Source organism: Salvelinus fontinalis, chromosome 29, assembly GCF_029448725.1.
Source record: "Salvelinus fontinalis isolate EN_2023a chromosome 29, ASM2944872v1, whole genome shotgun sequence".
NCBI lineage: Eukaryota > Metazoa > Chordata > Actinopteri > Salmoniformes > Salmonidae > Salvelinus > Salvelinus fontinalis.
The window spans coordinates 41617173-41838099 of record NC_074693.1 but is presented as its reverse complement, the minus strand read 5'-3'; the positions used below and the strand labels follow the sequence as shown (position 1 = coordinate 41838099).

Here is a 220927-nt window from a genome sequence, read left to right as displayed (position 1 = left end):
CCATCTAATGACGGACATTTTAGATTGAGTAACATAATCTAAAAAAGATTACTCCAACCGTCAAGATACACTTAGAAAGCACTTCATTTTAACTTCTCTCATTCCCCTCCCATCCGGTCCCAGCTTCATTCCATGTTGTACTGACTGTTGACATCTAGTGGAAGGCGTTTGAAGTGCAAACAGATCCATATATTACAGGGAATTGAATAGGCGATGACTTTAACAATGACCACTCTCAGAATTTTCACTTCCTGTTTGGATTTTTTCTCAGGTTTTTGCCTGCCATATGAGTTCTGTTATACTCACAGACATCATTCAAACAGTTTTAGAAGCTTGAGAGTGTTTTCTATCCAAAATTAATAATAATTTGCATATATTAGCATCTGGGACAGAGTAGGAGGCAGTTCACTATGGGCACGCAATTCATCCAAAAGTGAAAATGCTGCCCCCTATATCAAAGAAGTTAACGGCGCACCAGCATTTGAATCTGGGACCGCTTGATCTGCAGTCTATTGCACTTCCAACTTCGTTTGGAACTGTCTGACTGAGAGAAAAAAGATCTAATAAGGTACATTTTAGATTGAGTAACAACTCCTGAAAAATAGCACTCCATCTCTAAAGACTGACTTAGAAAGTACATGTCTACAAGGGGGTACTAGGATTTGAACCTGGGACCTCTTGATCTGCAGTCAAATGCTCTACCACTGAGCTATACCCCCTATGTCTGATGATCCAAAATTGGAAAAAATGGTCTAACAAGGGCCATTTTAGATGGAGAGTTATTTTACCTAATCAAGAACGCTCCCTCTTAGAAAACACACCAGTAATGCATTTGATTTCAAGTGGATCGAACATTTTTAACCTGACACCTCTGGATCTCAAGAGTAAAACACTACCCACTCTGTTTGGAAGTGTTTGACTGAGAGAAAAACCATCTAATGACGGACATTTTAGATTGAGTAACATAATCTAAAAAAGATTACTCCAACCGTCAAGATACACTTAGAAAGCACTTCATTTTAACTTCTCTCATTCCCCTCCCATCCGGTCCCAGCTTCATTCCATGTTGTACTGACTGTTGACATCTAGTGGAAGGCGTTTGTAGTGCAAACAGATCCATATATTACAGCGAATTGAATAGGCGATGACTTTAACAATGACCACTCTCAGAATTTTCACTTCCTGTTTGGATTTTTTCTCAGGTTTTTGCCTGCCATATGAGTTCTGTTATACTCACAGACATCATTCAAACAGTTTTAGAAGCTTGAGAGTGTTTTCTATCCAAAATTAATAATAATTTGCATATATTAGCATCTGGGACAGAGTAGGAGGCAGTTCACTATGGGCACTCAATTCATCCAAAAGTGAAAATGCTGCCCCCTATATCAAAGAAGTTAACGGCGCACCAGAATTTGAATCTGGGACCTCTTGATCTGCAGTCTATTGCACTTCCAACTTCGTTTGGAACTGTCTGACTGAGAGAAAAATATCTAATAAGGTACATTTTAGATTGAGTAACAACTCGTGAAAAATAGCACTCCATCTCTAAAGACTGACTTAGAAAGTACATGTCTACAAGGGGGCACTAGGATTTGAACCTGGGACGTCTTGATCTGCAGTCAAATGCTCTACCACTGAGCTATACCCCCTAAGTCTGATCTTCTAAAATTGGAAAAAATGGTCTAACAAGGGCCATTTTAGATGGAGAGTTATTTTGCCTAATCAAGAACGCTCCCTCTTAGAAAACACACCAGTAATGCATTTGATTTCAAGTGGATCGAACATTTTTAACCTGACACCTCTGGATCTCAAGAGTAAAACACTACCCACTCTGTTTGGAACTGTTTGACTGAGAGAAAAACCATCTAATGACGGACATTTTAGATTGAGTAACATAATCTAAAAAAGATTACTTCAACCGTCAAGATACACTTAGAAAGCACTTCATTTTAACTTCCCTCATTCCCCTCCCATCCGGTCCCAGCTTCATTCCATGTTGTACTGACTGTTGACATCTAGTGGAAGGCGTTTGAAGTGCAAACAGATCCATATATTACAGAGAATTGAATAGGCGATGACTTTAACAATGACCACTCTCAGAATTTTCACTTCCTGTTTGGATTTTTCCTCCGGTTTTTGCCTGCCATATGAGATCTGTTATACTCACAGATATCATTCAAACAGTTTTAGAAGCTTGGGAGTGTTTTCTATGCAAATTAATAATAATTTGCATATATTAGCATCTGGGACAGAGTAGGAGGCAGTTCACTATGGGCACGCAATTCATCCAAAAGTGAAAATGCTGCCCCCTATATCAAAGAAGTTAACGGCGCACCAGAATTTGAATCTGGGACCTCTTGATCTGCAGTCTATTGCACTTCCAACTTCGTTTGGAACTGTCTGACTGAGAGAAAAAAGATCTAATAAGGTACATTTTAGATTGAGTAACAACTCCTGAAAAATAGCACTCCATCTCTAAAGACTGACTTAGAAAGTACATGTCTACAAGGGGGCACATGGATTTGAACCTGGGACCTCTTGATCTGCAGTCAAATGCTCTACCACTGAGCTATACCCCCTATGTCTGATCCTCCAAAATTGGAAAAAATGGTCTAACAAGGGCCATTTTAGATGGAGAGTTATTTTGCCTAATCAAGAACGCTCCCTCTTAGAAAACACACCAGTAATGCATTTGATTTCAAGTGGATCGAACATTTTTAACCTGACACCTCTGGATCTCAAGAGTAAAACACTACCCACTCTGTTTGGAACTGTTTGACTGAGAGAAAAACCATCTAATGACGGACATTTTAGATTGAGTAACATAATCTAAAAAAGATTACTCCAACCGTCAAGATACACTTAGAAAGCACTTCATTTTAACTTCTCTCATTCCCCTCCCATCCGGTCCCAGCTTCATTCCATGTTGTACTGACTGTTGACATCTAGTGGAAGGCGTTTGAAGTGCAAACAGATCCATATATTACAGGGAATTGAATAGGCGATGACTTTAACAATGACCACTCTCAGAATTTTCACTTCCTGTTTGGATTTTTTCTCAGGTTTTTGCCTGCCATATGAGTTCTGTTATACTCACAGACATCATTCAAACAGTTTTAGAAACTTGAGAGTGTTTTCTATCCAAAACTAATAATAATCTGCATATATTAGCATCTGGGACAGAGTAGGAGGCAGTTCACTATGGGCGCGCAATTCATCAAAAAGTGAAAATGCTGCCCCCTATATCAAAGAAGTTAACGGGGCACCAGAATTTGAATCTGGGACCTCTTGATCTGCAGTCTATTGCACTTCCAACTTCGTTTGGAACTGTCTGACTGAGAGAAAAAAGATCTAATAAGGTACATTTTAGATTGAGTAACAACTCGTGAAAAATAGCACTCCATCTCAAAAGACTGACTTAGAAAGTACATGTCTACAAGGGGGCACAAGGATTTGAACCTGGGACCTCTTGATCTGCAGTCAAATGCTCTACCACTGAGCTATACCCCCTATGTCTGATCCTCCAAAATTGGAAAAAATGGTCTAACAAGGGCCATTTTAGATGGAGAGTTATTTTGCCTAATCAAGAACGCTCCCTCTTAGAAAACACACCAGTAATGCATTTGATTTCAAGTGGATCGAACATTTTTAACCTGACACCTCTGGATCTCAAGAGTAAAACACTACCCACTCTGTTTGGAACTGTTTGACTGAGAGAAAAACCATCTAATGACGGACATTTTAGATTGAGTAACATAATCTAAAAAAGATTACTCCAACCGTCAAGATACACTTAGAAAGCACTTCATTTTAACTTCTCTCATTCCCCTCCCATCCGGTCCCAGCTTCATTCCATGTTGTACTGACTGTTGACATCTAGTGGAAGGCGTTTGAAGTGCAAACAGATCCATATATTACAGAGAATTGAATAGGCGATGACTTTAACCTGTCTAGGATCAGCGTGGCGCTAGCGGCACACCCCCCCCCCCCCACTGAAGAACCAGTGCCGCGAAATTCAAAAAAAATTTTTTTTTTTAATATTTAACTTTCACACATTAAAGTCCAATACAGCTAATGAAAGACACAGATCTTGTGAATCCAGTCAACATTTCCGATTTTTAAAATGTTTTACAGGGAAGACACAATATGTAAAGATGTACATCTATTACCTAAAAACACATTAGCATAATCCACCATCTTTTATTTGTCCACCAACACCAGTAGCCATCACCAATTCGGCTAAACTAAGATATTTATAGCCCCTAACCAACAAAAAAACTCATTAGATGACAGTCTGATAACATATTTATGGTATGGGATAGGTTTTGTTAGAAAAAAGTGCATATTTCAGGTATATGGCATAGTTTACAATTGCACCCACCATCACAAATGGACTAGAATAATTACAATGAGCAACGTGTTTACCTAACTACTAATCATCAAACATTTCGTAAAAATACACAGCATACACGAATCGAAAGACACAGATCCTGTGAATACAGACAATATTTCAGATTTTCTAAGTGTCTTACAGCGAAAACACAATAAATCGTTATATTAGCTTAGCACATAGCAATTAGCAGCCCAGCATTGATTCTAGCCAAAGTGAGCGATAAAAGTCAACATCGCCAAAAGATATTAAATTTTTCACTAACCTTCTCAGAATTCTTCCGATGACACTCCTGTAACATCACATTACAACATGCATATACAGTTTGATCGAAAATGTTTATATTTAGCCACCAAAATCATGGTTAGACAATGTGAAATGTAGCTCAGCTGGTCAGAAAATGTCCTTGCGCCACTTAGACAGTGATCTACTCTTATACATAAATACTCATAAACGTGACTAAAAAATATAGGGTGGACAGGGATTGATAGACAATTTAATTCTTAATACAATTGCGTTATTACATTTTTTAATTTATCCTTACTTTTCAATACAGTTTGCGCCAAGCGAAGCTACGTCAAAAAACATGGCGTCCTAAGCCACTAAAATGTTTCGACAGAAACACGATTTATCATAATAAAAATGTCCTACCTTGAGCTGTTCTTCCATCAGTATCTTGGGCAAAGGATCCTTTCTTGGGAGAAATCGTCTTTTGGTGGAAAGCTGTCCTCTTGCCATGTGGAAATGTCAACTGCGTTCGGGATGAACTGAAAAGCGTGCCCAACTTTTCACATCGTTGCAAAAATAAATGTCCCAAAATCGCACTAAACGGATATAAATTGCTATAAAACGCTTTAAATTAACTACTTTATGATGTTTGTAACTCCTATAACGAGTGAAAAGATGACCGGAGAAATATAACAGGCTAAACTAACGCTTGGAACAGGAGAGGGTCGGTGTCTTCCACGCGCGTTACGCAGCAAGAAAAGACTTGCTAGCTAAAGGTTTTTTTCATTTGTAGGGCCTGTGAACGCGCAATCGACCCCGTTGGAATCGTCATCACGTAAAGGCATCCAGGGGAAGACGTAAGAAGTGTCCGTATAGTCATAGCAACGACAGTGCCCTTTTAACTGACTTCAGAAAAGTGGCCAACATTTCTCAAATCTGACTCCATGTCAGGGAAATTGCTGTAGAATGGGCTCTGTTCCACTTAGAGACAAAATTTCAACTCCTATAGAAACTATAGACTGTTTTCTATCCAATAATAATAATAATATGCATATTGTACGATCAAGGATTTTGTGGGAAGCCGTTTAAAAAATTAGCCAAATTAGCATAAATAGTCTAAACAGCGCCCCCATCCCCAACAGGTTAACAATGACCACTCTCAGAATTTTCACTTCCTGTTTGTATTTTTTCTCAGGTTTTTGCCTGCCATATGAGTTCTGTTATACTCACAGGCATCATTCAAACAGTTTTAGAAGCTTGAGAGTGTTATCTATCCAAAAGTAATAATAATTTGCATATATTAGCATCTGGGACAGAGTAGGAGGCAGTTCACTATGGGCACGCAATTCATCCAAAGTGAAAATGCTGCCCCCTATATCAAAGAAGTTAACGGCGCACCAGAATTTGAATCTGGGACCTCTTGATCTGCAGTCTATTGCACTTCCAACTTCGTTTGGAACTGTCTGACTGAGAGAAAAAAGATCTAATAAGGTACATTTTAGATTGAGTAACAACTCGTGAAAAATAGCACTCCATCTCTAAAGACTGACTTAGAAAGTACATGTCTACAAGGGGGCACTAGGATTTGAACCTGGGACCTCTTGATCTGCAGTCAAATGCTCTACCACTGAGCTATACCCCCTATGTCTGATCATCCAAAATTGGAAAAAATGGTCTAACAAGGGCCATTTTAGATGGAGAGTTATTTTGCCTAATCAAGAATGCTCCCCCTTAGAAAACACACCAGTAATGCATTTGATTTCAAGTGGATCGAACATTTTTAACCTGACACCTCTGGATCTCAAGAGTAAAACACTACCCACTCTGTTTGGAACTGTTTGACTGAGAGAAAAAGCATCTAATCATGGACATTTTAGATTGAGTAACATAATCTAAAAAAGATTACTCCAACCGTCAAGATACACTTAGAAAGCACTTCATTTTAACTTCTCTCATTCCCCTCCCATCCGGTCCCAGCTTCATTCCATGTTGTACTGACTGTTGACATCTAGTGGAAGGCGTTTGAAGTGCAAACAGATCCATATATTACAGAGAATTGAATAGGCGATGACTTTAACAATGACCACTCTCAGAATTTTCACTTCCTGTTTGGATTTTTTCTCAGGTTTTTGCCTGCCATATGAGTTCTGTTATACTCACAGGCATCATTCAAACAGTGTTAGAAGCTTGAGAGTGTTATCTATCCAAAATTAATAATAATTTGCATATATTAGCATCTGGGACAGAGTAGGAGGCAGTTCACTATGGGCACGCAATTCATCCAAAAGTGAAAATGCTGCCCCCTATATCAAAGAAGTTAACGGTGCACCAGAATTTGAATCTGGGACCTGTTGATCTGCAGTCTATTGCACTTCCAACTTCGTTTGGAACTGTCTGACTGAGAGAAAAAAGATCTAATAAGGTACATTTTAGATTGAGTAACAACTCGTGAAAAATAACACACCATCTCTAAAGACTGACTTAGAAAATACATGTCTACAAGTGGGCACTAGGATTTGAACCTGGGACCTCTTGATCTGCAGTCAAATGCTCTACCACTGAGCTATACCCCCTAAGTCTGATGTTCCAAAATTAGAAAAAATGGTCTAACAAGGGCCATTTTAGATGGAGAGTTATTTTGCCTAATCAAGAACGCTCCCTCTTAGAAAACACACCAGTAATGCATTTGATTTCAAGTGGATCGAACATTTTTAACCTGACACCTCTGGATCTCAAGAGTAAAACACTACCCACTCTGTTTGGAACTGTTTGACTGAGAGAAACAACATCTAATGACGGACATTTTAGATTGAGTAACATAATCTAAAAAAGATTACTCCAACCGTCAAGATACACTTAGAAAGCACTTCATTTTAACTTCTCTCATTCCCCTCCCATCCGGTCCCAGCTTCATTCCATGCTGTACTGACTGTTGACATCTAGTGGAAGGCATTTGAAGTGCAAACAGATCCATATATTACAGAGAATTGAATAGGCGATGACTTTAACAATGACCACTCTCAGAATTTTCACTTCCTGTTTGGATTTTTTCTCAGGTTTTTGCCTGCCATATGAGTTCTGTTATACTCACAGGCATCATTCAAACAGTGTTAGAAGCTTGAGAGTGTTATCTATCCAAAATTAATAATAATTTGCATATATTAGCATCTGGGACAGAGTAGGAGGCAGTTCACTATGGGCACGCAATTCATCCAAAAGTGAAAATGCTGCCCCCTATATCAAAGAAGTTAACGGTGCACCAGAATTTGAATCTGGGACCTGTTGATCTGCAGTCTATTGCACTTCCAACTTCGTTTGGAACTGTCTGACTGAGAGAAAAAATATCTAATAAGGTACATTTTAGATTGAGTAACAACTCGTGAAAAATAGCACTCCATCTCTAAAGACTGACTTAGAAAATACATGTCTACAAGGGGGCACTAGGATTTGAACCTGGGACCTCTTGATCTGCAGTCAAATGCTCTACCACTGAGCTATACCCCCTATGTCTGATCATCCAAAATTGGTTAAAATGGTCTAACAAGGGCCATTTTAGATGGAGAGTTATTTTGCCTAATCAAGAACGCTCCCTCTTAGAAAACACACCAGTAATGCATTTGATTTCAAGTGGATCGAACATTTTTAACCTGACACCTCTGGATCTCAAGAGTAAAACACTACCCACTCTGTTTGGAACTGTTTGACTGAGAGAAACAACATCTAATGACGGACATTTTAGATTGAGCAACATAATCTAAAAAAGATTACTCCAACCGTCAAGATACACTTAGAAAGCACTTCATTTTAACTTCTCTCATTCCCCTCCCATCCGGTCCCAGCTTCATTCCATGTTGTACTGACTGTTGACATCTAGTGGAAGGCGTTTGAAGTGCAAACAGATCCATATATTACAGAGAATTGAATAGGCGATGACTTTAACAATGACCACTCTCAGAATTTTCACTTCCTGTTTGGATTTTTTCTCAGGTTTTTGCCTGCCATATGAGTTCTGTTATACTCACAGACATCATTCAAACAGTTTTAGAAGCTTGAGAGTGTTTTCTATCCAAAATTAATAATAATTTGCATATATTAGCATCTGGGACAGAGTAGGAGGCAGTTCACTATGGGCATGCAATTCATCCAAAAGTGAAAATGCTGCCCCCTATATCAAAGAAGTTAACGGCGCACCAGAATTTGAATCTGGGACCTCTTGATCTGCAGTCTATTGCACTTCCAACTTCGTTTGGAACTGTCTGACTGAGAGAAAAAAGATCTAATAAGGTACATTTTAGATTGAGTAACAACTCGGGAAAAATAGCACTCCATCTCTAAAGACTGACTTAGAAAATACATGTCTACAAGGGGGCACTAGGATTTGAACCTGGGACCTCTTGATCTGCAGTCAAATGCTCTACCACTGAGCGATACCCCCTAAGGCTGATGTTCCAAATTTAGAAAAAATGGTCTAACAAGGGCCATTTTAGATGGAGAGTTATTTTGCCTAATCAAGAACGCTCCCTCTTAGAAAACACACCAGTAATGCATTTGATTTCAAGTGGATCGAACATTTTTAACCTGACACCTCTGGATCTCAAGAGTAAAACACTACCCACTCTGTTTGGAACGGTTTGACTGAGAGAAAAACCATCTAATGACGGACATTTTAGATTGAGTAACATAATCTAAAAAAGATTACTCCAACCGTCAAGATACACTTAGAAAGCACTTCATTTTAACTTCTCTCATTCCCCTCCCATCCGGTCCCAGCTTCATTCCATGTTGTACTGACTGTTGACATCTAGTGGAAGGCGTTTGAAGTGCAAACAGATCCATATATTACAGAGAATTGAATAGGCGATGACTTTAACAATGACCACTCTCAGAATTTTCACTTCCTGTTTGTATTTTTTCTCAGGTTTTTGCCTGCCATATGAGTTCTGTTATACTCACAGGCATCATTCAAACAGTTTTAGAAGCTTGAGAGTGTTATCTATCCAAAATTAATAATAATTTGCATATATTAGCATCTGGGACAGAGTAGGAGGCAGTTCACTATGGGCACGCAATTCATCCAAAAGTGAAAATGCTGCCCCCTATATCAAAGAAGTTAACGGCGCACCAGAATTTGAATCTGGGACCTCTTGATCTGCAGTCTATTGCACTTCCAACTTCGTTTGGAACTGTCTGACTGAGAGAAAAAAGATCTAATAAGGTACATTTTAGATTGAGTAACAACTTGTGAAAAATAGCACTCCATCTCTAAAGACTGACTTAGAAAATACATGTCTACAAGGGGGCACTAGGATTTGAACCTGGGACCTCTTGATCTGCAGTCAAATGCTCTACCACTGAGCGATACCCCCTAAGGCTGATGTTCCAAAATTAGAAAAAATGGTCTAACAAGGGCCATTTTAGATGGAGAGTTATTTTGCCTAATCAAGAACGCTCCCTCTTAGAAAACACACCAGTAATGCATTTGATTTCAAGTGGATCGAACATTTTTAACCTGACACCTCTGGATCTCAAGAGTAAAACACTACCCACTCTGTTTGGAACGGTTTGACTGAGAGAAAAACCATCTAATGACGGACATTTTAGATTGAGTAAAATAATCTAAAAAAGATTACTCCAACCGTCAAGATACACTTAGAAAGCACTTCATTTTAACTTCTCTCATTCCCCTCCCATCCGGTCCCAGCTTCATTCCATGTTGTACTGACTGTTGACATCTAGTGGAAGGCGTTTGAAGTGCAAACAGATCCATATATTACAGAGAATTGAATAGGCGATGACTTTAACAATGACCACTCTCAGAATTTTCACTTCCTGTTTGTATTTTTTCTCAGGTTTTTGCCTGCCATATGAGTTCTGTTATACTCACAGGCATCATTCAAACAGTTTTAGAAGCTTGAGAGTGTTATCTATCCAAAATTAATAATAATTTGCATATATTAGCATCTGGGACAGAGTAGGAGGCAGTTCACTATGGGCACGCAATTCATCCAAAAGTGAAAATGCTGCCCCCTATATCAAAGAAGTTAACGGCGCACCAGAATTTGAATCTGGGACCTCTTGATCTGCAGTCTATTGCACTTCCAACTTCGTTTGGAACTGTCTGACTGAGAGAAAAAAGATCTAATAAGGTACATTTTAGATTGAGTAACAACTTGTGAAAAATAGCACTCCATCTCTAAAGACTGACTTAGAAAATACATGTCTACAAGGGGGCACTAGGATTTGAACCTGGGACCTCTTGATCTGCTGTCAAATGCTCTACCACTGAGCTATACCCCCTAAGTCTGATAATCCAAAATTAGAAAAAATGGTCTAACAAGGGCCATTTTAGATGGAGAGTTATTTTGCCTAATCAAGAACGCTCCCTCTTAAAAAACACACCAGTAATGCATTTGATTTCAAGTGGATCGAACATTTTTAACCTGACACCTCTGGATCTCAAGAGTAAAACACTACCCACTCTGTTTGGAACTGTTTGACTGATAGAAACAACATCTAATGACGGACATTTTAGATTGAGCAACATAATCTAAAAAAGATTACTCCAACCGTCAAGATACACTTAGAAAGCACTTCATTTTAACTTCTCTCATTCCCCTCCCATCCGGTCCCAGCTTCATTCCATGTTGTACTGACTGTTGACATCTAGTGGAAGGCGTTTGAAGTGCAAACAGATCCATATATTACAGAGAATTGAATAGGCGATGACTTTAACAATGACCACTCTCAGAATTTTCACTTCCTGTTTGGATTTTTTCTCAGGTTTTTGCCTGCCATATGAGTTCTGTTATACTCACAGGCATCATTCAAACAGTGTTAGAAGCTTGAGAGTGTTATCTATCCAAAATTAATAATAATTTGCATATATTAGCATCTGGGACAGAGTAGGAGGCAGTTCACTATGGGCACGCAATTCATCCAAAAGTGAAAATGCTGCCCCCTATATCAAAGAAGTTAACGGTGCACCAGAATTTGAATCTGGGACCTGTTGATCTGCAGTCTATTGCACTTCCAACTTCGTTTGGAACTGTCTGACTGAGAGAAAAAATATCTAATAAGGTACATTTTAGATTGAGTAACAACTCGTGAAAAATAGCACTCCATCTCTAAAGACTGACTTAGAAAATACATGTCTACAAGGGGGCACTAGGATTTGAACCTGGGACCTCTTGATCTGCAGTCAAATGCTCTACCACTGAGCTATACCCCCTATGTCTGATCATCCAAAATTGGTTAAAATGGTCTAACAAGGGCCATTTTAGATGGAGAGTTATTTTGCCTAATCAAGAACGCTCCCTCTTAGAAAACACACCAGTAATGCATTTGATTTCAAGTGGATCGAACATTTTTAACCTGACACCTCTGGATCTCAAGAGTAAAACACTACCCACTCTGTTTGGAACTGTTTGACTGAGAGAAACAACATCTAATGACGGACATTTTAGATTGAGCAACATAATCTAAAAAAGATTACTCCAACCGTCAAGATACACTTAGAAAGCACTTCATTTTAACTTCTCTCATTCCCCTCCCATCCGGTCCCAGCTTCATTCCATGTTGTACTGACTGTTGACATCTAGTGGAAGGCGTTTGAAGTGCAAACAGATCCATATATTACAGAGAATTGAATAGGCGATGACTTTAACAATGACCACTCTCAGAATTTTCACTTCCTGTTTGGATTTTTTCTCAGGTTTTTGCCTGCCATATGAGTTCTGTTATACTCACAGACATCATTCAAACAGTTTTAGAAGCTTGAGAGTGTTTTCTATCCAAAATTAATAATAATTTGCATATATTAGCATCTGGGACAGAGTAGGAGGCAGTTCACTATGGGCATGCAATTCATCCAAAAGTGAAAATGCTGCCCCCTATATCAAAGAAGTTAACGGCGCACCAGAATTTGAATCTGGGACCTCTTGATCTGCAGTCTATTGCACTTCCAACTTCGTTTGGAACTGTCTGACTGAGAGAAAAAAGATCTAATAAGGTACATTTTAGATTGAGTAACAACTCGGGAAAAATAGCACTCCATCTCTAAAGACTGACTTAGAAAATACATGTCTACAAGGGGGCACTAGGATTTGAACCTGGGACCTCTTGATCTGCAGTCAAATGCTCTACCACTGAGCGATACCCCCTAAGGCTGATGTTCCAAATTTAGAAAAAATGGTCTAACAAGGGCCATTTTAGATGGAGAGTTATTTTGCCTAATCAAGAACGCTCCCTCTTAGAAAACACACCAGTAATGCATTTGATTTCAAGTGGATCGAACATTTTTAACCTGACACCTCTGGATCTCAAGAGTAAAACACTACCCACTCTGTTTGGAACGGTTTGACTGAGAGAAAAACCATCTAATGACGGACATTTTAGATTGAGTAACATAATCTAAAAAAGATTACTCCAACCGTCAAGATACACTTAGAAAGCACTTCATTTTAACTTCTCTCATTCCCCTCCCATCCGGTCCCAGCTTCATTCCATGTTGTACTGACTGTTGACATCTAGTGGAAGGCGTTTGAAGTGCAAACAGATCCATATATTACAGAGAATTGAATAGGCGATGACTTTAACAATGACCACTCTCAGAATTTTCACTTCCTGTTTGTATTTTTTCTCAGGTTTTTGCCTGCCATATGAGTTCTGTTATACTCACAGGCATCATTCAAACAGTTTTAGAAGCTTGAGAGTGTTATCTATCCAAAATTAATAATAATTTGCATATATTAGCATCTGGGACAGAGTAGGAGGCAGTTCACTATGGGCACGCAATTCATCCAAAAGTGAAAATGCTGCCCCCTATATCAAAGAAGTTAACGGCGCACCAGAATTTGAATCTGGGACCTCTTGATCTGCAGTCTATTGCACTTCCAACTTCGTTTGGAACTGTCTGACTGAGAGAAAAAAGATCTAATAAGGTACATTTTAGATTGAGTAACAACTTGTGAAAAATAGCACTCCATCTCTAAAGACTGACTTAGAAAATACATGTCTACAAGGGGGCACTAGGATTTGAACCTGGGACCTCTTGATCTGCAGTCAAATGCTCTACCACTGAGCGATACCCCCTAAGGCTGATGTTCCAAAATTAGAAAAAATGGTCTAACAAGGGCCATTTTAGATGGAGAGTTATTTTGCCTAATCAAGAACGCTCCCTCTTAGAAAACACACCAGTAATGCATTTGATTTCAAGTGGATCGAACATTTTTAACCTGACACCTCTGGATCTCAAGAGTAAAACACTACCCACTCTGTTTGGAACGGTTTGACTGAGAGAAAAACCATCTAATGACGGACATTTTAGATTGAGTAAAATAATCTAAAAAAGATTACTCCAACCGTCAAGATACACTTAGAAAGCACTTCATTTTAACTTCTCTCATTCCCCTCCCATCCGGTCCCAGCTTCATTCCATGTTGTACTGACTGTTGACATCTAGTGGAAGGCGTTTGAAGTGCAAACAGATCCATATATTACAGAGAATTGAATAGGCGATGACTTTAACAATGACCACTCTCAGAATTTTCACTTCCTGTTTGTATTTTTTCTCAGGTTTTTGCCTGCCATATGAGTTCTGTTATACTCACAGGCATCATTCAAACAGTTTTAGAAGCTTGAGAGTGTTATCTATCCAAAATTAATAATAATTTGCATATATTAGCATCTGGGACAGAGTAGGAGGCAGTTCACTATGGGCACGCAATTCATCCAAAAGTGAAAATGCTGCCCCCTATATCAAAGAAGTTAACGGCGCACCAGAATTTGAATCTGGGACCTCTTGATCTGCAGTCTATTGCACTTCCAACTTCGTTTGGAACTGTCTGACTGAGAGAAAAAAGATCTAATAAGGTACATTTTAGATTGAGTAACAACTTGTGAAAAATAGCACTCCATCTCTAAAGACTGACTTAGAAAATACATGTCTACAAGGGGGCACTAGGATTTGAACCTGGGACCTCTTGATCTGCTGTCAAATGCTCTACCACTGAGCTATACCCCCTAAGTCTGATAAACCAAAATTAGAAAAAATGGTCTAACAAGGGCCATTTTAGATGGAGAGTTATTTTGCCTAATCAAGAACGCTCCCTCTTAAAAAACACACCAGTAATGCATTTGATTTCAAGTGGATCGAACATTTTTAACCTGACACCTCTGGATCTCAAGAGTAAAACACTACCCACTCTGTTTGGAACTGTTTGACTGAGAGAAACAACATCTAATGACGGACATTTTAGATTGAGCAACATAATCTAAAAAAGATTACTCCAACCGTCAAGATACACTTAGAAAGCACTTCATTTTAACTTCTCTCATTCCCCTCCCATCCGGTCCCAGCTTCATTCCATGTTGTACTGACTGTTGACATCTAGTGGAAGGCGTTTGAAGTGCAAACAGATCCATATATTACAGAGAATTGAATAGGCGATGACTTTAACAATGACCACTCTCAGAATTTTCACTTCCTGTTTGGATTTTTTCTCAGGTTTTTGCCTGCCATATGAGTTCTGTTATACTCACAGGCATCATTCAAACAGTGTTAGAAGCTTGAGAGTGTTATCTATCCAAAATTAATAATAATTTGCATATATTAGCATCTGGGACAGAGTAGGAGGCAGTTCACTATGGGCACGCAATTCATCCAAAAGTGAAAATGCTGCCCCCTATATCAAAGAAGTTAACGGCGCACCAGAATTTGAATCTGGGACCTGTTGATCTGCAGTCTATTGCACTTCCAACTTCGTTTGGAACTGTCTGACTGAGAGAAAAAAGATCTAATAAGGTACATTTTAGATTGAGTAACAACTCGTGAAAAATAGCACTCCATCTCTAAAGACTGACTTAGAAAATACATGTCTACAAGGGGGCACTAGGATTTGAACCTGGGACCTCTTGATCTGCAGTCAAATGCTCTACCACTGAGCTATACCCCCTAAGTCTGATGATCCAAAATTAGAAAAAATGGTCTAACAAGGGCCATTTTAGATGGAGAGTTATTTTGCCTAATCAAGAACGCTCCCTCTTAGAAAACACACCAGTAATGCATTTGATTTCAAGTGGATCGAACATTTTTAACCTGACACCTCTGGATCTCAAGAGTAAAACACTACCCACTCTGTTTGGAACTGTTTGACTGAGAGAAACAACATCTAATGACGGACATTTTAGATTGAGCAACATAATCTAAAAAAGATTACTCCAACCGTCAAGATACACTTAGAAAGCACTTCATTTTAACTTCTCTCATTCCCCTCCCATCCGGTCCCAGCTTCATTCCATGTTGTACTGACTGTTGACATCTAGTGGAAGGCGTTTGAAGTGCAAACAGATCCATATATTACAGAGAATTGAATAGGCGATGACTTTAACAATGACCACTCTCAGAATTTTCACTTCCTGTTTGGATTTTTTCTCAGGTTTTTGCCTGCCATATGAGTTCTGTTATACTCACAGACATCATTCAAACAGTTTTAGAAGCTTGAGAGTGTTTTCTATCCAAAATTAATAATAATTTGCATATATTAGCATCTGGGACAGAGTAGGAGGCAGTTCACTATGGGCACGCAATTCATCCAAAAGTGAAAATGCTGCCCCCTATATCAAAGAAGTTAACGGCGCACCAGAATTTGAATCTGGGACCTCTTGATCTGCAGTCTATTGCACTTCCAACTTCGTTTGGAACTGTCTGACTGAGAGAAAAAAGATCTAATAAGGTACATTTTAGATTGAGTAACAACTCGTGAAAAATAGCACTCCATCTCTAAAGACTGACTTAGAAAATACATGTCTACAAGGGGGCACTAGGATTTGAACCTGGGACCTCTTGATCTGCAGTCAAATGCTCTACCACTGAGCTATACCCCCTAAGTCTGATGATCCAAAATTAGAAAAAATGGTCTAACAAGGGCCATTTTAGATGGAGAGTTATTTTGCCTAATCAAGAACGCTCCCTCTTAGAAAACACACCAGTAATGCATTTGATTTCAAGTGGATCGAACATTTTTAACCTGACACCTCTGGATCTCAAGAGTAAAACACTACCCACTCTGTTTGGAACTGTTTGACTGAGAGAAACAACATCTAATGACGGACATTTTAGATTGAGCAACATAATCTAAAAAAGATTACTCCAACCGTCAAGATACACTTAGAAAGCACTTCATTTTAACTTCTCTCATTCCCCTCCCATCCGGTCCCAGCTTCATTCCATGTTGTACTGACTGTTGACATCTAGTGGAAGGCGTTTGAAGTGCAAACAGATCCATATATTACAGAGAATTGAATAGGCGATGACTTTAACAATGACCACTCTCAGAATTTTCACTTCCTGTTTGGATTTTTTCTCAGGTTTTTGCCTGCCATATGAGTTCTGTTATACTCACAGGCATCATTCAAACAGTGTTAGAAGCTTGAGAGTGTTATCTATCCAAAATTAATAATAATTTGCATATATTAGCATCTGGGACAGAGTAGGAGGCAGTTCACTATGGGCACGCAATTCATCCAAAAGTGAAAATGCTGCCCCCTATATCAAAGAAGTTAACGGCGCACCAGAATTTGAATCTGGGACCTGTTGATCTGCAGTCTATTGCACTTCCAACTTCGTTTGGAACTGTCTGACTGAGAGAAAAAAGATCTAATAAGGTACATTTTAGATTGAGTAACAACTCGTGAAAAATAGCACTCCATCTCTAAAGACTGACTTAGAAAATACATGTCTACAAGGGGGCACTAGGATTTGAACCTGGGACCTCTTGATCTGCAGTCAAATGCTCTACCACTGAGCTATACCCCCTAAGTCTGATGATCCAAAATTAGAAAAAATGGTCTAACAAGGGCCATTTTAGATGGAGAGTTATTTTGCCTAATCAAGAACGCTCCCTCTTAGAAAACACACCAGTAATGCATTTGATTTCAAGTGGATCGAACATTTTTAACCTGACACCTCTGGATCTCAAGAGTAAAACACTACCCACTCTGTTTGGAACTGTTTGACTGAGAGAAACAACATCTAATGACGGACATTTTAGATTGAGCAACATAATCTAAAAAAGATTACTCCAACCGTCAAGATACACTTAGAAAGCACTTCATTTTAACTTCTCTCATTCCCCTCCCATCCGGTCCCAGCTTCATTCCATGTTGTACTGACTGTTGACATCTAGTGGAAGGCGTTTGAAGTGCAAACAGATCCATATATTACAGAGAATTGAATAGGCGATGACTTTAACAATGACCACTCTCAGAATTTTCACTTCCTGTTTGTATTTTTTCTCAGGTTTTTGCCTGCCATATGAGTTCTGTTATACTCACAGACATCATTCAAACAGTTTTAGAAGCTTGAGAGTGTTTTCTATCCAAAATTAATAATAATTTGCATATATTAGCATCTGGGACAGAGTAGGAGGCAGTTCACTATGGGCATGCAATTCATCCAAAAGTGAAAATGCTGCCCCCTATATCAAAGAAGTTAACGGCGCACCAGAATTTGAATCTGGGACCTCTTGATCTGCAGTCTATTGCACTTCCAACTTCGTTTGGAACTGTCTGACTGAGAGAAAAAATATCTAATAAGGTACATTTTAGATTGAGTAACAACTCGTGAAAAATAGCACTCCATCTCTAAAGACTGACTTAGAAAGTACATTTCTACAAGGGGGCACTAGGATTTGAACCTGGGACCTCCTGAACTGCAGTCAAATGCTCTACCACTGAGCTATACCCCCTATGTCTGATCATCCAAAATTGGAAAAAATGGTCTAACAAGGGCCATTTTAGATGGAGAGTTATTTTGCCTAATCAAGAATGCTCCCCCTTAGAAAACACACCAGTAATGCATTTGATTTCAAGTGGATCGAACATTTTTAACCTGACACCTCTGGATCTCAAGAGTAAAACACTACCCACTCTGTTTGGAACTGTTTGACTGAGAGAAACAACATCTAATGACGGACATTTTAGATTGAGCAACATAATCTAAAAAAGATTACTCCAACCGTCAAGATACACTTAGAAAGCACTTCATTTTAACTTCTCTCATTCCCCTCCCATCCGGTCCCAGCTTCATTCCATGTTGTACTGACTGTTGACATCTAGTGGAAGGCGTTTGAAGTGCAAACAGATCCATATATTACAGGGAATTGAATAGGCGATGACTTTAACAATGACCACTCTCAGAATTTTCACTTCCTGTTTGGATTTTTTCTCAGGTTTTTGCCTGCCATATGAGTTCTGTTATACTCACAGACATCATTCAAACAGTTTTAGAAGCTTGAGAGTGTTTTCTATCCAAAATTAATAATAATTTGCATATATTAGCATCTGGGACAGAGTAGGACGCAGTTCACTATGGGCATGCAATTCATCCAAAAGTGAAAATGCTGCCCCCTATATCAAAGAAGTTAACGGCGCACCAGAATTTGAATCTGGGACCTCTTGATCTGCAGTCTATTGCACTTCCAACTTCGTTTGGAACTGTCTGACTGAGAGAAAAAATATCTAATAAGGTACATTTTAGATTGAGTAACAACTCGTGAAAAATAGCACTCCATCTCTAAAGACTGACTTAGAAAGTACATTTCTACAATGGGGCACTAGGATTTGAACCTGGGACCTCCTGAACTGCAGTCAAATGCTCTACCACTGAGCTATACCCCCTATGTTTGATCATCCAAAATTGGAAAAAATGGTCTAACAAGGGCCATTTTAGATGGAGAGTTATTTTGCCTAATCAAGAATGCTCCCCCTCAGAAAACACACCAGTAATGCATTTGATTTCAAGTGGATCGAACATTTTTAACCTGACACCTCTGGATCTCAAGAGTAAAACACTACCCACTCTGTTTGGAACTGTTTGACTGAGAGAAACAACATCTAATGACGGACATTTTAGATTGAGCAACATAATCTAAAAAAGATTACTCCAACCGTCAAGATACACTTAGAAAGCACTTCATTTTAACTTCTCTCATTCCCCTCCCATCCGGTCCCAGCTTCATTCCATGTTGTACTGACTGTTGACATCTAGTGGAAGGCGTTTGAAGTGCAAACAGATCCATATATTACAGGGAATTGAATAGGCGATGACTTTAACAATGACCACTCTCAGAATTTTCACTTCCTGTTTGGATTTTTTCTCAGGTTTTTGCCTGCCATATGAGTTCTGTTATACTCACAGGCATCATTCAAACAGTGTTAGAAGCTTGAGAGTGTTATCTATCCAAAATTAATAATAATTTGCATATATTAGCATCTGGGACAGAGTAGGAGGCAGTTCACTATGGGCACGCAATTCATCCAAAAGTGAAAATGCTGCCCCCTATATCAAAGAAGTTAACGGCGCACCAGAATTTGAATCTGGGACCTGTTGATCTGCAGTCTATTGCACTTCCAACTTCGTTTGGAACTGTCTGACTGAGAGAAAAAAGATCTAATAAGGTACATTTTAGATTGAGTAACAACTCGTGAAAAATAGCACTCCATCTCTAAAGACTGACTTAGAAAGTACATGTCTACAAGGGGGCACTAGGATTTGAACCTGGGACCTCTTGATCTGCAGTCAAATGCTCTACCACTGAGCTATACCCCCTAAGTCTGATGATCCAAAATTGGAAAAAATGGTCTAACAAGGGCCATTTTAGATGGAGAGTTATTTTGCCTAATCAAGAACGCTCCCTCTTAGAAAACACACCAGTAATGCATTTGATTTCAAGTGGATCGAACATTTTTAACCTGACACCTCTGGATCTCAAGAGTAAAACACTACCCACTCTGTTTGGAACTGTTTGACTGAGAGAAACAACATCTAATGACGGACATTTTAGATTGAGCAACATAATCTAAAAAAGATTACTCCAACCGTCAAGATACACTTAGAAAGCACTTCATTTTAACTTCTCTCATTCCCCTCCCATCCGGTCCCAGCTTCATTCCATGTTGTACTGACTGTTGACATCTAGTGGAAGGCGTTTGAAGTGCAAACAGATCCATATATTACAGAGAATTGAATAGGCGATGACTTTAACAATGACCACTCTCAGAATTTTCACTTCCTGTTTGGATTTTTTCTCAGGTTTTTGCCTGCCATATGAGTTCTGTTATACTCACAGGCATCATTCAAACAGTGTTAGAAGCTTGAGAGTGTTATCTATCCAAAATTAATAATAATTTGCATATATTAGCATCTGGGACAGAGTAGGAGGCAGTTCACTATGGGCACGCAATTCATCCAAAAGTGAAAATGCTGCCCCCTATATCAAAGAAGTTAACGGCGCACCAGAATTTGAATCTGGGACCTGTTGATCTGCAGTCTATTGCACTTCCAACTTCGTTTGGAACTGTCTGACTGAGAGAAAAAAGATCTAATAAGGTACATTTTAGATTGAGTAACAACTCGTGAAAAATAGCACTCCATCTCTAAAGACTGACTTAGAAAATACATGTCTACAAGGGGGCACTAGGATTTGAACCTGGGACCTCTTGATCTGCAGTCAAATGCTCTACCACTGAGCTATACCCCCTAAGTCTGATGATCCAAAATTAGAAAAAATGGTCTAACAAGGGCCATTTTAGATGGAGAGTTATTTTGCCTAATCAAGAACGCTCCCTCTTAGAAAACACACCAGTAATGCATTTGATTTCAAGTGGATCGAACATTTTTAACCTGACACCTCTGGATCTCAAGAGTAAAACACTACCCACTCTGTTTGGAACTGTTTGACTGAGAGAAACAACATCTAATGACGGACATTTTAGATTGAGCAACATAATCTAAAAAAGATTACTCCAACCGTCAAGATACACTTAGAAAGCACTTCATTTTAACTTCTCTCATTCCCCTCCCATCCGGTCCCAGCTTCATTCCATGTTGTACTGACTGTTGACATCTAGTGGAAGGCGTTTGAAGTGCAAACAGATCCATATATTACAGAGAATTGAATAGGCGATGACTTTAACAATGACCACTCTCAGAATTTTCACTTCCTGTTTGTATTTTTTCTCAGGTTTTTGCCTGCCATATGAGTTCTGTTATACTCACAGACATCATTCAAACAGTTTTAGAAGCTTGAGAGTGTTTTCTATCCAAAATTAATAATAATTTGCATATATTAGCATCTGGGACAGAGTAGGAGGCAGTTCACTATGGGCATGCAATTCATCCAAAAGTGAAAATGCTGCCCCCTATATCAAAGAAGTTAACGGCGCACCAGAATTTGAATCTGGGACCTCTTGATCTGCAGTCTATTGCACTTCCAACTTCGTTTGGAACTGTCTGACTGAGAGAAAAAATATCTAATAAGGTACATTTTAGATTGAGTAACAACTCGTGAAAAATAGCACTCCATCTCTAAAGACTGACTTAGAAAGTACATTTCTACAATGGGGCACTAGGATTTGAACCTGGGACCTCCTGAACTGCAGTCAAATGCTCTACCACTGAGCTATACCCCCTATGTCTGATCATCCAAAATTGGAAAAAATGGTCTAACAAGGGCCATTTTAGATGGAGAGTTATTTTGCCTAATCAAGAATGCTCCCCCTTAGAAAACACACCAGTAATGCATTTGATTTCAAGTGGATCGAACATTTTTAACCTGACACCTCTGGATCTCAAGAGTAAAACACTACCCACTCTGTTTGGAACTGTTTGACTGAGAGAAACAACATCTAATGACGGACATTTTAGATTGAGCAACATAATCTAAAAAAGATTACTCCAACCGTCAAGATACACTTAGAAAGCACTTCATTTTAACTTCTCTCATTCCCCTCCCATCCGGTCCCAGCTTCATTCCATGTTGTACTGACTGTTGACATCTAGTGGAAGGCGTTTGAAGTGCAAACAGATCCATATATTACAGGGAATTGAATAGGCGATGACTTTAACAATGACCACTCTCAGAATTTTCACTTCCTGTTTGGATTTTTTCTCAGGTTTTTGCCTGCCATATGAGTTCTGTTATACTCACAGACATCATTCAAACAGTTTTAGAAGCTTGAGAGTGTTTTCTATCCAAAATTAATAATAATTTGCATATATTAGCATCTGGGACAGAGTAGGACGCAGTTCACTATGGGCATGCAATTCATCCAAAAGTGAAAATGCTGCCCCCTATATCAAAGAAGTTAACGGCGCACCAGAATTTGAATCTGGGACCTCTTGATCTGCAGTCTATTGCACTTCCAACTTCGTTTGGAACTGTCTGACTGAGAGAAAAAATATCTAATAAGGTACATTTTAGATTGAGTAACAACTCGTGAAAAATAGCACTCCATCTCTAAAGACTGACTTAGAAAGTACATTTCTACAATGGGGCACTAGGATTTGAACCTGGGACCTCCTGAACTGCAGTCAAATGCTCTACCACTGAGCTATATCCCCTATGTTTGATCATCCAAAATTGGAAAAAATGGTCTAACAAGGGCCATTTTAGATGGAGAGTTATTTTGCCTAATCAAGAATGCTCCCCCTCAGAAAACACACCAGTAATGCATTTGATTTCAAGTGGATCGAACATTTTTAACCTGACACCTCTGGATCTCAAGAGTAAAACACTACCCACTCTGTTTGGAACTGTTTGACTGAGAGAAACAACATCTAATGACGGACATTTTAGATTGAGCAACATAATCTAAAAAAGATTACTCCAACCGTCAAGATACACTTAGAAAGCACTTCATTTTAACTTCTCTCATTCCCCTCCCATCCGGTCCCAGCTTCATTCCATGTTGTACTGACTGTTGACATCTAGTGGAAGGCGTTTGAAGTGCAAACAGATCCATATATTACAGGGAATTGAATAGGCGATGACTTTAACAATGACCACTCTCAGAATTTTCACTTCCTGTTTGGATTTTTTCTCAGGTTTTTGCCTGCCATATGAGTTCTGTTATACTCACAGGCATCATTCAAACAGTGTTAGAAGCTTGAGAGTGTTATCTATCCAAAATTAATAATAATTTGCATATATTAGCATCTGGGACAGAGTAGGAGGCAGTTCACTATGGGCACGCAATTCATCCAAAAGTGAAAATGCTGCCCCCTATATCAAAGAAGTTAACGGCGCACCAGAATTTGAATCTGGGACCTGTTGATCTGCAGTCTATTGCACTTCCAACTTCGTTTGGAACTGTCTGACTGAGAAAAAAAAGATCTAATAAGGTACATTTTAGATTGAGTAACAACTCGTGAAAAATAGCACTCCATCTCTAAAGACTGACTTAGAAAGTACATGTCTACAAGGGGGCACTAGGATTTGAACCTGGGACCTCTTGATCTGCAGTCAAATGCTCTACCACTGAGCTATACCCCCTAAGTCTGATGATCCAAAATTGGAAAAAATGGTCTAACAAGGGCCATTTTAGATGGAGAGTTATTTTGCCTAATCAAGAACGCTCCCTCTTAGAAAACACACCAGTAATGCATTTGATTTCAAGTGGATCGAACATTTTTAACCTGACACCTCTGGATCTCAAGAGTAAAACACTACCCACTCTGTTTGGAACTGTTTGACTGAGAGAAACAACATCTAATGACGGACATTTTAGATTGAGCAACATAATCTAAAAAAGATTACTCCAACCGTCAAGATACACTTAGAAAGCACTTCATTTTAACTTCTCTCATTCCCCTCCCATCCGGTCCCAGCTTCATTCCATGTTGTACTGACTGTTGACATCTAGTGGAAGGCGTTTGAAGTGCAAACAGATCCATATATTACAGGGAATTGAATAGGCGATGACTTTAACAATGACCACTCTCAGAATTTTCACTTCCTGTTTGGATTTTTTCTCAGGTTTTTGCCTGCCATATGAGTTCTGTTATACTCACAGGCATCATTCAAACAGTGTTAGAAGCTTGAGAGTGTTATCTATCCAAAATTAATAATAATTTGCATATATTAGCATCTGGGACAGAGTAGGAGGCAGTTCACTATGGGCACGCAATTCATCCAAAAGTGAAAATGCTGCCCCCTATATCAAAGAAGTTAACGGCGCACCAGAATTTGAATCTGGGACCTGTTGATCTGCAGTCTATTGCACTTCCAACTTCGTTTGGAACTGTCTGACTGAGAGAAAAAAGATCTAATAAGGTACATTTTAGATTGAGTAACAACTCGTGAAAAATAGCACTCCATCTCTAAAGACTGACTTAGAAAGTACATGTCTACAAGGGGGCACTAGGATTTGAACCTGGGACCTCTTGATCTGCAGTCAAATGCTCTACCACTGAGCTATACCCCCTAAGTCTGATGATCCAAAATTGGAAAAAATGGTCTAACAAGGGCCATTTTAGATGGAGAGTTATTTTGCCTAATCAAGAACGCTCCCTCTTAGAAAACACACCAGTAATGCATTTGATTTAAAGTGGATCGAACATTTTTAACCTGACACCTCTGGATCTCAAGAGTAAAACACTACCCACTCTGTTTGGAACTGTTTGACTGAGAGAAACAACATCTAATGACGGACATTTTAGATTGAGCAACATAATCTAAAAAAGATTACTCCAACCGTCAAGATACACTTAGAAAGCACTTCATTTTAACTTCTCTCATTCCCCTCCCATCCGGTCCCAGCTTCATTCCATGTTGTACTGACTGTTGACATCTAGTGGAAGGCGTTTGAAGTGCAAACAGATCCATATATTACAGATAATTGAATAGGCGATGACTTTAACAATGACCACTCTCAGAATTTTCACTTCCTGTTTGTATTTTTTCTCAGGTTTTTGCCTGCCATATGAGTTCTGTTATACTCACAGACATCATTCAAACAGTTTTAGAAGCTTGAGAGTGTTTTCTATCCAAAATTAATAATGATTTGCATATATTAGCATCTGGGACAGAGTAGGAGGCAGTTCACTATGGGCATGCAATTCATCCAAAAGTGAAAATGCTGCCCCCTATATCAAAGAAGTTAACGGCGCACCAGAATTTGAATCTGGGACCTCTTGATCTGCAGTCTATTGCACTTCCAACTTCGTTTGGAACTGTCTGACTGAGAGAAAAAAGATCTAATAAGGTACATTTTAGATTGAGTAACAACTCGTGAAAAATAGCACTCCATCTCTAAAGACTGACTTAGAAAGTACATGTCTACAAGGGGGCACTAGGATTTGAACCTGGGACCTCCTGGTCTGCAGTCAAATGCTCTACCACTGAGCTATACCCCCTATGTCTGATCATCCAAAATTGGAAAAAATGGTCTAACAAGGGCCATTTTAGATGGAGAGTTATTTTGCCTAATCAAGAATGCTCCCCCTTAGAAAACACACCAGTAATGCATTTGATTTCAAGTGGATCGAACATTTTTAACCTGACACCTCTGGATCTCAAGAGTAAAACACTACCCACTCTGTTTGGAACTGTTTGACTGAGAGAAACAACATCTAATGACGGACATTTTAGATTGAGCAACATAATCTAAAAAAGATTACTCCAACCGTCAAGATACACTTAGAAAGCACTTCATTTTAACTTCTCTCATTCCCCTCCCATCCGGTCCCAGCTTCATTCCATGTTGTACTGACTGTTGACATCTAGTGGAAGGCGTTTGAAGTGCAAACAGATCCATATATTACAGAGAATTGAATAGGCGATGACTTTAACAATGACCACTCTCAGAATTTTCACTTCCTGTTTGTATTTTTTCTCAGGTTTTTGCCTGCCATATGAGTTCTGTTATACTCACAGGCATCATTCAAACAGTTTTAGAAGCTTCAGAGTGTTATCTATCCAAAATTAATAATAATTTGCATATATTAGCATCTGGGACAGAGTAGGAGGCAGTTCACTATGGGCACGCAATTCATCCAAAGTGAAAATGCTGCCCCCTATATCAAAGAAGTTAACGGCGCACCAGAATTTGAATCTGGGACCTCTTGATCTGCAGTCTATTGCACTTCCAACTTCGTTTGGAACTGTCTCACTGAGAGAAAAAAGATCTAATAAGGTACATTTTAGATTGAGTAAAAACTCGTGAAAAATAGCACTCCATCTCTAAAGACTGACTTAGAAAGTACACGTCTACAAGGGGGCACTAGGATTTGAACCTGGGACCTCTTGATCTGCAGTCAAATGCTCTACCACTGAGCTATACCCCCTATGTCTGATCATCCAAAATTGTAAAAAATGGTCTAACAAGGGCCATTTTAGATGGAGAGTTATTTTGCCTAATCAAGAATGCTCCCCCTTAGAAAACACACCAGTAATGCATTTGATTTCAAGTGGATCGAACATTTTTAACCTGACACCTCTGGATCTCAAGAGTAAAACACTACCCACTCTGTTTGGAACTGTTTGACTGAGAGAAAAACCATCTAATCATGGACATTTTAGATTGAGTAACATAATCTAAAAAAGATTACTCCAACCGTCAAGATACACTTAGAAAGCACTTCATTTTAACTTCTCTCATTCCCCTCCCATCCGGTCCCAGCTTCATTCCATGTTGTACTGACTGTTGACATCTAGTGGAAGGCGTTTGAAGTGCAAACAGATCCATATATTACAGAGAATTGAATAGGCGATGACTTTAACAATGACCACTCTCAGAATTTTCACTTCCTGTTTGTATTTTTTCTCAGGTTTTTGCCTGCCATATGAGTTCTGTTATACTCACAGGCATCATTCAAACAGTGTTAGAAGCTTGAGAGTGTTATCTATCCAAAATTAATAATAATTTGCATATATTAGCATCTGGGACAGAGTAGGAGGCAGTTCACTATGGGCACGCAATTCATCCAAAAGTGAAAATGCTGCCCCCTATATCAAAGAAGTTAACGGTGCACCAGAATTTGAATCTGGGACCTGTTGATCTGCAGTCTATTGCACTTCCAACTTCGTTTGGAACTGTCTGACTGAGAGAAAAAAGATCTAATAAGGTACATTTTAGATTGAGTAACAACTCGTGAAAAATAGCACTCCATCTCTAAAGACTGACTTAGAAAATACATGTCTACAAGGGGGCACTAGGATTTGAACCTGGTACCTCTTGATCTGCAGTCAAATGCTCTACCACTGAGCTATACCCCCTAAGTCTGATGATCCAAAATTAGAAAAAATGGTCTAACAAGGGCCATTTTAGATGGAGAGTTATTTTGCCTAATCAAGAACGCTCCCTCTTAGAAAACACACCAGTAATGCATTTGATTTCAAGTGGATCGAACATTTTTAACCTGACACCTCTGGATCTCAAGAGTAAAACACTACCCACTCTGTTTGGAACTGTTTGACTGAGAGAAACAACATCTAATGACGGACATTTTAGAATGAGCAGCATAATCTAAAAAAGATTACTCCAACCGTCAAGATACACTTAGAAAGCACTTCATTTTAACTTCTCTCATTCCCCTCCCATCCGGTCCCAGCTTCATTCCATGTTGTACTGACTGTTGACATCTAGTGGAAGGCGTTTGAAGTGCAAACAGATCCATATATTACAGAGAATTGAATAGGCGATGACTTTAACAATGACCACTCTCAGAATTTTCACTTCCTGTTTGTATTTTTTCTCAGGTTTTTGCCTGCCATATGAGTTCTGTTATACTCACAGACATCATTCAAACAGTTTTAGAAGCTTGAGAGTGTTTTCTATCCAAAATTAATAATAATTTGCATATATTAGCATCTGGGACAGAGTAGGAGGCAGTTCACTATGGGCATGCAATTCATCCAAAAGTGAAAATGCTGCCCCCTATATCAAAGAAATTAACGGCGCACCAGAATTTGAATCTGGGACCTCTTGATCTGCAGTCTATTGCACTTCCAACTTCGTTTGGAACTGTCTGACTGAGAGAAAAAAGATCTAATAAGGTACATTTTAGATTGAGTAACAACTCGTGAAAAATAGCACTCCATCTCTAAAGACTGACTTAGAAAGTACATGTCTACAAGGGGGCACTAGGATTTGAACCTGGGACCTCCTGATCTGCAGTCAAATGCTCTACCACTGAGCTATACCCCCTAAGTCTGATCATCCAAAATTGGAAAAAATGGTCTAACAAGGGCCATTTTAGATGGAGAGTTATTTTGCCTAATCAAGAATGCTCCCCCTTAGAAAACACACCAGTAATGCATTTGATTTCAAGTGGATCGAACATTTTTAACCTGACACCTCTGGATCTCAAGAGTAAAACACTACCCACTCTGTTTGGAACTGTTTGACTGAGAGAAACAACATCTAATGACGGACATTTTAGATTGAGCAACATAATCTAAAAAAGATTACTCCAACCGTCAAGATACACTTAGAAAGCACTTCATTTTAACTTCTCTCATTCCCCTCCCATCCGGTCCCAGCTTCATTCCATGTTGTACTGACTGTTGACATCTAGTGGAAGGCGTTTGAAGTGCAAACAGATCCATATATTACAGGGAATTGAATAGGCGATGACTTTAACAATGACCACTCTCAGAATTTTCACTTCCTGTTTGGATTTTTTCTCAGGTTTTTGCCTGCCATATGAGTTCTGTTATACTCACAGGCATCATTCAAACAGTGTTAGAAGCTTGAGAGTGTTATCTATCCAAAATTAATAATAATTTGCATATATTAGCATCTGGGACAGAGTAGGAGGCAGTTCACTATGGGCACGCAATTCATCCAAAAGTGAAAATGCTGCCCCCTATATCAAAGAAGTTAACGGTGCACCAGAATTTGAATCTGGGACCTGTTGATCTGCAGTCTATTGCACTTCCAACTTCGTTTGGAACTGTCTGACTGAGAGAAAAAAGATCTAATAAGGTACATTTTAGATTGAGTAACAACTCGTGAAAAATAGCACTCCATCTCTAAAGACTGACTTAGAAAATACATGTCTACAAGGGGGCACTAGGATTTGAACCTGGTACCTCTTGATCTGCAGTCAAATGCTCTACCACTGAGCTATACCCCCTAAGTCTGATGATCCAAAATTAGAAAAAATGGTCTAACAAGGGCCATTTTAGATGGAGAGTTATTTTGCCTAATCAAGAACGCTCCCTCTTAGAAAACACACCAGTAATGCATTTGATTTCAAGTGGATCGAACATTTTTAACCTGACACCTCTGGATCTCAAGAGTAAAACACTACCCACTCTGTTTGGAACTGTTTGACTGAGAGAAACAACATCTAATGACGGACATTTTAGAATGAGCAGCATAATCTAAAAAAGATTATTCCAACCGTCAAGATACACTTAGAAAGCACTTCATTTTAACTTCTCTCATTCCCCTCCCATCCGGTCCCAGCTTCATTCCATGTTGTACTGACTGTTGACATCTAGTGGAAGGCGTTTGAAGTGCAAACAGATCCATATATTACAGAGAATTGAATAGGCGATGACTTTAACAATGACCACTCTCAGAATTTTCACTTCCTGTTTGTATTTTTTCTCAGGTTTTTGCCTGCCATATGAGTTCTGTTATACTCACAGACATCATTCAAACAGTTTTAGAAGCTTGAGAGTGTTTTCTATCCAAAATTAATAATAATTTGCATATATTAGCATCTGGGACAGAGTAGGAGGCAGTTCACTATGGGCATGCAATTCATCCAAAAGTGAAAATGCTGCCCCCTATATCAAAGAAATTAACGGCGCACCAGAATTTGAATCTGGGACCTCTTGATCTGCAGTCTATTGCACTTCCAACTTCGTTTGGAACTGTCTGACTGAGAGAAAAAAGATCTAATAAGGTACATTTTAGATTGAGTAACAACTCGTGAAAAATAGCACTCCATCTCTAAAGACTGACTTAGAAAGTACATGTCTACAAGGGGGCACTAGGATTTGAACCTGGGACCTCCTGATCTGCAGTCAAATGCTCTACCACTGAGCTATACCCCCTAAGTCTGATCATCCAAAATTGGAAAAAATGGTCTAACAAGGGCCATTTTAGATGGAGAGTTATTTTGCCTAATCAAGAATGCTCCCCCTTAGAAAACACACCAGTAATGCATTTGATTTCAAGTGGATCGAACATTTTTAACCTGACACCTCTGGATCTCAAGAGTAAAACACTACCCACTCTGTTTGGAACTGTTTGACTGAGAGAAACAACATCTAATGACGGACATTTTAGATTGAGCAACATAATCTAAAAAAGATTACTCCAACCGTCAAGATACACTTAGAAAGCACTTCATTTTAACTTCTCTCATTCCCCTCCCATCCGGTCCCAGCTTCATTCCATGTTGTACTGACTGTTGACATCTAGTGGAAGGCGTTTGAAGTGCAAACAGATCCATATATTACAGGGAATTGAATAGGCGATGACTTTAACAATGACCACTCTCAGAATTTTCACTTCCTGTTTGGATTTTTTCTCAGGTTTTTGCCTGCCATATGAGTTCTGTTATACTCACAGGCATCATTCAAACAGTGTTAGAAGCTTGAGAGTGTTATCTATCCAAAATTAATAATAATTTGCATATATTAGCATCTGGGACAGAGTAGGAGGCTGTTCACTATGGGCACGCAATTCATCCAAAAGTGAAAATGCTGCCCCCTATATCAAAGAAGTTAACGGGGCACCAGAATTTGAATCTGGGACCTCTTGATCTGCAGTCTATTGCACTTCCAACTTCGTTTGGAACTGTCTGACTGAGAGAAAAAAGATCTAATAAGGTACATTTTAGATTGAGTAACAACTCGTGAAAAATAGCACTCCATCTCTAAAGACTGACTTAGAAAGTACATGTCTACAAGGGGGCACTAGGATTTGAACCTGGGACCTCCTGATCTGCAGTCAAATGCTCTACCACTGAGCTATACCCCCTATGTCTGATCATCCAAAATTGGAAAAAATGGTCTAACAAGGGCCATTTTAGATGGAGAGTTATTTTGCCTAATCAAGAATGCTCCCCCTTAGAAAACACACCAGTAATGCATTTGATTTCAAGTGGATCGAACATTTTTAACCTGACACCTCTGGATATCAAGAGTAAAACACTACCCACTCTGTTTGGAACTGTTTGACTGAGAGAAACAACATCTAATGACGGACATTTTAGATTGAGCAACATAATCTAAAAAAGATTACTCCAACCGTCAAGATACACTTAGAAAGCACTTCATTTTAACTTCTCTCATTCCCCTCCCATCCGGTCCCAGCTTCATTCCATGTTGTACTGACTGTTGACATCTAGTGGAAGGCGTTTGAAGTGCAAACAGATCCATATATTACAGAGAATTGAATAGGCGATGACTTTAACAATGACCACTCTCAGAATTTTCACTTCCTGTTTGTATTTTTTCTCAGGTTTTTGCCTGCCATATGAGTTCTGTTATACTCACAGACATCATTCAAATAGTTTTAGAAGCTTGAGAGTGTTTTCAATCCAAAATTAATAATAATTTGCATATATTAGCATCTGGGACAGAGTAGGAGGCAGTTCACTATGGGCGCACAATTCATCCAAAAGTGAAAATGCTGCCCCCTATATCAAAGAAGTTAACGGGGCACCAGAATTTGAATCTGGGACCTGTTGATCTGCAGTCTATTGCACTTCCAACTTCGTTTGGAACTGTCTGACTGAGAGAAAAAAGATCTAATAAGGTACATTTTAGATTGAGTAACAACTCGTGAAAAATAGCACTCCATCTCTAAAGACTGACTTAGAAAGTACATGTCTACAAGGGGGCACTAGGATTTGAACCTGGGACCTCTTGATCTGCAGTCAAATGCTCTACCACTGAGCTATACCCCCTATGTCTGATCATCCAAAATTGGAAAAAATGGTCTAACAAGGGCCATTTTAGATGGAGAGTTATTTTGCCTAATCAAGAATGCTCCCCCTTAGAAAACACACCAGTAATGCATTTGATTTCAAGTGGATCGAACATTTTTAACCTGACACCTCTGGATCTCAAGAGTAAAACACTACCCACTCTATTTGGAACTGTTTGACTGAGAGAAACAACATCTAATGACGGACATTTTAGATTGAGCAACATAATCTAAAAAAGATTACTCCAACCGTCAAGATACACTTAGAAAGCACTTCATTTTAACTTCTCTCATTCCCCTCCCATCCGGTCCCAGCTTCATTCCATGTTGTACTGACTGTTGACATCTAGTGGAAGGTGTTTGAAGTGCAAACAGATCCATATATTACAGAGAATTGAATAGGCGATGACTTTAACAATGACCACTCTCAGAATTTTCACTTCCTGTTTGTATTTTTTCTCAGGTTTTTGCCTGCCATATGAGTTCTGTTATACTCACAGACATCATTCAAACAGTTTTAGAAGCTTGAGAGTGTTTTCTATCCAAAATTAATAATAATTTGCATATATTAGCATCTGGGACAGAGTAGGAGGCAGTTCACTATGGGCATGCAATTCATCCAAAAGTGGAAATGCTGCCCCCTATATCAAAGAAGTTAACGGCGCACCAGAATTTGAATCTGGGACCTCTTGATCTGCAGTCTATTGCACTTCCAACTTCGTTTGGAACTGTCTGACTGAGAGAAAAAAGATCTAATAAGGTACATTTTAGATTGAGTAACAACTTGTGAAAAATAGCATTCCATCTCTAAAGACTGACTTAGAAAGTACATGTCTACAATGGGGCACTAGGATTTGAACCTGGGACCTCTTGATCTGCAGTCAAATGCTCTACCACTGAGCTATACCCCCTAGGTCTGATCATCCAAAATTGGAAAAAATGGTTAAACAAGGGCCATTTTAGATGGAGAGTTATTTTGCCTAATCAAGAACGCTCCCTCTTAGAAAACACACCAGTAATGCATTTGATTTCAAGTGGATCGAACATTTTTAACCTGACACCTCTGGATCTCAAGAGTAAAACACTCCCCACTCTGTTTGGAACTGTTTGACTGAGAGAAACAACATCTAATGACGGACATTTTAGATTGAGCAACATAATCTAAAAAAGATTACTCCAACCGTCAAGATACACTTAGAAAGCACTTCATTTTAACTTCTCTCATTCCCCTCCCATCCGGTCCCAGCTTCATTCCATGTTGTACTGACTGTTGACATCTAGTGGAAGGCGTTTGAAGTGCAAACAGATCCATATATTACAGAGAATTGAATAGGCGATGACTTTAACAATGACCACTCTCAGAATTTTCACTTCCTGTTTGTATTTTTTCTCAGGTTTTTGCCTGCCATATGAGTTCTGTTATACTCACAGGCATCATTCAAACAGTTTTAGAAGCTTGAGAGTGTTTTCTATCCAAAATTAATAATAATTTGCATATATTAGCATCTGGGACAGAGTAGGAGGCAGTTCACTATGGGCATGCAATTCATCCAAAAGTGAAAATGCTGCCCCCTATATCAAAGAAGTTAACGACGCACCAGAATTTGAATCTGGGACCTCTTGATCTGCAGTCTATTGCACTTCCAACTTCGTTTGGAACTGTCTGACTGAGAGAAAAAAGATCTAATAAGGTACATTTTAGATTGAGTAACAACTCGTGAAAAATAGCACTCCATCTCTAAAGACTGACTTAGAAAGTACATGTCTACAAGGGGGCACTAGGATTTGAACCTGGGACCTCCTGATCTGCAGTCAAATGCTCTACCACTGAGCTATACCCCCTATGTCTGATGATCCAAAATTGGAAAAAATGGTCTAACAAGGGCCATTTTAGATGGAGAGTTATTTTGCCTAATCAAGAATGCTCCCTCTTAGAAAACACACCAGTAATGCATTTGATTTCAAGTGGATCGAACATTTTTAACCTGACACCTCTGGATCTCAAGAGTAAAACACTACCCACTCTGTTTGGAACTGTTTGACTGAGAGAAACAACATCTAATGACGGACATTTTAGATTGAGCAACATAATCTAAAAAAGATTACTCCAACCGTCAAGATACACTTATAAAGCACTTCATTTTAACTTCTCTCATTCCCCTCCCATCCGGTCCCAGCTTCATTCCATGTTGTACTGACTGTTGACATCTAGTGGAAGGCGTTTGAAGTGCAAACAGATCCATATATTACAGAGAATTGAATAGGCGATGACTTTAACAATGACCACTCTCAGAATTTTCACTTCCTGTTTGTATTTTTTCTCAGGTTTTTGCCTGCCATATGAGTTCTGTTATACTCACAGACATCATTCAAACAGTTTTAGAAGCTTGAGAGTGTTTTCTATCCAAAATTAATAATAATTTGCATATATTAGCATCTGGGACAGAGTAGGAGGCAGTTCACTATGGGCATGCAATTCATCCAAAAGTGAAAATGCTGCCCCCTATATCAAAGAAGTTAACGGCGCACCAGAATTTGAATCTGGGACCTCTTGATCTGCAGTCTATTGCACTTCCAACTTCGTTTGGAACTGTCTGACTGAGAGAAAAAAGATCTAATAAGGTACATTTTAGATTGAGTAACAACTCGTGAAAAATAGCATTCCATCTCTAAAGACTGACTTAGAAAGTACATGTCTACAAGGGGGCACTAGGATTTGAACCTGGGACCTCTTGATCTGCAGTCAAATGCTCTACCACTGAGCTATACCCCCTATGTCTTATCACCCAAAATTGGAAAAAATGGTCTAACAAGTGCCTTTTTAGATGGAGAGTTATTTTGCCTAATCAAGAACGCTCCCTCTTAGAAAACACACCAGTAATGCATTTGATTTCAAGTGGATCGAACATTTTTAACCTGACACCTCTGGATCTCAAGAGTAAAACACTACCCACTCTGTTTGGAACTGTTTGACTGAGAGAAACAACATCTAATGACGGACATTTTAGATTGAGCAACATAATCTAAAAAAGATTACTCCAACCGTCAAGATACACTTAGAAAGCACTTCATTTTAACTTCTCTCATTCCCCTCCCATCCGGTCCCAGCTTCATTCCATGTTGTACTGACTGTTGACATCTAGTGGAAGGCGTTTGAAGTGCAAACAGATCCATATATTACAGAGAATTGAATAGGCGATTACTTTAACAATGACCACTCTCAGAATTTTCACTTCCTGTTTGTATTTTTTCTCAGGTTTTTGCCTGCCATATGAGTTTTGTTATACTCACAGACATCATTCAAACAGTTTTAGAAGCTTGAGAGTGTTTTCTATCCAAAATTAATAATAATTTGCATATATTAGCATCTGGGACAGAGTAGGAGGCAGTTCACTATGGGCATGCAATTCATCCAAAAGTGAAAATGCTGCCCCCTATATCAAAGAAGTTAACGGCGCACCAGAATTTGAATCTGGGACCTCTTGATCTGCAGTCTATTGCACTTCCAACTTCGTTTGGAACTGTCTGACTGAGAGAAAAAAGATCTAATAAGGTACATTTTAGATTGAGTAACAACTCGTGAAAAATAGCATTCCATCTCTAAAGACTGACTTAGAAAGTACATGTCTACAAGGGGGCACTAGGATTTGAACCTGGGACGTCTTGATCTGCAGTCAAACGCTCTACCACTGAGCTATACCCCCTATGTCTTATCACCCAAAATTGGAAAAAATGGTCTAACAAGTGCCTTTTTAGATGGAGAGTTATTTTGCCTAATCAAGAACGCTCCCTCTTAGAAAACACACCAGTAATGCATTTGATTTCAAGTGGATCGAACATTTTTAACCTGACACCTCTGGGTCTCAAGAGTAAAACACTACCCACTCTGTTTGGAACTGTTTGACTGAGAGAAACAACATCTAATGACGGACATTTTAGATTGAGCAACATAATCTAAAAAAGATTACTCCAACCGTCAAGATACACTTAGAAAGCACTTCATTTTAACTTCTCTCATTCCCCTCCCATCCGGTCCCAGCTTCATTCCATGTTGTACTGACTGTTGACATCTAGTGGAAGGCGTTTGAAGTGCAAACAGATCCATATATTACAGAGAATTGAATAGGTGATGACTTTAACAATGACCACTCTCAGAATTTTCACTTCCTGTTTGTATTTTTTCTCAGGTTTTTGCCTGCCATATGAGTTCTGTTATACTCACAGACATCATTCAAACAGTTTTAGAAGCTTGAGAGTGTTTTCTATCCAAAATTAATAATAATTTGCATATATTAGCATCTGGGACAGAGTAGGAGGCAGTTCACTATGGGCACGCAATTCATCCAAAAGTGAAAATGCTGCCCCCTATATCAAAGAAGTTAACGGCGCACCAGAATTTGAATCTGGGACCTCTTGATCTGCAGTCTATTGCACTTCCAACTTCGTTTGGAACTGTCTGACTGAGAGAAAAAAGATCTAATAAGGTACATTTTAGATTGAGTAACAACTCGTGAAAAATAGCACTCCATCTCTAAAGACTGACTTAGAAAGTACATGTCTACAAGGGGGCACTAGGATTTGCACCTGGGACCTCTTGATCTGCAGTCAAATGCTCTACCACTGAGCTATACCCCCTAAGTCTGATGATTCAAAATTGGAAAAAATGGTCTAACAAGGGCCATTTTAGATGGAGAGTTATTTTGCCTAATCAAGATCGCTCCCTCTTAGAAAACACACCAGTAATGCATTTGATTTCAAGTGGATCGAACATTTTTAACCTGAAACCTCTGGATCTCAAGAGTAAAACACTACCCACTCTGTTTGGAACTGTTTGACTGAGAGAAACAACATCTAATGACGGACATTTTAGATTGAGCAACATAATCTAAAAAAGATTACTCCAACCGTCAAGATACACTTATAAAGCACTTCATTTTAACTTCTCTCATTCCCCTCCCATCCGGTCCCAGCTTCATTCCATGTTGTACTGACTGTTGACATCTAGTGGAAGGCGTTTGAAGTGCAAACAGATCCATATATTACAGAGAATTGAATAGGCGATGACTTTAACAATGACCACTCTCAGAATTTTCACATCCTGTTTGTATTTTTTCTCAGGTTTTTGCCTGCCATATGAGTTCTGTTATACTCACAGACATCATTCAAACAGTTTTAGAAGCTTGAGAGTGTTTTCTATCCAAAATTAATAATAATTTGCATATATTAGCATCTGGGACAGAGTAGGAGAAAGTTCACTATGGGCATGCAATTCATCCAAAAGTGAAAATGCTGCCCCCTATATCAAAGAAGTTAACGGCGCACCAGAATTTGAATCTGGGACCTCTTGATCTGCAGTCTATTGCACTTCCAACTTCGTTTGGAACTGTCTGACTGAGAGAAAAAACATCTAATAAGGTACATTTTAGATTGAGTAACAACTCGTGAAAAATAGCAATCCATCTCTAAAGACTGACTTAGAAAGTACAAGTCTACAAGGGGGCACTAGGATTTGAACCTGGGACCTCTTGATCTGCAGTCAAATGCTCTACCACTGAACTATACCCCCTATGTCTGATCATTCAAAATTGGAAAAAATGGTCTAACAAGGGCCATTTTAGACGGAGAGTTATTTTGCCTAATCAAGAACGCTCCCTCTTAGAAAACACACCAGTAATGCATTTGATTTCAAGTGGATCGAACATTTTTAACCTGACACCTCTGGATCTCAAGAGTAAAACACTACCCACTCTGTTTGGAACTGTTTGACTGAGAGAAACAACATCTAATGACGGACATTTTAGATTGAGTAACATAATCTAAAAAAGATTACTCCAACCGTCAAGATACACTTAGAAAGCACTTCATTTTAACTTCTCTCATTCCCCTCCCATCCGGTCCCAGCTTCATTCCATGTTGTACTGACTGTTGACATCTAGTGGAAGGCGTTTGAAGTGCAAACAGATCCATATATTACAGAGAATTGAATAGGCGATGACTTTAACAATGACCACTCTCAGAATTTTCACTTCCTGTTTGTATTTCTTCTCAGGTTTTTGCCTGCCATATGAGTTCTGTTATACTCACAGACATCATTCAAACAGTTTTAGAAGCTGGAGAGTGTTTTCTATCCAAAATTAATAATAATTTGCATATATTAGCATCTGGGACAGAGTAGGAGGCAGTTCACTATGGGCACGCAATTCATCCAAAAGTGAAAATGCTGCCCCCTATATCAAAGAAGTTAACGGCGCACCAGAATTTGAATCTGGGACCTCTTGATCTGCAGTCTATTGCACTTCCAACTTCGTTTGGAACTGTCTGACTGAGAGAAAAATGATCTAATAAGGTACATTTTAGATTGAGTAACAACTCGTGAAAAATAGCACTCCATCTCTAAAGATGGACTTAGAAAGTACATGTCTACAAGGGGGCACTAGGATTTGAACCTGGGAACTCTTGATCTGCAGTCAAATGCTCTACCACTGAACTATACCCCCTATGTCTGATCATCCAAAATTGGAAAAAATGGTCTAACAAGGGCCATTTTAGATGGAGAGTTATTTTGCCTAATCAAGAACGCTCCCTCTTAGAAAACACACCAGTAATGCATTTGATTTCAAGTGGATCGAACATTTTTAACCTGACACCTCTGGATCTCAAGAGTAAAACACTACCCACTCTGTTTGGAACTGTTTGACTGAGAGAAACAACATCTAATGACGGACATTTTAGATTGAGTAACATAATCTAAAAAAGATTACTCCAACCGTCAAGATACACTTAGAAAGCACTTCATTTTAACTTCTCTCATTCCCCTCCCATCCGGTCCCAGCTTCATTCCATATTGTACTGACTGTTGACATCTAGTGGAAGGCGTTTGAAGTGCAAACAGATCCATATATTACAGAGAATTGAATAGGCGATGACTTTAACAATGACCACTCTCAGAATTTTCACTTCCTGTTTGTATTTTTTCTCAGGTTTTTGCCTGCCATATGAGTTCTGTTATACTCACAGACATCATTCAAACAGTTTTAGAAGCTTGAGAGTGTTTTCTATCCAAAATTAATAATAATTTGCATATATTAGCATCTGGGACAGAGTAGGAGGCAGTTCACTATGGGCATGCAATTCATCCAAAAGTGAAAATGCTGCCCCCTATATCAAAGAAGTTAACGGCGCACCAGAATTTGAATCTGGGACCTCTTGATCTGCAGTCTATTGCACTTCCAACTTCGTTTGGAACTGTCTGACTGAGAGAAAAAAGATCTAATAAGGTACATTTTAGATTGAGTAACAACTCGTGAAAAATAGCATTCCATCTCTAAAGACTGACTTAGAAAGTACATGTCTACAAGGGGGCACTAGGATTTGAACCTGGGACCTCTTGATCTGCAGTCAAATGCTCTACCACTGAGCTATACCCCCTATGTCTTATCACCCAAAATTGGAAAAAATGGTCTAACAAGTGCCTTTTTAGATGGAGAGTTATTTTGCCTAATCAAGAACGCTCCCTCTTAGAAAACACACCAGTAATGCATTTGATTTCAAGTGGATCGAACATTTTTAACCTGACACCTCTGGATCTCAAGAGTAAAACACTACCCACTCTGTTTGGAACTGTTTGACTGAGAGAAACAACATCTAATGACGGACATTTTAGATTGAGCAACATAATCTAAAAAAGATTACTCCAACCGTCAAGATACACTTAGAAAGCACTTCATTTTAACTTCTCTCATTCCCCTCCCATCCGGTCCCAGCTTCATTCCATGTTGTACTGACTGTTGACATCTAGTGGAAGGCGTTTGAAGTGCAAACAGATCCATATATTACAGAGAATTGAATAGGCGATTACTTTAACAATGACCACTCTCAGAATTTTCACTTCCTGTTTGTATTTTTTCTCAGGTTTTTGCCTGCCATATGAGTTTTGTTATACTCACAGACATCATTCAAACAGTTTTAGAAGCTTGAGAGTGTTTTCTATCCAAAATTAATAATAATTTGCATATATTAGCATCTGGGACAGAGTAGGAGGCAGTTCACTATGGGCATGCAATTCATCCAAAAGTGAAAATGCTGCCCCCTATATCAAAGAAGTTAACGGCGCACCAGAATTTGAATCTGGGACCTCTTGATCTGCAGTCTATTGCACTTCCAACTTCGTTTGGAACTGTCTGACTGAGAGAAAAAAGATCTAATAAGGTACATTTTAGATTGAGTAACAACTCGTGAAAAATAGCATTCCATCTCTAAAGACTGACTTAGAAAGTACATGTCTACAAGGGGGCACTAGGATTTGAACCTGGGACGTCTTGATCTGCAGTCAAACGCTCTACCACTGAGCTATACCCCCTATGTCTTATCACCCAAAATTGGAAAAAATGGTCTAACAAGTGCCTTTTTAGATGGAGAGTTATTTTGCCTAATCAAGAACGCTCCCTCTTAGAAAACACACCAGTAATGCATTTGATTTCAAGTGGATCGAACATTTTTAACCTGACACCTCTGGGTCTCAAGAGTAAAACACTACCCACTCTGTTTGGAACTGTTTGACTGAGAGAAACAACATCTAATGACGGACATTTTAGATTGAGCAACATAATCTAAAAAAGATTACTCCAACCGTCAAGATACACTTAGAAAGCACTTCATTTTAACTTCTCTCATTCCCCTCCCATCCGGTCCCAGCTTCATTCCATGTTGTACTGACTGTTGACATCTAGTGGAAGGCGTTTGAAGTGCAAACAGATCCATATATTACAGAGAATTGAATAGGTGATGACTTTAACAATGACCACTCTCAGAATTTTCACTTCCTGTTTGTATTTTTTCTCAGGTTTTTGCCTGCCATATGAGTTCTGTTATACTCACAGACATCATTCAAACAGTTTTAGAAGCTTGAGAGTGTTTTCTATCCAAAATTAATAATAATTTGCATATATTAGCATCTGGGACAGAGTAGGAGGCAGTTCACTATGGGCACGCAATTCATCCAAAAGTGAAAATGCTGCCCCCTATATCAAAGAAGTTAACGGCGCACCAGAATTTGAATCTGGGACCTCTTGATCTGCAGTCTATTGCACTTCCAACTTCGTTTGGAACTGTCTGACTGAGAGAAAAAAGATCTAATAAGGTACATTTTAGATTGAGTAACAACTCGTGAAAAATAGCACTCCATCTCTAAAGACTGACTTAGAAAGTACATGTCTACAAGGGGGCACTAGGATTTGCACCTGGGACCTCTTGATCTGCAGTCAAATGCTCTACCACTGAGCTATACCCCCTAAGTCTGATGATTCAAAATTGGAAAAAATGGTCTAACAAGGGCCATTTTAGATGGAGAGTTATTTTGCCTAATCAAGATCGCTCCCTCTTAGAAAACACACCAGTAATGCATTTGATTTCAAGTGGATCGAACATTTTTAACCTGAAACCTCTGGATCTCAAGAGTAAAACACTACCCACTCTGTTTGGAACTGTTTGACTGAGAGAAACAACATCTAATGACGGACATTTTAGATTGAGCAACATAATCTAAAAAAGATTACTCCAACCGTCAAGATACACTTATAAAGCACTTCATTTTAACTTCTCTCATTCCCCTCCCATCCGGTCCCAGCTTCATTCCATGTTGTACTGACTGTTGACATCTAGTGGAAGGCGTTTGAAGTGCAAACAGATCCATATATTACAGAGAATTGAATAGGCGATGACTTTAACAATGACCACTCTCAGAATTTTCACATCCTGTTTGTATTTTTTCTCAGGTTTTTGCCTGCCATATGAGTTCTGTTATACTCACAGACATCATTCAAACAGTTTTAGAAGCTTGAGAGTGTTTTCTATCCAAAATTAATAATAATTTGCATATATTAGCATCTGGGACAGAGTAGGAGAAAGTTCACTATGGGCATGCAATTCATCCAAAAGTGAAAATGCTGCCCCCTATATCAAAGAAGTTAACGGCGCACCAGAATTTGAATCTGGGACCTCTTGATCTGCAGTCTATTGCACTTCCAACTTCGTTTGGAACTGTCTGACTGAGAGAAAAAACATCTAATAAGGTACATTTTAGATTGAGTAACAACTCGTGAAAAATAGCAATCCATCTCTAAAGACTGACTTAGAAAGTACAAGTCTACAAGGGGGCACTAGGATTTGAACCTGGGACCTCTTGATCTGCAGTCAAATGCTCTACCACTGAACTATACCCCCTATGTCTGATCATTCAAAATTGGAAAAAATGGTCTAACAAGGGCCATTTTAGACGGAGAGTTATTTTGCCTAATCAAGAACGCTCCCTCTTAGAAAACACACCAGTAATGCATTTGATTTCAAGTGGATCGAACATTTTTAACCTGACACCTCTGGATCTCAAGAGTAAAACACTACCCACTCTGTTTGGAACTGTTTGACTGAGAGAAACAACATCTAATGACGGACATTTTAGATTGAGTAACATAATCTAAAAAAGATTACTCCAACCGTCAAGATACACTTAGAAAGCACTTCATTTTAACTTCTCTCATTCCCCTCCCATCCGGTCCCAGCTTCATTCCATGTTGTACTGACTGTTGACATCTAGTGGAAGGCGTTTGAAGTGCAAACAGATCCATATATTACAGAGAATTGAATAGGCGATGACTTTAACAATGACCACTCTCAGAATTTTCACTTCCTGTTTGTATTTCTTCTCAGGTTTTTGCCTGCCATATGAGTTCTGTTATACTCACAGACATCATTCAAACAGTTTTAGAAGCTGGAGAGTGTTTTCTATCCAAAATTAATAATAATTTGCATATATTAGCATCTGGGACAGAGTAGGAGGCAGTTCACTATGGGCACGCAATTCATCCAAAAGTGAAAATGCTGCCCCCTATATCAAAGAAGTTAACGGCGCACCAGAATTTGAATCTGGGACCTCTTGATCTGCAGTCTATTGCACTTCCAACTTCGTTTGGAACTGTCTGACTGAGAGAAAAATGATCTAATAAGGTACATTTTAGATTGAGTAACAACTCGTGAAAAATAGCACTCCATCTCTAAAGATGGACTTAGAAAGTACATGTCTACAAGGGGGCACTAGGATTTGAACCTGGGAACTCTTGATCTGCAGTCAAATGCTCTACCACTGAACTATACCCCCTATGTCTGATCATCCAAAATTGGAAAAAATGGTCTAACAAGGGCCATTTTAGATGGAGAGTTATTTTGCCTAATCAAGAACGCTCCCTCTTAGAAAACACACCAGTAATGCATTTGATTTCAAGTGGATCGAACATTTTTAACCTGACACCTCTGGATCTCAAGAGTAAAACACTACCCACTCTGTTTGGAACTGTTTGACTGAGAGAAACAACATCTAATGACGGACATTTTAGATTGAGTAACATAATCTAAAAAAGATTACTCCAACCGTCAAGATACACTTAGAAAGCACTTCATTTTAACTTCTCTCATTCCCCTCCCATCCGGTCCCAGCTTCATTCCATATTGTACTGACTGTTGACATCTAGTGGAAGGCGTTTGAAGTGCAAACAGATCCATATATTACAGAGAATTGAATAGGCGATGACTTTAACAATGACCACTCTCAGAATTTTCACTTCCTGTTTGTATTTTTTCTCAGGTTTTTGCCTGCCATATGAGTTCTGTTATACTCACAGACATCATTCAAACAGTTTTAGAAGCTTGAGAGTGTTTTCTATCCGAAATTAATAATAATTTGCATATATTAGCATCTGGGACAGAGTAGGAGGCAGTTCACTATGGGCATGCAATTCATCCAAAAGTGAAAATGCTGCCCCCTATATCAAAGAAGTTAACGGCGCACCAGAATTTGAATCTGGGACCTCTTGATCTGCAGTCTATTGCACTTCCAACTTCGTTTGGAACTGTCTGACTGAGAGAAAAAGTATCTAATAAGGTACATTTTAGATTGAGTAACAACTCGTGAAAAATAGCACTCCATCTCTAAAGACTGACTTAGAAAGTACATGTCTACAAGGGGGCACTAGGATTTGAACCTGGGACCTCTTGATCTGCAGTCAAATGCTCTACCACTGAACTATACCCCCTATGTCTGATCATCCAAAATTGGAAAAAATGGTCTAACAAGGGCCATTTTAGATGGAGAGTTATTTTGCCTAATCAAGAACGCTCCCTCTTAGAAAACACACCAGTAATGCATTTGATTTCAAGTGGATCGAACATTTTTAACCTGACACCTCTGGATCTCAAGAGTAAAACACTACCCACTCTGTTTGGAACTGTTTGACTGAGAGAAAAACCATCTAATGACGGACATTTTAGAATGAGTAACATAATCTAAAAAAGATTACTCCAACCGTCAAGATACACTTAGAAAGCACTTCATTTTAACTTCTCTCATTCCCCTCCCATCCGGTCCCAGCTTCATTCCATGTTTTACTGACTGTTGACATCTAGTGGAAGGCGTTTGAAGTGCAAACAGATCCATATATTACAGAGAATTGAATAGGCGATGACTTTAACAATGACCACTCTCAGAATTTTCACTTCCTGTTTGGATTTTTTCTCAGGTTTTTGCCTGCCATATGAGTTCTGTTATACTCACAGACATCATTCAAACAGTTTTAGAAGCTTGAGAGTGTTTTCTATCCAAAATTAATAATAATTTGCATATATTAGCATCTGGGACAGAGTAGGAGGCAGTTCACTATGGGCACGCAATTCATCCAAAAGTGAAAATGCTGCCCCCTATATCAAAGAAGTTAACGGCGCACCAGAATTTGAATCTGGGACCTCTTGATCTGCAGTCTATTGCACTTCCAACTTCGTTTGGAACTGTCTGACTGAGAGAAAAAAGATCTAATAAGGTACATTTTAGATTGAGTAACAACTCGTGAAAAATAGCACTCCATCTCTAAAGACTGACTTAGAAAGTACAAGTCTACAAGGGGGCACTAGGATTTGAACCTGGGACCTCTTGATCTGCAGTCAAATGCTCTACCACTGAACTATACCCCCTATGTCTGATCATCCAAAATTGGAAAAAATGGTCTAACAAGGGCCATTTTAGACGGAGAGTTATTTTGCCTAATCAAGAACGCTCCCTCTTAGAAAACACACCAGTAATGCATTTGATTTCAAGTGGATCGAACATTTTTAACCTGACACCTCTGGATCTCAAGAGTAAAACACTACCCACTCTGTTTGGAACTGTTTGACTGAGAGAAACAACATCTAATGACGGACATTTTAGATTGAGTAACATAATCTAAAAAAGATTACTCCAACCGTCAAGATACACTTAAAAAGCACTTCATTTTAACTTCTCTCATTCCCCTCCCATCCGGTCCCAGCTTCATTCCATGTTGTACTGACTGTTGACATCTAGTGGAAGGCGTTTGAAGTGCAAACAGATCCATATATTACAGAGAATTGAATAGGCGATGACTTTAACAATGACCACTCTCAGAATTTTCACTTCCTGTTTGTATTTCTTCTCAGGTTTTTGCCTGCCATATGAGTTCTGTTATACTCACAGACATCATTCAAACAGTTTTAGAAGCTGGAGAGTGTTTTCTATCCAAAATTAATAATAATTTGCATATATTAGCATCTGGGACAGAGTAGGAGGCAGTTCACTATGGGCACGCAATTCATCCAAAAGTGAAAATGCTGCCCCCTATATCAAAGAAGTTAACGGCGCACCAGAATTTGAATCTGGGACCTCTTGATCTGCAGTCTATTGCACTTCCAACTTCGTTTGGAACTGTCTGACTGAGAGAAAAATGATCTAATAAGGTACATTTTAGATTGAGTAACAACTCGTGAAAAATAGCACTCCATCTCTAAAGATGGACTTAGAAAGTACATGTCTACAAGGGGGCACTAGGATTTGAACCTGGGAACTCTTGATCTGCAGTCAAATGCTCTACCACTGAACTATACCCCCTATGTCTGATCATCCAAAATTGGAAAAAATGGTCTAACAAGGGCCATTTTAGATGGAGAGTTATTTTGCCTAATCAAGAACGCTCCCTCTTAGAAAACACACCAGTAATGCATTTGATTTCAAGTGGATCGAACATTTTTAACCTGACACCTCTGGATCTCAAGAGTAAAACACTACCCACTCTGTTTGGAACTGTTTGACTGAGAGAAACAACATCTAATGACGGACATTTTAGATTGAGTAACATAATCTAAAAAAGATTACTCCAACCGTCAAGATACACTTAGAAAGCACTTCATTTTAACTTCTCTCATTCCCCTCCCATCCGGTCCCAGCTTCATTCCATATTGTACTGACTGTTGACATCTAGTGGAAGGCGTTTGAAGTGCAAACAGATCCATATATTACAGAGAATTGAATAGGCGATGACTTTAACAATGACCACTCTCAGAATTTTCACTTCCTGTTTGTATTTTTTCTCAGGTTTTTGCCTGCCATATGAGTTCTGTTATACTCACAGACATCATTCAAACAGTTTTAGAAGCTTGAGAGTGTTTTCTATCCGAAATTAATAATAATTTGCATATATTAGCATCTGGGACAGAGTAGGAGGCAGTTCACTATGGGCATGCAATTCATCCAAAAGTGAAAATGCTGCCCCCTATATCAAAGAAGTTAACGGCGCACCAGAATTTGAATCTGGGACCTCTTGATCTGCAGTCTATTGCACTTCCAACTTCGTTTGGAACTGTCTGACTGAGAGAAAAAGTATCTAATAAGGTACATTTTAGATTGAGTAACAACTCGTGAAAAATAGCACTCCATCTCTAAAGACTGACTTAGAAAGTACATGTCTACAAGGGGGCACTAGGATTTGAACCTGGGACCTCTTGATCTGCAGTCAAATGCTCTACCACTGAACTATACCCCCTATGTCTGATCATCCAAAATTGGAAAAAATGGTCTAACAAGGGCCATTTTAGATGGAGAGTTATTTTGCCTAATCAAGAACGCTCCCTCTTAGAAAACACACCAGTAATGCATTTGATTTCAAGTGGATCGAACATTTTTAACCTGACACCTCTGGATCTCAAGAGTAAAACACTACCCACTCTGTTTGGAACTGTTTGACTGAGAGAAAAACCATCTAATGACGGACATTTTAGAATGAGTAACATAATCTAAAAAAGATTACTCCAACCGTCAAGATACACTTAGAAAGCACTTCATTTTAACTTCTCTCATTCCCCTCCCATCCGGTCCCAGCTTCATTCCATGTTTTACTGACTGTTGACATCTAGTGGAAGGCGTTTGAAGTGCAAACAGATCCATATATTACAGAGAATTGAATAGGCGATGACTTTAACAATGACCACTCTCAGAATTTTCACTTCCTGTTTGGATTTTTTCTCAGGTTTTTGCCTGCCATATGAGTTCTGTTATACTCACAGACATCATTCAAACAGTTTTAGAAGCTTGAGAGTGTTTTCTATCCAAAATTAATAATAATTTGCATATATTAGCATCTGGGACAGAGTAGGAGGCAGTTCACTATGGGCATGCAATTCATCCAAAAGTGAAAATGCTGCCCCCTATATCAAAGAAGTTAACGGCGCACCAGAATTTGAATCTGGGACCTCTTGATCTGCAGTCTATTGCACTTCCAACTTCGTTTGGAACTGTCTGACTGAGAGAAAAAAGATCTAATAAGGTACATTTTAGATTGAGTAACAACTCGTGAAAAATAGCACTCCATCTCTAAAGACTGACTTAGAAAGTACAAGTCTACAAGGGGGCACTAGGATTTGAACCTGGGACCTCTTGTTCTGCAGTCAAATGCTCTACCACTGAACTATACCCCCTATGTCTGATCATCCAAAATTGGAAAAAATGGTCTAACAAGGGCCATTTTAGACGGAGAGTTATTTTGCCTAATCAAGAACGCTCCCTCTTAGAAAACACACCAGTAATGCATTTGATTTCAAGTGGATCGAACATTTTTAACCTGACACCTCTGGATCTCAAGAGTAAAACACTACCCACTCTGTTTGGAACTGTTTGACTGAGAGAAACAACATCTAATGACGGACATTTTAGATTGAGTAACATAATCTAAAAAAGATTACTCCAACCGTCAAGATACACTTAGAAAGCACTTCATTTTAACTTCTCTCATTCCCCTCCCATCCGGTCCCAGCTTCATTCCATGTTGTACTGACTGTTGACATCTAGTGGAAGGCGTTTGAAGTGCAAACAGATCCATATATTACAGAGAATTGAATAGGCGATGACTTTAACAATGACCACTCTCAGAATTTTCACTTCCTGTTTGTATTTCTTCTCAGGTTTTTGCCTGCCATATGAGTTCTGTTATACTCACAGACATCATTCAAACAGTTTTAGAAGCTGGAGAGTGTTTTCTATCCAAAATTAATAATAATTTGCATATATTAGCATCTGGGACAGAGTAGGAGGCAGTTCACTATGGGCACGCAATTCATCCAAAAGTGAAAATGCTGCCCCCTATATCAAAGAAGTTAACGGCGCACCAGAATTTGAATCTGGGACCTCTTGATCTGCAGTCTATTGCACTTCCAACTTCGTTTGGAACTGTCTGACTGAGAGAAAAATGATCTAATAAGGTACATTTTAGATTGAGTAACAACTCGTGAAAAATAGCACTCCATCTCTAAAGATGGACTTAGAAAGTACATGTCTACAAGGGGGCACTAGGATTTGAACCTGGGAACTCTTGATCTGCAGTCAAATGCTCTACCACTGAACTATACCCCCTATGTCTGATCATCCAAAATTGGAAAAAATGGTCTAACAAGGGCCATTTTAGATGGAGAGTTATTTTGCCTAATCAAGAACGCTCCCTCTTAGAAAACACACCAGTAATGCATTTGATTTCAAGTGGATCGAACATTTTTAACCTGACACCTCTGGATCTCAAGAGTAAAACACTACCCACTCTGTTTGGAACTGTTTGACTGAGAGAAACAACATCTAATGACGGACATTTTAGATTGAGTAACATAATCTAAAAAAGATTACTCCAACCGTCAAGATACACTTAGAAAGCACTTAATTTTAACTTCTCTCATTCCCCTCCCATCCGGTCCCAGCTTCATTCCATGTTGTACTGACTGTTGACATCTAGTGGAAGGCGTTTGAAGTGCAAACAGATCCATATATTACAGAGAATTGAATAGGCGATGACTTTAACAATGACCACTCTCAGAATTTTCACTTCCTGTTTGTATTTTTTCTCAGGTTTTTGCCTGCCATATGAGTTCTGTTATACTCACAGACATCATTCAAACAGTTTTAGAAGCTTGAGAGTGTTTTCTACCCAAAATTAATAATAATTTGCATATATTAGCATCTGGGACAGAGTAGGAGGCAGTTCACTATGGGCATGCAATTCATCCAAAAGTGAAAATGCTGCCCCCTATATCAAAGAAGTTAACGGCGCACCAGAATTTGAATCTGGGACCTCTTGATCTGCAGTTTATTGCACTACCAACTTCGTTTGGAACTGTCTGACTGAGAGAAAAAAGATCTAATAAGGTACATTTTAGAATGAGTAACAACTCGTGAAAAATAGCACTCCATCTCTAAAGACTGACTTAGAAAGTACATGTCTACAAGAGGGCAATAGGATTTGAACCTGGGACCTCTTGATCTGCAGTCTAATGCTCTACCACTGAGCTATACCCCCTATGTCTGATCATCCAAAATTGGAAAAAATGGTCTAACAAGGGCCATTTTAGACGGAGAGTTATTTTGCCTAATCAAGAACGCTCCCTCTTAGAAAACACACCAGTAATGCATTTGATTTCAAGTGGATCGAACATTTTTAACCTGACACCTCTGGATCTCAAGAGTAAAACACTACCCGCTCTGTTTGGAACTGTTTGACTGAGAGAAACAACATCTAATGACGGACATTTTAGATTGAGTAACATAATCTAAAAAAGATTACTCCATCCGTCAAGATACACTTAGAAAGCACTTCATTTTAACTTCTCTCATTCCCCTCCCATCCGGTCCCAGCTTCATTCCATGTTGTACTGACTGTTGACATCTAGTGGAAGGCGTTTGAAGTGCAAACAGATCCATATATTACAGAGAATTGAATAGGCGATGACTTTAACAATGACCACTCTCAGAATTTTCACTTCCTGTTTGTATTTCTTCTCAGGTTTTTGCCTGCCATATGAGTTCTGTTATACTCACAGACATCATTCAAACAGTTTTAGAAGCTGGAGAGTGTTTTCTATCCAAAATTAATAATAATTTGCATATATTAGCATCTGGGACAGAGTAGGAGGCAGTTCACTATGGGCACGCAATTCATCCAAAAGTGAAAATGCTGCCCCCTATATCAAAGAAGTTAACGGCGCACCAGAATTTGAATCTGGGACCTCTTGATCTGCAGTCTATTGCACTTCCAACTTCGTTTGGAACTGTCTGACTGAGAGAAAAAAGATCTAATAAGGTACATTTTAGATTGAGTAACAACTCGTGAAAAATATCACTCCATCTCTAAAGATGGACTTAGAAAGTACATGTCTACAAGGGGGCACTAGGATTTGAACCTGGGAACTCTTGATCTGCAGTCAAATGCTCTACCACTGAACTATACCCCCTATGTCTGATCATCCAAAATTGGAAAAAATGGTCTAACAAGGGCCATTTTAGATGGAGAGTTATTTTGCCTAATCAAGAACGCTCCCTCTTAGAAAACACACCAGTAATGCATTTGATTTCAAGTGGATCGAACATTTTTAACCTGACACCTCTGGATCTCAAGAGTAAAACACTACCCACTCTGTTTGGAACTGTTTGACTGAGAGAAACAACATCTAATGACGGACATTTTAGATTGAGTAACATAATCTAAAAAAGATTACTCCAACCGTCAAGATACACTTAGAAAGCACTTCATTTTAACTTCTCTCATTCCCCTCCCATCCGGTCCCAGCTTCATTCCATGTTGTACTGACTGTTGACATCTAGTGGAAGGCGTTTGAAGTGCAAACAGATCCATATATTACAGAGAATTGAATAGGCGATGACTTTAACAATGACCACTCTCAGAATTTTCACTTCCTGTTTGGATTTTTTCTCAGGTTTTTGCCTGCCATATGAGTTCTGTTATACTCACAGGCATCATTCAAACAGTTTTAGAAGCTTGAGAGTGTTTTCTATCCAAAATTAATAATAATTTGCATATATTAGCATCTGGGACAGAGTAGGAGGCAGTTCACTATGGGCATGCAATTCATCCAAAAGTGAAAATGCTGCCCCCTATATCAAAGAAGTTAACGGCGCACCAGAATCTGAATCTGGGACCTCTTGATCTGCAGTCTATTGCACTTCCAACTTCGTTTGGAACTGTCTGACTGAGAGAAAAAAGATCTAATAAGGTACATTTTAGAATGAGTAACAACTCGTGAAAAATAGCACTCCATCTCTAAAGACTGACTTAGAAACTACATGTCTACAAGAGGGCACTGGGATTTGAACCTGGGACCTCTTGATCTGCAGTCAAATGCTCTACCACTTAGCTATACCCCCTATGTCTGATCATCCAAAATTGGAAAAAATGGTCTAACAAGGGCCATTTTAGACGGAGAGTTATTTTGCCTAATCAAGAACGCTCCCTCTTAGAAAACACACCAGTAATGCATTTGATTTCAAGTGGATCGAACATTTTTAACCTGACACCTCTGGATCTCAAGAGTAAAACACTACCCACTCTGTTTGGAACTGTTTGACTGAGAGAAACAACATCTAATGACGGACATTTTAGATTGAGTAACATAATCTAAAAAAGATTACTCCAACCGTCAAGATACACTTAGAAAGCACTTCATTTTAACTTCTCTCATTCCCCTCCCATCCGGTCCCAGCTTCATTCCATGTTGTACTGACTGTTGACATCTAGTGGAAGGCGTTTGAAGTGCAAACAGATCCATATATTACAGAGAATTGAATAGGCGATGACTTTAACAATGACCACTCTCAGAATTTTCACTTCCTGTTTGGATTTTTTCTCAGGTTTTTGCCTGCCATATGAGTTCTGTTATAATCACAGACATCATTCAAACAGTTTTAGAAGCTTGAGAGTGTTTTCTACCCAAAATTAATAATAATTTGCATATATTAGCATCTGGGACAGAGTATGAGGCAGTTCACTATGGGCATGCAATTCATCCAAAAGTGAAAATGCTGCCCCCTATATCAAAGAAGTTAACGGCGCACCAGAATTTGAATCTGGGACCTCTTGATCTGCAGTCTATTGCACTTCCAACTTCGTTTGGAACTGTCTGACTGAGAGAAAAAAGATCTAATAAGGTACATTTTAGATTGAGTAACAACTCGTGAAAAATAGCACTCCATCTCTAAAGACTCACTTAGAAAGTACATGTCTACAAGAGGGCACTAGGATTTGAACCTGGGACCTCTTGAACTGCAGTCAAATGCTCTACCACTGAGCCATACCCCTGAGCTATACCCCCTATGTCTGTTCATCCAAAATTGGAAAAAATGGTCTAACAAGGGCCATTTTAGATGGAGAGTTATTTTGCCTAATCAAGAATGCTCCCTCTTAGAAAACACACCAGTAATGCATTTGATTTCAAGTGGATCGAACATTTTTAACCTGACACCTCTGGATCTCAAGAGTAAAACACTACCCACTCTGTTTGGAACTGTTTGACTGAGAGAAAAACCATCTAATGACGGACATTTTAGATTGAGTAACATAATCTAAAAAAGATTACTCCAACCGTCAAGATACACTTAGAAAGCACTTCATTTTAACTTCTCTCATTCCCCTCCCATCCGGTCCCAGCTTCATTCCATGTTGTACTGACTGTTGACATCTAGTGGAAGGCGTTTGAAGTGCAAACAGATCCATATATTACAGAGAATTGAATAGGCGATGACTTTAACAATGACCACTCTCAGAATTTTCACTTCCTGTTTGGATTTTTTCTCAGGTTTTTGCCTGCCATATGAGTTCTGTTATACTCACAGACATCATTCAAACAGTTTTAGAAGCTTGAGAGTGTTTTCTACCCAAAATTAATAATAATTTGCATATATTAGCATCTGGGACAGAGTAGGAGGCAGTTCACTATGGGCATGCAATTCATCCAAAAGTGAAAATGCTGCCCCCTATATCAAAGAAGTTAACGGCGCACCAGAATTTGAATCTGGGACCTCTTGATCTGCATTCTATTGCACTTCCAACTTCGTTTGGAACTGTCTGACTGAGAGAAAAAAGATCTAATAAGGTACATTTTAGAATGAGTAACAACTCGTGAAAAATAGCACTCCATCTCTAAAGACTGACTTAGAAAGTACATGTCTACAAGAGGGCACTAGGATTTGAACCTGGGACCTCTTGATCTGCAGTCAAATGCTCTACCACTGAGCTATACCCCCTATGTCTGATCATCCAAAATTGGAAAAAATGGTCTAACAAGGGCCATTTTAGATGGAGAGTTATTTTGCCTAATCAAGAACGCTCCCTCTTAGAAAACACACCAGTAATGCATTTGATTTCAAGTGGATCAAACATTTTTAACCTGACACCTCTGGATCTCAAGAGTAAAACACTACCCACTCTGTTTGGAACTGTTTGACTGAGAGAAAAACCATCTAATGACGGACATTTTAGATTGAGTAACATAATCTAAAAAAGATTACTCCAACCGTCAAGATACATTTAGAAAGCACTTCATTTTAACTTCTCTCATTCCCCTCCCATCCGGTCCCAGCTTCATTCCATGTTGTACTGACTGTTGACATCTAGTGGAAGGCGTTTGAAGTGCAAACAGATCCATATATTACAGAGAATTGAATAGGCGATGACTTTAACAATGACCACTCTCAGAATTTTCACTTCCTGTTTGTATTTTTTCTCAGGTTTTTGCCTGCCAAGTGAGTTCTGTTATACTCACAGGCATCATTCAAACAGTTTTAGAAGCTTGAGAGTGTTTTCTATCCAAAATGAATAATAATTTGCATATATTAGCATCTGGGACAGAGTAGGAGGCAGTTCACAATGGGCACGCAATTCATCCAAAAGTGAAAATGCTGCCCCCTATATCAAAGAAGTTAACGGGGCACCAGAATTTGAATCTGGGACCTCTTGATCTGCAGTCTATTGCACTTCCAACTTCGTTTGGAACTGTCTGACTGAGAGAAAAAAGATCTAATAAGGTACATTTTAGAATGAGTAACAACTCGTGAAAAATAGCACTCCATCTCTAAAGACTGACTTAGAAAGTACATGTCTACAAGGGGGCACTAAGATTTGAACCTGGGACCTCTTGATCTGCAGTCAAATGCTCTACCACTGAGCTATACCCCCTATGTCTGATCATCCAAAATTGGAAAAAATGGTCTAACAAGGGCCATTTTAGACGGAGAGTTATTTTGCCTAATCAAGAACGCTCCCTCTTAGAAAACACACCAGTAATGCATTTGATTTCAAGTGGATCGAACATTTTTAACCTGACACCTCTGGATCTCAAGAGTAAAACACTACCCTCTGTTTGGAACTGTTTGACTGAGAGAAACAACATCTAATAACGGACATTTTAGATTGAGTAACATAATCTAAAAAAGATTACTCCAACCGTCAAGATACACTTAGAAAGCACTTCATTTTAACTTCTCTCATTCCCCTCCCATCCGGTCCCAGCTTCATTCCATGTTGTACTGACTGTTGACATCTAGTGGAAGGCGTTTGAAGTGCAAACAGATCCATATATTACAGAGAATTGAATAGGCGATGACTTTAACAATGACCACTCTCAGAATTTTCACTTCCTGTTTGTATTTTTTCTCAGGTTTTTGCCTGCCTTATGAGTTCTGTTATACTCACAGACATCATTCAAACAGTTTTAGAAGCTTGAGAGTGTTTTCTACCCAAAATTAATAATAATTTGCATATATTAGCATCTGGGACAGAGTAGGAGGCAGTTCACTATGGGCATGCAATTCATCCAAAAGTGAAAATGCTGCCCCCTATATCAAAGAAGTTAACAGCGCACCAGAATTTGAATCTGGGACCTCTTGATCTGCAGTCTATTGCACTTCCAACTTCGTTTGGAACTGTCTGACTGAGAGAAAAAATATCTAATAAGGTACATTTTAGAATGAGTAACAACTCGTGAAAAATAGCACTCCATCTCTAAAGACTGACTTAGAAAGTACATGTCTACAAGAGGGCACTAGGATTTGAACCTGGGACCTCTTGATCTGCAGTCAAATGCTCTACCACTGAGCAATTCCCCCTATGTCTGATCATCCAAAATTGGAAAAAATGTTCTAACAAGGGCCATTTTAGATGGAGAGTTATTTTGCCTAATCAAGAACGCTCCCTCTTAGAAAACACACCAGTAATGCATTTGATTTCAAGTGGATCGAACATTTTTAACCTGACACCTCTGGATCTCAAGAGTAAAACACTACCCACTCTGTTTGGAACTGTTTGACTGAGAGAAAAACCATCTAATGACGGACATTTTAGATTGAGTAACATAATCTAAAAAAGATTACTCCAACCGTCAAGATACACTTAGAAAGCACTTCATTTTAACTTCTCTCATTCCCCTCCCATCCGGTCCCAGCTTCATTCCATGTTGTACTGACTGTTGACATCTAGTGGAAGGCGTTTGAAGTGCAAACAGATCCATATATTACAGCGAATTGAATAGGCGATGACTTTAACAATGACCACTCTCAGAATTTTTACTTCCTGTTTGGATTTTTTCTCAGGTTTTTGCCTGCCATATGAGTTCTGTTATACTCACAGGCATCATTCAAACAGTTTTAGAAGCTTGAGAGTGTTTTCTATCCAAAATGAATAATAATTTGCATATATTAGCATCTGGGACAGAGTAGGAGGCAGTTCACAATGGGCACGCAATTCATCCAAAAGTGAAAATGCTGCCCCCTATATCAAAGAAGTTACAGGGGCACCAGAATTTGAATCTGGGACCTCTTGATCTGCAGTCTATTGCACTTCCAACTTCGTTTGGAACTGTCTGACTGAGAGAAAAAAGATCTAATAAGGTACATTTTAGAATGAGTAACAACTCGTGAAAAATAGCACTCCATCTCAAAAGACTGACTTGGAAAGTACATGTCTACAAGGGGGCACTAAGATTTGAACCTGGGACCTCTTGATCTGCAGTCAAATGCTCTACCACTAAACTATACCCCCTATGTCTGATCATCCAAAATTGGAAAAAATGGTCTAACAAGGGCCATTTTAGACGGAGAGTTATTTTGCCTAATCAAGAACGCTCCCTCTTAGAAAACACACCAGTAATGCATTTGATTTCAAGTGGATCGAACATTTTTAACCTGACACCTCTGGATCTCAAGAGTAAAACACTACCCACTCTGTTTGGAACTGTTTGACTGAGAGAAACAACATCTAATAATGGACATTTTAGATTGAGTAACATAATCTAAAAAAGATTACTCCAACCGTCAAGATACACTTAGAAAGCACTTCATTTTAACTTCTCTCATTCCCCTCCCATCCGGTCCCAGCTTCATTCCATGTTGTACTGACTGTTGACATCTAGTGGAAGGCGTTTGAAGTGCAAACAGATCCATATATTACAGAGAATTGAATAGGCGATGACTTTAACAATGACCACTCTCAGAATTTTCACTTCCTGTTTGGATTTTTTCTCAGGTTTTTGCCTGCCATATGAGTTCTGTTATACTCACAGACATCATTCAAACAGTTTTAGAAGCTTGAGAGTGTTTTCTACCCAAAATTAATAATAATTTGCATATATTAGCATCTGGGACAGAGTAGGAGGCAGTTCACTATGGGCATGCAATTCATCCAAAAGTGAAAATGCTGCCCCCTATATCAAAGAAGTTAACGGCGCACCAGAATTTGAATCTGGGACCTCTTGATCTGCAGTCTATTGCACTTCCAACTTCGTTTGGAACTGTCTGACTGAGAGAAAAAAGATCTAATAAGGTACATTTTAGAATGAGTAACAACTCGTGAAAAATAGCACTCCATCTCAAAAGACTGACTTGGAAAGTACATGTCTACAAGGGGGCACTAAGATTTGAACCTGGGACCTCTTGATCTGCAGTCAAATGCTCTACCACTAAACTATACCCCCTATGTCTGATCATCCAAAATTGGAAAAAATGGTCTAACAAGGGCCATTTTAGACGGAGAGTTATTTTGCCTAATCAAGAACGCTCCCTCTTAGAAAACACACCAGTAATGCATTTGATTTCAAGTGGATCGAACATTTTTAACCTGACACCTCTGGATCTCAAGAGTAAAACACTACCCACTCTGTTTGGAACTGTTTGACTGAGAGAAACAACATCTAATAATGGACATTTTAGATTGAGTAACATAATCTAAAAAAGATTACTCCAACCGTCAAGATACACTTAGAAAGCACTTCATTTTAACTTCTCTCATTCCCCTCCCATCCGGTCCCAGCTTCATTCCATGTTGTACTGACTGTTGACATCTAGTGGAAGGCGTTTGAAGTGCAAACAGATCCATATATTACAGAGAATTGAATAGGCGATGACTTTAACAATGACCACTCTCAGAATTTTCACTTCCTGTTTGTATTTTTTCTCAGGTTTTTGCCTGCCATATGAGTTCTGTTATACTCACAGACATCATTCAAACAGTTTTAGAAGCTTGAGAGTGTTTTCTACCCAAAATTAATAATAATTTGCATATATTAGCATCTGGGACAGAGTAGGAGGCAGTTCACTATGGGCATGCAATTCATCCAAAAGTGAAAATGCTGCCCCCTATATCAAAGAAGTTAACGGCGCACCAGAATTTGAATCTGGGACCTCTTGATCTGCAGTCTATTGCACTTCCAACTTCGTTTGGAACTGTCTGACTGAGAGAAAAAAGATCTAATAAGGTACATTTTAGATTGAGTAACAACTCGTGAAAAATAGCACTCCATCTCTAAAGACTGACTTAGAAAGTACATGTATACAAGGGGGCACTAGGATTTGAACCTGGGACCTCTTGATCTGCAGTCAAATGCTCTACCACTGAGCTATACCCCATATGTCTGTTCATCCAAAATTGGAAAAAATGGTCTAACAAGGGCCATTTTAGATTGAGAGTTATTTTGCCTAATCAAGAATGCTCCCTCTTAGAAAACACACCAGTAATGCATTTGATTTCAAGTGGATCGAACATTTTTAACCTGACACCTCTGGATCTCAAGAGTAAAACACTACCCACTCTGTTTGGAACTGTTTAACTGAGAGAAAAACCATCTAATGACGGACATTTTAGATTGAGTAACATAATCTAAAAAAGATTACTCCAACCGTCAAGATACACTTAGAAAGCACTTCATTTTAACCTGTTGAGGATGGGGGCGCTGTTGAGACTATTTATGCTAATCGTTTAATTTTTGAAACGGCTTCCCACAAAATCCTTGATCGTACAATATGCATATTATTATTATTATTGGATAGAAAACAGTCTATAGTTTCTATAGGAGTTGAAATGTTGTCTCTAAGTGGAACAGAGCCCATTCTACAGCAATTTCCCTGACATGGAGTCAGATTTCAGAAATTTTGGCCACTGTTCTGGAGTCAGTTAAAAGGGCACTGTTTTTGCTATGACTATACGGACACTGCTTACGTCTTCCCCTGGATGCCTTTACGTGATGACGATTTCAATTTGGTCGATTGCGCGTTCACAGGCCCTATAAATAAAAAAACCCTGTAGGTAGGAACTCGTTTCTTGCTGCGTAATGCGCGTGGAGGACATCGACCTGCTATTTTTCCAAGCGTTAGTTTAGCCTGTTATATTTTTCCGGTCATGTTTTTACTCGTTATAGGAGTTAAAAACATCATAAGGTAGTTAATTTAAAGCGTTTTATAGCAATTTATATCCGTTTAGTGCGATTTTGGGACATTTATTTCTTTAACGCTGTGAATAGCTGGGCACGCTTTCAGTTCATCCCGAACGCAGTTGGCATTTCCACATGGCAAGAGGACAGCTTTCCACCAAAAGACGATTACTCCCAAGAAAGGATCCTTTGCCCAAGATACTGATGGAAGAACAGCTCAAAGTAGGACATTTTTATTATGATAAATCGTGTTTCTGTCGAAAAATTTTAGTGGCTTAGGACGTCATGTTTTTTGACGTAGCTTCGCTTGGCGCAAACTGTATTGAAAAGTAAGGATAAATTAAAAAATGTAATTCCGCAATTGTATTAAGAATTAAATTGTCTATCAATCCCTGTCCACCCTATATTTTTTAGTCACGTTTATGAGTATTTATGTATAAGAGTAGATCACTGTCTAAGTGGTGCAAGGACATTTTCTGACCAGCTGAGCTACATTTCACATTGTCTAACCATGATTTTGGTGGCTAAATATAAACATTTTCGATCAAACTCTATATGGATTGTGTAATATGATGTTACAGGAGTGTCATCTGAAGAATTCTGAGAAGGTTAGTGAAAAAATTAATATATTTTTGGCGATGTTGACGTTATCGCCCACTTTGGCTAGAATCAATGCTGGGCTGCTATGTGCTATGCTAATATAACGATTTATTGTGTTTTCGCTGTAAGACACTTAGAAAATCTGAAATATTGTCTGTATTCACAGGATCTGTGTCTTTCGATTAGTGTATGCTGTGTATTTTTACGAAATGTTTGATGATTAGTAAGTAGGTAAACACGTTGCTCATAGTAATTATTCTAGTCCATTTGTGACGGTGGGTGCAATTGTAACCTATGCCATCTACCTGAAATATGCACTTTTTTCTAACAAAACCTATCCCATACCATAAATATGTTATCAGACTGTCATCTGATGAGTTTTTTTCTTGGTTAGGGGCTATAAATATCTTAGTTTAGCCGAATTGGTGATAGCTACTGGTGTTGGTGGACAATTAAAAGATGGTGGATTATGCTAATGTGTTTTTAGGTAATAGATGTACATCTTTACATATTGTGTCTTCCCTGTAAAACATTTTAAAAATCGGACATGTTGACTGGATTCACAAGATCTGTGTCTTTCATTAGCTGTATTGGACTTTAATGTGTGAAAGTTAAATATTTAAAAAAAATATTTTTTTTGAATTTCGCGGCACTGGTTTTTCAGTGGGGGTGGGGGGGGAGTGCCGCTAGCGGCACACTCATCCTAGACAGGTTAACTTCTCTCATTCCCCTCCCATCCGGTCCCAGCTTCATTCCATGTTGTACTGACTGTTGACATCTAGTGGAAGGCGTTTGAAGTGCAAACAGATCCATATATTACAGGGAATTGAATAGGCGATGACTTTAACAATGACCACTCTCAGAATTTTCACTTCCTGTTTGGATATTTTCTCAGGTTTTTGCCTGCCATATGAGTTCTGTTATACTCACAGACATCATTCAAACAGTTTTAGAAGCTTGAGAGTGTTTTATATCCAAAATTAATAATAATATGCATATATTAGCTTCTGGGACAGAGTAGGAGGCAGTTCACTATGGGCACTCAATTCATCCAAAAGTGAAAATGCTGCCCCCTATATCAAAGAAGTTAACGGCGCACCAGAATTTGAATCTGGGACCTCTTGATCTGCAGTCTATTGCACTTCCAACTTCGTTTGGAACTGTCTGACTGAGAGAAAAAAGATCTAATAAGGTACATTTTAGATTGAGTAACAACTCGTGAAAAATAGCACTCCATCTCTAAAGACTGACTTAGAAAGTACATGTCTACAAGGGGGCACTAGGATTTGAACCTGGGACCTCTTGATCTGCAGTCAAATGCTCTACCACTGAGCTATACCCCCTATGTCTGATCATCCAAAATTGGAAAAAATGGTCTAACAAGGGCCATTTTAGATGGAGAGTTATTTTGCCTAATCAAGAACGCTCCCTCTTAGAAAACACACCAGTAATGCATTTGATTTCAAGTGGATCGAACATGTTTAACCTGACACCTCTGGATCACAAGAGTAAAACACTACCCACTCTGTTTGGAACTGTTTGACTGAGAGAAACAACATCTAATGACGGACATTTTAGATTGAGTAACATAATCTAAAAAAGATTACTCAACCGTCAAGATACACTTAGAAAGCACTTCATTTTAACTTCTCTCATTCCCCTCCCATCCGGTCCCAGCTTCATTCCATGTTGTACTGACTGTTGACATCTAGTGGAAGGCGTTTGAAGTGCAAACAGATCCATATATTACAGAGAATTGAATAGGCGATGACTTTAACAATGACCACTCTCAGAATTTTCACTTCCTGTTTGGATTTTTTCTCAGGTTTTTGCCTGCCATATGAGTTCTGTTATACTCACAGACATCATTCAAACAGTTTTAGAAGCTTGAGAGTGTTTTCTATCCAAAATTAATAATAATTTGCATATATTAGCATCTGGGACAGAGTAGGAGGCAGTTCACTATGGGCATGCAATTCATCCAAAAGTGAAAATGCTGCCCCCTATATCAAAGAAGTTAACCTCTACAGAGTACCTAACCCGGATCCGGGAGCACCCCCCACACCCCCCACACTGATTAGCATCGCTAGCATAGCGTCACAATTAAATAGTAGCATCTAAATATCATTAAATCACAAGTCCAAGACACCCAATGAAAGACACAGATCTTGTGAATAAAACCACCATTTCAGATTTTTTAAATGTTTTACAGGGAAGACACAATATGTAAATCTATTAGCTAAACACGTTAGCAAAATGACACCATTTTCTTACTCCAACAGTTTCTTACTCCATCAGGTGCTATCACCAATTCGGCTAAACTAAGATATTGATAGCCACTAACTAACAAACAAATTCATAAGATGACAGTCTGATAACATATTTATGGTATAGCATAGTTTTTTTTTTTTAAATGTGCATTATTCAGGTATAAATCACAGTTCTACATTGCAGCTGCAATCTGATATAGTGCTGATGCAGCTAGAACAATTACAGAGACCAACGTTATATAACTAATTACTTGTCTTAAAACATTTCAGAAAAAATACACAGCATACAGACATTGAAAGCCCAACATCTGGTGAATCCAAACAATATTTCAGATTTTTTAAATGTTTTAATAGCGAAAACAAAATGTATCGCTAAATTAGCATAACCAGGCCAGCCAGAACCGGCTGGACGCGCCCGACCAGTTCACATGCACGACAGATATATGAAATAACATCGTAAATTGGGTCTTACTATTGCTGGTCTTTCATCAGAATGTTGATCAAGGTGTCCTTAGTCCTGATGAGTCGTTCAATCCATTCACAATGGCAACCTCCCCTCTTCATTTAGCCTGGGTACTGGTCGACTGGCACGGTCCATGTCCAAAGTTAAAAAACTCAAAGAACGGAACACGGCAAAACTCCCGAAAAAATTATAATAATCTGATTAAACTATATTGAAAAAACATACATTACGGTGATATGGTCACATGTATCAAACAAACTTCGACACGGAGATAGTTTTCATCCGTAACGTCAGCATAACAAAAGACAATGGCACCTCTGAAAACGCGCATCTCAGAAACCGGAAGTTGTCGGTCACGCTAAAGAAATAGGTCTTATTTCACGTCAGTACAAGATAAACAAAAAATTTCTCCTCTGACGTCTTCCAGACACCCAGAGGAAGAAGAAGGAAGTGTGTTTCGGGTCATAGGTCGCGTGACCATATATAGGCAGAGCTTTGAAGCGAGCATACACATCTTGCAATCTTCTTCTGGCTCAGGGAAAGTGCTGTGAAATGACCTGTGTTTGACTCAGAGACAAAATTGGAACGGTTTTAGAAACCATAGCTTGTTTTCTATCCAATGGCATATGGTTATATGCATATAGTAACAGCAATAATTGAATAAGAGGCAGTTTAATCTGTAGAGGCAATTATGCTAATGCGAAACAGCACCCCCTGTATTCTTAAGAAGTTTTAACGGCGCACCAGAATTTGAATCTGGGACCTCTTGATCTGCAGTCTATTGCACTTCCAACTTCGTTTGGAACTGTCTGACTGAGAGAAAAAAGATCTAATAAGGTACATTTTAGATTGAGTAACATAATCTAAAAAAGATTACTCCAACCGTCAAGATACACTTAGAAAGCACTTCATTTTAACCTGTTGAGGATGGGGGCGCTGTTGAGACTATTTATGCTAATCGTTTAATTTTTGAAACGGCTTCCCACAAAATCCTTGATCGTACAATATGCATATTATTATTATTATTGGATAGAAAACAGTCTATAGTTTCTATAGGAGTTGAAATGTTGTCTCTAAGTGGAACAGAGCCCATTCTACAGCAATTTCCCTGACATGGAGTCAGATTTCAGAAATTTTGGCCACTGTTCTGGAGTCAGTTAAAAGGGCACTGTTTTTGCTATGACTATACGGACACTGCTTACGTCTTCCCCTGGATGCCTTTACGTGATGACGATTTCAATGGGGTCGATTGCGCGTTCACAGGCCCTATAAATAAAAAAACCCTGTAGGTAGGAACTCGTTTCTTGCTGCGTAATGCGCGTGGAGGACATCGACCTGCTATTTTTCCAAGCGTTAGTTTAGCCTGTTATATTTTTCCGGTCATGTTTTTACTCGTTATAGGAGTTAAAAACATCATAAGGTAGTTAATTTAAAGCGTTTTATAGCAATTTATATCCGTTTAGTGCGATTTTGGGATATTTATTTCTTTAACGCTGTGAATAGCTGGGCACGCTTTCAGTTCATCCCGAACGCAGTTGGCATTTCCACATGGCAAGAGGACAGCTTTCCACCAAAAGACGATTACTCCCAAGAAAGGATCCTTTGCCCAAGATACTGATGGAAGAACAGCTCAAAGTAGGACATTTTTATTATGATAAATCGTGTTTCTGTCGAAAAATTTTAGTGGCTTAGGACGTCATGTTTTTTGACGTAGCTTCGCTTGGCGCAAATTGTATTGAAAAGTAAGGCTAAATTAAAAAATGTAATTCCGCAATTGTATTAAGAATTAAATTGTCTATCAATCCCTGTCCACCCTATATTTTTTAGTCACGTTTATGAGTATTTATGTATAAGAGTAGATCACTGTCTAAGTGGTGCAAGGACATTTTCTGACCAGCTGAGCTACATTTCACATTGTCTAACCATGATTTTGGTGGCTAAATATAAACATTTTCGATCAAACTCTATATGGATTGTGTAATATGATGTTACAGGAGTGTCATCTGAAGAATTCTGAGAAGGTTAGTGAAAAAATTAATATATTTTTGGCGATGTTGACGTTATCGCCCACTTTGGCTAGAATCAATGCTGGGCTGCTATGTGCTATGTGCTATGCTAATATAACGATTTATTGTGTTTTCGCTGTAAGACACTTAGAAAATCTGAAATATTGTCTGTATTCACAGGATCTGTGTCTTTCGATTAGTGTATGCTGTGTATTTTTACGAAATGTTTGATGATTAGTAAGTAGGTAAACACGTTGCTCATAGTAATTATTCTAGTCCATTTGTGACGGTGGGTGCAATTGTAACCTATGCCATCTACCTGAAATATGCACTTTTTTCTAACAAAACCTATCCCATACCATAAATATGTTATCAGACTGTCATCTGATGAGTTTTTTTCTTGGTTAGGGGCTATAAATATCTTAGTTTAGCCGAATTGGTGATAGCTACTGGTGTTGGTGGACAATTAAAAGATGGTGGATTATGCTAATGTGTTTTTAGGTAATAGATGTACATCTTTACATATTGTGTCTTCCCTGTAAAACATTTTAAAAATCGGACATGTTGACTGGATTCACAAGATCTGTGTCTTTCATTAGCTGTATTGGACTTTAATGTGTGAAAGTTAAATATTTAAAAAATATATTTTTTTTGAATTTCGCGGCACTGGTTTTTCAGTGGGGGTGGGGGGGGAGTGCCGCTAGCGGCACACTCATCCTAGACAGGTTAACTTCTCTCATTCCCCTCCCATCCGGTCCCAGCTTCATTCCATGTTGTACTGACTGTTGACATCTAGTGGAAGGCGTTTGAAGTGCAAACAGATCCATATATTACAGGGAATTGAATAGGCGATGACTTTAACAATGACCACTCTCAGAATTTTCACTTCCTGTTTGGATATTTTCTCAGGTTTTTGCCTGCCATATGAGTTCTGTTATACTCACAGACATCATTCAAACAGTTTTAGAAGCTTGAGAGTGTTTTATATCCAAAATTAATAATAATATGCATATATTAGCTTCTGGGACAGAGTAGGAGGCAGTTCACTATGGGCACTCAATTCATCCAAAAGTGAAAATGCTGCCCCCTATATCAAAGAAGTTAACGGCGCACCAGAATTTGAATCTGGGACCTCTTGATCTGCAGTCTATTGCACTTCCAACTTCGTTTGGAACTGTCTGACTGAGAGAAAAAAGATCTAATAAGGTACATTTTAGATTGAGTAACAACTCGTGAAAAATAGCACTCCATCTCTAAAGACTGACTTAGAAAGTACATGTATACAAGGGGGCACTAGGATTTGAACCTGGGACCTCTTGATCTGCAGTCAAATGCTCTACCACTGAGCTATACCCCCTATGTCTGATCATCCAAAATTGGAAAAAATGGTCTAACAAGGGCCATTTTAGATGGAGAGTTATTTTGCCTAATCAAGAACGCTCCCTCTTAGAAAACACACCAGTAATGCATTTGATTTCAAGTGGATCGAACATGTTTAACCTGACACCTCTGGATCACAAGAGTAAAACACTACCCACTCTGTTTGGAACTGTTTGACTGAGAGAAACAACATCTAATGACGGACATTTTAGATTGAGTAACATAATCTAAAAAAGATTACTCAACCGTCAAGATACACTTAGAAAGCACTTCATTTTAACTTCTCTCATTCCCCTCCCATCCGGTCCCAGCTTCATTCCATGTTGTACTGACTGTTGACATCTAGTGGAAGGCGTTTGAAGTGCAAACAGATCCATATATTACAGAGAATTGAATAGGCGATGACTTTAACAATGACCACTCTCAGAATTTTCACTTCCTGTTTGGATTTTTTCTCAGGTTTTTGCCTGCCATATGAGTTCTGTTATACTCACAGACATCATTCAAACAGTTTTAGAAGCTTGAGAGTGTTTTCTATCCAAAATTAATAATAATTTGCATATATTAGCATCTGGGACAGAGTAGGAGGCAGTTCACTATGGGCATGCAATTCATCCAAAAGTGAAAATGCTGCCCCCTATATCAAAGAAGTTAACCTCTACAGAGTACCTAACCCGGATCCGGGAGCACCCCCCACACCCCCCACACTGATTAGCATCGCTAGCATAGCGTCACAATTAAATAGTAGCATCTAAATATCATTAAATCACAAGTCCAAGACACCCAATGAAAGACACAGATCTTGTGAATAAAACCACCATTTCAGATTTTTTAAATGTTTTACAGGGAAGACACAATATGTAAATCTATTAGCTAAACACGTTAGCAAAATGACACCATTTTCTTACTCCAACAGTTTCTTACTCCATCAGGTGCTATCACCAATTCGGCTAAACTAAGATATTGATAGCCACTAACTAACAAACAAATTCATAAGATGACAGTCTGATAACATATTTATGGTATAGCATAGTTTTTTTTTTTTAAATGTGCATTATTCAGGTATAAATCACAGTTCTACATTGCAGCTGCAATCTGATATAGTGCTGATGCAGCTAGAACAATTACAGAGACCAACGTTATATAACTAATTACTTGTCTTAAAACATTTCAGAAAAAATACACAGCGTACAGACATTGAAAGCCCAACATCTGGTGAATCCAAACAATATTTCAGATTTTTTAAATGTTTTAATAGCGAAAACAAAATGTATCGCTAAATTAGCATAACCAGGCCAGCCAGAACCGGCTGGACGCGCCCGACCAGTTCACATGCACGACAGATATATGAAATAACATCGTAAATTGGGTCTTACTATTGCTGGTCTTTCATCAGAATGTTGATCAAGGTGTCCTTAGTCCTGATGAGTCGTTCAATCCATTCACAATGGCAACCTCCCCTCTTCATTTAGCCTGGGTACTGGTCGACTGGCACGGTCCATGTCCAAAGTTAAAAAACTCAAAGAACGGAACACGGCAAAACTCCCGAAAAAATTATAATAATCTGATTAAACTATATTGAAAAAACATACATTACGGTGATATGGTCACATGTATCAAACAAACTTCGACACGGAGATAGTTTTCATCCGTAACGTCAGCATAACAAAAGACAATGGCACCTCTGAAAACGCGCATCTCAGAAACCGGAAGTTGTCGGTCACGCTAAAGAAATAGGTCTTATTTCACGTCAGTACAAGATAAACAAAAAATTTCTCCTCTGACGTCTTCCAGACACCCAGAGGAAGAAGAAGGAAGTGTGTTTCGGGTCATAGGTCGCGTGACCATATATAGGCAGAGCTTTGAAGCGAGCATACACATCTTGCAATCTTCTTCTGGCTCAGGGAAAGTGCTGTGAAATGACCTGTGTTTGACTCAGAGACAAAATTGGAACGGTTTTAGAAACCATAGCTTGTTTTCTATCCAATGGCATATGGTTATATGCATATAGTAACAGCAATAATTGAATAAGAGGCAGTTTAATCTGTAGAGGCAATTATGCTAATGCGAAACAGCACCCCCTGTATTCTTAAGAAGTTTTAACGGCGCACCAGAATTTGAATCTGGGACCTCTTGATCTGCAGTCTATTGCACTTCCAACTTCGTTTGGAACTGTCTGACTGAGAGAAAAAAGATCTAATAAGGTACATTTTAGATTGAGTAACATAATCTAAAAAAGATTACTCCAACCGTCAAGATACACTTAGAAAGCACTTCATTTTAACCTGTTGAGGATGGGGGCGCTGTTGAGACTATTTATGCTAATCGTTTAATTTTTGAAACGGCTTCCCACAAAATCCTTGATCGTACAATATGCATATTATTATTATTATTGGATAGAAAACAGTCTATAGTTTCTATAGGAGTTGAAATGTTGTCTCTAAGTGGAACAGAGCCCATTCTACAGCAATTTCCCTGACATGGAGTCAGATTTCAGAAATTTTGGCCACTGTTCTGGAGTCAGTTAAAAGGGCACTGTTTTTGCTATGACTATACGGACACTGCTTACGTCTTCCCCTGGATGCCTTTACGTGATGACGATTTCAATGGGGTCGATTGCGCGTTCACAGGCCCTATAAATAAAAAAACCCTGTAGGTAGGAACTCGTTTCTTGCTGCGTAATGCGCGTGGAGGACATCGACCTGCTATTTTTCCAAGCGTTAGTTTAGCCTGTTATATTTTTCCGGTCATGTTTTTACTCGTTATAGGAGTTAAAAACATCATAAGGTAGTTAATTTAAAGCGTTTTATAGCAATTTATATCCGTTTAGTGCGATTTTGGGATATTTATTTCTTTAACGCTGTGAATAGCTGGGCACGCTTTCAGTTCATCCCGAACGCAGTTGGCATTTCCACATGGCAAGAGGACAGCTTTCCACCAAAAGACGATTACTCCCAAGAAAGGATCCTTTGCCCAAGATACTGATGGAAGAACAGCTCAAAGTAGGACATTTTTATTATGATAAATCGTGTTTCTGTCGAAAAATTTTAGTGGCTTAGGACGTCATGTTTTTTGACGTAGCTTCGCTTGGCGCAAATTGTATTGAAAAGTAAGGATAAATTAAAAAATGTAATTCCGCAATTGTATTAAGAATTAAATTGTCTATCAATCCCTGTCCACCCTATATTTTTTAGTCACGTTTATGAGTATTTATGTATAAGAGTAGATCACTGTCTAAGTGGTGCAAGGACATTTTCTGACCAGCTGAGCTACATTTCACATTGTCTAACCATGATTTTGGTGGCTAAATATAAACATTTTCGATCAAACTCTATATGGATTGTGTAATATGATGTTACAGGAGTGTCATCTGAAGAATTCTGAGAAGGTTAGTGAAAAAATTAATATATTTTTGGCGATGTTGACGTTATCGCCCACTTTGGCTAGAATCAATGCTGGGCTGCTATGTGCTATGTGCTATGCTAATATAACGATTTATTGTGTTTTCGCTGTAAGACACTTAGAAAATCTGAAATATTGTCTGTATTCACAGGATCTGTGTCTTTCGATTAGTGTATGCTGTGTATTTTTACGAAATGTTTGATGATTAGTAAGTAGGTAAACACGTTGCTCATAGTAATTATTCTAGTCCATTTGTGACGGTGGGTGCAATTGTAACCTATGCCATCTACCTGAAATATGCACTTTTTTCTAACAAAACCTATCCCATACCATAAATATGTTATCAGACTGTCATCTGATGAGTTTTTTTCTTGGTTAGGGGCTATAAATATCTTAGTTTAGCCGAATTGGTGATAGCTACTGGTGTTGGTGGACAATTAAAAGATGGTGGATTATGCTAATGTGTTTTTAGGTAATAGATGTACATCTTTACATATTGTGTCTTCCCTGTAAAACATTTTAAAAATCGGACATGTTGACTGGATTCACAAGATCTGTGTCTTTCATTAGCTGTATTGGACTTTAATGTGTGAAAGTTAAATATTTTAAAAAAATATTTTTTTTGAATTTCGCGGCACTGGTTTTTCAGTGGGGGTGGGGGGGGAGTGCCGCTAGCGGCACACTCATCCTAGACAGGTTAACTTCTCTCATTCCCCTCCCATCCGGTCCCAGCTTCATTCCATGTTGTACTGACTGTTGACATCTAGTGGAAGGCGTTTGAAGTGCAAACAGATCCATATATTACAGGGAATTGAATAGGCGATGACTTTAACAATGACCACTCTCAGAATTTTCACTTCCTGTTTGGATATTTTCTCAGGTTTTTGCCTGCCATATGAGTTCTGTTATACTCACAGACATCATTCAAACAGTTTTAGAAGCTTGAGAGTGTTTTATATCCAAAATTAATAATAATATGCATATATTAGCTTCTGGGACAGAGTAGGAGGCAGTTCACTATGGGCACTCAATTCATCCAAAAGTGAAAATGCTGCCCCCTATATCAAAGAAGTTAACGGCGCACCAGAATTTGAATCTGGGACCTCTTGATCTGCAGTCTATTGCACTTCCAACTTCGTTTGGAACTGTCTGACTGAGAGAAAAAAGATCTAATAAGGTACATTTTAGATTGAGTAACAACTCGTGAAAAATAGCACTCCATCTCTAAAGACTGACTTAGAAAGTACATGTATACAAGGGGGCACTAGGATTTGAACCTGAGACCTCTTGATCTGCAGTCAAATGCTCTACCACTGAGCTATACCCCCTATGTCTGATCATCCAAAATTGGAAAAAATGGTCTAACAAGGGCCATTTTAGATGGAGAGTTATTTTGCCTAATCAAGAACGCTCCCTCTTAGAAAACACACCAGTAATGCATTTGATTTCAAGTGGATCGAACATGTTTAACCTGACACCTCTGGATCACAAGAGTAAAACACTACCCACTCTGTTTGGAACTGTTTGACTGAGAGAAACAACATCTAATGACGGACATTTTAGATTGAGTAACATAATCTAAAAAAGATTACTCAACCGTCAAGATACACTTAGAAAGCACTTCATTTTAACTTCTCTCATTCCCCTCCCATCCGGTCCCAGCTTCATTCCATGTTGTACTGACTGTTGACATCTAGTGGAAGGCGTTTGAAGTGCAAACAGATCCATATATTACAGAGAATTGAATAGGCGATGACTTTAACAATGACCACTCTCAGAATTTTCACTTCCTGTTTGGATTTTTTCTCAGGTTTTTGCCTGCCATATGAGTTCTGTTATACTCACAGACATCATTCAAACAGTTTTAGAAGCTTGAGAGTGTTTTCTATCCAAAATTAATAATAATTTGCATATATTAGCATCTGGGACAGAGTAGGAGGCAGTTCACTATGGGCATGCAATTCATCCAAAAGTGAAAATGCTGCCCCCTATATCAAAGAAGTTAACCTCTACAGAGTACCTAACCCGGATCCGGGAGCACCCCCCACACCCCCCACACTGATTAGCATCGCTAGCATAGCGTCACAATTAAATAGTAGCATCTAAATATCATTAAATCACAAGTCCAAGACACCCAATGAAAGACACAGATCTTGTGAATAAAACCACCATTTCAGATTTTTTAAATGTTTTACAGGGAAGACACAATATGTAAATCTATTAGCTAAACACGTTAGCAAAATGACACCATTTTCTTACTCCAACAGTTTCTTACTCCATCAGGTGCTATCACCAATTCGGCTAAACTAAGATATTGATAGCCACTAACTAACAAACAAATTCATAAGATGACAGTCTGATAACATATTTATGGTATAGCATAGTTTTTTTTTTTTAAATGTGCATTATTCAGGTATAAATCACAGTTCTACATTGCAGCTGCAATCTGATATAGTGCTGATGCAGCTAGAACAATTACAGAGACCAACGTTATATAACTAATTACTTGTCTTAAAACATTTCAGAAAAAATACACAGCGTACAGACATTGAAAGCCCAACATCTGGTGAATCCAAACAATATTTCAGATTTTTTAAATGTTTTAATAGCGAAAACAAAATGTATCGCTAAATTAGCATAACCAGGCCAGCCAGAACCGGCTGGACGCGCCCGACCAGTTCACATGCACGACAGATATATGAAATAACATCGTAAATTGGGTCTTACTATTGCTGGTCTTTCATCAGAATGTTGATCAAGGTGTCCTTAGTCCTGATGAGTCGTTCAATCCATTCACAATGGCAACCTCCCCTCTTCATTTAGCCTGGGTACTGGTCGACTGGCACGGTCCATGTCCAAAGTTAAAAAACTCAAAGAACGGAACACGGCAAAACTCCCGAAAAAATTATAATAATCTGATTAAACTATATTGAAAAAACATACATTACGGTGATATGGTCACATGTATCAAACAAACTTCGACACGGAGATAGTTTTCATCCGTAACGTCAGCATAACAAAAGACAATGGCACCTCTGAAAACGCGCATCTCAGAAACCGGAAGTTGTCGGTCACGCTAAAGAAATAGGTCTTATTTCACGTCAGTACAAGATAAACAAAAAATTTCTCCTCTGACGTCTTCCAGACACCCAGAGGAAGAAGAAGGAAGTGTGTTTCGGGTCATAGGTCGCGTGACCATATATAGGCAGAGCTTTGAAGCGAGCATACACATCTTGCAATCTTCTTCTGGCTCAGGGAAAGTGCTGTGAAATGACCTGTGTTTGACTCAGAGACAAAATTGGAACGGTTTTAGAAACCATAGCTTGTTTTCTATCCAATGGCATATGGTTATATGCATATAGTAACAGCAATAATTGAATAAGAGGCAGTTTAATCTGTAGAGGCAATTATGCTAATGCGAAACAGCACCCCCTGTATTCTTAAGAAGTTTTAACGGCGCACCAGAATTTGAATCTGGGACCTCTTGATCTGCAGTCTATTGCACTTCCAACTTCGTTTGGAACTGTCTGACTGAGAGAAAAAAGATCTAATAAGGTAAATTTTAGATTGAGTAACATAATCTAAAAAAGATTACTCCAACCGTCAAGATACACTTAGAAAGCACTTCATTTTAACCTGTTGAGGATGGGGGCGCTGTTGAGACTATTTATGCTAATCGTTTAATTTTTGAAACGGCTTCCCACAAAATCCTTGATCGTACAATATGCATATTATTATTATTATTGGATAGAAAACAGTCTATAGTTTCTATAGGAGTTGAAATGTTGTCTCTAAGTGGAACAGAGCCCATTCTACAGCAATTTCCCTGACATGGAGTCAGATTTCAGAAATTTTGGCCACTGTTCTGGAGTCAGTTAAAAGGGCACTGTTTTTGCTATGACTATACGGACACTGCTTACGTCTTCCCCTGGATGCCTTTACGTGATGACGATTTCAATGGGGTCGATTGCGCGTTCACAGGCCCTATAAATAAAAAAACCCTGTAGGTAGGAACTCGTTTCTTGCTGCGTAATGCGCGTGGAGGACATCGACCTGCTATTTTTCCAAGCGTTAGTTTAGCCTGTTATATTTTTCCGGTCATGTTTTTACTCGTTATAGGAGTTAAAAACATCATAAGGTAGTTAATTTAAAGCGTTTTATAGCAATTTATATCCGTTTAGTGCGATTTTGGGATATTTATTTCTTTAACGCTGTGAATAGCTGGGCACGCTTTCAGTTCATCCCGAACGCAGTTGGCATTTCCACATGGCAAGAGGACAGCTTTCCACCAAAAGACGATTACTCCCAAGAAAGGATCCTTTGCCCAAGATACTGATGGAAGAACAGCTCAAAGTAGGACATTTTTATTATGATAAATCGTGTTTCTGTCGAAAAATTTTAGTGGCTTAGGACGTCATGTTTTTTGACGTAGCTTCGCTTGGCGCAAATTGTATTGAAAAGTAAGGATAAATTAAAAAATGTAATTCCGCAATTGTATTAAGAATTAAATTGTCTATCAATCCCTGTCCACCCTATATTTTTTAGTCACGTTTATGAGTATTTATGTATAAGAGTAGATCACTGTCTAAGTGGTGCAAGGACATTTTCTGACCAGCTGAGCTACATTTCACATTGTCTAACCATGATTTTGGTGGCTAAATATAAACATTTTCGATCAAACTCTATATGGATTGTGTAATATGATGTTACAGGAGTGTCATCTGAAGAATTCTGAGAAGGTTAGTGAAAAAATTAATATATTTTTGGCGATGTTGACGTTATCGCCCACTTTGGCTAGAATCAATGCTGGGCTGCTATGTGCTATGTGCTATGCTAATATAACGATTTATTGTGTTTTCGCTGTAAGACACTTAGAAAATCTGAAATATTGTCTGTATTCACAGGATCTGTGTCTTTCGATTAGTGTATGCTGTGTATTTTTACGAAATGTTTGATGATTAGTAAGTAGGTAAACACGTTGCTCATAGTAATTATTCTAGTCCATTTGTGACGGTGGGTGCAATTGTAACCTATGCCATCTACCTGAAATATGCACTTTTTTCTAACAAAACCTATCCCATACCATAAATATGTTATCAGACTGTCATCTGATGAGTTTTTTTCTTGGTTAGGGGCTATAAATATCTTAGTTTAGCCGAATTGGTGATAGCTACTGGTGTTGGTGGACAATTAAAAGATGGTGGATTATGCTAATGTGTTTTTAGGTAATAGATGTACATCTTTACATATTGTGTCTTCCCTGTAAAACATTTTAAAAATCGGACATGTTGACTGGATTCACAAGATCTGTGTCTTTCATTAGCTGTATTGGACTTTAATGTGTGAAAGTTAAATATTTTAAAAAAATATTTTTTTTGAATTTCGCGGCACTGGTTTTTCAGTGGGGGTGGGGGGGGAGTGCCGCTAGCGGCACACTCATCCTAGACAGGTTAACTTCTCTCATTCCCCTCCCATCCGGTCCCAGCTTCATTCCATGTTGTACTGACTGTTGACATCTAGTGGAAGGCGTTTGAAGTGCAAACAGATCCATATATTACAGGGAATTGAATAGGCGATGACTTTAACAATGACCACTCTCAGAATTTTCACTTCCTGTTTGGATATTTTCTCAGGTTTTTGCCTGCCATATGAGTTCTGTTATACTCACAGACATCATTCAAACAGTTTTAGAAGCTTGAGAGTGTTTTATATCCAAAATTAATAATAATATGCATATATTAGCTTCTGGGACAGAGTAGGAGGCAGTTCACTATGGGCACTCAATTCATCCAAAAGTGAAAATGCTGCCCCCTATATCAAAGAAGTTAACGGCGCACCAGAATTTGAATCTGGGACCTCTTGATCTGCAGTCTATTGCACTTCCAACTTCGTTTGGAACTGTCTGACTGAGAGAAAAAAGATCTAATAAGGTACATTTTAGATTGAGTAACAACTCGTGAAAAATAGCACTCCATCTCTAAAGACTGACTTAGAAAGTACATGTCTACAAGGGGGCACTAGGATTTGAACCTGGGACCTCTTGATCTGCAGTCAAATGCTCTACCACTGAGCTATACCCCCTATGTCTGATCATCCAAAATTGGAAAAAATGGTCTAACAAGGGCCATTTTAGATGGAGAGTTATTTTGCCTAATCAAGAACGCTCCCTCTTAGAAAACACACCAGTAATGCATTTGATTTCAAGTGGATCGAACATGTTTAACCTGACACCTCTGGATCACAAGAGTAAAACACTACCCACTCTGTTTGGAACTGTTTGACTGAGAGAAACAACATCTAATGACGGACATTTTAGATTGAGTAACATAATCTAAAAAAGATTACTCAACCGTCAAGATACACTTAGAAAGCACTTCATTTTAACTTCTCTCATTCCCCTCCCATCCGGTCCCAGCTTCATTCCATGTTGTACTGACTGTTGACATCTAGTGGAAGGCGTTTGAAGTGCAAACAGATCCATATATTACAGAGAATTGAATAGGCGATGACTTTAACAATGACCACTCTCAGAATTTTCACTTCCTGTTTGGATTTTTTCTCAGGTTTTTGCCTGCCATATGAGTTCTGTTATACTCACAGACATCATTCAAACAGTTTTAGAAGCTTGAGAGTGTTTTCTATCCAAAATTAATAATAATTTGCATATATTAGCATCTGGGACAGAGTAGGAGGCAGTTCACTATGGGCATGCAATTCATCCAAAAGTGAAAATGCTGCCCCCTATATCAAAGAAGTTAACGGCGCACCAGAATTTGAATCTGGGACCTCTTGATCTGCAGTCTATTGCACTTCCAACTTCGTTTGGAACTGTCTGACTGAGAGAAAAAAGATCTAATAAGGTACATTTTAGATTGAGTAACAACTCGTGAAAAATAGCACTCCATCTCTAAAGACTGACTTAGAAAGTACATGTCTACAAGTGGGCACTAGGTTTTGAACCTGGGACCTCTTGATCTGCAGTCAAATGCTCTACCACTGAGCTATACCCCCTATGTCTGTTCCTCCAAAATTGGAAAAAATGGTCTAACAAGGGCCATTTTAGATGGAGAGTTATTTTGCCTAATCAAGAACGCTCCCTCTTAGAAAACACACCAGTAATGCATTTGATTTCAAGTGGATCGAACATTTTTAACCTGACACCTCTGGATCTCAAGAGTAAAACACTACCCACTCTGTTTGGAACTGTTTGACTGAGAGAAACAACATCTAATGACGGACATTTTAGATTGAGTAACATAATCTAAAAAAGATTACTAAACCGTCAAGATACACTTAGAAAGCACTTCATTTTAACTTCTCTCATTCCCCTCCCATCCGGTCCCAGCTTCATTCCATGTTGTACTGACTGTTGACATCTAGTGGAAGGCGTTTGAAGTGCAAACAGATCCATATATTACAGAGAATTGAATAGGCGATGACTTTAACAATGACCACTCTCAGAATTTTCACTTCCTGTTTGGATTTTTTCTCAGGTTTTTGCCTGCCATATGAGTTCTGTTATACTCACAGACATCATTCAAACAGTTTTAGAAGCTTGAGAGTGTTTTCTATCCAAAATTAATAATAATTTGCATATATTAGCATCTGGGACAGAGTAGGAGGCAGTTCACTATGGGCATGCAATTCATCCAAAAGTGAAAATGCTGCCCCCTATATCAAAGAAGTTAACGGCGCACCAGAATTTGAATCTGGGACCTCTTGATCTGCAGTCTATTGCACTTCCAACTTCGTTTGGAACTGTCTGACTGAGAGAAAAAAGATCTAATAAGGTACATTTTAGATTGAGTAACAACTCGTGAAAAATAGCACTCCATCTCTAAAGACTGACTTAGAAAGTACATGTCTACAAGTGGGCACTAGGTTTTGAACCTGGGACCTCTTGATCTGCAGTCAAATGCTCTACCACTGAGCTATACCCCCTATGTCTGTTCCTCCAAAATTGGAAAAAATGGTCTAACAAGGGCCATTTTAGATGGAGAGTTATTTTGCCTAATCAAGAACGCTCCCTCTTAGAAAACACACCAGTAATGCATTTGATTTCAAGTGGATCGAACATTTTTAACCTGACACCTCTGGATCTCAAGAGTAAAACACTACCCACTCTGTTTGGAACTGTTTGACTGAGAGAAACAACATCTAATGACGGACATTTTAGATTGAGTAACATAATCTAAAAAAGATTACTCCAACCGTCAAGATACACTTAGAAAGCACTTCATTTTAACTTCTCTCATTCCCCTCCCATCCGGTCCCAGCTTCATTCCATGTTGTACTGACTGTTGACATCTAGTGGAAGGCGTTTGAAGTGCAAACAGATCCATATATTACAGAGAATTGAATAGGCGATGACTTTAACAATGACCACTCTCAGAATTTTCACTTCCTGTTTGGATTTTTTCTCAGGTTTTTGCCTGCCATATGAGTTCTGTTATACTCACAGACATCATTCAAACAGTTTTAGAAGCTTGAGAGTGTTTTCTATCCAAAATTAATAATAATTTGCATATATTAGCATCTGGGACAGAGTAGGAGGCAGTTCACTATGGGCATGCAATTCATCCAAAAGTGAAAATGCTGCCCCCTATATCAAAGAAGTTAACGGCGCACCAGAATTTGAATCTGGGACCTCTTGATCTGCAGTCTATTGCACTTCCAACTTCGTTTGGAACTGTCTGACTGAGAGAAAAAAGATCTAATAAGGTACATTTTAGATTGAGTAACAAGTCGTGAAAAATAGCACTCCATCTCTAAAGACTGACTTAGAAAGTACATGTCTACAAGTGGGCACTAGGATTTGAACCTGGGACCTCTTGATCTGCAGTCAAATGCTCTACCACTGAGCTATACCCCCTATGTCTGTTCATCCAAAATTGGAAAAAATGGTCTAACAAGGGCCATTTTAGATGGAGAGTTATTTTGCCTAATCAAGAATGCTCCCTCTTAGAAAACACACCAGTAATGCATTTGATTTCAAGTGGATCGAAAATTTTTAACCTGACACCTCTGGATCTCAAGAGTAAAACACTACCCACTCTGTTTGGAACTGTTTGACTGAGAGAAAAACCATCTAATGACGGACATTTTAGATTGAGTAACATAATCTAAAAAAGATTACTCCAACCGTCAAGATACACTTAGAAAGCACTTCATTTTAACTTCTCTCATTCCCCTCGCATCCGGTCCCAGCTTAATTCCATGTTGTACTGACTGTTGACATCTAGTGGAAGGCGTTTGAAGTGCAAACAGATCCATATATTACAGAGAATTGAATAGGCGATGACTTTAACAATGACCACTCTCAGAATTTTCACTTCCTGTTTGGATTTTTTCTCAGGTTTTTGCCTGCCATATGAGTTCTGTTATACTCACAGGCGTCATTCAAACAGTTTTAGAAGCTTGAGAGTGTTTTCTATCCAAACTTAATAATAATTTGCATATATTAGCATCTGGGACAGAGTAGGAGGCAGTTCACTATGGGCACGCAATTCATCCAAAAGTGAAAATGCTGCCCCCTATATCAAAGAAGTTAACGGGGCACCAGAATTTGAATCTGGGACCTCTTGATCTGCAGTCTATTGCACTTCCAACTTCGTTTGGAACTGTCTGACTGAGAGAAAAAAGATCTAATAAGGTACATTTTAGAATGAGTAACAACTCGTGAAAAATAGCACTCCATCTCTAAAGACTGACTTAGAAAGTACATGTCTACAAGGGGGCACTAAGATTTGAACCTTGGACCTCTTGATCTGCAGTCAAATGCTCTACCACTGAGCTATACCCCCTATGTCTGATCATCCAAAATTGGAAAAAATGGTCTAACAAGGGCCATTTTAGACGGAGAGTTATTTTGCCTAATCAAGAACGCTCCCTCTTAGAAAACACACCAGTAATGCATTTGATTTCAAGTGGATCGAACATTTTTAACCTGACACCTCTGGATCTCAAGAGTAAAACACTACCCACTCTGTTTGGAACTGTTTGACTGAGAGAAACAACATCTAATGACGGACATTTTAGATTGAGTAACATAATCTAAAAAAGATTACTCCAACCGTCAAGATACACTTAGAAAGCACTTCATTTTAACTTCTCTCATTCCCCTCCCATCCGGTCCCAGCTTCATTCCATGTTGTACTGACTGTTGACATCTAGTGGAAGGCGTTTGAAGTGCAAACAGATCCATATATTACAGAGAATTGAATAGGCGATGACTTTAACAATGACCACTCTCAGAATTTTCACTTCGTGTTTGTATTTTTTCTCAGGTTTTTGCCTGCCATATGAGTTCTGTTATACTCACAGACATCATTCAAACAGTTTTAGAAGCTTGAGAGTGTTTTCTATACAAAATTAATAATAATTTGCATAAATTAGCATCTGGGACAGAGTAGGAGGCAGTTCACTATGGGCATGCAATTCATCCAAAAGTGAAAATGCTGCCCCCTATATCAAAGAAGTTAACGGCGCACCAGAATTTGAATCTGGGACCTCTTGATCTGCAGTCTATTGCACTTCCAACTTCGTTTGGAACTGTCTGACTGAGAGAAAAAAGATCTAATAAGGTACATTTTAGATTGAGTAACAACTCGTGAAAAATAGCACTCCATCTCTAAAGACTGACTTAGAAAGTACATGTCTACAAGGGGGCACTAGGATTTGAACCTGGGACCTCTTGATCTGCAGTCAAATGCTCTACCACTGAGCTATACCCCATATGTCTGTTCATCCAAAATTGGAAAAAATGGTCTAACAAGGGCCATTTTAGATGGAGAGTTATTTTACCTAATCAAGAACGCTCCCTCTTAGAAAACACACCAGTAATGCATTTGATTTCAAGTGGATCGAACATTTTTAACCTGACACCTCTGGATCTCAAGAGTAAAACACTACCCACTCTGTTTGGAACTGTTTGACTGAGAGAAAAACCATCTAATGACGGACATTTTAGATTGAGTAACATAATCTAAAAAAGATTACTCCAACCGTCAAGATACACTTAGAAAGCACTTCATTTTAACTTCTCTCATTCCCCTCCCATCCGGTCCCAGCTTCATTCCATGTTGTACTGACTGTTGACATCTAGTGGAAGGCGTTTGAAGTGCAAACAGATCCATATATTACAGAGAATTGAATAGGCGATGACTTTAACAATGACCACTCTCAGAATTTTCACTTCCTGTTTGGATTTTTTCTCAGGTTTTTGCCTGCCATATGAGTTCTGTTATACTCACAGGCATCATTCAAACAGTTTTAGAAGCTTGAGAGTGTTTTCTATCCAAAATTAATAATAATTTGCATATATTAGCATCTGGGACAGAGTAGGAGGCAGTTCACTATGGGCACGCAATTCATCCAAAAGTGAAAATGCTGCCCCCTTTATCAAAGAAGTTAACGGCGCACCAGAATTTGAATCTGGGACCTCTTGATCTGCAGTCTATTGCACTTCCAACTTCGTTTGGAACTGTCTGACTGAGAGAAAAAAGATCTAATAAGGTACATTTTAGATTGAGTAACAACTCGTGAAAAATAGCACTCCATCTCTAAAGACTGACTTAGAAAGTACATGTCTACAAGGGGGCACTAGGATTTGAACCTGGGACCTCTTGATCTGCAGTCAAATGCTCTACCACTGAGCTAAAACCCCAATGTCTGATCCTCGAAAATTGGAAAAAATGGTCTAACAAGGGCCATTTTAGATGGAGAGTTATTTTGCCTAATCAAGAACGCTCCCTCTTAGAAAACACACCAGTAATGCATTTGATTTCAAGTGGATCGAACATTTTTAACCTGACACCTCTGGATCTCAAGAGTAAAACACTACCCACTCTGTTTGGAACTGTTTGACTGAGAGAAAAAACATCTAATGACGGACATTTTAGATTGAGTAACATAAACTAAAAAAGATTACTCCAACCGTCAAGATACACTTAGAAAGCACTTCATTTTAACTTCTCTCATTCCCCTCCCATCCGGTCCCAGCTTCATTCCATGTTGTACTGACTGTTGACATCTAGTGGAAGGCGTTTGAAGTGCAAACGGATCCATATATTACAGGGAATTGAATAGGCGATGACTTTAACATTGACCACTCTCAGAATTTTCACTTCCTGTTTGGATTTTTTCTCAGGTTTTTGCCTGCCATATGAGTTCTGTTATACTCACAGACATCATTCAAACAGTTTTAGAAGCTTGAGAGTGTTTTCTATCCAAAATTAATAATAATTTGCATATATTAGCATCTGGGACAGAGTAGGAGGCAGTTCACTATGGGCACGCAATTCATCCAAAAGTGAAAATGCTGCCCCCTATATCAAAGAAGTTAACGGGGCACCAGAATTTGAATCTGGGACCTCTTGATCTGCAGTCTATTGCACTTCCAACTTCGTTTGGAACTGTCTGACTGAGAGAAAAAAGATCTAATAAGGTACATTTTAGATTGAGTAACAACTCGTGAAAAATAGCACTCCATCTCTAAAGACTGACTTAGAAAGTACATGTCTACAAGGGGGCACTAGGATTTGAACCTGGGACCTCTTGATCTGCAGTTAAATGCTCTACCACTGAGCTATACCCCCTATGTCTGATCCTCCAAAATTGGAAAAAATGGTCTAACAAGGGCCATTTTAGATGGAGAGTTATTTTGCTCAATCAAGAACGCTCCCTCTTAGAAAACACACCAGTAATGCATTTGATTTCAAGTGGATCGAACATTTTTAACCTGACACCTCTGGATCTCAAGAGTAAAACACTACCCACTCTGTTTGGAACTGTTTGACTGAGAGAAAAACCATCTAATGACGGACATTTTAGATTGAGTAACATAATCTAAAAAAGATTACTCCAACCGTCAAGATACACTTAGAAAGCACTTCATTTTAACTTCTCTCATTCCCCTCCCATCCGGTCCCAGCTTCATTCCATGTTGTACTGACTGTTGACATCTAGTGGAAGGCGTTTGAAGTGCAAACAGATCCATATATTACAGGGAATTGAATAGGCGATGACTTTAACAATGACCACTCTCAGAATTTTCACTTCCTGTTTGGATTTTTTCTCAGGTTTTTGCCTGCCATATGAGTTCTGTTATACTCACAGACATCATTCAAACAGTCTTAGAAGCTTGAGAGTGTTTTCTATCCAAAATTAATAATAATTTGCATATATTAGCATCTGGGACAGAGTAGGAGGCCGTTCACTATGGGCATGCAATTCATCCAAAAGTGAAAATGCTGCCCCCTATATCAAAGAAGTTAACGGCGCACCAGAATTTGAATCTGGGACCTCTTGATCTGCAGTCTATTGCACTTCCAACTTCGTTTGGAACTGTCTGACTGAGAGAAAAAAGATCTAATAAGGTACATTTTAGATTAAGGAACAACTCGTGAAAAATAGCACTCCATCTCTAAAGACTGACTTAGAAAGTACATGTCTACAAGGGGGCACTAGGATTTGAACCTGGGACCTCTTGATCTGCAGTCAAATGCTCTACCACTGAGCTATACCCCCTATGTCTGATCCTCGAAAATTGGAAAAAATGGTCTAACAAGGGCCATTTTAGATGGAGAGTTATTTTGCCCAATCAAGAACGCTCCCTCTTAGAAAACACACCAGTAATGCATTTGATTTCAAGTGGATCGAACATTTTTAACCTGACACCTCTGGATCTCAAGAGTAAAACACTACCCACTCTGTTTGGAACTGTTTGACTGAGAGAAAAACCATCAAATGACGGACATTTTAGATTGAGTAACATAATCTAAAAAAGATTACTTCAACCGTCAAGATACACTTAGAAAGCACTTCATTTTAACTTCTCTCATTCCCCTCCCATCCGGTCCCAGCTTCATTCCATGTTGTACTGACTGTTGACATCTAGTGGAAGGCGTTTGAAGTGCAAACAGATCCATATATTACAGCGAATTGAATAGGCGAAGACTTTAACAATGACCACTCTCAGAATTTTTACTTCCTGTTTGGATTTTTTCTCAGGTTTTTGCCTGCCATATGAGTTCTGTTATACTCACAGACATCATTCAAACAGTTTTAGAAGCTTGAGAGTGTTTTCTATCCAAAATTAATAATCATTTGCATATATTAGCATCTGGGACAGAGTAGGAGGCAGTTCATTATGGGCATGCAATTCATCCAAAAGTGAAAATGCTGCCCCCTATATCAAAGAAGTTAACGGCGCACCAGCATTTGAATCTGGGACCTCTTGATCTGCAGTCTATTGCACTTCCAACTTCGTTTGGAACTGTCTGACTGAGAGAAAAAAGATCTAATAAGGTACATTTTAGATTGAGTAACAACTCGTGAAAAGTAGCACTCCATCTCTAAAGACTGACTTAGAAAGTACATGTCTACAAGGGGGCACTAGGATTTGAACCTGGGACCTCTTGATCTGCAGTCAAATGCTCTACCACTGAGCTATACCCCCTATGTCTGATCCTCGAAAATTGGAAAAAATGGTCTAACAAGGGCCATTTTAGATGGAGAGTTATTTTGCCTAATCAAGAACGCTCCCTCTTAGAAAACACACCAGTAATGCATTTGATTTCAAGAGGATCGAACATTTTTAACCTGACACCTCTGGATCTCAAGAGTAAAACACTACCCACTCTGTTTGGAACTGTTTGACTGAGAGAAAAACCATCTAATGACGGACATTTTAGATTGAGTAACATAATCTAAAAAAGATTACTTCAACCGTCAAGATACACTTAGAAAGCACTTCATTTTAACTTCTCTCATTCCCCTCCCATCCGGTCCCAGCTTCATTCCATGTTGTACTGACTGTTAACATCTAGTGGAAGGCGTTTGAAGTGCAAACAGATCCATATATTACAGGGAATTGAATAGGCGATGACTTTAACAATGACCACTCTCAGAATTTTCACTTCCTGTTTGGATTTTTTCTCAGGTTTTTGCCTGCCATATGAGTTCTGTTATACTCACAGACATCATTCAAACAGTTTTAGAAGCTTGAGAGTGTTTTCTATCCAAAATTAATAATAATTTGCATATATTAGCATCTGGGACAGAGTAGGAGGCAGTTCACTATGGGCACGCAATTCTTCCAAAAGTGAAAATGCTGCCCCTTATATCAAAGAAGTTAACGGCGCACCAGAATTTGAATCTGGGACCTCTTGATCTGCTGTCTATTGCACTTCCAACTTCGTTTGGAACTGTCTGACTGAGAGAAAAAAGATCTAATAAGGTACATTTTAGATTGAGTAACAACTCGTGAAAAATAGCACTCCATCTCTAAAGACTGACTTAGAAAGTACATGTCTACAAGGGGGCACTAGGATTTGAACCTGGGACCTCTTGATCTGCAGTCAAATGCGCTACCACTGAGCTATACCCCCTATGTCTGATCATCCAAAATTGGAAAAAATGGTCTAACAAGGGCCATTTTAGATGGAGAGTTATTTTGCCTAATCAAGAACGCTCCCTCTTAGAAAACACACCAGTAATGCATTTGATTTCAAGTGGATCGAACATTTTTAACCTGACACCTCTGGATCTCAAGAGTAAAACACTACCCACTCTGTTTGGAACTGTTTGACTGAGAGAAAAACCATCTAATGACGGACATTTTAGATTGAGTAACATAATCTAAAAAAGATTACTTCAACCGTCAAGATACACTTAGAAAGCACTTCATTTTAACTTCTCTCATTCCCCTCCCATCCGGTCCCAGCTTCATTCCATGTTGTACTGACTGTTAACATCTAGTGGAAGGCGTTTGAAGTGCAAACAGATCCATATATTACAGGGAATTGAATAGGCGATGACTTTAACAATGACCACTCTCAGAATTTTCACTTCCTGTTTGGATTTTTTCTCAGGTTTTTGCCTGCCATATGAGTTCTGTTATACTCACAGACATCATTCAAACAGTTTTAGAAGCTTGAGAGTGTTTTCTATCCAAAATTAATAATAATTTGCATATATTAGCATCTGGGACAGAGTAGGAGGCAGTTCACTATGGGCATGCAATTCATCCAAAAGTGAAAATGCTGCCCCCTATATCAAAGAAGTTAACGGCGCACCAGAATTTGAATCTGGGACCTCTTGATCTGCAGTCTATTGCACTTCCAACTTCGTTTGGAACTGTCTGACTGAGAGAAAAAAGATCTAATAAGGTACATTTTAGATTGAGTAACAACTCGTGAAAAGTAGCACTCCATCTCTAAAGACTGACTTAGAAAGTACATGTCTACAAGGGGGCACTAGGATTTGAACCTGGGACCTCTTGATCTGCAGTCAAATGCTCTACCACTGAGCTATACCCCCTATGTCTGATCCTCGAAAATTGGAAAAAATGGTCTAACAAGGGCCATTTTAGATGGAGAGTTATTTTGCCCAATCAAGAACGCTCCCTCTTAGAAAACACACCAGTAATGCATTTGATTTCAAGTGGATCGAACATTTTTAACCTGACACCTCTGGATCTCAAGAGTAAAACACTACCCACTCTGTTTGGAACTGTTTGACTGAGAGAAAAACCATCTAATGACGGACATTTTAGATTGAGTAACATAATCTAAAAAAGATTACTTCAACCGTCAAGATACACTTAGAAAGCACTTCATTTTAACTTCTCTCATTCCCCTCCCATCCGGTCCCAGCTTCATTCCATGTTGTACTGACTGTTAACATCTAGTGGAAGGCGTTTGAAGTGCAAACAGATCCATATATTACAGGGAATTGAATAGGCGATGACTTTAACAATGACCACTCTCAGAATTTTCACTTCCTGTTTGGATTTTTTCTCAGGTTTTTGCCTGCCATATGAGTTCTGTTATACTCACAGACATCATTCAAACAGTTTTAGAAGCTTGAGAGTGTTTTCTATCCAAAATTAATAATAATTTGCATATATTAGCATCTGGGACAGAGTAGGAGGCAGTTCACTATGGGCATGCAATTCATCCAAAAGTGAAAATGCTGCCCCCTATATCAAAGAAGTTAACGGCGCACCAGAATTTGAATCTGGGACCTCTTGATCTGCAGTCTATTGCACTTCCAACTTCGTTTGGAACTGTCTGACTGAGAGAAAAAAGATCTAATAAGGTACATTTTAGATTGAGTAACAACTCGTGAAAAGTAGCACTCCATCTCTAAAGACTGACTTAGAAAGTACATGTCTACAAGGGGGCACTAGGATTTGAACCTGGGACCTCTTGATCTGCAGTCAAATGCTCTACCACTGAGCTATACCCCCTATGTCTGATCCTCGAAAATTGGAAAAAATGGTCTAACAAGGGCCATTTTAGATGGAGAGTTATTTTGCCCAATCAAGAACGCTCCCTCTTAGAAAACACACCAGTAATGCATTTGATTTCAAGTGGATCGAACATTTTTAACCTGACACCTCTGGATCTCAAGAGTAAAACACTACCCACTCTGTTTGGAACTGTTTGACTGAGAGAAAAACCATCTAATGACGGACATTTTAGATTGAGTAACATAATCTAAAAAAGATTACTTCAACCGTCAAGATACACTTAGAAAGCACTTCATTTTAACTTCTCTCATTCCCCTCCCATCCGGTCCCAGCTTCATTCCATGTTGTACTGACTGTTAACATCTAGTGGAAGGCGTTTGAAGTGCAAACAGATCCATATATTACAGGGAATTGAATAGGCGATGACTTTAACAATGACCACTCTCAGAATTTTCACTTCCTGTTTGGATTTTTTCTCAGGTTTTTGCCTGCCATATGAGTTCTGTTATACTCACAGACATCATTCAAACAGTTTTAGAAGCTTGAGAGTGTTTTCTATCCAAAATTAATAATAATTTGCATATATTAGCATCTGGGACAGAGTAGGAGGCAGTTCACTATGGGCATGCAATTCATCCAAAAGTGAAAATGCTGCCCCCTATATCAAAGAAGTTAACGGCGCACCAGAATTTGAATCTGGGACCTCTTGATCTGCAGTCTATTGCACTTCCAACTTCGTTTGGAACTGTCTGACTGAGAGAAAAAAGATCTAATAAGGTACATTTTAGATTGAGTAACAACTCGTGAAAAGTAGCACTCCATCTCTAAAGACTGACTTAGAAAGTACATGTCTACAAGGGGGCACTAGGATTTGAACCTGGGACCTCTTGATCTGCAGTCAAATGCTCTACCACTGAGCTATACCCCCTATGTCTGATCCTCGAAAATTGGAAAAAATGGTCTAACAAGGGCCATTTTAGATGGAGAGTTATTTTGGCCAATCAAAAACGCTCCCTCTTAGAAAACACACCAGTAATGCATTTGATTTCAAGTGGATCGAACATTTTTAACCTGACACCTCTGGATCTCAAGAGTAAAACACTACCCACTCTGTTTGGAACTGTTTGACTGAGAGAAAAACCATCTAATGACGGACATTTTAGATTGAGTAACATAATCTAAAAAAGATTACTTCAACCGTCAAGATACACTTAGAAAGCACTTCATTTTAACTTCTCTCATTCCCCTCCCATCCGGTCCCAGCTTCATTCCATGTTGTACTGACTGTTAACATCTAGTGGAAGGCGTTTGAAGTGCAAACAGATCCATATATTACAGGGAATTGAATAGGCGATGACTTTAACAATGACCACTCTCAGAATTTTCACTTCCTGTTTGGATTTTTTCTCAGGTTTTTGCCTGCCATATGAGTTCTGTTATACTCACAGACATCATTCAAACAGTTTTAGAAGCTTGAGAGTGTTTTCTATCCAAAATTAATAATAATTTGCATATATTAGCATCTGGGACAGAGTAGGAGGCAGTTCACTATGGGCACGCAATTCTTCCAAAAGTGAAAATGCTGCCCCTTATATCAAAGAAGTTAACGGCGCACCAGAATTTGAATCTGGGACCTCTTGATCTGCTGTCTATTGCACTTCCAACTTCGTTTGGAACTGTCTGACTGAGAGAAAAAAGATCCAATAAGGTACATTTTAGATTGAGTAACAACTCGTGAAAAATAGCACTCCATCTCTAAAGACTGACTTAGAAAGTATATCTCTACAAGGGGGCACTAGGATTTGAACCTGGGACCTCTTGATCTGCAGTCAAATGCGCTACCACTGAGCTATACCCCCTATGTCTGATCATCCAAAATTGGAAAAAATGGTCTAACAAGGGCCATTTTAGATGGAGAGTTATTTTGCCTAATCAAGAACGCTCCCTCTTAGAAAACACACCAGTAATGCATTTGATTTCAAGTGGATCGAACATTTTTAACCTGACACCTCTGGATCTCAAGAGTAAAACACTACCCACTCTGTTTGGAACTGTTTGACTGAGAGAAAAACCATCTAATGACGGACATTTTAGATTGAGTAACATAATCTAAAAAAGATTACTTCAACCGTCAAGATACACTTAGAAAGCACTTCATTTTAACTTCTCTCATTCCCCTCCCATCCGGTCCCAGCTTCATTCCATGTTGTACTGACTGTTAACATCTAGTGGAAGGCGTTTGAAGTGCAAACAGATCCATATATTACAGGGAATTGAATAGGCGATGACTTTAACAATGACCACTCTCAGAATTTTCACTTCCTGTTTGGATTTTTTCTCAGGTTTTTGCCTGCCATATGAGTTCTGTTATACTCACAGACATCATTCAAACAGTTTTAGAAGCTTGAGAGTGTTTTCTATCCAAAATTAATAATAATTTGCATATATTAGCATCTGGGACAGAGTAGGAGGCAGTTCACTATGGGCACGCAATTCTTCCAAAAGTGAAAATGCTGCCCCTTATATCAAAGAAGTTAACGGCGCACCAGAATTTGAATCTGGGACCTCTTGATCTGCTGTCTATTGCACTTCCAACTTCGTTTGGAACTGTCTGACTGAGAGAAAAAAGATCCAATAAGGTACATTTTAGATTGAGTAACAACTCGTGAAAAATAGCACTCCATCTCTAAAGACTGACTTAGAAAGTACATGTCTACAAGGGGGCACTAGGATTTGAACATGGGACCTCTTGATCTGCAGTCAAATGCGCTACCACTGAGCTATACCCCCTATGTCTGATCATCCAAAATTGGAAAAAATGGTCTAACAAGGGCCATTTTAGATGGAGAGTTATTTTGCCTAATCAAGAACGCTCCCTCTTAGAAAACACACCAGTAATGCATTTGATTTCAAGTGGATCGAACATTTTTAACCTGACACCTCTGGATCTCAAGAGTAAAACACTACCCACTCTGTTTGGAACTGTTTGACTGAGAGAAAAACCATCTAATGACGGACATTTTAGATTGAGTAACATAATCTAAAAAAGATTACTTCAACCGTCAAGATACACTTAGAAAGCACTTCATTTTAACTTCTCTCATTCCCCTCCCATCCGGTCCCAGCTTCATTCCATGTTGTACTGACTGTTAACATCTAGTGGAAGGCGTTTGAAGTGCAAACAGATCCATATATTACAGGGAATTGAATAGGCGATGACTTTAACAATGACCACTCTCAGAATTTTCACTTCCTGTTTGGATTTTTTCTCAGGTTTTTGCCTGCCATATGAGTTCTGTTATACTCACAGACATCATTCAAACAGTTTTAGAAGCTTGAGAGTGTTTTCTATCCAAAATTAATAATAATTTGCATATATTAGCATCTGGGACAGAGTAGGAGGCAGTTCACTATGGGCATGCAATTCATCCAAAAGTGAAAATGCTGCCCCCTATATCAAAGAAGTTAACGGCGCACCAGAATTTGAATCTGGGACCTCTTGATCTGCAGTCTATTGCACTTCCAACTTCGTTTGGAACTGTCTGACTGAGAGAAAAAAGATCTAATAAGGTACATTTTAGATTGAGTAACAACTCGTGAAAAGTAGCACTCCATCTCTAAAGACTGATTTAGAAAGTACATGTCTACAAGGGGGCACTAGGATTTGAACCTGGGACCTCTTGATCTGCAGTCAAATGCTCTACCACTGAGCTATACCCCCTATGTCTGATCCTCGAAAATTGGATAAAATGGTCTAACAAGGGCCATTTTAGATGGAGAGTTATTTTGCCCAATCAAGAACGCTCCCTCTTAGAAAACACACCAGTAATGCATTTGATTTCAAGTGGATCGAACATTTTTAACCTGACACCTCTGGATCTCAAGAGTAAAACACTACCCACTCTGTTTGGAACTGTTTGACTGAGAGAAAAACCATCTAATGACGGACATTTTAGATTGAGTAACATAATCTAAAAAAGATTACTTCAACCGTCAAGATACACTTAGAAAGCACTTCATTTTAACTTCTCTCATTCCCCTCCCATCCGGTCCCAGCTTCATTCCATGTTGTACTGACTGTTAACATCTAGTGGAAGGCGTTTGAAGTGCAAACAGATCCATATATTACAGGGAATTGAATAGGCGATGACTTTAACAATGACCACTCTCAGAATTTTCACTTCCTGTTTGGATTTTTTCTCAGGTTTTTGCCTGCCATATGAGTTCTGTTATACTCACAGACATCATTCAAACAGTTTTAGAAGCTTGAGAGTGTTTTCTATCCAAAATTAATAATAATTTGCATATATTAGCATCTGGGACAGAGTAGGAGGCAGTTCACTATGGGCATGCAATTCATCCAAAAGTGAAAATGCTGCCCCCTATATCAAAGAAGTTAACGGCGCACCAGAATTTGAATCTGGGACCTCTTGATCTGCAGTCTATTGCACTTCCAACTTCGTTTGGAACTGTCTGACTGAGAGAAAAAAGATCTAATAAGGTACATTTTAGATTGAGTAACAACTCGTGAAAAGTAGCACTCCATCTCTAAAGACTGACTTAGAAAGTACATGTCTACAAGGGGGCACTAGGATTTGAACCTGGGACCTCTTGATCTGCAGTCAAATGCTCTACCACTGAGCTATACCCCCTATGTCTGATCCTCGAAAATTGGAAAAAATGGTCTAACAAGGGCCATTTTAGATGGAGAGTTATTTTGCCCAATCAAGAACGCTCCCTCTTAGAAAACACACCAGTAATGCATTTGATTTCAAGTGGATCGAACATTTTTAACCTGACACCTCTGGATCTCAAGAGTAAAACACTACCCACTCTGTTTGGAACTGTTTGACTGAGAGAAAAACCATCTAATGACGGACATTTTAGATTGAGTAACATAATCTAAAAAAGATTACTTCAACCGTCAAGATACACTTAGAAAGCACTTCATTTTAACTTCTCTCATTCCCCTCCCATCCGGTCCCAGCTTCATTCCATGTTGTACTGACTGTTAACATCTAGTGGAAGGCGTTTGAAGTGCAAACAGATCCATATATTACAGGGAATTGAATAGGCGATGACTTTAACAATGACCACTCTCAGAATTTTCACTTCCTGTTTGGATTTTTTCTCAGGTTTTTGCCTGCCATATGAGTTCTGTTATACTCACAGACATCATTCAAACAGTTTTAGAAGCTTGAGAGTGTTTTCTATCCAAAATTAATAATAATTTGCATATATTAGCATCTGGGACAGAGTAGGAGGCAGTTCACTATGGGCACGCAATTCTTCCAAAAGTGAAAATGCTGCCCCTTATATCAAAGAAGTTAACGGCGCACCAGAATTTGAATCTGGGACCTCTTGATCTGCTGTCTATTGCACTTCCAACTTCGTTTGGAACTGTCTGACTGAGAGAAAAAAGATCTAATAAGGTACATTTTAGATTGAGTAACAACTCGTGAAAAATAGCACTCCATCTCTAAAGACTGACTTAGAAAGTATATCTCTACAAGGGGGCACTAGGATTTGAACCTGGGACCTCTTGATCTGCAGTCAAATGCGCTACCACTGAGCTATACCCCCTATGTCTGATCATCCAAAATTGGAAAAAATGGTCTAACAAGGGCCATTTTAGATGGAGAGTTATTTTGCCTAATCAAGAACGCTCCCTCTTAGAAAACACACCAGTAATGCATTTGATTTCAAGTGGATCGAACATTTTTAACCTGACACCTCTGGATCTCAAGAGTAAAACACTACCCACTCTGTTTGGAACTGTTTGACTGAGAGAAAAACCATCTAATGACGGACATTTTAGATTGAGTAACATAATCTAAAAAAGATTACTTCAACCGTCAAGATACACTTAGAAAGCACTTCATTTTAACTTCTCTCATTCCCCTCCCATCCGGTCCCAGCTTCATTCCATGTTGTACTGACTGTTAACATCTAGTGGAAGGCGTTTGAAGTGCAAACAGATCCATATATTACAGGGAATTGAATAGGCGATGACTTTAACAATGACCACTCTCAGAATTTTCACTTCCTGTTTGGATTTTTTCTCAGGTTTTTGCCTGCCATATGAGTTCTGTTATACTCACAGACATCATTCAAACAGTTTTAGAAGCTTGAGAGTGTTTTCTATCCAAAATTAATAATAATTTGCATATATTAGCATCTGGGACAGAGTAGGAGGCAGTTCACTATGGGCACGCAATTCTTCCAAAAGTGAAAATGCTGCCCCCTATATCAAAGAAGTTAACGGCGCACCAGAATTTGAATCTGGGACCTCTTGATCTGCTGTCTATTGCACTTCCAACTTCGTTTGGAACTGTCTGACTGAGAGAAAAAAGATCCAATAAGGTACATTTTAGATTGAGTAACAACTCGTGAAAAATAGCACTCCATCTCTAAAGACTGACTTAGAAAGTACATGTCTACAAGGGGGCACTAGGATTTGAACCTGGGACCTCTTGATCTGCAGTCAAATGCGCTACCACTGAGCTATACCCCCTATGTCTGATCATCCAAAATTGGAAAAAATGGTCTAACAAGGGCCATTTTAGATGGAGAGTTATTTTGCCCAATCAAGAACGCTCCCTCTTAGAAAACACACCAGTAATGCATTTGATTTCAAGTGGATCGAACATTTTTAACCTGACACCTCTGGATCTCAAGAGTAAAACACTACCCACTCTGTTTGGAACTGTTTGACTGAGAGAAAAACCATCTAATGACGGACATTTTAGATTGAGTAACATAATCTAAAAAAGATTACTTCAACCGTCAAGATACACTTAGAAAGCACTTCATTTTAACTTCTCTCATTCCCCTCCCATCCGGTCCCAGCTTCATTCCATGTTGTACTGACTGTTGACATCTAGTGGAAGGCGTTTGAAGTGCAAACAGATCCATATATTACAGGGAATTGAATAGGCGATGACTTTAACAATGACCACTCTCAGAATTTTCACTTCCTGTTTGGATTTTTTCTCAGGTTTTTGCCTGCCATATGAGTTCTGTTATACTCACAGACATCATTCAAACAGTTTTAGAAGCTTGAGAGTGTTTTCTATCCAAAATTAATAATAATTTGCATATATTAGCATCTGGGACAGAGTAGGAGGCAGTTCACTATGGGCACGCAATTCATCCAAAAGTGAAAATGCTGCCCCCTATATCAAAGAAGTTAACGGGGCACCGGAATTTGAATCTGAGACCTCTTGATCTGCAGTCTATTGCACTTCCAACTTCGTTTGGAACTGTCTGACTGAGAGAAAATAGATCTAATAAGGTACATTTTAGATTGAGTAACAACTCGTGAAAAATAGCACTCCATCTCTAAAGACTGACTTAGAAAGTACATGTCTACAAGGGGGCACTAGGATTTGAACCTGGGACCTCTTGATCTGCAGTCAAATGCGCTACCACTGAGCTATACCCCCTATGTCTGATCATCCAAAATTGGAAAAAATGGTCTAACAAGGGCCATTTTAGATGGAGAGTTATTTTGCCTAATCAAGAACGCTCCCTCTTAGAAAACACACCAGTAATGCATTTGATTTCAAGTGGATCGAACATTTTTAACCTGACACCTCTGGATCTCAAGAGTAAAACACTACCCACTCTGTTTGGAACTGTTTGACTGAGAGAAAAACCATCTAATGACGGACATTTTAGATTGAGTAACATAATCTAAAAAAGATTTCTTCAACCGTCAAGATACACTTAGAAAGCACTTCATTTTAACTTCTCTCATTCCCCTCCCATCCGGTCCCAGCTTCATTCCATGTTGTACTGACTGTTAACATCTAGTGGAAGGCGTTTGAAGTGCAAACAGATCCATATATTATAGGGAATTGAATAGGCGATGACTTTAACAATGACCACTCTCAGAATTTTCACTTCCTGTTTGGATTTTTTCTCAGGTTTTTGCCTGCCATATGAGTTCTGTTATACTCACAGACATCATTCAAACAGTTTTAGAAGCTTGAGAGTGTTTTCTATCCAAAATTAATAATAATTTGCATATATTAGCATCTGGGACAGAGTAGGAGGCAGTTCACTATGGGCATGCAATTCATCCAAAAGTGAAAATGCTGCCCCCTATATCAAAGAAGTTAACGGCGCACCAGAATTTGAATCTGGGACCTCTTGATCTGCAGTCTATTGCACTTCCAACTTCGTTTGGAACTGTCTGACTGAGAGAAAAAAGATCTAATAAGGTACATTTTAGATTGAGTAACAACTCGTGAAAAGTAGCACTCCATCTCTAAAGACTGACTTAGAAAGTACATGTCTACAAGGGGGCACTAGGATTTGAACCTGGGACCTCTTGATCTGCAGTCAAATGCTCTACCACTGAGCTATACCCCCTATGTCTGATCCTCGAAAATTGGAAAAAATGGTCTAACAAGGGCCATTTTAGATGGAGAGTTATTTTGCCCAATCAAGAACGCTCCCTCTTAGAAAACACACCAGTAATGCATTTGATTTCAAGTGGATCGAACATTTTTAACCTGACACCTCTGGATCTCAAGAGTAAAACACTACCCACTCTGTTTGGAACTGTTTGACTGAGAGAAAAACCATCTAATGACGGACATTTTAGATTGAGTAACATAATCTAAAAAAGATTACTTCAACCGTCAAGATACACTTAGAAAGCACTTCATTTTAACTTCTCTCATTCCCCTCCCATCCGGTCCCAGCTTCATTCCATGTTGTACTGACTGTTAACATCTAGTGGAAGGCGTTTGAAGTGCAAACAGATCCATATATTACAGGGAATTGAATAGGCGATGACTTTAACAATGACCACTCTCAGAATTTTCACTTCCTGTTTGGATTTTTTCTCAGGTTTTTGCCTGCCATATGAGTTCTGTTATACTCACAGACATCATTCAAACAGTTTTAGAAGCTTGAGAGTGTTTTCTATCCAAAATTAATAATAATTTGCATATATTAGCATCTGGGACAGAGTAGGAGGCAGTTCACTATGGGCATGCAATTCATCCAAAAGTGAAAATGCTGCCCCCTATATCAAAGAAGTTAACGGCGCACCAGAATTTGAATCTGGGACCTCTTGATCTGCAGTCTATTGCACTTCCAACTTCGTTTGGAACTGTCTGACTGAGAGAAAAAAGATCTAATAAGGTACATTTTAGATTGAGTAACAACTCGTGAAAAGTAGCACTCCATCTCTAAAGACTGACTTAGAAAGTACATGTCTACAAGGGGGCACTAGGATTTGAACCTGGGACCTCTTGATCTGCAGTCAAATGCTCTACCACTGAGCTATACCCCCTATGTCTGATCCTCGAAAATTGGAAAAAATGGTCTAACAAGGGCCATTTTAGATGGAGAGTTATTTTGCCCAATCAAGAACGCTCCCTCTTAGAAAACACACCAGTAATGCATTTGATTTCAAGTGGATCGAACATTTTTAACCTGACACCTCTGGATCTCAAGAGTAAAACACTACCCACTCTGTTTGGAACTGTTTGACTGAGAGAAAAACCATCTAATGACGGACATTTTAGATTGAGTAACATAATCTAAAAAAGATTGCTTCAACCGTCAAGATACACTTAGAAAGCACTTCATTTTAACTTCTCTCATTCCCCTCCCATCCGGTCCCAGCTTCATTCCATGTTGTACTGACTGTTAACATCTAGTGGAAGGCGTTTGAAGTGCAAACAGATCCATATATTACAGGGAATTGAATAGGCGATGACTTTAACAATGACCACTCTCAGAATTTTCACTTCCTGTTTGGATTTTTTCTCAGGTTTTTGCCTGCCATATGAGTTCTGTTATACTCACAGACATCATTCAAACAGTTTTAGAAGCTTGAGAGTGTTTTCTATCCAAAATTAATAATAATTTGCATATATTAGCATCTGGGACAGAGTAGGAGGCAGTTCACTATGGGCACGCAATTCTTCCAAAAGTGAAAATGCTGCCCCTTATATCAAAGAAGTTAACGGCGCACCAGAATTTGAATCTGGGACCTCTTGATCTGCTGTCTATTGCACTTCCAACTTCGTTTGGAACTGTCTGACTGAGAGAAAAAAGATCCAATAAGGTACATTTTAGATTGAGTAACAACTCGTGAAAAATAGCACTCCATCTCTAAAGACTGACTTAGAAAGTACATGTCTACAAGGGGGCACTAGGATTTGAACCTGGGACCTCTTGATCTGCAGTCAAATGCGCTACCACTGAGCTATACCCCCTATGTCTGATCATCCAAAATTGGAAAAAATGGTCTAACAAGGGCCATTTTAGATGGAGAGTTATTTTGCCCAATCAAGAACGCTCCCTCTTAGAAAACACACCAGTAATGCATTTGATTTCAAGTGGATCGAACATTTTTAACCTGACACCTCTGGATCTCAAGAGTAAAACACTACCCACTCTGTTTGGAACTGTTTGACTGAGAGAAAAACCATCTAATGACGGACATTTTAGATTGAGTAACATAATCTAAAAAAGATTACTCCAACCGTCAAGATACACTTAGAAAGCACTTCATTTTAACTTCTCTCATTCCCCTCCCATCCGGTCCCAGCTTCATTCCATGTTGTACTGACTGTTGACATCTAGTGGAAGGCGTTTGAAGTGCAAACAGATCCATATATTACAGGGAATTGAATAGGCGATGACTTTAACAATGACCACTCTCAGAATTTTCACTTCCTGTTTGGATTTTTTCTCAGGTTTTTGCCTGCCATATGAGTTCTGTTATACTCACAGACATCATTCAAACAGTTTTAGAAGCTTGAGAGTGTTTTCTATCCAAAATTAATAATAATTTGCATATATTAGCATCTGGGACAGAGTAGGAGGCAGTTCACTATGGGCATGCAATTCATCCAAAAGTGAAAATGCTGCCCCCTATATCAAAGAAGTTAACGGCGCACCAGAATTTGAATCTGGGACCTCTTGATCTGCAGTCTATTGCACTTCCAACTTCGTTTGGAACTGTCTGACTGAGAGAAAAAAGATCTAATAAGGTACATTTTAGATTGAGTAACAACTCGTGAAAAGTAGCACTCCATCTCTAAAGACTGACTTAGAAAGTACATGTCTACAAGGGGGCACTAGGATTTGAACCTGGGACCTCTTGATCTGCAGTCAAATGCTCTACCACTGAGCTATACCCCCTATGTCTGATCCTCGAAAATTGGAAAAAATGGTCTAACAAGGGCCATTTTAGATGGAGAGTTATTTTGCCCAATCAAGAACGCTCCCTCTTAGAAAACACACCAGTAATGCATTTGATTTCAAGTGGATCGAACATTTTTAACCTGACACCTCTGGATCTCAAGAGTAAAACACTACCCACTCTGTTTGGAACTGTTTGACTGAGAGAAAAACCATCTAATGACGGACATTTTAGATTGAGTAACATAATCTAAAAAAGATTGCTTCAACCGTCAAGATTCACTTAGAAAGCACTTCATTTTAACTTCTCTCATTCCCCTCCCATCCGGTCCCAGCTTCATTCCATGTTGTACTGACTGTTAACATCTAGTGGAAGGCGTTTGAAGTGCAAACAGATCCATATATTACAGGGAATTGAATAGGCGATGACTTTAACAATGACCACTCTCAGAATTTTCACTTCCTGTTTGGATTTTTTCTCAGGTTTTTGCCTGCCATATGAGTTCTGTTATACTCACAGACATCATTCAAACAGTTTTAGAAGCTTGAGAGTGTTTTCTATCCAAAATTAATAATAATTTGCATATATTAGCATCTGGGACAGAGTAGGAGGCAGTTCACTATGGGCACGCAATTCTTCCAAAAGTGAAAATGCTGCCCCTTATATCAAAGAAGTTAACGGCGCACCAGAATTTGAATCTGGGACCTCTTGATCTGCTGTCTATTGCACTTCCAACTTCGTTTGGAACTGTCTGACTGAGAGAAAAAAGATCCAATAAGGTACATTTTAGATTGAGTAACAACTCGTGAAAAATAGCACTCCATCTCTAAAGACTGACTTAGAAAGTACATGTCTACAAGGGGGCACTAGGATTTGAACCTGGGACCTCTTGATCTGCAGTCAAATGCGCTACCACTGAGCTATACCCCCTATGTCTGATCATCCAAAATTGGAAAAAATGGTCTAACAAGGGCCATTTTAGATGGAGAGTTATTTTGCCCAATCAAGAACGCTCCCTCTTAGAAAACACACCAGTAATGCATTTGATTTCAAGTGGATCGAACATTTTTAACCTGACACCTCTGGATCTCAAGAGTAAAACACTACCCACTCTGTTTGGAACTGTTTGACTGAGAGAAAAACCATCTAATGACGGACATTTTAGATTGAGTAACATAATCTAAAAAAGATTACTCCAACCGTCAAGATACACTTAGAAAGCACTTCATTTTAACTTCTCTCATTCCCCTCCCATCCGGTCCCAGCTTCATTCCATGTTGTACTGACTGTTGACATCTAGTGGAAGGCGTTTGAAGTGCAAACAGATCCATATATTACAGGGAATTGAATAGGCGATGACTTTAACAATGACCACTCTCAGAATTTTCACTTCCTGTTTGGATTTTTTCTCAGGTTTTTGCCTGCCATATGAGTTCTGTTATACTCACAGACATCATTCAAACAGTTTTAGAAGCTTGAGAGTGTTTTCTATCCAAAATTAATAATAATTTGCATATATTAGCATCTGGGACAGAGTAGGAGGCAGTTCACTATGGGCACGCAATTCAGCCTAAAGTGAAAATGCTGCCCCCTATATCAAAGAAGTTAACGGGGCACCGGAATTTGAATCTGAGACCTCTTGATCTGCAGTCTATTGCACTTCCAACTTCGTTTGGAACTGTCTGACTGAGAGAAAATAGATCTAATAAGGTACATTTTAGATTGAGTAACAACTCGTGAAAAATAGCACTCCATCTCTAAAGACTGACTTAGAAAGTACATGTCTACAAGGGGGCACTAGGATTTGAACCTGGGACCTCTTGATCTGCAGTCAAAAACTCTACACTGAGCTATACCCCCTATGTCTGATCCTCGAAAATTGGAAAAAATGGTTTAACATGGGCCATTTTAGATGGAGAGTTATTTTGCCCAATCAAGAACGCTCCCTCTTAGAAAACACACCAGTAATGCATTTGATTTCAAGTGGATCGAACATTTTTAACCTGACACCTCTGGATTTCAAGAGTAAAACACTACCCACTCTGTTTGGAACTGTTTGACTGAGAGAAAAACCATCTAATGACGGACATTTTAGATTGAGTAACATAATCTAAAAAAGATTACTTCAACCGTCAAGATACACTTAGAAAGCACTTCATTTTAACTTCTCTCATTCCCCTCCCATCCGGTCCCAGCTTCATTCCATGTTGTACTGACTGTTAACATCTAGTGGAAGGCGTTTGAAGTGCAAACAGATCCATATATTACAGGGAATTGAATAGGCGATGACTTTAACAATGACCACTCTCAGAATTTTCACTTCCTGTTTGGATTTTTTCTCAGGTTTTTGCCTGCCATATGAGTTCTGTTATACTCACAGACATCATTCAAACAGTTTTAGAAGCTTGAGAGTGTTTTCTATCCAAAATTAATAATAATTTGCATATATTAGCATCTGGGACAGAGTAGGAGGCAGTTCACTATGGGCACGCAATTCTTCCAAAAGTGAAAATGCTGCCCCTTATATCAAAGAAGTTAACGGCGCACCAGAATTTGAATCTGGGACCTCTTGATCTGCTGTCTATTGCACTTCCAACTTCGTTTGGAACTGTCTGACTGAGAGAAAAAAGATCTAATAAGGTACATTTTAGATTGAGTAACAACTCGTGAAAAATAGCACTCCATCTCTAAAGACTGACTTAGAAAGTACATGTCTACAAGGGGGCACTAGGATTTGAACCTGGGACCTCTTGATCTGCAGTCAAATGCGCTACCACTGAGCTATACCCCCTATGTCTGATCATCCAAAATTGGAAAAAATGGTCTAACAAGGGCTATTTTAGATGGAGAGTTATTTTGCCTGATCAAGAACGCTCCCTCTTAGAAAACACACCAGTAATGCATTTGATTTCAAGTGGATCGAACATTTTTAACCTGACACCTCTGGATCTCAAGAGTAAAACACTACCCACTCTGTTTGGAACTGTTTGACTGAGAGAAAAAACATCTAATGACGGACATTTTAGATTGAGTAACATAATCTAAAAAAGATTACTCCAACCGTCAAGATACACTTAGAAAGCACTTCATTTTAACTTCTCTCATTCCCCTCCCATCCGGTCCCAGCTTCATTCCATGTTGTACTGACTGTTGACATCTAGTAGAAGGCGTTTGAAGTGCAAACAGATCCATATATTACAGAGAATTGAATAGGCGATGACTTTAACAATGACCACTCTCAGAATTTTCACTTCCTGTTTGGATTTTTTCTCAGGTTCTTGCCTGCCATATGAGTTCTGTTATACTCACAGACATCATTCAAACAGTTTTAGAAGCTTGAGAGTGTTTTCTATCCAAAATTAATAATAATTTGCATATATTAGCATCTGGGACAGAGTAGGAGGCAGTTCACTATGGGCACGCAATTCATCCAAAAGTGAAAATGCTGCCCCCTATATCAAAGAAGTTAACGGGGCACCAGAATTTGAATCTGGGACCTCTTGATCTGCAGTCTATTGCACTTCCAACTTCGTTTGGAACTGTCTGACTGAGAGAAAAAAGATCTAATAAGGTACATTTTAGATTGAGTAACAACTCGTGAAAAATAGCACTCCATCTCTAAAGACTGACTTAGAAAGTACATGTCTACAAGGGGGCACTAGGACTTGAACCTGGGACCTCTTGATCTGCAGTTAAGTGCTCTACCACTGAGCTATATCCCCTATGACTGATCCTCCAAAATTGGAAAAAATGGTTTAACATGGGCCATTTTAGATGGAGAGTTATTTTGCCCAATCAAGAACGCTCCCTCTTAGAAAACACACCAGTAATGCATTTGATTTCAAGTGGATCGAACATTTTTAACCTGACACCTCTGGATTTCAAGAGTAAAACACTACCCACTCTGTTTGGAACTGTTTGACTGAGAGAAAAACCATCTAATGACGGACATTTTAGATTGAGTAACATAATCTAAAAAAGATTACTTCAACCGTCAAGATACACTTAGAAAGCACTTCATTTTAACTTCTCTCATTCCCCTCCCATCCGGTCCCAGCTTCATTCCATGTTGTACTGACTGTTAACATCTAGTGGAAGGCGTTTGAAGTGCAAACAGATCCATATATTACAGGGAATTGAATAGGCGATGACTTTAACAATGACCACTCTCAGAATTTTCACTTCCTGTTTGGATTTTTTCTCAGGTTTTTGCCTGCCATATGAGTTCTGTTATACTCACAGACATCATTCAAACAGTTTTAGAAGCTTGAGAGTGTTTTCTATCCAAAATTAATAATAATTTGCATATATTAGCATCTGGGACAGAGTAGGAGGCAGTTCACTATGGGCACGCAATTCTTCCAAAAGTGAAAATGCTGCCCCTTATATCAAAGAAGTTAACGGCGCACCAGAATTTGAATCTGGGACCTCTTGATCTGCTGTCTATTGCACTTCCAACTTCGTTTGGAACTGTCTGACTGAGAGAAAAAAGATCTAATAAGGTACATTTTAGATTGAGTAACAACTCGTGAAAAATAGCACTCCATCTCTAAAGACTGACTTAGAAAGTACATGTCTACAAGGGGGCACTAGGACTTGAACCTGGGACCTCTTGATCTGCAGTTAAGTGCTCTACCACTGAGCTATATCCCCTATGACTGATCCTCCAAAATTGGAAAAAATGGTCTAACAAGGGCCATTTTAGATGGAGAGTTATTTTGCCCAATCAAGAACGCTCCCTCTTAGAAAACACACCAGTAATGCATTTGATTTCAAGTGGATCGAACATTTTTAACCTGACACCTCTGGATCTCAAGAGTAAAACACTACCCACTCTGTTTGGAACTGTTTGACTGAGAGAAAAACCATCTAATGACGGACATTTTAGATTGAGTAACATAATCTAAAAAAGATTACTCCAACCGTCAAGATACACTTAGAAAGCACTTCATTTTAACTTCTCTCATTCCCCTCCCATCCGGTCCCAGCTTCATTCCATGTTGTACTGACTGTTGACATCTAGTGGAAGGCGTTTGAAGTGCAAACAGATCCATATATTACAGGGAATTGAATAGGCGATGACTTTAACAATGACCACTCTCAGAATTTTCACTTCCTGTTTGGATTTTTTCTCAGGTTTTTGCCTGCCATATGAGTTCTGTTATACTCACAGACATCATCCAAACAGTTTTAGAAGCTTGAGAGTGTTTTCTATCCAAAATTAATAATAATTTGCATATATTAGCATCTGGGACAGAGTAGGAGGCAGTTCACTATGGGCACGCAATTCATCCAAAAGTGAAAATGCTGCCCCCTATATCAAAGAAGTTAACGGGGCACCGGAATTTGAATCTGAGACCTCTTGATCTGCAGTCTATTGCACTTCCAACTTCGTTTGGAACTGTCTGACTGAGAGAAAATAGATCTAATAAGGTACATTTTAGATTGAGTAACAACTCGTGAAAAATAGCACTCCATCTCTAAAGACTGACTTAGAAAGTACATGTCTACAAGGGGGCACTAGGATTTGAACCTGGGACCTCTTGATCTGCAGTCAAAAACTCTACACTGAGCTATACCCCCTATGTCTGATCCTCGAAAATTGGAAAAAATGGTTTAACATGGGCCATTTTAGATGGAGAGTTATTTTGCCCAATCAAGAACGCTCCCTCTTAGAAAACACACCAGTAATGCATTTGATTTCAAGTGGATCGAACATTTTTAACCTGACACCTCTGGATTTCAAGAGTAAAACACTACCCACTCTGTTTGGAACTGTTTGACTGAGAGAAAAACCATCTAATGACGGACATTTTAGATTGAGTAACATAATCTAAAAAAGATTACTTCAACCGTCAAGATACACTTAGAAAGCACTTCATTTTAACTTCTCTCATTCCCCTCCCATCCGGTCCCAGCTTCATTCCATGTTGTACTGACTGTTAACATCTAGTGGAAGGCGTTTGAAGTGCAAACAGATCCATATATTACAGGGAATTGAATAGGCGATGACTTTAACAATGACCACTCTCAGAATTTTCACTTCCTGTTTGGATTTTTTCTCAGGTTTTTGCCTGCCATATGAGTTCTGTTATACTCACAGACATCATTCAAACAGTTTTAGAAGCTTGAGAGTGTTTTCTATCCAAAATTAATAATAATTTGCATATATTAGCATCTGGGACAGAGTAGGAGGCAGTTCACTATGGGCACGCAATTCTTCCAAAAGTGAAAATGCTGCCCCTTATATCAAAGAAGTTAACGGCGCACCAGAATTTGAATCTGGGACCTCTTGATCTGCTGTCTATTGCACTTCCAACTTCGTTTGGAACTGTCTGACTGAGAGAAAAAAGATCTAATAAGGTACATTTTAGATTGAGTAACAACTCGTGAAAAATAGCACTCCATCTCTAAAGACTGACTTAGAAAGTACATGTCTACAAGGGGGCACTAGGATTTGAACCTGGGACCTCTTGATCTGCAGTCAAATGCGCTACCACTGAGCTATACCCCCTATGTCTGATAATCCAAAATTGGAAAAAATGGTCTAACAAGGGCCATTTTAGATGGAGAGTTATTTTGCCTAATCAAGAACGCTCCCTCTTAGAAAACACACCAGTAATGCATTTGATTTCAAGTGGATCGAACATTTTTAACCTGACACCTCTGGATCTCAAGAGTAAAACACTACCCACTCTGTTTGGAACTGTTTGACTGAGAGAAAAAACATCTAATGACGGACATTTTAGATTGAGTAACATAATCTAAAAAAGATTACTCCAACCGTCAAGATACACTTAGAAAGCACTTCATTTTAACTTCTCTCATTCCCCTCCCATCCGGTCCCAGCTTCATTCCATGTTGTACTGACTGTTGACATCTAGTAGAAGGCGTTTGAAGTGCAAACAGATCCATATATTACAGAGAATTGAATAGGCGATGACTTTAACAATGACCACTCTCAGAATTTTCACTTCCTGTTTGGATTTTTTCTCAGGTTTTTGCCTGCCATATGAGTTCTGTTATACTCACAGACATCATTCAAACAGTTTTAGAAGCTTGAGAGTGTTTTCTATCCAAAATTAATAATAATTTGCATATATTAGCATCTGGGACAGAGTAGGAGGCAGTTCACTATGGGCACGCAATTCATCCAAAAGTGAAAATGCTGCCCCCTATATCAAAGAAGTTAACGGGGCACCAGAATTTGAATCTGGGACCTCTTGATCTGCAGTCTATTGCACTTCCAACTTCGTTTGGAACTGTCTGACTGAGAGAAAAAAGATCTAATAAGGTACATTTTAGATTGAGTAACAACTCGTGAAAAATAGCACTCCATCTCTAAAGACTGACTTAGAAAGTACATGTCTACAAGGGGGCACTAGGACTTGAACCTGGGACCTCTTGATCTGCAGTTAAGTGCTCTACCACTGAGCTATATCCCCTATGACTGATCCTCCAAAATTGGAAAAAATGGTCTAACAAGGGCCATTTTAGATGGAGAGTTATTTTGCCCAATCAAGAACGCTCCCTCTTTGAAAACACACCAGTAATGCATTTGATTTCAAGTGGATCGAACATTTATAACCTGACACCTCTGGATCTCAAGAGTAAAACACTACCCACTCTGTTTGGAACTGTTTGACTGAGAGAAAAACCATCTAATGACGGACATTTTAGATTGAGTAACATAATCTAAAAAAGATTACTCCAACCGTCAAGATACACTTAGAAAGCACTTCATTTTAACTTCTCTCATTCCCCTCCCATCCGGTCCCAGCTTCATTCCATGTTGTACTGACTGTTGACATCTAGTGGAAGGCGTTTGAAGTGCAAACAGATCCATATATTACAGGGAATTGAATAGGCGATGACTTTAACAATGACCACTCTCAGAATTTTCACTTCCTGTTTGGATTTTTTCTCAGGTTTTTGCCTGCCATATGAGTTCTGTTATACTCACAGACATCATTCAAACAGTTTTAGAAGCTTGAGAGTGTTTTCTATCCAAAATTAATAATAATTTGCATATATTAGCATCTGGGACAGAGTAGGAGGCAGTTCACTATGGGCACGCAATTCATCCAAAAGTGAAAATGCTGCCCCCTATATCAAAGAAGTTAACGGGGCACCGGAATTTGAATCTGAGACCTCTTGATCTGCAGTCTATTGCACTTCCAACTTCGTTTGGAACTGTCTGACTGAGAGAAAATAGATCTAATAAGGTACATTTTAGATTGAGTAACAACTCGTGAAAAATAGCACTCCATCTCTAAAGACTGACTTAGAAAGTACATGTCTACAAGGGGGCACTAGGATTTGAACCTGGGACCTCTTGATCTGCAGTCAAAAACTCTACACTGAGCTATACCCCCTATGTCTGATCCTCGAAAATTGGAAAAAATGGTTTAACATGGGCCATTTTAGATGGAGAGTTATTTTGCCCAATCAAGAACGCTCCCTCTTAGAAAACACACCAGTAATGCATTTGATTTCAAGTGGATCGAACATTTTTAACCTGACACCTCTGGATTTCAAGAGTAAAACACTACCCACTCTGTTTGGAACTGTTTGACTGAGAGAAAAAACATCTAATGACGGACATTTTAGATTTAGTAACATAATCTAAAAAAGATTACTTCAACCGTCAAGATACACTTAGAAAGCACTTCATTTTAACCTCTCTCATTCCCCTCCCATCCGGTCCCAGCTTCATTCCATGTTGTACTGACTGTTGACATCTAGTGGAAGGCGTTTGAAGTGCAAACAGATCCATATATTACAGGGAATTGAATAGGCGATGACTTTAACAATGACCACTCTCAGAATTTTCACTTCCTGTTTGTATTTTTTCTCAGGTTTTTGCCTGCCATATGAGTTCTGTTATACTCACAGACATCATTCAAACAGTTTTAGAAGCTTGAGAGTGTTTTCTATCCAAAATTAATAATAATTTGCATATATTAGCATCTGGGACAGAGTAGGAGGCAGTTCACTATGGGCACGCAATTCATCCAAAAGTGAAAATGCTGCCCCCTATATCAAAGAAGTTAACGGGGCACCAGAATTTGAATCTGGGACCTCTTGATATGCAGTCTATTGCACTTCCAACTTCGTTTGGAACTGTCTGACTGAGAGAAAAAAGATCTAATAAGGTACATTTTAGATTGAGTAACAACTCGTGAAAAATAGCACTCCATATCAAAAGACTGACTTAGAAAGTACATGTCTACAAGGGGGACCTAGGATTTGAACCTGGGACCTCTTGATCTGCAGTCAAATGCTCTACCACTGAGCTATACCCCCTATGTCTGATCCTCGAAAATTGGAAAAAATGGTCTAACAAGGGCCATTTTAGATGGAGAGTTATTTTGCCCAATCAAGAACGCTCCCTCTTAGAAAACACACCAGTAATGCATTTGATTTCAAGTGGATCGAACATTTTTAACCTGACACCTCTGGATCTCAAGAGTAAAACACTACCCACTCTGTTTGGAACTGTTTGACTGAGAGAAAAAACATCTAATGACGGACATTTTAGATTGAGTAACATAATCTAAAAAAGATTACTCCAACCGTCAAGATACACTTAGAAAGCACTTCATTTTAACTTCTCTCATTCCCCTCCCATCCGGTCCCAGCTTCATTCCATGTTGTACTGACTGTTGACATCTAGTGGAAGGCGTTTGAAGTGCAAACAGATCCATATATTACAGGGAATTGAATAGGCGATGACTATAACCTGTTGGGGATGGGGGCGCTGTTTAGACTATTTATGCTAATGTGGCTAATTTTTTAAACGGCTTCCCACAAAATCCTTGATCGTACAATATGCATATTATTATTATTATTGGATAGAAAACAGTCTATAGTTTCTATAGGAGTTGAAATTTTGTCTCTAAGTGGAACAGAGCCCATTCTACAGCAATTTCCCTGACATGGAGTCAGATTTGAGAAATGTTGGCCACTTTTCTGAAGTCAGTTAAAAGGGCACTGTCGTTGCTATGACTATACGGACACTTCTTACGTCTTCCCCTGGATGCCTTTACGTGATGACGATTCCAACGGGCTCGATTGCGCGTTCACAGGCCCTACAAATGAAAAAACTCTGAAGCTAGTCATTCTTTGGGAGCTGCGTAACGCGCGTGGAAGACACCGACCCTCTCCTGTTCCAAGCGTTAGTTTAGCCTGTTATATTTCTCCGGTCATCTTTTCACTCGTTATAGGAGTTACAAACATCATAAAGTAGTTAATTTAAAGCGTTTTATAGCAATTTATATCCGTTTAGTGCGATTTTGGGACATTTATTTTTGCAACGATGTGAAAAGTTGGGCACGCTTTTCAGTTCATCCCGAACGTAGTTGACATTTCCACATGGCAAGAGGACAGCTTTCCACCAAAAGACGATTTCTCCCAAGAAAGGATCCTTTGCCCAAGATACTGATGGAAGAACAGCTCAAGGTAGGACATTTTTATTATGATAAATCGTGTTTCTGTCGAAACATTTTAGTGGCTTAGGACGCCATGTTTTTTGACGTAGCTTCGCTTGGCGCAAACTGTATTGAAAAGTAAGGATAAATTAAAAAATGTAATAACGCAATTGTATTAAGAATTAAATTGTCTATCAATCCCTGTCCACCCTATATTTTTTAGTCACGTTTATGAGTATTTATGTATAAGAGTAGATCACTGTCTAAGTGGCGCAAGGACATTTTCTGACCAGCTGAGCTACATTTCACATTGTCTAACCATGATTTTGGTGGCTAAATATAAACATTTTCGATCAAACTGTATATGCATGTTGTAATGTGATGTTACAGGAGTGTCATCGGAAGAATTCTGAGAAGGTTAGTGAAAAAATTAATATCTTTTGGCGATGTTGACTTTTATCGCTCACTTTGGCTAGAATCAATGCTGGGCTGCTAATTGCTATGTGCTAAGCTAATATAACGATTTATTGTGTTTTCGCTGTAAGACACTTAGAAAATCTGAAATATTGTCTGTATTCACAGGATCTGTGTCTTTCGATTCGTGTATGCTGTGTATTTTTACGAAATGTTTGATGATTAGTAGTTAGGTAAACACGTTGCTCATTGTAATTATTCTAGTCCATTTGTGATGGTGGGTGCAATTGTAAACTATGCCATATACCTGAAATATGCACTTTTTTCTAACAAAACCTATCCCATACCATAAATATGTTATCAGACTGTCATCTAATGAGTTTTTTTGTTGGTTAGGGGCTATAAATATCTTAGTTTAGCCGAATTGGTGATGGCTACTGGTGTTGGTGGACAAATAAAAGATGGTGGATTATGCTAATGTGTTTTTAGGTAATAGATGTACATCTTTACATATTGTGTCTTCCCTGTAAAACATTTTAAAAATCGGAAATGTTGACTGGATTCATAAGATCTGTGTCTTTCATTAGCTGTATTGGACTTTAATGTGTGAAAGTTAAATATTTAAAAAAAATATTTTTTTTGAATTTCGCGGCACTGGTTTTTCAGTGGGGGGGGGGGGGGTGTGCCGCTAGCGCCACGCTGATCCTAGACAGGTTAACAATGACCACTCTCAGAATTTTCACTTCCTGTTTGTATTTTTTCTCAGGTTTTTGCCTGCCATATGAGTTCTGTTATACTCACAGACATCATTCAAACAGTTTTAGAAGCTTGAGAGTGTTTTCTATCCAAAATTAATAATAATTTGCATATATTAGCATCTGGGACAGATTAGGAGGCAGTTCACTATGGGCACGCAATTCATCCAAAAGTGAAAATGCTGCCCCCTATATCAAAGAAGTTAACGGCGCACCAGAATTTGAATCTGGGACCTCTTGATCTGCAGTCTATTGCACTTCCAACTTCGTTTGGAACTGTCTGACTGAGAGAAAAAAGATCTAATAAGGTACATTTTAGATTGAGTAACAACTCGTGAAAAATAGCACTCCATCTCTAAAGACTGACTTAGAAAGTACATGTCTACAAGGGGGCACTAGGATTTGAACCTGGGACCTCTTGATCTGCAGTCAAATGCTCTACCACTGAGCTATACCCCCTATGTCTGATCCTCGAAAATTGGAAAAAATGGTCTAACAAGGGCCATTTTAGATGGAGAGTTATTTTGCCTAATCAAGAACGCTCCCTCTTAGAAAACACACCAGTAATGCATTTGATTTCAAGTGGATCGAACATTTTTAACCTGACACCTCTGGATCTCAAGAGTAAAACACTACCCACTCTGTTTGGAACTGTTTGACTGAGAGAAAAAACATCTAATGACGGACATTTTAGATTGAGTAACATAATCTAAAAAAGATTACTCCAACCGTCAAGATACACTTAGAAAGCACTTCATTTTAACTTATCTCATTCCCCTCCCATCCGGTCCCAGCTTCATTCCATGTTGTACTGACTGTTGACATCTAGTGGAAGGCGTTTGAAGTGCAAACAGATCCATATATTACAGAGAATTGAATAGGCGATGACTTTAACAATGACCACTCTCAGAATTTTCACTTCCTGTTTGGATTTTTTCTCAGGTTTTTGCCTGCCATATGAGTTCTGTTATACTCACAGATATCATTCAAACAGTTTTAGAAGCTTGAGAGTGTTTTCTATCCAAAATTAATACTAATTTGCATATATTAGCATCTGGGACAGAGTAGGAGGCAGTTCACTATGGGCACGCAATTCATCCAAAAGTGAAAATGCTGCCCCCTATATCAAAGAAGTTAACGGGGCACCAGAATTTGAATCTGGGACCTCTTGATATGCAGTCTATTGCACTTCCAACTTCGTTTGGAACTGTCTGACTGAGAGAAAAAAGATCTAATAAGGTACATTTTAGATTGAGTAACAACTCGTGAAAAATAGCACTCCATATCAAAAGACTGACTTAGAAAGTACATGTCTACAAGGGGGAACTAGGATTTGAACCTGGGACCTCTTCATCTGCAGTCAAATGCTCTACCACTGAGCTATACCCCCTATGTCTGATCCTCCAAAATTGGAAAAAATGGTCTAACAAGGGCCATTTTAGATGGAGAGTTATTTTGCCCAATCAAGAACGCTCCCTCTTAGAAAACACACCAGTAATGCATTTGATTTCAAGTGGATCGAACATTTTTAACCTGACACCTCTGGATCTCAAGAGTAAAACACTACCCAGTCTGTTTGGAACTGTTTGACTGAGAGAAAAAACATCTAATGACGGACATTTTAGATTGAGTAACATAATCTAAAAAAGATTACTTCAACCGTCAAGATACACTTAGAAAGCACTTCATTTTACCTTCTCTCATTCCCCTCCCATCCGGTTCCAGCTTCATTCCATGTTGTACTGACTGTTGACATCTAGTGGAAGGCGTTTGAAGTGCAAACAGATCCATATATTACAGAGAATTGAATAGGCGATGACTTTAACAATGACCACTCTCAGAATTTTCACTTCCTGTTTGGATTTTTTCTCAGGTTTTTGCCTGCCATATGAGTTCTGTTATACTCACAGACATCATTCAAACAGTTTTAGAAGCTTGAGAGTGTTTTCTATCCAAAATTAATACTAATTTGCATATATTAGCATCTGGGACAGAGTAGGAGGCAGTTCACTATGGGCACGCAATTCATCCAAAAGTGAAAATGCTGCCCCCTATATCAAAGAAGTTAACGGGGCACCAGAATTTGAATCTGGGACCTCTTGATATGCAGTCTATTGCACTTCCAACTTCGTTTGGAACTGTCTGACTGAGAGAAAAAAGATCTAATAAGGTACATTTTAGATTGAGTAACAACTCGTGAAAAATAGCACTCCATATCAAAAGACTGACTTAGAAAGTACATGTCTACAAGGGGGAACTAGGATTTGAACCTGGGACCTCTTCATCTGCAGTCAAATGCTCTACCACTGAGCTATACCACCTATGTCTGATCCTCCAAAATTGGAAAAAATGGTCTAACAAGGGCCATTTTAGATGGAGAGTTATTTTGCCCAATCAAGAACGCTTCCTCTTAGAAAACACACCAGTAATGCATTTGATTTCAAGTGGATCGAACATTTTTAACCTGACACCTCTGGATCTCAAGAGTAAAACACTACCCAGTCTGTTTGGAACTGTTTGACTGAGAGAAAAAACATCTAATGACGGACATTTTAGATTGAGTAACATAATCTAAAAAAGATTACTTAAACCGTCAAGATACACTTAGAAAGCACTTAATTTTAACTTCTCTCATTCCCCTCCCATCCGGTTCCAGCTTCATTCCATGTTGTACTGACTGTTGACATCTAGTGGAAGGCGTTTGAAGTGCAAACAGATCCATATATTACAGGGAATTGAATAGGCGATGACTTTAACAATGACCACTCTCAGAATTTTCACTTCCTGTTTGGATTTTTTCTCAGGTTTTTGCCTGCCATATGAGTTCTGTTATACTCACAGACATCATTCAAACAGTTTTAGAAGCTTGAGAGTGTTTTCTATCCAAAATTAATACTAATTTGCATATATTAGCATCTGGGACAGAGTAGGAGGCAGTTCACTATGGGCACGCAATTCATCCAAAAGTGAAAATGCTGCCCCCTATATCAAAGAAGTTAACCTGTCTAGGATCAGCGTGGCGCTAGCGGCACACCCCCCCCCCCCCCACTGAAAAACCAGTGCCGCGAAATTCAAAAAAAATATTTTTTTAAAATATTTAACTTTCACACATTAAAGTCCAATACAGCTAATGAAAGACACAGATCTTGTGAATCCAGTCAACATTTCCGATTTTTAAAATGTTTTACAGGGAAGACACAATATGTAAAGATGTACATCTATTACCTAAAAACACATTAGCATAATCCACCATCTTTTATTTGTCCACCAACACCAGTAGCCATCACCAATTCGGCTAAACTAAGATATTTATAGCCCCTAACCAACAAAAAAACTCATTAGATGACAGTCTGATAACATATTTATGGTATGGGATAGGTTTTGTTAGAAAAAAGTGCATATTTCAGGTAGATGGCATAGTTTACAATTGCACCCACCATCACAAATGGACTAGAATAATTACAATGAGCAACGTGTTTACCTAACTACTAATCATCAAACATTTCGTAAAAATACACAGCATACACGAATCGAAAGACACAGATCCTGTGAATACAGACAATATTTCAGATTTTCTAAGTGTCTTACAGCGAAAACACAATAAATCGTTATATTAGCTTAGCACATAGCAATTAGCAGCCCAGCATTGATTCTAGCCAAAGTGAGCGATAAAAGTCAACATCGCCAAAAGATATTAATTTTTTCACTAACCTTCTCAGAATTCTTCCGATGACACTCCTATAACATCACATTACAACATGCATATACAGTTTGATCGAAAATGTTTATATTTAGCCACCAAAATCATGGTTAGACAATGTGAAATGTAGCTCAGCTGGTCAGAAAATGTCCTTGCGCCACTTAGACAGTGATCTACTCTTATACATAAATACTCATAAACGTGACTAAAAAATATAGGGTGGACAGGGATTGATAGACAATTTAATTCTTAATACAATTGCGTTATTACATTTTTTAATTTATCCTTACTTTTCAATACAGTTTGCGCCAAGCGAAGCTACGTCAAAAAACATGGCGTCCTAAGCCACTAAAATGTTTCGACAGAAACACGATTTATCATAATAAAAATGTCCTACCTTGAGCTGTTCTTCCATCAGTATCTTGGGCAAAGGATCCTTTCTTGGGAGAAATCGTCTTTTGGTGGAAAGCTGTCCTCTTGCCATGTGGAAATGTCAACTGCGTTCGGGATGAACTGAAAAGCGTGCCCAACTTTTCACATCGTTGCAAAAATAAATGTCCCAAAATCGCACTAAACGGATATAAATTGCTATAAAACGCTTTAAATTAACTACTTTATGATGTTTGTAACTCCTATATCGAGTGAAAAGATGACCGGAGAAATATAACAGGCTAAACTAACGCTTGGAACAGGAGAGGGTCGGTGTCTTCCACGCGCGTTACGCAGCAAGAAAAGACTTGCTAGCTAAAGGTTTTTTTCATTTGTAGGGCCTGTGAACGCGCAATCGACCCCGTTGGAATCGTCATCACGTAAAGGCATCCAGGGGAAGACGTAAGAAGTGTCCGTATAGTCATAGCAACGACAGTGCCCTTTTAACTGACTTCAGAAAAGTGGCCAACATTTCTCAAATCTGACTCCATGTCAGGGAAATTGCTGTAGAATGGGCTCTGTTCCACTTAGAGACAAAATTTCAACTCCTATAGAAACTAAAGACTGTTTTCTATCCAATAATAATAATAATATGCATATTGTACGATCAAGGATTTTGTGGGAAGCCGTTTAAAAAATTTGCCAAATTAGCATAAATAGTCTAAACAGCGCCCCCATCCCCAACAGGTTAACGGGGCACCAGAATTTGAATCTGGGACCTCTTGATCTGCAGTCTATTGCACTTCCAACTTTGTTTGGAACTGTCTGACTGAGAGAAAAAAGATCTAATAAGGTACATTTTAGATTGAGTAACAACTCGTGAAAAATAGCACTCCATATCAAAAGACTGACTTAGAAAGTACATGTCTACAAGGGGGCACTAGGATTTAAACCTGGGACCTCTTGATCTGCAGTCAAATGCTCTACCGCTGAGCTATACCCCCTATGTCTGATGATCCAAAATTGGAAAAAATGGTCTAACAAGGGCCATTTTAGATGGAGAGTTATTTTGCCTAATCAAGAACGCTCCCTCTTAGAAAACACACCAGTAATGCATTTGATTTCAAGTGGATCGAACATTTTTAACCTGACACCTCTGGATCTCAAGAGTAAAACACTACCCACTCTGTTTGGAACTGTTTGACTGAGAGAAAAAACATCTAATGACGGACATTTTAGATTGAGTAACATAATCTAAAAAAGATTACTCCAACCGTCAAGATACACTTAGAAAGCACTTCATTTTAACTTCACTCATTCCCCTCCCATCCGGTCCCAGCTTCATTCCATGTTGTACTGACTGTTGACATCTAGTGGAAGGCGTTTGAAGTGCAAACAGATCCATATATATTACAGAGAATTGAATAGGCGATGACTTTAACAATGACCACTCTCAGAATTTTCATTCCTGTTTGGATTTTTTCTCAGGTTTTTGCCTGCCATATGAGTTCTGTTATACTCACAGACATCATTCAAACAGTTTTAGAAGCTTGAGAGTGTTTTCTATCCAAAATTAATAATCATTTGCATATATTAGCATCTGGGACAGAGTAGGAGGCAGTTCACTATGGGCATGCAATTCATCCAAAAGTGAAAATGCTGCCCCCTATATCAAAAAAGTTAACGGCGCACCAGAATTTGAATCTGGGACCTCTTGATCTGCAGTCTATTGCACTTCCAACTTTGTTTGGAACTGTCTGACTGAGAGAAAAAAGATCTAATAAGGTACATTTTAGATTGAGTAACAACTCCTGAAAAATAGCACTCCATCTCTAAAAACTGACTTAGAAAGTACATGTCTATAAGGGGGCACTAGGATTTGAACCTGGGACCTCTTGATCTGCAGTCAAATGCTCCAGCACTGAGCTATACCCCCTATGTCTGATGATCCAAAATTGGAAAAAATGGTCTAACAAGTGCCATTTTAGATGGAGAGTTATTTTACCCAATCAAGAACGCTCCCTCTTAGAAAACACACCAGTAATGCATTTGATTTCAAGTGGATCGAACATTTTTAACCTGACACCTCTGGATCTCAAGAGTAAAACACTACCCACTCTGTTTGGAAGTGTTTGACTGAGAGAAAAACCATCTAATGACGGACATTTTAGATTGAGTAACATAATCTAAAAAAGATTACTCCAACCGTCAAGACACTTAGAAAGCACTTCATTTTAACTTCTCTCATTCCCCTCCCATCCGGTCCCAGCTTCATTCCATGTTGTACTGACTGTTGACATCTAGTGGAAGGCGTTTGAAGTGCAAACAGATCCATATATTACAGAGAATTGAATAGGCGATGACTTTAACAATGACCACTCTCAGAATTTTCACTTCCTGTTTGGATTTCTTCTCAGGTTTTTGCCTGCCATATGAGTTCTGTTATACTCACAGACATCATTCAAACAGTTTTAGAAGCTTGAGAGTGTTTTCTATCCAAAATAATAATAATTTGCATATATTAGCATCTGGGACAGAGTAGGAGGCAGTTCACTATGGGCATGCAATTCATCCAAAAGTGAAAATGCTGCCCCCTATATCAAAGAAGTTAACGGCGCACCAGAATTTGAATCTGGGACCTCTTGATCTGCAGTCTATTGCACTTCCAACTTTGTTTGGAACTGTCTGACTGAGAGAAAAAAGATCTAATAAGGTACATTTTAGATTGAGTAACAACTCCTGAAAAATAGCACTCCATCTCTAAAAACTGACTTAGAAAGTACATGTCTATAAGGGGGCACTAGGATTTGAACCTGGGACCTCTTGATCTGCAGTCAAATGCTCCAGCACTGAGCTATACCCCCTATGTCTGATGATCCAAAATTGGAAAAAATGGTCTAACAAGTGCCATTTTAGATGGAGAGTTATTTTACCCAATCAAGAACGCTCCCTCTTAGAAAACACACCAGTAATGCATTTGATTTCAAGTGGATCGAACATTTTTAACCTGACACCTCTGGATCTCAAGAGTAAAACACTACCCACTCTGTTTGGAAGTGTTTGACTGAGAGAAAAACCATCTAATGACGGACATTTTAGATTGAGTAACATAATCTAAAAAAGATTACTCCAACCGTCAAGACACTTAGAAAGCACTTCATTTTAACTTCTCTCATTCCCCTCCCATCCGGTCCCAGCTTCATTCCATGTTGTACTGACTGTTGACATCTAGTGGAAGGCGTTTGAAGTGCAAACAGATCCATATATTACAGAGAATTGAATAGGCGATGACTTTAACAATGACCACTCTCAGAATTTTCACTTCCTGTTTGGATTTCTTCTCAGGTTTTTGCCTGCCATATGAGTTCTGTTATACTCACAGACATCATTCAAACAGTTTTAGAAGCTTGAGAGTGTTTTCTATCCAAAATAATAATAATTTGCATATATTAGCATCTGGGACAGAGTAGGAGGCAGTTCACTATGGGCATGCAATTCATCCAAAAGTGAAAATGCTGCCCCCTATATCAAAGAAGTTAACCTGTTGGGGATGGGGGCGCTGTTTAGACTATTTATGCTAATGTGGCTAATTTTTTAAACGGCTTCCCACAAAATCCTTGATCGTACAATATGCATATTATTATTATTATTGGATAGAAAACAGTCTATAGTTTCTATAGGAGTTGAAATTTTGTCTCTAAGTGGAACAGAGCCCATTCTACAGCAATTTCCCTGACATGGAGTCAGATTTGAGAAACGTTGGCCACTTTTCTGAAGTCATTTAAAAGGGCTCTGTCGTTGCTATGACTATACGGACACTTCTTACGTCTTCCCCTGGATGCCTTTACGTGATGACGATTCCAACGGGCTCGATTGCTCGTTCACAGGCCCTACAAATGAAAAAAACCTTTAGCTAGCAAGTCTTTTCTTGCTGCGTAACGCGCGTGGAAGACACCGACCCTCTCCTGTTCCAAGCGTTAGTTTAGCCTGTTATATTTCTCCGGTCATCTTTTCACTCGTTATAGGAGTTACAAACATCACAAAGTAGTTAATTTAAAGCGTTTTATAGCAATTTATATCCGTTTAGTGCGATTTTGGGACATTTATTTTTGCAACGATGTGAAAAGTTGGACACGCTTTTCAGTTCATCCCGAACGTAGTTGACATTTCCACATGGCAAGAGGACAGCTTTCCACCAAAAGACGATTTCTCCCAAGAAAGGATCCTTTGCCCAAGATACTGATGGAAGAACAGCTCAAGGTAGGACATTTTTATTATGATAAATCGTGTTTCTGTCGAAACATTTTAGTGGCTTAGGACGCCATGTTTTTTGACGTAGCTTCGCTTGGCGCAAACTGTATTGAAAAGTAAGGATAAATTAAAAAATGTAATAACGCAATTGTATTAAGAATTAAATTGTCTATCAATCCCTGTCCACCCTATATTTTTTAGTCACGTTTATGAGTATTTATGTATAAGAGTAGATCACTGTCTAAGTGGCGCAAGGACGTTTTCTTTACCAGCTTGTCTACATTTCACATTGTCTAACCATGATTTTGGTGGCTAAATATAAACATTTTCGATCAAACTGTATATGCATGTTGTAATGTGATGTTACAGGAGTGTCATCGGAAGAATTCTGAGAAGGTTAGTGAAAAAATTAATATCTTTTGGCGATGTTGACTTTTATCGCTCACTTTGGCTAGAATCAATGCTGGGCTGCTAATTGCTATGTGCTAAGCTAATATAACGATTTATTGTGTTTTCGCTGTAAGACACTTAGAAAATCTGAAATATTGTCTGTATTCACAGGATCTGTGTCTTTCGATTCGTGTATGCTGTGTATTTTTACGAAATGTTTGATGATTAGTAGTTAGGTAAACACGTTGCTCATTGTAATTATTCTAGTCCATTTGTGATGGTGGGTGCAATTGTAAACTATGCCATATACCTGAAATATGCACTTTTTTCTAACAAAACCTATCCCATACCATAAATATGTTATCAGACTGTCATCTAATGAGTTTTTTTGTTGGTTAGGGGCTATAAATATCTTAGTTTAGCCGAATTGGTGATGGCTACTGGTGTTGGTGGACAAATAAAAGATGGTGGATTATGCTAATGTGTTTTTAGGTAATAGATGTACATCTTTACATATTGTGTCTTCCCTGTAAAACATTTTAAAAATCGGAAATGTTGACTGGATTCATAAGATCTGTGTCTTTCATTAGCTGTATTGGACTTTAATGTGTGAATGTTAAATATTTAAAAAAAATATTTTTTTTGAATTTCGCGGCACTGGTTTTTCAGTGGGGGGGGGGGGGGGTGCCGCTAGCGCCACGCTGATCCTAGACAGGTTAACGGCGCACCAGAATTTGAATCTGGGACCTCTTGATCTGCAGTCTATTGCACTTCCAACTTCGTTTGGAACTGTCTGACTGAGAGAAAAAAAGATCTAATAAGGTACATTTTAGATTGAGTAACAACTCGTGAAAAATAGCACTCCATCTCTAAAGACTGACTTAGAAAGTACATGTCTACAAGGGGGCACTAGGATTTGAACCTGGGACCTCTTGATCTGCAGTCAAATGCTCTACCACTGAGCTATACCCCCTATGTCTGATTCTCCAAAATTGGAAAAAATGGTCTAACAAGGGCCATTTTAGATGGAGAGTTATTTTGCCCAATCAAGAACGCTCCCTCTTAGAAAACACACCAGTAATGCATTTGATTTCAAGTGGATCGAACATTTTTAACCTGACACCTCTGGATCTCAAGAGTAAAACACTACCCACTCTGTTTGGAACTGTTTGACTGAGAGAAAAAACATTTAATGACGGACATTTTAGATTGAGTAACATAATCTAAAAAAGATTACTCCAACCGTCAAGATACACTTAGAAAGCACTTCATTTTAACTTCGCTCATTCCCCTCCCATCCGGTCCCAGCTTCATTCCATGTTGTACTGACTGTTGACATCTAGTGGAAGGCGTTTGAAGTGCAAACAGATCCATATATTACAGGGAATTGAATAGGTGATGACTTTAACAATGACCACTCTCAGAATTTTCACTTCCTGTTTGGATTTTTTCTCAGGTTTTTGCCTGCCATATGAGTTCTGTTATACTCACAGACATCATTCAAACAGTTTTAGAAGCTTGAGAGTGTTTTCTATCCAAAATAATAATAATTTGCATATATTAGCATCTGGGACAGAGTAGGAGGCAGTTCACTATGGGCATGCAATTCATCCAAAAGTGAAAATGCTGCCCCCTATATCAAAGAAGTTAACGGCGCACCAGAATTTGAATCTGGGACCTCTTGATCTGCAGTCTATTGCACTTCCAACTTCGTTTGGAACTGTCTGACTGAGAGAAAAAAAGATCTAATAAGGTACATTTTAGATTGAGTAACAACTCGTGAAAAATAGCACTCCATCTCTAAAGACTGACTTAGAAAGTACATGTCTACAAGGGGGCACTAGGATTTGAACCTGGGACCTCTTGATCTGCAGTCAAATGCTCTACCACTGAGCTATACCCCCTATGTCTGATTCTCCAAAATTGGAAAAAATGGTCTAACAAGGGCCATTTTAGATGGAGAGTTATTTTGCCCAATCAAGAACGCTCCCTCTTAGAAAACACACCAGTAATGCATTTGATTTCAAGTGGATCGAACATTTTTAACCTGACACCTCTGGATCTCAAGAGTAAAACACTACCCACTCTGTTTGGAACTGTTTGACTGAGAGAAAAAACATTTAATGACGGACATTTTAGATTGAGTAACATAATCTAAAAAAGATTACTCCAACCGTCAAGATACACTTAGAAAGCACTTCATTTTAACTTCTCTCATTCCCCTCCCATCCGGTCCCAGCTTCATTCCATGTTGTACTGACTGTTGACATCTAGTGGAAGGCGTTTGAAGTGCAAACAGATCCATATATTACAGGGAATTGAATAGGCGATGACTTTAACAATGACCACTCTCAGAATTTTCACTTCCTGTTTGGATTTTTTCTCAGGTTTTTGCCTGCCATATGAGTTCTGTTATACTCACAGACATCATTCAAACAGTTTTAGAAGCTTGAGAGTGTTTTCTATCCAAAATTAATAATAATTTGCATATATTAGCATCTGGGACAGAGTAGGAGGCAGTTCACTATGGGCACGCAATTCATCCAAAAGTGAAAATGCTGCCCCCTATATCAAAGAAGTTAACGGCGCACCAGAATTTGAATCTGGGACCTCTTGATCTGCAGTCTATTGCACTTCCAACTTCGTTTGGAACTGTCTGACTGAGAGAAAAAAGATCTAATAAGGTACATTTTAGATTGAGTAACAACTCGTGAAAAATAGCACTCCATCTCTAAAGACTGACTTAGAAAGTACATGTCTACAAGGGGGCACTAGGATTTGAACCTGGGACCTCTTGATCTGCAGTCAAATGCTCTACCACTGAGCTATACCCCCTATGTCTGATCCTCCAAAATTGGAAAAAATGGTCTAACAAGGGCCATTTTAGATGGAGAGTTATTTTGCCCAATCAAGAACGCTCCCTCTTAGAAAACACACCAGTAATGCATTTGATTTCAAGTGGATCGAACATTTTTAACCTGACACCTCTGGATCTCAAGAGTAAAACACTACCCACTCTGTTTGGAACTGTTTGACTGAGAGAAAAAACATCTAATGACGGACATTTTAGATTGAGTAACATAATCTAAAAAAGATTACTCCAACCGTCAAGATACACTTAGAAAGCACTTCATTTTAACTTCTCTCATTCCCCTCCCATCCGGTCCCAGCTTCATTCCATGTTGTACTGACTGTTGACATCTAGTGGAAGGCGTTTGAAGTGCAAACAGATCCATATATTACAGGGAATTGAATAGGCGATGACTTTAACAATGACCACTCTCAGAATTTTCACTTCCTGTTTGGATTTTTTCTCAGGTTTTTGCCTGCCATATGAGTTCTGTTATACTCACAGACATCATTCAAACAGTTTTAGAAGCTTGAGAGTGTTTTCTATCCAAAATTAATAATAATTTGCATATATTAGCATCTGGGACAGAGTAGGAGGCAGTTCACTATGGGCACGCAATTCATCCAAAAGTGAAAATGCTGCCCCCTATATCAAAGAAGTTAACGGCGCACCAGAATTTGAATCTGGGACCTCTTGATCTGCAGTCTATTGCACTTCCAACTTCGTTTGGAACTGTCTGACTGAGAGAAAAAAGATCTAATAAGGTACATTTTAGATTGAGTAACAACTCGTGAAAAATAGCACTCCATCTCTAAAGACTGACTTAGAAAGTACATGTCTACAAGGGGGCACTAGGATTTGAACCTGGGACCTCTTGATCTGCAGTCAAATGCTCTACCGCTGAGCTATACCCCCTATGTCTGATCATCCAAAATTGGAAAAAATGGTCTAACAAGGGCCATTTTAGATGGAGAGTTATTTTGCCTAATCAAGAACGCTCCCTCTTAGAAAACACACCAGTAATGCATTTGATTTCAAGTGGATCGAACATTTTTAACCTGACACCTCTGGATCTCAAGAGTAAAACACTACCCACTCTGTTTGGAACTGTTTGACTGAGAGAAAAAACATCTAATGACGGACATTTTAGATTGAGTAACATAATCTAAAAAAGATTACTCCAACCGTCAAGATACACTTAGAAAGCACTTCATTTTAACTTCTCTCATTCCCCTCCCATCCGGTCCCAGCTTCATTCCATGTTGTACTGACTGTTGACATCTAGTGGAAGGCGTTTGAAGTGCAAACAGATCCATATATATTACAGAGAATTGAATAGGCGATGACTTTAACAATGACCACTCTCAGAATTTTCACTTCCTGTTTGGATTTTTTCTCAGGTTTTTGCCTGCCATATGAGTTCTGTTATACTCACAGACATCATTCAAACAGTTTTAGAAGCTTGAGAGTGTTTTCTATCCAAAATTAATAATCATTTGCATATATTAGCATCTGGGACAGAGTAGGAGGCAGTTCACTATGGGCATGCAATTCATCCAAAAGTGAAAATGCTGCCCCCTATATCAAAGAAGTTAACGGCGCACCAGAATTTGAATCTGGGACCTCTTGATCTGCAGTCTATTGCACTTCCAACTTCGTTTGGAACTGTCTGACTGAGAGAAAAAAGATCTAATAAGGTACATTTTAGATTGAGTAACAACTCCTGAAAAATAGCACTCCATCTCTAAAGACTGACTTAGAAAGTACATGTCTACAAGGGGGCACTAGGATTTGAACCTGGGACCTCTTGATCTGCAGTCAAATGCTCTACCGCTGAGCTATACCCCCTATGTCTGATCATCCAAAATTGGAAAAAATGGTCTAACAAGGGCCATTTTAGATGGAGAGTTATTTTGCCTAATCAAGAACGCTCCCTCTTAGAAAACACACCAGTAATGCATTTGATTTCAAGTGGATCGAACATTTTTAACCTGACACCTCTGGATCTCAAGAGTAAAACACTACCCACTCTGTTTGGAACTGTTTGACTGAGAGAAAAAACATCTAATGACGGACATTTTAGATTGAGTAACATAATCTAAAAAAGATTACTCCAACCGTCAAGATACACTTAGAAAGCACTTCATTTTAACTTCTCTCATTCCCCTCCCATCCGGTCCCAGCTTCATTCCATGTTGTACTGACTGTTGACATCTAGTGGAAGGCGTTTGAAGTGCAAACAGATCCATATATATTACAGAGAATTGAATAGGCGATGACTTTAACAATGACCACTCTCAGAATTTTCACTTCCTGTTTGGATTTTTTCTCAGGTTTTTGCCTGCCATATGAGTTCTGTTATACTCACAGACATCATTCAAACAGTTTTAGAAGCTTGAGAGTGTTTTCTATCCAAAATTAATAATCATTTGCATATATTAGCATCTGGGACAGAGTAGGAGGCAGTTCACTATGGGCATGCAATTCATCCAAAAGTGAAAATGCTGCCCCCTATATCAAAAAAGTTAACGGCGCACCAGAATTTGAATCTGGGACCTCTTGATCTGCAGTCTATTGCACTTCCAACTTTGTTTGGAACTGTCTGACTGAGAGAAAAAAGATCTAATAAGGTACATTTTAGATTGAGTAACAACTCCTGAAAAATAGCACTCCATCTCTAAAAACTGACTTAGAAAGTACATGTCTACAAGGGGGCACTAGGATTTGAACCTGGGACCTCTTGATCTGCAGTCAAATGCTCTACCGCTGAGCTATACCCCCTATGTCTGATCATCCAAAATTGGAAAAAATGGTCTAACAAGGGCCATTTTAGATGGAGAGTTATTTTGCCTAATCAAGAACGCTCCCTCTTAGAAAACACACCAGTAATGCATTTGATTTCAAGTGGATCGAACATTTTTAACCTGACACCTCTGGATCTCAAGAGTAAAACACTACCCACTCTGTTTGGAAGTGTTTGACTGAGAGAAAAACCATCTAATGACGGACATTTTAGATTGAGTAACATAATCTAAAAAAGATTACTCCAACCGTCAAGATACACTTAGAAAGCACTTCATTTTAACTTCTCTCATTCCCCTCCCATCCGGTCCCAGCTTCATTCCATGTTGTACTGACTGTTGACATCTAGTGGAAGGCGTTTGAAGTGCAAACAGATCCATATATATTACAGAGAATTGAATAGGCGATGACTTTAACAATGACCACTCTCAGAATTTTCACTTCCTGTTTGGATTTTTTCTCAGGTTTTTGCCTGCCATATGAGTTCTGTTATACTCACAGACATCATTCAAACAGTTTTAGAAGCTTGAGAGTGTTTTCTATCCAAAATTAATAATCATTTGCATATATTAGCATCTGGGACAGAGTAGGAGGCAGTTCACTATGGGCATGCAATTCATCCAAAAGTGAAAATGCTGCCCCCTATATCAAAAAAGTTAACGGCGCACCAGAATTTGAATCTGGGACCTCTTGATCTGCAGTCTATTGCACTTCCAACTTTGTTTGGAACTGTCTGACTGAGAGAAAAAAGATCTAATAAGGTACATTTTAGATTGAGTAACAACTCCTGAAAAATAGCACTCCATCTCTAAAAACTGACTTAGAAAGTACATGTCTACAAGGGGGCACTAGGATTTGAACCTGGGACCTCTTGATCTGCAGTCAAATGCTCTAGCACTGAGCTATACCCCCTATGTCTGATGATCCAAAATTGGAAAAAATGGTCTAACAAGGGCCATTTTAGATGGAGAGTTATTTTACCTAATCAAGAACGCTCCCTCTTAGAAAACACACCAGTAATGCATTTGATTTCAAGTGGATCGAACATTTTTAACCTGACACCTCTGGATCTCAAGAGTAAAACACTACCCACTCTGTTTGGAAGTGTTTGACTGAGAGAAAAACCATCTAATGACGGACATTTTAGATTGAGTAACATAATCTAAAAAAGATTACTCCAACCGTCAAGACACTTAGAAAGCACTTCATTTTAACTTCTCTCATTCCCCTCCCATCCGGTCCCAGCTTCATTCCATGTTGTACTGACTGTTGACATCTAGTGGAAGGCGTTTGAAGTGCAAACAGATCCATATATTACAGAGAATTGAATAGGCGATGACTTTAACAATGACCACTCTCAGAATTTTCACTTCCTGTTTGGATTTTTTCTCAGGTTTTTGCCTGCCATATGAGTTCTGTTATACTCACAGACATCATTCAAACAGTTTTAGAAGCTTGAGAGTGTTTTCTATCCAAAATAATAATAATTTGCATATATTAGCATCTGGGACAGAGTAGGAGGCAGTTCACTATGGGCATGCAATTCATCCAAAAGTGAAAATGCTGCCCCCTATATCAAAGAAGTTAACGGCGCACCAGAATTTGAATCTGGGACCTCTTGATCTGCAGTCTATTGCACTTCCAACTTCGTTTGGAACTGTCTGACTGAGAGAAAAAAAGATCTAATAAGGTACATTTTAGATTGAGTAACAACTCCTGAAAAATAGCACTCCATCTCTAAAAACTGACTTAGAAAGTACATGTCTACAAGGGGGCACTAGGATTTGAACCTGGGACCTCTTGATCTGCAGTCAAATGCTCTAGCACTGAGCTATACCCCCTATGTCTGATGATCCAAAATTGGAAAAAATGGTCTAACAAGGGCCATTTTAGATGGAGAGTTATTTTACCTAATCAAGAACGCTCCCTCTTAGAAAACACACCAGTAATGCATTTGATTTCAAGTGGATCGAACATTTTTAACCTGACACCTCTGGATCTCAAGAGTAAAACACTACCCACTCTGTTTGGAAGTGTTTGACTGAGAGAAAAACCATCTAATGACGGACATTTTAGATTGAGTAACATAATCTAAAAAAGATTACTCCAACCGTCAAGACACTTAGAAAGCACTTCATTTTAACTTCTCTCATTCCCCTCCCATCCGGTCCCAGCTTCATTCCATGTTGTACTGACTGTTGACATCTAGTGGAAGGCGTTTGAAGTGCAAACAGATCCATATATTACAGAGAATTGAATAGGCGATGACTTTAACAATGACCACTCTCAGAATTTTCACTTCCTGTTTGGATTTTTTCTCAGGTTTTTGCCTGCCATATGAGTTCTGTTATACTCACAGACATCATTCAAACAGTTTTAGAAGCTTGAGAGTGTTTTCTATCCAAAATAATAATAATTTGCATATATTAGCATCTGGGACAGAGTAGGAGGCAGTTCACTATGGGCATGCAATTCATCCAAAAGTGAAAATGCTGCCCCCTATATCAAAGAAGTTAACGGCGCACCAGAATTTGAATCTGGGACCTCTTGATCTGCAGTCTATTGCACTTCCAACTTCGTTTGGAACTGTCTGACTGAGAGAAAAAAAGATCTAATAAGGTACATTTTAGATTGAGTAACAACTCCTGAAAAATAGCACTCCATCTCTAAAAACTGACTTAGAAAGTACATGTCTACAAGGGGGCACTAGGATTTGAACCTGGGAACTCTTGATCTGCAGTCAAATGCTCTAGCACTGAGCTATACCCCCTATGTCTGATGATCCAAAATTGGAAAAAATGGTCTAACAAGGGCCATTTTAGATGGAGAGTTATTTTACCTAATCAAGAACGCTCCCTCTTAGAAAACACACCAGTAATGCATTTGATTTCAAGTGGATCGAACATTTTTAACCTGACACCTCTGGATCTCAAGAGTAAAACACTACCCACTCTGTTTGGAAGTGTTTGACTGAGAGAAAAACCATCTAATGACGGACATTTTAGATTGAGTAACATAATCTAAAAAAGATTACTCCAACCGTCAAGACACTTAGAAAGCACTTCATTTTAACTTCTCTCATTCCCCTCCCATCCGGTCCCAGCTTCATTCCATGTTGTACTGACTGTTGACATCTAGTGGAAGGCGTTTGAAGTGCAAACAGATCCATATATTACAGAGAATTGAATAGGCGATGACTTTAACAATGACCACTCTCAGAATTTTCACTTCCTGTTTGGATTTTTTCTCAGGTTTTTGCCTGCCATATGAGTTCTGTTATACTCACAGACATCATTCAAACAGTTTTAGAAGCTTGAGAGTGTTTTCTATCCAAAATAATAATAATTTGCATATATTAGCATCTGGGACAGAGTAGGAGGCAGTTCACTATGGGCACGCAATTCATCCAAAAGTGAAAATGCTGCCCCCTATATCAAAGAAGTTAACGGCGCACCAGAATTTGAATCTGGGACCTCTTGATCTGCAGTCTATTGCACTTCCAACTTCGTTTGGAACTGTCTGACTGAGAGAAAAAAAGATCTAATAAGGTACATTTTAGATTGAGTAACAACTCGTGAAAAATAGCACTCCATCTCTAAAGACTGACTTAGAAAGTACATGTCTACAAGGGGGCACTAGGATTTGAACCTGGGACCTCTTGATCTGCAGTCAAATGCTCTACCACTGAGCTATACCCCCTATGTCTGATTCTCCAAAATTGGAAAAAATGGTCTAACAAGGGCCATTTTAGATGGAGAGTTATTTTGCCCAATCAAGAACGCTCCCTCTTAGAAAACACACCAGTAATGCATTTGATTTCAAGTGGATCGAACATTTTTAACCTGACACCTCTGGATCTCAAGAGTAAAACACTACCCACTCTGTTTGGAACTGTTTGACTGAGAGAAAAAACATTTAATGACGGACATTTTAGATTGAGTAACATAATCTAAAAAAGATTACTCCAACCGTCAAGATACACTTAGAAAGCACTTCATTTTAACTTCGCTCATTCCCCTCCCATCCGGTCCCAGCTTCATTCCATGTTGTACTGACTGTTGACATCTAGTGGAAGGCGTTTGAAGTGCAAACAGATCCATATATTACAGGGAATTGAATAGGTGATGACTTTAACAATGACCACTCTCAGAATTTTCACTTCCTGTTTGGATTTTTTCTCAGGTTTTTGCCTGCCATATGAGTTCTGTTATACTCACAGACATCATTCAAACAGTTTTAGAAGCTTGAGAGTGTTTTCTATCCAAAATTAATAATAATTTGCATATATTAGCATCTGGGACAGAGTAGGAGGCAGTTCACTATGGGCACGCAATTCATCCAAAAGTGAAAATGCTGCCCCCTATATCAAAGAAGTTAACGGCGCACCAGAATTTGAATCTGGGAACTCTTGATCTGCAGTCTATTGCACTTCCAACTTCGTTTGGAACTGTCTGACTGAGAGAAAAAAAGATCTAATAAGGTACATTTTAGATTGAGTAACAACTCCTGAAAAATAGCACTCCATCTCTAAAAACTGACTTAGAAAGTACATGTCTACAAGGGGGCACTAGGATTTGAACCTGGGACCTCTTGATCTGCAGTCAAATGCTCTAGCACTGAGCTATACCCCCTATGTCTGATGATCCAAAATTGGAAAAAATGGTCTAACAAGGGCCATTTTAGATGGAGAGTTATTTTACCTAATCAAGAACGCTCCCTCTTAGAAAACACACCAGTAATGCATTTGATTTCAAGTGGATCGAACATTTTTAACCTGACACCTCTGGATCTCAAGAGTAAAACACTACCCACTCTGTTTGGAAGTGTTTGACTGAGAGAAAAACCATCTAATGACGGACATTTTAGATTGAGTAACATAATCTAAAAAAGATTACTCCAACCGTCAAGACACTTAGAAAGCACTTCATTTTAACTTCTCTCATTCCCCTCCCATCCGGTCCCAGCTTCATTCCATGTTGTACTGACTGTTGACATCTAGTGGAAGGCGTTTGAAGTGCAAACAGATCCATATATTACAGAGAATTGAATAGGCGATGACTTTAACAATGACCACTCTCAGAATTTTCACTTCCTGTTTGGATTTTTTCTCAGGTTTTTGCCTGCCATATGAGTTCTGTTATACTCACAGACATCATTCAAACAGTTTTAGAAGCTTGAGAGTGTTTTCTATCCAAAATAATAATAATTTGCATATATTAGCATCTGGGACAGAGTAGGAGGCAGTTCACTATGGGCACGCAATTCATCCAAAAGTGAAAATGCTGCCCCCTATATCAAAGAAGTTAACGGCGCACCAGAATTTGAATCTGGGACCTCTTGATCTGCAGTCTATTGCACTTCCAACTTCGTTTGGAACTGTCTGACTGAGAGAAAAAAAGATCTAATAAGGTACATTTTAGATTGAGTAACAACTCGTGAAAAATAGCACTCCATCTCTAAAGACTGACTTAGAAAGTACATGTCTACAAGGGGGCACTAGGATTTGAACCTGGGACCTCTTGATCTGCAGTCAAATGCTCTACCACTGAGCTATACCCCCTATGTCTGATTCTCCAAAATTGGAAAAAATGGTCTAACAAGGGCCATTTTAGATGGAGAGTTATTTTGCCCAATCAAGAACGCTCCCTCTTAGAAAACACACCAGTAATGCATTTGATTTCAAGTGGATCGAACATTTTTAACCTGACACCTCTGGATCTCAAGAGTAAAACACTACCCACTCTGTTTGGAACTGTTTGACTGAGAGAAAAAACATTTAATGACGGACATTTTAGATTGAGTAACATAATCTAAAAAAGATTACTCCAACCGTCAAGATACACTTAGAAAGCACTTCATTTTAACTTCGCTCATTCCCCTCCCATCCGGTCCCAGCTTCATTCCATGTTGTACTGACTGTTGACATCTAGTGGAAGGCGTTTGAAGTGCAAACAGATCCATATATTACAGGGAATTGAATAGGTGATGACTTTAACAATGACCACTCTCAGAATTTTCACTTCCTGTTTGGATTTTTTCTCAGGTTTTTGCCTGCCATATGAGTTCTGTTATACTCACAGACATCATTCAAACAGTTTTAGAAGCTTGAGAGTGTTTTCTATCCAAAATTAATAATAATTTGCATATATTAGCATCTGGGACAGAGTAGGAGGCAGTTCACTATGGGCACGCAATTCATCCAAAAGTGAAAATGCTGCCCCCTATATCAAAGAAGTTAACGGCGCACCAGAATTTGAATCTGGGACCTCTTGATCTGCAGTCTATTGCACTTCCAACTTCGTTTGGAACTGTCTGACTGAGAGAAAAAAGATCTAATAAGGTACATTTTAGATTGAGTAACAACTCGTGAAAAATAGCACTCCATCTCTAAAGACTGACTTAGAAAGTACATGTCTACAAAGGGGCACTAGGATTTGAACCTGGGACCTCTTGATCTGCAGTCAAATGCTCTACCACTGAGCTATACCCCCTATGTCTGATCCTCCAAAATTGGAAAAAATGGTCTAACAAGGGCCATTTTAGATGGAGAGTTATTTTGCCCAATCAAGAACGCTCCCTCTTAGAAAACACACCAGTAATGCATTTGATTTCAAGTGGATCGAACATTTTTAACCTGACACCTCTGGATCTCAAGAGTAAAACACTACCCACTCTGTTTGGAACTGTTTGACTGAGAGAAAAACCATCTAATGACGGACATTTTAGATTGAGTAACATAATCTAAAAAAGATTACTTCAACCGTCAAGATACACTTAGAAAGCACTTCATTTTAACTTCTCTCATTCCCCTCCCATCCGGTCCCAGCCTCATTCCATGTTGTACTGACTGTTGACATCTAGTGGAAGGCGTTTGAAGTGCAAACAGATCCATATATTACAGGGAATTGAATAGGCGATGACTTTAACAATGACCACTCTCAGAATTTTCACTTCCTGTTTGGATTTTTTCTCAGGTTTTTGCCTGCCATATGAGTTCTGTTATACTCACAGACATCATTCAAACAGTTTTAGAAGCTTGAGAGTGTTTTCTATCCAAAATTAATAATAATTTGCATATATTAGCATCTGGGACAGAGTAGAAGGCAGTTCACTATGGGCATGCAATTCATCCAAAAGTGAAAATGCTGCCCCCTATATCAAAGAAGTTAACGGTGCACCAGAATTTGAATCTGGGACCTCTTGATCTGCAGTCTATTGCACTTCCAACTTCGTTTGGAACTGTCTGACTGAGAGAAAAAAGATCTAATAAGGTACATTTTAGATTGAGTAACAACTCCTGAAAAATAGCACTCCATCTCTAAAGACTGACTTAGAAAGTACATGTCTACAAGGGGGCACTAGGATTTGAACCTGGGACCTCTTGATCTGCAGTCAAATGCTCTACCACTGAGCTTTACCCCCTATGTCTGATGATCCAAAATTCGAAAAAATGGTCTAACAAGGGCCATTTTAGATGGAGAGTTATTTTACCTAATCAAGAACGCTCCCTCTTAGAAAACACACCAGTAATGCATTTGATTTCAAGTGGATCGAACATTTTTAACCTGACACCTCTGGATCTCAAGAGTAAAACACTACCCACTCTGTTTGGAACTGTTTGACTGAGAGAAAAAACATCTAATGACGGATATTTTAGATTGAGTAACATAATCTAAAAAAGATTACTCCAACCGTCAAGATACACTTAGAAAGCACTTCATTTTAACTTCTCTCATTCCCCTCCCATCCGGTCCCAGCTTCATTCCATGTTGTACTGACTGTTGACATCTGGTGGAAGGCGTTTGAAGTGCAAACAGATCCATATATTACAGGGAATTGAATAGGCGATGACTTTAACAATGACCACTCAGAATTTTCACTTCCTGTTTGGATTTTTTCTCAGGTTTTTGCCTGCCATATGAGTTCTGTTATACTCACAGACATCATTCAAACAGTTTTAGAAGCTTGAGAGTGTTTTATATCCAAAATTAATAATAATTTGCATATATTAGCATCTGGGACAGAGTAGGAGGCAGTTCACTATGGGCACGCAATTCATCCAAAAGTGAAAATGCTGCCCCCTATATCAAAGAAGTTAACGGCGCACCAGAATTTGAATCTGGGACCTCTTGATCTGCAGTCTATTGCACTTCCAACTTCGTTTGGAACTGTCTGACTGAGAGAAAAAAGATCTAATAAGGTACATTTTAGATTGAGTAACAACTCCTGAAAAATAGCACTCCATCTCTAAAGACTGACTTAGAAAGTACATGTCTACAAGGTGGCAATAGGATTTGAACCTGGGACCTCTTGATCTGCAGTCAAATGCTCTACCACTGAGCTATACCCCCTATGTCTGATGATCCAAAATTCGAAAAAATTGTATAACAAGGGCCATTTTAGATGGAGAGTTATTTTACCTAATCAAGAACGCTCCCTCTTAGAAAACACACCAGTAATGCATTTGATTTCAAGTGGATCGAACATTTTTAACCTGACACCTCTGGATCTCAAGAGTAAAACACTACCCACTCTGTTTGGAACTGTTTGACTGAGAGAAAAAACATCTAATGACGGATATTTTAGATTGAGTAACATAATCTAAAAAAGATTACTCCAACCGTCAAGATACACTTAGAAAGCACTTCATTTTAACTTCTCTCATTCCCCTCCCATCCGGTCCCAGCTTCATTCCATGTTGTACTGACTGTTGACATCTGGTGGAAGGCGTTTGAAGTGCAAACAGATCCATATATTACAGGGAATTGAATAGGCGATGACTTTAACAATGACCACTCAGAATTTTCACTTCCTGTTTGGATTTTTTCTCAGGTTTTTGCCTGCCATATGAGTTCTGTTATACTCACAGACATCATTCAAACAGTTTTAGAAGCTTGAGAGTGTTTTATATCCAAAATTAATAATAATTTGCATATATTAGCATCTGGGACAGAGTAGGAGGCAGTTCACTATGGGCACGCAATTCATCCAAAAGTGAAAATGCTGCCCCCTATATCAAAGAAGTTAACGGCGCACCAGAATTTGAATCTGGGACCTCTTGATCTGCAGTCTATTGCACTTCCAACTTCGTTTGGAACTGTCTGACTGAGAGAAAAAAGATCTAATAAGGTACATTTTAGATTGAGTAACAACTCCTGAAAAATAGCACTCCATCTCTAAAGACTGACTTAGAAAGTACATGTCTACAAGGTGGCAATAGGATTTGAACCTGGGACCTCTTGATCTGCAGTCAAATGCTCTACCACTGAGCTATACCCCCTATGTCTGATGATCCAAAATTCGAAAAAATTGTATAACAAGGGCCATTTTAGATGGAGAGTTATTTTACCTAATCAAGAACGCTCCCTCTTAGAAAACACACCAGTAATGCATTTGATTTCAAGTGGATCGAACATTTTTAACCTGACACCTCTGGATCTCAAGAGTAAAACACTACCCACTCTGTTTGGAACTGTTTGACTGAGAGAAAAAACATTTAATGACGGACATTTTAGATTGAGTAACATAATCTAAAAAAGATTACTCCAACCGTCAAGATACACTTAGAAAGCACTTCATTTTAACTTCTCTCATTCCCCTCCCATCCGGTCCCAGCTTCATTCCATGTTGTACTGACTGTTGACATCTAGTGGAAGGCGTTTGAAGTGCAAACAGATCCATATATTACAGGGAATTGAATAGGTGATGACTTTAACAATGACCACTCTCAGAATTTTCCCTTCCTGTTTGGATTTTTTCTCAGGTTTTTGCCTGCCATATGAGTTCTGTTATACTCACAGACATCATTCAAACAGTTTTAGAAGCTTGAGAGTGTTTTCTATCCAAAATTAATAATAATTTGCATATATTAGCATCTGGGACAGAGTAGGAGGCAGTTCACTATGGGCACGCAATTCATCCAAAAGTGAAAATGCTGCCCCCTATATCAAAGAAGTTAACGGCGCACCAGAATTTGAATCTGGGACCTCTTGATCTGCAGTCTATTGCACTTCCAACTTCGTTTGGAACTGTCTGACTGAGAGAAAAAAATATCTAATAAGGTACATTTTAGATTGAGTAACAACTAGTGAAAAATAGCACTCCATCTCTAAAGACTGACTTAGAAAGTACATGTCTACAAGGGGGCACTAGGATTTGAACCTGGGACCTCTTGATCTGCAGTCAAATGCTCTACCACTGAGCTATACCCCCTATTTCTGATCCTCCAAAATTGGAAAAAATGGTCTAACAAGGGCCATTTTAGATGGAGAGTTATTTTGCCCAATCAAGAACGCTCCCTCTTAGAAAACACACCAGTAATGCATTTGATTTCAAGTGGATCGAACATTTTTAACCTGACACCTCTGGATCTCAAGAGTAAAACACTACCCACTCTGTTTGGAACTGTTTGACTGAGAGAAAAAACATCTAATGACGGATATTTTAGATTGAGTAACATAATCTAAAAAAGATTACTCCAACCGTCAAGATACACTTAGAAAGCACTTCATTTTAACTTCTCTCATTCCCCTCCCATCCGGTCCCAGCTTCATTCCATGTTGTACTGACTGTTGACATCTAGTGGAAGGCGTTTGAAGTGCAAACAGATCCATATATTACAGGGAATTGAATAGGCGATGACTTTAACAATGACCACTCAGAATTTTCACTTCCTGTTTGGATTTTTTCTCAGGTTTTTGCCTGCCATATGAGTTCTGTTATACTCACAGACATCATTCAAACAGTTTTAGAAGCTTGAGAGTGTTTTCTATCCAAAATTAATAATAATTTGCATATATTAGCATCTGGGACAGAGTAGGAGGCATTTCACTATGGGCACGCAATTCATCCAAAAGTGAAAATGCTGCCCCCTATATCAAAGAAGTTAACGGCGCACCAGAATTTGAATCTGGGACCTCTTGATCTGCAGTCTATTGCACTTCCAACTTCGTTTGGTACTGTCTGACTGAGAGAAAAAAGATCTAATAAGGTACATTTTAGATTGAGTAACAACTCGTGAAAAATAGCACTCCATCTCTAAAGACTGACTTAGAAAGTACATGTCTACAAGGGGGCACTAGGATTTGAACCTGGAACCTCTTGATCTGCAGTCAAATGCTCTACCAATGAGCTATACCCCCTATATCTGATTCTCCAAAATTGGAAAAAATGGTCTAACAAGGGCCATTTTAGATGGAGAGTTATTTTGCCCAATCAAGAACGCTCCCTCTTAGAAAACACACCAGTAATGCATTTGATTTCAAGTGGATCGAACATTTTTAACCTGACACCTCTGGATCTCAAGAGTAAAACACTACCCACTCTGTTTGGAACTGTTTGACTGAGAGAAAAAACATTTAATGACGGACATTTTAGATTGAGTAACATAATCTAAAAAAGATTACTCCAACCGTCAAGATACACTTAGAAAGCACTTCATTTTAACTTCTCTCATTCCCCTCCCATCCGGTCCCAGCTTCATTCCATGTTGTACTGACTGTTGACATCTAGTGGAAGGCGTTTGAAGTGCAAACAGATCCATATATTACAGGGAATTGAATAGGTGATGACTTTAACAATGACCACTCTCAGAATTTTCCCTTCCTGTTTGGATTTTTTCTCAGGTTTTTGCCTGCCGTATGAGTTCTGTTATACTCACAGACATCATTCAAACAGTTTTAGAAGCTTGAGAGTGTTTTCTATCCAAAATGAATAATAATTTGCATATATTAGCATCTGGGACAGAGTAGGAGGCAGTTCACTATGGGCACGCAATTCATCCAAAAGTGAAAATGCTGCCCCCTATATCAAAGAAGTTAACGGCGCACCAGAATTTGAATCTGGGACCTCTTGATCTGCAGTCTATTGCACTTCCAACTTCGTTTGGAACTGTCTGACTGAGGGAAAAAATATCTAATAAGGTACATTTTAGATTGAGTAACAACTAGTGAAAAATAGCACTCCATCTCTAAAGACTGACTTAGAAAGTACATGTCTACAAGGGGGCAATTGGATTTGAACCTGGGACCTCTTGATCTGCAGTCAAATGCTCTACCACTGAGCTATACCCCCTATTTCTGATCCTCCAAAATTGGAAAAAATGGTCTAACAAGGGCCATTTTAGATGGAGAGTTATTTTGCCCAATCAAGAACGCTCCCTCTTAGAAAACACACCAGTAATGCATTTGATTTCAAGTGGATCGAACATTTTTAACCTGACACCTCTGGATCTCAAGAGTAAAACACTACCCACTCTGTTTGGAAGTGTTTGACTGAGAGAAAAACCATCTAATGACGGACATTTTAGATTGAGTAACATAATCTAAAAAAGATTACTCCAACCGTCAAGATACACTTAGAAAGCACTTCATTTTAACTTCTCTCATTCCCCTCCCATCCGGTCCCAGCTTCATTCCATGTTGTACTGACTGTTGACATCTAGTGTAAGGCGTTTTTTAGTGCAATCAGATCCATATATTACAGCGAATTGAATAAGCGAAGACTTTAACAATGACCACTCTCAGAATTTTTACTTCCTGTTTGGATTTTTTCTCAGGTTTTTGCCTGCCATATGAGTTCTGTTATACTCACAGACATCATTCAAACAGTTTTAGAAGCTTGAGAGTGTTTCTATCCAAAATTAACAATAATTTGCATATATTAGCATCTGGGACAGAGTAGGAGGCAGTTCACTATGGGCACGCAATTCATCCAAAAGTGAAAATGCTGCCCCCTATATCAAAGAAGTTAACGGCGCACCAGAATTTGAATCTGGGACCTCTTGATCTGCAGTCTATTGCACTTCCAACTTCGTTTGGAACTGTCTGACTGAGAGAAAAAAGATCTAATAAGGTACATTTTAGATTGAGTAACAACTCCTGAAAAATAGCACTCCATCTCTAAAGACTGACTTAGAAATTACATGTCTACAAGGGGTCACTAGGATTTGAAACTGGGACCTTTCGATCTGCAGTCAAATGCTCTACCACTGAGCTATACCCCCTATGTCTGACGATCCAAAATTGGAAAAAATGGTCTAACAAGGGCCATTTTAGATGGAGAGTTATTTTACCTAATCGAGAACGCTCCCTCTTAGAAAACACACCAGTAATGCATTTGATTTCAAGTGGATCGAACATTTTTAACCTGACACCTCTGGATCTCAAGAGTAAAACACTACCCACTCTGTTTGGAACTGTTTGACTGAGAGAAAAACCATCTAATGACGGACATTTTAGATTGAGTAACATAATCTAAAAAAGATTACTCCAACCGTCAAGATACACTTAGAAAGCACTTCATTTTAACTTCTCTCATTCCCCTCCCATCCGGTCCCAGCTTCATTCCATGTTGTACTGACTGTTGACATCTAGTGGAAGAAGTTTGAAGTGCAAACAGATCCATATATTACAGGGAATTGAATAGGCGATGACTTTCACAATGACCACTCAGAATTTTCACTTCCTGTTTGGATTTTTTCTCAGGTTTTTGCCTGCCATATGAGTTCTGTTATACTCACAGACATCATTCAAACAGTTTTAGAAGCTTGAGAGTGTTTTCTATCCAAAATTAATAATTATTTGCATATATTAGCATCTGGGACAGAGTAGGAGGCAGTTCACTATGGGCACGCAATTCATCCAAAAGTGAAAATGCTGCCCCCTATATCAAAGAAGTTAACGGCGCACCAGAATTTTAATCTGGGACCTCTTGATCTGCAGTCTATTGCACTTCCAACTTCGTTTGGAACTGTCTGACTGAGAGAAAAAAGATCTAATAAGGTACATTTTAGATTGAGTAACAACTCCTGAAAAATAGCACTCCATCTCTAAAGACTGACTTAGAAATTACATGTCTACAAGGGGTCACTAGGATTTGAACCTGGGACCTTTCGATCTGCAGTCAAATGCTCTACCACTGAGCTATACCCCCTATGTCTGACGATCCAAAATTGGAAAAAATGGTCTAACAAGGGCCATTTTAGATGGAGAGTTATTTTACCTAATCGAGAACGCTCCCTCTTAGAAAACACACCAGTAATGCATTTGATTTCAAGTGGATCAAACATTTTTAACCTGACACCTCTGGATCTCAAGAGTAAAACACTACCCACTCTGTTTGGAACTGTTTGACTGAGAGAAAAACCATCTAATGACGGACATTTTAGATTGAGTAACATAATCTAAAAAAGATTACTCCAACCGTCAAGATACACTTAGAAAGCACTTCATTTTAACTTCTCTCATTCCCCTCCCATCCGGTCCCAGCTTCATTCCATGTTGTACTGACTGTTGACATCTAGTGGAAGGCGTTTGAAGTGCAAACAGATCCATATATTACAGGGAATTGAATAGGCGATGACTTTAACAATGACCACTCTCAGAATTTTCACTTCCTGTTTGGATTTTTTCTCAGGTTTTTGCCTGCAATATGAGTTCTGTTATACTCACAGACATCATTCAAACAGTTTTAGAAGCTTGAGAGTGTTTTCTATCCACAATTAATAATACTTTGCATATATTAGCATCTGGGACAGAGTAGGAGGCAGTTCACTATGGGCACGCAATTCATCCAAAAGTGAAAATGCTGCCCCCTATATCAAAGAAGTTAACGGGGCACCAGAATTTGAATCTGGGACCTCTTGATCTGCAGTCTATTGCACTTCCAACTTCGTTTGGAACTGTCTGACTGAGAGAAAAAAGATCTAATAAGGTACATTTTAGATTGAGTAACAACTCGCGAAAAATAGCATTCCATCTCTAAAGACTGACTTAGAAAGTACATGTCTACAAGGGGGTACTAGGATTTGAACCTGGGACCTCTTGATCTGCAGTCAAATGCTCTACCATTGAGCTATACCCCCTATATCTGATCCTCCAAAATTGGAAAAAATGGTCTAACAAGGGACATTTTAGATGGAGAGTTATTTTGCCCAATCAAGAACGCTCCCTCTTAGAAAACACACCAGTAATGCATTTGATTTCAAGTGGATCGAACATTTTTAACCTGACACCTCTGGATCTCAAGAGTAAAACACTACCCACTCTGTTTGGAAGTGTTTGACTGAGAGAAAAACCATCTAATGACGGACATTTTAGATTGAGTAACATAATCTAAAAAAGATTACTCCAACCGTCAAGATACACTTAGAAAGCACTTCATTTTAACTTCTCTCATTCCCCTCCCATCCGGTCCCAGCTTCATTCCATGTTGTACTGACTGTTGACATCTAGTGGAAGGCGTTTGAAGTGCAAACAGATCCATATATTACAGGGAATTGAATAGGCGATGACTTTAACAATGACCACTCTCAGAATTTTCACTTCCTGTTTGGATTTTTTCTCAGGTTTTTGCCTGCAATATGAGTTCTGTTATACTCACAGACATCATTCAAACAGTTTTAGAAGCTTGAGAGTGTTTCTATCCACAATTAATAATACTTTGCATATATTAGCATCTGGGACAGAGTAGGAGGCAGTTCACTATGGGCACGCAATTCATCCAAAAGTGAAAATGCTGCCCCCTATATCAAAGAAGTTAACGGCGCACCAGAATTTGAATCTGGGACCTCTTGATCTGCAGTCTATTGCACTTCCAACTTCGTTTGGAACTGTCTGACTGAGAGAAAAAAGATCTAATAAGGTACATTTTAGATTGAGTAACAACTCGTGAAAAATAGCACTCCATCTCTAAAGACTGACTTAGAAAGTACATGTCTACAAAGGGGCACTAGGATTTGAACCTGGGACCTCTTGATCTGCAGTCAAATGCTCTACCACTGAGCTATACCCCCTATATCTGATCCTCCAAAATTGGAAAAAATGGTCTAACAAGGGCCATTTTAGATGGAGAGTTATTTTGCCCAATCAAGAACGCTCCCTCTTAGAAAACACACCAGTAATGCATTTGATTTCAAGTGGATCAAACATTTTTAACCTGACACCTCTGGATCTCAAGAGTAAAACACTACCCACTCTGTTTGGAACTGTTTGACTGAGAGAAAAAACATCTAATGACGGACATTTTAGATTGAGTAACATAATCTAAAAAAGATTACTCCAACCGTCAAGATACACTTAGAAAGCACTTCATTTTAACTTCTCTCATTCCCCTCCCATCCGGTCCCAGCTTCATTCCATGTTGTACTGACTGTTGACATCTAGTGGAAGGCGTTTGAAGTGCAAACAGATCCATATATTACAGGGAATTGAATAGGCGATGACTTTAACAATGACCACTCTCAGAATTTTCACTTCCTGTTTGGATTTTTTCTCAGGTTTTTGCCTGCCATATGAGTTCTGTTATACTCACAGACATCATTCAAACAGTTTTAGAAGCTTGAGAGTGTTTTCTATCCACAATTAATAATACTTTGCATATATTAGCATCTGGGACAGAGTAGGAGGCAGTTCACTATGGGCACGCAATTCATCCAAAAGTGAAAATGCTGCCCCCTATATCAAAGAAGTTAACGGCACACCAGAATTTGAATCTGGGACCTCTTGATCTGCAGTCAAATGCTCTACCACTGAGCTATACCCCCTATGTCTGACGATCCAAAATTGGAAAAAATGGTCTAACAAGGGCCATTTTAGATGGAGAGTTATTTTACCTAATCGAGAACGCTCCCTCTTAGAAAACACACCAGTAATGCATTTGATTTCAAGTGGATCGAACATTTTTAACCTGACACCTCTGGATCTCAAGAGTAAAACACTACCTACTCTGTTTGGAACTGTTTGACTGAGAGAAAAACCATCTAATGACGGACATTTTAGATTGAGTAACATAATCTAAAAAAGATTACTCCAACCGTCAAGATACACTTAGAAAGCACTTCATTTTAACTTCTCTCATTCCCCTCCCATCCGGTCCCAGCTTCATTCCATGTTGTACTGACTGTTGACATCTAGTGGAAGGCGTTTGAAGTGCAAACAGATCCATATATTACAGGGAATTGAATAGGCGATGACTTTAACAATGACCACTCTCAGAATTTTCACTTCCTGTTTGGATTTTTTCTCAGGTTTTTGCCTGCAATATGAGTTCTGTTATACTCACAGACATCATTCAAACAGTTTCAGAAGCTTGAGAGTGTTTTCTATCCACAATTAATAATACTTTGCATATATTAGCATCTGGGACAGAGTAGGAGGCAGTTCACTATGGGCACGCAATTCATCCAAAAGTGAAAATGCTGCCCCCTATATCAAAGAAGTTAACGGGGCACCAGAATTTGAATCTGGGACCTCTTGATCTACAGTCTATTGCACTTCCAACTTCGTTTGGAACTGTCTGACTGAGAGAAAAAAGATCTAATAAGGTACATTTTAGATTGAGTAACAACTCGCGAAAAATAGCATTCCATCTCTAAAGACTGACTTAGAAAGTACATGTCTACAAGGGGGTACTAGGATTTGAACCTGGGACCTCTTGATCTGCAGTCAAATGCTCTACCATTGAGCTATACCCCCTATATCTGATCCTCCAAAATTGGAAAAAATGGTCTAACAAGGGACATTTTAGATGGAGAGTTATTTTGCCCAATCAAGAACGCTCCCTCTTAGAAAACACACCAGTAATGCATTTGATTTCAAGTGGATCGAACATTTTTAACCTGACACCTCTGGATCTCAAGAGTAAAACACTACCCACTCTGTTTGGAACTGTTTGACTGAGAGAAAAACCATCTAATGACGGACATTTTAGATTGAGTAACATAATCTAAAAAAGATTACTCCAACCGTCAAGATACACTTAGAAAGCACTTCATTTTAAGTTCTCTCATTCCCCTCCCATCCGGTCCCAGCTTCATTCCATGTTGTACTGACTGTTGACATCTAGTGGAAGGTGTTTGAAGTGCAAACAGATCCATATATTACAGGGAATTGAATAGGCGAAGACTTTAACAATGACCACTAAGAATTTTTACTTCCTGTTTGGATTTTTTCTCAGGTTTTTGCCTGCCAAATGAGTTCTGTTATACTCACAGACATCATTCAAACAGTTTTAGAAGCTTGAGAGTGTTTTCTTTCCAAAATTAATAATAATTTGCATATATTAGCATCTGGGACAGAGTAGGAGGCAGTTCACTATGGGCACGCAATTCATCCAAAAGTGAAAATGCTGCCCCCTATATCAAAGAAGTTAATGGCGCACCAGAATTTGAATCTGGGACCTCTTGATCTGCAGTCTATTGCACTTCCAACTTCGTTTGGAACTGTCTGACTGAGAGAAAAAAGATCTAATAAGGTACATTTTAGATTGAGTAACAACTCGTGAAAAATAGCACTCCATCTCTAAAGACTGACTTAGAAAGTACATGTCTACAAGGGGGCACTAGGATTTGAACCTGGGACCTCTTGATCTGCAGTCAAATGCTCTACCACTGTGCTATACCCCCTATCTCTGATGACCCAAAATTGGAAAAAATGGTCTAACAAGGGCCATTTTAGATGGAGAGTTATTTTACCTAATCAAGAACGCTCCCTCTTAGAAAACACACCAGTAATGCATTTGATTTCAAGTGGATCGAACATTTTTTACCTGACACCTCTGGATCTCAAGAGTAAAACACTACCCACTCTGTTTGGAACTGTTTGACTGAGAGAAAAAACATCTAATGACGGATATTTTAGATTGAGTAACATAATCTAAAAAAGATTACTCCAACCGTCAAGATACACTTAGAAAGCACTTCATTTTAAGTTCTCTCATTCCCCTCCCATCCGGTCCCAGCTTCATTCCATGTTGTACTGACTGTTGACATCTAGTGGAAGGCGTTTGAAGTGCAAACAGATCCATATATTACAGGGAATTGAATAGGCGATGACTTTAACAATGACCACTCAGAATTTTCACTTCCTGTTTGGATTTTTTCTCAGGTTTTTGCCTGCCATATGAGTTCTGTTATACTCACAGACATCATTCAAACAGTTTTAGAAGCTTGAGAGTGTTTTCTATCCAAAATTAATAATAATTTGCATATATTAGCATCTGGGACAGAGTAGGAGGCAGTTCACTATGGGCACGCAATACATCAAAAAGTGAAAATGCTGCCCCCTATATCAAAGAAGTTAATGGCGCACCAGAATTTGAATCTGGGACCTCTTGATCTGCAGTCTATTGCACTTCCAACTTCGTTTGGAACTGTCTGACTGAGAGAAAAAAGATCTAATAAGGTACATTTTAGATTGAGTAACAACTCCTGAAAAATAGCACTCCATCTCTAAAGACTGACTTAGAAAGTACATGTCTACAAGGGGGCACTAGGATTTGAACCTGGGACCTCTTGATCTGCAGTCAAATGCTCTACCACTGAGCTATACCCCCTATTATTGATGACCCAAAATTGGAAAAAATGGTCTAACAAGGGCCATTTTAGATGGAGAGTTATTTTACCTAATCAAGAACGCTCCCTCTTAGAAAACACACCAGTAATGCATTTGATTTCAAGTGGATCGAACATTTTTAACCTGACACCTCTGGATCTCAAGAGTAAAACACTACCCACTCTGTTTGGAACTGTTTGACTGAGAGAAAAACCATCTAATGACGGACATTTTAGATTGAGTAACATAATCTAAAAAAGATTACTCCAACCGTCAAGATACACTTAGAAAGCACTTCATTTTAACTTATCTCATTCCCCTCCCATCCGGTCCCAGCTTCATTCCATGTTGTACTGACTGTTGACATCTAGTGGAAGGCGTTTGAAGTGCAAACAGATCCATATATTACAGGGAATTGAATAGGCGATGACTTTAACAATGACCACTCTCAGAATCTTCACTTCCTGTTTGGATTTTTTCTCAGGTTTTTGCCTGCCATATGAGTTCTGTTATACTCACAGACATCATTCAAACAGTTTTAGAAGCTTGAGAGTGTTTTCTATCCAAAATTCATAATAATTTGCATATATTAGCATCTGGGACAGAGTAGGAGGCAGTTCACTATGGGCACGCAATTCATCCAAAAGTGAAAATGCTGCCCCCTATATCAAAGAAGTTAACGGCGCACCAGAATTTGAATCTGGGACCTCTTGATCTGCAGTCTATTGCACTTCCAACTTCGTTTGGAACTGTCTGACTGAGAGAAAAAAGATCTAATAAGGTACATTTTAGATTGAGTAACAACTCGTGAAAAATAGCACTCAATCTCTAAAGACTGACTTAGAAAGTACATGTCTACAAGGGGGCACTAGGATTTGAACATGGGACTTCTTGATCTGCAGTCAAATGCTCTACCACTGAGCTATACCCCCTATTGCAGATCATCCAAAAGTGGAAATAATGGTCTAACAAGGGCCATTTTAGATGGAGAGTTATTTTGCCCAATCAAGAACGCTCCCTCTTAGAAAACACACCAGTAATGCATTTGATTTCAAGTGGATCGAACATTTTTAACCTGACACCTCTGGATCTCAAGAGTAAAACACTACCCACTCTGTTTGGAACTGTTTGACTGAGAGAAAAACCATCTAATGACGGACATTTTAGATTGAGTAACATAATCTAAAAAAGATTACTCCAACCGTCAAGATACACTTAGAAAGCACTTCATTTTAACTTCTCTCATTCCCCTCCCATCCGGTCCCAGCTTCATTCCATGTTGTACTGACTGTTGACATCTAGTGGAAGGCGTTTGAAGTGCAAACAGATCCATATATTACAGGGAATTGAATAGGCGATGACTTTAACAATGACCACTCTCAGAATCTTCACTTCCTGTTTGGATTTTTTCTCAGGTTTTTGCCTGCCATATGAGTTCTGTTATACTCACAGACATCATTCAAACAGTTTTAGAAGCTTGAGAGTGTTTTCTATCCAAAATTAATAATAATTTGCATATATTAGCATCTGGGACAGAGTAGGAGGCAGTTCACTATGGGCACGCAATTCATCCAAAAGTGAAAATGCTGCCCCCTATATCAAAGAAGTTAACGGCGCACCAGAATTTGAATCTGGGACCTCTTGATCTGCAGTCTATTGCACTTCCAACTTCGTTTGGAACTGTCTGACTGAGAGAAAAAAGATCTAATAAGCTACATTTTAGATTGAGTAACAACTCCTGAAAAATAGCACTCCATCTCTAAAGACTGACTTAGAAAGTACATGTCTACAAGGGGGCACTAGGATTTGAACATGGGACTTCTTGATCTGCAGTCAAATGCTCTACCACTGAGCTATACCCCCTATTGCAGATCATCCAAAAGTGGAAATAATGGTCTAACAAGGGCCATTTTAGATGGAGAGTTATTTTGCCTAATCAAGAACGCTCCCTCTTAGAAAACACACCAGTAATGCATTTGATTTCAAGTGGATCGAACATTTTTAACCTGACACCTCTGGATCTCAAGAGTAAAACACTACCCACTCTGTTTGGAAGTGTTTGACTGAGAGAAAAACCATCTAATGACGGACATTTTAGATTGAGTAACATAATCTAAAAAAGATTACTCCAACCGTCAAGATACACTTAGAAAGCACTTCATTTTAACTTCTCTCATTCCCCTCCCATCCGGTCCCAGCTTCATTCCATGTTGTACTGACTGTTGACATCTAGTGGAAGGCGTTTGAAGTGCAAACAGATCCATATATTACAGGGAATTGAATAGGCGATTAATTTAACAATGACCACTCTCAGAATCTTCACTTCCTGTTTGGATTTTTTCTCAGGTTTTTGCCTGCCATATGAGTTCTGTTATACTCACAGACATCATTCAAACAGTTTTAGAAGCTTGAGAGTGTTTTCTATCCAAAATTAATAATAATTTGCATATATTAGCATCTGGGACAGAGTAGGAGGCAGTTCACTATGGGCACGCAATTCATCCAAAAGTGAAAATGCTGCCCCCTATATCAAAGAAGTTAACGGCGCACCAGAATTTGAATCTGGGACCTCTTGATCTGCAGTCTATTGCACTTCCAACTTCGTTTGGAACTGTCTGACTGAGAGAAAAAAGATCTAATAAGGTACATTTTAGATTGAGTAACAACTCCTGAAAAATAGCACTCAATCTCTAAAGACTGACTTAAAAAGTACATGTCTACAAGGGGGCACTAGGATTTGAACATGGGACTTCTTGATCTGCAGTCAAATGCTCTACCACTGAGCTATACCCCCTATTGCAGATCATCCAAAAGTGGAAATAATGGTCTAACAAGGGCCATTTTAGATGGAGAGTTATTTTGCCTAATCAAGAACGCTCCCTCTTAGAAAACACAACAGTAATGCATTTGATTTCAAGTGGATCGAACATTTTTAACCTGACACCTCTGGATCTCAAGAGTAAAACACTACCCACTCTGTTTGGAAGTGTTTGACTGAGAGAAAAACCATCTAATGACGGACATTTTAGATTGAGTAACATAATCTAAAAAAGATTACTCCAACCGTCAAGATACACTTAGAAAGCACTTCATTTTAACTTCTCTCATTCCCCTCCCATCCGGTCCCAGCTTCATTCCATGTTGTACTGACTGTTGACATCTAGTGGAAGGCGTTTGAAGTGCAAACAGATCCATATATTACAGGTAATTGAATAGGCGATGACTTTAACAATGACCACTCTCAGAATTTTCACTTCCTGTTTGGATTTTTTCTCAGGTTTTTGCCTGCAATATAAGTTCTGTTATACTCACAGACATCATTCAAACAGTTTTAGAAGCTTGAGAGTGTTTTCTATCCAAAATTAATAAAGATTTGCATATATTAGCATCTGGGACAGAGTAGGAGGCAGTTCACTATGGGCACGCAATTCATCCAAAAGTGAAAATGCTGCCCCCTATATCAAAGAAGTTAACGGCGCACCAGAATTTGAATCTGGGACCTCTTGATCTGCAGTCTATTGCACTTCCAACTTCGTTTGGAACTGTCTGACTGAGAGAAAAAAGATCTAATAAGGTACATTTTAGATTGAGTAACAACTCGTGAAAAATAGCACTCCATCTCTAAAGACTGACTTAGAAAGTACATGTCTACAAGGGGGCACTAGGATTTGAACCTGGGACCTCTTGATCTGCAGTCAAATGCTCTACCACTGAGCTATACCCCCTATGTCTGATGATCCAAAATTGGAAAAAATGTTCTAACAAGGGCCATTTTAGATGGAGAGTTATTTTACCTAATCAAGAACGCTCCCTCTTAGAAAACACACCAGTAATGCATTTGATTTCAAGTGGATCGAACATTTTTAACCTGACACCTCTGGATCTCAAGAGTAAAACACTACCCACTCTGTTTGGAACTGTTTGACTGAGAGAAAAACCATCTAATGACGGACATTTTAGATTGAGTAACATAATCTAAAAAAGATTACTCCAACCGTCAAGATACACTTAGAAAGCACTTCATTTTAACTTCTCTCATTCCCCTCCCATCCGGTCCCAGCTTCATTCCATGTTGTACTGACTGTTGACATCTAGTGGAAGGCGTTTGAAGTGCAAACAGATCCATATATTACAGGGAATTGAATAGGCGATGACTTTAACAATGACCACTCTCAGAATCTTCACTTCCTGTTTGGATTTTTTCTCAGGTTTTTGCCTGCCATATGAGTTCTGTTATACTCACAGACATCATTCAAACAGTTTTAGAAGCTTGAGAGTGTTTTCTATCCAAAATTAATAATAATTTGCATATATTAGCATCTGGGACAGAGTAGGAGGCAGTTCACTATGGGCACGCAATTCATCCAAAAGTGAAAATGCTGCCCCCTATATCAAAGAAGTTAACGGCGCACCAGAATTTGAATCTGGGACCTCTTGATCTGCAGTCTATTGCACTTCCAACTTCGTTTGGAACTGTCTGACTGAGAGAAAAAAGATCTAATAAGGTACATTTTAGATTGAGTAACAACTCCTGAAAAATAGCACTCCATCTCTAAAGACTGACTTAGAAAGTACATGTCTACAAGGGGGCATTAGGATTTGAACCTGAGACCTCTTGATCTGCAGTCAAATGCTCTACCACTGAGCTATACCCCCTATGTCTGATGATCCAAAATTGGAAAAAATGGTCTAACAAGGGCCATTTTAGATGGAGAGTTATTTTACCTAATCAAGAACGCTCCCTCTTAGAAAACACACCAGTAATGCATTTGATTTCAAGTGGATCGAACATTTTTAACCTGACACCTCTGGATCTCAAGAGTAAAACACTACCCACTCTGTTTGGAACTGTTTGACTGAGAGAAAAACCATCTAATGACGGACATTTTAGATTGAGTAACATAATCTAAAAAAGATTACTCCAACCGTCAAGATACACTTAGAAAGCACTTCATTTTAACTTCTCTCATTCCCCTCCCATCCGGTCCCAGCTTCATTCCATGTTGTACTGACTGTTGACATCTAGTGGAAGGCATTTGAAGTGCAAACAGATCCATATATTACAGCGAATTGAATAGGCGAAGACTTTAACAATGACCACTCTCAGAATTTTTACTTCCTGTTTGGATTTTTTCTCAGGTTTTTGCCTGCCATGTGAGTTCTGTTATACTCACAGACATCATTCAAACAGTTTTAGAAGCTTGAGAGTGTTTTCTATCCAAAATTAATAATAATTTGCATATATTAGCATCTGGGACAGAGTAGGAGGCAGTTCACTATGGGCACGCAATTCATCCAAAAGTGAAAATGCTGCAACCTATATCAATGAAGTTAACCTGTCTAGGATCAGCGTGGCGCTAGCGGCACACCCCCCCCCCCCCCCACTGAAAAACCAGTGCCGCGAAATTCAAAAAAAATATTTTTTTTAAATATTTAACTTTCACACATTAAAGTCCAATACAGCTAATGAAAGACACAGATCTTGTGAATCCAGTCAACATGTCCGATTTTTAAAATGTTTTACAGGGAAGACACAATATGTAAAGATGTACATCTATTACCTAAAAACACATTAGCATAATCCACCATCTTTTATTTGTCCACCAACACCAGTAGCCATCACCAATTCGGCTAAACTAAGATATTTATAGCCCCTAACCAACAAAAAAACTCATTAGATGACAGTCTGATAACATATTTATGGTATGGGATAGGTTTTGTTAGAAAAAAGTGCATATTTCAGGTAGATGGCATAGGTTACAATTGCACCCACCGTCACAAATGGAATAGAAAAACTACTTAGAGCAACGTGTTTACCTACTTACTAATCATCAAACATTTCGTAAAAATACACAGCATACACGAATCGAAAGACACAGATCCTGTGAATACAGACAATATTTCAGATTTTCTAAGTGTCTTACAGCGAAAACACAATAAATCGTTATATTAGCATAGCACATACCACATAGCAGCCCAGCATTGATTCTAGCCAAAGTGAGCGATAAAAGTCAACATCGCCAAAAGATATTAATTTTTTCACTAACCTTCTCAGAATTCTTCCGATGACACTCCTGTAACATCACATTACAACATGCATATACAGTTTGATCGAAAATGTTTATATTTAGCCCCCAAAATCATGGTTAGCCTGTTGGGGATGGGGGCGCTGTTTAGACTATTTATGCTAATTTGGTAATTTTTGAAACGGCTTCCCACAAAATCCTTGATCGTACAATATAAAAATATTATTATTATTATTGGATAGAAAACAGTCTATAGTTTCTATAGGAGTTGAAATTTTGTCTCTAAGTGGAACAGAGCCCATTCTACAGCAATTTCCCTGACATGGATTCAGATTTCAGAAATGTTGGCCACTGTTCTGAAGTCAGTTAACTTCTTGGAACTATAGGGGGTGCTGTTCCGCATTAGCATATTTGTGTCTCCAAATTAAACTGCCTCGTGCTAAATTCTTGATCGTACAATATGCATATTATTGTTATTATTGGATAGAAAACACCTTCTAGTTTCTATAGAAGTTGAAATTTTGTCTCTGAGTGGTACAGAACAATTTCTACAGCACTTTTCATGACAGGGTTCAGATTTCAAATTTTTTTACCTCTGATCTGGGGTCTGTTTTTAAGGCGACAGTGAATGCTATGAAGAAACCGACACTGCCTACGTCTTCCTCTGGGTGTCTGTACGTCATCACGCTTTCAATGGAATCGATGGGATATTCACAGCCAGTATAAAAGACCAAAATGTATAGAGACCGCCCTTTCTCGTCGTGCGCCTGAAGCGTGAAGGGCATCGGACCTGCCTCGTTCCAAATCGTTTTCTAACCAGCAATATTTCTCCGGTCATGTTTTTACTCGTTTTAGGTGTTAAAAACATCATAATGTAGTTAATTTGAACCGTTTTATAGCAATTTATATCCGTTTAGTGCGATTTTGAGGAATTTATTTGTTGTGCACTCTGAAACTTTGGACACGTTTTGGGGTGTCGGTCGTTGGTGGTGGACATTTCGAAGGACAGAGGACATCTATCGACCAAAAGACGTTTATAACATAGAAAGGATACATTGCCCAAGAATCTGATGGAAGAACAGCTCAAAGTAAGCAATATTTAATATGATAAATCGTGTTTCTGTCGAAATATTTTAAACGCATATTTCGCCATTTTGTTTGGTATAGCTTCACTTGGCGAACCCTGTATTGAAAAGTAAGGATAATTTTAAAAATGTAAATCAGCGGTTGCATTAAGAACTAATTTGTCTTTCGATTCCTGTAAACCCTGTATTTTTTAGTCAAGTATATGATTAGCTATTAATTAAACTAGATCACTCTGAAAGATGGCGACCGACATTTTCAGGCTTGTTTTGCTACTATTTTCATTGTGTAACCACGGTTTTGTATGGCTAAATATGCACCTTTTCGAACAAACTGTATATGTATATTGTAAAATGATGTTACAGGAGTGTCATCGGAAGAATTCTGAGAAGGTTAGTGAAAAAATTAATATCTTTTGGCGATGTTGACTTTTATCGCTCACTTTGGCTAGAATCAATGCTGGGCTGCTATGTGCTATGTGCTATGCTAATATAACGATTTATTGTGTTTTCGCTGTAAGACACTTAGAAAATCTGAAATATTGTCTGTATTCACAGGATCTGTGTCTTTCGATTAGTGTATGCTGTGTATTTTTACGAAATGTTTGATGATTAGTAGTTAGGTAAACACGTTGCTCATTGTAATTATTCTAGTCCATTTGTGACGGTGGGTGCAATTGTAACCTATGGCAGCTACCTGAAATATGCACATTTTTCTAACAAAACCTATCCCATACCATAAATATGTTATCAGACTGTCATCTGATGAGTTTTTTTCTTGGTTAGGGGCTATAAATATCTTAGTTTAGCCGAATTGGTGATAGCTACTGGTGTTGGTGGACAAATAAAAGATGGTGGATTATGCTAATGTGTTTTTAGCTAATAGATTTACATCTTTACATATTGTGTCTTCCCTGTAAAACATTTTAAAAATCTGAAATGGTGGCTTTATTCACAAGATCTGTATCTTTCATCTGGTGTCTTGGACTTGTGATTTAATGATATTTAGATGCTACTATCTACTTGTGAAGCTATGCTAGCTATGCTAAACAGTGTGTGGGGGGTGGGGGGTGCTCCCGGATCCGGGTTTCTGAGGCAGTAGAGGTTAAAACGGCACTGATATTGCTATGACTATACGGACACTTCTTACGTCTTCCCCTGGATGCCTTTACGTGATGACGATTCCAATGGGGTCGATTGCGCGTTCACAGGCCCCACAAATGAAAAAACCGTGAAGCTAGTCATTCTTTTGGAGCTGCGTCATGCGCCTAGAGGACACCGGCCCGCTCCTGTTCCAAGCATTAGTGAAGGGGGTAATATTACTCGGGTCATGTTTCTACTCGTTATGGGAGTTAAAAACATCATAAGGTAGTTAATTTAAAGCGTTTTATAGCAATTTATATCCGTTTAGTGCGATTTTGGGACATTTATTTTTGCAACGATGTGAATAGTTGGGCACGCTTTTCAGTTCATCCCGAACGCAGTAGGCATTTCCACATGGCAAGAGGACAGCTTTCCACCAAAAGACGATTGCTCTCAAGAAAGGATCCTTTGCCCAAGATACTGATGGAAGAACAGCTCAAGGTAGGACATTTTTATTATGATAAATCGTGTTTCTGTCGAAACATTTTAGTGGCTTAGGACGCCATGTTTTATGACGTAGCTTCGCTAGGCGCAAACTGTATTGAAAAGTAAGGATAAATTAAAAAATGTTATTCCGCAATTGTATTAAGAATTAAATTGTCTATCAATCCCTGTCCACCCTATATTTTTTAGTCACGTTTATGAGTATTTATGTATAAGAGTAGATCACTGTCTAAGTGGCGCAAGGACTTTTTCTTTACCAGCTTGTCTACATTTCACATTGTCTAACCACGATTTTGGTGGCTAAATATAAACATTTGCGATCAAACTCTATATGGAATGTGTAATATGATGTTACAGGAGTGTCATCGGAAGAATTCTGAGAAGGTTAGTGAAAAAATTTATATCTTTTGGCGATGTTGACTTTTATCGCTCACTTTGGCTAGAATCAATGCTGGGCTGCTATGTGCTATGTGCTACGCTAATATAACGATTTATTGTGTTTTCGCTGTAAGACACTTAGAAAATCTGAAATATTGTCTGTATTCACAGGATCTGTGTCTTTCGATTCGTGTATGCTGTGTATTTTTACGAAATGTTTGATGATTAGTAAGTAGGTAAACACGTTGCTCTAAGTAGTTTTTCTATTCCATTTGTGACGGTGGGTGCAAATGTAACCTATGCCATCTACCTGAAATATGCACTTTTTTCTAACAAAACCTATCCCATACCATAAATATGTTATCAGACTGTCATCTGATGAGTTTTTTTCTTGGTTAGGAGCTATAAATATCTTATGTTAAGCCGAATTGGTGATGGCTACTGGTGTTGGTGGACAAATAAAAGATGGTGGATTATGCTAATGTGTTTTTAGGTAATAGATGTACATCTTTACATATTGTGTCTTCCCTGTAAAACATTTTAAAAATCGGACATGTTGACTGGATTCACAAGATCTGTGTCTTTCATTAGCTGTATTGGACTTTAATTTGTGAAAGTTATATATTTAAAAAAAATATTTTTTTTGAATTTCGCGGCACTGGTTTTTCAGTGGGGGGGGGGGGGGGGTGTGCCGCTAGCGCCACGCTGATCCTAGACAGGTTAGACAATGTGAAATGTAGCTCAGTTGGTCAGAAAATGTCCTTGCGCCACTTAGACAGTGATCTACTCTTATACATAAATACTCATAAACGTGACTAAAAAATATAGGGTGGACAGGGATTGATAGACAATTTAATTCTTAATACAATTGCGGTATTACATTTTTTAATTTATCCTTACTTTTCAATACAGTTTGCGCCAAGCGAAGCTACGTCAAAAAACATGGCGTCCTAAGCCACTAAAATGTTTCGACAGAAACACGATTTATCATAATAAAAATGTCCTACCTTGAGCTGTTCTTCCATCAGTATCTTGGGCAAAGGATCCTTTCTTGGGAGGAATCGTCTTTTGGTGGAAAGCTGTCCTCTTGCCATGTGGAAATGCCAACTGCGTTCGGGATGAACTGAAAGCGTGCCCACCTATTCACAGCGTTAAAGAAATAAATGTCCCAAAATCGCACTAAACGGATATAAATTGCTATAAAACGCTTTAAATTAACTACCTTATGATGTTTTTAACTCCTATAACGAGTGAAAAGATGACCGGAGAAATATAACAGGCTAAACTAACGCTTGGAACAGGAGAGGGTCGGTGTCCTCCACGCGCGTGACGCACCAAGAAAAGACTTGCTAGCTACAGGGTTTTTTGATTTATAGGGCCTGTGAACGCGCAATCGACCCCATTGGAATCGTCATCACGTAAAGGCATCCAGGGGAAGACGTAAGAAGTGTCCGTACAGTCATAGCAATATCAGTGCCTTTTTAACTGACTTCAGAACAGTGGCCAACATTTCTGAAATCTGAATCCATGTCAGGGAAATTGCTGTAGAATGGGCTCTGTTCCACTTAGAGACAAAATTTCAACTCCTATAGAAACTATAGACTGTTTTCTATCCAATAATAATAATAATATGCATATTGTACGATCAAGGATTTTGTGGGAAGCCGTTTCAAAAATTACCCAATTAGCATAAATAGTCTAAACAGCGCCCCCATCCCCAACAGGTTAACGGCGCACCAGAATTTGAATCTGGGACCTCTTGATCTGCAGTCTATTGCACTTCCAACTTCGTTTGGAACTGTCTGACTGAGAGAAAAAATATCTAATAAGGTACATTTTAGATTGAGTAACAACTCCTGAAAAATAGCACTCCATCTCTAAAGACTGACTTTGAAAGTACATGTCTACAAGGGGGCACTAGGACTTGAACCTGTGACCTCTTAACCTGTTATGGCTGCACGCTGAATATTGAAAAAACTGGAAAATGTGTGCACATTTTCAAACGGCCTCCTAAGAAACTTTTTATTTTCCAATATGCATATATTTACTACTGTTGGATAGATAACAGTCTGTAGTTTCTAAAAAGGTTTGAATTGTTTCTCTAAGTCGAACAGAAATATTTTTACAGCCATTTTCCCAGCCGAATTGAGTTTCCCAAAATGCGATGTGTCTCTTTAAGACCTTGTCTATAAAAGGTCATTACACTTAGGACCGTAGAAACACGTCATACGCCTTCATCTGGATGTAATGCGGAAGTGAGAATTGAAAGGAGTCGAATATCTCGTCCCTGGACTGAATAACAGAACTTCTTGTGAGACCTGCGCAGTTAAAATAAAAATCCGGGCGCGAAGGATAATTTGATCTCGGCTTCTGGAACAAGGTAGATAACGTTGAATATGATGCCTGACTACGATATTATTTGCTACATGTCACAAAATCATCCTAAAGTATGTTTTTTCAATATACTTTAATTATATTATTGCAATTTATTCTGGACTTTAGATGTGAAACGACGGAAGAATTTTTTGAAGAAACGCTTTCTGGCGCAGCAATGCTACCGTGCTAGCTAACCAAAGAGGGAAATCATTCGTTCTGGAACCCAACTAAAGACTCTACTGGACATTGGACCCCGTTACAACATTCTGATGGAGTACCAAGAAAGATAAGACCCAATTTGGGATGCTTTTTCATATATATGTCGAACTGTTGAATGCTAACTCTGCTAACTATGCTAGGCTAGCGCTTGACTAGAATCAATGCTGCCTTATGCTAGCTTATGATGTTAGCTAATATAACGATATATTGTGTTTTCGCTGTAAAACACTTCAAAAATCGGAAATGTTGTCTGTATTCACAAGATATCTGTCTTTCATTAGTTATCCACCATATGTTTTTCTGAAATGTTTTATGAGGTGTAATTAGTAGCCGACGTTGGTGTATGTATTTTCTCTGGCTACTCCCGGCTGGATTCAGACTGTAGCTATGTATTAGCATTTTTGGGTAGCATCAATGTAAAACTGATTTATAGCTAAAATATGCACTTTTTATGAACAAAACATAGATTTATTGTGTAACATGTTATATGACTGTCATCTGAGGTCGTTTTTTCTGGGCTCTTTAGGTTGGTTTTAGTTTATTTCGGTTGGTTGTGCATGCTACTTCAATCATAATTCATACTTCATAATCATAATTCATACGTGTCTGTCCACTTTTGTATTTGGTGGTGAGCTAACATAAATATATGTGGTGTTTTCTCTGTAAAACATTTAAAAAATCGGACATGTTGGCTGGATTGACAAGATGTTTATCTTTCAAATGCTGTATTGGACTTGTTAATGTGTAAAAGTTAAATATTTTAAAAAAATAGATTTTGAATTTCGCGCTCTGCAGGGGTGTCATTTTCGGTCCGAGGTCGGGCTTGCACGCCAAACAGGTTAATCTGCAGTCAAATGCTCTACCACTGAGCTATACCCCCTATGTCTGATGATCCAAAATTGAAAAAAATGGTCTAACAAGGGCCATTTTAGATGGAGAGCTATTTTACCTAATCAAGAACGCTCCCTCTTAGAAAACACACCAGTAATGCATTTGATTTCAAGTGGATCGAACATTTTTAACCTGACACCTCTGGATCTCAAGAGTAAAACACTACCCACTCTGTTTGGAACTGTTTGACTGAGAGAAAAACCATCTAATGACGGACATTTTAGATTGAGTAACATAATCTAAAAAAGATTACTCCAACCGTCAAGATACACTTAGAAAGCACTTCATTTTAACTTCTCTCATTCCCCTCCCATCCGGTCCCAGCTTCATTCCATGTTGTACTGACTGTTAACATCTAGTGGAAGGCGTTTGAAGTGCAAACAGATCCATATATTACAGCGAATTGAATAGGCGAAGACTTAACAATGACCACTCTCAGAATTTTTACTTCCTGTTTGGATTTTTTCTCAGGTTTTTGCCTGCCATAAGAGTTCTGTTATACTCACAGACATCATTCAAACAGTTTTAGAAGCTTGAGAGTGTCTTCTATCCAAAATTAATAATAATTTGCATATATTAGCATCTGGGACAGAGTAGGAGGCAGTTCACTATGGGCACGCAATTCATCCAAAAGTGAAAATGCTGCCCCCTATATCAAAGAAGTTAACGGCGCACCAGAATTTGAATCTGGGACCTCTTGATCTGCAGTCTATTGCACTTCCAACTTCGTTTGGAACTGTCTGACTGAGAGAAAAAAGATCTAATAAGGTACATTTTAGATTGAGTAACAACTCCTGAAAAATAGCACTCCATCTCTAAAGACTGACTTAGACAGTACATGTTTACAAGGGGGCACTAGGATTTGAACCTGGGACCTCTTGATCTGTGGTCAAATGCTCTACCACTGAGCTATACTCCCTATTTCAGATCATCCAAAAGTGGAAATAATGGTCTAACAAGGGCCATTTTAGATGGAGAGTTATTTTGCCTAATCAAGAACGCTCCCTCTTAGAAAACACACCAGTAATGCATTTGATTTCAAGTGGATCGAACATTTTTAACCTGACACCTCTGGATCTCAAGAGTAAAACACTACCCACTCTGTTTGGAAGCGTTTGACTGAGGGAAAAACCATCTAATGACGGACATTTTAGATTGAGTAACATAATCTAAAAAAGATTACTCCAACCGTCAAGATACACTTAGAAAGCACTTCATTTGAACTTCTCTCATTCCCCTCCCATCCGGTCCCAGCTTCATTCCATGTTGTACTGACTGTTGACATCTAGTGGAAGGCGTTTGAAGTGCAAACAGATCCATATATTACAGCGAATTGAATAGGCGATGACTTTAACAATGACCACTCTCAGAATTTTTACTTCCTGTTTGGATTTTTTCTCAGGTTTTTGCCTGCCATATGAGTTCTGTTATACTCACAGACATCATTCAAACAGTTTTAGAAGCTTGAGAGTGTTTTCTATCCAAAATTAATAATAATTTGCATATATTAGCATCTGGGACAGAGTAGGAGGCAGTTCACTATGGGCACGCAATTCATCCAAAAGTGAAAATGCTGCCCCCTATATCAAAGAAGTTAACGGCGCACCAGAATTTGAATCTGGGACCTCTTGATCTGCAGTCTATTGCACTTCCAACTTCGTTTGGAACTGTCTGACTGAGAGAAAAAAGATCTAATAAGGTACATTTTAGATTGAGTAACAACTCCTGAAAAATAGCACTCCATCTCTAAAGACTGACTTAGAAAGTACATGTCTACAAGGGGGAACTAGGATTTGAACCTGGGACCTCTTGATCTGCAGTCAAATGCTCTACCACTGAGCTATACCCCCTATGTCTGATGATCCAAAATTGGAAAAAATTGTCTAACAAGGGCCATTTTAGATGGAGAGTTCTTTTACCTAATCAAGAACGCTCCCTCTTAGAAAACACACCAGTAATGCATTTGATTTCAAGTGGATCAAACATTTTTAACCTGACACCTCTGGATCTCAAGAGTAAAACACTACCCACTCTGTTTGGAACTGTTTGACTGAGAGAAAAACCATCTAATGACGGACATTTTAGATTGAGTAACATAATCTAAAAAAGATTACTCCAACCGTCAAGAAACACTTAGAAAGCACTTCATTTTAACTTCTCTCATTCCCCTCCCATCCGGTCCCAGCTTCATTCCATGTTGTACTGACTCTTGACATTTAGTGGAAGGCGTTTGAAGTGCAAACAGATCCATATATTACAGGGAATTGAATAGGCGATGACTTTAACAATGACCACTCTCAGAATTTTCACTTCCTGTTTGGATTTTTTCTCAGGTTTTTGCCTGCCATATGAGTTCTGTTGTACTCACAGACATCATTCAAACAGTTTTAGAAGCTTGAGAGTGTTTTCTATCCAAAATTAATAATAATTTGCATATATTAGCATCTGGGACAGAGTAGGAGGCAGTTCACTATGGGCACGCAATTCATCCAAAAGTGAAAATGCTGCCCCCTATATCAAAGAAGTTAACGGCGCACCAGAATTTGAATCTGGGACCTCTTGATCTGCAGTCTATTGCACTTCCAACTTCATTTGGAACTGTCTGACTGAGAGAAAAAAGATCTAATAAGGTACATTTTAGATTGAGTAACAACTCCTGAAAAATAGCACTCCATCTCGAAAGACTGACTTAAAAGTACATGTCTACAAGGGGGCACTAGGATTTGAACCTGGGACCTCTTGATCTGCAGTCAAATGCTCTACCACTAAGCTATACCCCCTATGTCTGATGACCCAAAATTGGAAAAAATGGTCTAACAAGGGCCATTTTAGATGGAGAGTTATTTTACCTAATCAAGAACGCTCCCTCTTAGAAAACACACCAGTAATGCATTTGATTTCAAGTGGATCGAACATTTTTAACCTGACACCTCTGGACCTCAAGAGTAAAACACTACCCACTCTGTTTGGAAGCGTTTGACTGAGAGAAAAACCATCTAATGACGGAAATTTTAGATTGAGTAAATAATCTAAAAAAGATTACTCCAACCGTCAAGATACACTTAGAAAGCACTTCATTTTAACTTCTCTCATTCCCCTCCCATCCGGTCCCAGCTTCATTCCATGTTGTACTGACTGTTGACATCTAGTGGAAGGCGTTTGAAGTGCAAACAGATCCATATATTACAGGGAATTGAATAGGCGATGACTTTAACATTGACCACTCTCAGAATTTTCACTTCCTGTTTGGATTTTTTCTCAGGTTTTTGCCTGCCATATGAGTTCTGTTATACTCACAGACATCATTCAAACAGTTTTAGAAGCTTGAGAGTGTTTTCTATCCAAAATTAATAATAATTTGCATATATTAGCATCTGGGACAGAGTAGGAGGCAGTTCACTATGGGTACGCAATTCATCCAAAAGTGAAAATGCTGCCCCCTATATCAAAGAAGTTAACGGCGCACCAGAATTTGAATCTGGGACCTCTTGATCTGCAGTCTATTGCACTTCCAACTTCGTTTGGAACTGTCTGACTGAGAGAAAAAAGATCTAATAAGGTACATTTTAGATTGAGTAACAACTCGTGAAAAATAGCACTCCATCTCTAAAGACTGACTTAGAAAGTACATGTCTACAAGGGGGCACTAGGATTTGAACCTGGGACCTCTTGATCTGCAGTCAAATACTCTACCACTGAGCTATACCCCCTATGTCTGATGATCCAAAATTGGAATAAATGGTCTAACAAGGGCCATTTTAGATGGAGAGTTATTTTGCCTAATCAAGAACGCTCCCTCTTAGAAAACACACCAGTAATGCATTTGATTTCAAGTGGATCGAACATTTTTAACCTGACACCTCTGAATCTCAAGAGTAAAACACTACCCACTCTGTTTGGAAGCGTTTGACTGAGAGAAAAAACATCTAATGACGGACATTGTAGATTGAGTAACATAATCTAAAAAAGATTACTCCAACCGTCAAGATACACTTAGAAAGCACTTCATTTTAACTTCTCTCATTCCCCTCCCATCCGGTCCCAGCTTCATTCCATGTTGTACTGACTGTTGACATCTAGTGGAAGGCGTTTGAAGTGCAAACAGATCCATATATTACAGGGAATTGAATAGGCGATGACTGTAACAATGACCACTCTCAGAATTTTCACTTCCTGTTTGGATTTTTTCTCAGGTTTTTGCCTGCCATATGAGTTCTGTTATACTCACAGACATCATTCAAACAGTTTTAGAAGCTTGAGAGTGTTTTCTATCCAAAATTAATAATAATTTGCATATATTAGCATCTGGGACAGAGTAGGAGGCAGTTCACTATGGGCACGCAATTCATCCAAAAGTGAAAATGCTGCCCCCTATATCAAAGAAGTTAACGGGGCACCAGAATTTGAATCTGGGACCTCTTGATCTGCAGTCTATTGCACTTCCAACTTTGTTTGGAACTGTCTGACTGAGAGAAAAAAGATCTAATAAGGTACATTTTAGATTGAGTAACAACTCGTGAAAAATAGCACTCCATATCAAAAGACTGACTTAGAAAGTACATGTCTACAAAGGGGAACTAGGATTTGAACCTGGGACCTCTTCATCTGCAGTCAAATGCTCTACCACTGAGCTATACCCCCTATGTCTGATCCTCGAAAATTGGAAAAAATGGTCTAACAAGGGCCATTTTAGATGGAGAGTTATTTTGCCCAATCAAGAACGCTCCCTCTTAGAAAACACACCAGTAATGCATTTGATTTCAAGTGGATCGAACATTTTTAACCTGACACCTCTGGATCTCAAGAGTAAAACACTACCCAGTCTGTTTGGAACTGTTTGACTGAGAGAAAAAACATCTAATGACGGACATTTTAGATTGAGTAACATAATCTAAAAAAGATTACTTCAACCGTCAAGATACACTTAGAAAGCACTTCATTTTACCTTCTCTCATTCCCCTCCCATCCGGTTCCAGCTTCATTCCATGTTGTACTGACTGTTGACATCTAGTGGAAGGCGTTTGAAGTGCAAACAGATCCATATATTACAGGGAATTGAATAGGCGATGACTTTAACAATGACCACTCTCAGAATTTTCACTTCCTGTTTGGATTTTTTCTCAGGTTTTTGCCTGCCATATGAGTTCTGTTATACTCACAGACATCATTCAAACAGTTTTAGAAGCTTGAGAGTGTTTTCTATCCAAAATTAATAATAATTTGCATATATTAGCATCTGGGACAGAGTAGGAGGCAGTTCACTATGGGCACGCAATTCATCCAAAAGTGAAAATGCTGCCCCCTATATCAAAGAAGTTAACGTCGCACCAGAATTTGAATCTGGGACCTCTTGATCTGCAGTCTATTGCACTTCCAACTTCGTTTGGAACTGTCTGACTGAGAGAAAAAAGATCTAATAAGGTACATTTTAGATTGAGTAACAACTCGTGAAAAATAACACTCCATCTCTAAAGACTGACTTAGAAAGTTCATGTCTATAAGGGGGAACTAGGATTTGAACCTGGGACCTCTTGATCTGCAGTCAAATGCTCTACCACTGAGCTATACCCCCTATGTCTGATAATCCAAAATTGGAAAAAATGGTCTAACAAGGGCCATTTTAGATGGAGAGTTATTTTGCCTAATCAAGAACGCTCCCTCTTAGAAAACACACCAGTAATGCATTTGATTTCAAGTGGATCGAACATTTTTAACCTGACACCTCTGGATCTCAAGAGTAAAACACTACCCACTCTGTTTGGAACTGTTTGACTGAGAGAAAAAACATCTAATGACGGACATTTTAGATTGAGTAACATAATCTAAAAAAGATTACTCCAACCGTCAAGATACACTTAGAAAGCACTTCATTTTAACTTCTCTCATTCCCCTCCCATCCGGTCCCAGCTTCATTCCATGTTGTACTGACTGTTGACATCTAGTGGAAGGCGTTTGAAGTGCAAACAGATCCATATATTACAGGGAATTGAATAGGCGATGACTTTAACAATGACCACTCTCAGAATTTTCACTTCCTGTTTGGATTTTTTCTCAGGTTTTTGCCTGCCATATGAGTTCTGTTATACTCACAGACATCATTCAAACAGTTTTAGAAGCTTGAGAGTGTTTTCTATCCAAAATTAATAATAATTTGCATATATTAGCATCTGGGACAGAGTAGGAGGCAGTTCACTATGGGCACGCAATTCATCCAAAAGTGAAAATGCTGCCCCCTATATCAAAGAAGTTAACGGCGCACCAGAATTTGAATCTGGGACCTCTTGATCTGCAGTCTATTGCACTTCCAACTTCGTTTGGAACTGTCTGACTGAGAGAAAAAAGATCTAATGAGGTACATTTTAGATTGAGTAACAACTCGTGAAAAATAGCACTCCATCTCTAAAGACTGACTTAGAAAGTACATGTATACAAGGGGGCAATAGGATTTGAACCTGGGACCTCTTGATCTGCAGTCAAATGCTCTACCACTGAGCTATACCCCCTATGTCTGATAATCCAAAATTGGAAAAAATGGTCTAACAAGGGCCATTTTAGATGGAGAGTTATTTTGCCTAATCAAGAACGCTCCCTCTTAGAAAACACACCAGTAATGCATTTGATTTCAAGTGGATCGAACATTTTTAACCTGACACCTCTGGATCTCAAGAGTAAAACACTACCCACTCTGTTTGGAACTGTTTGACTGAGAGAAAAAACATCTAATGACGGACATTTTAGATTGAGTAACATAATCTAAAAAAGATTACTCCAACCGTCAAGATACACTTAGAAAGCACTTCATTTTAACTTCTCTCATTCCCCTCCCATCCGGTCCCAGCTTCATTCCATGTTGTACTGACTGTTGACATCTAGTGGAAGGCGTTTGAAGTGCAAACAGATCCATATATTACAGGGAATTGAATAGGCGATGACTTTAACAATGACCACTCTCAGAATTTTCACTTCCTGTTTGGATTTTTTCTCAGGTTTTTGCCTGCCATATGAGTTCTGTTATACTCACAGACATCATTCAAACAGTTTTAGAAGCTTGAGAGTGTTTTCTATCCAAAATTAATAATAATTTGCATATATTAGCATCTGGGACAGAGTAGGAGGCAGTTCACTATGGGCACGCAATTCATCCAAAAGTGAAAATGCTGCCCCCTATATCAAAGAAGTTAACGGCGCACCAGAATTTGAATCTGGGACCTCTTGATCTGCAGTCTATTGCACTTCCAACTTCGTTTGGAACTGTCTGACTGAGAGAAAAAAGATCTAATGAGGTACATTTTAGATTGAGTAACAACTCGTGAAAAATAGCACTCCATCTCTAAAGACTGACTTAGAAAGTACATGTATACAAGGGGGCAATAGGATTTGAACCTGGGACCTCTTGATCTGCAGTCAAATGCTCTACCACTGAGCTATACCCCCTATGTCTGATCCTCGAAAATTGGAAAAAATGGTCTAACAAGGGCCATTTTAGATGGAGAGTTATTTTGCCCAATCAAGAACGCTCCCTCTTGGAAAACACACCAGTAATGCATTTGATTTCAAGTGGATCGAACATTTTTAACCTGACACCTCTGGATCTCAAGAGTAAAACACTACCCACTCTGTTTGGAACTGTTTGACTGAGAGAAAAAACATCTAATGACGGACATTTTAGATTGAGTAACATAATCTAAAAAAGATTACTCCAACCGTCAAGATACACTTAGAAAGCACTTCATTTTAAGTTCTCTCATTCCCCTCCCATCCGGTCCCAGCTTCATTCCATGTTGTACTGACTGTTGACATCTAGTGGAAGGCGTTTGAAGTGCAAACAGATCCATATATTACAGGGAATTGAATAGGCGATGACTTTAACAATGACCACTCTCAGAATTTTCACTTCCTGTTTGGATTTTTTCTCAGGTTTTTGCCTGCCATATGAGTTCTGTTATACTCACAGACATCATTCAAACAGTTTTAGAAGCTTGAGAGTGTTTTCTATCCAAAATTAATAATAATTTGCATATATTAGCATCTGGGACAGAGTAGGAGGCAGTTCACTATGGGCACGCAATTCATCCAAAAGTGAAAATGCTGCCCCCTATATCAAAGAAGTTAACGGGGCACCAGAATTTGAATCTGGGACCTCTTGATCTGCAGTCTATTGCACTTCCAACTTCGTTTGGAACTGTCTGACTGAGAGAAAAAAGATCTAATAAGGTACATTTTAGATTGAGTAACAACTCGTGAAAAATAGCACTCCATCTCTAAAGACAGACTTAGAAAGTACATGTCTACAAGGGGGCACTAGGATTTGAACCTGGGACCTCTTGATCTGCAGTCAAATGCTCTACCACTGAGCTATACCCCCTATGTCTGATAATCCAAAATTGGAAAAAATGGTCTAACAAGGGCCATTTTAGATGGAGAGTTATTTTGCCTAATCAAGAACGCTCCCTCTTAGAAAACACACCAGTAATGCATTTGATTTCAAGTGGATCGAACATTTTTAACCTGACACCTCTGGATCTCAAGAGTAAAACACTACCCACTCTGTTTGGAACTGTTTGACTGAGAGAAAAAACATCTAATGACGGACATTTTAGATTGAGTAACATAATCTAAAAAAGATTACTCTAACCGTCAAGATACACTTAGAAAGCACTTCATTTTAACTTCTCTCATTCCCCTCCCATCCGGTCCCAGCTTCATTCCATGTTGTACTGACTGTTGACATCTAGTGGAAGGCGTTTGAAGTGCAAACAGATCCATATATTACAGGGAATTGAATAGGCGATGACTTTAACAATGACCACTCTCAGAATTTTCACTTCCTGTTTGGATTTTTTCTCAGGTTTTTGCCTGCCATATGAGTTCTGTTATACTCACAGACATCATTCAAACAGTTTTAGAAGCTTGAGAGTGTTTTCTATCCAAAATTAATAATAATTTGCATATATTAGCATCTGGGACAGAGTAGGAGGCAGTTCACTATGGGCACGCAATTCATCCAAAAGTGAAAATGCTGCCCCCTATATCAAAGAAGTTAACGGCGCACCAGAATTTGAATCTGGGACCTCTTGATCTGCAGTCTATTGCACTTCCAACTTCGTTTGGAACTGTCTGACTGAGAGAAAAAAGATCTAATGAGGTACATTTTAGATTGAGTAACAACTCGTGAAAAATAGCACTCCATCTCTAAAGACTGACTTAGAAAGTACATGTATACAAGGGGGCAATAGGATTTGAACCTGGGACCTCTTGATCTGCAGTCAAATGCTCTACCACTGAGCTATACCCCCTATGTCTGATCCTCGAAAATTGGAAAAAATGGTCTAACAAGGGCCATTTTAGATGGAGAGTTATTTTGCCCAATCAAGAACGCTCCCTCTTGGAAAACACACCAGTAATGCATTTGATTTCAAGTGGATCGAACATTTTTAACCTGACACCTCTGGATCTCAAGAGTAAAACACTACCCACTCTGTTTGGAACTGTTTGACTGAGAGAAAAAACATCTAATGACGGACATTTTAGATTGAGTAACATAATCTAAAAAAGATTACTCCAACCGTCAAGATACACTTAGAAAGCACTTCATTTTAAGTTCTCTCATTCCCCTCCCATCCGGTCCCAGCTTCATTCCATGTTGTACTGACTGTTGACATCTAGTGGAAGGCGTTTGAAGTGCAAACAGATCCATATATTACAGGGAATTGAATAGGCGATGACTTTAACAATGACCACTCTCAGAATTTTCACTTCCTGTTTGGATTTTTTCTCAGGTTTTTGCCTGCCATATGAGTTCTGTTATACTCACAGACATCATTCAAACAGTTTTAGAAGCTTGAGAGTGTTTTCTATCCAAAATTAATAATAATTTGCATATATTAGCATCTGGGACAGAGTAGGAGGCAGTTCACTATGGGCACGCAATTCATCCAAAAGTGAAAATGCTGCCCCCTATATCAAAGAAGTTAACGGGGCACCAGAATTTGAATCTGGGACCTCTTGATCTGCAGTCTATTGCACTTCCAACTTCGTTTGGAACTGTCTGACTGAGAGAAAAAAGATCTAATAAGGTACATTTTAGATTGAGTAACAACTCGTGAAAAATAGCACTCCATCTCTAAAGACTGACTTAGAAAGTACATGTCTACAAGGGGGCACTAGGATTTAAACCTGGGACCTCTTGATCTGCAGTCAAATGCTCTACCGCTGAGCTATACCCCCTATGTCTGATCATCCAAAATTGGAAAAAATGGTCTAACAAGGGCCATTTTAGATGGAGAGTTATTTTGCCTAATCAAGAACGCTCCCTCTTAGAAAACACACCAGTAATGCATTTGATTTCAAGTGGATCGAACATTTTTAACCTGACACCTCTGGATCTCAAGAGTAAAACACTACCCACTCTGTTTGGAACTGTTTGACTGAGAGAAAAAACATCTAATGACGGACATTTTAGATTGAGTAACATAATCTAAAAAAGATTACTCCAACCGTCAAGATACACTTAGAAAGCACTTCATTTTAACTTCTCTCATTCCCCTCCCATCCGGTCCCAGCTTCATTCCATGTTGTACTGACTGTTGACATCTAGTGGAAGGCGTTTGAAGTGCAAACAGATCCATATATATTACAGAGAATTGAATAGGCGATGACTTTAACAATGACCACTCTCAGAATTTTCACTTCCTGTTTGGATTTTTTCTCAGGTTTTTGCCTGCCATATGAGTTCTGTTATACTCACAGACATCATTCAAACAGTTTTAGAAGCTTGAGAGTGTTTTCTATCCAAAATTAATAATCATTTGCATATATTAGCATCTGGGACAGAGTAGGAGGCAGTTCACTATGGGCATGCAATTCATCCAAAAGTGAAAATGCTGCCCCCTATATCAAAAAAGTTAACGGCGCACCAGAATTTGAATCTGGGACCTCTTGATCTGCAGTCTATTGCACTTCCAACTTCGTTTGGAACTGTCTGACTGAGAGAAAAAAGATCTAATGAGGTACATTTTAGATTGAGTAACAACTCGTGAAAAATAGCACTCCATCTCTAAAGACTGACTTAGAAAGTACATGTATACAAGGGGGCAATAGGATTTGAACCTGGGACCTCTTGATCTGCAGTCAAATGCTCTACCACTGAGCTATACCCCCTATGTCTGATCCTCGAAAATTGGAAAAAATGGTCTAACAAGGGCCATTTTAGATGGAGAGTTATTTTGCCCAATCAAGAACGCTCCCTCTTGGAAAACACACCAGTAATGCATTTGATTTCAAGTGGATCGAACATTTTTAACCTGACACCTCTGGATCTCAAGAGTAAAACACTACCCACTCTGTTTGGAACTGTTTGACTGAGAGAAAAAACATCTAATGACGGACATTTTAGATTGAGTAACATAATCTAAAAAAGATTACTCCAACCGTCAAGATACACTTAGAAAGCACTTCATTTTAAGTTCTCTCATTCCCCTCCCATCCGGTCCCAGCTTCATTCCATGTTGTACTGACTGTTGACATCTAGTGGAAGGCGTTTGAAGTGCAAACAGATCCATATATTACAGGGAATTGAATAGGCGATGACTTTAACAATGACCACTCTCAGAATTTTCACTTCCTGTTTGGATTTTTTCTCAGGTTTTTGCCTGCCATATGAGTTCTGTTATACTCACAGACATCATTCAAACAGTTTTAGAAGCTTGAGAGTGTTTTCTATCCAAAATTAATAATAATTTGCATATATTAGCATCTGGGACAGAGTAGGAGGCAGTTCACTATGGGCACGCAATTCATCCAAAAGTGAAAATGCTGCCCCCTATATCAAAGAAGTTAACGGGGCACCAGAATTTGAATCTGGGACCTCTTGATCTGCAGTCTATTGCACTTCCAACTTCGTTTGGAACTGTCTGACTGAGAGAAAAAAGATCTAATAAGGTACATTTTAGATTGAGTAACAACTCGTGAAAAATAGCACTCCATCTCTAAAGACTGACTTAGAAAGTACATGTCTACAAGGGGGCACTAGGATTTAAACCTGGGACCTCTTGATCTGCAGTCAAATGCTCTACCGCTGAGCTATACCCCCTATGTCTGATCATCCAAAATTGGAAAAAATGGTCTAACAAGGGCCATTTTAGATGGAGAGTTATTTTGCCTAATCAAGAACGCTCCCTCTTAGAAAACACACCAGTAATGCATTTGATTTCAAGTGGATCGAACATTTTTAACCTGACACCTCTGGATCTCAAGAGTAAAACACTACCCACTCTGTTTGGAACTGTTTGACTGAGAGAAAAAACATCTAATGACGGACATTTTAGATTGAGTAACATAATCTAAAAAAGATTACTCCAACCGTCAAGATACACTTAGAAAGCACTTCATTTTAACTTCTCTCATTCCCCTCCCATCCGGTCCCAGCTTCATTCCATGTTGTACTGACTGTTGACATCTAGTGGAAGGCGTTTGAAGTGCAAACAGATCCATATATATTACAGAGAATTGAATAGGCGATGACTTTAACAATGACCACTCTCAGAATTTTCACTTCCTGTTTGGATTTTTTCTCAGGTTTTTGCCTGCCATATGAGTTCTGTTATACTCACAGACATCATTCAAACAGTTTTAGAAGCTTGAGAGTGTTTTCTATCCAAAATTAATAATCATTTGCATATATTAGCATCTGGGACAGAGTAGGAGGCAGTTCACTATGGGCATGCAATTCATCCAAAAGTGAAAATGCTGCCCCCTATATCAAAAAAGTTAACGGCGCACCAGAATTTGAATCTGGGACCTCTTGATCTGCAGTCTATTGCACTTCCAACTTTGTTTGGAACTGTCTGACTGAGAGAAAAAAGATCTAATAAGGTACATTTTAGATTGAGTAACAACTCCTGAAAAATAGCACTCCATCTCTAAAAACTGACTTAGAAAGTACATGTCTACAAGGGGGCACTAGGATTTGAACCTGGGACCTCTTGATCTGCAGTCAAATGCTCTAGCACTGAGCTATACCCCGTATGTCTGATGAGCCAAAATTGGAAAAAATGGTCTAACAAGGGCCATTTTAGATGGAGAGTTATTTTACCCAATCAAGAACGCTCCCTCTTAGAAAACACACCAGTAATGCATTTGATTTCAAGTGGATCGAACATTTTTAACCTGACACCTCTGGATCTCAAGAGTAAAACACTACCCACTCTGTTTGGAAGTGTTTGACTGAGAGAAAAACCATCTAATGACGGACATTTTAGATTGAGTAACATAATCTAAAAAAGATTACTCCAACCGTCAAGACACTTAGAAAGCACTTCATTTTAACTTCTCTCATTCCCCTCCCATCCGGTCCCAGCTTCATTCCATGTTGTACTGACTGTTGACATCTAGTGGAAGGCGTTTGAAGTGCAAACAGATCCATATATTACAGAGAATTGAATAGGCGATGACTTTAACAATGACCACTCTCAGAATTTTCACTTCCTGTTTGGATTTCTTCTCAGGTTTTTGCCTGCCATATGAGTTCTGTTATACTCACAGACATCATTCAAACAGTTTTAGAAGCTTGAGAGTGTTTTCTATCCAAAATAATAATAATTTGCATATATTAGCATCTGGGACAGAGTAGGAGGCAGTTCACTATGGGCATGCAATTCATCCAAAAGTGAAAATGCTGCCCCCTATATCAAAGAAGTTAACGGCGCACCAGAATTTGAATCTGGGACCTCTTGATCTGCAGTCTATTGCACTTCCAACTTCGTTTGGAACTGTCTGACTGAGAGAAAAAAAGATCTAATAAGGTACATTTTAGATTGAGTAACAACTCGTGAAAAATAGCACTCCATCTCTAAAGACTGACTTAGAAAGTACATGTCTACAAGGGGGCACTAGGATTTGAACCTGGGACCTCTTGATCTGCAGTCAAATGCTCTACCACTGAGCTATACCCCCTATGTCTGATTCTCCAAAATTGGAAAAAATGGTCTAACAAGGGCCATTTTAGATGGAGAGTTATTTTGCCCAATCAAGAACGCTCCCTCTTAGAAAACACACCAGTAATGCATTTGATTTCAAGTGGATCGAACATTTTTAACCTGACACCTCTGGATCTCAAGAGTAAAACACTACCCACTCTGTTTGGAACTGTTTGACTGAGAGAAAAAACATTTAATGACGGACATTTTAGATTGAGTAACATAATCTAAAAAAGATTACTCCAACCGTCAAGATACACTTAGAAAGCACTTCATTTTAACTTCGCTCATTCCCCTCCCATCCGGTCCCAGCTTCATTCCATGTTGTACTGACTGTTGACATCTAGTGGAAGGCGTTTGAAGTGCAAACAGATCCATATATTACAGGGAATTGAATAGGTGATGACTTTAACAATGACCACTCTCAGAATTTTCACTTCCTGTTTGGATTTTTTCTCAGGTTTTTGCCTGCCATATGAGTTCTGTTATACTCACAGACATCATTCAAACAGTTTTAGAAGCTTGAGAGTGTTTTCTATCCAAAATTAATAATAATTTGCATATATTAGCATCTGGGACAGAGTAGGAGGCAGTTCACTATGGGCACGCAATTCATCCAAAAGTGAAAATGCTGCCCCCTATATCAAAGAAGTTAACGGCGCACCAGAATTTGAATCTGGGACCTCTTGATCTGCAGTCTATTGCACTTCCAACTTCGTTTGGAACTGTCTGACTGAGAGAAAAAAGATCTAATAAGGTACATTTTAGATTGAGTAACAACTCGTGAAAAATAGCACTCCATCTCTAAAGACTGACTTAGAAAGTACATGTCTACAAAGGGGCACTAGGATTTGAACCTGGGACCTCTTGATCTGCAGTCAAATGCTCTACCACTGAGCTATACCCCCTATGTCTGATCCTCCAAAATTGGAAAAAATGGTCTAACAAGGGCCATTTTAGATGGAGAGTTATTTTGCCCAATCAAGAACGCTCCCTCTTAGATAACACACCAGTAATGCATTTGATTTCAAGTGGATCGAACATTTTTAACCTGACACCTCTGGATCTCAAGAGTAAAACACTACCCACTCTGTTTGGAACTGTTTGACTGAGAGAAAAACCATCTAATGACGGACATTTTAGATTGAGTAACATAATCTAAAAAAGATTACTTCAACCGTCAAGATACACTTAGAAAGCACTTCATTTTAACTTCTCTCATTCCCCTCCCATCCGGTCCCAGCCTCATTCCATGTTGTACTGACTGTTGACATCTAGTGGAAGGCGTTTGAAGTGCAAACAGATCCATATATTACAGGGAATTGAATAGGCGATGACTTTAACAATGACCACTCTCAGAATTTTCACTTCCTGTTTGGATTTTTTCTCAGGTTTTTGCCTGCCATATGAGTTCTGTTATACTCACAGACATCATTCAAACAGTTTTAGAAGCTTGAGAGTGTTTTCTATCCAAAATTAATAATAATTTGCATATATTAGCATCTGGGACAGAGTAGAAGGCAGTTCACTATGGGCACGCAATTCATCCAAAAGTGAAAATGCTGCCCCCTATATCAAAGAAGTTAACGGCGCACCAGAATTTGAATCTGGGACCTCTTGATCTGCAGTCTATTGCACTTCCAACTTCGTTTGGAACTGTCTGACTGAGAGAAAAAAGATCTAATAAGGTACATTTTAGATTGAGTAACAACTCGTGAAAAATAGCACTCCATCTCTAAAGACTGACTTAGAAAGCACATGTCTACAAGGGGGCACTAGGATTTAAACCTGGGACCTCTTGATCTGCAGTCAAATGCTCTACCGCTGAGCTATACCCCCTATGTCTGATCATCCAAAATTGGAAAAAATGGTCTAACAAGGGCCATTTTAGATGGAGAGTTATTTTGCCTAATCAAGAACGCTCCCTCTTAGAAAACACACCAGTAATGCATTTGATTTCAAGTGGATCGAACATTTTTAACCTGACACCTCTGGATCTCAAGAGTAAAACACTACCCACTCTGTTTGGAACTGTTTGACTGAGAGAAAAAACATCTAATGACGGACATTTTAGATTGAGTAACATAATCTAAAAAAGATTACTCCAACCGTCAAGATACACTTAGAAAGCACTTCATTTTAACTTCTCTCATTCCCCTCCCATCCGGTCCCAGCTTCATTCCATGTTGTACTGACTGTTGACATCTAGTGGAAGGCGTTTGAAGTGCAAACAGATCCATATATATTACAGAGAATTGAATAGGCGATGACTTTAACAATGACCACTCTCAGAATTTTCACTTCCTGTTTGGATTTTTTCTCAGGTTTTTGCCTGCCATATGAGTTCTGTTATACTCACAGACATCATTCAAACAGTTTTAGAAGCTTGAGAGTGTTTTCTATCCAAAATTAATAATCATTTGCATATATTAGCATCTGGGACAGAGTAGGAGGCAGTTCACTATGGGCATGCAATTCATCCAAAAGTGAAAATGCTGCCCCCTATATCAAAAAAGTTAACGGCGCACCAGAATTTGAATCTGGGACCTCTTGATCTGCAGTCTATTGCACTTCCAACTTTGTTTGGAACTGTCTGACTGAGAGAAAAAAGATCTAATAAGATACATTTTAGATTGAGTAACAACTCCTGAAAAATAGCACTCCATCTCTAAAAACTGACTTAGAAAGTACATGTCTACAAGGGGGCACTAGGATTTGAACCTGGGACCTCTTGATCTGCAGTCAAATGCTCTACCGCTGAGCTATACCCCCTATGTCTGATCATTCAAAATTGGAAAAAATGGTCTAACAAGGGCCATTTTAGATGGAGAGTTATTTTGCCTAATCAAGAATGCTCCCTCGTAGAAAACACACCAGTAATGCATTTGATTTCAAGTGGATCGAACATTTTTAACCTGACACCTCTGGATCTCAAGAGTAAAACACTACCCACTCTGTTTGGAAGTGTTTGACTGAGAGAAAAACCATCTAATGACGGACATTTTAGATTGAGTAACATAATCTAAAAAAGATTACTCCAACCGTCAAGACACTTAGAAAGCACTTCATTTTAACTTCTCTCATTCACCTCCCATCCGGTCCCAGCTTCATTCCATGTTGTACTGACTGTTGACATCTAGTGGAAGGCGTTTGAAGTGCAAACAGATCCATATATTACAGAGAATTGAATAGGCGATGACTTAAACAATGACCACTCTCAGAATTTTCACTTCCTGTTTGGATTTTTTCTCAGGTTTTTGCCTGCCATATGAGTTCTGTTATACTCACAGACATCATTCAAACAGTTTTAGAAGCTTGAGAGTGTTTTCTATCCAAAATAATAATAATTTGCATATATTAGCATCTGGGACAGAGTAGGAGGCAGTTCACTATGGGCATGCAATTCATCCAAAAGTGAAAATGCTGCCCCCTATATCAAAAAAGTTAACGGCGCACCAGAATTTGAATCTGGGACCTCTTGATCTGCAGTCTATTGCACTTCCAACTTTGTTTGGAACTGTCTGACTGAGAGAAAAAAGATCTAATAAGGTACATTTTAGATTGAGTAACAACTCCTGAAAAATAGCACTCCATCTCTAAAAACTGACTTAGAAAGTACATGTCTACAAGGGGGCACTAGGATTTGAACCTGGGACCTCTTGATCTGCAGTCAAATGCTCTAGCACTGAGCTATACCCCTTATGTCTGATGATCCAAAATTGGAAAAAATGGTCTAACAAGGGCCATTTTAGATGGAGAGTTATTTTACCTAATCAAGAACGCTCCCTCTTAGAAAACACACCAGTAATGCATTTGATTTCAAGTGGATCGAACATTTTTAACCTGACACCTCTGGATCTCAAGAGTAAAACACTACCCACTCTGTTTGGAAGTGTTTGACTGAGAGAAAAACCATCTAATGACGGACATTTTAGATTGAGTAACATAATCTAAAAAAGATTACTCCAACCGTCAAGACACTTAGAAAGCACTTAATTTTAACTTCTCTCATTCCCCTCCCATCCGGTCCCAGCTTCATTCCATGTTGTACTGACTGTTGACATCTAGTGGAAGGCGTTTGAAGTGCAAACAGATCCATATATTACAGAGAATTGAATAGGCGATGACTTAAACAATGACCACTCTCAGAATTTTCACTTCCTGTTTGGATTTTTTCTCAGGTTTTTGCCTGCCATATGAGTTCTGTTATACTCACAGACATCATTCAAACAGTTTTAGAAGCTTGAGAGTGTTTTCTATCCAAAATTAATAATAATTTGCATATATTAGCATCTGGGACAGAGTAGGAGGCAGTTCACTATGGGCACGCAATTCATCCAAAAGTGAAAATGCTGCCCCCTATATCAAAGAAGTTAACGGCGCACCAGAATTTGAATCTGGGACCTCTTGATCTGCAGTCTATTGCACTTCCAACTTTGTTTGGAACTGTCTGACTGAGAGAAAAAATATCTAATAAGGTACATTTTAGATTGAGTAACAACTCCTGAAAAATAGCACTCCATCTCTAAAGACTGACTTAGAAAGTACATGTCTACAAGGGGGCACTAGGATTTGAACCTGGGACCTCTTGATCTGCAGTCAAATGCTCTACCACTGAGCTATACCCCCTATGTCTGATGATCCAAAATTCGAAAAAATTGTATAACAAGGGCCATTTTAGATGGAGAGTTATTTTACCTAATCAAGAACGCTCCCTCTTAGAAAACACACCAGTAATGCATTTGATTTCAAGTGGATCGAACATTTTTAACCTGACACCTCTGGATCTCAAGAGTAAAACACTACCCACTCTGTTTGGAACTGTTTGACTGAGAGAAAAAACATCTAATGACGGATATTTTAGATTGAGTAACATAATCTAAAAAAGATTACTCCAACCGTCAAGATACACTTAGAAAGCACTTCATTTTAACTTCTCTCATTCCCCTCCCATCCGGTCCCAGCTTCATTCCATGTTGTACTGACTGTTGACATCTAGTGGAAGGCGTTTGAAGTGCAAACAGATCCATATATTACAGGGAATTGAATAGGCGATGACTTTAACAATGACCACTCAGAATTTTCACTTCCTGTTTGGATTTTTTCTCAGGTTTTTGCCTGCCATATGAGTTCTGTTATACTCACAGACATCATTCAAACAGTTTTAGAAGCTTGAGAGTGTTTTCTATCCAAAATTAATAATCATTTGCATATATTAGCATCTGGGACAGAGTAGGAGGCATTTCACTATGGGCACGCAATTCATCCAAAAGTGAAAATGCTGCCCCCTATATCAAAGAAGTTAACGGCGCACCAGAATTTGAATCTGGGACCTCTTGATCTGCAGTCTATTGCACTTCCAACTTCGTTTGGTACTGTCTGACTGAGAGAAAAAAGATCTAATAATGTACATTTTAGATTGAGTAACAACTCGTGAAAAATAGCACTCCATCTCTAAAGACTGACTTAGAAAGTACATGTCTACAAGGGGGCACTAGGATTTGAACCTGGGACCTCTTGATCTGCAGTCAAATGCTCTACCACTGAGCTATACCCCCTATATCTGATTCTCCAAAATTGGAAAAAATGGTCTAACAAGGGCCATTTTAGATGGAGAGTTATTTTGCCCAATCAAGAACGCTCCCTCTTAGAAAACACACCAGTAATGCATTTGATTTCAAGTGGATCGAACATTTTTAACCTGACACCTCTGGATCTCAAGAATAAAACACTACCCACTCTGTTTGGAACTGTTTGACTGAGAGAAAAAACATTTAATGACGGACATTTTAGATTGAGTAACATAATCTAAAAAAGATTACTCCAACCGTCAAGATACACTTAGAAAGCACTTCATTTTAACTTCTCTCATTCCCCTCCCATCCGGTCCCAGCTTCATTCCATGTTGTACTGACTGTTGACATCTAGTGGAAGGCGTTTGAAGTGCAAACAGATCCATATATTACAGGGAATTGAATAGGTGATGACTTTAACAATGACCACTCTCAGAATTTTCCCTTCCTGTTTGGATTTTTTCTCAGGTTTTTGCCTGCCATATGAGTTCTGTTATACTCACAGACATCATTCAAACAGTTTTAGAAGCTTGAGAGTGTTTTCTATCCAAAATTAATAATAATTTGCATATATTAGCATCTGGGACAGAGTAGGAGGCAGTTCACTATGGGCACGCAATTCATCCAAAAGTGAAAATGCTGCCCTCTATATCAAAGAAGTTAACGGCGCACCAGAATTTGAATCTGGGACCTCTTGATCTGCAGTCTATTGCACTTCCAACTTCGTTTGGAACTGTCTGACTGAGAGAAAAAAATATCTAATAAGGTACATTTTAGATTGAGTAACAACTAGTGAAAAATAGCACTCCATCTCTAAAGACTGACTTAGAAAGTACATGTCTACAAGGGGGCACTAGGATTTGAACCTGGGACCTCTTGATCTGCAGTCAAATGCTCTACCACTGAGCTATACCCCCTATTTCTGATCCTCCAAAAATGGAAAAAATGGTCTAACAAGGGCCATTTTAGATGGAGAGTTATTTTGCCCAATCAAGAACGCTCCCTCTTAGAAAACACACCAGTAATGCATTTGATTTCAAGTGGATCGAACATTTTTAACCTGACACCTCTGGATCTCAAGAGTAAAACACTACCCACTCTGTTTGGAAGTGTTTGACTGAGAGAAAAACCATCTAATGACGGACATTTTAGATTGAGTAACATAATCTAAAAAAGATTACTCCAACCGTCAAGATACACTTAGAAAGCACTTCATTTTAACTTCTCTCATTCCCCTCCCATCCGGTCCCAGCTTCATTCCATGTTGTACTGACTGTTGACATCTAGTGTAAGGCGTTTTTTAGTGCAATCAGATCCATATATTACAGCGAATTGAATAAGCGAAGACTTTAACAATGACCACTCTCAGAATTTTTACTTCCTGTTTGGATTTTTTCTCAGGTTTTTGCCTGCCATATGAGTTCTGTTATACTCACAGACATCATTCAAACAGTTTTAGAAGCTTGAGAGTGTTTCTATCCAAAATTAACAATAATTTGCATATATTAGCATCTGGGACAGAGTAGGAGGCAGTTCACTATGGGCACGCAATTCATCCAAAAGTGAAAATGCTGCCCCCTATATCAAAGAAGTTAACGGCGCACCAGAATTTGAATCTGGGACCTCTTGATCTGCAGTCTATTGCACTTCCAACTTCGTTTGGAACTGTCTGACTGAGAGAAAAAAGATCTAATAAGGTACATTTTAGATTGAGTAACAACTCGTGAAAAATAGCACTCCATCTCTAAAGACTGACTTAGAAAGTACATGTCTACAAGGGGTCACTAGGATTTGAACCTGGGACTTCTTGATCTGCAGTCAAATGCTCTACCACTGAGCTATACCCCCAATGTCTGATGACCCAAAATTGGAAAAAATGGTCTAACAAGGGCCATTTTAGATGGAGATTTATTTTACCTAATCAAGAACGCTCCCTCTTAGAAAACACACCAGTAATGCATTTGATTTCAAGTGGATCAAACATTTTTAACCTGACACTTCTGGATCTCAAGAGTAAAACACTACCCACTCTGTTTGGAACTGTTTGACTGAGAGAAAAACCATCTAATGACGGACATTTTAGATTGAGTAACATAATCTAAAAAAGATTACTCCAACCGTCAAGATACACTTAGAAAGCACTTCATTTTAAGTTCTCTCATTCCCCTCCCATCCGGTCCCAGCTTCATTCCATGTTGTACTGACTGTTGACATCTAGTGGAAGGCGTTTGAAGTGCAAACAGATCCATATATTACAGCGAATTGAATAGGCGAAGACTTTAACAATGACCACTCTCAGAATTTTTACTTCCTGTTTGGATTTTTTCTCAGGTTTTTGCCTGCCATATGAGTTCTGTTATACTCACCAACATCATTCAAACAGTTTTAGAAGCTTGAGAGTGTTTTCTATCCAAAATTAATAATAATTTGCATATATTAGCATCTGGGACAGAGTAGGAGGCAGTTCACTATGGGCACGCAATTCATCCAAAAGTGAAAATGCTGCCCCCTATATCAAAGAAGTTAACGGCACAAAAGAATTTGAATCTGGGACCTCTTGATCTGCAGTCTATTGCACTTCCAACTTCGTTTGGAACTGTCTGACTGAGAGAAAAAAGATCTAATAAGGTACAATTTAGATTGAGTAACAACTCGTGAAAAATAGCACTCCATCTCTAAAGACTGACTTAGAAAGTACATGTCTACAAGGGGGCACTAGGATTTGAACCTGGGACCTCTTGATCTGCAGTCAAATGCTCTACCACTGAGCTATACCCCCTATGTCTGATTCTCCAAAATTGGAAAAAATGGTCTAACAAGGGCCATTTTAGATGGAGAGTTATTTTACCTAATCAAGAACGCTCCCTCTTAGAAAACACACCAGTAATGCATTTGATTTCAAGTGGATCGAACATTTTTAACCTGACACCTCTGGATCTCAAGAGTAAAACACTACCCACTCTGTTTGGAACTGTTTGACTGAGAGAAAAAACATCTAATGACGGATATTTTAGATTGAGTAACATAATCTAAAAAAGATTACTCCAACCGTCAAGATACACTTAGAAAGCACTTCATTTTAACTTCTCTCATTCCCCTCCCATATGGTCCCAGCTTCATTCCATGTTGTACTGACTGTTGACATCTAGTGGAAGGCGTTTGAAGTGCAAACAGATCCATATATTACAGGGAATTGAATAGGCGATGACTTTAACAATGACCACTCTCAGAATTTTCACTTCCTGTTTGGATTTTTTCTCAGGTTTTTGCCTGCAATATGAGTTCTGTTATACTCACAGACATCATTCAAACAGTTTTAGAAGCTTGAGAGTGTTTTCTATCCACAATTAATAATACTTTGCATATATTAGCATCTGGGACAGAGTAGGAGGCAGTTCACTATGGGCACGCAATTCATCCAAAAGTGAAAATGCTGCCCCCTATATCAAAGAAGTTAACGGGGCACCAGAATTTGAATCTGGGACCTCTTGATCTGCAGTCTATTGCACTTCCAACTTCGTTTGGAACTGTCTGACTGAGAGAAAAAAGATCTAATAAGGTACATTTTAGATTGAGTAACAACTCCTGAAAAATAGCACTCCATCTCTAAAGACTGACTTAGAAAGTAAATGTCTACAAAGGGGCACTAGGATTTGAACCTGGGACCTCTTGATCTGCAGTCAAATGCTCTACCACTGAGCTATACCCCCTATATATGACGATCCAAAATTGGAAAAAATGGTCTAACAAGGGCCATTTTAGATGGAGAGTTATTTTACCTAATCAAGAACGCTCCTTCTTAGAAAACACACCAGTAATGCATTTGATTTCAAGTGGATCGAACATTTTTAACCTGACACCTCTGGATCTCAAGAGTAAAACACTACCCACTCTGTTTGGAACTGTTTGACTGAGAGAAAAACCATCTAATGACGGACATTTTAGATTGAGTAACATAATCTAAAAGAGATTACTCCAACCGTCAAGATACACTTAGAAAGCACTTCATTTTAAGTTCTCTCATTCCCCTCCCATCCGGTCCCAGCTTCATTCCATGTTGTACTGACTGTTGACATCTAGTGGAAGGTGTTTGAAGTGCAAACAGATCCATATATTACAGGGAATTGAATAGGCGATGACTTTAACAATGACCACTCTCAGAATTTTCACTTCCTGTTTGGATTTTTTCTCAGGTTTTTGCCTGCAATATGAGTTCTGTTATACTCACAGACATCATTCAAACAGTTTTAGAAGCTTGAGAGTGTTTTCTATCCACAATTAATAATACTTTGCATATATTAGCATCTGGGACAGAGTAGGAGGCAGTTCACTATGGGCACGCAATTCATCCAAAAGTGAAAATGCTGCCCCCTATATCAAAGAAGTTAACGGGGCACCAGAATTTGAATCTGGGACCTCTTGATCTGCAGTCTATTGCACTTCCAACTTCGTTTGGAACTGTCTGACTGAGAGAAAAAAGATCTAATAAGGTACATTTTAGATTGAGTAACAACTCGCGAAAAATAGCACTCCATCTCTAAAGACTGACTTAGAAAGTACATGTCTACAAGGGGGCACTAGGATTTGAACCTGGGACCTCTTGATCTGCAGTCAAATGCTCTACCACTGAGCTATACCCCCTATATCTGATCCTCCAAAATTGGAAAAAATGGTCTAACAAGGGCCATTTTAGATGGAGAGTTATTTTGCCCAATCAAGAACGCTCCCTCTTAGAAAACACACCAGTAATGCATTTGATTTCAAGTGGATCGAACATTTTTAACCTGACACCTCTGGATCTCAAGAGTAAAACACTACCCACTCTGTTTGGAAGTGTTTGACTGAGAGAAAAACCATCTAATGACGGACATTTTAGATTGAGTAACATAATCTAAAAAAGATTACTCCAACCGTCAAGATACACTTAGAAAGCACTTCATTTTAACTTCTCTCATTCCCCTCCCATCCGGTCCCAGCTTCATTCCATGTTGTACTGACTGTTGACATCTAGTGGAAGGCGTTTGAAGTGCAAACAGATCCATATATTACAGGGAATTGAATAGGTGATGACTTTAACAATGACCACTCTCAGAATTTTCACTTCCTGTTTGGATTTTTTCTCAGGTTTTTGCCTGCAATATGAGTTCTGTTATACTCACAGACATCATTCAAACAGTTTTAGAAGCTTGAGAGTGTTTCTATCCACAATTAATAATACTTTGCATATATTAGCATCTGGGACAGAGTAGGAGGCAGTTCACTATGGGCACGCAATTCATCCAAAAGTGAAAATGCTGCCCCCTATATCAAAGAAGTTAACGGCGCACCAGAATTTGAATCTGGGACCTCTTGATCTGCAGTCTATTGCACTTCCAACTTCGTTTGGAACTGTCTGACTGAGAGAAAAAAGATCTAATAAGGTACATTTTAGATTGAGTAACAACTCGTGAAAAATAGCACTCCATCTCTAAAGACTGACTTAGAAAGTACATGTCTACAAAGGGGCACTAGGATTTGAACCTGGGACCTCTTGATCTGCAGTCAAATGCTCTACCACTGAGCTATACCCCCTATGTCTGATAAACCAAAATTGGAAAAAATGGTCTAACAAGGGCCATTTTAGATGGAGAGTTATTTTACCTAATCAAGAACGCTCCCTCTTAGAAAACACACCAGTAATGCATTTGATTTCAAGTGGATCGAACATTTTTAACCTGACACCTCTGGATCTCAAGAGTAAAACACTACCCACTCTGTTTGGAACTGTTTGACTGAGAGAAAAAACATCTAATGACGGACATTTTAGATTGAGTAACATAATCTAAAAAAGATTACTCCAACCGTCAAGATACACTTAGAAAGCACTTCATTTTAAGTTCTCTCATTCCCCTCCCATCCGGTCCCAGCTTCATTCCATGTTGTACTGACTGTTGACATCTAGTGGAAGGCGTTTGAAGTGCAAACAGATCCATATATTACAGGGAATTGAATAGGCGATGACTTTAACAATGACCACTCAGTATTTTCACTTCCTGTTTGGATTTTTTCTCAGGTTTTTGCCTGCCATATGAGTTCTGTTATACTCACAGACATCATTCAAACAGTTTTAGAAGCTTGAGAGTGTTTTCTTTCCAAAATTAATAATAATTTGCATATATTAGCATCTGGGACAGAGTAGGAGGCAGTTCACTATGGGCACGCAATTCATCCAAAAGTGAAAATGCTGCCCCCTATATCAAAGAAGTTAACGGCGCACCAGAATTTGAATCTGGGACCTCTTGATCTGCAGTCTATTGCACTTCCAACTTCGTTTGGAACTGTCTGACTGAGAGAAAAAAGATCTAATAAGGTACATTTTAGATTGAGTAACAACTCCTGAAAAATAGCACTCCATCTCTAAAGACTGACTTAGAAAGTACATGTCTACAAGGGGGCACTAGGATTTGAACCTGGGACCTCTTGATCTGCAGTCAAATGCTCTACCACTGAGCTATACCCCCTATATATGACGATCCAAAATTGGAAAAAATGGTCTAACAAGGGCCATTTTAGATGGAGAGTTATTTTACCTAATCAAGAACGCTCCTTCTTAGAAAACACACCAGTAATGCATTTGATTTCAAGTGGATCGAACATTTTTAACCTGACACCTCTGGATCTCAAGAGTAAAACACTACCCACTCTGTTTGGAACTGTTTGACTGAGAGAAAAACCATCTAATGACGGACATTTTAGATTGAGTAACATAATCTAAAAGAGATTACTCCAACCGTCAAGATACACTTAGAAAGCACTTCATTTTAAGTTCTCTCATTCCCCTCCCATCCGGTCCCAGCTTCATTCCATGTTGTACTGACTGTTGACATCTAGTGGAAGGCGTTTGAAGTGCAAACAGATCCATATATTACAGGGAATTGAATAGGCGATGACTTTAACAATGACCACCTCAGAATTTTCACTTCCTGTTTGGATTTTTTCTCAGGTTTTTGCCTGCCAAATGAGTTCTGTTATACTCACAGACATCATTCAAACAGTTTTAGAAGCTTGAGAGTGTTTTCTATCCAAAATTAATAATAATTTGCATATATTAGCATCTGGGACAGAGTAGGAGGCAGTTCACTATGGGCACGCAATTCATCCAAAAGTGAAAATGCTGCCCCCTATATCAAAGAAGTTAATGGCGCACCAGAATTTGAATCTGGGACCTCTTGATCTGCAGTCTATTGCACTTCCAACTTCGTTTGGAACTGTCTGACTGAGAGAAAAAAGATCTAATAAGGTACATTTTAGATTGAGTAACAACTCCTGAAAAATAGCACTCCATCTCTAAAGACTGACTTAGAAAGTACATGTCTACAAGGGGGCACTAGGATTTGAACCTGGGACTTCTTGATCTGCAGTCAAATGCTCTACCACTGAGCTACACCCCCTATTTCAGATCATCCAAAAGTGGAAATAATTGTCTAACAAGGGCCATTTTAGATGGAGAGTTATTTTACCTAATCAAGAACGCTCCCTCTTAGAAAACACACCAGTAATGCATTTGATTTCAAGTGGATCGAACATTTTTAACCTGACACCTCTGGATCTCAAGAGTAAAACACTACCCACTCTGTTTGGAACTGTTTGACTTAGAGAAAAAACATCTAATGACGGATATTTTAGATTGAGTAACATAATCTAAAAAAGATTACTCCAACCGTCAAGATACACTTAGAAAGCACTTCATTTTAAGTTCTCTCATTCCCCTCCCATCCGGTCCCAGCTTCATTCCATGTTGTACTGACTGTTAACATCTAGTGGAAGGCGTTTTAAGTGCAAACAGATCCATATATTACAGGGAATTGAATAGGCGATGACTTTAACAATGACCACTCAGTATTTTCACTTCCTGTTTGGATTTTTTCTCAGGTTTTTGCCTGCCATATGAGTTCTGTTATACTCACAGACATCATTCAAACAGTTTTAGAAGCTTGAGAGTGTTTTCTTTCCAAAATTAATAATAATTTGCATATATTAGCATCTGGGACAGAGTAGGAGGCAGTTCACTATGGGCACGCAATACATCAAAAAGTGAAAATGCTGCCCCCTATATCAAAGAAGTTAACGGCGCACCAGAATTTGAATCTGGGACCTCTTGATCTGCAGTCTATTGCACTTCCAACTTCGTTTGGAACTGTCTGACTGAGAGAAAAAAGATCTAATAAGGTACATTTTAGATTGAGTAACAACTCCTGAAAAATAGCACTCCATCTCTAAAGACTGACTTAGAAAGTATATGTCTACAAAGGGGCACTAGGATTTGAACCTGGGACCTCTTGATCTGCAGTCAAATGCTCTACCACTGAGCTATACCCCCTATATAATCCAACATTGGAAAAAATGGTCTAACAAGGGCCATTTTAGATGGAGAGTTATTTTACCTAATCAAGAACGCTCCCTCTTAGAAAACACACCAGTAATGCATTTGATTTCAAGTGGATTGAACATTTTTAACCTGACACCTCTGGATCTCAAGAGTAAAACACTACCCACTCTGTTTGGAAGTGTTTGACTGAGAGAAAAACCATCTAATGACGGACATTTTAGATTGAGTAACATAATCTAAAAAAGATTACTCCAACCGTCAAGATACACTTTGAAAGCACTTCATTTTAACTTCTCTCATTCCCCTCCCATCCGGTCCCAGCTTCATTCCATGTTGTACTGACTGTTGACATCTAGTGGAAGGTGTTTGAAGTGCAAACAGATCCATATATTACAGGGAATTGAATAGGCGAAGACTTTAACAATGACCACTCAGAATTTTTACTTCCCGTTTGGATTTTTTCTCAGGTTTTTGCCTGCCAAATGAGTTCTGTTATACTCACAGACATCATTCAAACAGTTTTAGAAGCTTGAGAGTGTTTTCTATCCAAAATGAATAAAGATTTGCATATATTAGCATCTGGGACAGAGTAGGAGGCAGTTCACTATGGGCAGGCAATTCATCCAAAAGTGAAAATGCTGCCCCCTATATCAAAGAAGTTAACGGCGCACCAGAATTTGAATCTGGGACCTCTTGATCTGCAGTCTATTGCACTTCCAACTTCGTTTGGAACTGTCTGACTGAGAGAAAAAAGATCTAATAAGGTACATTTTAGATTGAGTAACATCTTGTGAAAAATAGCACTCCATCTCTAAAGACTGACTTAGAAAGTACATGTCTACAAGGGGGCACTAGGATTTGAACCTGGGACTTCTTGATCTGCAGTCAAATGCTCTACCACTGAGCTACACCCCCTATTTCAGATCATCCAAAAGTGGAAATAATTGTCTAACAAGGGCCATTTTAGATGGAGAGTTATTTTACCTAATCAAGAACGCTCCCTCTTAGAAAACACACCAGTAATGCATTTGATTTCAAGTGGATCGAACATTTTTAACCTGACACCTCTGGATCTCAAGAGTAAAACACTACCCACTCTGTTTGGAACTGTTTGACTGAGAGAAAAACCATCTAATGACGGACATTTTAGATTGAGTAACATAATCTAAAAAAGATTACTCCAACCGTCAAGATACACTTAGAAAGCACTTCATTTTAACTTATCTCATTCCCCTCCCATCCGGTCCCAGCTTCATTCCATGTTGTACTGACTGTTGACATCTAGTGGAAGGCGTTTGAAGTGCAAACAGATCCATATATTACAGGGAATTGAATAGGCGATGACTTTAACAATGACCACTCTCAGAATCTTCACTTCCTGTTTGGATTTTTTCTCAGGTTTTTGCCTGCCATATGAGTTCTGTTATACTCACAGACATCATTCAAACAGTTTTAGAAGCTTGAGAGTGTTTTCTATCCAAAATTCATAATAATTTGCATATATTAGCATCTGGGACAGAGTAGGAGGCAGTTCACTATGGGCACGCAATTCATCCAAAAGTGAAAATGCTGCCCCCTATATCAAAGAAGTTAACGGCGCACCAGAATTTGAATCTGGGACCTCTTGATCTGCAGTCTATTGCACTTCCAACTTCGTTTGGAACTGTCTGACTGAGAGAAAAAAGATCTAATAAGGTACATTTTAGATTGAGTAACAACTCGTGAAAAATAGCACTCAATCTCTAAAGACTGACTTAGAAAGTACATGTCTACAAGGGGGCACTAGGATTTGAACATGGGACTTCTTGATCTGCAGTCAAATGCTCTACCACTGAGCTATACCCCCTATTGCAGATCATCCAAAAGTGGAAATAATGGTCTAACAAGGGCCATTTTAGATGGAGAGTTATTTTGCCTAATCAAGAACGCTCCCTCTTAGAAAACACACCAGTAATGCATTTGATTTCAAGTGGATCGAACATTTTTAACCTGACACCTCTGGATCTCAAGAGTAAAACACTACCCACTCTGTTTGGAACTGTTTGACTGAGAGAAAAACCATCTAATGACGGACATTTTAGATTGAGTAACATAATCTAAAAAAGATTACTCCAACCGTCAAGATACACTTAGAAAGCACTTCATTTTAACTTCTCTCATTCCCCTCCCATCCGGTCCCAGCTTCATTCCATGTTGTACTGACTGTTGACATCTAGTGGAAGGCGTTTGAAGTGCAAACAGATCCATATATTACAGGGAATTGAATAGGCGATGACTTTAACAATGACCACTCTCAGAATCTTCACTTCCTGTTTGGATTTTTTCTCAGGTTTTTGCCTGCCATATGAGTTCTGTTATACTCACAGACATCATTCAAACAGTTTTAGAAGCTTGAGAGTGTTTTCTATCCAAAATTAATAATAATTTGCATATATTAGCATCTGGGACAGAGTAGGAGGCAGTTCACTATGGGCACGCAATTCATCCAAAAGTGAAAATGCTGCCCCCTATATCAAAGAAGTTAATGGCGCACCAGAATTTGAATCTGGGACCTCTTGATCTGCAGTCTATTGCACTTCCAACTTCGTTTGGAACTGTCTGACTGAGAGAAAAAAGATCTAATAAGGTACATTTTAGATTGAGTAACAACTCCTGAAAAATAGCACTCCATCTCTAAAGACTGACTTAGAAAGTACATGTCTACAAGGGGGCACTAGGATTTGAACCTGGGACTTCTTGATCTGCAGTCAAATGCTCTACCACTGAGCTACACCCCCTATTTCAGATCATCCAAAAGTGGAAATAATTGTCTAACAAGGGCCATTTTAGATGGAGAGTTATTTTACCTAATCAAGAACGCTCCCTCTTAGAAAACACACCAGTAATGCATTTGATTTCAAGTGGATCGAACATTTTTAACCTGACACCTCTGGATCTCAAGAGTAAAACACTACCCACTCTGTTTGGAACTGTTTGACTTAGAGAAAAAACATCTAATGACGGATATTTTAGATTGAGTAACATAATCTAAAAAAGATTACTCCAACCGTCAAGATACACTTAGAAAGCACTTCATTTTAAGTTCTCTCATTCCCCTCCCATCCGGTCCCAGCTTCATTCCATGTTGTACTGACTGTTAACATCTAGTGGAAGGCGTTTTAAGTGCAAACAGATCCATATATTACAGGGAATTGAATAGGCGATGACTTTAACAATGACCACTCAGTATTTTCACTTCCTGTTTGGATTTTTTCTCAGGTTTTTGCCTGCCATATGAGTTCTGTTATACTCACAGACATCATTCAAACAGTTTTAGAAGCTTGAGAGTGTTTTCTTTCCAAAATTAATAATAATTTGCATATATTAGCATCTGGGACAGAGTAGGAGGCAGTTCACTATGGGCACGCAATACATCAAAAAGTGAAAATGCTGCCCCCTATATCAAAGAAGTTAACGGCGCACCAGAATTTGAATCTGGGACCTCTTGATCTGCAGTCTATTGCACTTCCAACTTCGTTTGGAACTGTCTGACTGAGAGAAAAAAGATCTAATAAGGTACATTTTAGATTGAGTAACAACTCCTGAAAAATAGCACTCCATCTCTAAAGACTGACTTAGAAAGTATATGTCTACAAAGGGGCACTAGGATTTGAACCTGGGACCTCTTGATCTGCAGTCAAATGCTCTACCACTGAGCTATACCCCCTATATAATCCAACATTGGAAAAAATGGTCTAACAAGGGCCATTTTAGATGGAGAGTTATTTTACCTAATCAAGAACGCTCCCTCTTAGAAAACACACCAGTAATGCATTTGATTTCAAGTGGATTGAACATTTTTAACCTGACACCTCTGGATCTCAAGAGTAAAACACTACCCACTCTGTTTGGAAGTGTTTGACTGAGAGAAAAACCATCTAATGACGGACATTTTAGATTGAGTAACATAATCTAAAAAAGATTACTCCAACCGTCAAGATACACTTTGAAAGCACTTCATTTTAACTTCTCTCATTCCCCTCCCATCCGGTCCCAGCTTCATTCCATGTTGTACTGACTGTTGACATCTAGTGGAAGGTGTTTGAAGTGCAAACAGATCCATATATTACAGGGAATTGAATAGGCGAAGACTTTAACAATGACCACTCAGAATTTTTACTTCCCGTTTGGATTTTTTCTCAGGTTTTTGCCTGCCAAATGAGTTCTGTTATACTCACAGACATCATTCAAACAGTTTTAGAAGCTTGAGAGTGTTTTCTATCCAAAATGAATAAAGATTTGCATATATTAGCATCTGGGACAGAGTAGGAGGCAGTTCACTATGGGCAGGCAATTCATCCAAAAGTGAAAATGCTGCCCCCTATATCAAAGAAGTTAACGGCGCACCAGAATTTGAATCTGGGACCTCTTGATCTGCAGTCTATTGCACTTCCAACTTCGTTTGGAACTGTCTGACTGAGAGAAAAAAGATCTAATAAGGTACATTTTAGATTGAGTAACATCTTGTGAAAAATAGCACTCCATCTCTAAAGACTGACTTAGAAAGTACATGTCTACAAGGGGGCACTAGGATTTGAACCTGGGACTTCTTGATCTGCAGTCAAATGCTCTACCACTGAGCTACACCCCCTATTTCAGATCATCCAAAAGTGGAAATAATTGTCTAACAAGGGCCATTTTAGATGGAGAGTTATTTTACCTAATCAAGAACGCTCCCTCTTAGAAAACACACCAGTAATGCATTTGATTTCAAGTGGATCGAACATTTTTAACCTGACACCTCTGGATCTCAAGAGTAAAACACTACCCACTCTGTTTGGAACTGTTTGACTGAGAGAAAAACCATCTAATGACGGACATTTTAGATTGAGTAACATAATCTAAAAAAGATTACTCCAACCGTCAAGATACACTTAGAAAGCACTTCATTTTAACTTATCTCATTCCCCTCCCATCCGGTCCCAGCTTCATTCCATGTTGTACTGACTGTTGACATCTAGTGGAAGGCGTTTGAAGTGCAAACAGATCCATATATTACAGGGAATTGAATAGGCGATGACTTTAACAATGACCACTCTCAGAATCTTCACTTCCTGTTTGGATTTTTTCTCAGGTTTTTGCCTGCCATATGAGTTCTGTTATACTCACAGACATCATTCAAACAGTTTTAGAAGCTTGAGAGTGTTTTCTATCCAAAATTCATAATAATTTGCATATATTAGCATCTGGGACAGAGTAGGAGGCAGTTCACTATGGGCACGCAATTCATCCAAAAGTGAAAATGCTGCCCCCTATATCAAAGAAGTTAACGGCGCACCAGAATTTGAATCTGGGACCTCTTGATCTGCAGTCTATTGCACTTCCAACTTCGTTTGGAACTGTCTGACTGAGAGAAAAAAGATCTAATAAGGTACATTTTAGATTGAGTAACAACTCGTGAAAAATAGCACTCAATCTCTAAAGACTGACTTAGAAAGTACATGTCTACAAGGGGGCACTAGGATTTGAACATGGGACTTCTTGATCTGCAGTCAAATGCTCTACCACTGAGCTATACCCCCTATTGCAGATCATCCAAAAGTGGAAATAATGGTCTAACAAGGGCCATTTTAGATGGAGAGTTATTTTGCCTAATCAAGAACGCTCCCTCTTAGAAAACACACCAGTAATGCATTTGATTTCAAGTGGATCGAACATTTTTAACCTGACACCTCTGGATCTCAAGAGTAAAACACTACCCACTCTGTTTGGAACTGTTTGACTGAGAGAAAAACCATCTAATGACGGACATTTTAGATTGAGTAACATAATCTAAAAAAGATTACTCCAACCGTCAAGATACACTTAGAAAGCACTTCATTTTAACTTCTCTCATTCCCCTCCCATCCGGTCCCAGCTTCATTCCATGTTGTACTGACTGTTGACATCTAGTGGAAGGCGTTTGAAGTGCAAACAGATCCATATATTACAGGGAATTGAATAGGCGATGACTTTAACAATGACCACTCTCAGAATCTTCACTTCCTGTTTGGATTTTTTCTCAGGTTTTTGCCTGCCATATGAGTTCTGTTATACTCACAGACATCATTCAAACAGTTTTAGAAGCTTGAGAGTGTTTTCTATCCAAAATTAATAATAATTTGCATATATTAGCATCTGGGACAGAGTAGGAGGCAGTTCACTATGGGCACGCAATTCATCCAAAAGTGAAAATGCTGCCCCCTATATCAAAGAAGTTAACGGCGCACCAGAATTTGAATCTGGGACCTCTTGATCTGCAGTCTATTGCACTTCCAACTTCGTTTGGAACTGTCTGACTGAGAGAAAAAAGATCTAATAAGGTACATTTTGGATTGAGTAACAACTCCTGAAAAATAGCACTCAATCTCTAAAGACTGACTTAGAAAGTACATGTCTACAAGGGGGCACTAGGATTTGAACATGGGACCTCTTGATCTGCAGTCAAATGCTCTACCACTGAGCTATACCCCCTATATATGATCATCCAAAAGTGGAAATAATGGTCTAACAAGGGCCATTTTAGATGGAGAGTTATTTTACCTAATCAAGAACGCTCCCTCTTAGAAAACACACCAGTAATGCATTTGATTTCAAGTGGATCGAACATTTTTAACCTGACACCTCTGGATCTCAAGAGTAAAACACTACCCACTCTGTTTGGAACTGTTTGACTGAGAGAAAAACCATCTAATGACGGACATTTTAGATTGAGTAACATAATCTAAAAAAGATTACTCCAACCGTCAAGATACACTTAGAAAGCACTTCATTTTAAGTTCTCTCATTCCCCTCCCATCCGGTCCCAGCTTCATTCCATGTTGTACTGACTGTTGACATCTAGTGGAAGGCGTTTGAAGTGCAAACAGATCCATATATTACAGGGAATTGAATAGGCGATGACTTTAACAATGACCACTCAGAATTTTCACTTCCTGTTTGGATTTTTTCTCAGGTTTTTGCCTGCCATATGAGTTCTGTTATACTCACAGACATCATTCAAACAGTTTTAGAAGCTTGAGAGTGTTTTCTATCCAAAATTAATAATAATTTGCATATATTAGCATCTGGGACAGAGTAGGAGGCAGTTCACTATGGGCACGCAATTCATCCAAAAGTGAAAATGCTGCCCCCTATATCAAAGAAGTTAACGGCGCACCAGAATTTGAATCTGGGACCTCTTGATCTGCAGTCTATTGCACTTCCAACTTCGTTTGGAACTGTCTGACTGAGAGAAAAAAGATCTAATAAGGTACATTTTAGATTGAGTAACAACTCCTGAAAAATAGCACTCCATCTCTAAAGACTGACTTAGAAAGTACATGTCTACAAGGGGGCACTAGGATTTGAACCTGGGACCTCTTGATCTGCAGTCAAATGCTCTACCACTGAGCTATACCCCCTATATAATCCAACATTGGAAAAAATGGTCTAACAAGGGCCATTTTAGATGGAGAGTTATTTTACCTAATCAAGAACGCTCCCTCTTAGAAAACACACCAGTAATGCATTTGATTTCAAGTGGATTGAACATTTTTAACCTGACACCTCTGGATCTCAAGAGTAAAACACTACCCACTCTGTTTGGAAGTGTTTGACTGAGAGAAAAACCATCTAATGACGGACATTTTAGATTGAGTAACATAATCTAAAAAAGATTACTCCAACCGTCAAGATACACTTTGAAAGCACTTCATTTTAACTTCTCTCATTCCCCTCCCATCCGGTCCCAGCTTCATTCCATGTTGTACTGACTGTTGACATCTAGTGGAAGGTGTTTGAAGTGCAAACAGATCCATATATTACAGGGAATTGAATAGGCGAAGACTTTAACAATGACCACTCAGAATTTTTACTTCCCGTTTGGATTTTTTCTCAGGTTTTTGCCTGCCAAATGAGTTCTGTTATACTCACAGACATCATTCAAACAGTTTTAGAAGCTTGAGAGTGTTTTCTATCCAAAATGAATAAAGATTTGCATATATTAGCATCTGGGACAGAGTAGGAGGCAGTTCACTATGGGCAGGCAATTCATCCAAAAGTGAAAATGCTGCCCCCTATATCAAAGAAGTTAACGGCGCACCAGAATTTGAATCTGGGACCTCTTGATCTGCAGTCTATTGCACTTCCAACTTCGTTTGGAACTGTCTGACTGAGAGAAAAAAGATCTAATAAGGTACATTTTAGATTGAGTAACATCTTGTGAAAAATAGCACTCCATCTCTAAAGACTGACTTAGAAAGTACATGTCTACAAGGGGGCACTAGGATTTGAACCTGGGACTTCTTGATCTGCAGTCAAATGCTCTACCACTGAGCTACACCCCCTATTTCAGATCATCCAAAAGTGGAAATAATTGTCTAACAAGGGCCATTTTAGATGGAGAGTTATTTTACCTAATCAAGAACGCTCCCTCTTAGAAAACACACCAGTAATGCATTTGATTTCAAGTGGATCGAACATTTTTAACCTGACACCTCTGGATCTCAAGAGTAAAACACTACCCACTCTGTTTGGAACTGTTTGACTGAGAGAAAAACCATCTAATGACGGACATTTTAGATTGAGTAACATAATCTAAAAAAGATTACTCCAACCGTCAAGATACACTTAGAAAGCACTTCATTTTAACTTATCTCATTCCCCTCCCATCCGGTCCCAGCTTCATTCCATGTTGTACTGACTGTTGACATCTAGTGGAAGGCGTTTGAAGTGCAAACAGATCCATATATTACAGGGAATTGAATAGGCGATGACTTTAACAATGACCACTCTCAGAATCTTCACTTCCTGTTTGGATTTTTTCTCAGGTTTTTGCCTGCCATATGAGTTCTGTTATACTCACAGACATCATTCAAACAGTTTTAGAAGCTTGAGAGTGTTTTCTATCCAAAATTCATAATAATTTGCATATATTAGCATCTGGGACAGAGTAGGAGGCAGTTCACTATGGGCACGCAATTCATCCAAAAGTGAAAATGCTGCCCCCTATATCAAAGAAGTTAACGGCGCACCAGAATTTGAATCTGGGACCTCTTGATCTGCAGTCTATTGCACTTCCAACTTCGTTTGGAACTGTCTGACTGAGAGAAAAAAGATCTAATAAGGTACATTTTAGATTGAGTAACAACTCGTGAAAAATAGCACTCAATCTCTAAAGACTGACTTAGAAAGTACATGTCTACAAGGGGGCACTAGGATTTGAACATGGGACTTCTTGATCTGCAGTCAAATGCTCTACCACTGAGCTATACCCCCTATTGCAGATCATCCAAAAGTGGAAATAATGGTCTAACAAGGGCCATTTTAGATGGAGAGTTATTTTGCCTAATCAAGAACGCTCCCTCTTAGAAAACACACCAGTAATGCATTTGATTTCAAGTGGATCGAACATTTTTAACCTGACACCTCTGGATCTCAAGAGTAAAACACTACCCACTCTGTTTGGAACTGTTTGACTGAGAGAAAAACCATCTAATGACGGACATTTTAGATTGAGTAACATAATCTAAAAAAGATTACTCCAACCGTCAAGATACACTTAGAAAGCACTTCATTTTAACTTCTCTCATTCCCCTCCCATCCGGTCCCAGCTTCATTCCATGTTGTACTGACTGTTGACATCTAGTGGAAGGCGTTTGAAGTGCAAACAGATCCATATATTACAGGGAATTGAATAGGCGATGACTTTAACAATGACCACTCTCAGAATCTTCACTTCCTGTTTGGATTTTTTCTCAGGTTTTTGCCTGCCATATGAGTTCTGTTATACTCACAGACATCATTCAAACAGTTTTAGAAGCTTGAGAGTGTTTTCTATCCAAAATTAATAATAATTTGCATATATTAGCATCTGGGACAGAGTAGGAGGCAGTTCACTATGGGCACGCAATTCATCCAAAAGTGAAAATGCTGCCCCCTATATCAAAGAAGTTAACGGCGCACCAGAATTTGAATCTGGGACCTCTTGATCTGCAGTCTATTGCACTTCCAACTTCGTTTGGAACTGTCTGACTGAGAGAAAAAAGATCTAATAAGGTACATTTTGGATTGAGTAACAACTCCTGAAAAATAGCACTCAATCTCTAAAGACTGACTTAGAAAGTACATGTCTACAAGGGGGCACTAGGATTTGAACATGGGACTTCTTGATCTGCAGTCAAATGCTCTACCACTGAGCTATACCCCCTATGTCTGATCATCCAAAAGTGGAAATAATGGTCTAACAAGGGCCATTTTAGATGGAGAGTTATTTTGCCTAATCAAGAATGCTCCCTCTTAGAAAACACAACAGTAATGCATTTGATTTCAAGTGGATCGAACATTTTTAACCTGACACCTCTGGATCTCAAGAGTAAAACACTACCCACTCTGTTTGGAAGTGTTTGACTGAGAGAAAAACCATCTAATGACGGACATTTTAGATTGAGTAACATAATCTAAAAAAGATTACTCCAACCGTCAAGATACACTTAGAAAGCACTTCATTTTAACTTCTCTCATTCCCCTCCCATCCGGTCCCAGCTTCATTCCATGTTGTACTGACTGTTGACATCTAGTGGAAGGCGTTTGAAGTGCAAACAGATCCATATATTACAGGGAATTGAATAGGCGATGACTTTAACAATGACCACTCTCAGAATCTTCACTTCCTGTTTGGATTTTTTCTCAGGTTTTTGCCTGCCATATGAGTTCTGTTATACTCACAGACATCATTCAAACAGTTTTAGAAGCTTGAGAGTGTTTTCTATCCAAAATTAATAATAATTTGCATATATTAGCATCTGGGACAGAGTAGGAGGCAGTTCACTATGGGCACGCAATTCATCCAAAAGTGAAAATGCTGCCCCCTATATCAAAGAAGTTAACGGCGCACCAGAATTTGAATCTGGGACCTCTTGATCTGCAGTCTATTGCAATTCCAACTTCGTTTGGAACTGTCTGACTGAGAGAAAAAAGATCTAATAAGGTACATTTTAGATTGAGTAACAACTCCTGAAAAATAGCACTCAATCTCTAAAGACTGACTTAGAAAGTACATGTCTACAAGGGGGCACTAGGATTTGAACCTGGGACCTCTTGATCTGCAGTCAAATGCTCTACCACTGAGCTATACCCCCTATTGCAAATCATCCAAAAGTGGAAATAATGGTCTAACAAGGGCCATTTTAGATGGAGAGTTATTTTGCCTAATCAAGAACGCTCCCTCTTAGAAAACACACCAGTAATGCATTTGATTTCAAGTGGATCGAACATTTTTAACCTGACACCTCTGGATCTCAAGAGTAAAACACTACCCACTCTGTTTGGAACTGTTTGACTGAGAGAAAAACCATCTAATGACGGACATTTTAGATTGAGTAACATAATCTAAAAAAGATTACTCCAACCGTCAAGATACACTTAGAAAGCACTTCATTTTAACTTCTCTCATTCCCCTCCCATCCGGTCCCAGCTTCATTCCATGTTGTACTGACTGTTGACATCTAGTGGAAGGCGTTTGAAGTGCAAACAGATCCATATATTACAGGGAATTGAATAGGCGATGACTTTAACAATGACCACTCTCAGAATCTTCACTTCCTGTTTGGATTTTTTCTCAGGTTTTTGCCTGCCATATGAGTTCTGTTATACTCACAGACATCATTCAAACAGTTTTAGAAGCTTGAGAGTGTTTTCTATCCAGAATTAATAATAATTTGCATATATTAGCATCTGGGACAGAGTAGGAGGCAGTTCACTATGGGCACGCAATTCATCCAAAAGTGAAAATGCTGCCCCCTATATCAAAGAAGTTAACGGCGCACCAGAATTTGAATCTGGGACCTCTTGATCTGCAGTCTATTGCACTTCCAACTTCGTTTGGAACTGTCTGACTGAGAGAAAAAAGATCTAATAAGGTACATTTTAGATTGAGTAACAACTCCTGAAAAATAGCACTCCATCTCTAAAGACTGACTTAGAAAGTACATGTCTACAAGGGGGCACTAGGATTTGAACCTGAGACCTCTTGATCTGCAGTCAAATGCTCTACCACTGAGCTATACCCCCTATGTCTGATGATCCAAAATTGGAAAAAATGGTCTAACAAGGGCCATTTTAGATGGAGAGTTATTTTACCTAATCAAGAACGCTCCCTCTTAGAAAACACACCAGTAATGCATTTGATTTCAAGTTGATCGAACATTTTTAACCTGACACCTCTGGATCTCAAGAGTAAAACACTACCCACTCTGTTTGGAACTGTTTGACTGAGAGAAAAACCATCTAATGACGGACATTTTAGATTGAGTAACATAATCTAAAAAAGATTACTCCAACCGTCAAGATACACTTAGAAAGCACTTCATTTTAACTTCTCTCATTCCCCTCCCATCCGGTCCCAGCTTCATTCCATGTTGTACTGACTGTTGACATCTAGTGGAAGGCATTTGAAGTGCAAACAGATCCATATATTACAGCGAATTGAATAGGCGAAGACTTTAACAATGACCACTCTCAGAATTTTTACTTCCTGTTTGGATTTTTTCTCAGGTTTTTGCCTGCCATATGAGTTCTGTTATACTCACAGACATCATTCAAACAGTTTTAGAAGCTTGAGAGTGTTTTCTATCCAAAATTAATAATAATTTGCATATATTAGCATCTGGGACAGAGTAGGAGGCAGTTCACTATGGGCACGCAATTCATCCAAAAGTGAAAATGCTGCAACCTATATCAATGAAGTTAACCTGTCTAGGATCAGCGTGGCGCTAGCGGCACACCCCCCCCCCCCCCCACTGAAAAACCAGTGCCGCGAAATTCAAAAAAAATATTTTTTTTAAATATTTAACTTTCACACATTAAAGTCCAATACAGCTAATGAAAGACACAGATCTTGTGAATCCAGTCAACATGTCCGATTTTTAAAATGTTTTACAGGGAAGACACAATATGTAAAGATGTACATCTATTACCTAAAAACACATTAGCATAATCCACCATCTTTTATTTGTCCACCAACACCAGTAGCCATCACCAATTCGGCTAAACTAAGATATTTATAGCCCCTAACCAACAAAAAAACTCATTAGATGACAGTCTGATAACATATTTATGGTATGGGATAGGTTTTGTTAGAAAAAAGTGCATATTTCAGGTAGATGGCATAGGTTACAATTGCACCCACCGTCACAAATGGAATAGAAAAACTACTTAGAGCAACGTGTTTACCTACTTACTAATCATCAAACATTTCGTAAAAATACACAGCATACACGAATCGAAAGACACAGATCCTGTGAATACAGACAATATTTCAGATTTTCTAAGTGTCTTACAGCGAAAACACAATAAATCGTTATATTAGCATAGCACATACCACATAGCAGCCCAGCATTGATTCTAGCCAAAGTGAGCGATAAAAGTCAACATCGCCAAAAGATATTAATTTTTTCACTAACCTTCTCAGAATTCTTCCGATGACACTCCTGTAACATCACATTACAACATGCATATACAGTTTGATCGAAAATGTTTATATTTAGCCCCCAAAATCATGGTTAGCCTGTTGGGGATGGGGGCGCTGTTTAGACTATTTATGCTAATTTGGTAATTTTTGAAACGGCTTCCCACAAAATCCTTGATCGTACAATATAAAAATATTATTATTATTATTGGATAGAAAACAGTCTATAGTTTCTATAGGAGTTGAAATTTTGTCTCTAAGTGGAACAGAGCCCATTCTACAGCAATTTCCCTGACATGGATTCAGATTTCAGAAATGTTGGCCACTGTTCTGAAGTCAGTTAAAACGGCACTGATATTGCTATGACTATACGGACACTTCTTACGTCTTCCCCTGGATGCCTTTACGTGATGACGATTCCAATGGGGTCGATTGCGCGTTCACAGGCCCCACAAATGAAAAAACCGTGAAGCTAGTCATTCTTTTGGAGCTGCGTCATGCGCCTAGAGGACACCGGCCCGCTCCTGTTCCAATCATTAGTGAAGGGGGTAATATTACTCGGGTCATGTTTCTACTCGTTATGGGAGTTAAAAACATCATAAGGTAGTTAATTTAAAGCGTTTTATAGCAATTTATATCCGTTTAGTGTGATTTTGGGACATTTATTTTTGCAACGATGTGAATAGTTGGGCACGCTTTTCAGTTCATCCCGAACGCAGTAGGCATTTCCACATGGCAAGAGGACAGCTTTCCACCAAAAGACGATTGCTCTCAAGAAAGGATCCTTTGCCCAAGATACTGATGGAAGAACAGCTCAAGGTAGGACATTTTTATTATGATAAATCGTGTTTCTGTCGAAACATTTTAGTGGCTTAGGACGCCATGTTTTATGACGTAGCTTCGCTAGGCGCAAACTGTATTGAAAAGTAAGAATAAATTAAAAAATGTTATTCCGCAATTGTATTAAGAATTAAATTGTCTATCAATCCCTGTCCACCCTATATTTTTTTGTCACGTTTATGAGTATTTATGTATAAGAGTAGATCACTGTCTAAGTGGCGCAAGGACTTTTTCTTTACCAGCTTGTCTACATTTCACATTGTCTAACCACGATTTTGGTGGCTAAATATAAACATTTGCGATCAAACTCTATATGGAATGTGTAATATGATGTTACAGGAGTGTCATCGGAAGAATTCTGAGAAGGTTAGTGAAAAAATTAATATCTTTTGGCGATGTTGACTTTTATCGCTCACTTTGGCTAGAATCAATGCTGGGCTGCTATGTGCTATGTGCTACGCTAATATAACGATTTATTGTGTTTTCGCTGTAAGACACTTAGAAAATCTGAAATATTGTCTGTATTCACAGGATCTGTGTCTTTCGATTCGTGTATGCTGTGTATTTTTACGAAATGTTTGATGATTAGTAAGTAGGTAAACACGTTGCTCTAAGTAGTTTTTCTATTCCATTTGTGACGGTGGGTGCAAATGTAACCTATGCCATCTACCTGAAATATGCACTTTTTTCTAACAAAACCTATCCCATACCATAAATATGTTATCAGACTGTCATCTGATGAGTTTTTTTCTTGGTTAGGGGCTATAAATATCTTAGTTTAGCCGAATTGGTGATGGCTACTGGTGTTGGTGGACAAATAAAAGATGGTGGATTATGCTAATGTGTTTTTAGGTAATAGATGTACATCTTTACATATTGTGTCTTCCCTGTAAAACATTTTAAAAATCGGACATGTTGACTGGATTCACAAGATCTGTGTCTTTCATTAGCTGTATTGGACTTTAATTTGTGAAAGTTATATATTTTAAAAAAATATTTTTTTTGAATTTCGCGGCACTGGTTTTTCAGTGGGGGGGGGGGGGGGGGGTGTGCCGCTAGCGCCACGCTGATCCTAGACAGGTTAGACAATGTGAAATGTAGCTCAGTTGGTCAGAAAATGTCCTTGCGCCACTTAGACAGTGATCTACTCTTATACATAAATACTCATAAACGTGACTAAAAAATATAGGGTGGACAGGGATTGATAGACAATTTAATTCTTAATACAATTGCGGTATTACATTTTTTAATTTATCCTTACTTTTCAATACAGTTTGCGCCAAGCGAAGCTACGTCAAAAAACATGGCGTCCTAAGCCACTAAAATGTTTCGACAGAAACACGATTTATCATAATAAAAATGTCCTACCTTGAGCTGTTCTTCCATCAGTATCTTGGGCAAAGGATCCTTTCTTGGGAGGAATCGTCTTTTGGTGGAAAGCTGTCCTCTTGCCATGTGGAAATGCCAACTGCGTTCGGGATGAACTGAAAGCGTGCCCACCTATTCACAGCGTTAAAGAAATAAATGTCCCAAAATCGCACTAAACGGATATAAATTGCTATAAAACGCTTTAAATTAACTACCTTATGATGTTTTTAACTCCTATAACGAGTGAAAAGATGACCGGAGAAATATAACAGGCTAAACTAACGCTTGGAACAGGAGAGGGTCGGTGTCCTCCACGCGCGTGACGCACCAAGAAAAGACTTGCTAGCTACAGGGTTTTTTGATTTATAGGGCCTGTGAACGCGCAATCGACCCCATTGGAATCGTCATCACGTAAAGGCATCCAGGGGAAGACGTAAGAAGTGTCCGTACAGTCATAGCAATATCAGTGCCTTTTTAACTGACTTCAGAACAGTGGCCAACATTTCTGAAATCTGAATCCATGTCAGGGAAATTGCTGTAGAATGGGCTCTGTTCCACTTAGAGACAAAATTTCAACTCCTATAGAAACTATAGACTGTTTTCTATCCAATAATAATAATAATATGCATATTGTACGATCAAGGATTTTGTGGGAAGCCGTTTCAAAAATTACCCAATTAGCATAAATAGTCTAAACAGCGCCCCCATCCCCAACAGGTTAACGGCGCACCAGAATTTGAATCTGGGACCTCTTGATCTGCAGTCTATTGCACTTCCAACTTCGTTTGGAACTGTCTGACTGAGAGAAAAAAGATCTAATAAGGTACATTTTAGATTGAGTAACAACTCCTGAAAAATAGCACTCCATCTCTAAAGACTGACTTAGAACGTACATGTCTACAAGGGGGCACTAGAATTTGAACCTGGGACCTCTTGATCTGCAGTCAAATGCTCTACCACTGAGCTATACTCCCTATGTCTGATGTCCCAAAATTGGAAAAAATGGTCTAACAAGGGCCATTTTAGATGGAGTGTTATTTTGCCTAATCAAGAACGCTCCCTCTTAGAAAACATACCAGTAATGCATTTGATTTCAAGTGGATCGAACATTTTTAACCTGACACCTCTGGATCTCAAGAGTAAAACACTACCCACTCTGTTTGGAAGCGTTTGACTGAGAGAAAAACCATCTAATGACGGAAATTTTAGATTGAGTAAATAATCTAAAAAAGATTACTCCAACCGTCAAGATACACTTAGAAAGCACTTCATTTTAACTTCTCTCATTCCCCTCCCATCCGGTCCCAGCTTCATTCCATGTTGTACTGACTGTTGACATCTAGTGGAAGGCGTTTGAAGTGCAAACAGATCCATATATTACAGGGAATTGAATAGGCGATGACTTTAACAATGACCACTCTCAGAATTTTCACTTCCTGTTTGGATTTTTTCTCAGGTTTTTGCCTGCCATATGAGTTCTGTTATACTCACAGACATCATTCAAACAGTTTTAGAAGCTTGAGAGTGTTTTCTATCCAAAATTAATAATAATTTGCATATATTAGCATCTGGGACAGAGTAGGAGGCAGTTCACTATGGGCACACAATTCATCCAAAAGTGAAAATGCTGCCCCCTATATCAAAGAAGTTAACGGCGCACCAGAATTTGAATCTGGGACCTCTTGATCTGCTGTCTATTGCACTTCCAACTTCGTTTGGAACTGTCTGACTGAGAGAAAAAAGATCTAATAAGGTACATTTTAGATTGAGTAACAACTCCTGAAAAATAGCACTCCATCTCTAAAGACTGACTTAGAAAGTACATGTCTACAAGGGGGCACTAGAATTTGAACCTGGGACCTCTTGATCTGCAGTCAAATGCTCTACCACTGAGCTATACTCCCTATGTCTGATGTTCCAAAATTGGAAAAAATGGTCTAACAAGGGCCATTTTAGATGGAGTGTTATTTTGCCTAATCAAGAACGCTCCCTCTTAGAAAACACACCAGTAATGCATTTGATTTCAAGTGGATCGAACATTTTTAACCTGACACCTCTGGATCTCAAGAGTAAAACACTACCCACTCTGTTTGGAAGCGTTTGACTGAGAGAAAAAACATCTAATGACGGACATTGTAGATTGAGTAACATAATCTAAAAAAGATTACTCCAACCGTCAAGATACACTTAGAAAGCACTTCATTTTAACTTCTCTCATTCCCCTCCCATCCGGTCCCAGCTTCATTCCATGTTGTACTGACTGTTGACATCTAGTGGAAGGCGTTTGAAGTGCAAACAGATCCATATATTACAGCGAATTGAATAGGCGAAGACTTTAACAATGACCACTCTCAGAATTTTTACTTCCTGTTTGGATTTTTTCTCAGGTTTTTGCCTGCCATATGAGTTCTGTTATACTCACAGACATCATTCAAACAGTTTTAGAAGCTTGAGAGTGTTTTCTATCCACAATTAATAATACTTTGCATATATTAGCATCTAGGACAGAGTAGGAGGCAGTTCACTATGGGCACGCAATTCATCCAAAAGTGAAAATGCTGCCCCCTATATCAAAGAAGTTAACGGCGCACCAGAATTTGAATCTGGGACCTCTTGATCTGCAGTCTATTGCACTTCCAACTTCGTTTGGAACTGTCTGACTGAGAGAAAAAAGATCTAATAAGGTACATTTTAGATTGAGTAACAACTTGTGAAAAATAGCACTCCATCTCTAAAGACTGACTTAGAAAGTACATGTCTACAAGGGGGCACTAGGATTTGAACCTGGGACCTCTTGATCTGCAGTCAAATGCTCTACCACTGAGCTATACCCCCTATGTCTGATGATCCAAAATTGGAAAAAATGGTCTAACAAGGGCCATTTTAGATGGAGAGTTATTTTGCCTAATCAAGAACGCTCCCTCTTAGAAAACACACCAGTAATGCATTTGATTTCAAGTGGATCGAACATTTTTAACCTGACACCTCTGGATCTCAAGAGTAAAACACTACCCACTCTGTTTGGAAGCGTTTGACTGAGAGAAAAAACATCTAATGACGGACATTGTAGATTGAGTAACATAATCTAAAAAAGATTACTCCAACCGTCAAGATACACTTAGAAAGCACTTCATTTTAACTTCTCTCATTCCCCTCCCATCCGGTCCCAGCTTCATTCCATGTTGTACTGACTGTTGACATCTAGTGGAAGGCGTTTGAAGTGCAAACAGATCCATATATTACAGCGAATTGAATAGGCGAAGACTTTAACAATGACCACTCTCAGAATTTTTACTTCCTGTTTGGATTTTTTCTCAGGTTTTTGCCTGCCATATGAGTTCTGTTATACTCACAGACATCATTCAAACAGTTTTAGAAGCTTGAGAGTGTTTTCTATCCAAAATTAATAATCATTTGCATATATTAGCATCTGGGACAGAGTAGGAGGCAGTTCACTATGGGCACGCAATTCATCCAAAAGTGAAAATGCTGCCCCCTATATCAAAGAAGTTAACGGCGCACCAGAATTTGAATCTGGGACCTCTTGATCTGCTGTCTATTGCACTTCCAACTTCGTTTGGAACTGTCTGACTGAGAGAAAAAAGATCTAATAAGGTACATTTTAGATTGAGTAACAACTCGTGAAAAATAGCACTCCATCTCTAAAGACTGACTTAGAAAGTACATGTCTACAAGGGGGCACTAGAATTTGAACCTGGGACCTCTTGATCTGCAGTCAAATATTCTACCACTGAGCTATACTCCCTATGTCTGATGTTCCAATATTGGAAAAAATGGTCTAACAAGGGCCATTTTAGATGGAGTGTTATTTTGCCTAATCAAGAACGCTCCCTCTTAGAAAACACACCAGTAATGCATTTGATTTCAAGTGGATCGAACATTTTTAACCTGACACCTCTGGATCTCAAGAGTAAAACACTACCCACTCTGTTTGGAAGCGTTTGACTGAGAGAAAAAACATCTAATGACGGACATTGTAGATTGAGTAACATAATCTAAAAAAGATTACTCCAACCGTCAAGATACACTTAGAAAGCACTTCATTTTAACTTCTCTCATTCCCCTCCCATCCGGTCCCAGCTTCATTCCATGTTGTACTGACTGTTGACATCTAGTGGAAGGCGTTTGAAGTGCAAACAGATCCATATATTACAGCGAATTGAATAGGCGAAGACTTTAACAATGACCACTCTCAGAATTTTTACTTCCTGTTTGGATTTTTTCTCAGGTTTTTGCCTGCCATATGAGTTCTGTTATACTCACAGACATCATTCAAACAGTTTTAGAAGCTTGAGAGTGTTTTCTATCCAAAATTAATAATCATTTGCATATATTAGCATCTGAGACAGAGTAGGAGGCAGTTCACTATGGGCACGCAATTCATCCAAAAGTGAAAATGCTGCCCCCTATATCAAAGAAGTTAACGGCGCACCAGAATTTGAATCTGGGACCTCTTGATCTGCTGTCTATTGCACTTCCAACTTCGTTTGGAACTGTCTGACTGAGAGAAAAAAGATCTAATAAGGTACATTTTAGATTGAGTAACAACTCCTGAAAAATAGCACTCCATCTCTAAAGACTGACTTAGAAAGTACATGTCTACAAGGGGGCACTAGAATTTGAACCTGGGACCTCTTGATCTGCAGTCAAATATTCTACCACTGAGCTATACTCCCTATGTCTGATGTTCCAAAATTGGAAAAAATGGTCTAACAAGGGCCATTTTAGATGGAGTGTTATTTTGCCTAATCAAGAACGCTCCCTCTTAGAAAACACACCAGTAATGCATTTGATTTCAAGTGGATCGAACATTTTTAACCTGACACCTCTGGATCTCAAGAGTAAAACACTACCCACTCTGTTTGGAAGCGTTTGACTGAGAGAAAAAACATCTAATGACGGACATTGTAGATTGAGTAACATAATCTAAAAAAGATTACTCCAACCGTCAAGATACACTTAGAAAGCACTTCATTTTAACTTCTCTCATTCCCCTCCCATCCGGTCCCAGCTTCATTCCATGTTGTACTGACTGTTGACATCTAGTGGAAGGCGTTTGAAGTGCAAACAGATCCATATATTACAGCGAATTGAATAGGCGAAGACTTTAACAATGACCACTCTCAGAATTTTTACTTCCTGTTTGGATTTTTTCTCAGGTTTTTGCCTGCCATATGAGTTCTGTTATACTCACAGACATCATTCAAACCGTTTTAGAAGCTTGAGAGTGTTTTCTATCCAAAATTAATAATAATTTGCATATATTAGCATATGGGACAGAGTAGGAGGCAGTTCACTATGGGCACGCAATTCATCCAAAAGTGAAAATGCTGCCCCCTATATCAAAGAAGTTAACGGCGCACCAGAATTTGAATCTGGGACCTCTTGATCTGCAGTCTATTGCACTTCCAACTTCGTTTGGAACTGTCTGACTGAGAGAAAAAAGATCTAATAAGGTACATTTTAGATTGAGTAACAACTCGTGAAGAATAGCACTCCATCTCTAAAGACTGACTTAGAAAGTACATGTCTACAAGGGGGCACTAGGATTTGAACCTGGGACCTCTTGATCTGCAGTCAAATGCTCTACCACTGTGCTATACCCCCTATGTCTGATGATCCAAAATTGGAAAAAATGGTCTAACAAGGGCCATTTTAGATGGAGAGTTATTTTGCCTAATCAAGAACGCTCCCTCTTAGAAAACACACCAGTAATGCATTTGATTTCAAGTGGATCGAACATTTTTAACCTGACACCTCTGGATCTCAAGAGTAAAACACTACCCACTCTGTTTGGAACTGTTTGACTGAGAGAAAAAACATCTAATGACGGATATTTTAGATTGAGTAACATAATCTAAAAAAGATTACTCCAACCGTCAAGATACACTTAGAAAGCACTTCATTTTAACTTCTCTCATTCCCCTCCCATCCGGTCCCAGCTTCATTCCATGTTGTACTGACTGTTGACATCTAGTGGAAGGCGTTTGAAGTGCAAACAGATCCATATATTACAGCGAATTGAATAGGCGAAGACTTTAACAATGACCACTCTCAGAATTTTTACTTCCTGTTTGGATTTTTTCTCAGGTTTTTGCCTGCCATATGAGTTCTGTTATACTCACAGACATCATTCAAACAGTTTTAGAAGCTTGAGAGTGTTTTCTATCCAAAATTAATAATCATTTGCATATATTAGCATCTGGGACAGAGTAGGAGGCAGTTCACTATGGGCACGCAATTCATCCAAAAGTGAAAATGCTGCCCCCTATATCAAAGAAGTTAACGGCGCACCAGAATTTGAATCTGGGACCTCTTGATCTGCTGTCTATTGCACTTCCAACTTCGTTTGGAACTGTCTGACTGAGAGAAAAAAGATCTAATAAGGTACATTTTAGATTGAGTAACAACTCCTGAAAAATAGCACTCCATCTCTAAAGACTGACTTAGAAAGTACATGTCTACAAGGGGGCACTAGAATTTGAACCTGGGACCTCTTGATCTGCAGTCAAATGCTCTACCACTGAGCTATACTCCCTATGTCTGATGTTCCAAAATTGGAAAAAATGGTCTAACAAGGGCCATTTTAGATGGAGGGTTATTTTGCCTAATCAAGAACGCTCCCTCTTAGAAAACACACCAGTAATGCATTTGATTTCAAGTGGATCGAACATTTTTAACCTGACACCTCTGGATCTCAAGAGTAAAACACTACCCACTCTGTTTGGAAGCGTTTGACTGAGAGAAAAAACATCTAATGACGGACATTGTAGATTGAGTAACATAATCTAAAAAAGATTACTCCAACCGTCAAGATACACTTAGAAAGCACTTAATTTTAACTTCTCTCATTCCCCTCCCATCCGGTCCCAGCTTCATTCCATGTTGTACTGACTGTTGACATCTAGTGGAAGGCGTTTGAAGTGCAAACAGATCCATATATTACAGCGAATTGAATAGGCGAAGACTTTAACAATGACCACTCTCAGAATTTTTACTTCCTGTTTGGATTTTTTCTCAGGTTTTTGCCTGCCATATGAGTTCTGTTATACTCACAGACATCATTCAAACCGTTTTAGAAGCTTGAGAGTGTTTTCTATCCAAAATTAATAATAATTTGCATATATTAGCATATGGGACAGAGTAGGAGGCAGTTCACTATGGGCACGCAATTCATCCAAAAGTGAAAATGCTGCCCCCTATATCAAAGAAGTTAACGGCGCACCAGAATTTGAATCTGGGACCTCTTGATCTGCAGTCTATTGCACTTCCAACTTCGTTTGGAACTGTCTGATTGAGAGAAAAAAGATCTAATAAGGTACATTTTAGATTGAGTAACAACTCGTGAAAAATAGCACTCCATCTCTAAAGACTGACTTAGAAAGTACATGTCTACAAGGGGGCACTAGGATTTGAACCTGGGACCTCTTGATCTGCAGTCAAATGCTCTACCACTGAGCTATACCCCCTATGTCTGATGTTCCAAAATTGGAAAAAATGGTCTAACAAGGGCCATTTTAGATGGAGAGTTATTTTGCCTAATCAAGAACGCTCCCTCTTAGAAAACACACCAGTAATGCATTTGATTTCAAGTGGATCGAACATTTTTAACCTGACACCTCTGGATCTCAAGAGTAAAACACTACCCACTCTGTTTGGAAGCGTTTGACTGAGAGAAAAAACATCTAATGACGGACATTGTAGATTGAGTAACATAATCTAAAAAAGATTACTCCAACCGTCAAGATACACTTAGAAAGCACTTCATTTTAACTTCTCTCATTCCCCTCCCATCCGGTCCCAGCTTCATTCCATGTTGTACTGACTGTTGACATCTAGTGGAAGGCGTTTGAAGTGCAAACAGATCCATATATTACAGCGAATTGAATAGGCGAAGACTTTAACAATGACCACTCTCAGAATTTTTACTTCCTGTTTGGATTTTTTCTCAGGTTTTTGCCTGCCATATGAGTTCTGTTATACTCACAGACATCATTCAAACAGTTTTAGAAGCTTGAGAGTGTTTTCTATCCAAAATTAATAATCATTTGCATATATTAGCATCTGGGACAGAGTAGGAGGCAGTTCACTATGGGCACGCAATTCATCCAAAAGTGAAAATGCTGCCCCCTATATCAAAGAAGTTAACGGCGCACCAGAATTTGAATCTGGGACCTCTTGATCTGCTGTCTATTGCACTTCCAACTTCGTTTGGAACTGTCTGACTGAGAGAAAAAAGATCTAATAAGGTACATTTTAGATTGAGTAACAACTCCTGAAAAATAGCACTCCATCTCTAAAGACTGACTTAGAAAGTACATGTCTACAAGGGGGCACTAGAATTTGAACCTGGGACCTCTTGATCTGCAGTCAAATGCTCTACCACTGAGCTATACTCCCTGTGTCTGATGTTCCAAAATTGGAAAAAATGGTCTAACAAGGGCCATTTTAGATGGAGTGTTATTTTGCCTAATCAAGAACGCTCCCTCTTAGAAAACACACCAGTAATGCATTTGATTTCAAGTGGATCGAACATTTTTAACCTGACACCTCTGGATCTCAAGAGTAAAACACTACCCACTCTGTTTGGAAGCGTTTGACTGAGAGAAAAAACATCTAATGACGGACATTTTAGATTGAGTAACATAATCTAAAAAAGATTACTCCAACCGTCAAGATACACTTAGAAAGCACTTCATTTTAACTTCTCTCATTCCCCTCCCATCCGGTCCCAGCTTCATTCCATGTTGTACTGACTGTTGACATCTAGTGGAAGGCGTTTGAAGTGCAAACAGATCCATATATTACAGCGAATTGAATAGGCGAAGACTTTAACAATGACCACTCTCAGAATTTTTACTTCCTGTTTGGATTTTTTCTCAGGTTTTTGCCTGCCATATGAGTTCTGTTATACTCACAGACATCATTCAAACAGTTTTAGAAGCTTGAGAGTGTTTTCTATCCAAAATTAATAATAATTTGCATATATTAGCATATGGGACAGAGTAGGAGGCAGTTCACTATGGGCACGCAATTCATCCAAAAGTGAAAATGCTGCCCCCTATATCAAAGAAGTTAACGGCGCACCAGAATTTGAATCTGGGACCTCTTGATCTGCAGTCTATTGCACTTCCAACTTCGTTTGGAACTGTCTGACTGAGAGAAAAAAGATCTAATAAGGTACATTTTAGATTGAGTAACAACTCCTGAAAAATAGCACTCCATCTCTAAAGACTGACTTAGAAAGTACATGTCTACAAGGGGGCACTAGAATTTGAACCTGGGACCTCTTGATCTGCAGTCAAATGCTCTACCACTGAGCTATACTCCCTATGTCTGATGTTCCAAAATTGGAAAAAATGGTCTAACAAGGGCCATTTTAGATGGAGGGTTATTTTGCCTAATCAAGAACGCTCCCTCTTAGAAAACACACCAGTAATGCATTTGATTTCAAGTGGATCGAACATTTTTAACCTGACACCTCTGGATCTCAAGAGTAAAACACTACCCACTCTGTTTGGAAGCGTTTGACTGAGAGAAAAAACATCTAATGACGGACATTGTAGATTGAGTAACATAATCTAAAAAAGATTACTCCAACCGTCAAGATACACTTAGAAAGCACTTAATTTTAACTTCTCTCATTCCCCTCCCATCCGGTCCCAGCTTCATTCCATGTTGTACTGACTGTTGACATCTAGTGGAAGGCGTTTGAAGTGCAAACAGATCCATATATTACAGCGAATTGAATAGGCGAAGACTTTAACAATGACCACTCTCAGAATTTTTACTTCCTGTTTGGATTTTTTCTCAGGTTTTTGCCTGCCATATGAGTTCTGTTATACTCACAGACATCATTCAAACCGTTTTAGAAGCTTGAGAGTGTTTTCTATCCAAAATTAATAATAATTTGCATATATTAGCATATGGGACAGAGTAGGAGGCAGTTCACTATGGGCACGCAATTCATCCAAAAGTGAAAATGCTGCCCCCTATATCAAAGAAGTTAACGGCGCACCAGAATTTGAATCTGGGACCTCTTGATCTGCAGTCTATTGCACTTCCAACTTCGTTTGGAACTGTCTGACTGAGAGAAAAAAGATCTAATAAGGTACATTTTAGATTGAGTAACAACTCGTGAAGAATAGCACTCCATCTCTAAAGACTGACTTAGAAAGTACATGTCTACAAGGGGGCACTAGGATTTGAACCTGGGACCTCTTGATCTGCAGTCAAATGCTCTACCACTGTGCTATACCCCCTATGTCTGATGATCCAAAATTGGAAAAAATGGTCTAACAAGGGCCATTTTAGATGGAGAGTTATTTTGCCTAATCAAGAACGCTCCCTCTTAGAAAACACACCAGTAATGCATTTGATTTCAAGTGGATCGAACATTTTTAACCTGACACCTCTGGATCTCAAGAGTAAAACACTACCCACTCTGTTTGGAACTGTTTGACTGAGAGAAAAAACATCTAATGACGGATATTTTAGATTGAGTAACATAATCTAAAAAAGATTACTCCAACCGTCAAGATACACTTAGAAAGCACTTCATTTTAACTTCTCTCATTCCCCTCCCATCCGGTCCCAGCTTCATTCCATGTTGTACTGACTGTTGACATCTAGTGGAAGGCGTTTGAAGTGCAAACAGATCCATATATTACAGCGAATTGAATAGGCGAAGACTTTAACAATGACCACTCTCAGAATTTTTACTTCCTGTTTGGATTTTTTCTCAGGTTTTTGCCTGCCATATGAGTTCTGTTATACTCACAGACATCATTCAAACAGTTTTAGAAGCTTGAGAGTGTTTTCTATCCAAAATTAATAATCATTTGCATATATTAGCATCTGGGACAGAGTAGGAGGCAGTTCACTATGGGCACGCAATTCATCCAAAAGTGAAAATGCTGCCCCCTATATCAAAGAAGTTAACGGCGCACCAGAATTTGAATCTGGGACCTCTTGATCTGCTGTCTATTGCACTTCCAACTTCGTTTGGAACTGTCTGACTGAGAGAAAAAAGATCTAATAAGGTACATTTTAGATTGAGTAACAACTCCTGAAAAATAGCACTCCATCTCTAAAGACTGACTTAGAAAGTACATGTCTACAAGGGGGCACTAGAATTTGAACCTGGGACCTCTTGATCTGCAGTCAAATGCTCTACCACTGAGCTATACTCCCTATGTCTGATGTTCCAAAATTGGAAAAAATGGTCTAACAAGGGCCATTTTAGATGGAGGGTTATTTTGCCTAATCAAGAACGCTCCCTCTTAGAAAACACACCAGTAATGCATTTGATTTCAAGTGGATCGAACATTTTTAACCTGACACCTCTGGATCTCAAGAGTAAAACACTACCCACTCTGTTTGGAAGCGTTTGACTGAGAGAAAAAACATCTAATGACGGACATTGTAGATTGAGTAACATAATCTAAAAAAGATTACTCCAACCGTCAAGATACACTTAGAAAGCACTTAATTTTAACTTCTCTCATTCCCCTCCCATCCGGTCCCAGCTTCATTCCATGTTGTACTGACTGTTGACATCTAGTGGAAGGCGTTTGAAGTGCAAACAGATCCATATATTACAGCGAATTGAATAGGCGAAGACTTTAACAATGACCACTCTCAGAATTTTTACTTCCTGTTTGGATTTTTTCTCAGGTTTTTGCCTGCCATATGAGTTCTGTTATACTCACAGACATCATTCAAACCGTTTTAGAAGCTTGAGAGTGTTTTCTATCCAAAATTAATAATAATTTGCATATATTAGCATATGGGACAGAGTAGGAGGCAGTTCACTATGGGCACGCAATTCATCCAAAAGTGAAAATGCTGCCCCCTATATCAAAGAAGTTAACGGCGCACCAGAATTTGAATCTGGGACCTCTTGATCTGCAGTCTATTGCACTTCCAACTTCGTTTGGAACTGTCTGATTGAGAGAAAAAAGATCTAATAAGGTACATTTTAGATTGAGTAACAACTCGTGAAAAATAGCACTCCATCTCTAAAGACTGACTTAGAAAGTACATGTCTACAAGGGGGCACTAGGATTTGAACCTGGGACCTCTTGATCTGCAGTCAAATGCTCTACCACTGAGCTATACCCCCTATGTCTGATGTTCCAAAATTGGAAAAAATGGTCTAACAAGGGCCATTTTAGATGGAGAGTTATTTTGCCTAATCAAGAACGCTCCCTCTTAGAAAACACACCAGTAATGCATTTGATTTCAAGTGGATCGAACATTTTTAACCTGACACCTCTGGATCTCAAGAGTAAAACACTACCCACTCTGTTTGGAAGCGTTTGACTGAGAGAAAAAACATCTAATGACGGACATTGTAGATTGAGTAACATAATCTAAAAAAGATTACTCCAACCGTCAAGATACACTTAGAAAGCACTTCATTTTAACTTCTCTCATTCCCCTCCCATCCGGTCCCAGCTTCATTCCATGTTGTACTGACTGTTGACATCTAGTGGAAGGCGTTTGAAGTGCAAACAGATCCATATATTACAGCGAATTGAATAGGCGAAGACTTTAACAATGACCACTCTCAGAATTTTTACTTCCTGTTTGGATTTTTTCTCAGGTTTTTGCCTGCCATATGAGTTCTGTTATACTCACAGACATCATTCAAACAGTTTTAGAAGCTTGAGAGTGTTTTCTATCCAAAATTAATAATCATTTGCATATATTAGCATCTGGGACAGAGTAGGAGGCAGTTCACTATGGGCACGCAATTCATCCAAAAGTGAAAATGCTGCCCCCTATATCAAAGAAGTTAACGGCGCACCAGAATTTGAATCTGGGACCTCTTGATCTGCTGTCTATTGCACTTCCAACTTCGTTTGGAACTGTCTGACTGAGAGAAAAAAGATCTAATAAGGTACATTTTAGATTGAGTAACAACTCCTGAAAAATAGCACTCCATCTCTAAAGACTGACTTAGAAAGTACATGTCTACAAGGGGGCACTAGAATTTGAACCTGGGACCTCTTGATCTGCAGTCAAATGCTCTACCACTGAGCTATACTCCCTGTGTCTGATGTTCCAAAATTGGAAAAAATGGTCTAACAAGGGCCATTTTAGATGGAGTGTTATTTTGCCTAATCAAGAACGCTCCCTCTTAGAAAACACACCAGTAATGCATTTGATTTCAAGTGGATCGAACATTTTTAACCTGACACCTCTGGATCTCAAGAGTAAAACACTACCCACTCTGTTTGGAAGCGTTTGACTGAGAGAAAAAACATCTAATGACGGACATTTTAGATTGAGTAACATAATCTAAAAAAGATTACTCCAACCGTCAAGATACACTTAGAAAGCACTTCATTTTAACTTCTCTCATTCCCCTCCCATCCGGTCCCAGCTTCATTCCATGTTGTACTGACTGTTGACATCTAGTGGAAGGCGTTTGAAGTGCAAACAGATCCATATATTACAGCGAATTGAATAGGCGAAGACTTTAACAATGACCACTCTCAGAATTTTTACTTCCTGTTTGGATTTTTTCTCAGGTTTTTGCCTGCCATATGAGTTCTGTTATACTCACAGACATCATTCAAACAGTTTTAGAAGCTTGAGAGTGTTTTCTATCCAAAATTAATAATAATTTGCATATATTAGCATATGGGACAGAGTAGGAGGCAGTTCACTATGGGCACGCAATTCATCCAAAAGTGAAAATGCTGCCCCCTATATCAAAGAAGTTAACGGCGCACCAGAATTTGAATCTGGGACCTCTTGATCTGCTGTCTATTGCACTTCCAACTTCGTTTGGAACTGTCTGACTGAGAGAAAAAAGATCTAATAAGGTACATTTTAGATTGAGTAACAACTCCTGAAAAATAGCACTCCATCTCTAAAGACTGACTTAGAAAGTACATGTCTACAAGGGGGCACTAGAATTTGAACCTGGGACCTCTTGATCTGCAGTCAAATGCTCTACCACTGAGCTATACTCCCTATGTCTGATGTTCCAAAATTGGAAAAAATGGTCTAACAAGGGCCATTTTAGATGGAGGGTTATTTTGCCTAATCAAGAACGCTCCCTCTTAGAAAACACACCAGTAATGCATTTGATTTCAAGTGGATCGAACATTTTTAACCTGACACCTCTGGATCTCAAGAGTAAAACACTACCCACTCTGTTTGGAAGCGTTTGACTGAGAGAAAAAACATCTAATGACGGACATTGTAGATTGAGTAACATAATCTAAAAAAGATTACTCCAACCGTCAAGATACACTTAGAAAGCACTTAATTTTAACTTCTCTCATTCCCCTCCCATCCGGTCCCAGCTTCATTCCATGTTGTACTGACTGTTGACATCTAGTGGAAGGCGTTTGAAGTGCAAACAGATCCATATATTACAGCGAATTGAATAGGCGAAGACTTTAACAATGACCACTCTCAGAATTTTTACTTCCTGTTTGGATTTTTTCTCAGGTTTTTGCCTGCCATATGAGTTCTGTTATACTCACAGACATCATTCAAACCGTTTTAGAAGCTTGAGAGTGTTTTCTATCCAAAATTAATAATAATTTGCATATATTAGCATATGGGACAGAGTAGGAGGCAGTTCACTATGGGCACGCAATTCATCCAAAAGTGAAAATGCTGCCCCCTATATCAAAGAAGTTAACGGCGCACCAGAATTTGAATCTGGGACCTCTTGATCTGCAGTCTATTGCACTTCCAACTTCGTTTGGAACTGTCTGATTGAGAGAAAAAAGATCTAATAAGGTACATTTTAGATTGAGTAACAACTCGTGAAAAATAGCACTCCATCTCTAAAGACTGACTTAGAAAGTACATGTCTACAAGGGGGCACTAGGATTTGAACCTGGGACCTCTTGATCTGCAGTCAAATGCTCTACCACTGAGCTATACCCCCTATGTCTGATGTTCCAAAATTGGAAAAAATGGTCTAACAAGGGCCATTTTAGATGGAGAGTTATTTTGCCTAATCAAGAACGCTCCCTCTTAGAAAACACACCAGTAATGCATTTGATTTCAAGTGGATCGAACATTTTTAACCTGACACCTCTGGATCTCAAGAGTAAAACACTACCCACTCTGTTTGGAAGCGTTTGACTGAGAGAAAAAACATCTAATGACGGACATTGTAGATTGAGTAACATAATCTAAAAAAGATTACTCCAACCGTCAAGATACACTTAGAAAGCACTTCATTTTAACTTCTCTCATTCCCCTCCCATCCGGTCCCAGCTTCATTCCATGTTGTACTGACTGTTGACATCTAGTGGAAGGCGTTTGAAGTGCAAACAGATCCATATATTACAGCGAATTGAATAGGCGAAGACTTTAACAATGACCACTCTCAGAATTTTTACTTCCTGTTTGGATTTTTTCTCAGGTTTTTGCCTGCCATATGAGTTCTGTTATACTCACAGACATCATTCAAACAGTTTTAGAAGCTTGAGAGTGTTTTCTATCCAAAATTAATAATCATTTGCATATATTAGCATCTGGGACAGAGTAGGAGGCAGTTCACTATGGGCACGCAATTCATCCAAAAGTGAAAATGCTGCCCCCTATATCAAAGAAGTTAACGGCGCACCAGAATTTGAATCTGGGACCTCTTGATCTGCTGTCTATTGCACTTCCAACTTCGTTTGGAACTGTCTGACTGAGAGAAAAAAGATCTAATAAGGTACATTTTAGATTGAGTAACAACTCCTGAAAAATAGCACTCCATCTCTAAAGACTGACTTAGAAAGTACATGTCTACAAGGGGGCACTAGAATTTGAACCTGGGACCTCTTGATCTGCAGTCAAATGCTCTACCACTGAGCTATACTCCCTGTGTCTGATGTTCCAAAATTGGAAAAAATGGTCTAACAAGGGCCATTTTAGATGGAGTGTTATTTTGCCTAATCAAGAACGCTCCCTCTTAGAAAACACACCAGTAATGCATTTGATTTCAAGTGGATCGAACATTTTTAACCTGACACCTCTGGATCTCAAGAGTAAAACACTACCCACTCTGTTTGGAAGCGTTTGACTGAGAGAAAAAACATCTAATGACGGACATTTTAGATTGAGTAACATAATCTAAAAAAGATTACTCCAACCGTCAAGATACACTTAGAAAGCACTTCATTTTAACTTCTCTCATTCCCCTCCCATCCGGTCCCAGCTTCATTCCATGTTGTACTGACTGTTGACATCTAGTGGAAGGCGTTTGAAGTGCAAACAGATCCATATATTACAGCGAATTGAATAGGCGAAGACTTTAACAATGACCACTCTCAGAATTTTTACTTCCTGTTTGGATTTTTTCTCAGGTTTTTGCCTGCCATATGAGTTCTGTTATACTCACAGACATCATTCAAACAGTTTTAGAAGCTTGAGAGTGTTTTCTATCCAAAATTAATAATAATTTGCATATATTAGCATATGGGACAGAGTAGGAGGCAGTTCACTATGGGCACGCAATTCATCCATAAGTGAAAATGCTGCCCCCTATATCAAAGAAGTTAACGGCTCACCAGAATTTGAATCTGGGACCTCTTGATCTGCAGTCCATTGCACTTCCAACTTCGTTTGGAACTGTCTGACTGAGAGAAAAAAGATCTAATAAGGTACATTTTAGATTGAGTAACAACTCCTGAAAAATAGCACTCCATCTCTAAAGACAGACTTAGAAAGTACATGTCTACAAGGGGGCACTAGGATTTGAACCTGGGACCTCTTGATCTGCAGTCAAATGCTCTACCACTGAGCTATACCCCCTATGTCTGATGATCCAAAATTGGAAAAAATGGTCTAACAAGGGCCATTTTAGATGGAGAGTTATTTTGCCTAATCAAGAACGCTCCCTCTTAGAAAACACACCAGTAATGCATTTGATTTCAAGTGGATCGAACATTTTTAACCTGACACCTCTGGATCTCAAGAGTAAAACACTACCCACTCTGTTTGGAAGCGTTTGACTGAGAGAAAAAACATCTAATGACGGACATTGTAGATTGAGTAACATAATCTAAAAAAGATTACTCCAACCGTCAAGATACACTTAGAAAGCACTTCATTTTAACTTCTCTCATTCCCCTCCCATCCGGTCCCAGCTTCATTCCATGTTGTACTGACTGTTGACATCTAGTGGAAGGCGTTTGAAGTGCATACAGATCCATATATTACAGCGAATTGAATAGGCGAAGACTTTAACAATGACCACTCTCAGAATTTTTACTTCCTGTTTGGATTTTTTCTCAGGTTTTTGCCTGCCATATGAGTTCTGTTATACTCACAGACATCATTCAAACAGTTTTAGAAGCTTGAGAGTGTTTTCTATCCAAAATTAATAATCATTTGCATATATTAGCATCTGGGACAGAGTAGGAGGCAGTTCACTATGGGCACGCAATTCATCCAAAAGTGAAAATGCTGCCCCCTATATCAAAGAAGTTAACGGCGCACCAGAATTTGAATCTGGGACCTCTTGATCTGCTGTCTATTGCACTTCCAACTTCGTTTGGAACTGTCTGACTGAGAGAAAAAAGATCTAATAAGGTACATTTTAGATTGAGTAACAACTCCTGAAAAATAGCACTCCATCTCTAAAGACTGACTTAGAAAGTACATGTCTACAAGGGGGCACTAGAATTTGAACCTGGGACCTCTTGATCTGCAGTCAAATGCTCTACCACTGAGCTATACTCCCTATGTCTGATGTTCCAAAATTGGAAAAAATGGTCTAACAAGGGCCATTTTAGATGGAGTGTTATTTTGCCTAATCAAGAACGCTCCCTCTTAGAAAACACACCAGTAATGCATTTGATTTCAAGTGGATCGAACATTTTTAACCTGACACCTCTGGATCTCAAGAGTAAAACACTACCCACTCTGTTTGGAAGCGTTTGACTGAGAGAAAAAACATCTAATGACGGACATTTTAGATTGAGTAACATAATCTAAAAAAGATTACTCCAACCGTCAAGATACACTTAGAAAGCACTTCATTTTAACTTCTCTCATTCCCCTCCCATCCGGTCCCAGCTTCATTCCATGTTGTACTGACTGTTGACATCTAGTGGAAGGCGTTTGAAGTGCAAACAGATCCATATATTACAGCGAATTGAATAGGCGAAGACTTTAACAATGACCACTCTCAGAATTTTTACTTCCTGTTTGGATTTTTTCTCAGGTTTTTGCCTGCCATATGAGTTCTGTTATACTCACAGACATCATTCAAACAGTTTTAGAAGCTTGAGAGTGTTTTCTATCCAAAATTAATAATAATTTGCATATATTAGCATATGGGACAGAGTAGGAGGCAGTTCACTATGGGCACGCAATTCATCCAAAAGTGAAAATGCTGCCCCCTATATCAAAGAAGTTAACGGCGCACCAGAATTTGAATCTGGGACCTCTTGATCTGCAGTCTATTGCACTTCCAACTTCGTTTGGAACTGTCTGACTGAGAGAAAAAAGATCTAATAAGGTACATTTTAGATTGAGTAACAACTCCTGAAAAATAGCACTCCATCTCTAAAGACTGACTTAGAAAGTACATGTCTACAAGGGGGCACTAGAATTTGAACCTGGGACCTCTTGATCTGCAGTCAAATGCTCTACCACTGAGCTATACTCCCTATGTCTGATGTTCCAAAATTGGAAAAAATGGTCTAACAAGGGCCATTTTAGATGGAGTGTTATTTTGCCTAATCAAGAACGCTCCCTCTTAGAAAACACACCAGTAATGCATTTGATTTCAAGTGGATCGAACATTTTTAACCTGACACCTCTGGATCTCAAGAGTAAAACACTACCCACTCTGTTTGGAAGCGTTTGACTGAGAGAAAAAACATCTAATGACGGACATTGTAGATTGAGTAACATAATCTAAAAAAGATTACTCCAACCGTCAAGATACACTTAGAAAGCACTTCATTTTAACTTCTCTCATTCCCCTCCCATCCGGTCCCAGCTTCATTCCATGTTGTACTGACTGTTGACATCTAGTGGAAGGCGTTTGAAGTGCAAACAGATCCATATATTACAGCGAATTGAATAGGCGAAGACTTTAACAATGACCACTCTCAGAATTTTTACTTCCTGTTTGGATTTTTTCTCAGGTTTTTGCCTGCCATATGAGTTCTGTTATACTCACAGACATCATTCAAACAGTTTTAGAAGCTTGAGAGTGTTTTCTATCCAAAATTAATAATAATTTGCATATATTAGCATATGGGACAGAGTAGGAGGCAGTTCACTATGGGCACGCAATTCATCCAAAAGTGAAAATGCTGCCCCCTATATCAAAGAAGTTAACGGCGCACCAGAATTTGAATCTGGGACCTCTTGATCTGCAGTCTATTGCAGTTCCAACTTCGTTTGGAACTGTCTGACTGAGAGAAAAAAGATCTAATAAGGTACATTTTAGATTGAGTAACAACTCGTGAAAAATAGCACTCCATCTCTAAAGACTGACTTAGAAAGTACATGTCTACAAGGGGGCACTAGGATTTGAACCTGGGACCTCTTGATCTGCAGTCAAATGCTCTACCACTGAGCTATACCCCCTATGTCTGATGATCCAAAATTGGAAAAAATGGTCTAACAAGGGCCATTTTAGATGGAGAGTTATTTTGCCTAATCAAGAACGCTCCCTCTTAGAAAACACACCAGTAATGCATTTGATTTCAAGTGGATCGAACATTTTTAACCTGACACCTCTGGATCTCAAGAGTAAAACACTACCCACTCTGTTTGGAAGCGTTTGACTGAGAGAAAAACCATCTAATGACGGACATTGTAGATTGAGTAACATAATCTAAAAAAGATTACTCCAACCGTCAAGATACACTTAGAAAGCACTTCATTTTAACTTCTCTCATTCCCCTCCCATCCGGTCCCAGCTTCATTCCATGTTGTACTGACTGTTGACATCTAGTGGAAGGCGTTTGAAGTGCAAACAGATCCATATATTACAGCGAATTGAATAGGCGAAGACTTTAACAATGACCACTCTCAGAATTTTTACTTCCTGTTTGGATTTTTTCTCAGGTTTTTGCCTGCCATATGAGTTCTGTTATACTCACAGACATCATTCAAACAGTTTTAGAAGCTTGAGAGTGTTTTCTATCCAAAATTAATAATCATTTGCATATATTAGCATCTGGGACAGAGTAGGAGGCAGTTCACTATGGGCACGCAATTCATCCAAAAGTGAAAATGCTGCCCCCTATATCAAAGAAGTTAACGGCGCACCAGAATTTGAATCTGGGACCTCTTGATCTGCTGTCTATTGCACTTCCAACTTCGTTTGGAACTGTCTGACTGAGAGAAAAAAGATCTAATAAGGTACATTTTAGATTGAGTAACAACTCCTGAAAAATAGCACTCCATCTCTAAAGACTGACTTAGAAAGTACATGTCTACAAGGGGGCACTAGAATTTGAACCTGGGACCTCTTGATCTGCAGTCAAATGCTCTACCACTGAGCTATACTCCCTATGTCTGACTTTCCAAAATTGGAAAAAATGGTCTAACAAGGGCCATTTTAGATGGAGTGTTATTTTGCCTAATCAAGAACGCTCCCTCTTAGAAAACACACCAGTAATGCATTTGATTTCAAGTGGATCGAACATTTTTAACCTGACACCTCTGGATCTCAAGAGTAAAACACTACCCACTCTGTTTGGAAGCGTTTGACTGAGAGAAAAAACATCTAATGACGGACATTGTAGATTGAGTAACATAATCTAAAAAAGATTACTCCAACCGTCAAGATACACTTAGAAAGCACTTCATTTTAACTTCTCTCATTCCCCTCCCATCCGGTCCCAGCTTCATTCCATGTTGTACTGACTGTTGACATCTAGTGGAAGGCGTTTGAAGTGCAAACAGATCCATATATTACAGCGAATTGAATAGGCGAAGACTTTAACAATGACCACTCTCAGAATTTTTACTTCCTGTTTGGATTTTTTCTCAGGTTTTTGCCTGCCATATGAGTTCTGTTATACTCACAGACATCATTCAAACAGTTTTAGAAGCTTGAGAGTGTTTTCTATCCAAAATTAATAATAATTTGCATATATTAGCATATGGGACAGAGTAGGAGGCAGTTCACTATGGGCACGCAATTCATCCAAAAGTGAAAATGCTGCCCCCTATATCAAAGAAGTTAACGGCGCACCAGAATTTGAATTTGGGACCTCTTGATCTGCAGTCTATTGCACTTCCAACTTCGTTTGGAACTGTCTGACTGAGAGAAAAAAGATCTAATAAGGTACATTTTAGATTGAGTAACAACTCCTGAAAAATAGCACTCCATCTCTAAAGACTGACTTAGAAAGTACATGTCTACAAGGGGGCACTAGAATTTGAACCTGGGACCTCTTGATCTGCAGTCAAATGCTCTACCACTGAGCTATACTCCCTATGTCTGATGTTCCAAAATTGGAAAAAATGGTCTAACAAGGGCCATTTTAGATGGAGTGTTATTTTTCCTAATCAAGAACGCTCCCTCTTAGAAAACACACCAGTAATGCATTTGATTTCAAGTGGATCGAACATTTTTAACCTGACACCTCTGGATCTCAAGAGTAAAACACTACCCACTCTGTTTGGAAGCGTTTGACTGAGAGAAAAAACATCTAATGACGGACATTGTAGATTGAGTAACATAATCTAAAAAAGATTACTCCAACCGTCAAGAT

At 38.9% G+C, this 220927-nt stretch overlaps 96 non-coding genes across 96 annotated transcripts; all 96 read right to left on the bottom strand.

Annotated features, from left to right (window-relative positions):
- Positions 1 to 647: 647 nt before the first annotated feature.
- On the bottom strand, positions 648 to 719 carry trnac-gca (transfer RNA cysteine (anticodon GCA)). The gene has a single exon. It is a non-coding gene; the product is annotated as a tRNA-Cys (tRNA).
- An 858-nt stretch (positions 720 to 1577) lies between these two features.
- Positions 1578 to 1649, bottom strand: trnac-gca (transfer RNA cysteine (anticodon GCA)). The gene has a single exon. It is a non-coding gene; the product is annotated as a tRNA-Cys (tRNA).
- A 1789-nt stretch (positions 1650 to 3438) lies between these two features.
- Positions 3439 to 3510, bottom strand: trnac-gca (transfer RNA cysteine (anticodon GCA)). The gene has a single exon. It is a non-coding gene; the product is annotated as a tRNA-Cys (tRNA).
- Positions 3511 to 6188: 2678 nt separating this feature from the next.
- Positions 6189 to 6260, bottom strand: trnac-gca (transfer RNA cysteine (anticodon GCA)). Its single transcript has one exon. It is a non-coding gene; the product is annotated as a tRNA-Cys (tRNA).
- A 1790-nt stretch (positions 6261 to 8050) lies between these two features.
- Positions 8051 to 8122, bottom strand: trnac-gca (transfer RNA cysteine (anticodon GCA)). The gene has a single exon. It is a non-coding gene; the product is annotated as a tRNA-Cys (tRNA).
- Positions 8123 to 8981: 859 nt separating this feature from the next.
- Positions 8982 to 9053, bottom strand: trnac-gca (transfer RNA cysteine (anticodon GCA)). Its single transcript has one exon. It is a non-coding gene; the product is annotated as a tRNA-Cys (tRNA).
- An 859-nt stretch (positions 9054 to 9912) lies between these two features.
- On the bottom strand, positions 9913 to 9984 carry trnac-gca (transfer RNA cysteine (anticodon GCA)). The gene has a single exon. It is a non-coding gene; the product is annotated as a tRNA-Cys (tRNA).
- Positions 9985 to 11774: 1790 nt separating this feature from the next.
- Positions 11775 to 11846, bottom strand: trnac-gca (transfer RNA cysteine (anticodon GCA)). Its single transcript has one exon. It is a non-coding gene; the product is annotated as a tRNA-Cys (tRNA).
- Positions 11847 to 12705: 859 nt separating this feature from the next.
- trnac-gca (transfer RNA cysteine (anticodon GCA)) lies at positions 12706 to 12777 on the bottom strand. The gene has a single exon. It is a non-coding gene; the product is annotated as a tRNA-Cys (tRNA).
- An 859-nt stretch (positions 12778 to 13636) lies between these two features.
- Positions 13637 to 13708, bottom strand: trnac-gca (transfer RNA cysteine (anticodon GCA)). Its single transcript has one exon. It is a non-coding gene; the product is annotated as a tRNA-Cys (tRNA).
- A 1790-nt stretch (positions 13709 to 15498) lies between these two features.
- On the bottom strand, positions 15499 to 15570 carry trnac-gca (transfer RNA cysteine (anticodon GCA)). The gene has a single exon. It is a non-coding gene; the product is annotated as a tRNA-Cys (tRNA).
- Positions 15571 to 16429: 859 nt separating this feature from the next.
- trnac-gca (transfer RNA cysteine (anticodon GCA)) lies at positions 16430 to 16501 on the bottom strand. Its single transcript has one exon. It is a non-coding gene; the product is annotated as a tRNA-Cys (tRNA).
- Positions 16502 to 17360: 859 nt separating this feature from the next.
- Positions 17361 to 17432, bottom strand: trnac-gca (transfer RNA cysteine (anticodon GCA)). The gene has a single exon. It is a non-coding gene; the product is annotated as a tRNA-Cys (tRNA).
- Positions 17433 to 18291: 859 nt separating this feature from the next.
- On the bottom strand, positions 18292 to 18363 carry trnac-gca (transfer RNA cysteine (anticodon GCA)). The gene has a single exon. It is a non-coding gene; the product is annotated as a tRNA-Cys (tRNA).
- Positions 18364 to 20153: 1790 nt separating this feature from the next.
- On the bottom strand, positions 20154 to 20225 carry trnac-gca (transfer RNA cysteine (anticodon GCA)). The gene has a single exon. It is a non-coding gene; the product is annotated as a tRNA-Cys (tRNA).
- Positions 20226 to 21084: 859 nt separating this feature from the next.
- On the bottom strand, positions 21085 to 21156 carry trnac-gca (transfer RNA cysteine (anticodon GCA)). The gene has a single exon. It is a non-coding gene; the product is annotated as a tRNA-Cys (tRNA).
- Positions 21157 to 23877: 2721 nt separating this feature from the next.
- Positions 23878 to 23949, bottom strand: trnac-gca (transfer RNA cysteine (anticodon GCA)). The gene has a single exon. It is a non-coding gene; the product is annotated as a tRNA-Cys (tRNA).
- An 859-nt stretch (positions 23950 to 24808) lies between these two features.
- On the bottom strand, positions 24809 to 24880 carry trnac-gca (transfer RNA cysteine (anticodon GCA)). The gene has a single exon. It is a non-coding gene; the product is annotated as a tRNA-Cys (tRNA).
- Positions 24881 to 26669: 1789 nt separating this feature from the next.
- trnac-gca (transfer RNA cysteine (anticodon GCA)) lies at positions 26670 to 26741 on the bottom strand. Its single transcript has one exon. It is a non-coding gene; the product is annotated as a tRNA-Cys (tRNA).
- Positions 26742 to 27600: 859 nt separating this feature from the next.
- On the bottom strand, positions 27601 to 27672 carry trnac-gca (transfer RNA cysteine (anticodon GCA)). Its single transcript has one exon. It is a non-coding gene; the product is annotated as a tRNA-Cys (tRNA).
- An 859-nt stretch (positions 27673 to 28531) lies between these two features.
- trnac-gca (transfer RNA cysteine (anticodon GCA)) lies at positions 28532 to 28603 on the bottom strand. Its single transcript has one exon. It is a non-coding gene; the product is annotated as a tRNA-Cys (tRNA).
- Positions 28604 to 29462: 859 nt separating this feature from the next.
- On the bottom strand, positions 29463 to 29534 carry trnac-gca (transfer RNA cysteine (anticodon GCA)). Its single transcript has one exon. It is a non-coding gene; the product is annotated as a tRNA-Cys (tRNA).
- Positions 29535 to 30393: 859 nt separating this feature from the next.
- On the bottom strand, positions 30394 to 30465 carry trnac-gca (transfer RNA cysteine (anticodon GCA)). Its single transcript has one exon. It is a non-coding gene; the product is annotated as a tRNA-Cys (tRNA).
- Positions 30466 to 31324: 859 nt separating this feature from the next.
- trnac-gca (transfer RNA cysteine (anticodon GCA)) lies at positions 31325 to 31396 on the bottom strand. Its single transcript has one exon. It is a non-coding gene; the product is annotated as a tRNA-Cys (tRNA).
- Positions 31397 to 32255: 859 nt separating this feature from the next.
- On the bottom strand, positions 32256 to 32327 carry trnac-gca (transfer RNA cysteine (anticodon GCA)). Its single transcript has one exon. It is a non-coding gene; the product is annotated as a tRNA-Cys (tRNA).
- Positions 32328 to 34117: 1790 nt separating this feature from the next.
- Positions 34118 to 34189, bottom strand: trnac-gca (transfer RNA cysteine (anticodon GCA)). Its single transcript has one exon. It is a non-coding gene; the product is annotated as a tRNA-Cys (tRNA).
- Positions 34190 to 35048: 859 nt separating this feature from the next.
- Positions 35049 to 35120, bottom strand: trnac-gca (transfer RNA cysteine (anticodon GCA)). The gene has a single exon. It is a non-coding gene; the product is annotated as a tRNA-Cys (tRNA).
- Positions 35121 to 35979: 859 nt separating this feature from the next.
- Positions 35980 to 36051, bottom strand: trnac-gca (transfer RNA cysteine (anticodon GCA)). Its single transcript has one exon. It is a non-coding gene; the product is annotated as a tRNA-Cys (tRNA).
- A 1790-nt stretch (positions 36052 to 37841) lies between these two features.
- On the bottom strand, positions 37842 to 37913 carry trnac-gca (transfer RNA cysteine (anticodon GCA)). Its single transcript has one exon. It is a non-coding gene; the product is annotated as a tRNA-Cys (tRNA).
- A 1790-nt stretch (positions 37914 to 39703) lies between these two features.
- On the bottom strand, positions 39704 to 39775 carry trnac-gca (transfer RNA cysteine (anticodon GCA)). Its single transcript has one exon. It is a non-coding gene; the product is annotated as a tRNA-Cys (tRNA).
- Positions 39776 to 40634: 859 nt separating this feature from the next.
- Positions 40635 to 40706, bottom strand: trnac-gca (transfer RNA cysteine (anticodon GCA)). The gene has a single exon. It is a non-coding gene; the product is annotated as a tRNA-Cys (tRNA).
- Positions 40707 to 42496: 1790 nt separating this feature from the next.
- On the bottom strand, positions 42497 to 42568 carry trnac-gca (transfer RNA cysteine (anticodon GCA)). The gene has a single exon. It is a non-coding gene; the product is annotated as a tRNA-Cys (tRNA).
- A 1790-nt stretch (positions 42569 to 44358) lies between these two features.
- On the bottom strand, positions 44359 to 44430 carry trnac-gca (transfer RNA cysteine (anticodon GCA)). Its single transcript has one exon. It is a non-coding gene; the product is annotated as a tRNA-Cys (tRNA).
- An 859-nt stretch (positions 44431 to 45289) lies between these two features.
- On the bottom strand, positions 45290 to 45361 carry trnac-gca (transfer RNA cysteine (anticodon GCA)). Its single transcript has one exon. It is a non-coding gene; the product is annotated as a tRNA-Cys (tRNA).
- Positions 45362 to 47151: 1790 nt separating this feature from the next.
- Positions 47152 to 47223, bottom strand: trnac-gca (transfer RNA cysteine (anticodon GCA)). Its single transcript has one exon. It is a non-coding gene; the product is annotated as a tRNA-Cys (tRNA).
- Positions 47224 to 53681: 6458 nt separating this feature from the next.
- Positions 53682 to 53753, bottom strand: trnac-gca (transfer RNA cysteine (anticodon GCA)). Its single transcript has one exon. It is a non-coding gene; the product is annotated as a tRNA-Cys (tRNA).
- Positions 53754 to 61077: 7324 nt separating this feature from the next.
- trnac-gca (transfer RNA cysteine (anticodon GCA)) lies at positions 61078 to 61149 on the bottom strand. Its single transcript has one exon. It is a non-coding gene; the product is annotated as a tRNA-Cys (tRNA).
- A 4681-nt stretch (positions 61150 to 65830) lies between these two features.
- Positions 65831 to 65902, bottom strand: trnac-gca (transfer RNA cysteine (anticodon GCA)). The gene has a single exon. It is a non-coding gene; the product is annotated as a tRNA-Cys (tRNA).
- Positions 65903 to 70583: 4681 nt separating this feature from the next.
- On the bottom strand, positions 70584 to 70655 carry trnac-gca (transfer RNA cysteine (anticodon GCA)). Its single transcript has one exon. It is a non-coding gene; the product is annotated as a tRNA-Cys (tRNA).
- Positions 70656 to 75336: 4681 nt separating this feature from the next.
- Positions 75337 to 75408, bottom strand: trnac-gca (transfer RNA cysteine (anticodon GCA)). The gene has a single exon. It is a non-coding gene; the product is annotated as a tRNA-Cys (tRNA).
- Positions 75409 to 81851: 6443 nt separating this feature from the next.
- Positions 81852 to 81923, bottom strand: trnac-gca (transfer RNA cysteine (anticodon GCA)). Its single transcript has one exon. It is a non-coding gene; the product is annotated as a tRNA-Cys (tRNA).
- Positions 81924 to 82782: 859 nt separating this feature from the next.
- trnac-gca (transfer RNA cysteine (anticodon GCA)) lies at positions 82783 to 82854 on the bottom strand. The gene has a single exon. It is a non-coding gene; the product is annotated as a tRNA-Cys (tRNA).
- Positions 82855 to 83713: 859 nt separating this feature from the next.
- trnac-gca (transfer RNA cysteine (anticodon GCA)) lies at positions 83714 to 83785 on the bottom strand. Its single transcript has one exon. It is a non-coding gene; the product is annotated as a tRNA-Cys (tRNA).
- A 1790-nt stretch (positions 83786 to 85575) lies between these two features.
- Positions 85576 to 85647, bottom strand: trnac-gca (transfer RNA cysteine (anticodon GCA)). Its single transcript has one exon. It is a non-coding gene; the product is annotated as a tRNA-Cys (tRNA).
- Positions 85648 to 86506: 859 nt separating this feature from the next.
- trnac-gca (transfer RNA cysteine (anticodon GCA)) lies at positions 86507 to 86578 on the bottom strand. Its single transcript has one exon. It is a non-coding gene; the product is annotated as a tRNA-Cys (tRNA).
- An 859-nt stretch (positions 86579 to 87437) lies between these two features.
- trnac-gca (transfer RNA cysteine (anticodon GCA)) lies at positions 87438 to 87509 on the bottom strand. The gene has a single exon. It is a non-coding gene; the product is annotated as a tRNA-Cys (tRNA).
- A 2721-nt stretch (positions 87510 to 90230) lies between these two features.
- On the bottom strand, positions 90231 to 90302 carry trnac-gca (transfer RNA cysteine (anticodon GCA)). The gene has a single exon. It is a non-coding gene; the product is annotated as a tRNA-Cys (tRNA).
- An 859-nt stretch (positions 90303 to 91161) lies between these two features.
- On the bottom strand, positions 91162 to 91233 carry trnac-gca (transfer RNA cysteine (anticodon GCA)). The gene has a single exon. It is a non-coding gene; the product is annotated as a tRNA-Cys (tRNA).
- Positions 91234 to 94885: 3652 nt separating this feature from the next.
- trnac-gca (transfer RNA cysteine (anticodon GCA)) lies at positions 94886 to 94957 on the bottom strand. The gene has a single exon. It is a non-coding gene; the product is annotated as a tRNA-Cys (tRNA).
- Positions 94958 to 95816: 859 nt separating this feature from the next.
- trnac-gca (transfer RNA cysteine (anticodon GCA)) lies at positions 95817 to 95888 on the bottom strand. The gene has a single exon. It is a non-coding gene; the product is annotated as a tRNA-Cys (tRNA).
- A 1790-nt stretch (positions 95889 to 97678) lies between these two features.
- On the bottom strand, positions 97679 to 97750 carry trnac-gca (transfer RNA cysteine (anticodon GCA)). The gene has a single exon. It is a non-coding gene; the product is annotated as a tRNA-Cys (tRNA).
- An 11987-nt stretch (positions 97751 to 109737) lies between these two features.
- trnac-gca (transfer RNA cysteine (anticodon GCA)) lies at positions 109738 to 109809 on the bottom strand. Its single transcript has one exon. It is a non-coding gene; the product is annotated as a tRNA-Cys (tRNA).
- A 9152-nt stretch (positions 109810 to 118961) lies between these two features.
- On the bottom strand, positions 118962 to 119033 carry trnac-gca (transfer RNA cysteine (anticodon GCA)). Its single transcript has one exon. It is a non-coding gene; the product is annotated as a tRNA-Cys (tRNA).
- An 859-nt stretch (positions 119034 to 119892) lies between these two features.
- On the bottom strand, positions 119893 to 119964 carry trnac-gca (transfer RNA cysteine (anticodon GCA)). The gene has a single exon. It is a non-coding gene; the product is annotated as a tRNA-Cys (tRNA).
- Positions 119965 to 120823: 859 nt separating this feature from the next.
- trnac-gca (transfer RNA cysteine (anticodon GCA)) lies at positions 120824 to 120895 on the bottom strand. The gene has a single exon. It is a non-coding gene; the product is annotated as a tRNA-Cys (tRNA).
- Positions 120896 to 121754: 859 nt separating this feature from the next.
- On the bottom strand, positions 121755 to 121826 carry trnac-gca (transfer RNA cysteine (anticodon GCA)). Its single transcript has one exon. It is a non-coding gene; the product is annotated as a tRNA-Cys (tRNA).
- An 861-nt stretch (positions 121827 to 122687) lies between these two features.
- On the bottom strand, positions 122688 to 122759 carry trnac-gca (transfer RNA cysteine (anticodon GCA)). The gene has a single exon. It is a non-coding gene; the product is annotated as a tRNA-Cys (tRNA).
- An 861-nt stretch (positions 122760 to 123620) lies between these two features.
- Positions 123621 to 123692, bottom strand: trnac-gca (transfer RNA cysteine (anticodon GCA)). The gene has a single exon. It is a non-coding gene; the product is annotated as a tRNA-Cys (tRNA).
- Positions 123693 to 127340: 3648 nt separating this feature from the next.
- Positions 127341 to 127412, bottom strand: trnac-gca (transfer RNA cysteine (anticodon GCA)). Its single transcript has one exon. It is a non-coding gene; the product is annotated as a tRNA-Cys (tRNA).
- A 1789-nt stretch (positions 127413 to 129201) lies between these two features.
- Positions 129202 to 129273, bottom strand: trnac-gca (transfer RNA cysteine (anticodon GCA)). The gene has a single exon. It is a non-coding gene; the product is annotated as a tRNA-Cys (tRNA).
- An 859-nt stretch (positions 129274 to 130132) lies between these two features.
- Positions 130133 to 130204, bottom strand: trnac-gca (transfer RNA cysteine (anticodon GCA)). Its single transcript has one exon. It is a non-coding gene; the product is annotated as a tRNA-Cys (tRNA).
- Positions 130205 to 133853: 3649 nt separating this feature from the next.
- trnac-gca (transfer RNA cysteine (anticodon GCA)) lies at positions 133854 to 133925 on the bottom strand. Its single transcript has one exon. It is a non-coding gene; the product is annotated as a tRNA-Cys (tRNA).
- A 4579-nt stretch (positions 133926 to 138504) lies between these two features.
- Positions 138505 to 138576, bottom strand: trnac-gca (transfer RNA cysteine (anticodon GCA)). Its single transcript has one exon. It is a non-coding gene; the product is annotated as a tRNA-Cys (tRNA).
- Positions 138577 to 139434: 858 nt separating this feature from the next.
- trnac-gca (transfer RNA cysteine (anticodon GCA)) lies at positions 139435 to 139506 on the bottom strand. Its single transcript has one exon. It is a non-coding gene; the product is annotated as a tRNA-Cys (tRNA).
- A 1609-nt stretch (positions 139507 to 141115) lies between these two features.
- Positions 141116 to 141187, bottom strand: trnac-gca (transfer RNA cysteine (anticodon GCA)). Its single transcript has one exon. It is a non-coding gene; the product is annotated as a tRNA-Cys (tRNA).
- Positions 141188 to 142973: 1786 nt separating this feature from the next.
- trnac-gca (transfer RNA cysteine (anticodon GCA)) lies at positions 142974 to 143045 on the bottom strand. The gene has a single exon. It is a non-coding gene; the product is annotated as a tRNA-Cys (tRNA).
- Positions 143046 to 146697: 3652 nt separating this feature from the next.
- Positions 146698 to 146769, bottom strand: trnac-gca (transfer RNA cysteine (anticodon GCA)). Its single transcript has one exon. It is a non-coding gene; the product is annotated as a tRNA-Cys (tRNA).
- Positions 146770 to 147628: 859 nt separating this feature from the next.
- Positions 147629 to 147700, bottom strand: trnac-gca (transfer RNA cysteine (anticodon GCA)). The gene has a single exon. It is a non-coding gene; the product is annotated as a tRNA-Cys (tRNA).
- An 8750-nt stretch (positions 147701 to 156450) lies between these two features.
- On the bottom strand, positions 156451 to 156522 carry trnac-aca (transfer RNA cysteine (anticodon ACA)). Its single transcript has one exon. It is a non-coding gene; the product is annotated as a tRNA-Cys (tRNA).
- Positions 156523 to 157381: 859 nt separating this feature from the next.
- Positions 157382 to 157453, bottom strand: trnac-gca (transfer RNA cysteine (anticodon GCA)). The gene has a single exon. It is a non-coding gene; the product is annotated as a tRNA-Cys (tRNA).
- An 858-nt stretch (positions 157454 to 158311) lies between these two features.
- On the bottom strand, positions 158312 to 158383 carry trnac-gca (transfer RNA cysteine (anticodon GCA)). The gene has a single exon. It is a non-coding gene; the product is annotated as a tRNA-Cys (tRNA).
- Positions 158384 to 159241: 858 nt separating this feature from the next.
- trnac-gca (transfer RNA cysteine (anticodon GCA)) lies at positions 159242 to 159313 on the bottom strand. The gene has a single exon. It is a non-coding gene; the product is annotated as a tRNA-Cys (tRNA).
- A 1790-nt stretch (positions 159314 to 161103) lies between these two features.
- trnac-gca (transfer RNA cysteine (anticodon GCA)) lies at positions 161104 to 161175 on the bottom strand. Its single transcript has one exon. It is a non-coding gene; the product is annotated as a tRNA-Cys (tRNA).
- A 2721-nt stretch (positions 161176 to 163896) lies between these two features.
- trnac-gca (transfer RNA cysteine (anticodon GCA)) lies at positions 163897 to 163968 on the bottom strand. The gene has a single exon. It is a non-coding gene; the product is annotated as a tRNA-Cys (tRNA).
- A 5516-nt stretch (positions 163969 to 169484) lies between these two features.
- trnac-gca (transfer RNA cysteine (anticodon GCA)) lies at positions 169485 to 169556 on the bottom strand. Its single transcript has one exon. It is a non-coding gene; the product is annotated as a tRNA-Cys (tRNA).
- An 859-nt stretch (positions 169557 to 170415) lies between these two features.
- trnac-gca (transfer RNA cysteine (anticodon GCA)) lies at positions 170416 to 170487 on the bottom strand. Its single transcript has one exon. It is a non-coding gene; the product is annotated as a tRNA-Cys (tRNA).
- A 1792-nt stretch (positions 170488 to 172279) lies between these two features.
- On the bottom strand, positions 172280 to 172351 carry trnac-gca (transfer RNA cysteine (anticodon GCA)). Its single transcript has one exon. It is a non-coding gene; the product is annotated as a tRNA-Cys (tRNA).
- Positions 172352 to 174136: 1785 nt separating this feature from the next.
- trnac-gca (transfer RNA cysteine (anticodon GCA)) lies at positions 174137 to 174208 on the bottom strand. The gene has a single exon. It is a non-coding gene; the product is annotated as a tRNA-Cys (tRNA).
- An 857-nt stretch (positions 174209 to 175065) lies between these two features.
- trnac-gca (transfer RNA cysteine (anticodon GCA)) lies at positions 175066 to 175137 on the bottom strand. Its single transcript has one exon. It is a non-coding gene; the product is annotated as a tRNA-Cys (tRNA).
- Positions 175138 to 175997: 860 nt separating this feature from the next.
- On the bottom strand, positions 175998 to 176069 carry trnac-gca (transfer RNA cysteine (anticodon GCA)). The gene has a single exon. It is a non-coding gene; the product is annotated as a tRNA-Cys (tRNA).
- A 1790-nt stretch (positions 176070 to 177859) lies between these two features.
- trnac-gca (transfer RNA cysteine (anticodon GCA)) lies at positions 177860 to 177931 on the bottom strand. Its single transcript has one exon. It is a non-coding gene; the product is annotated as a tRNA-Cys (tRNA).
- An 859-nt stretch (positions 177932 to 178790) lies between these two features.
- On the bottom strand, positions 178791 to 178862 carry trnac-gca (transfer RNA cysteine (anticodon GCA)). Its single transcript has one exon. It is a non-coding gene; the product is annotated as a tRNA-Cys (tRNA).
- An 859-nt stretch (positions 178863 to 179721) lies between these two features.
- trnac-gca (transfer RNA cysteine (anticodon GCA)) lies at positions 179722 to 179793 on the bottom strand. Its single transcript has one exon. It is a non-coding gene; the product is annotated as a tRNA-Cys (tRNA).
- An 858-nt stretch (positions 179794 to 180651) lies between these two features.
- On the bottom strand, positions 180652 to 180723 carry trnac-gca (transfer RNA cysteine (anticodon GCA)). Its single transcript has one exon. It is a non-coding gene; the product is annotated as a tRNA-Cys (tRNA).
- An 857-nt stretch (positions 180724 to 181580) lies between these two features.
- Positions 181581 to 181652, bottom strand: trnac-gca (transfer RNA cysteine (anticodon GCA)). Its single transcript has one exon. It is a non-coding gene; the product is annotated as a tRNA-Cys (tRNA).
- A 1787-nt stretch (positions 181653 to 183439) lies between these two features.
- Positions 183440 to 183511, bottom strand: trnac-gca (transfer RNA cysteine (anticodon GCA)). Its single transcript has one exon. It is a non-coding gene; the product is annotated as a tRNA-Cys (tRNA).
- A 3643-nt stretch (positions 183512 to 187154) lies between these two features.
- trnac-gca (transfer RNA cysteine (anticodon GCA)) lies at positions 187155 to 187226 on the bottom strand. Its single transcript has one exon. It is a non-coding gene; the product is annotated as a tRNA-Cys (tRNA).
- Positions 187227 to 190869: 3643 nt separating this feature from the next.
- On the bottom strand, positions 190870 to 190941 carry trnac-gca (transfer RNA cysteine (anticodon GCA)). The gene has a single exon. It is a non-coding gene; the product is annotated as a tRNA-Cys (tRNA).
- A 3645-nt stretch (positions 190942 to 194586) lies between these two features.
- Positions 194587 to 194658, bottom strand: trnac-gca (transfer RNA cysteine (anticodon GCA)). The gene has a single exon. It is a non-coding gene; the product is annotated as a tRNA-Cys (tRNA).
- An 859-nt stretch (positions 194659 to 195517) lies between these two features.
- Positions 195518 to 195589, bottom strand: trnac-gca (transfer RNA cysteine (anticodon GCA)). Its single transcript has one exon. It is a non-coding gene; the product is annotated as a tRNA-Cys (tRNA).
- A 6367-nt stretch (positions 195590 to 201956) lies between these two features.
- Positions 201957 to 202028, bottom strand: trnac-gca (transfer RNA cysteine (anticodon GCA)). Its single transcript has one exon. It is a non-coding gene; the product is annotated as a tRNA-Cys (tRNA).
- A 4583-nt stretch (positions 202029 to 206611) lies between these two features.
- trnac-gca (transfer RNA cysteine (anticodon GCA)) lies at positions 206612 to 206683 on the bottom strand. The gene has a single exon. It is a non-coding gene; the product is annotated as a tRNA-Cys (tRNA).
- A 4583-nt stretch (positions 206684 to 211266) lies between these two features.
- On the bottom strand, positions 211267 to 211338 carry trnac-gca (transfer RNA cysteine (anticodon GCA)). The gene has a single exon. It is a non-coding gene; the product is annotated as a tRNA-Cys (tRNA).
- A 2721-nt stretch (positions 211339 to 214059) lies between these two features.
- Positions 214060 to 214131, bottom strand: trnac-gca (transfer RNA cysteine (anticodon GCA)). Its single transcript has one exon. It is a non-coding gene; the product is annotated as a tRNA-Cys (tRNA).
- A 1790-nt stretch (positions 214132 to 215921) lies between these two features.
- On the bottom strand, positions 215922 to 215993 carry trnac-gca (transfer RNA cysteine (anticodon GCA)). Its single transcript has one exon. It is a non-coding gene; the product is annotated as a tRNA-Cys (tRNA).
- Positions 215994 to 218714: 2721 nt separating this feature from the next.
- Positions 218715 to 218786, bottom strand: trnac-gca (transfer RNA cysteine (anticodon GCA)). Its single transcript has one exon. It is a non-coding gene; the product is annotated as a tRNA-Cys (tRNA).
- Positions 218787 to 220927: the final 2141 nt, after the last annotated feature.